The following is a 288,358-nucleotide window of genomic DNA, read 5'->3' as shown; positions in this document are numbered from 1 at the left end:
GACAAGCCTTTCACTACCAACTGTGTGAAGAGCTCCTTTATCGTCGGAATTACAAATCGGATCGTCGTAAGTGGCTTTTGGTTATCCCACGCCATCTGCGTGCCGACATCTGCTCCGCCCTTCATGCCCACCCGAGTTGCGTGCACGCTGTCGTCCTGAAAACGTACGAGCGACTACGCCTACGTTACTAATGGAGGGGCATGTATACCAACGTGCGGAAGTACGTGCGCTCATGTCCGGAGTGTCAGCGTCGCAAATCACAGCCTACTCGCTGTACAACCCCGTTGCAACCACTACCGTGACCCTCAAAACCCTTTGATGGAGCTGGAATCGATATGGACGGGCCCCTGCCTTTAACGGCTGCCGGTAACCGGTGGATAATTGTAGTGGTAGACCACCTCACAAGGTACGCCGAAACAGCTGCCTTGCTGGCATCCACGGCTCGTCACGTCGCCAGTTTTCTTTTGCGTCACTTTGTACTTCGTCACGGAGCGCCTCGGAAACTTCTGAGTGATCGTGGCCACGTTTTCCTATCAGACGTTGTGAAAGCTCTACTCGGCGAATGCCACGTTATTCACCGCAGGAGCTCCTCGTACCACCCGCAAACCAATGGGCTCACAGAGCGCTTCAACCGCACCCTGGGAGATATGCTATCAATGTACGCGTCGTCGGATCACTCCAATTGGGACCTTGTACTTCCGTTCATCTCGTATGCATACAACACGCTACGTAGACAACGACAGGATTTTCTCCGTTTTTCCTACTTTATGGACGCGAGCCAACCTGTACACTGGACACCATTCGGCCTTACAACCCTGACGCCACAGAATTTTAACCGGTTTCGCAACTAGCGCAGCAAGCCGAAGACTGTCGCACTACTCGCCCGTTCCTTTACAACTGCAGATCAACAGCGCCAGAAGCATCGCCGTGACGATTTCACCATTCGTCCGACATTTGAACCCGGCTCACTTGTCAGGCTTTGGGTGCCCTGCCCAACACCGGGTCTGTCCTCAAAACTTGCCGCCAAATATTATGACCCTTACAAAGCCATCGCCCGCACTTCGCCCGCAAACTACATTGTGAACCAGTCACCCCCTCCTTTGATCTTCGCCACGGGGACATGAAACAGTCCACGTTCAACGACTAAAGCCCTACTACGGCCCCCTGATGTCGTCCTCACCCTAAGTCGCCAGGTTGGCTCCTTTTCACCTGGGCGATTACAGCAAGAATAAGGAGCAGCTCTACGCCATCAGCTTATCCGGGTATGCGCCACATCAAGAAAGAGTGCCATGCGATCGTGGTCAATCTATGCACGATGGTATGCACGCACGCTGGTAGCAGTGGAAGAAGTATGGCAGAAGGTGCTTGGCGCGTGTGTTCGGCCATAGTCTGTACGCTTGTACCTGCACTTGCCTTGCTTCTGCTCCTGCCAATAAACAATGTTCGGTCTACTACCGGAAGGTCAACTATATCCTTTACAAGTGGTGGAGGTCAGGTGTTTCGGTCCCATCCTGGAGCTACGCAACCGGACGCTGTCCACGATGAACCACGAATCCGTCCAGCAGCCTTTGTCGGCGGCACCAACCGTCATCTGCTCGGGCGCACTGCGCGAGCGGGATCCACCCAAGTTTAATGGCACCGACAAAAATGATGCTGAGGACTGGCTTTTTATGAACGAACGTGTGAGAAACCACAACCGATGGGATGAGAAGAACAAATTGATCAATGTCCCCTTCATTCTCACCGGCCTCGCGGAAACGTGGTGGAATAATAACGAATCCCGCAACAAGACGTGGCCCTCCTTCCGCTCTAACTTCATGGAAGTCTTCGGGCGTAAGAGGGTTTTACGCCAGGTTTTACGAGAAGATAGCATATGATGGTTTTGCGCCAGTTACCCGCTTATGACAAGCTGTAGACGTTCGCGTCACGCCCTGGGGGTTGAAAAGAAGGTCCCCTTCTCCCCGTGTGGTCTCAGCGGCGCTGGCTACCACCCTCAAGCGTCAGAGACAGTTGTAGTGAATATAAATACCCAAGAAAGTGAACGAGAACACAGTCGCCAAGATAGCCGAATTGGTAAGGCATTCGAGATGTAATCGAAAAGCGTGAGTTCGGTCCCCACTATGGGCGCGTGTTTTTCTTTCTTTCTTTCTTACGTAATTAAAAATCAATAAATAAATAAATGATGTAACGTCACTAACCGTAAAAAATTATTTAACCATTCCCCTATGCCTTCTTTGCCGTTGTAGCCTGCCGGCATTTCTTTGTGAATTTCCTAACGAACCCCTCATTTCCTAACGCTATTATATATATATATATATTTATATCTATACCACTTTCTGACTCAAAAAAATTGTTTATCTATTTCTATGACCAACCACAACCTCTCCTTTGCTTTCCGTGGTTTTCTTGACTGCCAACCCTTATTTTCTGTATTACTTAACCGAGCCCCTCATTTCCGATTTCTGATTCGCTACCTGCATAGCGAGGGCCTCTGTTCTGTCAGTCTGAGTGCCAAAGGTAGAGTAAGATGATTCAAGGCTGGTCGAATACTCTTGACATGTTGTAGACATTCGAGTCATGGCCCGGTGGTTAAATAGAAGGTCCCCTTGACCCGAGTAGTCCGAGTGGTGCTGGCTACCACCCCAAAGTACAGGAAACAAAAAATACCTAACTAAATACCCAAGAAGGTGGGGGGGGGAACAGCTCCTCCTGAAGCGCCGTAGTTATCGCACCAGACCGGTATTCTGGAAGTCGTGGTTTCGGATCCAGCCGGGACAGCATTTTTTCACCACTTTCTTTCTTACTAAAATATTCTTCATCTGTTTCTATGACCCACCACAACCTCCTCTTTGCTTTCCTAGGTTTTCTTGACTGCCAACCCCTATTTTCTGTATATATATATATATATATATATATATATATATATATATAGTGAAAGAAGTCGACTGACACGTTTCCCGTTTTTTATTGCTAACAGTTTTGGAAAGAAACCCCTTCTTCACGGATGTATTTTATTTCTCACATTTCGCCTTTATACCAAAACTTCTGCGTGGGGGGGTCACTTCCCTCATCCCTCAAGGAGAGGTCGCGGGTGAGGGTTGTTTCAAACAGTTTGAGCAGGTGGGGCATTTCGATTGGCTAGAAAGGTGGAAGGTGAGGGAAGGGAAAAGAACACAGACGAAAAGGCAGCGCGAAAACACGATAACGAGAAGCACACAAGCAAACACAAAATCAAAAACAAGAGTGAGTCCTGTGCGCTCCGTAAATGGTGTAAAAGTAGTCAGCGGGAGGGGAAAAGGGCAAAAAAGGGGGACGAAGGTAGACGGAGATAAGATGGCGGCGCAGGCATAGATCTTCGATTCGGTCAAACTGCAAGGCCACATGCGTGCACGGCCCGCCCAGTCGACGCATATTCCCCGCGCCGTACTCAGAATTACCTGTCCCATTTTCAGTTTTGTTTTACTCCTGGTTAAGCCTACAGCAGCTCTCGTCTTGGCGCCACTTCGACGAAACCAAGTGGTGTTGCAAGGCTTTGCCGCGCAGCCAGCGAGCCGCGGGACAAGTAACACTAGGATTTGTTTCGTGCAAGGGGCATTCTTAGGCAGTTTGTCTGTCAGCAGTGCGGCGGTCATAATTCAGGCCACTGTGTGTCGGCGGGCCCGCGGGGCGCGCTCACAGCGGTTCAAGGTCACTGATGAAATGGGTGATGGTTGCCGAAAGGGCCGGGAAGGGGGGGGGGGGCTGTCACGTTTGTTTTGCTTGACTTATTCCCTCAAACGGGGTTTCCTTTTTTCCTTCTTGCTTTCTGTTCTTAAGTTGTAGGCAAGATCCCGCTTCCGCGCTCACCCTCTCGATCACCCGCAAGGCCCCGAAATTTCCACCTATGGCGCGGCTTTTTGCCGCAAAAATGAGAGGCGCCCCCAGTCCTCATTGATGCCATGGGTGATTGCCTGGAATTTATGAGTAAAGTAGGACTCCCTCTGCTCGCGTTCGAGCGACGAGCAGAAGCCGGACTGCAGGATAGTAATTCTGATATTCTCATGTACGTCGACGTCGCTCAGATGCCGGAAAGACCACAGCACTTCGTGGCAGTGGTAATTCGCGCTGCGGACGGAAACACAGTCAACGCGTGCATCCTCCCAGCCACCAATGCCGAGCAGGCAGGAGAGGCCGCTATCGCCCTAGCTCTGTGCGGCGGCGACGAGGCCCGAACGGTACTGAGCGACTCGCAAATGGCAATCACCAACAACTCCAGAGGAAAGGTGGGAATGGTGGCAGCCCGCATCCTCCCCAAGCACAAAGAGACCTCAACGCACATAAGGTGGTTCCCGGCTCATGTAGGACCCATCGCCGGGGGTGTGGCCAACCGCAACGAGAAGGAGGACCCCGTTGCATGAGAGCTCGCGCACCGCGCGGCGCCCCACCGCCTCGCCTCTCAGATTGCGGTGGAGAGCCCACCTGACATGGAGCCCATTCTCAACTACAGCGAGGTCCTGGCCAGGCATAGAGTAGAAAGGGCGCAACTACCCCCGCCCCACCCAAGATTGAACAGAAGAGAGGGGGTGCTGCTACGACAATTGTAGACGAGGAGAGTCCTCACACCGGCCCTGGCTCGACACATGTGTCCCGAACTCTACGTGGAAGTGCTGTGCAGTGTGTGCGCGGACGAACCTACAACCCTGGCCCACATTATGTGGGGGTGTGGTGCGAGTGACTACAGTGCAGTGTCGGACCCACTGCCACCGGACATGGTGGACTACGTTAGTTCCTCCAACCCGAAGGAACAGCTTATCGCCGTCCAGCGGCTCGAGGACGCCCTTGCCCAGCAGGCGCGAACGGGCGACCCTCCATCCCCTAGCGGGAAGAAGGGGGCTCGCCAAGTAGCCAAAGCTGGAGCACTGGCCTAGAGTTCCCCGAGGTCTAGCCTCCCGATAGGGGGCGGTGAAGCCCTGCGTGGCCTGACCCGCCCCTGCACGCCAGACATAAACAAATGTCATTTTCTCTCTCTCTCTCTCTCTGATATACTCAATGGAATGGTCCGGCAGGCGCATATGTTTGCAAAATGGTAGCCCCGGCTGTGAGGTGACGTGGGATTGGTGATTATTGAATCTGAGCCGGAATGCATTCTCTGTATGGCCAATATAGTCCTTGCCACTCATTTTGCAGTGCAGTCTGTATACGACGTTACTGGAATCACAGGCGAGGTTTCCTTTTATTCGGAAGGAAAATTTTGAAAAGTTAGATTTTGCGGAATGCATTCTCTGTATGGCCAATATAGTCCTTGCCACTCATTTTGCAGTGCAGTCTGTATACGACGTTACTGGAATCACAGGCGAGGTTTCCTTTTATTCGGAAGGAAAATTTTGAAAAGTTAGATTTTGCGTGTCGGCTGGGGTGATGAGGGGACAGATTTTGCAGCGCGTTTTCCCGCATGGGCGCCAGCCTGAGCGTTGTTTTGTGACCCCAATATAAGCCTTAACGAGCATATATATCTCTGAAGTTCTTGTCTTTACGATCCACTACACGGTGTGGTTCGGAGAAGATAGCTGACAGGTGCTCACTTTGTCTTATGATGTTGAAATGCTTACTCAGTATGTTATTTACTCGTGGCATGTTCGCACCGTATCTTAATACCAGGTTTGTCTGGGGTGTTTCCTTTTCTTGTGAATTGGCTTTTGAGAATGCTGACTGGCAGTCCGTTGGGCGTGCCAGGTTGATTGCGTCATGAATTATATTTTCTTGCTAATTTTTATTATGTATTCTGGGTAATTTTTTTTCTGGGTAAATATATTTTCTGGGTAATTCTGAGTAATTTTGATCTATAATGAGCTACCAAATGACCCCACAAAATTTCTAAAGTGAAATTCACAACACTCTCAAATCGCCTATCACGGAAGGTAATACAAGTGCCGCGATGATTAAAAGTATGTCACGGAACATCCTGTCCCTGGTCGATATTTCTTGCTACCTAAAATACATAGGAGCAACCACCCGGGCAGACCTATTGTACTCAGTAACGGGACGGTGACAGAAAAAATTTCAAACTTCATTATTCACATAAATAAGGACATCCTACCTACGTTCCCGTCCTACAACAAAGATGCCAGCCATTTTGTACAGAAAATTGCTGGTATCATTATCTCCCCGGGATGTGTTCTGGTGACGCTGGACGTGTGTTCATTGTACACAAATATCCCCCACTCGGAAGGCATCGCCGCGACCGTGGCAGCATTTACTGGCTTAAACAACCCATCAACAGATATGGAGAGCGAAACTCTCGCAACGCTTCTAACCATTGCACTAAATTATAATCACTTATAATTCACCGAAAAGCGCTTTCTTCAGATCAGTGGCACGGCGATGGGAACCAAGATGGCTCCAAATTGCACCAATATATATATGGCATCATTGGAAACTCCTTTCGTTGAGAAGCAACAAAAGAAAAGTTTTACAGGCCTTTTCTAGATGACATATTCATGATATGGATCCACGACAAAGCGATCCTTCTTGACTTCATTTCAATATTTACCTGCCTCCATCAATCAATGAAGTTGACCCACGACATATCTCAAGATACTATCAAATTTTTGGATGTAACTATTTAGGTATACGGCAACTTCTTCGCGACCACCATCTACAAAAAACCCACGGATCCCCAACAGTACCTGCCTTTTGACAGCAACCACCCACGACATTGCAAATTAGGAATACCATACTCGCAGACATACAGATGCCGCCGAATCTGTTCTGATGTCCAAGAATTTGACAGAAACTCGCAAAATCTAAAGAACATCCTTCTGAATCGAAATTACCCAGAAAATATAATTGATGACGCAATCAACCTGGCCCGCCGAACGGACCGTCAGTCAGCATTGCCAAAAGCCAATTCACAAGAAAACGAAACACACCAGACCATTCTCGTACTACATACGGAGCGAACATGCCGCCAGTAACCAACATACTGAGCAGGCATTTCAACATGATCAGACAAAGTGAGCACCTGCCAGCTATCTTCCCCGAACCACCCCGTGTAGTGTATCGTCAAGACAAGAACTTAAGAGATATGCTTCTTAAGGCTAAAATTGGGGTCACGAAACAACACTCAGGCTGCCGCCCACGCGGGAAAACGCGCTGAAAAATCTGTCCCCTCATCACCCCAACCGACACAGCAAAATCTAACTGTTCCAAATTTTCCTTCAGAACAAAAGAAAGCCTCGACTGTGATTCCACTAACGTCGTATACAGACTGCACTGCGAAATGTGTGGCAAGGACTATATTAGCCAGAGCGATAATACATTCCGGCTCAGATTCAATAACCACAAATCCCACGTCACCTCACAGCCGGGTCTACCTATTTTCAAACATATGCGCCTGCCGGATCATTCCATTGAGCATACAAGAATTACTCTCGTGCAGTCCGGCTTCCGCTGTTCTCTCGAAACCGAGCAGAGGGAGTCCTTCTTCATACATAAATTCCAGGCATTTAGCCATGGCATCATTAAGAACCCGTGCTGCCTCTCATTCTTGTGGCAAAAAGCTGCACCTTAGGCGGAAATATCGGAGTCTTGCGGGCGATGGAGGGTGTGAGCTCGGAAGTGGGATATTGCATACAGCTTTTAGGGAATAAGTCAAGCAAAACAAACGTGATAGAACTTTGCCCCCACCCCCTTCCCCGCCCGTTCGGCAATCATCAGCCGTCTCATCAGTGACATTGAACCGGTGTGAGCGCGCCCCGCGGGCCCGCCGACGCACAGTGGCCTGAATTATGACCTCCTCACCGCTGATAGACAAGCGGACGAAGAATGCGCCGCAAACGAAACCAAATCCTAGTGGTACTTGTGCTGCGGCTCGCTGGCCGAGCGGCAAAGCTTTGCAACACCGCTCGGTTTTGTCGAAGGGGCGCCAACGAGAGCTGCTGTAGGCTTAACCAGGAGTAGGCTTAAAGCGGCACCACCGTCGCCACTGTGCGCGGACGCTTGTTCGCGTCGCTCCACGATATTTCCTCGAATGTGCCGGATACGTGACATGTGCGTCAAGTAGTTCCTTCCCCACGCGCGGACATGGTAAGCGGCACCTGTTGTTTCCAACTTTATTGCCGCACCGTGAGTACCACAGACTTTTCAGGCCCTGAAAGTCTCGAAGCTCAGTAAGCCTAACGGATCCGATACGGGTGCAGCCGCCGCCGCTCTCATCTTCACCCGCTTCCTTGAGCATTTGTGCCGTAGTGCTGGTACCTAGAAGTGGCTGCGTTCACACCACCAGACACCGCGTGGCGAAGCAAAATCCCCGCCAGGCTTCAAGCCGACAACGCCCCGCCAGGGCCCGCCGCCTCGGTTCGTCCCCGCCGCGGCGCCCGTCGTCCACGCGCGCCGCGTACTACGGGCGAGGCCTCTACCACGACCCAACAACGCCATCAGCAGCCGCTTCTTCTCGAGCGGGTGCGATCTTCCAGCCTCCAAAGCTAGTCGATGCCCCCCGAGGGGAACCAACGGGACCGTTCTCTTCCGCCGGGAGGTAACGTGACACCTCACAGCTCGGTGCTCGCCGTCTCTCGCAAGCTGTGTCTGCTCTGTGTTTTCTAGTGCCTGTGGTGGACGCGTGGTTTCCAACGCCTGACCCTGTGAGTGCGATTGTGGCTCAAAGGGAGACGATTGACCGCCGAAGGCTTCGCGATGGGAAATGATCTTTGCACGTACCGTATTAGAGTGGGCTGCTTTGTTCGCGCCGGTTGCTCTACGCGCAATGATTGTCCGGTGTGGCTTCAACCCGAAAGTCTTACTCGACATCTGAGTACTGGGGCAAGGTTCTCGCTGGTCTTGTTTTGTCTTGCCCACTTGTCTGTGCTGGCGACGTGAAAACAAACCCCGGGCCGGAGAAATTAGATCAGGTGTTGACACTTGTGAAGGAATTGATAACATCAAACCACAAATTTCAGGAGGAGGTATCTGGCAGATTGAAAGACCTCCAGCTCAGTGTGACGGATATCAAAAGACGCCTGTCTGAGCTCGAGCAATCTGACTCTGTCAGGGACCCACGCGTAGACGTCAGTAGTGTCAGCTCCCTTCTAAAAGAATCATGCGATCAGCTTAGGAACATTGATTCAAGGCAAACTCAGCGATCGAGCCTTGTTGTGGACGACCTAGACAACCGCATACGGCGCAATAACCTCATATTTAAGGGCCTTCCTGAGACCAGAACGGAAACGGGGGCAGAGACTGAGGAAACAATTACCCAAGTTTGTTAGCAAAAACTTAGACATAGACGTCGGTGAGATCGAGCGGGCACACAGAATAGGTGAATGGAAAGAAGGAACTGTCCGCCCTGTAGTTGTAAAATTTCTCAACTTTAAAGACAAACATAACATCCTAAAGAATGCATCGAAGCTGAAAGACGTATTGGCGCCACGTGTATGGATCGAGGAATACTTTTCTCCAAGAATGCAATTGATCAGAAAACAGCTCAGAGACTTTGCCCCCGCAACGAAGCAACCAGGTAAAAATACAAGGTAATTTCTGATAAACTTCTCCTGAATGGTCGACTTTACCACCTCGACCCGGTAACTAATGGTGTCGTGCCCTTGCCGAGGCGCGGAACCCCTGCTACGGAACAGGGTGAGACACTTTTAGAGGAATCAAGCACCACGGCTGCTAAAGAAAAGTGACTAAAAAATCGTTCGTCCTCAAAGCTGTCAATCCTCCTGGCGAATTTTGGCAGCCTATTTAATAAACAGGACCTCCTATGCTCGTTCACTGAATCATGTTCGGCGGATATTGTGCTTGGAACTGAAACGTGGCTTTCCTCTGATGTGAGTGATTGCGAGTTGTCATTGGCTAAACACTTTTCTGTATTTAGGAAAGATAGAACAGTGTCTCGCGGTGGTGGTGTTATTGTGGCCGTTAAAAAGAATTTGCAAGCCCATTTAGTCGATACAATTCAATGTTTAGAGATCCTATGGGTGATAGTACGCGTATCTGCCTCTGTGCGTTGTGCTGTCGGGGTCTGCTACCGTCCGCCAGATTCTTCCCCAGAATTTATTGAGCACTTAAACGAATCGCTGTGCTTTATACAAAACAAGTACCCAAAATACCCAATAATTCTTGCTGGAGACTTCAATTACCCAGGAATTGATTGGCGGTCAGGCATACCACATGGCAGCACAAAAACGCATGAATGTCAACAATTTCTCGATGTGTTGTCTGCCTTTAGTTTGAGTCAAATGGTCAGATTGCCTACTCGTGTCGACAGAATTTTAGATCTTGTGCTGACCACAGAACCAAGCAATATGCTCGTACATGTTTTAGATAACATCAGCGATCACAACGTAGTGCATTGTGAGGTAACCTTTGAAAGCTCCAAAACCGAGAATAAAACGAAATACAGCCGCGCGAACCGCGCCATGATAGAAACCGAATTGTTATCATTTTCGGCGCAGTTCTTCACTTCCTTTGCTCTCAGAAATGTAAATAAAAACTGGCAAATTGTTCGCGATAAGCTTCTGGAACTGAAAGAAAATTACGTTCCAAGAATCAGTATCACGTCATTGACGCAAAGCGCGTGGTTTACGACCGGCGTTAAACGCTGCATCAATAAGAAAAAGAGACTTTATTCCAAGGCCAGACGGTCTGATTCAGACGATGACTGGAAGCGCTACAAAGAACACTCTAAACTGTGCAAAGCAGAAATCGAGGCAGGCAAGAAAGAATTTTTAAACAACAATATAACAAACCTACTGCAGACCAACACGAGAAAATTTTGGAAAGTGATAAATCCAAAGTACTCATCATCGTCGTCCATATCATTGTCTAAAAATGGTACAGACCTTTCCTCATCAGAGGCTGCAGAGGAATTCAATTGTTTTTTGTTCTGTGTTTACAAATGAAAGCCCATTACCAGTCACTCTTACTTTACAGTCATTAGATTCAGCAATGGATGACTTGCTTATCACTCAGGGGGGTATTGCTGCAGCCATTGATAGACTCCCGACCAACTCTGCACCAGGCCCCGATGAAATATGCTCCAAACTACTAAAAATGACTAAAGTGGTCATATCCCCGATCTTAGCTGCTTTATTTCAGCAATCGATAGACACAGGATGCGTACCGTTTGCTTGGAGAATTGCCCGTGTTATCCCCATCTTCAAGTCAGGCGACCCATCTGTGCCTCTTAACTACAGACCGATTTCCTTAACCAGCATAGTTTGCAAACTTCTAGAACACATAATATCATCTGCCGTAATGAGCTACCTAACAAAACAGAGCTTCGTTTTTTCTAATCAACATGGTTTTTTGAGAGGCCGTTCTTATGAAACTCAGTTATTCGAAATAATGACTGATCTCCATAATGCAGTACATTCGTCCTCTTAAATAGATGCTATATTCATAGATTTCGCCAAGGTCTTCGACAAAGTCCCTCACATCCGTCTAATGGAAAAACTTTCTCTTCTTAATATCAACCCTAAGATTAACAGGTGGATTAAGAGCTTCCTAACCCATCGGTTTCAGTCAGTAACCATAATGATCATTCTTCCTCTTTAGCTCAAGTAACTTCCGGTGTTCCACAGGGCTCAGTCTTGGGTCCTATCTTATTTTTAATATATATCAATGACATTAACACTAATATCTCTTGTACTATCCGATTATTTGCGGATGACTGCGTCATTTATAAGCAAATTAAAAACCCCCAAGATTTCTTATCCTTGCAAGCAGACCTTAATCAACTGAAGAAATAGTGTAGGGATTGGCAGATAGAAGTAAATGTGCCCAAAACTAACGCCATAACATTTACCAAAACTAGCGCGTCTGAGCCCCGTCACTATTTTCTCAATAGTATGCCTGTACAAACCGTAACCATGGTAAAATACTTGGGGGTCCACATAACGTCTGATCTAACCTGGAATCACCATATCGATACAATAACCAGCAAAGCGTCTAAATCACTCGGATTCATTAGGCGCAATCTGCATTCAGCTAACACATCCACAAAGCTTCTGGTCTACCAAACACTTGTTCGATCAAAGATTGAATATGCAGCGCTAATCTGGAACCCCCATCAGTCGTATCTCGTAAATAAACTTGAGGCACTCCAAAATAAAGCTGCCGGATTCATTCTCAGGAACTACTCACGAACATCAAGTATAACATAAATGAAACAATCCCTGAACTTATCACCTCTACAACAACGCCGGCTACATAGTCTTTTATCGGTTTTTCATAGGCTATACCACAGCCAGTCTTCTTTCGCTGCCTCGCACATAAGACCCGCTGGTCGCGTTTTTTCCCGTTTAGATCATGCATTCAAAGTTCAACCATTATTCGCGCGCACAAACCTATTTTTCTTTTCGCCACTCTTACTTGCTATTCGTCAATGGAATCAGCTCCTAGGTAACATCGTCACCCTCAGTAATCACGACTCATTTATCAAAGAGTTGCAGTTATTCCTCAATGTATAAATCATTTTTCAGTGTTTGTGTCATTTTTGAACCTCTTAGATTGGTTCAATGTTCGATGTTTTTGTTATTTTGAACCTGGGTCATTTTTTAACCCTCGCATTTTAGGGATTGGATAACTGTTGTGCGCCTTTTGTGTACCCTTTTTTTGAAACTATGCATTTCGACATGAATGTATTTGTATTCGCATTTTTTTGGGTGTTGCTGTTTTTAATGTTGCAATGTGTTCTTTTTTTCATTGCGACCCCTATGTAACGCCCGTAAGGGCCTTTAGGGTAAATGAATAAATAAATAAATAAAACAAAACCGAAAATGAGGTAGAAAATTCCGAGTATGGCGCGGGCACCATGTGTCGACTGGGCCGGCCGTGCATGCATGCGACCTTGCAGTTGACCGAATCGAAGATGTATGACTGTGCCACCATCGAATGTCCGTTACCTTTACCCCCTTTTTTGCCCCTTTTCCCTTCCCGCTGACTACATTTACACCGTTTGCGAAGTGCGCAGGACTCACTCTTGTTTTTGATTTTGTGTTTGCGTATGCTCTTCTTGTTATCGTGTTTTCGGGCTGCCTTTTCGTCCGTGTTCTTTCGCTTTTCCTCACCTTCCACCTTTCTAGCCAATCGGAATGCCTCCCTTGCTCAAACTGTTTGAAACACCCCTCACCCGCGACCTCTCCTGGAGGGATTAGGGAAGTGACCCTCCCTCACAGAAGTTTTGGTATAAAGGCGAAATGTGAGAAATTAAAATACAGCCCTGAAGAAGGAGTTGCTAACTCCGAAACTGTTCGCAACAAAAAACGGAAAACGTGTCAGTCGACGTCTTTCACTATTTTTATTCTGGGCCAACGAACAATGTGACCTATATATATATATATATATATATATATATATATATATATATATATATATATATATATATATATATATATATATATATATATATATAAGAGAAAATAAGGGTTGGCAGTCAAGAAAACCTCGGAAAGAAAAGGGGAGGTTGTGGTGGGTCATAGAAAGAGATGAAGAATTTTTTTAGTCGAATAGAAAGTGGTGAAAAAATGCCCGCCGGGTGGTATCCGAACCTGCGACCTCCAGAATGCCGGTCTGGTGCTATAACAACTACGCTACCGGAGGAGCTGTTTCCCCAGCACTTTCTCTGGTATTTATGTTAAGGTATGTTTTGTTTTCTGCACTTGGGGGTGGTATCCAGCGCCCCTCGGACTACTCGGGGTGAAGGGGACCTTCTTTTTAACCCCCGGGCTGTGACTCGATTGTCTACATGTCTATAGTGGTCGACCAGCGTTGAACCCTTTTAATCTCCCTTTGGCACCAAGACTGCCAAAACAGAGGCCCTCGCTAAGCGTGTAGCGAATCAGAAAATTGGAAATGAGGGGCTCCGTAAAAATAAGACAGAAAATAAGGGTTGGCAGTCAAGAAAAGCTCTGAAAGCAATGGGGAGGTTGTGGTGGGTCATAGAAAGAGATGAAGAATTTTTTCGTCGAAAAGAAAGTGGTGAAAACAATATTTAAATATATATATATATATATATATATATATATATATATATATATATATATATATATATATATATATATACAGGGAGGTAGCATATATTGGCTTATCATATGCGAACAAAACTCTTTGGCGAAAGCTTTGTATTTGTCACATTCCTCCCAAGGAATGCCCCACTCAACTCAAGGGAACTCGTGGAGTGGTACATAATTTAGCGGTTAGAAATTACTTTTCAAAATTGCCGAAAAAGTGAGAGAATGCAGCCATTCAAAGAATTTCTTCTGCCTGCTCCAAATGGTACAATAACCTGCGAAACGTTTTTTGCGTTCAAAATACCCCAAAATAAAAATGCTTTTGCAGAAAGTATCCACTTTTCCCGACTCTTCCAATGCAACGTTCCTTCACCATAGCGGTTTACTCAAGAACGCGCTGCCTCCGCAGAAGTTTTTTGAGTGGCAGACGACGCTTAGAGAGGATAGGAGATTGAAACTACGCGGTGAAATTGCATTTCATGAATGCCGTGAGCATGTTTTTTTTTTCAATGATATAATCATGCAACACTTTCTCAGGTTTTCTGACCTACTTTGGGGTCGCATTTAATGGCACGAATAATAAAACTACTTTTTTAATATTTCGCGTCATTTTTAACCCTGGAACAAACCCTCCCGTGCCAAACTGACGAAGCATTTTCGATCATGTCCTGCTAGTTAAGTTTAAAAAGACGCTTCGTCGGCAATCCAGGGTTCTGGAATATCTTCTAATAACTGACACCTATCCTCCTCTGCACCTACGTTTTATGAGCTCACCGTACAGAAGGTTGTTGGTGAAGATAACTTCTCTCGTTACCATACGCCCGTATGTACAAAAACTCGCGACTTTGTTAAAGATCACAATCTTTCTTCGGCTGCTTAAACGCAGAAAGTTTGGTATGTCTGTATGTCTGTTTGTCTGTCTGTCTGTCTCTCTGTATGACCGTAACTCGATTCTGCCACCCGGCCAAAGTAAAACAAAGCCTTTGCTATAGCCTTATATAATCACAGGTAAATCTACCTGTCTAAATCCGGTGAAATGTTCATAGTTGTCAACACTGTTGAATATGAACAAGGCATTACGCAAATAAAAGACAACAAATAATACAGAAGTTAAATTTGCAGTGTTCCTTTATCAAAAATTATGCATGTTTGATGTTTGCAAAATAAATAATTCATGAAATGCACAACAAAAATTCACTCCGCCGTCGCCTGTTGTCGCCCGTTCCACTATAGCTTTTGGCGGTGTTTTAAGTAATCAACCGGCAGATGTTATGAAAGGTTCCACTAGATAGGTTCCACGTTCTGCTTGGAACTCCCGAAGACTGGAGCAGCGCAGTTCCATAAATGTTGAATTAGGGTGCCTCGATCCACGCGCGTCTCCGCTGTACGGCAGCGTTGGCATCGAGACACCTGGGCTGGAGCAGTGGAACGCGGTAAATTTGAAATGATTTAAGTAAACTTTGGCGTCTTTATCTTTGGAGGAGCGCGACGCAAGAGGAACAGCACGAGAGATAAGCGGGAAAACGAAGGGAGGCATTTACTTGGCAAAAGTAAATAAAGACTATCATTTTTTGTCGGCATTTACAACGAAAGGAGCAGATACGCGGCCAATTTTTTGATATAGCGGTATTGCTGAAGCGTAGCACCCTAAATAAAGTTGAAGTTGGCGGTGCGTCAAATGAGTTTTGTTAACTGTAGATTTTATGTACATGCGTGTACTGTACTTCGTGTTTTTTTTGGTGATCTGGTTTGTAGCGTGAATATAATCTGAAGTTGAGAAACCTTTCCTAGTACGAGCCTGTTAACTTGAATCTTGAAAGTCTAGGTGTGCACTTCAGCGTCTGAGAGCCACTTTTGTACATAACCTGCAGAAAGCCGAAGGAGAGCGATGGGTCTCTAATTTGTGAGGTCTCTGGCATCACCTGACCTGTGAAGAACTAAGTAGGCGGTTTTCACACGAATCGGAAAAATAAAGTTTCTCTTCCTCGTTCTCTCCTCGCATTTGCTGCCTTACGCCTTTTTGAAGTTTAAGACTTTCAGGATTGGTCTGCCATTTTTTTCAGAACAATGCGCCAACAATCAGAAAACACCGACGGGGAATTTGGGGATCATCTACAGGTTTCGCCGTTTTCATTCGTTTGTTCACTGTTCTCACCTCATCCGTCGCGACATGCGAAACCTGCCTCTCATAAGTAATATAAATGCTTGTCTTTCAGTCTGCGATGGAAGAGTACAGTATTCCTAATACTTTCTCAATTTCAATATTGCATTTGCATTGTTTGTTATAATTCTTTTCTTATTCCGCAGTGCATGTATCCCATTTTGCCAAAAGCTTGTTCACTGGTTATGTTTGGCAAACTTCTTCTTTGCTTTATTGTTCTTTTGCGACTGATTTTGTCCTACCGCTACGGTAGAATGTTTGTTCCGACGCTGAACTCTTGAGGATTTCACGTTAACCTGGTTGATGTATAGGCGATGATATATGCTCGCCTTTCAAGTTTTACGTTCGCAAATACTACCTTGTGAACTTTTAATAAATAGGTATTCATATACGCCAAATAGACATATCTGGCTGGTAAAGGGCTCCGGCCGTGTGCCCACATCCGCTAACGCTTGTTCGGCTGCCCCTTGTCCCCAAAACCACCAAGCATCTTATGTGTACTACAATCACTAGGCCTTCTAAAGGGACATCGCCGCAGGTAATGAGGACGGCCTGCCGGTTATCGCATATTAGGCAGCAGATAGGCTACAATACCGGATCGTAGGTTTGGGTAAAAAACCGTGTGACGCAAGTATGTTCACTTAAGAGCGTGCCTAAACACATTTATTTTCAGTGTTGGATACAGGTTTACCAAAACGCTCCATAGAACTAACCGCAAGAAAACATAACCCAGCGTCGGAAGCCGCAACGTTTAGTAACCAAAGTTGTAGCGGTTTCTACCTTCCGTAAATACTGCAGCAGAATCACCTTACTTTGTTAGCGCATTTACGTATTTCGATTTTGGTATTATCATGAGAATATTTCTTTTCCTTTATAAAAAGAGTACTGACACACACTTTTAGGGCGAGGTTACTTCGGGGATGTATTGGTGTGAAGAAACATACATCTGCAAAATATCAGTTGCAAATACAGGCTGGAAAATATTTAAAATCGGCTTTGAAGTCTGCGAAAGAAACAAAGCAGCGAGTGAAGGACCTCGCGCAATCGACATTCCCTGCATGTGGAGTAAAAAAACAACATCCAAACCCGTCACGAGTTAGTGTCGGCCTCTCCCGCACTGCTGGCGTTTGTCGCCGGCTCGCCGCTCCGATTGGTGGTCAGTGCGTTTGCTCTCGAGCAAAGAATTATCCCTTCGTTCGCGACGGAAATGCCGGGATTTCGTTGGCTCATCGGGCAGACGGCCGGGACCTTATTTCTACAGCAATTACAGGACTCTATTTGTATTGCTTTTTATTATACTGAATGTGAAAACGCGCCGGAGACACGAAAACCGCACTGAGTTGGCCGCACAATCGCTGCGCAGGCGGTGGCCATGGCCTGGACGTGGTTCCTGTCGGCGTACGTAGCTCTAGCGATAGCTTGTTCCCGCTCCACGAAATGGGACTCAAGTCCAAACAAGGCGGAACACACGATAAAGGCGTTAATGAGGCGATGGCGAATTGCAATAAAAATATTCTTCTGCACCGCTTACGAGAGCGGCAGTCGAATATCCGTCGCAGTGTCTAGCCCAGCACATCTGTAGGCAGAACGGCCGGCTACACCCAGCGCGTGTATTCTCAGACACTGTGTCAAGAGCCGTCCGGCGTTGGCTAACCGCGGCAGCAATTCTCACTCGCTGTGCCCTCATCACGTCCACAGTCGCTTTTTAGTTAGGCGGCTGACGAGAACAGTATGTAGGGGCATTATCAAAAACTGCCGCCGACGCGGAATCGACAGGAATACGGCAGCTGTGCTCTGTGATATCCTTCCGACAGTGACGTGGGCACCACTGTTTACACAAAGTCGAGTCTTTCGCGGCAGCCGCTGAAACCGAAACTACAACTAGCCACATTAAAAACGCCTAACTAAACAACCCCCGCGAGCTGAAGCAAACCAGGTTTCTACCCGTGATAAATAGTTTATTAGCTACTTATTGTTTAAAAACAGAATGCAAAAATTTTGTCTCAGTGTTCCTTTCCTTTTGTTTGTCTAATAAAAACTCCTTTCTGGAAACTGCGCAAAATTAGGGGCGGTGTAGAGGGTTGTAACGTCAGCAGGGAAGTTCATAAAACGCCGTTTAAAAAAACATATCAGTAGAAAATAGGGCCACAAAAGGCACATTTTTTTACATTTTAAGCGGTACTTTGCGCACGAAGAGTGTTTGAACATTATTACTGTTGCAAGAAAAGGCTGAAAGCGGCGGTTAGAGGCGATCACAAAAAGAAGGAAAGAAAAACTGTTGATGCACGAAATGCGCGAAATAACAATTGCTTCGGGTAGGTGATTCCAATTGTCGATTGAGGAACTCTTGAGTGATTTTTAAAGTGTTCTTAAAACCATGTAAGAGCGTCAGGCTGCAGTAGCTAAAGAGGCGACGCGATGCATATAAAGCAAGGGTCAGGAGCCTCTGTGTAAACGGAAAGGAAGAAAAACATTTATTTAAAGAGCATTTAAAGTGTTGCAGGAGTGGTTCCCTCCTCACGGGAATCCATGAGCTGCCTTAGCACCGGATGCCCCTGCGTACGTATGGGAACAGTAAAGCGAATTAAAGACTAAGTGGAGCAGTCTGCCGGCGAAGTTTTAGTTTGGGGATTCCAAAGGATGCTTTAATGTAATCAATGCACTAGTGAGGACTACAGTTGGAAGTGTTATACCAAGCGCCGCTGTTTTGTAGTTTATTTATTCGATTTATTGTCCCTTTACGGGCAATAAAGAGTTTAAACAAGTCAGCCTGTACCGATAACTTGATTTGAGGAGAATCAAAATTCACATTTTACGGAACTTCACTTCCTTGATAACTCACAAAATGCCATCAAAGGGAAAACAGGTGCCGACACCCTGCATGTGTATGGGTACTACGACTTGTGAAGTCAAAATATTTGTGCACTGGGAGACATTACTGGAAAAGCGTATCTAAATGTTTTTCCTCAAATAAAGGGTTGCTAAGTGGTTGAGCATGCGAAAAAATGTAAATCAACGATTTGCGTAGGGTGACGTAATACAAAAGCGTAGACTACAGATTTTGTACACTGCCAGACAGGCTGCTTCTCTCACGCCAGTCAGCCATCACATTTTCACTCTCGTTTTTTAAGAGCATTGGTGTGCAATTAGCGAAATCAATTACCTACCACGGTAACGACCAATTTTCTGCAAGAAATACCTCCTGCAGGAAGCCGCGAAAGGAACAAGATGCACTGCAGGCGTTTACATTAACCGTGGAAGCTTCTAATGCGCTTTAGGTGTGCGGTTGTTACTATCGGAAGGTGTGGCCGTGCCGGATTCGAACCCTATGGCCCGTAAAAAAGTTAGGGTACTTGCTGCAGGTGGTTACCCGACCGATCCGAACATGTGCTCCTTAATTCGCAGGGAGCCGCTGTTGATGAATAACTCGTAAATTGCGTGAGAGTAGCTCTTTTCTTATCAAGTTTGGTCTGGGCGGTGCCCGGGCTATGCGAACTATTAGGGCGGCGGCTAGAAGCGAGTGTGTATTTCACGCCAGGTTGGCTCACCGCGTGAGAGAAGAGCATATTATCAGACGGACGTGAACGCCAGACGAGCTGAGACGAAGGCTCCCGCTTGAGACATGAATAGCCTGCCAGCCGGTCTTTGGCGATATTTGAAACTGCGCCTGTGGCTTCTTTGTTCACGGCAGGCGTGGTGAGGTCTGGATGTCCTGTGTAGGGGGGCACATCGAATGCTGGAGTGGTGAAAAGTCTTCCTCGTTCGGTCGGGGACAAATAATAAAGGTGAAAATCTGCCTCCGCGGCCAAAGAAACGTTCCGTTATCAGCCATGGTACGGAGAAAAAAAGCTACCGTTGACAGCATTTACGCTCTAGACCGTGCCTCGCTTCTAGTCAGTGACGCAAGACCTACTTCACGAAAAATCAAAGCAAAGCGGGGGAGAGCAGCGCGATCTTTGTTTCCCTATTTATCCCCTAATACCGCATCGTTGTTTGTCAAAAAAATCAGAGAGCTGCGAAACATAGGCCTTCCAGGTAAAAAAAACTGTTTCTCAGCCTTTTGTGTTCCTTGATGTATGTGTAATAAAGGCTCCTAAATGGATCGTGCGTAGTGGAGGAGTATGCTTTCTACAGTTTGTTCCTTGGCGACTTTCGTGATGACCATGCATTATGATTTGAATTCCCGCTCGGCAAACATAGCAGAGCACACCGAGAAGTCCAGGATCGAAGATAAGCAACAAGCGAGGAAGAGACCTTCAGGAGCGCGCGTTACGCAGGAGCACAAAAAGGTTACGAGCAAACACGCTGAACGAGCGAAGCAGGGATGCGCTCAGCTAGCGGCGACAAATATTCCGGAAGCGAGTGAGAGGACCGCTATCGGAGGGTCGTTTGTGAGCAGCCCAAGGACGTATTTGAACCAAGTTGGATGCAGTTTGTGTTGAGTGTTTGAAGTTCAGACCCAAATACGTAGCCGCTGTACTGCGGGTCGCTATTCCTTGTGCTGCTGTTCTGGGACCATGCCTTGCCAGGCGAGACAACGGCGCCCGAATCAGCTGTTCTTAGCTGCTGCTACTGCAGGTGGACTCCACAATGGACCGAGTCGTCGCTTGACCAGCATGTGGGCATGTAATGGCCGGAAAATGAAGCAACCGCTGCGCGAGGTCATTGGAGTGAGGTGAAGGCATTGACGCCACGTTATCCAGGAAGTGAGCACACGGTTACGTTAGTGCATTGTTTTGAACTTCGGTTTGAACCGACTACCAAGGCATGGTTATTTCATTTCTTTTATTTTCCTTTATTATTTTCCAAAGCGCCAATCTTGTCCAAAATATTGCAGTCTCCATTCTTAGCGTTTTGGTGCCCGGTTGGGGATGTTAATTTCTGGGAATAAATTTTGTACAATTTCTCTTGTTAGGTGTCCACCATTTGTACCAACAGAAGCCTTCAACACAGGAGTGATCAAACACGGAGAATAAATTTAAAATTGTCGCATATCCGGTTGGTGCCTTGTTTTACGTTGAGCTTCCTGCGAAAAAACACAGACGGCAAGCCGAAAAAATTACGACAGGGTATAAACAGGAGGGCACCAGTACTGTGAACCTTCGGTTCGCAGGAAATGTTTTTATGATGTGCATCATAAGATCTGATCTGCCATTGCAGACTTAGAAATTATGTTAGAATCTCTTGCAAAACCGCTGCGCTAAATTGAAATTACGAAGACGAAGTACGGCGGAACACACGATGCACACTTACGAAATCGTAACTATCAACTGGCCTTTATTTTCCGACCCTATAGGAAAACACTGGAACTATAAACATAGAAACAGAAACGTTCAAAACCCCGCAAAAAACCCTATCTGTGTTAAGTTCTTGATAGTTGTTATTGTTACTTCACTATGCTATCCTATATATTTTCCGGAGAAAAATGATTTCGAAGAAACATATTTTCCGAAGGAAGGGAACATTAATAAAATTTTCTTGAAAAGTTAGATTCAATCAGAGTCAGTGAATCTGAACGGAACGCTCTTTGGAAGTAAGTACTTACTGAAGATTACGGCTAAAAATAGCAGAACAGTCGCCTTATGCATATTTGCTTGGAAGGGGGGGTGCTGCTTGAATAACTTCCAAAATTGAGAAACTCGTGTCGAGCGCTCAACTGGAACACCAGTACTGGATGTTGGAAAATTTGTTTCGGTTTTTATATCTTACAGATCGTGAACCTCTAAAAGTGCAACAATCTTTAGGCTGACGTTTAGGAGTGTTGTGCCACAAACAACATACATCTATACAAAAAAGAAGAAAATGACAGCGGGTAAAGAAATACCATGAATAAACAGCGACGAGAAGTTCATCCTTAAAGCTGTGTTATTGATGAGGATCTTGAACCACTTTTATTCCAATTCATCCATTACCAGTACAGACACGTAGATTGACAGTAGTTTAAACATGCTCACCTGAAAGTTTAATAAAATGCAAAATGAAGACCACAGTAACTTTTAAATTTGGAAAGCTAATATTGGCTGACATGAATTTTGTATATTACGGGTAATTTAAGCACTGGGTTACATTTGTCAGAAACCACTCCTTCCACTGTGTTTATTTTTGCATTTTTCTGCCAGCTTCCGACAGAACGACGGGGCCTGGTCTATTATCAAAACAAAGCGCGGGTGCGTTGTTTTTCCTTTTGTATGGCACATAGGCTTTCTCTATTCCATTAGGAGAATATTTTACACTATCGTCACTAAAGCAGAATAAACTTAACGATCTTAATTCTTGTTTTATTGTTCTACAAATGAGGCGTATTTTAAAAGCCAGATACAGAAAATGAAGCTAAATTGCATGAAACTGCAGTGACAAGAAATACTCGACAACTTTCACAAAAAGTTGGGGTGCAAAGAAAAGATTTTATGATAACGCCCTGAAATTGCGTCTGCAGATCGTAGTTTGTATCGAAAGTTAACCAGATTCTGGTGTTTCACAGATCAAAATTAGCCAAAATTCATTTGTTTATTTGGGCGTTTCCTTTTGGTTTAGGTGGTAAGACTGTTTCGCGAGTGTTTTTGGAAGTTTTTGTTGCTTTTCGGAACGAACTTATTAGGAATTCGAACGGAAGTTGCGAGATTAGCGAAATATCTTTCTTCAGATGTAGATGACGAAGTGAACGAAATGAAACAGAGAGATCTGAAACAGTAATTTTAATTTCACCTCACTGTACCATACGTTATGAATCTGGTTGTATTTGTTTTTCAGTCCCATATTGACCATTTTACTTCTTAAATAAATACCCTCCGCATAAAAGCCCTGCAAATTCTCCGCGCCTTATCAGGGAACGAAAAAAAGATGAAGCAAAAGATACGGGCACCGATCTTATGAAGGGTTTTCAAAATAATTGCAAAGGAATGAAAAGTTTGGTTACTTCGTGTCTGTCTTCACGCGTGCGCAAGAACATCATCCTAGGGAAGAATTCGAAAAGGGCTGCTCATGGTGCCAAGAGGACTCACCTTCTCTCCATGAATAGTTCTACTGTTGGTCAAGCCGTGTTGTAAATTTTAATGCCTTTCCACCAAAACTCAATCGCACCATCCCTAAACTCTTTTTAAATAAACTTTTTAAATAAAATAAATAAACTCACTGCGAGCATGGTAACTGAAATAAACTGTGCAGAAAGAATCAAACAAATGATCAGAGTGAATTTTTCAAGAATTCAAACTCGGTGGCACGAAAAAGCACAGATTAGTCCCCGGCGCACTGTTCCCCTTGTTTTATTCATTTATAAGGTTTCTAGGGGCTCACTCACTGCTGTATTATCACTCCTGCCGAGAACTTCAGTTTGCTCAAATAAATTTCTACATTTTGCTTCCCAAGATCTGAAAGGCCTGCACTGCCCACAATGCATGGGTAAATGCACGGTCGTATTAGTCTTCACACATTTTCATAATGCGGTAATTTAGCCCCGCATTATGAACGCTGCAAGATCTTTGGAAATAAAATGCAGACCTTTGTTTTAGCATACCAAAATTTTCGGCATGCGTCATAATTAGAGTAGCGAGGTAGCACTTACAGCCTTTTTTTATTGAGAAAGAAGGGGACCAGTGCGTCAGCGACACATCTGTGCTTCTGCGTGCCACTGATTTGGAATTCTTGGAAACTTTACTCTGATTGTGGCTATATTCTGTGTCTTTTTCTGCATAGTTTATTTCAGTGCGCACACTTCCAGTGAATGTACCCGTATAAATACGAGATGATCTTTCAAATAACAAATAATTGTTAGTCAGCGCTCGTTCTTGCTTGTGCCACTGTCTAGGTCATGCTCTAAATTTTTGAAGATTGTGAGCTTGTGCCACTGTCTAGGTCATGCTCTAAATTTTTGAAGATTGTGATTTTTTTGTTGAAGGCAAGCATGCACAACCTATGCCAATAACGGCCACCATAACTAAGGAAATCATCGTACTAGCGAACACTAAACAGAGACGAAGGTAAAAGAGGCGACGAAACACACGCTAGAACTCAGTTTGTACAGCAGAAACACGAAAAAAAGCCCATTAGTACATGAAAAGTGGAAAGGGTAAAAAGGCATCGAACACAAACCAAATAAAATAGTATCGCACTCGTAACACTTGCTCATATAACAGAGCCACCTCACAGTGCCCGCCAATATTACTCGGCGTAAATTAAACTTACACGTGGGTTGGGCTATCACCCCTCACCCGTGCACAACTTGCTCCCCCTCTCCAAAAAACCGATTTCCTTTGCAGACAGTGCCAAGGATTGTGAATTGAAGACCTGTACAGGATGCGTGTCTGCAGAAAATCTGGAGTGCAATCCTTACATCTCCGGCAGTGATCAGCCAGGTGGCCAGCCCCCATCTGCGCCTTCCCAGCCGCTTGGTGCTCTTGCAGCTTTACATTAAGGCACCTGCCTGTTTGACCGACGTAGCATTTTTTGCCCGACAGAGGGACCCTGTAGACTACGCCCATCGCACAATCCACAAACCTACTTTTGTGCTTCGTGTCACAGTGGGCTTTGTGCAAGGGTTGTTCACCTTACTCAGCATCTTGGAGAGCTTCTCAGGTGCCGAGAATACAACCTGCACACCGCACTTCCCACCGACCTTTTTCAGGTGGTGGGACACTTGATGCACGTTGGGAACAGCCACCGCAGGTACTCTTTGCCTTTGGCTTTCAAAACCTGGGAAGCGGTCACTTTTCAAATCCTTGACAAGTTTCTCTGCCACAGAGGACACAACTTCTGATGAAAAACCTGCCGCTCTCAGTCGTTCAGCTTTCTCAAGCAAACTAGCCTGCATTTTATGCTGGCCCGACCTGGTGAGCGCCGCCCGCATAACTTTCTTCGCACTGCCCCGTTTCACCAGCTTGGAATGGGCTGACTGGTAGGGCAGGATGCCCTTTTTACTACGAGGCGCATAGTGCCAACATGGCTGATCACCGACCAGTTACAGGCGCACATCCAGAAACTGCAGAACGCCCATCTCAGGAAACTCTGTTGTGAGCCGAATATGCAACCTGTTAGTTTGGTGTCCATGGTCAGAAAAGTTGCTTCCTGTGTTGATCAGGATAACAAGGACAGGTCTATCGCAGAGGGTGTAGAGTGTCTTGTGGGTGGTAGTAGGAGACCGCAGCAGTCCGGTAATCGTGTGAAGAACACTATGGGGTTCTTGCGTGACAGTAACTTGGCCTTGACGTTGTCTGACAAGGCGGGTGGTTTTGTTCTCATGAAAAAAGACCTGTTCCAGGAAAAGGCCGAGAACGCGCTGAAAAAGAATGTTGTAACCGTTCAGGACAATCCCGTCCAAGTTAAACGAGATCGCCTTCGCTTTTGTGATGAACAGAACCTACCCAATTTAAGAAAAGAGATCGTGCATGCAAAAACAGATGCTCTGGAACCGTTTTACACTGCAAAAACCCACAAACTTTACATACCTTTTTGCGCGATTGTGACGGAAAAAAGCTCTTGGCAGGGTGCGTTTTCTAGATTTTTACAAAAGCAGTTAAATGGCTTAACTTTGGGAGACCCGTTTTTGGTGTGCAACTCGGAAGAAGTCATTAGTTTTTTTCTCGGAGCGTGAGCGGACAGGAAATGGCCTTTTCGCATTTTCTATTGATGCGGAAGAGCTTTTTTATTCCATTCCCAAAAATGCAATGCTCAGCGCTGTCCAAGGAAACATAGATGCGAGTGGTGTTGTTTCATTCCAAAATTCTGCGGGAATGTCGGCTAGTAGCTTCATGGCATTGTTGGAATTTTACCTATCATCCACATTGGTTAGATTTCAAGGTAGGCTGCTGGTGCAAAAAGAGGGTGTCTGCATAGGCTCGTGTATTGCCCCAGTCCTGAGTGACTTGATCTTAGCAAAGTGTGACAGGTAGATTTCTTCTCGCCTTGAGAACAGCTTGGTTGTGAAAACATGCAGATATGTGGATGATTTCCTTGTGGTTTAAGACCAGGTTGTGCCCTGTGATACAGATAATGTTGTAAGTCATGTGCTACGCACATTTTGTGAGTGCGCAGGCGGTCTGACGTTCACGCACGAGTTTCCTGAGGTGGGCGTTCGGCAGTTTCTGGATCTGCGCCTGCAACTGGATGGTGATCCGCGCCATGTTGGCAGTATGCGCCTCGTAGTAAAAAGGGCATCATGCCCTACCAGTCAGCCCATTCCAAGCTGGTGAAACGGGGCATTGCGAAGAAAGTTATGAGGGCGTCGCTCACCAGGTCGTGCCAGCATAAAACGCAGGCTAGTTTGCTTGAGCAAGCTAAACGACTGAGAGCGGCAGGTTTTCCATCAGAAGTTGTGTCCTCTGTGGCGGAGAATCTTGTCAAGGATTTGAAAAGTGACGGCTTGCCAGGTTCGGAAAGCCAAAGTCAAAAAGTGCCTGTGGTGGCTGTTTCCTACATACATCAAGTGTTCCACCGCCTGAAAAAGGTCGGTGGGAAGTGTGGTGTGCAGGTTGTATCCTCGGCACCTGAGAAGCTCTCCAAGATGCTGCGTAAGGTGAACAACCCTTCCACAAAGCCCCGCTGTGACACAAAGCACAAAAGTAGGTTTGTGAATTGTGTGATGGCGTAGTCTACAGGATCCCCCTGTCGTGCAAAAAATGCTAGCTCGGTCAAACAGGCAGGTGCCTTAATGTAAGGCTGCAAGAGCACCAAGCGTCTCTGAAGGCGCAGAGGGGGGCTGGCCACCTGGCTGATCACTCCCGGAGGTGTAAGGATTGCACTCCAGATTTTCTGCAGACGCGCATTCTGTACAGGTCTTCCTCGCAGACAGAACGACAACTTTTTGAGGCCTTCATGATAAACAGAGAAAGGAAAAGGTGCGTCAGTTCACCATCCTTGGCACTGTCTGCAAAGGAAATCGGTTTTTGGAGAGGGGGAGCAGGTTATGCCCGGGTGAGGGGTTATAGCCGAACACACGTGTAAGTTTATTTTACACCGAGTGATATTGGCGGGCACTGTGAGGTGGCTGTCTTATATGAGTAAGTGTGACGAGTTCGATACTATTTTATTTGGTTTGTGTTCATTGCTTTTTTACCCTTTCCACGTTTCATGTACATATAGGTTTTTTCGTGTTTCTGTTGCATATACTGAGTTGAAGTTCTAGCGTGTGTTTCGAGGCCTCTTTTACCTTTGTCTCTGTTTAGTGTTCGCTAGAACGATGATTTCCTTAGTTAGTAACCAACTCACCGAACTTACCGCTTTAGTTGGCCACCATAATACTGCCTTTTGAATGCACAACTCAAACTGTGAAATCGTGTCTAGATAAAAGAAGCAGTGTTTTTCAGCATGCGAAAAAGCATCTCCTATGATCATTAGGATATTGCGTATTTTGTCTAGATGATCAATGTATGCGAATGTGTTGTTTCGAAACAGGTTACATTTTGCTGTACATTTTTTCTGCTGCACTAATTATACAACTGCTTGTGGTAAACTTTTTCTAGAATATAAATATCCATTAGTGCGCATGCTTATAATTTGTTTGCAATAATTCACGTAGTTATAACAGATGACGTGCGTTGTCTCTTCAGCCTCTTGCACACGTATCCTGGATGGTATGGGTATTGTATGCGCACTGTTTAGGATATTCAATTTATCCAGCAGTGTTGCTTCAAAAGGATACCAGCCTTTGGTGTTTGTGATTTTTAGCTTTGCTGTGTCGCATAAATATAACTGTGGGTTTATTGAGATATTTATGAGAAATAAAGATACGCAACTGTCATTAGGTAACCGTGTCGACTGAAAAGTACTAGATAATACACGTGCGCCACAAATTAACATTTCAGTTGTGGCATTCATGGGCATAATCTGTGCATGCAAAAATTGTTTGTAGGACGCGCTCTCGGCAGGGAACTGAGAGCGCGTTCTCGTGCTCGGCAGCGCAACTTGTTACCCGCTGAGGCAGAGCGGCGGGTAGGACGCCATCTCTGACTCCGCAGTAGAATCCACCAAATCTTTTATTAACGTCCCAGAAACCACCGAATCATCGACAGATGTAATAAACTGACGCCATTCTCGAGGTACCAAACCATGCCCACCTTCCCGGAATTTGTCATACATGAACTTCAACATTGCATTTACAAACATACTTAACCTAATACCTAAGCGTGACCATCTTCTCAGTTTCATTGATAACATCAATGCTGACATAGTTCTTCTAACGGAAACGTGGCTACATGCTGACGTTCTCGACCGCAAAATCTTTATTTCAACTCACAACTTCACCTGGTTTCGCCATCAACGAATCGGCCACAGGAGAGTAGGCATTCTCATTGCTATCAAAAACACCATTGGTCATCGCTCATATGTCACGACAACTCACTTGAACTAACATGGGCACTAATTCATTCTCACGAAGTAAAAACCATTATCGGCGTATGTTACAGACCACCCTACAGCCACCAGTCTATTGGCGATGTCCTCAACCAATCTGTAACTGGAATTACAAAAAAGGTTTCCGACGCTCCTATCTTTTTATCTGTTGACTTTAATTTTTCACATAAATTGGCCTCAGCTCTCAGTTCTCAACAGATCTCCATCCAACGAAGCTAACCAATTTGTCAATTTATTACGCGATTTGAACTTTCATCAAGTCATAACCTGTCCGAATGGAGGTTACAACACGCTCCATATGACGTTTTAGGCGTACGTCAATGCCTGGCCTAAATTATGAAAGCCTTTTACTATTTGCGTATCTCTCGAACTGAAAAAACTACTATACTGATTTAAAAAGAGGGAATTTTACGAAGCCATCAATGATTCACTTTGCCGCTCTTACGAAAATTCAGACTTGCATTTAACCCGCACCGTAAATGCGAACTGGAAACTTTATAAAATTAGCTTCTTAGATTGCAAAACAAATACATTCCAACAGTAAACCATGACATCAGTCTCAAACAACCGGTGGTTTAACCAATACTTCTAATCAATTCCTAACCACAAAAAACCGTCTTTACAGTGCAGCAAATCAAAGTAACAAGCCATCGACATGAAAAAACGGCCATGCGTGCGCTAACAAATACGTCAAATCAATAACGGACGCAAAGAACAAATTTTTGCCTTGCGATTTACTGTCAATTCCTAAAACGAATCCTTCCAAATTTTGGCGAATACAACCTGCTAAGTCCGGCACAGCGCAATTTGAGCTCACAAGCCCTAATGGGGCGCCGATTGAAAGCATCCAATGCGCAACACTTCTTAACAACTATTTTGCCTCCGTTTTTAGATGCAATTACGACACCACCACAATACCGCGTCTATTTATTCGGCCACGTTTCGCGGTATCAAGATTAACCCGGAGGAATATCCAACGTCACCCGCAGCCTTAAGATTTCATCATCGGCAGGCTGCAATCACATTAGGTATAAGTTTCTTAAAAACAGTGAGTATTTATCAAGCCTGGTTCTACATCTAATATTCACCTTGAAATTGCACTCAGGTTGCGTTTCCGTCGATTGGACGGTTGCTCAGAGTGCCATTATTTAAATCCGGTAGTCGCTCACTAATAACACACCTACCGCCCAATCTCCCTAACTACCATACCTTCCAAACTACTCGAACGCGTAATCACCTCAAGCCTAACGACCTACCTAGAATCAATTTTTTTATCCGTACCAACATGGCTTTCGTAAACGGTACTCATGTGAGACCAAGCTCGCCGAAATCATACATGATGTACTACAGAAAAAGGGACAATCACGATCAAACTGACGCAATTTTCGTAGATTTTTCTAAGGCATAGGAGCGTGCAAGCCACATCCATTTACCACCTAAGCTATCATCACTAAACATCCCTTCTCACCTAATATCATGGAAGGAACACTTCCTAAAAGGACGCACGCAATTCACGGCGGCTAATGAACAGAAATCTTCTCTAACCAGCGCATCGTCCGGAATAGCGGGATTCACACGACAGAGAAACTCTCTCTTTTTGGCCACCGGGACCCGCTCACGTGACCGGTTTTAGGCTCCGCCCCTCGGTGGGGATAGCCCGCGGTGGCTCCGCGAAAGAAAATGCCTCAGCATGTTTTCGCTCGACGGCGGTGGCCCTCGGCGGGGAACGGAACCTGTTCCTCGGCGCTGTCGTCGGCTAGTCCCTCCGCGTAGCTCCGCACTTGTCGATGAACCACCAGGCCGGATAATCCGGTCACGTGCTGTTGACGTCATATATCCGTCCGCCTCCGTGAGAGGGTTTCTCCGTCGTGTGAATCCCGCTTATCCGTCCGGTGTCTGGTAGGGTTCAAGCATTTCGCCTCTATTCTTTTTAATATACATAAATAACCTGCAGATATATACAAAATATGTGCAGCCTGGCATACCTATTGTTTGCCGTGGTGGGTGCATTACAGCAGGTACAGAAAGAAATGCCGGCAGTCTACAACGCCAAAGAAGCCATAGGGGAAAGTTAGACTATTTTTTACAACTGTATCTGACGCTTGAGGCTACCACCCTCAAGCGTCAGATACAGTTGCAATAAATATAAATACCCCAGAAAGTGAAGCAGAGCACAGTCGCCCAGATAGCCGAATTGGTAAGGCATTCGAGATTTACTTGTGTTATATGGCTGCCTACTATGTGAAATGTGAGTGACTGTTCCATTTGTTTGCCTGGTGTTATATGCTAATATTTCCGTCTTTTGTACCCACCTGCGAAAATCCCTCCAGGGGATTGCAGTACCCATAAATAAATAAATAAATAAATAAATAATCGAAAGGCGTGGGTTCGGTCCCCACTCTGGGCGCGTGTTTTTGTTTCTTTCTTTCTCACGTAATTAGTAAAAATTAATAATATTGTAACGTCACTAACGGTAAAAAAATAGTCTAACCTTCCCCTATGCCTTCTTTGGCGTTGTAGACTGCCGGCATTTCTTTCTGTATATATATATATATATATATATATATATAAATATATATATATATATATATATATATATATATATATATATATATATATATTTCTGTTAAGGCTGAAAGTTGGGCTAGTTGGTGTTGACTTGGAAGCATATTACCAGCGAAAAAAACAGACAGGGACGAGGAAAGAAGCAGACGGGACAGAAGCAAAAAAAGCAGTGTCCCGTCTGCTTCTTTCCTCGTCCCTGTCTGTTTTTTTTGCTGGTAATATGCATCCAAATATATATTTCTGTCGAGCGAAATAAAATACCGGTTCGGTTACCGTTGTGGTTCAGTTGAAATCATTTCGTTCCGGCTCCGTTCCATTTCGACGAATTCATGTACCGAGGTGGTACAAAATAACATGTATATTAGTTTACAATCACAGTCAAATCAAAATACGAACACAAATTCAAAATGATGTTGTTCCCCTACGACAGCGGCGCAATTGCAAAGCAAACTTTAAACAATTACGCTATATTAGAAAAGCAGATGATGTGGGGCAATGATTTACCACCAACTTTCTCGCCCAGACTTTATGCTGTCCTAACGACTGTTCATCAAGCCACCGCCAAGAGATATGACGCTGGGATATATTTTCTGCCCTTTTCTTTTTTGCATAAATCGCAATCGTCGCTATGGAATCACCCATCACGCCAACCTTGAAGCCTTAAATGTAGCATGCCTGCTGGCGCTATCGAATACCAATGGCGCACATTTTTTATATTCGTAACTAAACAGAAAAATCCTACAACATGCACACGAATACTACCAATGAATTAGAATATTTGGTCACCCTGAATAATTTTAGCTGTCACCTTATCGAATGGGTTACCCACACTTATGTTTAAAAGTAAGCTTTATTAACGCTCAGTCACAGCACGATTGCTCTGACCACTGCTAGTTATTTTGAGATAGCTATACCGGATGTGTGCATTACAATCAGTATGTCATCGAACCGCCTGACCCCCGGTTATCGTTACGTGTGCTATATTTCGGAATCTTGTAAGAGAATCTGCTGTTCCACAATGAAAGAGAAATTTGATGCGCGGAACGTGAGAAGGAACATGGGTAGACACTTTATTTTTGGGTAGACACTTTATTTCGTCCACAGCAGTATTCCCCTCAAGAACGAGCAGTATAAGCAATGCAGCGAGTCGGCACTCACTACAAGTGCACCTCCGAAATATATCAAATCTAAAAAAACATGAAATGGCACTACGAGCAGAAAAGATGGTCGCTGGGTGAATGGGAGAGTGTGAAGTACCGGCCTGCCTTTCTACACGTGTCATCTGCTGTATTACGGTTTCAGCTTCCAAGACAAGGTCGAGGGCTGCAGTTTCTTGCCAAAGGATTAAGTGCGCACATCAACAGTTTTCGCTGATATATTGGTTATTATTGGTATCTGTAAAAAAATGGAACTTGTCCACTCTACGGTCCTCCAAAACTGTCCACGGAACTCACTTCCTTGGCACTGATGACATGTTTGGTTGTGAAAGGCAGACAAAGTAAAGTATAGAGCAATACCGACGTTTTGGTGTTCTTTTACTAATTCGGCTTTACTTACTTTTTGCGTAATATTTTAAAACAACGTGATTCGCCTTTCTTGTTGTTTTCCGTGTGAACACATTTTTTTAAAAAGCTGGCGCATTTGATGCCCAGTGCTATATCTCTGCTCCAAGGCGCAGCTTATGTGGCAGGCCGGCAGACATATGTTAACCAGCCGATGATATTAAACGTGGATCAAACTCTCGATACACGGACGTTCTCGATTTCCATCTACTTCATGAAAATTGTCGTGGGGAAGTGAGATCGAGGCCACTTGTGGTCAACAGCAATGGCTTAGCCACTGAGTAGAATTCTGCGGTCACACTTGTCAAGTATTAATAATTCGCGGTGTCAGACCCTTTAAACAAAAATATGAAATGCCAAAAAATCGCAAAAATCGGGTGTGAGCTTTTGCTTTTGTGCAGTGGAGCACTCCTCCGGCCTGATTGCCCCAATAAAGTCACAGCTCCGGAAGGGCAAAGTCGTCTTATATCCCCTGCAAGCTGCCGAGGATGACATTTCGTTTGGTCAGCTTGCACTACGCTCGTGCTTACAGCAGCAACACACCATTGCTACGTTGGTGCTCATTCATTTCTTCTGTTGCACATAGAGCGTGATAGTGTTCAATTGTCTGGAGGGGAAATTCCGCGAGCGGGTATGAAGTTTATGGTACGTGAAAAAAGGCCTGAATTGCAATGACTGTGCAATATCAACAACGGATGGTAGAACCGTTTCGGCATGAACAGGTAACTGTTATTTCTTTTTTCGCTGCAGTTCCGGTTTTCAGTTCAGTTTGGTTCGGTTTCGACACCCTAAGATATATATATATATATATATATATATATATTGACACGAGACCACTGGACAATGCCCCATGGCGGCATAGCTCGGCATCGAAGACGACGTGGAAGAGGGCTCGAGCAGGCTCAGCGGACTCGGTCATGGCCGCTTGTAAATACTGTAAATAGATCGTTCCACCCCATTACATTGTTCGTCTCATCTGTGTCCTGCCGTCGCGTAACATTTTGGTGGAGCGTGCGGGGTACAGTCCCATCCCGGCCCCGAGCTTCACCTCGCCTCGACTCATGAAGCGATCTCACCCTGGCTCTTGGAAAGCGTCGGCCCACCCCAGCCCCGGTGAGCCATGGATGCGACCATTCCCCAGCCCCGTGTTCCCTGCCCATGCCCCGCCGAGACCAGACGAACTGACCAGCCACGACCAGATGTAGAGCCGACGACGTTCCCCCGCCCAGATCCGCTTCTCCGAGGGCTTTGGATGCTGCCTCGTGGTGTCGGCGGTGGTTACAGCTGTTCCGGGGCCGGTGCTTATCACGACCATCACTATTATATGCGGTGGCCAGGACTTCACTGTATATACTCATCCCATCTCGTCCTCACCGCAGCTATGGACGTCAAAACTTTCCGGCTGTGCGTCGACATCATCAAACTCGCACTGGTTGCTACCGACGGATTCTCCGCGATGGTAAAAGCCTTGCCCCGATGAAAAATGGAGAAACTGTTGCGACAGCGTGTGGACCAAGAGCTGCCTGGAGCTGCCTGGGGCCTGGAGAGGCGGCCCCAATAACAAAGCTGAGCGACGTACAGGTCCGCGCAGAAGTAAACGGAGCACGGGAGTGGTGGCTGAACTGCATCGCTGCGCCGCGTATGGGCGCCGACGGGAACCATGGAGCGCCGGTCAAAGAGTGTGTTCGCACTGCCCCCGCCGCCCTATCTGATATGTTTAATCCCCGCTAAGCTGTCGTGTCATGCTGGGCGAGACGGTCTTAAAAAGGCAGCGCTGGGCTATGAGAGGGGCGCTGGTTGCATTGCCGCTCGCCGCAGCGGCGACCGAATCCGCTGCTCATGAGCTGGACGAAGCCCGGAAACGTGCTTTGTTGCGCGCTGTAAAGGGCGGCATAAAATTGTAGGCCGCTGTGGTTTGGCATAGCATGTCATTGCGATATAATTTATTGCAAACCGGCAACAAAATTGCCGTGTACAATATAGAAAGCACATTCACAAATATTTTCGCTGTTCAGAAAAAAAAAAAATTCTGGCTTCCCCATTTTTTTTAATTTTCAGTTTGTCTGAAGTTATTGCTGCCTCTCAGTTCAGGTCTATTCTGTAGAAAGGGGGAAAATATGTCCATGCGGTGGAAATTACGTATTAGAGAACAAAAGTTGCCTGCGATTACAGCGGCCCTCATAGGGAACATATTATGTTGACGCATTAACCCTTTCGCTCCCGTTAATTACCAATGATAGTCGTCATAAAATTGTGTACCCAATTACCCGATGACGAGTATGGATCGGTCATGGTGACTATACTCATCATCAGTCATTTTGGGGCTCTGACGGCGATTTTTTGCAAGGCATTTAGGTCATGCGGTGAAGCCACCTTTCAATTCAATGCGGAGATGGATTTAAATCTGCAACACTGCATTAAATAATATAGGGTAATAATATTAAAACGTCGGTTTTAATGCGATGACAAAATATGCACCCTGTAATAGCAGGAAACGGTTGTATCGATTCTTTAAAGCATTCTATAATACAGAATTTCCACCGCATGGATATCTTTTCCCCCTTTCTTCAGAACAGACCTCCACTGAGCGGCAGCAATAACTTGGGACAAACTCAAAATTAGAAAAACATATGTCGGAAGCGAGTTTCTTTTTTTCGAGGAACCAACGTGTTTGTGAATGTGCTTTCTATATAGTCCAGGGCAATTTTGTTGCCGGCATAGAATAAATTATATGCAATGACATGCTATGCCAAACCGCAACGGCCTACAATTTTATGCCGCCCTTTACAGCGCGCAACAAGGCACGTTTCCGGGCGCGCGCAGCTTCGTCCATCTCATGATCAGCCGATTCGGTCGCCGCTGATTCCTGAGAGCGGCAATGCAACCAGCGCCCCTCTATAGCCAAGCGCTGCCTTTTAAAGACCGTCTCGCCCAGCATGACACGACAGCTGAGCGGCGATTAAACATATCAGATGGGGCGGCGCGGGAAGTGCGAACACACTCTTTGACCGCCGCTCCATGGTTCCCGTCGGCGTCCATACGAGGCGCAGCGATGCAGTTCGGCCACCGCTCCCGTGCTCCGTTTACCTCTGCGCGGACCTGTACAAGCACATCAAACCACACAGCCACCGTCTTCTGCAATTGCGCTCAACCTATCAGCAACCGCGTGCACTACTGCGGCTGGCACTCGACCTCTGCTAAGATAAGGTCGAGCTGCCGACTCGGACCCTCACAGGTGGAAGGAATCAACGGCACCGCCTTCGAGTCGTATCCCTATGGTCTCGACCGGGATGGTCGTCTTTGCCCGGGGGGGGGGTAGTGTCACGGGACCACTGGACAATGCCCCATGGGGGCATAGCTCGGCATCGAAGACGATGTGGAAGACGGCTCGAGCAGGCGCAGCGGACTCGGTCATGGCCGCTTGTAAATACTGTAAATAGATCGTTCCACCCCATTACATTGTTCGCCTCATCTGTGTCCTGCCATCGCGTAACAATATATATATATTAGGTCCATATATATAGACCTTTATGCACCTTTGCCCAAAACAGTATCCGGCAACCGATCGGTTATCGTCGCCGTCGATCACCTGATGTGCCATGCCAAAACTGCGGCTCTGCCTGCCGCCACAGCACGAGACGTCGCCTCTTTCATCATACGGGGCTTCATTCTGCGGCATAGGGCGCATCGTGGTCTCCTCAGCTACAGGAGACGTGTGTTTCGGTCAGACGCTATTCGTGCCCTTCTTGCTGAGTGCCGTGTTGTCCATCGCACAAGTACAGCGGACCATCCGCAGACAAACGGCCTCACTGAGCGCTTCAGCCGCACCCTCGGCGACATGCTGTATATATTGCCGCGAACCATACATTGGGTTTGTTTATTTGTGTTTTGCTTTTACCGCCCGGCTGCGCCGGTCTGTGTTATCTCTGCGCCAAGGGAAGCGCGTGTTCCATTCGTTCTTTCTGTTCCGCATGCGTTATCTGTTGTGATAGGGAGAGCATTCCGATTTAACGTGAACATCCCAGAATAATCTTCTTGGATCTACTATGTTCTCGATGCGAATCGACGTTTCGAGAACCACGCGCGCCAAAAGATAAAAAGTCTGCAGTGCGGACGCCGGGGCATTCGATTCGACGACACTCGCCTGTGCGAGTCTCTTTGTTGACCGCTGCTTCGCCGCCCCTGTATTCTTTTGAGTTTTTAGGGGAGCACAAGTTCGCTCCAATAAACGTGTTTCGCATTCAACACAACTGCATTGTCCTTGTCTTCGTGACATCTGGTGGAGGTGCTGGGTACGCATCCTTCATGCCCACTACAACCTCGAAAAGCCGCCAAGCCAGTCCAACAAGAGCCAGCCCCCGCCTGCAAGATTTACCACCCGAGTTCGGTTTGATGCCAGAAGGGCCCAAGAAAAGGAACGCTGCAACCAACACCATGGTGCAAGAATCAACGTCGCCAATCGTCCTGCAGCAGCCCCGGGAACCGCCATCGTTCCGAGGAGCCCCCGCAGAAGAACCAGAAGAATGTTTGGAGAAACTGGAGCGCGTCCGGAAATTCAACAGGTAGGACGACGCAGAAACGTTCCGGCACGTTTTCTTTTACTTGGAAGATTCGGCTCGCACTTGGTTCGAGAGCCACGAGAGCTCCTTGACAAACTGGGCTCAGTTCAAAAGCGAGTTTACTAAGACCTTCACTACCGTCGTGCGGAAGGAAAGAGCCGCACTTTTGTTGGAAACGCGCACGCAACACCCCAACGAAGGTGTCGTGATCTTCGTTGAGGAGATGAAGCAGCTATTTCGCCGCGCGGACCCAGAAATGACGGAAGAAAAGAAGTTGCGCTTCCTAATGCGCGGAGTGAAGGAGGAACTGTTTGCTGGACTTGTCCGAAATCCGTCCAAAACCGTCGCCGAATTCGTGACCGAAGCCAGCACCATTGAGAAAGCCCTCGAAATGCGTGCTAAGCAGTATGACCGCAACTTTTTTGGCGCCGCCAATGCGAACCACTTTGGCAGCACGCGGATCTTGGCCGACAGCCTACGCGAGACTATCCGCGCAATAGTGAGAGAGGAGCTGCGGAAACTTCTCCCAACGCCGCCACAGCCCCAAGTCGCTTCCCTCACCGACGTGATTAGAGAAGTGCAACAAGCGTTGGGAACTTCTACGCCATCCGAGGTATCCCGAAAGCCACAAGTTATGACATACTCCGCGGCTGTTCGTCGACCCCGCCCTGCTCCAACACGCCGTCAAGAGGCCCCACCGTACCGCCGCCCACTGTCACCCGCCCCACCCCCGGTAGCCCGAAACCAGACGCCGAGGAAGACGGACGTATGGCGAACTCCCGATAAACGTCCTCTGTGCTACCACTGCGGAGAGGCCGACCACATTTACCGTCGCTGCCCATACAAGAGACTCGGACTGCGTGGTTTCTCCGTCGACGCACCTCGCCCTCTCCCTGGCCAACGACCACGTGAGATCGACGAGTATCTATCTGAAACCAGCCGTGGCCCAGCGCGTTTCAACCATTCGCCGTCGCCCTACCCCTACCAATCGCCGAACCGCCGTAGCAACGCTGACTTCGCCCGTGGAAGGTCCCCCAGCCCACGCGGAGGAAACTAAAGGCGGCAACTTTTGCAGGTGAAGTTGCTCTACGGCGAAAAACTAGAAACACTCCAACGACGCAAGGACGCGCTGAAGACAGTGATTCACGACATGCCCTAATCCCGACGACCCGACCTAACCCTGACGAGACTCCCGAACACGACGACAGCTAACCGGCGCGACGCGTACCCGACCTGACCGAGACGTCCGTTGAGAAGACGACGACAACGACGATGCACAGTGCCCGACCATCAACACGTACAAGCAGAGATACGACGCCCCGACAAACCCGGAACTCGAGGACGACTGCATCTGACGTCAAGGTGTCCATCGACGGCTTTGACGTAGTCGCCCTCGTAGACACGGGAGCTGACTATTCGGTTATGAGCGGACCATTTGCGTCTAAACTGAAGAAAGTTATGACCAGATGGGACGGTCCGCACATACGCAGAGCAGGAGGCCACCTCGTGACGCCAACTGGAACGTGCACATCGCGCGTCACCATAGACGGCACAACGTACCCTGCGGCGTTCGTCGTTCTGCCTAACTGCTCCCGCGACGTGATTCTCGGAATGGACTTTTTGACGGACAACGGTGCGGTGATTGATCTCAGGACCAAGTCGATAACACTTTCCTCCAATCACTCCACGACGCGGCAGCCGAACCCCGATCAACGTGCTGCTGTCAGGATCGCCGACGATCACATCACCCTGCCACCCCGCGCAAGCTTGATGATCGCCGTCTACTGTGAGGATGCTGCTTCTGACATCGACGCTATCGTAGAGAGTGATCGAAGGTTGCTTCTCGACCGCGGTGTCTCCGTCGCAAGAGGCATTGCGCACTTTAAGCAACGCCAATCTCACGTTTTGGTCACTAATTTCACCGAAGAGTACCAGCATTTAAACAAGGGAGCTGCAATTGCGTTCCTCGAAGAAACGCAAGAAGCAAGTGATGTGATCGCAGTCGCCGACTTTGAACGCACACCCTTAGAAACATTCAAGCTCCCGCAGCCATTCGACGTGAATCCGGCGCTACCGCAAGAACAACGGAAAAAATTATTGGCTTTGCTGCGTCACTATAGCGAATGTTTTTCGTCGAGCGCAAAACTACGTCAGACCCATCTAGCGAAGCACCGAATAATAACCGAAGATGGAGCCCGACCTACCCGACAGTCACCGTACCGCGTCTCTTCACACGAACGGGAAGCCATCCGGACTCAAGTCGACGACATGCTGAGCGATGACATTATACAGCCATCGAAAAGCCCCTGGGCTGCGCCCGTCGTACTCGTAAAGAAAAAAGACGGCACACTAAGGTTTTGCGTTGACTACCGACGACTGAACAAAATCACGAAAACGGACGTGTACCCCCTCCCCCGAATCGACGACGCCCTCGACCACCTCTGCCACGCGAAGTGCTTCTTAGCGATGGAACTGAAGACCGGCTACTGGCAAATTGATGTGGACGAGAGAGACTGAGAGAAGACTGCATTTATAACCCCAGACGGCCTATACGAGTTCAAGGTGATGCCGTTTGGGCTGTGCACAGCACCAGCGACGTTTCAAAGAGTCATGGACACTGTGCTAGCTGGCCTTAAGTGGCACACCTGCCTCGTATACCTCGACGACGTAGTGGTATTCGCCCGGACTTTCGACGAACACCTTGCAAGGTTGGAGTCTGTACTCGAGGCCATTCGTACGTCGGGGTTGACGCTGAAGCCTGAAAGGTGCCGTTTCGCATACGGGGAACTCAAGTTCTTGGGCCACGTCGTCAACGCCGCGGGAGTCCTACCTGACCCGGCAAAAACTTCAGCCATTGCGAACTTCCCAAGGCCGAAAGACAAGAAGGGCGTGCGGAGATTTTTTGGGCTGTGCGCATACTACCGGCGCTTCGTCGCAAACTTCGCACGCATGGCAGAGCCACTTACGCGCTTGACGAAAGATAGCACCCCTTTCAGCTGGTAAAACGACCAAGAAAAAGCATTCGGCGAGCTGCAAAAACGCCTGCAAAGCCCGCCCGTGCTCGCTCATTTCGACGGAAATGCGGAAACGGAAATGCATACGGACGCCAGTTATATAGGCTTGGGTGCCGTCCTTGTCCAAAAGCAAAGCGGCTGCGAAAGGGTAATCGCCTATGCTAGCCGTGGTCTGTCGAAGGAGGAGAAAAACTATTCTGCCTCTGAGAAAGAGTGCCTGGCTATTATATGGGCGATTTCAAAATTTCACCCATACGTGTATGGAAGGCCATTCAAGGTTGTAACAGACCACTATGCGCTGTGCAGGCTCGCCAATTTGAAGGACCCCTCTGGCCGTCTTGGGCGGTGGAGCTTGCGCCTGCAGGAGTTCGACGTTACAGTCGTTTATAAATCCCGCAGGAAACACTCCGACGCCGACTGCCTGTCCCGCACCCCCGTCGACCCACCACCACAAGACTCTGATGAAGACAGCGCGTTCTTCGGGATCGTGACGGAGAGCGACCTAGCCGCCAAGCAGCGTGCCGACCCCGACTTACGCGTCATAATAGAGTACCTCGAGGGATGCAACGTTGCCGTTCCTAGGACCTTCAAACGCAGCTTACCAGCATTCAGCCTGAGAAATTCCGTCCTTGTGAAGAATTTCAGCCCCGGAACAAGAGCGAATTACCTTCTCGTCATCCCCGTGGAACTTCTTGAAGAAATTTTGGAAGCGTGCCACGACGACCCGTCTTCCGGACATCTGGGCACAGCCCGCACTATTGAAAAAATCAAGGTGAGGTACTACTGGCCCCGCCTTACCTCTGACGTCACCCACTACGTCCGGAGCTGCCGTGACTGCCAGCGACGAAAAACGCCGCCGACAAGACCCGCCGGACTTCTGCAACCGATCGTCGTTCCATCGAGACCATTTCAACAGATTGGAATGGACCTTTTATGCCCGTTCCCTACGTCACGATCACAGAACAAGTGGATTGTCGTAGCGACAGACTACATGACGCGCTACGCAGAGACCGCCGCTCTTCCGAGGGGGACTGCACAAGAAGTGGCGAAGTTCTTTATAAGCCAAGTTGTGCTGCGACATGGAGCCCCGCAAGTCCTAATCACAGACCGCGGAACGGCATTTACTGCGGAGCTGATGCAAGGAGTATTACGCTACAGCAACACGGATCACTGAAGAACGACGGCGTACCACCCCCAAACGAACGGACTAACAGAATGTCTGAACAAGACAATCGAATATATGCTGTCAATGTACGTTGACGTTGAACATAAGACTTGGGACGAAGTGCTCCCGTACGTCACGTTTGCGTACAACACGGCTATCCAGGAGACGACACAGCTGACGCCGTTCGAGCTTGTCTACGGTAGAAGGCCCACTACGATGCTCGACGCCATGCTTCCGCACGTAGAAGACGACCACCTCAACGCCGACGTCCACGGATATCTTCAACGTGCGGAGGAGGCCCGCCAGCTCGCTCGAGTTCGCATAACGGACCAGCAGCTGGTGGATGCGGGCCGCTACAACCTCCGACGCCGAGACGCCGAGTACCAACCAGGGGATTGTGTGTGGGTTTGGACTCCCATCCGACGACGCGGACTCAGTGAGAAGCTCCTACGACGGTATTTCGGACCATACCAGATTGTACGACGTGTTGGCCAACTTACCTACGAAGTGATCCCCGATGGTGACTCCGGCACATCACGACGACGCACGCGGCCTGAAGTCGTCCACGTGGTTCACTTAAAACCTTTCTACGGAGGATGACGAACTTTTATTTTCATTTGTTCGGACTGTCGCTTATGTTAGCATCGGGTCGATGCACTCTTAAAGGGGGGGTAATGCCGCGAACCATACATTGGGTTTGTTTATTTGTGTTTTTCTTTTACCGCCCGTCTGCGCCGGTCTGTGTTATCTCGGCGCCAAGGGAAGCGCGTGTTCCATTCTTTATTTCTGTGCCGCATGTGTTATCTGTTGTGATAGGGAGAGCATTCCGATCTAACGTGAACAGCCCAGAATAATCTTATTGGATCTACTATGTTCTCGATGCGAATCGACGTTTCGAGAACCACGCGCGCCAAAAGATAAAAAGCCTGCAGTGCGGACGCCGGGGCATTCGATTCGACGACACTCGCCTGTGCAAGTCACTTTGTTGACCGCTGCTTCGCCGCCTCTGTATTCTTTTGAGTTGTTAGGGGAGCACAAGTTCGCTCCAATAAACGTGTTTCTCAGTCAACATAACTGCATCGTCCTTGTCTTCGTGACAATATCAGCTTATCACGACGTCTGGCACCTTGTGCTGCCCTACGTGACTTATGCCTACAATACAGCCATTCAGGCCACAACAGGTTTCTCGCCCTTTTTCCTGCTGTATGGTGGCGAGCCATCATGCACCCTTGATATCGTTCTCCCCTACCGACCGGACCGATCCGAGTGCTCCCCAGCTGCTGAAGCTGCCAAGTACGCGGAAGAATGCCACAAGCTTGCAAGGTCCTTTACGACTGAAGATCAGTGGCAGCAAAAATCTCGGCACGGCGACACAGCTACGCACCCGACGTATTCTCCAGGATCAATGGTGTGGCTGTGGATTCGCTCCACCACACCAGGATTGTGTAGCAAGCTTCTTTCTCGGTTTCACGGACCCCACCGTGTCCTCGAACGGACGTCGCCGGTGAACTACGTCATAGAGCCCATGACACCTTCCTCACACCTTCGTCGCCGCGGGAGGGAGACTGTTCATGTCCACTGTTTGAAGCCGTATTATGATCCCCTAGTGTCATGTGCCCCATGAGGCACCAGGATGGCGCTTCATACCACGGGGGGCAGTTGTGATGAGTTAACGCGGGCTGCAATAACTAGGAACTGCAGACAATCCCTTGTAATGGCTATGTGCTATCGGACATCGCCATGTTGCTAGCAGACAACCAGCCGCACGTGTGAACGAAGAAGAGGCTCGGTCTGCGCGGCTTAGGGTGTGATCATTTGTCTGCTCTCTCGCTCTTTGCTGTTCTGGACCTCTGTGACCATCTGCATCTACCGGAAAATAAACCCCATTTCAATATATATATAAATATATATATATATATATATATATATATATATATATATATATATATATATATATATACACATATATATTATATATGTTAAAGGAGATAGTCGGCATGTTGGTAGATGGCTGGACTTGTTAATCACCAATGACACGTCGAAGCCGATGGGGTGAGCCGTAACGACCAGCTTTTCGCGAGACTGACACTGAGCGCGCGCGTCCTCTTCCTCAAGCGGCATCTTGTGCAGCATATCCACGTAGGTGGATTTGCCCGTTATGACTGATGCTTATCACAGTTCTCATGGGCGCAACATGCTGACTACAATACCCCCGGCGGAAAGAGAAGCCATCCTGGCGACCTACGGGGAACACAAGACGAGCGGGTCATAGTATGGCTTCAGCATCTAGACGGTAACCGTCTCGCGACCGCGACGTCGGCGGTCCGAAGTGGACCTAACGGGTTCAACAACATAGTTCACAGTGACGTTTGTTCCAGTACTCGGTAAGGCCCTTGGTATTGAGAAAGAAATTTCGAAGAAAGACCGGGAGCCGGGCACGGTATTGAAAGCACGACCAGTGATCCTTTCGTAAATGTTGGAGCTCTAATGAAGTCATCGTGACGTGCCTTTTGGCGTTGCTGCTCTTCCGATGTAAATTGTTGGTCTAGCTGGCGACATTCCTCGGCGTGTGGAGCGATGTCAGACAGTGCTGCATACTCGGAGGCAAAAGGTCGGTATGGAAGTACTGTATCCAGGATGCAGGAGGGCTCCCGACCATAGAGTTAAAAGAACGGCGAGAATTCTGGTTTCGCCTCTGTGGATGTATTACAAGCATTCTTCACGAAAGGAAAAATGATGTCCAAGTTACAGTGGTCCGAGGAGACGTACATGGCGATCTTATCGCCAAGTGTGCGGTTAAATCTTTCTGTCAGGCCATCAGTCTGGGGATGGTAGGACGAGCTTTTTTGGTGGACCACGTAGCACAAGGTTAAAAGGGCCTCCACGACTCCGTATAGAAAGACGCGGCCTCTGTCTCTCAGAATTTCGCGAGGAGCACCGCGCCGAAGAACAAAACGGCGTAGAAGGATAGAGGCAACCTCCCCTGCCGAGGCGGCCGGTAACGCAGCTGTTTCAACATACCGCGTTAAGTGATCAACGGCGACGATGATACAGCGATTACCTGCGGCTGTGCTTGGGAGTGTGCCGTAGAAATGAATGCCTACCCGGTTGAAAGGCCCCGCTGGCTAGGGAAGCGGCTGGAATAGGCCACTGATGTGCTGCAGTGGAGACTTCCGACGTTGGCAGTCTTGGCAAGATTGTTCAATTTTGCCAAGACCTTCGCGACCAAGACAATCTTGCAAGACCAAGACAATCTTGCCAAATTTCGCGACAAAGGTATACATCCCGCTTTAGTAGTAGCGAAGTCGGAGGCACTCGTAGGTTTTAAGGATTCCAGCGCATCGGTGATAAACGTAGTACAAATGTCCTTGCGCAAGTGGCGAGGAATCACGAGTAGCCATTTTAGACCTTTTGGGAAGTTGTTCTGGCGATATAGGAGCTGGTCAAGAGTAGTGCAGTGGGCAGCTTGACGGAGCAGTAATCGAGGCACAGGAGCTGCCCGTGAGTGCGACCGATATTCAAGGATCGAAGAAACCCAAGGGTCTATGCGCTGCTCAGCAACCATGTCCGTCATGGCGAGAGAGGTCAGGCTGTGGTCGGCTGCGAACAAGCTATTTATATCAGGCGCAAGCGGGGATCTAGAATGAGCGTCGGCGTCGGTGTGCTTCCGTCCAGATCAGTACACAACACGGATATCGTACTCTTGCAGGCGGAGTACCCAATGGCCAAGATGGCTGGCGGGATCATTCAGCGACGACAACCAACACAGAGCATGATGACTTATTACGACGTCGAAAGGGCGACCGTAGAGGTGAGGACGAAATTTGATGATTGCCCATACAATAGCCAAAAATTCTTTCTCTGTTACAGAGTAGTTGACTTCGGCCTTCACCAGAGTACGGCTCGCGTAACTCGGAACGTATTCGTCCAATCCGTCCTTTCGTTGAGCGAGCACAGCACCTAAGCCAACACCACTGGGATCAGTGTGGATCTCAGTTGGCGCATTCGGGTCAAAGTGCCGCAGTATCGGTGGTGATGTAAGGGCCCGACGTAACGTTAGAAAGCGCTCTCACACTCGGGGGACCATTCGTCAATGTCTTTACTTCCGCCGAGAAGCTGTGTGAGGCGCAATGATGTAGGCAAATTTTCGTACAAAGCGGCGGATGTACGAACAGAGGCCGATGAAGCTTCGTAAGTCCTTCAGCGTGGTTGGCTTCGGAAATTCCGGCACGGCACGAAAATTTTCCGGGTCCTGGAGGACACCGTCTTTCGGGACGTGTCCTAAAATGGTGAGTTTTCGAGCAGCGAAGCGGCTCTTCTTAAGGATCAGCTGCAGACCAGCGGAAGCAAGGCATGTTAGCACTTGTTTAAGGCGTGTGAGATGGGTTGCGAAATCATGCGAAAACACGACAATGTCGTCTAAAGAGCAAAGACACGTTTTCCATTTCAAGCCTCGCAGTACGCTGTTCATCATTCGTTCGAATGTGGCCAGTGCATTCCAGTGTCCGAACGGCATGACGTTGAAATCGTAAAGGCCATCGGGCGTCGTAAAAGCCGTCTTTAAACGATCACCATCGGCCATGGGCACTTCCCAGTAGCCGGATTTCAAGTCTAATAACGAGAAAAACTCGGCTTCCTGCAGGCAGTCTAGTGCGTTGTCTATACGAGGCAGCGGGTAAACGTCCTTGCGCGTGACTTTGTTCTGGCGGCGATCATACGCCCATAATCGAATAGAGCCGTCCTTTTTTGAACGAGAACCACAGGAGAAGCCGAAGGACTCACGGATGGTCGAATGACGTTCGGGTTCAGCCTGTCCGCGGCTTGTCCATCAATGACACGCCGTTCGGTAGACGACACGCGTTAGGGTCGCTGTCGCAAATGTAAATATAAACCAACGCAGTAATGTCGAGAGGGTAGCCGCTGCGGGATAGCATAATTGGTCAGTTCACCGCACGCGTTATGCGGAGAAGTGAGTTCGACTCCTGCTCCCGGAAAAAACAGCGGATTTTTTCTTGACCTATATTTTCCCTATTTATCACTGTATCAAAGAAAAATGACAAACGCACGTCTTTCGGCACTATTAAATATTCCAGAAACAGCCAAATATGATTGGCAATGACCACTGTAACCTTGATATGTGTCCTTACCGAGTTCCTCGTCCCGTATCGCTCTGTTCTGCTGCATGCATTACTAGGGCTCGGGCTCCAGCAGTTCGAATATGACAATTGCTAACCCCGACCTCCGAACACGTCTTACGTGGCGGCCACTGGGAAAAAAAGAGGTTTTAAATCTCCCGCGATGGTCGAGGGGCGGCGCTAGTAGACCGTCCATAGAGCACTTGTAAATATAAACCCCCGTGGTAAAGTCTACAGAGGAGCCGCTGCGGGATATCATATTTGGCCAGTGCACCTCACGCGTTATGCGGAGATGTGGGTTCGACTCCCGCTCCAGGAAAAAATGGCGGATTTTTTCTCGACCTATATTTTCGCTTATTTATCATTGTATCAAAAAAACATGACAAACACACGTCATTCGGCACTATTAAAGATTTCGGAAACGAGCCGAATGGCACTGGCAATGAAGATGCAACCCTCATCTGTGTCCTTACCGAGTCCCTCGTCTCGTGTCTTTCTGTTCTGCTACATGCATTACGATGGCTCTGGTTCCAGCAGTTCGGATATGCCATTTGCTAACCCCGACATCCGACCACGTCATTCGTGGCTGCCGCTGGGAAAAAAATTCCCCGCATTTCCCCGAGGCGAAGAAGGTGAAAGTGCGAATGCACGAGTTGAATTTGCGCGGTTCGGTAATGTTCGCGAAAGAGAGATCACACACACACACACACACACGTAACTACAAAGAAAGAAAGATGCATTTATTCACAGACACCTATTTGTGTAGTCGTTGTACTTGATTGCTAGAGCGGATCTCAGCTTTGAAATTTCGTGTCAGTACTCCTTTAAGCAGGTGCATTAGCCCTTCTCACGCCCGATTCTCGGCCAATCCCCCACGTGGGTATGTGCCATGTCAGCGGCCAGGCAGCGCGCGCCCATCTCCCCCAATTGCCAAAGAGGACGAGGACATTCCTGGCCAATCCCCCACGTGGGTATGTGCCATGTCAGCAGCCACGCTGCGCGCGCCCATCTCCACGTGCGCGGACATCGCCGGTGAACGCAGGTTCAAGGTCGCTTAAGAAGTGCATTGCACCTAATAAAGAAGTTCTACGTCTCCCGCGGTGGTCGAGGGGAAGCGCTTGTTGACCGTGCTCAGAGCCCTTGTAAATATATACCCTCACGGTAGAGTCTACAGAGGAGCCGCTGCAGGATAGCAAAATTGGTCAGTGCACCGCACGCGTTTTGCGAAGATGCGGGTTCGACTCCCGCTCCCAGGAAAAACGGCAGATTTTGTCTCGACCTATACTTTCGCTTATTTAACACTGTATAAAAGAAACATGACAAACACACATCATTAGGCGCTATTAACTGCATATTACTGAAAAAAATACACGCGGACGAAGAAGAAGTACACAGGACAGTCGCTAGACTACAACTGGAACGCTGGGAACGCTGAGTTGTAGTCTAGCGAGTGTCCTGTGTACGTCTTCTTCGTCCGCGTCTATTTTTCGCTAGTAATATGCAGTCAGATAACCAACTAGCCCAACTTTATGCCTTAATGGCGCTATTAAATATTTCCGAAACAGCCGAATAGCACTGGCAATGATGACTGCAACCTTGATGTGTGTCTTCACCGAGTCCCTCGTCCCTTATGTATATATATATATATATATATATATATATATATATATATATACATATATATATATATATATATATATATTGTAAAGGATGCAGTGATGGCGGAGAGGTAGAACACCCGCCTCGCGTGCAGAAGGACTGTGGTTCGAATCCCGGTGCCGGACAATTCTCACCGGATTAAAAAAAAATCCGCGTATTGATGGAATTGCACAAAGGGGCATGGTTTGTCGCCTGACCCCAGCGACCATTGCCGGTAATGCACTCCCTCACCAGAACAGGATTGGCCACCCTAGTGTAGTAACGGCCACAACCTCCCATGAATACGCCAACTAACCCTCGGCCCTCAGTCCCCAGCGGCTGCGAAGCAACTGACCACGGCGGCGGTCAGACCTGTGACGCAGCAGAGGGTGCTAAGAATCCCTGGATCCGGACAGGCCGCCAATGGAATCTGAACCTGGCAATGTTTAACGCGCAAACTCTATCTAGCGAAGCAAGTCTCGAGGTGTTGTTCGAGGAACTAGAGGGCATCAAATGGGATGTAATAGGGCTTAGCGAGGTTAGGAGGGCAGGCGAAGCCTTTACGGTACTGAAAAAATGAACACGTCCTATGTTACCGTGGTCTAGAGGACAGAAGAGAAGTGGGAGTGGGATTTCTAGTCAATAAAAGCATAGCTGGCAACATAGACGAATACTATAGCATTACCGAACGGGCAGCAGGTCTTGTAATTAGGCTCAATAAGAGGTACAAGCTCAAGGTGGTACAGGGCTACGCGCCCACATCCAGCTACGACGACCAAGTAGTGGAACGCTTCTATGAAGATGTGGAATCGGCAATGGCTAAAGTAAAAACACAGTATACCGTAGTTATGGGGGACTTCAATGCTAAAGTAGGCAAGAATCAGGCTGGAGACAAGGGAGTTGGGAACTATGGTCTGGGCTGTAGAAACAGCAGGGGTGACCTACTAGTTGTGTTTGCAGAACGGAATAACATCCGCATAATGAATACCTTCTTCTGTAAACGGGAGAGTCGGAAGTGGACCTGGAGGAGCCCGAATGGGGAGCACAAAAATTAAATAGACTTCGTATTATGCGATAACCCTGGCGTGTTGCGGGATGTGGAAGTGCTCGGAAGGGTAAGGTGTAGTGACCACCGTATGGTAAGATCTCGAATTAGGCTAGATTTGAGGAGGGACCGCAACAAGCTAGTACGAAAGAAGCCGATAAACGAACTAAGAGTAAGACGTAAAGTAGAAGAATTCAGGATCGTGTTGCAGAACCGATATTCCGCCCTTAACGAGGAAGCCGAGCCTACGACACAGGAAGCCAGCGACAACCATACACGCATCATCACGGAGTGTGCAATAGAAGTCGGGGGCACTATGGCTAGACAGGATACTGATAAACTTTCACAGGAGACGAAAGATCTAATCAGGAAATGGCAAACCATGAGAATCTCTAACGCAGCTGACAGAATAGAACTAGCCGTGCTCTCGAAGTTAATCAATAAGCGTAAGACAGCTGACATACGGAAGTATAATATGGAGAGGATCGAATACGCTGTAAAGAACGGAGGTAGACTGAAAGCAGCGATGAGACGTCTTGGCGTGGGGAAAAATCAGATGTATGCACTTAAGGATAAGCAAGGCAATGTCATCACAAATAGGGATAAAATAGTCATAGTAGCCGAGGAGTTTTTAGGGATCTGTACAGTAGCCGGGACATACAGGATAATGCCGAACGAGACAGAAGTTCAGAGGAGATAGACATCCCATCAGTAACGACCGAAGAAGTAAGGAAGGTTTTGAAAGAAATGAAAGGGGGTAAAGCACCTGGTGAGGATCAGATAACAGCAGACCTCTTGAAGGATGGCGGAGAAATTGTACTTGAAAAACTGGCAAACCTGTATACGCAATGCCTAATGACCGCAATGGTACCAGAATCTTGGAAGAACGCGAACATCATCCTAATCCATAAGAAAGGCGACATGAAGGACTGGAAAAATTACAGGCCGATCAGCTTACGTTCAGTCGTCTACAAGGTATTTACCAAGGTAATCGCTAACCGAATCTCTGCAACCTTACATTTCAGTCAACCTAAAGAACAAGCAGGGTTTCGTAAAGGTTATTCAACAATGGACCATTTTGACGCGATCAATCAGGTGATAGAGAAGTGTGCTGAGTATACTGAACCACTATATATAGCCTTCATAGATTATGAGAAAGCATTTCACTCGGTCGAAACCCTAGCAGTCATTCAGGCATTACGGAACCAGGGGGTAGATGAGCATTATTTAAAAATACTAGAGGATATCTACAGTGGGTCTACAGCTACCATCATCCTCCATAGAGAGAGCAGCAAAATACCTATAAGGAAGGGTGTTTGACAAGGTGACACAATCTCTCCCATGTTATTCGCAGCATGCTTACAAGAAGTATTCAGAACGTTGGATTGGGAACAGGTGGGAGTAAGGGTTAATGGAGAATACCTCAGTAACCTGAGATTTGCTGATGACGTTGCCTTTCTAAGTAACTCGGGGGACGAATTGCAAAGCATGCTTTCCGCACTGGGCGAACAGAGTAGAACAGAGGGCCTGAAAATTATTATGCAGAAAACTAAAGTTATGATCACTAACCTCGGGACAGCACAGCAGTTTGAGATAGGTGGCGAGGCAGTGGAAGTGGTAGGCCAATATATCTACTTAAGCCAAGTAGTGACCCCAGATCCCAACCATGAGGCGGAGATAATTAGAAGGATCAGAACGGGGTGGGGTGCATATGGCAGACATTCTCAGATAATGAATAGCAGCCTACCGTTGTCGCTGAAGAAGAAAGTGTATGACAGCTGCATCTTACTGGTACTCACCTACGGGGCAGAAACTTGGAGGCTCGCTAAGAGGGTTCAACTTAAATTGAGAACGACTCAGCGGGCAATGGAGCGGAAAATGATAGGCGTAACAATAAGGGACAAGAAGAGAGCGGAGTGGGTCAGAGAGCAAACTGGTGTTAAAGACATATTAGTAGAAATTAAGAAGAAGAAATGGACGTGGGCAGGACATGTAATGCGAAGGCAAGATAACCGCTGGTCAGTAAAGGTAACAGAGTGCATCCCTAGAGAAGGCAAGCGTTGCAGGATGCGGCAGAACGTTAGATGGGCAGACGAGATCAAGAAGTTTGCGGGGATAAATTGGTCACAGTTGGCACAGGACCGAGGTAATTGGAGAATAATGGGAGAGGCGTTTGCCCTGCAATGGGCATAGATAGGCTGGTGATGATTGTAAACGAGATACTCGACTCACCGGTAGCCGCTTAGAGAGGGGTTTATTCACGGTCGAGACGTGCACACGCAAGAGCCGAGAGCAGGGTTCCGGGAGACCAGAAGCCGAGCGTTCTTCTGATTCTTCGTCTTCTTACACCGATGCACCGCATACCCACATAGGCGGATAGCGCTGCGTTAGTTCTACTTGCTCTGGGGCGTCCGCTCATACTTTTCGTTACAATCCCCCCACCCCCGTCAAAGAGGAGCCATCCTGGCGTCTCAAGGGGACGATACGATGAGAGGTTCGACGTAAGCTTTGAGGCGCTGAATGTGAACGAGCTCACGGCCGCGACAGCGCTGGTCGGCAGAAGGGGTGACCGGCTCGACAACGTAATTTACTGGAGACGTGCGTTCAACAACGCGGTAGGGGCCGTAGTATCTCGAAAGCAGTTTAGTGGATAGCCCAGGTGACTTATTCGGGACCCACAGCCGGATGAGACAGCCGGGCGAAAAGCTGCAGGCACGTGTGGACTCATCATGGCGCGTCTTCTGGCGAGCTTGTTCTTCGGTCGTGAAAGATTGCGCTTGATGACCGCACTTTTTGGCGTGTTTCACAACGTCAGAAATCGGCCTGGTGGTTTCGGAAGCATCGGCGTGGTATGGAAGAATCGTGTCGACAGGGCAGGAGGGCCCACGCCCATACAAAAGAAAAAATGCAGAAAAGCCGGTTGTGGACTGTGTGGTTGTTATATAAGCGTATGTGATGAATTGAAGCATGACGTCCCAGTCAGTGATCCGACGCCAGATACATAGCCAGCATGTCGCCTAGTGTACGATTGAAGCGCTTGGTTAGGCCTTTCCACTGCGGATGATAGGCCGTAGTGGTGCGGTGGACGGTACGACACGCTGTCAAAAGCGCATTGATGACTTCCGATAGAAAAACTTTACCGCGGTCACTGGGGAGTTCGCGGGGCCCTCCATGACGCAGAACAAAATGGCGAAGAAGGAAGGACGCAAGGTCGCGGGGCGTAGCAGTGGGTAACGCAGCAGTCTCGGCGTACCGGGTAATGTGGTCAACAGCTACGATGACCCAGCGGTTGGCAGCCGCGGTGCAAGGGAGAGGGCCATAGAGATCGATGCCGACGCCTTCGAATGGTCTCATTGGACAAGGTAACGGTTGCATGGGGCCGGACGAACGCTAAGGCGGAGATTTATGGCGCTGACAGTGTGTGCAAGAGCGAACGCAAAGGTGGACAATGCTGTACATGTCATGCGAGTAGTAGCAGAGCCGAAGACGTCGGTAGGTCTTCAGGACACTGGCGTAGGCGGAATGAGCCTCACTCTGAAGGCAACCACGTATTTCTGAGTGCAAGTGGCGGGGGATGACGAGAAGCCACTTCCGCCCATCGGAGTGATAGTTGCGTCGATACAACACGTTTTTATGAACGGCAAAGTGAGATGCGTGGCGCCCAAGGGCTCGACAAGCTGCAGTTGGGGTGGCACTTGTGAAATGGTCGTAAATGGCAGCGATCCACGGGTCTTTGCGTTGCTCGGTTGGCATGGAGTCAGCGTCAAGGGGAGCTACATAGCAGCTTGTGCTGGAAACGCTGTCAGCATCACATGTCAAAGGAGAACGCGAAAGGGCATCAGCGTCGTTGTGCTTGCGTCCTGAGCGGTATACAACACGAATATTATAGTCCTGCAGACAGAGAGCCCACCGCGCAAGACTACCTAGTGGATCTTTCAGCGAGGACAAGCAGCAAAGCGCATGGTGATTGGTTACAACGTCGAATGGGCGGCCAGTTAGGTAAGGTCTGAACTTTGTAAGGGCCCAAACGATTGCTAGACATTCTTTCTCAGTGACTGAATAGTTTGTCTCTGCTTTTGTTAGGGTGCGACTGTGAGAGGCCATTGTCGCCACCGTGAGAGGCCATTGTCGATATTGTCGACTGTGAGAGGCCATTGTTGCCACCGAGGAGCTGAGTTAGCGGAGCGCTGATAGATGCAAAGTTGCGGATGAAGCGGCGGAAATAAGCGCTCAAGCAGAGGAAACTGCTAAAGGGCCTTCTGCGTGGTAGGTTTCGGGAATTCCGCCACCACACGTTGCTTAGCTGGATCGGGAAGGATTCCATACTTGCTATAGATGTGACCGAGGATCATCAGCTGCCGAGCACCAAAGTGACATTTTTTTTAATTCAGTTGGAGTCCTGCTGCTGATGTGCAGGTTTGTATTTGGTCTAGGGGTACGAGATGCGTCAAAAAATCCCGAGAAAATACCACGACGTCTTCAAGGTAGCACAAGAAATCTTCCACCACAGGCCACAAAGAATGTTGTCCATCATTCTTTCGAATGTTGCGGGCTCGTTACATAGACCCAATGGCGTGACATTAAATTCGTAAACGCCGCCGGGAGTAACAAACACCGTTTAAGGTCAATCTGCGTCTGCCATGGGGACTTGCCAATAACCTGAGCGTAAGTCGAGGGAGAAGAAAAATTCACCTCCCTGCAAGCACTCGAGGGCATCATCTATGCGTGGCAGAGGATAGACATCCTTGCGAGTAATGTTGTTTAAACGTCGGTAGTCAACACACAAGCGGATGTAGCCGTCTTTCTTCTTGTCAAGAACAACAGAGGAGGCCCATGGACTGTTTGATGGGTGGATAACACCGCGCTGCAGCATGTCGTCTACCTGATTGTCCATAGTGTGACGTTCAGTGGTGGACGCGCGATAGGGTCGCTGTCCTACAGGTGCGTGGGATCCGGTGTCGATGTGGTGTGTTACAGTTGACGTGCGGCCGAGTGATGTCTTTGCAGAATCGAAGGACAACTGAAATCGATGTAGTTACTGCACAAGTTGGTCTCGTTTTTGTGGAGTCAGATTTGCATCGATAGCATGACGGAAAACTTCCGAGAAGGTGGCGACGTTGGACATGGAGAGGAGGACACGTCGATATCAACATGCGGCAAATCGTCGGACACATCTACGACAACGGAAGAGCCTGTGGGCTCGATGATGCTGAGACCTCCCCGCGGAGCATGGAACGGGGGCAGGAGTCGGGATTAGAGACGATTCTGGGGCGGCCATCCGTAAAAGTCAGCATTGCGAAGGGCAACAGAATATACCGTCGATAAACGAACAGGGAGGTCGGCGTAAAGGGAACGTTTCCCTGAGAGACAGCGCTCCAGGATAAACTCACGAGGACGGCAGCGGATGGTGGAATGATGGTATCCTCGGCAACGACAAGTTTTTGAAAAGAGCAACTGGTAGCAGAAAAGTCCAGGAAGGGGGAGAATTCAACTTCAGCACGGCCGCAAATGATAACAGCTATGTTCCGTGACAGGAAATCCCAACCCAAGATGACTTGATGTGAGCACGATGAGAGAACAATGAACTCGATGACGTACACAATGTCTTGAATGAAGACTCGTGTGGTGCATGTGCCTAAAGGATAAATGTGTTCTGCGGTAGCGGTGCGTAATGATAGTCCTGAATGTTGATTCGTCACTTTCCTTAATCGGCGGCATAATTTTGCGTCTATAACCTAAATGGCGGCTCCAGTGTCGAAGAGTGCGAGCGTAGCGACACCTTCGACAGCGACATCAATTACATTAGATGGGGAAAAGTTAGGTCTTCGGCTGTTTGATGATGACGCAGTCCTTGCCTCCGGAACTGCGGCATCTAGTTTTCCGCGTCGCTGGAGGCAGGCCGGAGGCGCATAGGAGGCAGAGAGCGTCGCCGTGGGGACATGGAACGACGATTGTTGAAGTCGCGGTGGTCAGACAGGTCAGACTCGAGCAGGGAACGAGTGGGCGGCAGATTCAAAGGCGGCGAGGAACAGTAACTCTTCGGGGGAATTCCTCGCGGGGGTACCACGTTGCGACGGCAGTACCGAGCCACGTCTCCCGGAATGCAACACGAAAAACAGATTGGATGGTTGTCGGCCGTGCGCCATGGATTTCCAGCTTGATATCCTAAACGCGGCGATGGCGTCACAGTGGTGATGGGGGAGGCGGCCATAAGAAAGCTGATCTTAGGCCTCACTATGGCCTCAGCATATGGTGTCGTCGCGGCGTCGTGGAAAATCCTGGGCGCAGCGACGTCGCAAATGATCTAGCGGTGTTGTCGCTGTAGGTCAAAGGAGCGGCCACAGGAGGATGTAGGCGTACACAAGGGAGTGCTCGGCAACCTGCTCTTGGATGACGTCTCGAACAGTAGCTGCAATTGGGTAGCGCAGCGGTTCCGTGTACGGCAGAAGAGACAGCTCGCGAGCAACCTTTTCTCGCACCAATTGCTGGATGTGCTGGAGCATGGCGGGATTCTCGTGGGCATCAGTGGCTAGGCTTGCCAAGGGCTCATGCTTTACTTTGTGCCTCGTGAGTGCCCGCTCTTTGCGCAGCTCTTCATAAGACTTGCAATGACTGGTGATGTCGCCAACCGTTTGCTCGTTTTCAGCCAGCAACATCTGAAAAGCGTCGTCGTCAATGCCCTTCAGAATGTGGTTGAATTTGTCGCGTTGAGTCATACTGCTGTTTATCCGTTTGCAGAGGTCGACAACCCCTTCAATATAGCATGTGAAAGGTTCACCATCGCGCTGTGCACGTTCGCGCAAGCGCTGCTCTACGTGAAGCTTTCGGGCTGCTGGACGGCCAAAAGAAAACAAAAAATCAGCCTTGAAATCAGCGCATGTCTTGAAGCGATGCGCATTGTTCCCGTACCAAAGTTCAGCGACGGCGTGCAGGGAGAAGCTCCCTTTGCTTAGTTTCATAGCATCGTTCCAATAATAATGTGTACTCACTCGCTCCAATGATGACAGCCAATCTTCCGCGTCATTTTCATCGGCGCCATTGAAGCCCAGTGGATCTCGCTCAGGTATACCACCGGAGCACATTACAGTACAGTCGGTGGCGAAGGCGTAGTGCTCTGGCTGCCTTCGGTGTTCATGACTGCGTGAGTTTGCGGCTCCGGAGTTCCAGGACTGGATCGATACCCCTTACCCTCACGACTTGTCTACGACGCCAAAGTCTACGACGCCAAAGGAGGCATAGGGGTGTGGTTAGGCTCTTTTCTTTTTTACTAGGGTTAATGAAGTGAACATTTTTTTAATATACAGAAGAAAGAAAGAAAAACACGCGCCCAGAGTGGGGACCGAACCCACGCCTTTCGATTACATGTCGAATGCCTTACCAATTCGGCTATCTGGGCAACTGTGTTCTCCTTCACTTTCTGGGCTATTTATATTTACTAGAAGTGTATCTGACACTTGAGGGTGGTAGCCAGCGCCACTCTGACTGCACGGGGAGAAGGGGGACCTTCTTTTCAACCCCCGGGGCGAGACACCAACGTCTACAGCCTGTCATGAGCGGGTAACTGGCGGGAAGCCCTCTTATGCTACCTAGGCACCAAGGCTTCCTATAAATATATATATATATATATATATATATATATATATATATATATATAAATATATATAAATATATATATATATATATATATATATATATATATATATATATAAATATATATATATATATATATATATATATATATATATATATATATATATATATATAAATATATATATATATATATATATATATATATATATATATATATATATATATATATATATATATATATGTAGCGGACTACAGTATAATTTATAGACACTTCTCCAAACAGAACATCACATTTCGGGGGTGGGTAATGGAGGGTTGAACGCCCCAACTCTTATTCTCTCTGTCTGCGCCACTGCCCACTAAAGACGTCATTTGTGGTTTGTGGCGAAGAATACCTTGATTTCTGATGTTTCTGAAGGCTGAGTGGGGTTTGAATTCTCAGGCGTGACTCTGAGTGTGGCTATCGCTTATTAGCTCTGATATTGCGCACGTTCGTGCATGCGCTCCGCCGTTGATAACCGTCAACAACAATATTGCCTGATTGACACTGAAGGCCATCTTTAAGCGGTTGGAAATCTGCAGTAACCGACGCCTACTTGAGCCATATCGGACCTTCAATGACCTCCGCTGACGCATTTTACGGTACATATTGTGTTTCGCGTGAAGTGGGTAAAAGCCACATACACTTTTTCACCGTCATTCTTGCTTGCACAGTTCACTCAAGCGATTCTCGCAGTTGTGTTGTAGCAAACCTAACCTTTGCGGAACATTCTCCTGCAAGCCATATTTTTGCTAATTTAAGTTTTTTAGTTTTGCAATTCAAACTCAGAACACGGATTTTTAATTAAAAGTTTAAATAATTTTTAAGGTTTTTATATACAGTGATGAGCGGATACATCGCCCTCATGGCCCTCGAAAGTAGTTCTTTATAATACTTTCATAAACTACCACACCACGTTGTTATGTATACATAAAATTACCAACTTTTTACGTGGTATGGGTGAAATATTCGGCTTCTTGGTACGGGGAGTATTATACTGTCATTATAGCGTGTACGGCGCCGTCATCTGTAAACAACCGACACCAATAAACTACTCAACCAACTATTTGTTCCAAAATCCTCGGTTTATGCGATGACCACCACAAAATATAGGCGAAGTGAAATACTGTCAGTGGAGACCTGATTTAGTATAACTTCAAAAAATATAACCTCACTGAGTCATAGTTTTCTGAGTAAAGGTTTGGCTAGGCAGTTGACAATTTGGTTGCGGATATGGTGACAGCAAGTCATTGTTAAAATGTTTTTTTTTTAGTTTTTTGCTCGGTCAACAGCCTCGAGTGTGCATGTCACACTTTATGTCAGTATTCACCTATACAGCAACAACACCGTCCTTCTATAATAGCGAGTCCCATGTAAATGTCCACCCGCGAAGAAACAGAAGTGTAGAAATCAAACCTGACCTCTTTATCCGCGGCGCGAACTCGTGTTTAAAATCGAGGATATTTCTTATGGGTGCATAATTTATACAAAAATTTATATACCAAGCTAATTCTGTATGCCGATGCTTTTTACTTTTTTATGTGTGAAAAATGTCTCTAACAAAGTACTCTCTTCACAACCAAACATGAGAAACTGTTCGTACAATGTTGTACTGGGTCACTGGTCAAAAAACTGTTATCATGGTTTACAATCAAGCAATGCAAGCTAGAAACAAGATATTTCTGTGAAATTAGGGGTAGAAACGTTTGTAAACCCTCCCCCTCTTTCAAAAGACATATTATTCATCATCACCAGCCTATATACGCCCACTGGAGGGCAAAGGTCTCTCTCAAGGATGTCCATTTATCCCGGTACTGTGCTAACAGCGATCAATTTATCCCCGCAAACTCTTGATCTCAGTTTCACATCCAACTTCCTGCCGCGGCCTTGCCACGCTTGCCTTCTCTATTGATCCACTCTGTTACCCTTGATCACAAACGGTTATCCTGCCTTCCTATTACATCCCCTGCCCACGGCCATTTCATCGTCTTAATTGTATTGTCTTAACACGCGTTTATTCCCTGACCAGCTTCTTTAGCTTCTTGTCGCTTAATGTTACACCTATTATATTGTGTTCCATTGATTGCTCAGTCGTCCTTTATTTAGGTTGAACCCTCTTAGTGATCCTCGAAGTTTCTACCCCGTAGGAGACTACCCGTAAGATGCAGCTGTCACTTTCACTTTCTTTTTCAGGGACAATGGTGGGCTGCCATTCATTATCTAATGCCTGCCGACTGCACTCCACCCCATTCATATCCTCATAATTGTCTCTGTGTAATGGTTGGGATCCGCGGTAACTACTTGGCCTAAGTAGATATTTTCGCTTAAGCCTTCGAATGCCCCGCCACCTATCTCTAACTGCTGTGCTTTCCTGAGAAAAATAAGCATTACGTTAGTTCTCTGCATATTAGTTTTCAGGTACACGGTTGTACTCTGCTTGTCTAGTGCTTGAAGCATGCTTTGGAATTTGTCCCTCGACTTACTTGCAAGGCAATGTGATCAGATATTCTCAGGTTACTCCAGTATTCTCCACTCACCCTTACACTCCCCTAATCCCCATCCAATGTTTTGGATATCTCTTAAAAGCGTGCAGTGAACAACATTGGAGAGATTCTGTCTTTTTGTCTGACGCTTTTTATTATAGGTATCTTGCTGCTCTCCTTGTGTAGGACGACGGTAGTAGTGGACACTTTGGAGGTATCATGTAGTGTTCTTACGTTATGCACGTCAATACCCTGATTCCTCAATGCCTGAAAGACTGCTGGGCTGTCGACGGGGTAAAAATCTTTCTCATAAACTATAAGGGTTGAGAGTGCTCCGCACATTTATCTGTCATCTGACTGATCGTGTGATATGGTGCGTTGTTGAATACCCATTACGAAATTCTGCTTGTTCAGTAGGTTGACTGAAATCTGTGGAGGAACAAATTCTGTTAGCGATTACCTTGGTGAGTACCTTGTAGACGAGTGACAGTTCTCTGATGGGCCTGTAATTTTCAAAACCTTCATGTTACCTTTCTTGCTAGTTAGGATGATGTTCGGGCTCTTCCAAGAATCCCATACTCTCCCGGTCATTAAGGACTGCGTACACAGGTTTGCCAGTCTTTCCAGTCTGATTTACCCACCATCCTTCACGAAGTCTGCTGTTATCTGATTTCACCAGGGGCTTTGCCCCCGTGCATTTCTTTCAAAGGCTTTTTTGCTTCATCAGCCGTAATGATAAGATGTCGAACACCTCTGACTGCTCCCTCGTAAGGTATTATCCGGAATTTCACGGAGACTTTACAGATCCCTATAGAACTCTTCGGCAACAATAACTATTTTTATCACTATTTGTGATGATATTTCCTCGTTTGTCTTTAAGTGTATACATCTGATTTTTTTTCTCAGTCTTAGACGGCTCTTCACTGCTTTCAGCCTGCCTCGATTCTTCACAGCTTATTCAATACTCTCCATAGTAGACTACCGTACGTCAGCTGTATTACAACCTTTAACTAACTTCGAAATCTCCGCTTTTTCTATTCTGTCGGCTGGGGTGGATATTGACATGCTTTGCCGTTTACGAATTATATCTTTTGTCTGCAGGAAAAATTTACCAGTGTCCTGTCATGCGATCAAACCTCTGACTCTTCTGGACACTCCGTGATAGTTCGTGTAAGATTGTCGTTGACTTCCTGGGTCGTCAACCATGCTTCCTCGGTTAGATTTCGAGATATGCTCTGCAGCGTGATCCTAAATTCTTCAAATTTTTGTCTTAGTGTTAGCTGATTGATCGGCTTCTTTCGTACTAGTCTGTCACGGTCCTTCCTCAAATCTAGCCTAAATCAAGATCTCATAATATGAGGGTCACCATACCTCACCTTTCCAAACAGTTACACTTTCTCCCCGACGGCAGGGTTATCGAATAGTGTGAAGCCTATTTCATTTTTATACTCCCCATTTGGTGTGCTGCACGCTTACTTTTGGTTCTCCCGCTTGCAGAAAAAGGCATGCATGATGCATATCTTGTTCCGTTATGCGAATTCTGCTAATAGTCCCCTGTGTTATTTCTGCAATCAAGACCATAGTTCCCAACGGCCTGGTCTCCACCCCGCTTCGTGCACACTTCAGCGTTGAAGGCTCACATAACTACGCTATAGTTTGCTTTACTTGAAAAATTGCCGAATCCACACCTTCGTAGACCTGTACCATCTTAACTTTCTACCTTTTAGTAAGCCTTATACAAGACCTTCTACCCTTTCCTAAAGCTATAGCATCCGGCTTTGTTGCCAGCTATTCTTCCATTTACTTGAAATCCCACTTCCAGTCCTCTTATGTGAACTAGACTGTAGTAACACTTCCGAAAGTAACAAAATCATCATCATCATCATTATGATCATCATAAGGGGGCAAGATCAAAAAGCGAGTTCATAAAACATGGTTATAAAACACACGTGATTAACGCATACAAGAACAAAAGGCACATTTTTACATTTTAGGCGGTTAGACATGCAAACAAAAAACGGGCATATTTCCACTTGTTAAGCGGTAATGGCTATACATATAAAGTTTGAAGACAAGCATTGCGATCAATTATGTGCATAGTGTTGGTTGTATGAGCGATTGCACAATGTAGAAAAGAGAATAAGTCTGATTAAGTAAAGAAAAATTGGTTAATTTTGGCCGGCATTGCTGCGAAGTGCGCTCATTTACAATTGCATCGGGTATGGCATCCCAAGACTAAATTGCAGCTGGTAAGATGATTTGTTAAAGGAATTAGTGGTGCCATGTAAGCGCTGAATGCAATGGGAGTTAAAAAGGCGCCGGCGCGAATGAGTTGGGGGAATCAGGAGTGTGGTGTGGAGGTCCCAGGAATTAAAGAAAAGTGAATGGAAGAGACAAAGTCGAGCGATCTTGCTGCGGAGTATCAGGGTGGTGTCTCCAAGTAGCGTCACTGAATAAGCTACGCTTAAGTGTACCACCCCTTCGTGCGCCCGGGAGCGTCTTGGGGCCATTTTGATTTTGGCTTGCAGTGTTGCCATCTCTCCCAAAGAAACCGCCTCTGGTTTTGACGGGCAGGGTGCGCCCGGCTGCTCTAGCATCCACGCAGCAGAGAGAGAGAGGGGAGAGGCCCTCAGAAACAAAATGGCTGCGCGAATATGTGAACAAATATCACGTGGTGCCGACCGACCAATGAAAATCCTGGCGGCACATAACAGTGAGAGAAAAGAGTGCCGATACTCTAAAATCCTTTTTTTAGTGACGCTAATTCCAAGGGATGCTTTGATGTTGCTGATGCAATGAATAGGGCTACATAGTGAAGCGATAAAGCGAGTGGCGCGGTTCTCCACAGTTCGAGGGAGTCGACAAAGTACGCTTCGTGAGATTTCGAGATGGATGATGCATATTCTAGTTTGCTCTTGACGGACACTTCGTAGGCGAGTTGCCTGGTAGATGAAGGACATGAAACACGAGATCATCTGTGAAGCCGATGTATTTGGATACATCAGCACCAAGTTTTTTTATATGTTCGGAGCATGATACGTATTTAGTGATAAGAACGCCCACATAACGATTTGGTTCTGTTGAAGGGAGAATGGAATGCCTTTACGAATATGCACCGGTTTTACTGCAATGTTTTCGTGTAATTTGCATGAGTGTGCACTTATCAATACTTAGCTTCAATAAAGGTTTTGAGCACCACCTTTCTATTTAGATAAGGACATGTTGAAGTAGCTCTGCATCGCTGTTGCATTCTATCTGGGGGTACAAAACGCTGACGTCCGAGAAGAGGCAAATGGACGATGAAATTCTCTTAGGCAGGTTGTTTATGAAAATTAAGAAGAGTAGGGGAGCTAGTACCGAGCCTTGAGGAACTCCGGAGATTAGTTTGGTTAAGGCTAATTGGGGTGATCCGATTACAGTGAACTGGGAGCGGTTAGTAATAAAGGAGTGAATCCATGATAGCACTAAGGAGTAAATGTTGAAGGCTTGAAGGTTTTTCGTGTAGGTGCTGATGGGGAACGCGATGGAAAGCTTTAGAAAAGTCCCGGTGTAGGACATCAGTTTGAACTGAGGAGTCAAGGTTAAGTGAAGGTCAGTAGTGAACTTAATGATGATGATGGTTAGAGTTTTTTGCGCAAGGCCAGCTGGGGCAACAGATACGAGTGCGTTGCATGAGTGTGCCCTATCCGCAGCCTACCCAAGGCGACTTCTGTGTCTGATGCGTGTGTCAGTGGTTTATGGTCCCAAGCGTGGTTTTATAATGTGTAACTTGTTATCTGTCTGTTCACTCCAGTGTGTTTGCCATGTTCTACGCAAGTGTTGTCTTAAGTGTGGCTTGAGGTCTGTATATGGTACGGTTGTTATGTCTACAGTATTCCTGAGTGCAGCAGCAGCGGCCCTCTCGTCTGCCAACTCGTTTCCAGCAATCCCAGTGTGTCCTGGGACCCAGCAGAGGAGCAGCTGATGCTTCTGCTCATACACAGACATGATAGTGTTAATTTACAAGAATAACTATGTTGTTTTTGGGGGGTGTATGCAATGACAGTGCGCGAACAACACTCAAGGAATCTGTGCAGATGATAGACTTCGGAATTTGATTTTCAAGTATGTGTCGTACAATCAGTGAAATTCCATATGCTTCTGCTGAAAAAATTGTTGTGTGGACGCTCATGGTTCTGGCTGCGCTTAAATTCGGACCATGAGCAGCGCAGGAGACCATAGTCGGGGTTTTAGACGCGTCACTGTAAAATTCTGCAAGTGGGTATTTAAACTGCAGAGAGAGAAGGTGCTGCAGTATTGCAGCTCGCGGTACCCGATTTTTGTCAAGTTTCATAAAAGAAAGGTCGGAGGACACAGGACGAACTTTCCAAGGAGGTAAAATGTCTAAAAAGGATGATCTGCACACATCTAAAAACGAAGCACTGAGATCCGAGGCTCGCTCTCTCACTCTAAGTGAAAAGGGCAGAGGAACGGATGGGGATTTACAATAAGCACAGAAGTGGATGTGTCGTTAAACACAGGATAGAAAGCATGGTTATTTATCGATGAAATTAAAATACATAAAGTAAGTCCATGTAAGTCTGTTGGTTCTCAATGCTCCACTTATTACAATCGGCATACGGACTCTCGACAGGGCTAGTGCGAAAAGCACCCTACGCAAGCCGTCGCCCCAAGTGTAACACTGGTGTAAGCATTCGCAACGCTCTTTTAGTCGCCGACCCATATACCACACTGCCATAGTCTAAACGAGACAAAACCAAAGCAGTATAGAGCCGTAGTAGGAGTTCTTTGTCGGAGCCATACGGTTGATGGGAGAGAACCTGAAGTATATTCATTGTTTTCAGACATTTATGTTTAAGTTTCTTGACGTGTGGAATGAATGTGAGTTTCTGCTCAAACACAACACCTAAGAACTTGTGCTCCTTGTTCACAGGAAGCGACACGCCATTCAAAGTAATGTCTGGGTCCGGATGGACCCCGCGCTTCCTAGTGAACACAACGCAGGAGCTTTTTGCAGGATTCAATTTAAACCCATTCTTGTCTGCCCAGCCGGCAAGCTTCTTGACACCAAGCTGGACTTGACGTTCGCATATTGACATAGTACATGATTTAAAAGATATTTGCACGTCACCTACATACATAGAATAAGAGATTGTGGGTGGCAGTGCCTTTCCAAGAGAGTTCATCTTTACGATAAAGAGAGTGCAACTCAACACGCCACCTTGCGGCACGCCATTTTCTTGGACGTGAACCTTTGAAAGTGCACAACCAACTTCTACTCTGAACGTTCTCTCCGACAAATAACTAACAAGGGTGTTCAACATATTACCCGAAACACCCAATGACCTGAGGTCACTAAGGATCCCATAACGCCAAGCGGTGTCGTAGGCCTTCTCGAGGTCGAAAAAGACAGTTAAACAGTACTGCTTATGCACGAAGGCATCCTTGATGTACGAGTCAAGAGCTACCAATTTATCATTTGTCGATCGCCCCACCCTAAAGCGTGCCTGGCGGCTCTCGAGAAGACCGTTGTACTCGAGGAAGTACACGAGCCTGCGATTGATCATCTTCTCGAAGAGCTTGCACAGGCAGCTCGTCAGGGCAATAGGACGGTAACTTGAGGGGGACGACGGGTCCTTTCCCTCCTTCAGTAAAGCTACAACTATAGCCTCCTTCCAAGAGTTTGGAATGTGCCCAGAAAGCGAAATCTAGTTATATAGGTGTAAGAGTGTTAGAAGAGTGTCTGCGTGCAGGTGTTGTATTATTGTTTATGTGATGTTGTCTGGTCCTGGAGCTGAGGGTTTACACGTGCTCAGAGCATCCCTCAGCTCATGTACTGAAAAGAGGGAGTTGTAACAAGTCTGTGCTTTGTTGTTGTCGTGTAGGAACTTCTTTTCACAAGAGGCTTTATGTTTCAAGAAAGTGTTCGTGTAGTGTGCTGAACTGGACACGTGTTGAAAGTGTTGTGCGAGTGTGGCAGCCTCGTCTTCCAGAGTGTCCCCTGTTGTACTGACCAGGGGCAGGCTGTGTGTCTGTTGTCCTTTGAGTTTGCGTATACGTGTCCATACTTTCCGTGTGTCGGTGTAGGGGTTTATTGATGTTATGAATGTACGCCAACTCTCTCATTTTGCCTCACGGCGCACACGTTTTCCTAATGCCTTGGCCCGTTTGAACAAGAGGAGGATTCCCGACGTGGGGTACCGACGCGGGATACCCCACGCCTTGTTCTGGGCCTCTCGCGCCCGCCTACAGTCCTCATTTCACCACGGCCTCCGCTGGTTGCGCGGAGCACCAGAGGCCTGGGGAATGGACCTTTCGGCGGCGTCGAGGATGTGCGCCGTGAGGAGTTGGATAGCTTCTTCAACGTGTAGGTGTCCAATAGATGTGTGGTGTAGTTTGGATGTCTCTGTAAATGTATTCCAGTTAGCTCGTGCTTCATTGAACCTATTATGGGAAGATGAACTGCTTGGGCCGTTACCTATATATGTAAGTGAGGTGAGGAAGTGGTCACTGCCATATGGGTCAGTTCCCACACCCCACACGAGAAGAGGAAAGAGAACTGCGAAGCCAATAGCCAAGTCCAGACATGAGTATGTGTTGTGACCTATGTTATGGTAAGTAGGCTGTTTATTGTTAAAAAGGCATGCTCCAGAGGATGTAAGAAACCTCTCTATCAGGCGACCCTGGGCATCCGTACGAAAAGAGCCCCAAAGAGAATTGTGAGCATTAAGGTCGCCTGTTAGAATGTACGGTTCGGGCAGCTGGTCAACCAGCGCCTCGAAGTCAGAGCTCAAAAGTGTAACATCAGGAGGAATGTATATAGAGCATACCGTTATCAACCTATAAATATTATTAGGCGTATTGCTACAGCCTCAAGGATAGTGTTTACAGTGACAGGGTGGCATGCTAAGGATTTCCAGAAGATTATGGCCAAAACGCCAGAAGAGTGTGTGCAGCCATCCCTGTCTTTCCTGTATACCAGGTAACTATTCAAGAAATTTGTGTGTTTAGAATTCAAATGTGTTTCCTGAACACACATTACACTTGGCTGATCGGTATGCAGAATCTCATACACGTCGTCAAGATTATTCATAAGGCCTCTGCAGTTCCATTGAACAATATTTTCTCTTCCCATTATTTAGTGTGAGAGCTACTGGAGTGTGTATGTTTATGTGTCGTCTTTCGGGGCTGTGACTCTTGGATTGGGCTTTTTGGGCGGCCTATCTGTAATATTGGACGACGGAGGCCGCTCCTTGGGCTGCGTTGCAGAAAAGAACGGCACGACGTCCATCTCGTCGTCCGATGTCCTGGGTGTGACCGTGGAACCAGGTCCCCCGGACTTGGCTCCCCTTCGGGGGCCCTTCGTTCGAGCCGCCACCGCCGCTGGAGTCGGGGGCACCAGAAGTGGCACGGGCGGTGCGGTGGCGGTGGGAGCCGGTCCGGGGCCCGTTGTGTTCATGGTACCCTCCAACGCACTGGACGATGGGGAAGCAGGGACGGTAGCGGCACCGGTCCCGATGAAAGAGGTTGCCACCACAACCGCTCCTGGCTCAGCGAGCGGTGCGGAGGCAGGCACGGCTGCCAGAGGCAACCCAGGGTGGGGCGGGGGCGGGACCAAGTCTGACTCGCGGTACTGGGTCCCCGCCAAAACCAGACGCCGCTCCGCCTCCCGGCGAGCTGCGTCGGCGTACCTCGCCATGGGAAAAGAGGCGAACCTCTTTCGCGCCTCGGGGAAGGTGATGTTTTCTGTTACCTTTATGTTATTGATTTTCTTCTCTAGTTGAAACTTTTCACAGGCGCGAGAGTATGCTGCATGTGGACCCTAGCAATTCGGGCAGGTAAGGTTAATTCCAGTGCAGTTGTCAGATAGATGATCATGCTGGCCACATTTGGCACATGTTGTTCTGCCACGACAGGAGTTGGTACCATGCCCGAACCTCTGGCACTTGAAACAGCGCCGCGGGTTCGGGATGTATGGCCGGACAGAACAGCGGATAAAACCTGCGTTGATATGCTCGGGCAGTGTGCAGCGGTCGAAAGTCACAATCAGATGTTTGGTGGCTATTTCTTTGTTATCTCTCCTAATGACGATGCGCCTTACTGCTGTCACGCCTTGATCTTTTAGGCCTTCGAGCAGTTAGGTCTCTGTCTCAGTTAGGAGGTCTGGCTCAGATATCACACCCTGGGAGCTGTTGAGGCTGCGGTGGGGTGTGACTCTGATATCCAGATCTTCCATGCGGGTTTGGCTCATGAGAGTTATGGTTTGCTTCTGGGAGTTAACCTCAACTAGGACCTCGCCAGTTCTTAGTTTTTAGCATTGTATGTGTTGCCTATGATAGATTCAAGAAACTTTGATACAAGGAATACAGATTGTGAGGAAAGAGGCTTGGATTTGTCAAAAGATTCAACTATCAAAAAACGTGGGTAGTTGTCAGGTTTCGGTGAGTTGATGGTAGGAAGAGGTGGAAAAGATTCTTCGGTGCGGACCAGTAGTGAACTCAAAAAGTTGGGTTTCAGATGAAAGCCCGGGCCGGAATCCGTGTTGTTTGAGACAGAAGAATTTGTTGCTTTCGAGGTGGCGCGCAATTTGGGAATATAATAAGTGTTCTAGTAATTTACACATGATGCATGTTAGCGAAATAGCACGGACGTTGCATGTGTCGGAGTGGTTGCCTTATTTGAAAACCGGAACTCTTCTGTTAAATGTCCAGTCGTTCGGAAGTGCACTGGTAGCTATAGATTGGGCAATGATTATGTGCAAAATCTTGCTTGAGGTTTTTTTGGTGGCTTTGATTATCTTGCTAGTTAGGTTATCCCATCCTGGAGCACTTGACACCTTTAAACTATCGATTCACTTCTTTATACCTTCGGTAGTAATGGTGATGGGAGGCATTTAGGAAAAATTATAACTGGAAGATAATGAACTACTCATGTCGTGTTCGGGGGTAAAACGGAAGAAAAATACTGGTTCATGACGTCGGGCGCTGTTCAAGTGGAACATGCGTGCCATTTGGGTAGGAGAGGGAAAGGGTATGAGTAGAGTTGCGTTTTGGTTGTAAAATTTGTCAAAATTTGGGGGTATGGTGTTGAGAATTTTGTGTAGGTCATGATGGTAAAACCTTATCTGTGCTTGGTTTAACTGGTCGACGTATTCGCGTTGGCACTCGAGATATATTTCGCTTTTTGAAGGTAGTTGCGATTGTTTGGCTGTGCAAAAGAGGCGTTTTTTTTCTGTAGCAGCTTGCTGAGGGAGTTGGTAAAACACGGGTTGTTAGCGTCACCATAAATTTTGACAAGGGGCACGTGTGCGTCGACCAACGATAGGAGCCTATTCTTGAAGAGCATCAGTTTTCATCTAATGTCCTTAGAGAGGCATCCAGCTGAAACAGTTGGAGGAAGGTTTTGAGTTCGGAGATGAATGCGGTATAGTCAGCTTTGTTGTAGTCACGTATGTATTTGAGGAACGGTTGGGCAGTTGGAATGGGACGCAGAGATTGAATGATGCTACACCGTGGTCACTCAGAACTTGTAGGCATTTTGGGGGCTTGATTAGTTCGGGATTGAAAACAAGAACAAGATCTAGAATATTGCAGCCTCGGGTTGGTGTTTTGACTGTTTGGCTTAAATGGAATATAAGTATCACGTCGAGAAAATCTTTATAAAGTCGGGAGTACGCAGTTCAGGTAGTCCCAGTTGATATCGCGAAATTTGAAACCGCCGTTTACTAGCAGATTGACCCGTGGGAAGCTAGATGTTAAGTCAAGAAGCAACGACTGTAGTTAGGAAGTAAACGAGTTGTCGCAATCTGGAGAGCGATAGCAGGTGATGATTATGTTCGTGCTGGCAGGGAGTGGAACAACGGCACAGAACATTTCCTGATTGTACTTGGAGCGCAACAGATATGACGGCATGTTCTTTTCGATGAGGATGGCCACGCCTCCTCACCTCCGCCCCACCTGGTCGAGCCTGTGAATTGTATACGCCGAACTACGTTGGAGAGCTCTTGGCCCCTGTATATCGGGAGTCAGGCATGACTCGATTAGTATGGCAATGTCGGTGTCGTGATCCTCTAGGAGAGACTCGACGGCCTATTTTTTCGGGAAATAGCTCAGTGCATTTTCAACAGAACCACCATACTGTCGTAAGTTTGTGAACTTCAGTATTGTTCATTGGGGTATAAAGGAGAGGATGGCGCATGTCAGATAGTGCATTGCAATTGTTATGACTTCACTTAGACTATGAAATGTGTTTTGACATGGTGGGTGAACGTCTTATCATAGAGCAGCTATTTATCAAAACGAATTTTGAACGAGGTGTTACATTGTTGGCCATACAAGTAATGGTTTTTCCGTGTCATCTGAACTCGAGTTGAGTAGTCCTCGCGAAACGAGATAGGTGAGCCTTTCAGCTTAGGTGAAGAGAAGAGAACATTTTATTTATCTTAGAAGAAGGTGAACGTCGCCATAATCGGACGCATTTTAAATGGTTCAAAGCGACCGAGGCCTTGCGCGCGTTCTATGCCCGAACATTCTATGTTCACGCCGAGCCTTCGGGAACATAACGACGTTATAAGTGATTCGGATTCGGCCCATGTTTGTCCTTTTTTGCCTGCAATTCAAAAGAAAACCAGGTTGGCACGGCGGAGACTGTTTTCCGCGTCATCACATTTTACAGCGAGCGTATTGATTTCTGAGGTTAGTTTGTAGAGGCAGAAACTGTAGCTTGGAACGAAGCCATCAACATGCGACTGATGCTCATCTTCGCTCTTTTCTAACGCGTTGATACGCGAGGACAGACGGCTCAATATTGCCTCAAGGTTGTTTTGGGCGGCTCGAATCACCTTGAGTTTGTCTAGTATTCCGGTTTGCGGGACTTCTATGTTTGAGAAGGCTCGTGCCAGAGATATAGTTGGAGGTGAGCCATTACCTTCGTGTCCGGGGTTTACTTCCACATCGCCTGACCGCAGAAGGAAGAGGCATACAACGAAAATGTTTACACAGAAAGAACACAAAGAATAGCACAGAACTACGCGCCAGCTATTCAGAAAAGCAGGGGAACAGGACACCGTAATCAGAATGTGGTCACATGAAAGAAAGCAAGCAGCCCTTGGCAGGTATCTGACCAGCACGAGAAAGCGCATTGTAACCACAGTGGTTGCGGCGGAGTGCCCCGACTGGCTCCGGGACGGGGCTCCTTAAGTAGTCCTCCGTCACTCCTTGTTGTTCGCAGCTGCCAGACGAGGCTAAGGAATGGCATTGGGAGCGGCGGTTTTGTTGGGGCTTTCGTTGTTGCGCCCGGTGGTGAAATGCGAAGAATGGTAGGATCGCGCCGGGAAAGGTTTTGGCCGGCGATGGCACCGGCGTTTGCGTAAAGATCCATACGAGTAGGGCCGGCGCAAGAAAGCGCATTGTAACCACAGTGGTGGCGGCGGAGTGCCCCGACTGGCTCCGGGACGGGGGCTCCTTGAGTAGTCCTCCGTCACTCCTTGTTGTTCGCTGCTGCCAGACGAGGCTCAGGAATGGCATTGGGTACGGCGGGTTGGTTGGGGCTTTGGCTGCTGCCTCCGATGGTGAAATGCGAAGAAGGGTACGTTCGCACAGGGAAAGGTTTTGGCCGGCGATGGTCACCGGCGTTGGCGTGAAGATCCATACGAGGAGGGCCTGCACGACAAAGCGCATTGAAACCGCAGTAGAAGCGGCGGAGTTCCCCGACTGGCTCCTGAACGGGGGCTTCTTGAGTAATCCTCCGTCACCCTTTGTTGTTAGCTGCTTCCAGACGAGGCTCAGGAATGGCGTTGGGTGCGGCGCGTTTTTTGGGGCTTTGGGTGTTGCGTCCGGTGGTGAAATGAATGAATGGTAGGCTCGCACAGGGAAAGGTTTCGGCTGGCGATGGTTACCCGTGTTGACGTGACGATCCATACGAGTAGGGCCTGCACGAGAAAGCGCATTGTCACCACATTGGTTGCATGCTACCATAATAAAATTCCGTCGCCGTCATTTGCACTGGAACATCGAGCCGGCATAATTCTTATGGGTGGTTTACGGGGCTGGGCAGCCTGTTCAAAACATATTATTGGAAATGAGGCAATACAAGACCATTTAAAATGGTAATAAAGAGAGAAAACAAAAAACAAGAGAGGAAATAGAGAGAAAAAAAATTAAAAGACGCAACCTGCAGTTCATATATTCAAACCCAATAAAATCCCCAAAGAATAAAGATATAAAGGAAAAAATGACACTGTGTTTAAAACGTTTATCTATGCAGTGTGGGTTTCACAGAGCGACGTCTCCAACTAGATTTTTGGCTTCCCTGGGGCAGTGAATACACCACGGGGGCAAGTTCGAGAAAGCAAAAATGAACCTAAAACACAGGGATTTGTTTTTATACCGGGTTAGTACCTGATGCTAAAAAAACAACAACAACGTATTCACGAGTACTTTGTTGTTGCCAACACTGAAGGGGCTGCAGAGACAAACGTGATGCCATGACATCAATAAATTTTTGGCTTTCACGTGCAGTGTACCGGACTCTTTCTTAGAATTTTATGTGTGGTCTCCGTAATGTTGGGCGCCATTTGCAGTGATATACGCTATTTTGTGCAGCTGGCTAATAAGAGTGCCTACCCTTGGACTTGTAAGGACTCGTGCTAATAAATAGTTATACAAAATTTAGGAATAAATTCTTTTATGTTTCTAAAAATGATTGTTTTTTGTTAAAATATTGCAAACAACAGAATTCCGCACAAGTGAAGTCATAGCGCTCTTAACTGTTTTGCAAGCTGCTCTGCGAATACATTCGAATATAAAGTTTTGTCGATGAGTAAGTCCACGAGATTTTTCAGATGATAACCACCGAAATGGCGCTGCAGAAAGAGTAGACAGAGCTACCACGTTATTCTGCAGAAGAAGCTTAACACCATCGTGACGAGAGAAAGTGTGAGTCTCATACATAAAAGAGGTAACTGGGGAGTAATATGCAGCCTGCTGTGAGTGTCAGACCAACACTACACAAATAAACAAAAAAGTTACTGAAGCCAGCGGGACCGGAATGACCAGTGCATGAGCAGCCAAAACATTCAATACATACACGGAGAATGCCGATTCGATCCCGTGCAGATACCAGCCAAGCATAATACTCCAATTCACGACATCTTTTAAGTAGAGTAGGAAAATCTTGTCGATTTGGTCCCGAAATAAGCCCCGGCCACATTTGAAAGTTTGATTTCGGCTGCAGTTGTTAGTTATGGTAGTGTGGCTTAAGATATAGACGTACAAAGGTCTTCAAAACTTTATTGCGGAGCTCTTGTGGGCGCAGTCCTGTTGTTTTACGGCATGCTCCTCCAGTGGCATCACTGTAACCGTGACATCAAGCAGGGCAAGGAAGATAGAGCTAAGAGGAAAACGGATTACTAGAGAATGGCGAACGTATGTAGGGAAGGTGGTACGCCGACTGTGTCCCGGTATACGTGCTTCACGGCGGGTACCCACCAATATATACGCCGGAGTAGATTTACCCGTCGTGCGCTCGCCAATGGTGCGATTGCGTACTGAGACGGAAGAAATGTTTCGTGTGCCACCGCAGCAAAACGAGCTGCCGGAGTAAAGCTTCAGTGCTTTGAGACCAGAATCCAAAGTTGAGCTTTGCTGATGAAGCAGCGATGTGCTGTCGCAGACAAGACTCCGTAGTGCCCGTTGCGCTTAAATATCGCTTTTCCAAGTATCAGAAACATCAAGAAGTTTTTGTAGAGTTTGCTTGTGTGCGCAAGGGCGGCAACAAAACGGCGCATGGCGGCAGTGCAAAGGCGGCAACGAACAGCGCAAGTGCGGCAACAGCGCAAGGGCGGCGCAAGGGCGGCAACGAAGGTAAAGAAGTCAGCCATTTGGGGCGCTGCTTTCTAACGAATTTGAATACATTCATGCTTCGTGTCAGGTGTCTGTGTGGTGTTGCGTGTAGCGTCGTGTACAATGTTTTCAATTTCCATGGTTTCGTTTTTTTCTGCTGTTTACTTTTCTGCTTTATTGTCGGTGTTTTGACGTCATTTGTGTCTTTCCATATATTACAGAATGCTGACAAGTACGCAAAGTTTTTAGTCGGTGCCTGTGTCATTTTTCTTCTTTCCCGTCGCGGCGCTCTTTTTACCCATATGTCAGGCACGGAGCTACAGGAAACGCAAGTTTTATATGACAAACAGCATCGCCCACTGGCTTTTCTAAAAATAATTTTTCGTACAAAAGGTTATCCGCCCTTAAGCTTGGAAAAAGCATGCAGAAAAAGGCGCTTCTTTTCCCAAAATATAACAACCCAAAAATATACCAACTGCTCCAACAAGCAGCACTTATTAAACCACTAGTTGCTCCAAGCCCACCAAATGAACGGATACTTAAAGTCGTTCGTGGCGGGCTCTGTACGAAGTTCCATTCTAACTTTAGTCTTGCGTGTGACTTGCGGGGTATCTCTCACGCTGTGTTGAAATTGATCCCAATTCTTTTTAATAACGCTTGGGCCACTGATTATGCCCTAATATACACACGGGGAAAGGAATGAGCCGCCAAGGATAACAAATCCTCAGCCAACCCGAGACAAGAACACGCCGATGTCTCCTCGTTTTCCCAGCAGGCAGACCAGATTGATTGGATTAGATTAAAAAAACCATATTGTGCCTGCAGTTGAAGTCCAAGTTAAGACTTCAGACTTGGCCAGTGTCGTCGTCGGTGTCGCAACTAGGGTTAGAGGCACCCCGCCCGTAACAGGGCTCCGCAGACTCCTGCCGGGCCCAGGCCAACATGACCCCCTGGACGCCCTGACCGGATTGAAGACCAGCCGAGACAAGCCGTGCCCAGCAAGCCAAAGATGTATTATACCACCCTTCCGTCCGATGCGGCTTCAAGACTTTCAGCGCTTCCTCGGAGCTGAAGCCATTGCTGTTGCTGGTCGAGGCATCATCAACAGCATTAGCGTTACCCTTGGCGGCCAGGGATTCGTCAGCGTTTTTATTCGCAGCACTCATCCACATTCCATCGTCAACTTGCCTCAGCGTCGACCGGGACGGCCGTAATCGACAGGAGGGGTGATGCCACGGGACAGGACAATCCCCGCGCGCGATGGCCCACAAACAAAAGACAATGCAGAAGCTCAGTGCGAAGCGCAGCCAGCCGAGGCTCAGTTATGGCCGCATGATTATAGTGGAAATACATTGCTCCTCATGTATGACGGTTTCTCTAATCTCTGTCCTACTGCCACTTAACCATATATAGAAGGTTATTTTGAGGTCTATTATAAGTGTTCGGTTTTGCAAAAGAAACACAACATATTCTTCATTCTCGTTGACCTTCTTAAGAAAAGTTCGATTATATTTTATTTTTTATTTTAGTTTCCAATTTTTTGTAACTGGTTGATTGATTCATGATTGAATATGGGGTTTACCGCGCCGTCGATTTACCCACGATGAGACGAACCCTATTGAAGGGGTCCGGAGTAGTTCTGTTCACCTTGGGATCTTTCACGTGCACTGAAATCTTGAAAACAGAGGCGTTTTTTTTCTTTTCGCCTCCTCCAGGAAAGCGCCTGCCCTGTCCTTGCGCTCCCCAGCACCATGCCTTAGCGACTGAACCACCGCGACGGGTTAATTTCTGTTCTTCTGACCACCCCCTTTTACTCTGTATAAGAGTTCAAAGCGTTATTTTTCGCATTTGTGGATTTTTGTCCGAAAGGACTGTGTTACACAATGTGCTCAGTTTTGCTATTTTTATTCGCATTTGGAAATTATTTGGCGACAATTTTAGCGGCGGAGCCCCTAAGGGACTCAGTGTGTCGGAGTCTGCTATCGTCGTCGTCGTCGTTCATCGTCGTCGCAGTCACTGTACTCGAAAGCCGGGACACTCGATTTTCCAACGCCTTGCCTTAGAACGTAACAGAACTAAAAGAACACACAGGGATACTCGTTTCCCAACACCTTACGCTAACCTATCGTGGTTCAAGCAATGCTGTACACTTTTTATTTGTTCATTCAAGATACCGTACAGGCCCATGGGGTGTGTATAGAGTGAGAGGGAGCACATAGTATAGACACCGATAGCAAAAACCAACAACGGATAAAACATCAACTGAATCACAACCGCACACGCACGCACGCACACACACAAACGCGCGTGAGTGCGCACGCATGCACGCACACGCACAAGCACCAACACCCACACATGCTCACCCACACGCGCACGCGCACGAACACCCACACGTACACCCACACGTACACGCACACGTACAACGCACGCGCGCACGCGCACAGACGCACACACACACAATCGGACGTTTGCACAGCCTCGTAATATCAATTCGCGTTAACATAAATTTAGTTTGATCACCGCAGATATGTCTACATATACTCAAAAATAGACAGCATCATTCACGACAAGAGAAGCCTATAAATACACATTGAAATTTCGGACACATGCCGAATGCGACAAACACATAACTAGTAAAGAATACAAACAGACTAAGAGTCTGTGAAAGGTTAAGATGAGTATCACTCACACAAAAGGCGCCTAAATGTTACATGAATGGCACAGATGCACTATGATCCGGCAGATCGCTCTAAAGTCGTATATAACGTGGAAGGGCAGATGAGTTAAACGCATGTGTGGTATCGTAAATGCGTGGAAAGTTGTAGTGGAGGAACAACCAACCAGACGTGTTAGATGGGCGTTGAAGAATAAACAGTGGTGTTCCCGAGGCGTAAATATACATATGGAAGAGGCATATGACTGCGACAGAGTGACGTGTGTGCAATGGCTGGAGACAGCATTGGTGTTTAATTTGTGTGAGGCTGGAATATCGGTTTTAATTTCGAGTTATGAATCGAGCAGCTCTATTTTGAATGGAATGAATCATATCAAATACATTTTTTTGAATTGGTGACCGAGTGGATGACGCAAATTGCCGTTGTGGGAGAACTAAAGTGTGAAATGCTAGTTGGCGAAAACTTTTGGGGCATGGCGTAAATGGTGACGTAAGTAGCCAAGTTATCGAGATGCTTTTGCACAAATGATAGACATTTTATCAGACAAAGATAAATCGGGAGTAGGAATGATAACGGTATATTTGTATGTCGACGTTCGAATAAGTAGCTTACCTTTTAACGTGTAGGAGTAGTCATATTGATTACGTTTACAACTGAACACCATAGGTTAAATTTTTTTGGGTTTAGTGTGATTACCCATGTTTCACACCAGCTGGAAAGAAGATTGAGATCGTTTTGTAGGACAAGATGGTAATCCCTGATAGTTATATGGCAATAAATAACTCAGTCATTTGCGAACAGCCGCCTAGTAGATGTAAATTTTTTCCCAATTTATTCATAAATATTAAAAAGTGTGGTTGCTTCCTCTGTCCAAAGCGACAGTAAAACACGAAAATAAAATGTGAAGCTTAATCTGCAGCTGAGCATGATTTGGGGATCAGCGGCTGTCTTGTGGTTTTGCTTGGCGAACGAAGTCCTGCTGGCCCGTCGCTTCGGAAAAGGTTTACTGGCGTCATTTGCGCGACGGATATGGCGTCAGTGCAATCTTGCGTTATCGCGACACAAAACAGTATTGTGTAAATATAAAAGCCGAAACCAAAACACCTAAAGTATAACTTACTCTTTACTACTAAAGGTTCTTTCCCCGATAGAAGGCCCTGTGTGCTGGGGGGCCACCCTTGCAGGCCGCTTGCCTCCTTGACTGACATCACTTCAACGACGGATATAACGTCAGCAAAATCTTCGTGCATCGGGGAAGGAAACCCTTTTGTGTTAAAAACCTAAAGGGCCTAGGAAGATGCTATGCGGCACACCAGAAGACAAGTAAGAAAAGGAAGACAACAAGTTGCTGACCAATGTAAATTGGTGACAAAGCGTGATGAAGTCTTGAAGCCAGCTGAAAGATTTGATATTAACGTGAATAGGCGACCCGACCAAATGCTTTCGAGACGTCGAGAAACACGCAGTCAGTTTGAAACCTTTTGTTCATGTTAGAATACACATCAGTGGTAAACTCAAACAACTGTGTGTCACACGACAACCCTTTTCTGAAGCCGTGTTGGTTAGTGAAGAACAACTTATCATATTCCAGATGTCTGAACACGTGGGATGCAAAAATATGTTCTAGCATTTCGCAACAAACACAAGTTAGGGAAATGGGGTGATAGTTGTTGTGGCAGATTTGTGAACGGGCAATATTTTGCCTATTTTTCAATCAGATGGTAACTGCCCTGATGATAAAGACTCACAGAAAATGTGGTATGAGATTTTGGTTGTGATTGCAATCGCTCATTTAGGTACCGCTGGTGTGGATAAAATAAGGACGACAGATATTTTCAGAAATTTTAAGGAATAGCGAAGTGTGACCCGGGCTACAATTAACTGGATACTCATTACGAGTATATTACCCATTGAAATGAAAATATTACTTGTAGACGGGTGCACAAGAAATGAAAGACAGCTTTGATAATTATAAACCGATTTCTATTTTGTCTGTTATAACCCACATATTAAAAAGTATCTGGTAAAAATAATGATCAGCTTTTGTAAAAATAAATTTTATGATGCCCAGCCAATATGATTTCAACAAAGGGCAAAGTACCCTGACGTTGCTAGAAGATTTCTGTGACCATATAAAAACAAAAATCGACGAGAATGAGGTTGCCATACTTTATTTTTTTATCTCACTCCAGTGTTTGATACGATTGAGCGCGACATTCTAATTTGTAAACTCGAAGGACTAAGATTTCGAGGACCATTTACAGCGTTGTTTAAAAATTACTTCTCACACCGAAAACAAACTGAAAATTGATGTTAATTACAGCGCATTCAACTTGACAGAATAAGAAGTACCCCACGGTTCTTCATTTGGACATTTGGTATTTATTTTTATATGTAAACGACCTCGGAAGGTTGAACCTTCAGTCCAAGATAATTCAATTGCTTTTGTCGCAACAGATCAGATTTTGGAGTGTGCCACAAAGTATCTTCAACCTTACATATATAAAATTATGTACTCGTATGAACATAACTACATTTACGTAAGTGCGTCGAAAATAACTCTGGTTTGTTTTTACAATCCCCATAAAAACTTGATGAGCTGAAACCTGTGTTGCTGAATTCTAAAAATTGCAAAGGCTGTTCGTGTGCTCAACTGGAACAAAGTGTTACTGTGACATATTTGGGGTTTGAATTGGATGAGACGTTGTCGTGGCGCGTTCATGTCGAAGACATGTGTAAAAAGTTACGTTATGTTGCCGCTCAGCTGCATCAAATAAAAGCAGTACGAGTGTTAAGCTAAGAAAGATTGTTTATCAAGCATTGTGAGAGTCGATTTTAGGAAACGAAATTTCGCTTTACGGTTTTTATTCTGACACACTCAAAAACAAATAAATAAAATAATCTTAAGTGCGCAAAGAGTATATGTCACGGAACTAATTCAAAGGATCTACACAAGATAAGGCTATTGAAAGTGTTAGATTGTCTTACATTAGAAAAGTTACGTGATTACGTTTTTTATGCAAACCATTATTGCAATATTCGGTTTAACCCTTTAATGCCGGAATTATAAAATAGGCCACAAAAAAATTTCTTTTTGCGTGTTTCGGCTTTAGACAGACACCGTGATTGCATTCTACAGTTGTATTTTCTGAAATGCAACTTAATCGCCGACTTTTAGGTTTGTCGCGAATTCGCGACAACAGGCACTTAGGCCAATATCTGGAATGCAACTTTATCACCTACTTGGTCCTTATCGCCTACTTGGGCCATCCCTTTGTTTGGGTTTTTTTGCGTTGCAAAAAGATTAGTCTGCTGTACGATGTGATGCAGTAAGCTGTCATCAAAAAACTCTTTGAAATATTCAGTAGGTGCTCGCACAGTGTCTCTTTCAGGAAGAGTGATATTCCAGGATGGTATTTCCCGCTGTTCTTGACAGTCTTTTTTTTTGTCTCTTTCAGGAAGAGTGATATTCCAGGATGGTATTTCCCGCTGTTCTTGACAGTCTTTTTTTTTTTTTTTTTTTCACTTCACTGTCTGTTTGGCAGAGGCAGTTGGCAAAGGCACCACGTCACCGTTTTCATCTTCACTGCTTTGACGGAGGCTCTCCCAAGGGCGCAGCTCGTGCTTGTGCATGAGAATCGTAGTCAACATCGTCGTAATCACTGTCACTGAGTCAGCTATCGTCACTGTTATCCTCAGGTAGCAGGCGTGTGCGAAGTCCTTTTCTTCCATACAGCGATCTGACATCCATATTCGGCCATAAAATAAAAAAACCAGCATACCTGCAGTCACCGCAAACTGCCTAAATGGCCGAATGTCGCGAATTCGCGACATACCACGAAAGCAAGAAGCATGCAACAAAAAAAGTATTTTTCGACAATGTAACAGCTCTTGGGCAGTCTCCTGAATGTGTGTAAATAGAAAAAAAATTGGGGGACCTTGTACTCTTTATGGTTAGACATAAAACGACGACGAAGTGAGAGCTGTCGCACGTGGCGCGCGCAGTCCGCCAACCGATGGACATACTGAGTTTAATTTTCAACACCTTATAAGAGATGGCACTACAAGTCTGGAGCGCAACCACCACCTCTTTGCCGCAAACACATCACAGCCGCCGCTGAAGCCAGCAAAGGTTTCACGAGTTGGTTGGCCAGCTTCATTCAGTATGTCGCGAATTTGCGACAACCGGCATTAAAGGGTTAAAGTGGTTGAACCAAATAGTACGTTTGTTTCGAGAAAAAGTGAATATTACAGCGTACCACGGATTTTCACCAAATATGGGAATCGATGCCGCGTGTAATATGTTCTTTCCTTTTTAATTAGCCTTCCAATTGACGCATTGCCTATTTTATCATTGAAGCGAGCAAAGCGCATGTTGAAAAATGTATGCCTGGAAATGATATAAAATGTACTTGCTGCGTGTATGCGTTTTTTTAAATAGTTTCGATGGATGAATGTGAACTGCGTACGGAAATCTTAACTGTGATTTTCGAGTTTTGTTATGTTTTGTTAATACTCTAACTATAACAAGATATCAATGGCAACTACTTTATTCGTCAACAAGTGTATTGATCTGCATTATGTACAGCTGTGATATATTTTGAGTATTGTTATTCACCGCTATAGGTAATTTTCACACAGTGCCTTGCCTATTCGATTTGCGTCGTTTTCATATGTGTTATTGAGGAATATGTTCAATTTTTTCGCGCTTTTAAATATTTTGACGTTCAAACGTTTTGAACTTTATTGTTTGCGTGAGTGATCGTGTTTGGTTTCACTGCGGTTAATTATGCCGGCTGCCTGTGCCGCACTCAAGCACGCTAGTGCTTAAGCGGCGCAGAATTCGGAATGTCTCTGATTTACAATGCACAAATGCGCTGACTTACTTTTGAGTATTTGGGGTCAATGCCTGCGAAAGTTGAATTTTTAAATTTCGGTATGGGATGTTCAATATCACCTACGGTTGTTTATATAGGTTGCATATAGGCCCAATCATATTCACAAACAGGGATATTAGAAAGTCATTCCGCGATAAATAGAGAACTAAAAAAAAACCTGGTAAATACGGAGGGTCACTATGCATATGGAACCAAAGTAAGGTTGTTATACTTTATTGAGGTTTCATTATATTGCTGGCAAGTGATATTTCTTTCCTGAATTTTTTTGATTTAGAATTGAGCAGAGATGAAAGGTCTTTTGAAAAGTATTTACTTTTGGCTGCAGCTATTGGTTCACAGAATGTTGATAGACAGGTTTTTATATTCCTGCCATGTCTCCTGTGTTCCTGCGCGCTTTGCCTGTTTGTACAGATGCTTAATATTACGCTGATGTGTGAAAGACTTTCTGAACCATAGGTTTGATTTTTTATAGTTGATAGTAGGTACCGGTATTTAACTGCTTAACCAGTTCTTTTATTTTAGTTTTGATAATTAGCCAGTGTTCTTCACTATTGTGGATAATAAAGGATGGTAGAAAGGCATGGGTGAAAATGTTTCTAGCCCAGTGTCTTAAGGTCAAAACGTTCTTGATTATAATCGCTTTTTTTTATTGCAGTGGCCTGTGGGAGGCAAATTTAAGGCACTTTAATGGGAACCTCGAGTAGGCTATGATCAGAAAATCATCTTAGTTAAATATCGAGTGAATGCTTTCAGGGTAAATACAGTGGGTTTAGTCCACGAGTAGGTTATTCCACTACTCGGCAAAAGTTGAAATCTAAAGAAAGGTTGATGAATTCAATGAAACATCGGGAACAGGATGAGAGTGTTGCCTAGTTAACGTGTGGTAAATTGAAATTGCCGAGACGGTAAATGAACTCTCAAGGACACAGCCCATTCGGTGATGCAGCGTCTAAGGTTACCTACGATGGGATATGTACAGTCGCGTGCGCGATAGCAAACTCCAATCAGTAACTTGCCAGAACGCGTGAAATATGCGGCCCAACTACCTCTAGCGGCGTGTCACAATGAACCGCAATAGATGCAAGACTGCTCCTTTTAGCCAGCAAAACACCGCCGCCTTTTCGGTTGCGGTCTTCACGATATATGCGGTACGTATATTTATCAATAAGAATTTCGGATTCAAGGACGTCCAGACAAAGCCATGTTTCGGTGAGGGACAAGAATTTGGGTGCAACTCTCTTGTAAGAAGGATCTGACATAGTGGCGTTTTGACAGAAAGCTGTGGTTGTTGGTTTATGCAAGTGATATCAGCGTCGCATTGAGAGAAGGCGTTTTTTTTCAGCGGCGTGTGGTGTTACGAGACTCGGTTTCGCTATGCCGGAGTTTAAGTGACAGATTGCGTGACAGGTGCAACGCGGGGGGGAAACACGGTACTGGCAGATGTTGTAACGGAAGGAACAGCTAAGGTGAGGACAGAATCTGTGGACCTATCGTAAATGTACCTTTCCTCATCAACACGCAGTCTGTCGACCGACTGTTTCGATGATTTTTATAGCGACTTGGTGAATTCAAGCAATTTTTTTCTTGCTTTTCTCGTTAAAAAGAAAAGTCTTTGCCGATAGTGAAGATTTTCTCCTACATTTACGAGCTGTGGAAAGAATGGATTGTTTATCTCTGAAAAAAGTCGTTTTAGCAATACGAGGCCTATTATTTTTCGCTTTGAACCGACCTATTATGTCTATGCGCACAAACTGTGTTGCAGTGACAGCAATCTAACGTTTGTTAGCACAAAAATCTGGTATTTTCTTTTCGGACGCAGTATAATCTTTTTCTTCGTGTTTATTTCCGTAAAACAGGAAGTTAGAGCACTAGCCAATTTTTTGAGTCCCCATAGCATGAAGTATTTTTTACAGTTTGTCCGTTCACTCCTTTAAGAAAGCCACTACTATGTCCTCCCTCCAAGAGTTTGGAATGTACCCCGAACCCATATTTTAATATATAGATGTGAAAGTGTTTCAAGTGTTGGTGCGTGTAGGTGTTCTATCATTGTATATATGATGTTGTCTGGGCCTCTAGCTGTGGGTTTCATACAGTTCATGCAGTGAAAACTCCGAGTTATAAAAAGATGTTCATATATTGGTATCTAGTAAAGGCTTCTTTTCGGCCAATTGTTGGCGTTTTATGAAAGTGTTTGTGTAGTGTGCTGAACTGGACACGCGTAGGAAGTTGTGGGAATGTGTGTCAGACAGGTCCTCGAGTGTGTCCTCTGTTGTGCTGACCAGAAGCAAGCTGTGTGTTTCCTGTCCTTGGAGTTGGCCAATTCTTGTGCATACTTTTTATTGCGTCAGTGTAGGAGATTATTTATGTTATAAATGGACGCCAACTACCTCGTTTTTTTCTTGAGCGTCTTAACGTCGGCCAAAACAGAAAGGAGTCCCCCCGCACGGGGCACCTTGAGCAATCTTGGTGACGGTACTGGCGATACCGCGGACCCCGAGCCCCCAAACATACGCTGGATCCAACCGTGGCAATGTGTTTATAGGTGGAGGGTTAGAAACCACGAACGGTGGCCGTGGGAGCCCAGGTCAAGCTCCGGCGGATGGGCTCCCTGTCTGTTCACCAGGCAGGGAGCTCCGGGACCTCTTTGGCTACCAGGGTAAGGTCAAAGAAGAAAGTACCCCCGTCTCCCTGCTTTCCAATGTATCATATGGCATTTTCCAAACCCCCCCCCCAGACGTGATCGGCCCCCGAAAAGGGGCCGCACCGAAGTACCTTTTTCTGCGTTGCAATCAATCTCGCTCCCAAAGCCCGATAATTTCTCGCGCTTTCTGATCATGGAATCTGTTGACAAAACAAAACCAATCACTTCCCAGTCCGTCTTTCTAATCTCCAAGTATCTTGAAAGCCTTGTTGGAAAGTCGCAAAAGGCTAAGAAACTGAAAACGGGAGAACTTTTGATTGAGGTAGACAACAAACAGCAGTCCGCAAACCTCCTTTCACAAACGCGCATGGTCAATGTTGACATCAAGATCACACCTCATCACAGCCTTAATAGCTGCCAAGGCGTGATCTCTGATCCAGATCTTATAAGTGAAACTGAAGCCATTCTGCTCGAGGGCCTCCATGATCAGGGCGTGACGGCAGTGAGGCGAATAACCATACGCCGAAACGATCAAATCATTCCTACCAAACACATCATCTTGACGTTTGACCGCTCAACGCTTCCTGAGTCGGTCAACGCAGGCTTCGTTAGATGTCCGGTCCGACCCTACGTGCCTAATCCACGCCGCTGCTATAAGTGTCAGCGGTTTGGCCACGGCACAAACTCCTGTCGTGGGAAACTGACGTGCGCCAAATGTGCACAAGATCATCCAACCGATAACTGTGAATCTGAGCACTTCACCTGTCCGAACTGCCAGGGACCGCATGCTGCCTATTCCAGAAGTTGTGAGAAGTTTAAACAAGAGAAACAGATTATTGCCTTGAAAGTAAACGAGAACATCACCTTCCCCGAGGCGCGAAAGAGGTTCGCCTCCTTCACTCTGGGCAGGTACGCCGACGCAGCTCGCCGGGGGGCGGAGCGGCGTCTGGTTTCGGCGGGGACCCAGTACCGCGAGTCGGACTGGGTCCCGCCCCTACCCCCCGCAGGGTTGCCCCAGGCAGCCCAACCAGCCTCTGCACCGCTCGCTCACCCAGCAGCGGCTGTGGTTGCAACGTCTGTTGGGGATGCCGCTGCATCCACTGCATCCTCCCCACCGGCCCAAAGCACACGCAAGGGCACGGAGATGGAGACGGAGGCAGTCGCAGCGACCCCCTCCTCTGCCTCACTGCCTGTGCCACCTGTCGTGCTTCCCACGCCTTCGGCACTGGCTGCGCAGGCAAAGAATGCCCGAAAGGGTACCACGTCAAGGGGGCCTAGTCCGCTGAGGACCCCCTTGCCTTCAGATGACGACATGGACGTCGAGCCCTTCCGGCTTTCATCGCAGCGGAAGGAACGGGCTGCGACGTCCAGGTCAGTAGAGAAGGCCAGAAAGCCCCTCCCAAGAGTCCAAGCCCCGAAAGACCCTACATAAATAATCACACTCCAGTAGCTCTGAACACATAATAATGGGAAGAGAAAACATAGTTCAATGGAACTGCAGAGGCCTTCTGAATAATCTTGACGACGTGCATGAGATTCTGCATGCCAACCAGCCAAGTTTAATGTGTGTCCAGGAAACACATCTGAATTCCAAAAACACAAATGTCTTGAATAGTTACCTGGTATACAGGAAAGACAGGGATGGCTGCACCCACTCTTCTGGCGGGGTGGCCATAATCGCCCGCAAATCCTTAGCATGCCACCCTGTCACCTTGAACACTATCCTTGAGGCTGTAGCCATCCGCACAATAATATTTAATAGGCTGATAACGGTATACTCCATTTACATCCCTCCTGATCTTGCACTTTCGAGCTCTGACTTTGAGGCGCTGGTCGACCAGCTGCCGGAGCCGTACATTCTAAGAGCCGACTTTAATGCTCACAATCCTCTTTGGGGCTCTTCTCATACGGATGCCCGGGGTCGCCTGATAGAGAGGTTTCTTACATCCTCTGGAGCATGCCTTTTCAATAATAAACAGCCTACATATCATAACATAGGACACAATACATACTCAAATCTTGACTTGGCTATTGGTTCGGGAATTCTCTTACCATGTCTTGAGTGGGGTGTGGGCACTGACCCATATGGCAGTGACCACTTCCCCACCTCACTTACATATATAGGTAAAGGCCCAAGCAGGTCATCTTCCCATAATAGGTTCAATGAAGCACGAGCTAACTGGAATACATTTACAGAGACATCCAAACTACACCACACATCCATAGGACACCTACACGTTGAAGAAGCTGCCCATCTCCTCACGGTGCACATCCTCGACGCCGCCGAAAGATCCATTCCCCACGCCTCTGGTGCCCCGCGCAACCAGCGCAGGCCGTGGTGGAATGAGGACTGTAGGCGGGCGCGAGAGGCCCAGAACAAGGCGTGGGGTATCCTTCGACGGTACCCCACGTCGGGCAACCTTATTTTGTTCAAACGGGCCAAGGCGTTAGGAAAACGTGTGCGCCGTGAGGCAAAACGAGAGAGTTGGCACACCTTCCTTACATCTATTAACTCATACACAGACACACACAAAGTCTGGACACGAATCCGAAAACTAAAAGGACAACAGACACACAGCCTGCCCCTGGTTAGTACAACAGGGGACACACTAGAAGACCAGGCAAACACTCTTGCACAACACTTCGAACACGTGTCTAGTTCAGTACACTACACAAACACTTTCATGAAACACAAAACATCTGCAGAAAAAAAGCCCTTACACGACAAAGACAAATCAAAAATTTCTTACAACTCTGAATTCACTCTCTATGAGTTGAGGGCTGCCCTGAGCACGTGCAAACCTTCAGCTCCAGGCGCAGATAAGATTACATACACCATAATACAGCACCTACACCCAGACACTCTTGAAACACTCTTACACCTATACAATAAAATATGGCTTTCGGGGCACATTCCACGCTCTTGGAGGGAGGCCATAGTAGTGGCTGTCCTAAAGGAAGGGAACGACCCTTCCTCTCCTGCCAGTTACCGCCCCATTGCCCTGACAAGCTGCCTGTGTAAGCTCTTCGAGAAGATGATAAACAGGAGGCTTGTGTACTTCTTAGAGTTCAATGGTCTTCTCGAGAGCTGCCAGGCGGGCTTCAGGGCGGGGCGATCTACCAACGATCAACTCGTTGCATTAGAGGCGTATATAAAAGATGCTTGTCTCCATAAGCAGTACTGTATGACAGTATTCTTTGATCTAGAAAAAGCGTACGATACCGCGTGGCGGTATGGCATCCTAAGCGACCTCAAGTCCTTTGGCATGTCGGGTGACATGATGAACACGCTTGCCAGTTACCTGTCTGAAAGAACGTTTCGCGTGCGAGTTGGAACTGCACTTTCTAGGGTTCATGTGCAGGAAAACGGTGTTCCGCAAGGTGGAGTTTTGAGTTGCACTTTGTTTATTGTAAAAATGAACTCTCTTCGGAAGGCTCTGCCACCAACCATTTCCTGCTCAATCTATGTAGACGACGTGCAATTATCCTTTAAGTCTTGTAACCTGTCTGTCTGTGAGCCCCAAATCCAGCTTGGTGTTAACAAGCTAGCTGGCTGGGCAGATAGCAACGGTTTTAAATTTAATCCGGGAAAGTGCACTTGCGTTTTGTTTTCCAAGAGGCGTGGTATCCGGCCGGATCCTGACATTCAACTCAATGGTGTCTTGATTCCTGTCAAAAAGGAACACAAGTTTTTAGGCATAACCTTTGACGAAAAGCTTACATTCATTTCACACGTAAAACAGCTAAAACATCAATGCCTAAAAACAATGAATATCCTCAAGGTTCTGTCGCACATCTCTTTTGGTGCTGACAAACAACTTCTTTTACGTGTTTTTACCAGCTTGATAGGTTCACGATTGGACTATGGTAGTGTTGTTTATGGGTCAGCAAGTAAAACATCTCTGAAAATGCTGGACCCTGTGCTTCATCTGGGGCTCCGCTTGGCGTGTGGCGCCTTCCGGACTAGTCCAGTTGAAAGCCTGTATGTCGAGTGCAACAAATGGAACCTACAACGTCAGCGAGCATACACAGACCTCCTTTATGCCTTTAAAATTTCATCCATGCCTCACCATCCTTTTAAATCAGTTTTTTATGATAGATCCATGAGTGAACTCCTTTTAAATCGACCATCGTTCTCTGCGCCCTTCTCTTACAGAGTTAGAGAGGAAGCGTCAGAGCTTTCTGTCTCCTTTTTAGACACCATACAAAGTTCTCAAACAGATTTTATAGCACCATGGCATCTCCGCCCTGTATCATGCGGCACATCTTTCGCACACGTAGATAAAAACCGAGCTCCCACATGTGCAGTTCTGCAGCACTTCTTGTATCTGCAGCAGAAGTACCAATGTCCTGAATTTTATACGGACGCCTCTAAAACTTCCACCTCGGTGTCCTGCGCGGCGCATGGGCCCGGCCTTAGTGTCACGAGAACTCTTAACAGTAATACAAGTATCTTTACGGCAGAGGCTTATGGTGTACTTCTGGTTCTTAATCATATCCTTCAAAGCCACATCCCACAATTCATTATATATACAGATTCTCTCAGTGTTGTGCGGGCGTTGTCGTCAACAAAGTCTTCAAAAAATCACGTTATAAATTTAATAGTCAAGGGTATTATGTATGTGTATGTACGCAAATTTGAACTGGTTCTTTGCTGGGTTTCTGGCCACTGTGGTATAGCCGGGAACGAAGCAGCGGACCGAATGGCTGCTGCTGCTACACTCTTGAATACACTAGACATAACCACATTACCCTACACCGACGTGAAACCACACATCAGACAACAACTTCGCAAAACATGGCAAATACACTGGAGTGAACAGACAGACAACAAGTTACACGTAATAAAACCTCACTTGGGACCGTACACCTCCGACACACGGAACAGATACATAGAAGTCGCCTTGGCTAGATTACGGATAGGCCACACGCACGCAACGCACTCGCACCTGCTCACTGGATCTCCAAGACCTCTGTGCAGGAGGTGCGGAGAGGCCCTATCCGTGATCCACATCCTCATACAATGTAAGGCACTGGACATTACACGACGAAAACACTTCCCACAACTACACGCACGACATATTCCACCACACCCGTCATACTTCTTAGGAGACGAAGCACTGTTTCCAATCAAACGCGTTTTCTAGTTTCTCACCGACGTAAAATTTTTACACCTCATTTCTTATCATGCATGTTGACAACCTGGCCCTTTACACCAGTCATCTTCATTACGTTGTGTTTTACTTTGTTTATTTTTACTAAAATGATCTTTTACTTCCATTTCACTTTCATGTAATCACTTTTGTTTGGCGCTCTTTGCCCTTAGTCGGCCTTGCGCCATTAAACTCTAAACATCATCATCATCAGAAAGGAGTCCAGTTTCAAGTTTACGAATAGCTGCCAAGGGCAATCAAACGTTTGGGTGCAGCTTTGCCCATTGGGACAGGGTTTGCTCCAACATCTCCGCACTGTAGCAGCAAAATATTTATCAAGCAACAGGCAAAGCTAGATGGCACTGAATTCAGTGTCTTCTGAGCAAGAATCACTTCGTATGGGCATGGCACGGCTAAAAAATATTAGTGGCTACTCCGAACGCAACAAGCACTAATATTGTAACTGACCTGTAAGTACAGTCTTTTTGAGCATTCCATTGCGGTATTAGTGGCGTACCCAACGTGAGCGCTAGCTGGCTGGTGTTTATATCCCACGCCGACCGTGCTAGGGGTGGCAGTACACGAGCCACGTTGCTAGACAAATCAGGCAGAAGCCTCCACCTTTGGCGAATCCTGTGGCAGTATATACCAGTGCTCGAAGAGATCCACGCTGACCGGCAGCGAGACGCGGAGCGCCTAGACACTTTCCGTCAGCAACAGAGTAGCCTGTAAGTAATGTTTCTGAGCATTCTATTCCGGTAGCGGTGGCGTGCCGCAGCGATGGCACCTAGGTATAGCCCTCACCTCGTATGCGGGAGGTACCGGGTTCGAATTCGCCGGAATGGCTCAGCGCTGGCGTACCGCAGCTTTGGCTGAGATGTACGGCCCTTGCCTAGTATGCAGGAGGCACCGGGTTTGAACCCGTACCACACGCCACCCACCGCGTATGGGTACAGGCGTCCCAGTTCGTGTGCAGGCCCTTGAAAATGGAATCCACACCTGGAAAGCTGTCTGTACCCTTGTGTGGGGCACATTACCCTTGTCCATCTGGCGGGGCCCCCGGCCATCATGACGCGTTGCCGCATCCCCTGGGGGGATGCGGCAACTCCATCCTCGGCTTGTTTACCAGGCACAATTCCAACACCTGAACCAGGAGGAGTGGGCTCGACTTGAGGCAATTTATCGAGCCGCAATGCGTGCAATTACCTGCCTCCCTAGGATAACACCGATCCCTGCTCTTCAGGCTGAAGCTCAAGTTAGCACCTTGGATGAGCTTGTCTATCAGCGTCGGTCCGCCCCAATGCTTAAACTCACATTTGTTGCTGAGGCAGCGGCGTATAGCCGCCTTGGCTATACCACCAGGTGACCAAAAACAGGCCACTAACGCGACTTCACAACCGATGCAACGGACATACTGATACGCTTTTCGTGGTCGCACAAGAACTGGCGGCTGAGTCTCAACCCCAGGTGGTGCAGGCATTTGTGGACGCTGGGGCCAAGGACTACGTGGTGACAACAACACTACAATGTCCTTCCCACACAGACGCCTGTCAAACGTGCTTCTACGAAACACGCCGCACCCTCCCATCTATGCTGGCTGAGCTTACGGCCATCCGGGACGGCTTGCAAGCCCTAAATCCTGCTCTTCATCAAGCCCCTGGAGGTACTACTTTACAAATTTATACAGACTCCACGGCGGCCATACCTGATTTACGTCGAGTGAATAACAACTCGGCTATCTCGAGGGATATTCATGACCTACTGGATACGTACCCCGCTCACATTGCGGCGGATGGTGCCTGCCACACTGCATTTCTTCCACGACCATTGCCTTTACTGACATTAGATACCCCAGTACAGTTTTTACAAAGGAAAGAAGATCTTCGTCGCGCCGCACGAGCTCTAATTCCACCATGTGGAATGGACCTCCCAGCAGACTCGCTCGTTGGGAGGAGGTCTTGCTCCAAAGACTTCGTGTTGGTGTAGCCCTCTCTCCCGCTGTCACCTGGGAGTGGCCACCACGCTACCATGCCCCGTTCGACCAGAACTGCCCCCTTTGCACGGCTCCTTCCGAAGATGCCGACAGAGAACATTTGCTGTGGACGTGCCCTTCATTGCAAGCGGCCAGAACACAACACTTTAGAGGCACAGGCCTCCACCCTGGCAGACCACCTTACCTCCATCGGTGGATATGGAGACACCACCACCGGTCCCTCCTTGCGTTTGTTCGCCAAACGGGAGTTAATGTATACTTGTAGCATAGTACTTATGCCAACGGGCATACAATCGCAAAAAAGAGACGCTAACATGCTCCTCTAAAGTTTTAAGTTCGTCGTTTCCGTAGACGTTCAGCTTCGCATGCCTCAGTTGTATCAGTAGCATCTTGACGTATTTTGAATGGGTCAAGGACATAAGGCACGTTCGTAGCACTTGCTCCTGTCTCGGTTTTGTAGCGCAGTGGGAAGAGCGCCGCGTATCTCTCGTTGCGGCCAGAGAGTCATGGGATCGAAACCCGGCGCTGCTAAATATCTCTTTTTTAGTGTACGGGGAGAGGCGCGGACAACGGACGGAAGCCGGACATAGCCCCGAGCAAGAGATGCTTTGCATCTAAAACTGTAAAGTAACAATTTCAAACTTGCACAAATGCGTGGTGATACGTCCTTCTGTTCTCACGTTTAAAGAAATGCTGCAGCATCGCTGTTTCAAGCTTTGCTTGCCTTCTGGCAGACTGCGCCGCTTGAGCTGGTGGAAGTCTGCAATGCTGTGGATGCTTTTTCCTCCAGCACTCGCTGCGAACAAGACGACGACCACTTCGATGCATATGACGAAGACAACTAGCACCGCATCAAAACGAAGACACAATGATACTGACACTTCACTACGTGACCGGCGATGGTCACCTACAACCGCTCCGCCATTCCATTGTTGCGCGTGAGTGTGAGCTTCCCTAGATTTGGTTCTTCCCATTTTTGGGTTTTTTTTTTGAAATTCGTTGGACCAATCAGCTGTAGTTAGATTTGTATACGACTACATTTTTTCTCCTGTCAGGAGTTTATTTGTGCGCAAATGGAGGGCCTTGCACGTTTTGCTCTCTTATTCTAATTTTTTTCGAACTTGGGAAGTTTGTCAGTGTTGATTTTTATTTATTAGGCTTCAGTTTCTCTGCCGGATGTATGCGATGCATTGTTTCCAATTCGGGTGATATTTCTTTAAATTCCAGTTTTGTATTAGATGCTACGCTGAGAGGAGCATCTCTTGCCGGCGGCCCTGTCCTTCCTGCGTCGTTGTCGTCCACGTCCGCACAGCAGCGTCTCTCCTTCGCTCACCCCTCTCCTCTCGCCGTGATAGCGCCATCTCTCCAACATTTGTGGCGCGCGCGATACGGCTCGCTCTGTCACTCCGCCGGTGGGCAGCGCTGTGCGCATGTGCAGCGCCCTCTCTCTCCGCGGTCTCCTCTCATCCGGGCGCGCTGTGCATACAAGCGGAGGACCGCGCTCCGGCCAGTCTCTCAGTCGACGATCGTTCGCGCTACAATTGCTCTCTCTCTCTCTCGCATTACCGGACGATTGCACACGCAATTCGAGTAATCGACCCAACGGAAACGCACAATGGAACCCCCTTCAGCGTCGCATCAAACCAGGGTTCCCGCGATTGGAGGTGGGCGTAATTTTTCAATAACATATTTGGTTTTAACAATTTCGTTCGATCAAATGTACCCATTTCTGAAATATAACTATACAATATATTCTATCTGGCATTTTTGAATTCGTGTCACATTAAGGACCTTACAGGTTTTGCTCATTTTCGGTGTTTGGATTTGCATTTTGGACGTTATTTTGCCGAATTTTTATTTAAACTTTGGGTTTTGGATACGATGTATGTGATGCAGGTTTTTGTTTTGTCAATGTGAATTTTCTTCAATTTCTGTTTTTTGTATTTTTTTAAATTTTGTTTCTGTAATTATCTTCATTGATGGTTTCTTAATACAGGTCTGTGGCCCACTTCCACCAGTCAAGCATTTTTTGTGACAGTACATTTACTGTCGCTCACCATTGGAATTGTTTATTCGATATTGGAATGTTCTATTCAGGGCTTGTTTGATACTCCTTCTGTTTTATGAGGGCATTTATTGTGCGAATATTTTATAGCAAAGCTTTTTACCTCTTTTGCCGAAGCGAAGGGCTCCGCGTTAATTTTTACCGCCTGGGAATCTTTCACGTGCGTCGAAAGTTAGTGCCCACGGGCGTTTTTGCCTTTCGCCTACATCAGAACAGCGGCTGCCGCAGCCGGGAATCGAACCCCCGTCCTCGTTCTCAGAAGCACAACGCCCCAAGTAACTGAGCAACAACAGCGGGTACCGCGACATGTCTGAAGTCAATGAAATCACATAGGTAATCATTGTGGGTGTCGTTTACTGATTTGCTTTCCAACCAGCTTCACGAGGTGGATTGAAGCACATTTATTTTATTCAGTATTGTCATGGTATAATTCTGTTTCTTTATTTTTTTTCAAACCTTTCTCGTCTGATACAGTTCATGAAGGTTATGCTAACGCTTAACGTTTCTCCTCCCACCAGTTATGAATTTTTATCGTATGCAGTGCGTGAAACGTTGCTGTCATTTGCGCTTGTTTTCATTTCCATTTTACAGTTCCTTGCCGCAGAATATCCGCCTCGTCGCCAATGTTAAGTATATTGTTGAGTCTCCGAATGACATTTTTTGCTCTACGATACATCGCTGCCGGTGCCCAAGATGCAGACTGTGCCGAGCGCCTGCGCGGGGAAAAGCCCGGTCACGTGATTGTCTCCCAAAAGTTGCCGGACGGGGGCATCACCCAACCCATCCTAGCACCGAGGGAACTGCTACGATTATGCTCCCTCAACTCCTAGTACGCGGCAACGGAAAATTGAATTTCGCAGAAAATAGAAAAGCACCACCATGTAATTATGAATTTTTAGAGAATAAAATAAATTTCAACGCGATTTTATTGTTTCTTGGCAGGCTAAAGACACTGCTGTCGCAGTTATTATGTAGCTTTTGCAGAGCATGCGCCTAGGCAACGAAATATGTGCGGAAGTTATCTCCCCCAAGTTGCGGCTTACTTATATTGAACTCAACACGCTTCGCACGGTGTTATAAACGGTTGGTTTACCGCAAGTGCGCGTCTGACTGCAAAGCTCTGATGTGAACATCTCAACCACAAACGATTTATGAAAGTTATGGTTTGCAGGTAATAGTGAATGTCCCGTGACTAAAAATAGCTGAACGCCAAGCAATTGGTACATTAATTTGGTGCACTCTTTACTAGAGACCTCTTAAATGGAGAACATTTCTTTTACTCACGATGTTATGCGTCCGTAACTCGGCGTCCGCAGCCAGCCAGCTCGTGTGCCCCTCCCCCACTCCTTTCCGCCCTCAACAACAGCTGCGGGCGCACATGCGCGTGCTTTGGCGCTGAAAGAGACGTTGCAGCAGCAGGTGCTGCCTCCTCTCCCTCTACTGCGCGCTACGAATACACTCGTTGCCCGAGCGAAGGATCTGCGGCCCGACGTTGACGTTTGGCCGCGGCTTCTCGTGCACGAAGTTCGGCGTCGGCAGTGCGCTTCAGACGCTTGTGTTCGGTGTCGGCAGCGCGCCGTCTCGCCACCGTAGATGAAGAGGATGGTACTATGTCTTGAACTGGTACTGCAACGCTGACGTTGGCTCACGTCGCGGTACTGGTTGAAGGTGTTCCTTCCATAGCTTATGAACTTCGACGATGGCGCACTGCCCTCCCGATAGGGATAATAAGAAAGAAAAGAAAAGAAAGAAAACAATAATAATAAAGATCGAATCGATTTCCCCGCAGAGAGGGTGGGGTGCAAACTATGCAATAAATAACACGTTACGTACTTACGTCTCTCGTCTCTCTCTCTCTCTCTCTCTCGTATCGCAATCCAACTACCCAACCCCTACGACAACAACAACTACAACTACCACCGCCAACTACCACAACCTACGCCACGTGACCACCCCCAATGCTCTGCATTTACTCGTGTCCGTCAACCGGAGGCAAGCGACGGAGGTTTTGTTTTTCACTTCTATAACACGCGTGTCTGAAACCATTTATCTTTGCTTCCATAGAATGCAACCCATATTTTTGAAAGCAATATCATGCCACATTCAGAAGGTCCCCTTTTAAACAGCTTTAACTATCATCTCGTCATAAAGCGGGTAAAGCGTTCTGGTATTGAAACCCGGAAATCCTCAGTTTAAGTCTTGTTACAACAAATTCAACTTGTTCGTATGCAACTCAATCATCTGCACTATATTTCGCACCCACGAAGATAACAAACTCACAGACAATAACTTCTTTCTAAAAGAACCGACAATTGGGCAAGTTGGTACTCATTCATCTTCCCAACACCCCGCACGGGGCACCTTGAGTAATCTTGGTGCAGTGAGAGGCGACACCGCGTACCCCGAGCCCCCCATACTTAGGCTGTCATCTACCGTGGCCAGAAGGTGAACGGTGAAGGGTTAGAAGCCGTGAACGGTGGCCGTCGGAGCCTTGGTCAAGCTCCGGCCGATTGGCTCCCTGCCTATCTACCAGGCAGGGAGCTCCGGGACCTCTTTGACTACCAGGGAAAGGTCAAAGGAGAAATTACCCCCATCTCCCTGCTTCCCAATGTATCATATGGCATTTTCGAAACCCCCCCCCTTCAAACGTGATCGGCCCTCGAAAAGGGACCGCACCGAAGGTTTTTTTCCTCCTTTGCAATCGATTTCTCTCCCAAAGCCTGAAAATTTCTCGCGGTTTTTGATCATGGAATCTGTTGACAAGACAAAGCCCATCACTTCCCAGTCTGTGTTTCTAATCTCAAAGTTTCTTGAAAGCCTTATCGGAAAGTCGTACAAGGCTAAGAAACTCACAACGGGAGAAGTTTTGATAGAAGTAGAAAACAAACAACAATCCTCTAACCTCCTCAAGTAAACACGCATGGTAGATGTTGACATCAAGATCACGCCCCATCGCAGCCTCAATAGATGCCAGGGCGTGATCTCTGATAGGGATCTAATGAGTGAGACTGACGCAGATCTGCTCGATGGCCTCCGAGATCAGGGCGTGACAGCAGTGAGGCGAATCACCATACGCCGAAATGATGAAATAATTCCTACCAAGCACATAATCTTGATACTTGACCGTCGAAACATTCCTGAGTCGGTCAACGCAGGTTTCTTGAGATGTCCAATCCGACCCCACGTGCCGAACCCACGCCGCTGTTTCACGTGTCAGCGGTTTGGGCACGGCACAACGTCTTGCCGTGGTAAATTGACGTGCGCAAAATGTGCAGAACATGATCATCTTACTGACAATTGTAAATCCGAGAACTTCACCTGTGCGAACTGCCAGGGACCACACGCTGCCTATTCTGGGAGCTGTGAAAAGTTCAAACAAGAAAAACAGATCAATGCTTTGAAAGTCAACGAGAACATCACCTTTCCAGAGGCGCGGAAGAGGTTCGCCTCCTTCCCTCTGGGCAGGTACGCCGACGCAGCTCGCCGGGGGGCGGAGCGGCATCTGCTTTCGCCGGGGACCAAGTACTGCCAGTCGGACTTGGTCCCGCTCTGCCCCCATCCGCCCCCCCTGGGTTGGCTATGGCAGCCCAACCCGCCTCCGCACCGCTCGCTCACCCAGCAGCGGCTGCGGTGGCAACAATGTCTGTTGGGGATGCCGCTGCATCCCCTGCTTCGTCTCCACCGTCCCAAAGCACACGCAAGAAAACGGAGATGGAGACGGAGGCAGTCACAGCGACCCTCTCCCCACCCTCACTGCCTGTGCCATCTGTAGTGCCCCCCCCCCCACCTTCGGCACTGGCAGCGCAGGCAAAGAACGCCCGAAAGGGTACCACGTCAAAGGGGCCCAGTCCGCTGGGCATCTCTTTGCCTTCAGGTGACGACATGGACGTCGAGCCATTCCGGCTTTCATCGCAGCAGAAGGAACGGGCTGCGACGTCCAGGTCAGTAGAGAAGGCCAGAAAACCCCTTCCAAGAGTCCAAGCCCCGAAAGACCCTACATAAATAATCACATTCCAGTAGCTCTGAACACATAATAATGGGAAGAGAAAATATTGTTCAATAGAACTGCAGAGGCCTTCTGAATAACCTTGACGATGTGTGTGAGATTCTGCATGCTAATCAGCCAAGTTTAATATGTGTCCAAGAAACACATTTAAATTCTAATAAATCAAATTTCTAAATAGCTATATGGTGTTCAGAAAGGATAGGGTTCGCTGCACACACTCTTCGGGCGGTGTAGCCATATTAGCCAGGAAATCCCTAGCATGCCACCCTATCACTCTGAACACCATCCTTGAGGCTGTAGCAATACGCACAATAATTTTTAATAGATTGATAACGGTATGCTCCATATACATTTGTCCTGATTTTGTGCTTTCTAGGTCTGACTTCAAGGCACTGGTTGACCGGCTGCCCGAACCATATATCCTAACAGGCGACCTTAATGCGGACAACTCTCTTTGGGGCCCTTCACGCATGGATACCCGAGGTCGCCTAATAGAGAAATTCCTTACATCTTCAGGACCATGCCTCTTCAACAAAAGTAAGCCCACTAACGTTAAATAGGACACAACACACACTCATATCTTGAATTGGCTGTTGGCTCCGCAGTTCTTTTTCCTCTTCTCGAGTGGGGTGTAGGCACTGACCCATATGGCAGTGACCACTTCCCCACTTCACTAACATACATAGGTAAAGGCCCATGCAGTCCATCTTCCCACAACAGGTTCAACGAAGCAATAGCTAACTGGAATACATTTACAGAGACATCCAAAGTGCACCACACATCCATAGGACACCTACACGTTGAAGAAGCTATCCAAATCCTCACGGCGTATATCCTCGACGCCGCCGAAAATTCCATTCCCCATGCCTCTGGTGCCCCGCGCAACCAGCGGAGACCGTGGTGGAATGAGGACTGTAGGCGGGCGCGAGAGGCCCAGATCAAGGCGTGCGGTATCCTCCGTCGGTACCCCACGTCGGGAAACCTCGTCTTGTTCAAACGGGCAAAGGCGTTAGGAAAATGTGTGCGCCGTAAGGCAAAACGAGAGAGTTGGCGTACATTCATAACATCAATAAACTCGTACACAGACACACGGAAAGTATTGACACGAATACGCAAACTCAAGGACCAACAAGCATACAGCCCACCTCTGGTCAGCACTACAGGGGACACACTCGAAGACCAGGCTGACACACTCGCACAACACTTCCAACACGTTTCTAGTTCAGCACACTACACAAACACTTTCATGAAACACAAACAAATGGCCGAAAATAAGCCTATACCAGAAAACAATAGGTCAACATCTTCTTATAACTCGGAGTTTTCACTTCATGAGCTGAGGGCCGCTCTGAGCACTTGTAATCTCTCAGCTCCAGGCCCAGACAACATCACATATGCAATGATACAACACCTGCACTCAGACACTCTTCTAACACTCCTCCACCTATATAACAAGATTCGGCTTTCGAGGCACATTCCTCGCTCTTGGAGGGAGGCCATAATAGTGGCTTTCTTGAAGGAGGGAAAGGACCCGTTGTCCCCCTCAAGCTACCGTCCAATAGCCCTGACGAGCTGCCTGTGCAAGCTTCTCGAGAAGATGATTAATCGCAGGCTCGTGTACTTCCTTGAATACAACGGTCTTCTCGAGTGCTGCCAGGCAGGCTTCAGGGTGTGGCGATCCACGAACGATCAACTCGTATGTCTTGAATCGTATGTAAAGGATGCCTTCGTTCAGAAACAGTATTGTGTAACTGTGTTTTTCGACCTCGAGAAGGCCTACGACACCGCTTGGCGGTACGGGATCCTCAGTGACCCAAGTCATTCGACAGTATTGTGTAACTATGTTTTTCGACCTCGAGAAGGCCTACGACACCGCTTGGCGGTACGGGATCCTCAGTGACCTCAAGTCATTCGGTGTCTCGGGTAACATGTTAAACACTCTTGTCAGTTACTTCTCAGAAAGAACGTTTCGAGTGAGAGTCGGTGGTGCACTCTCAAGGGTTCACGTGCAAGAAAATTGCGTGCCACAAGGTGGTGTGTTAAGCTACACTCTATTCATAGTTAAGATGATCTCCCTTGGGAAGGCATTGCTACCCACCATCTCCTATTCTATGTATGTAGATGACGTCCAGATATCCTATAAATCATGTAACATGTCAATCTGCGAACATCAAGTCCAGCTTGGTGTCAAGAAACTTGCCGACTGGGCAGACAAGAATGGTTTCAAATTGAATCCTGCAAAAAGTTCGTGCGTTGTGTTCTCCAGGAAGCGTGGAGTCCATCCGGACCCAGACATTCATCTTAATGGCGGGTCGCTTCCTGTGAACAAGGAGCACAAGTTCTTCGGTGTGGTGTTTGACCACAAACTCACATTCGATCCCCAAATCAAAGAACTTCAAAATAATTGTCTCAAAACAATAAATATATTTAGGGTCTCTCCCACCAATCCTATGGTTCCTACAAAGAACTCTTGCTTCGCTTGCGTACTGCTTTGGTTGGGTTTCGTTTGGACTATGGCAGTATGGTGTACGGTTCGGCGACTAAGACAGCCTTGCGAATTCTTGACCCAGTGCTACACTTGGGCTTTCGTCTTTCGTCGGGTGCTTTTCGCACTAGCCCTGCTGAGAGTCTTTATGTCGAGTGTAATAAGTGGAGCCTTGAGAACCAACGAACGTAGATGGACTTGCTTTATGGTTTTAAAATTTTATCGCTCAAGAATTATCCTTTTTATCCTGTCTTTAAAGATACATCAACATCTCTGCTCTTTGTAAATCACCCATCCGTTCCTCTGGCCTTTTCACTTAGAGTGAGAGAGCGAGCCTCGGATTTTAGTGCTTCGTTTTTAGATGTGTACAGGTTATCCTTTTCAAACAGTTTACCACCTTGGCAAGTTCGCCCTGTGTCGTGCGACCTTTCTTTTATAACACTTGACGAAAATCGGGTATCACGAGCTGCAATACTGCAGCACTTTCTGTCTTTGCAGTTTAAATACACATGTGCAGAATTTTATAGTGACGCTTCTAAAACCTCCGCTATGGTGTCGTGCGCTGCTCATGGTCCAAATTTCAATGCAGCCAGAACCATGAGCGTGCACACAACAATTTGTTGAGCAGAAGCGTTTGGGATATTTACTAATTGTACGACACATTCTTGAAACTAAATTCCCAATTCCATCATCTATACAGGTTCTTTGAGTGTTGTTCGCGCACAGTCATCGCACAAGCACCCAAAAAACACAATTTAATCTTGTATTCAATACTATCATGTCCGTGTATGCACAAAAGCATGAGCTCGTCCTCTGCTGGGTCCCAAGACACGCAGGGATCGCTGGGAACGAGTTGGTAGACAAGAGGGCCGCTGCTGCTGCACTCAGAAACCCTGTAGACATTACAACGATACCCTACACAGACCTCAAGCCTCACATAAGACAACACCTTGGAAAGTTCGCCCTGTGTCGTGCGACCTTTCTTTTATTGCACTTCACAAAAATTTGGTACCATGAGCTGCAATACTGCAACACTTTCTGTCTTTGCAGTTTAAATACACATGTGCAGAATTTTATAGTGACGCTTCTAAAACCTCCACTATGGTGTCGAGCGCTGCTCATGGTTCAAATTTCAATGCAGCCAGAACCATGAGCGTGCACACAACAATTTTTCTCAGCAGTAGCGTATGGAATTTTACTGATTGTACAACACATACTTGCAAATCAAATTCCAAAGTCTATCATGTACACAGATTCCTTGAGTTTTGTTCGCGCACTGTCATCGCATACACCCCCCAAAAACCACATAGTTAATCTTGTATTTAACACTATCATGTCTGTGTATGCAAAGAAGCATCAGCTGCTCCTCTGCTGGGTTCCAGGACACGCTGGGATCGCTGGGAATGAGTTGGCAGACGAGAGGGCTGCTGCTGCTGCACTCAGGAACACTGTAGACATAACAATCGTACCCTACACAGACCTCAAGCCACACATAAGACAACACCTGCGCAGAACATGGCGAACACACTGGGCCGAACCGACAGACAACAAACTACACGTAATAAAGCCACACTTAGGACGGTACAGAGCTGACGCACACAACAGACACTTGGCAGTTGCCTTGGGTATGCTGCCGATAGGGCACACCCATGCGACGCACTCGTATCTGCTGACGAGATCTTCTATACCCCAGTGCAACAGGTGCGGAGAGGCCCTATCCGTAGTGCACATACTAATCGCATGCAAGGCACTTCACACAACTCGACACAAACACTTCAGAGAACTCTACAAACAACATATTCCCCTACATCCATCGTTTTTTCTAGGTGACGATGCCATTGTTTCTGTGAAACGTGTGTTTGAGTTTTTGTCAGACGTCAAGTTCTTAAACCTCATTTCCTATAACCCATAATGAAATCTGGCCCTATTAACCAGCCATGCTCATTGTCGTTTTTTGATTTTACTTTTGTTTTTGCTGACTTTACGTAGTGTTGAAGGTTTCACCCCTCATATTTGACTATTGTTTTGGCGCTCTATGCCCCAGGTGGCTTTGCGCCATAAACATCAACCATCATCATCATCTTCATCATCTTCCCAACAGCGCCCACGCACGGAGACTAAGGCAAAGAAGGGGACAAGAAGAGCGCTGACTAATAACTACTTTTAGATGCAAAGCATCTCTTGCTCGCGGCTATGTCCGGCGTCTGTCCTTTGTCCGCACGTCTCCCCCTACACTATAAAAAAAAGAAATAGCGGCGCCCGGTTTCGATCCCACGACTCTGGCCGCAAAAGGAGGCAGCCGGCGCTCTTCCCCTGCGCTACAAAACCAAGATAGGAGCAAGTGCTGCGAAGGCGCATTATGTCCTCGACTCATTTAGGCTACGTCAAGAAGCTACTGATACAACGAAGGCACGCAAAGCTGAATGTCAACGCAAGCGACGAACTGAAACGTTTAGAGGAGGATGTTAGCGTATCTTACTCGGGGGGGATGCCCCGCGTCCGTGCCCCGTCCGCAGCGCCTCTGATGATGATTGTGGCAGGAGGTCCCTAGAGACTGGTCAACCAAAGAAACCATCACGAGATAGCATCGCGTTCAGCCACCGTCGTCCTCTTCCCGTAGGAGAACCGCCGAAGAAGAAGGAGAAGAAGACAAAGCTCCGAAGACGAGGGCGTGTACGTTGCTTTCAGCCCGTGCACCAACGTCAACAACTTTTACCACACCAACGCTGACGGAGACTACCCATCTACCACAGAGACGACAACATCGACAAGAACATGATAAGCGAGTTTGGGCGCCTCGAGCACCACCGCCTACTCACCATTACACAACAGTACTTGCCTGCCTTTGCCAGCGGTGTAGACCCGGACGTGGAATTTCAGGTGGCGCTATAAAACACCAGATCACTACACAAAACGGCAACACAATGAAACGACACGAAACCCCCATGATGCTTTGCATTATCATCAGCGTTCCCCGGGGATGATGGTGTAATTTATAATTAAGAAAGACGTGAAGTATATACTGACAAAACACCCGCTGCGCATGACAATACAAAGGAAAAACATCAGATTAACATAAAGCTTAATATAGATAACCAAATCCAAATCATAAAAAGGTTACGTCACTGCAAGACCCTTCACCGGTTATCTAAAAACTCGAATTCCTCGTGGCTAAGCGATATCAACGGATGTCTGACGCAGGATATGTCCAGTTTATTCATATGGAAGGCATAAACCACCTCTCGAGTCATCCTATCTTTATGCTTGACTATAAATTTTGTTTCTCTGAAATGAGGGTAGCACTGTGAAGAACAGGTTCGGAATGCATAGACAGGTGCGCCTGCGCGTCATTTTTTATGCTATTCCTGTGCTCCATTAAGCGTACATTAGGGCATCGCCCGGTTTGGCCTATAAATTGGCTCCCACATACCAACAGAATGCTGTAAACCACCCCCGTGCAACATGGAACAAACGAGTCTTTGTTGTTCAGCCCGCAGCCTCGGCTCCTGCTTGATCAATGAAAATCCCTCCTTTCCACCACCTGACACACACCGCTAAGGTTTACAGGCGCTGAAACGACAACATCCACCCCATTACTTTTTCCAACATTCTACCAACCGTGTGATAGTTTATGCATATAGGGGACGACGGCAAACTTTTATGTTTTTTTATTGAGGAATGCTTTCGGGCACGTAAGCCGACGGCGTACCCTTCAGCCACGTAATGAGGATCCGACTGCTTCCCGCAAAAAGCTGATCAGGGTACCCAGCCCACTTCACCCGGGTTACTTGTACCGAAAATGCCTCTTCAAGCCTGTGTGAACAAGACTTCTGGAGTAAGGATCCAAGGCAAGACTTTGGAACACCGCATTTTGCATTGTTAGACTGCCCAGAATCAAACTTCAACAGTGGCTTGACAGATGTTGGCCTGTAAAGCCAGCACACACGACTGCTCACAAAACTAAGAACTCCAATTCAATAAACTACAGCACTTCAAACGTAAAGCGCAACCCCAACCCCGGTTACCTGAACATGTTCAGAATATGCGCCATCCTATCCTTAAACCCTTGTTTTTAGTGAACACTAGATAATCTTCAACAAACCGGAATGTCCTGATGCGCATGTTCCCCTAAACTCGGCACCAGTGCCCTGTCCATTCTACCAAGAAAAATGTTGCTGAAAGCAGGCGCGACGCAGAAGCCAATGCAAACTCCAGACTTCTGTACATAAAACCGATCATGCAAACTAACAACTGTGGACTGAAGGTAAAAAGACAGTAACTCTAAAAGTGCCTCAACAGACTTTTTACAGCTCTGCCTAAACAGGGCCTCGTCATTATCCTCCGTGATACAGATTTATAGATTTCAACAAGGCATCATGTGGTATAGAATAAAACAAAATCCTCTACATCGACGCTGAAAGCATGACACACAGCAGGATTGTCATCCATAAAACTTCACCACAGCACCAGAATCCAGCACAAGGAGTGGATCACCCACCACCGATGACTGAGGTTGCTTCTTCAAGTAGCTCGACACTGCAAATTGCCTGGTGCCCCTTTGAGGGACAATAGCGGGGAACGGTATCTCAGGCTTGTGCGTTTTAAGTGCGAATGCACTTCTTAAGCGAGCCTGAAGCGTCCGCCGCCGTTTGCATAGCAACAGCAGCGGGTGCGCGCGCTCCTCTTCTTCCTGGGCAACGGGGGGAGATGGGCGCGCGCTGCCTGGCCGCTGACATGGCACATACCCACGTGGGAGATTGGACAGGAATCTCATCGTCTTCCCTGGCAACGGGGGGAGATGGGCGCGTGCGGCCTGGCCGCTGACATGGCACATACCCACGTGGGGGATTGGCCAGGAATCGGGCGTGAGAAGGGCTAATGCGCCCGCTTAAAGGAGTATTGACACGAAATTTCAAAGCTGAGATCCGCTCTAGCAATCAAGTACAACGACAACACAAATAGGCGTCTGTGCATGGAACATACCCACGTGGGGGATTGGCAAGGAATCGGGCGTGAGAAGGTCTAATACACCCGCTTAAAGGAGTACTGACACGAAATTTCAAAGCTGAGATCCGTTCTAGCAATCAAGTACAACGACAACACAAATAGGTGTCTGTGAATAAATGCATCTTTATTTCTATGGAGTTGTGTGTGTATGTGGTCTCTCTTTCGCGAACATTACCGAACCGCGGAAATTCAACTCCTGCATTCGCACTTTCACATTCTTCCCCTCGGGGAAATGCGGGGAATTTTTTTTTGATGCAAAGCATCTCTAGCTCGGGGCTATGTCCGGCGTCCGTCCGTTATCCGCACCTCTCCCCGTACACTGTAAAAAAAGAAATAGTTAGCGGAGCCCGGTTTCGATCACACGACTCTCTGGCCGCAACGGGAGGTACCCGGCGCTCTTCCCACTGCGCTACAAAACCAAGACAGGATCAAGTGCTACGAACGCACCTTAAGTCCTTGACTCATTCAAACTACGTCAAGAAGCTACGGATACAACGAAGGCACGTGAAGCTGAACGTCAATGGAAACGACGAACTGAAAACTTTAGAGGAGGTTGTTAGCGTCTCTTGCTCAGGGGAATGTCCCGCGTCCATGCCCCTACCATAGCGCCTCTGATAAAGAATGTGGCAGGATGTCCCTAGGGACTGGCCAACTGAAAAATCCATCGCGAGATAGCTTCCCGTTCAATCACCTTCGACATCTTCCCGTAGGGAAACCGCTGAAGAAGACGAAGGAAAAGAAGACAAAGCTGCGAACACGAGGGCGTGTACGTTGCTCTCAGGCGGTGCGGCAACGTCAACAACCTTTACCTTACCAACGCTGACGGAAACTCCCGATTCTACAACAGAGACGACAACATCGACAAGAACATGATGGACGAGTTTCGGCGCCTCGAGCACCACCGCTTACTCACCGTAATACAAGAATACGTGCGTGCCTTTGCCACCGGTGTAGACCCAGACATGGAATTCCCTCTCGCACTAGTAAACACCAGATTACTCAGCATAACGGCAACACAATGAGTCTTTGCTTTTCACCCCGCAGCCTCGACCCCTGCTTGCTCCATGGACATCCCTCCTTTCAGCCGCCTGACACACACCGGTTATGTCTACAGGTGCTGAAACGACCACATCTACCCCATACCTATTTCCAACATTTGACACACGTGTGATAGTTTATGCATATAGGAGACGACGGGAAATTATTTTCTTTCACTTTAGGCATGCTTTCGGGCACGTCAGCCGACTGAGTACCATTCTGCCACGTAATAGGGTTCTGACCGGTTCCCGCCAAAACCTAATCAAGGTACCCGGATAACTTCACCCAGATAACTTGTTCCAAAAACGCCTCTTCAACCCTGTGCGAACAAGACTTTTGGAGTGAGGAACCAAGGCAAGACTTTTCAACACCGCATTTTACATTCTTAGAGTGCCCAGAATACAACTTAAACCGTGGCTTGACAGATCTTGGCCTGTAAAGCCAGCACAAATAACTGCTCACGAAAGGGTGAGTTAAGTCCAAGTACGGCAATTCATTAGACTACGGCACTTCAAACGCAAAGCGCAACCCCACCCCCGTTCCCGGAACATGTCCAGAATGTGCGCCATCCTATCCTCAATCCCTTGTTTTTTATGCAACACTACATATTCTTCAACAAACAGGAATGTCCTTATGCGCATGTCCCCTTAAACTCTTCTCCAGTGCCCCGTCTATTCTACCAAGAAAAATGTTGCTGAGAGTAGGCGCGACGCAGAAGACAAAGCAATCTCCAAACTTCTTCACATAAAACCGATCTTGCCAACCGACAACTATAGACTGGACATAAAAAGACCATAATTCTAAAAATGCCTCAGCAGAAATTCCACACCCCTGCATAAACAAGGCCTCGTCATTATCCTCTGTGATACTGATTTATAGACTTCAAAAAGGCACCATGCGGTATAGAATAAAACAAAATCTACATCGACGCAGGATGCATGACACACACCAGAATTCTCATCCTTTGAAACTTAACCCCAGCACCACAATCCACCCCAAGAAATGGGTCACCCACAACCGACGACTGAAGTTGTTTCTTCAAGTAGCTCGACACTGCAAATTGCCATGTGCCCCTTTCAGTGAAAATAGCGCGAACGGTAGCTCAGGCTTGTACGTGTTAGATTAAAAGCATCTCTTGCTCGGGGCTATGTCCGGTGTCCGTCTGTTGGCAGCACCTTTCACCATACACTATAAAAAAATAAACAGATAACGGCGCCCGGTTTCGATACCACAACTATATGGCCTCAACGGGAGGTACGCCGTGCTCATCCCACTGCGCTATATAACCTTTTTTTTCATTATTACATAGGTGAATACGCTCAGATGTTGCAGTACGAGGAATACAAGCAAACAAAAGACGCTGAAGGTTTGAGAAGCACATATACATTAAAATTCAGGCAAACACACACAAGCGTTCAAAAGAGGGAACCAGTCATGTGGTTGGTCAAGCGAACTATACACCCTATATACAAAGGCCACAGTTTCTCAGAAATATGACTTAGCTGATCTTGGTGGCTCAGCATGCCTATTACATAGGCGGCATCGCCACGAACTGTACAAAGCAAGTGCTACAAACGCGGCTTATGTCCGTGACTCATTCAAACTACGTCAAGAAGCTACTAATACAACGAAGGCACGCGAAGCTGAACGTCAAGGGAAACGACGAACTGAAAAAATTAGGGCACTTAGAGGAGGATGTTAGCGTCTCTTGCTCCGGGGGATGTCCCGCGTCCGTGACCCGTCCGCAGCGCCTCTGGTGATTGTTGTGTTGTGTGATGTAGTTCTTTTTATGCCACCAGGTGGCGAACAATGCTAAGGTGGCCAATTTCCACCATCATCATTAGCAACCGCAAGCCCGGTTATAAATATCGTGTCACAGGAATAAAGGCTCTCTTTCCCGTGGGTACGTGGTAGCGTCTGCGTCTCTCTGCCACGTGTGGTGACTCGGTGGGCGGCGGATACAACATAATGGCGACGAGGTAACCCTTTTGGGCTGAGGGCGGAACGCCATGTCACTACTCAAGTATGGCATACTGCAATCTTCTTCAATGGCACTGACGCCGCCGCCGCCGTTTCTACCGACACCGGGAAAACCCGTCATACCGTCGACGCAATGGCGTCGAATATTCGAGAACTACCTCGTAGCGTCGGCAAGCGACGCGTACCTGCCAGCACGCCGCAAGGCACTCCTTCTACATTGCCTGGGGGTCGAGGGTCAACGAATTTACTACACGCTACCAGAGAAGCAACCAACGGAGGACGAAGACGAATTCAAGACTGCTCTACAGACGCTCGAGGCCTACTACGCAGCCAGTACTAACGTTGTCATTGAACGCCAGCGGTTTGGTCAACGCATTCAGTTGCCGGGTGAGACCGCGGACATGTTCGTTTCTTCGCTGCGAGAACTTTCACTTTCCTGCGCCTTTAATGACAGGGCCGACGAGTTCATACGCGACCAACTCGTCGCCAACACGAGCAACACCGTACTTCGGGAGCGGCTACTTTTGGAAGGCCCCTCATTTACGTTGGACAGGGCCCTCACAATTGCTCGAAGTATCGAAGAAGCTGCAAAATATTCCAAGGAGTTGTCATCAGCTAGCCCTGCGGGGTGCGTGCAAAAAAGTGGATAAGCGTTCGGCGCTAGGGCCAGCCGAACATGCCTCGTCGGGACAAAATAGTAGGACTTGCTTTCGCTGCGGCTCTGCGAAACACTTAGCCAATTCGAGTATTTGCAAAGCAAGGAAAAAGACATGCAACAACTGTGGCAAGGTTGGCCATTTCGAGATAGTCTGTCGTAGCGAGAAGCGTAGCAAGGAGTCCCTCGCTGTTCAAGAAGTCCAGCACCGCGATCCAACAGCTCTCAGCATACTGCAACTTAACGGGGAACAGAGCACCGGAGTGCGCATACAAGTACAGCTTCAAGAAACTCTCGTCGATTTCCTCGTGGACACTTGTTCTGCAGTTTCAATTCTTGCTGCTGACACGTACAGCAAACTGAGGCCTCCACCACCACTCCAGCCAACATCGGCGACGTTTCTGGATTTTTCACGCAGAAAAATCAACATTCAAGGATGCTTCGCCACTCCAGTCCAGTATCGGAACCGGCATGCTCAACTCATTTTCTACGTGGTACCACAACGCACAAATCTCCTGGGCATCGACGCCATCAACACACTGCAACTACAGATAAATGGTACGTCACTGAGCTGCTTCCACACTTCTTGTAAACCGGAAGGGCTCTGTCCTGATCTGCTATCCCAGTTCTCTGACCTGTTTGACGGGAATTTGGGTCTTGCAAAAGGGCTTCGTGCATAAAGTCAAGATACGCAAGGATGTTGCTCCTGTAAGCGCTAAACTACGACGCTTGCCGTTTGCGGTGAAGGAATCTGTGGAAGCCGAACTGAATCGGCTAGAACAGGCAGATGTGATTGAGAAAATTGACAGTTCCCCTTGGGTCTCCCCAATAGTTGTAACGAAGAAAAAGAACGGGAAAATTAGGATATATGTAGACCTGCGGGAACCTAACAAAGCAATCATTGTGGACTCCTTTCCCCTGCCCCACACTGAAGAGTTGCCACACAAGCTGCATGGTGCAAAGTTCTTTTCGAGACTGGATTTGGCCTCGGTCTATCACCAATTGACTCTTAGCCCAGACAGCAGGGACCTGACTGCTTTCATCACAGAGCATGGGCGGTACAGGTACAAGCGTGTCTGTTTTGGACTCGCTTCGGCACCAGCTGCTTTCCAGAGAATGATGACTACAATCTTGCAAGGCTGCAGAAATACTCTCTGCTACATTGACGACATTGTTGTTTTTGGGTGCACAAAGAAAGAGCACGACGCCTGCCTTCGGCAGGTTTTGAAGTGCATTGCCCATGCTGGGCTAAAACTGAATGAAAAGTGCGTTTTTGGAGTGAAGGAGCTTGACATCTTGGGTCACAGAGTGACCGAAGAAGGGGTTCGCCCACTTGTGAGCAATGTAGAGGCCATCCAGACAGTTCCAGTCCCCACAAATGTAGCAGCATTGCGCTCTTTCCTTGGCATGGTTGGGTATTATGCAAAATTCATACCGCACTATGCTGAACTCGTTGAGCCTCAACGCCAGCTCCTACGGAAGGGAGGAGGTTTCACTTGGACGCCGGAAAGGCAAGCCTGTTTTGACCAGCTGAAGCTCCTCTTGGCAAGTAACTGCTTACAGCTTTTTGACCCTGCTCTGGAAATAGTGGTTACAACAGATGCTTCTGGCGTTGGCATAGGAGCTCTACTCCAGCAACAGAAAGGTGATGACTTGCATACCATCGCTTTTGCATCAAGACGCCAAACACCGGCTGAAGCCAAGTACTCTGTAGGCGAACTGGAAGCACTAGCCTGCATGTGGGCATGTGAACACTAGAAAAGGTACCTTTGGGGCAGGCACTTCTCGTTACGTACAGACCATCAGGCACTGGTGACGCTGCTCGGTGCAAATGGAGCGGGTCATCAACGTTTCAGGATTGCCAGATGGCATCCCAGATTGCTTGCATTCAATTATACAATAGAATACAAGAAGGGCACTGAAAACACAGTCGCAGATGCCCTTTTCCGGTTACCGCAGGAGAAGTATGGAGGTCATCCGGAGCCGGAAGATGCTGTTTGCTTTGTTTCTTCATGCTTAACTCACGAGGAATTCGTGACTGCAACTGCGCAGGATTCTGTACTTTGCCAAGTGATGCAGTGGACAACGTCCAGGTGGCCATCAGCCAAGACGCTGCCTCCAGAAGCAATGCCTTTCTACAGGGTTCGGGACGAACTGTCAGTGATGAATGACCTGCTGCTCCGAGAGGAACAGTTCGTGGTACCTTCTTCGTTGGTGAGCAGACTTCTGGATACCGCCCATGAGTCTCACCCAGGCATCACGCGTACAGGGCAACGACTCCGAGAAAAATACTGGTGGCCTGGCATGAACAAGCACGTCGAACAGCTGATCAAGTCTTGTGCCGTTTGTCAGTCTGTTGACAAATCAGCAAAGCCAGTTGTGCCGCTAATGCAGCCGGTACCATTTCCTTCAGCACCGTGGGAGGATAGGCATCGACATCGTTGGGAGGATAGGCATCGACAGAAGATAGGCATCGACATCGTTGGTCCTTTCGCAAGGGCTCCTCAGGACTGTCGTTTTGCCATCACTTTAGTAGACTACTTCAGCAAGTGGCCAGAAGTAGGGTTCACTTCCAACGTCACTTCAGCGACGACCATGTCCTTTTTGCGGAGTATATTTAGCCGTGAAGGCTATCCGATGGAGATAGTGAGTGACCATGGGCCACAATTTACATCCGTCGAGTTTGAAGAATTCTTGCGCAATAGAGGTATCCACCACACATTCTCGGCAGTCTATAATTCACAGTCAAATGGACAAGTGGAACGGTTTAATCGTGTGTTAAAGGACTATGTTCAGGTGTGTCTGGAGGAACACCGCCCACTGAAGGAGGCTGTCACAGAGTACCTTGGGATCTACCGCTGTGCCCCGCATGCAGCTACGGGTGAGAAACCTGCTGTTCTCCTACACGGCCGTCACCCAAGGACCAGACTCGATCTCGCTGCAGGACCGACTGGAAGTGTCCCTGAGGTTGGAGACGTGGAGCTTCAAGCCGTCAAGCAAAGGGTAACTCGGAAACAGCTTGCAAGCAAGCACTATACGGATCGTCGTCGTGAAGCCAAACATTCGTCATTGAGCGCAGGACAAGCAGTTCGGATTAAGCTACCGGGACATGTGCCAAAGGGTTCCCCATCGTATTCACGTCCTTTCACCGTGGTTCGGAGCCAAAATGAGGACACGTACGAGCTGAGCGATGGTCGAGTTTGGAATCGTGAGCGGCTGATTCCATACACTGCAGCCTGGAATCCTGCGACAGAGGCAACCTGCGTTTCCCCTGGAACTCCCGGCTCCACCGCAGCACAGCCCCCTAGTGCCCAGATGTTCCAGCTACTTACTACCCCGGCCAGCACCGACAAAACGGCAGTTCCAACTTCAACTGTAAGTACTGGTGTGCCGAGTGTTGTAGTCACGGACATGAGTGTACCAAGGAACGTGTCGGAAGGGACTGAGACAAGTGCTGAAAGTGCGGTTCCACGGCGATCCACCAGAGATCGACGCAAGCCTGCGTGGCTGGCTGAATATGACTTATGAGATAATGCAGTGACTGTGCAAGCCCCTTTTCGGGAGGAGGGGATGTTGTGTTTGTTGTGTTGTGCGACGGTGTGCTGCTGGACCTTTTTGGGAGGAGGGGATGTTGTGTTGTGTGATGTAGTTCTTTTCATGCCACTAGGTGTCGAACAATGCTAACATGGCCAATTTCCACCATCATCATCAGCAACCGCAAGCCCGGTTATAAATATCGTGTCACCAGAATAAAGGCTCCCTTTCCCGTGGGTACGTGGTAGCGTCTGCGTCTCTCTGCCACGTGTGGTGACTCGGTGGGCGGCGGATACAATAGTGATGATTGTGGCAGGAGGCCCCTAGGGACTGACCAACCAAAGAATCGATCACGAGACAGCTTCGCGTTCAACCACCATCGTCATCTTTCCGTAGGGGAACCGCTGAAGACGAAGAAGGAGAAGAAGACAAAGCTGCAAAGAGGAGGGAGTGTACGTTGCTCTCGCCCGTCCGCAGCGCTTCTGATGATGATTTTGGAAAGATGCCCCTATGGATTGGCCAACCAAAGAATCTATCACGAGATAGTTTCGCCCTCAACCACCGTCACCATCTTCCCGTAGGGTAACCGCTGAAGAGGAAGAAGGAAGAGAAGAAAAAGCTGCGAAGATGAGGGCATGTACGTTGCTCTCAGCCGGTGCACCAACGTCAACAACCTTTACCTCACCAACGCTGACGGAGAGTACCGATTCTACCATAGAGACGACAACATCGACAAGAACATAATAATCGAGTTTCAGCGCCACGAGCACCACCGCCTACTCACGGTAACACAACAGTACTTGCGTGCCTTTGCCACCGGTGTGGACCCGGACCTGGAATTCCCTCGCGGGCTATTAAACACCAGATCACTCAACATAACGGCAACACAATGAAACCACTCGAAACCAGAATGGTGCTTTGTATCCTCATCAGGGTTCCCCTCGGGAAGATGCTGTGATTTTTTTACATGCAAAACACCTCTTGCTCGGCGCTATGTCTATCGTCTGTCCAGTGTCCGCACCTCTCCCCCTATACTATAAATAAAAAATTACCATCTTTCCGCGCGGAACCCTGATGAGGATGTGAAGCATCATGGGGGCTTCGTGTGGTTCTGTTGTGTTGCCGTTATGTTGAGTGATCTGGTGTTTAGTAGCGAAAGAGGGAATTCCACGTCCGGTTCCACACCGGTGGCAAAGACATGCAAGTACTGTTGTGTTACGGTGTGTAGGCGGTGGTGCTCGAGACGCCGAAACTCGTCCATCATGTTCTTGTCGCTGTTGTCGTCTCAGTTGTAGAATCGGTAGTCTCCGTCAGGGTTGGTTAGGTAAAGGTTGTTGACGTTGGTGTACCAGCTGAGAGTAACTTACAATGCCTCGTCTTCGCGGCTTTGTCTTCTTCTTCTTCTTCAGCGGTTCCCCTACGGGAAGATGACGACAGTGGTTGAACGCGAAGCTATCTGGTGATGGATTCTTTGGTTGGAAAATCACAAGGGGCATCCTGCCAAAATCATGATCAGAAGCGCTGCAGACAGGGCGAGAGCAACGTACACGCCCTCGCCTTCGCAGCTTTGTCTTCTTCTCCTTCTTCGTCTACAGCGGTTCCCCTACGGGATCATGGCAAGGGTGGTTGAACGCGAAGCTCTCCCGTGATGGATTCTTTGGTTGGCCAGATTCCTAGGGGCATCCTGCCACAATCATCATCAGAGGCGCTGCGGATGGGCCACGGACGCGGGACATTCCCCCGAGCAAGAGGCGCTAACATCCTCCTCTAAAGTTTTCATTTCGTCCTTTCCCTTGACGTTCCGCTTCGCGTGCCTTCGTTGTATCAGTAGCTTCTGGACGTATTTTGAAAGAGTAAAGGACATAAGGGGCGTTCGTAGCACTTGCTCCTGTCTCCGTTTTGTAGAGAAGTGGGAATAGCGCCGCGTACCTCCCGTTGCTGCCATTGAGACTTGGGGTCGAAACCAGGCGCCGCTATTTATTTTTTTATAGTGTAGGGGGAGAGGAGCGGAGAACGGACGGACCCCGGACATAGCCCCTAGCAAGAGATGCTTTGCATCTAAAAAATTACAGCACCTTTCCGCGGGGAACCCAGTTGATGATGCTAAGCATCATGGCGTTTTCGTGTGGTTCCATTGTGTTGCCGTTATGTTGAGTGATCTGGTGTTTGGTAGCGCCAGAGGGAATTCCACGTCCGGGTCCGCACCGGTGTCAAAGAGACGCAAGTACTGTTGCGTTGCGGGTAGTTGGTGGTGGTGCTGGAGGCGCTGAAACTCGTCCATCATGTTCTTGTCGGTGATTTTGTGTCTAGGGTAGAATCGGTTGTCTCCGTCAGCGTTGGTGCACCGGCTGGGAGCAACGTACACGCCCTTGTCTTCGCAGCTTTGTCTTCTTCTCCTTCTTCTTCAGCGGTTCCCCTACGGGAAGATGATGACGGTGGTTGAACGCGAAGCTATCTCGTGATAGATTCTTTGGTTGGCCAGTCTCTAGCGGCATCCTGCCACAATCATCATTAGAGGCGCTGTGGACGGGGCACGAACGTAGGACATCCCCCGAGCAAGAGACGCTAACATTCTCCTCTAAAGTTTGTCGTCGTCGTTTGCGTCGAAGTTCAGCTTCGCGTACCTTTTTTGTATCAGTAGCTTCTTGACGTAGTTTGAATGAGTCAAGGACATTAGGCGCGTTCGTAGCACGTGCTCCTGTCTAGGTTTTGTAGCGCAGTGGGAAGACCGCCACGTACCTCCCATTGAGGCCAGAGATTTGTAAGATCGAAACGAGGCGCCGCTATTTCTTTTTTTGTGTGTAGGGGGACAATTGCGGACAACGGACAGCCGCCGCACACAGCCCCGAGCAAGAGATGTTTTGCATCTAAAAAAAATAGTTAGCGGCTCCCGTTTTCAATCTCGCATTTGTTGCGAGAAGAAACTCATAATCAATAATGAATTATCAAATCTGAGCTAATGCATAACAGCAGGACAGAAAAAAAAGAGATACATTTATACAATGTAAGCTATTGTGTCCATAAATCATTCATAATCAATAATGAATTATACAACATCAGCAAGCTCAAAATGACAGGAAAGGCGAGAAAAGACTATATTTATACAATGTGAGCAATTCTGTTCTTAAATGACTCATAATCAGTTATGAGATATACAATATTATTTATGGCATACCAACAATACAGGAAAAAAAGAGTATAGTGATACAATGTTAGCCATTGTGCTCCTAAATGACTCATGATCATAAATGACCGCGGTTTATACAGGAAGTGGTCTCTTTGCCTGTAGTCTTGCACGTAAATTTCTTTGAAAATGAGTCTTTCTTTGACAATGGTATATAAACTTTGTTAGCATGATCTAAGCATGGCGATATAAGGCGTGGAGACAAAATACGCTGATGACGTAGTGTTGATTGACAAAATATTTTATGGAACAGACAGAGGCGGAAAGGTTACCGACGACAAGATAAGGAAGGTAGTTGTAGGCTTGATTTCACGGAATATATTCCAGAAGTGACAATATATTTAGAAATAATGAATCGAACAGTGTTATTTTGTACAATTTTCCGTGGTTAGTTACACTACCGCAGCAGAGGTCCCGAGCTGATGCCGCAGACTCGAGCTTGGGCCGAAATAATGTTTTGTACATTTGTAATTTAAAAGATTGCTGTGGTTTTGAAAAGTTGCGTCTGAGGTATCCTAACGTACGGTTAGCATCCGCAATATTATAGTCCTTGAGAATGGTCTATGTGATATCCGCTCATATGTGAACACCAAGGTAATTGTTAGATGACACACGTGATCTAAACTGGAGTTATGAATAAAGTAAGTAGGTAACTAGTGAGCTGTTCTGGTTACACATAAATGTGTACATTTGTTAGCGATCATTTCTATGAGCCACGTTTTCCAACTAGGAAAAAAAGCGTTGAGACCGCATTGCAAGGCGGTAATGTAATCTTTACAAGTGATTTTCCGGTAAACAACGCGGTCATTGCAAAAAAATAAATCTTTGAAGAAGCACATGAACGGAAATAGTAATGTAAATAAGGAAAAGAATAGGCCCCAGCCCTGAGCATTGAGGAACACCGGAGTAGGCGGGTGTTCGCTTTAAAATTACTAGCGTTGACAAACTGAGAACGGTAGGTAAGAAAAAACACATGCCAAGATAAAAGTTCGGAATCATGGTTAAGCTAATGCAGTTTAAACCACAATAATTTGTGACACACCTTATCAACTGCTTTGAAAAAGTCAAGGATTACGCAATCGACCGCAGGCGACTGGTCGAGAAATGTATGCAGTTTATGAGCGAACAATGCAAGCTGAGTTTCGCATGAGTACGATCGTATATGTAGATATATGTTCCACAGGGAGAGTTAGCGACGAGGGAACTAAATAAAACCGATCGAGGAGCAACCCAAGCCAAATGAGGGCTTGGGTTTCCTTATGAGGGCTCGCTGTTAAGAACATGTATGAATTCAACTAGGACAAGGAAACAATCCCATGGAATCTACAGGTTACTGGTGACAAGGGTGTGGCCGCCTGGTGTGAGGCTTTCGCAGACAAGAGCGGAAAGAATGAAGATAGGCTTATATCTCAACAGGCAATTTACTGTACAGGCATAAGGGTATAAAACATTTACGAAATGTAATTAAGGAACTACATCCGCTTACGAATAAAAGGCTGCGGACGTATTCTACGAAGACGTTGAATTGGCAATCTGGCAAGTAAAAGCTACGCACAGAGTCATTAGGCTAACTTAAATGCCAAAGTAGGGGCACAACAGATAGGGGAGCATGTAGTTGGGAAACTTGGTCTTGGTTCTAGACACCACCGTGGAGACATGCATAGAGGAATAATCTGCGAATTGTGAATATGGCCTTCCAAAAAAAAAGAACGGAAACTAAACTTTGAAAGGAGCCAATGGTGAAAAAAAATAAAATCGACTTCGTTGTAACTGTCACCGCCTTCATGGTTCCCGATGTCGAGGTTATTAACCGGATTGAAACAAGGGACCCTAAACAATCAGGAGTCTTATCAGCCTGGATTGATGAAAGGGAATATTTAAGATGCTGAACCGGAAGACGCCTAGCATGCCCTCCGTGGGACGGAAAGTGGACGAATTCCGATTGTTAATTGAAAACTAATTCACTTTGTTGCGTAATAAAGACAATCACATGGACTCTATGCATTGTCATTTCACACATGCACTAATCCAGTCAGGACTAGTGGCAGATAAAGAGCCCCTATTCCAATTCAAGTTGTCACAAAATCTCAGGACCATACTCATACGCGCCGGAAAATGTTTCTCCGAACGCCTCGAGACCAAATATAAATTACCGACGGCTCGTAATTGATCAACACAAGAAAGACAGCGGAAATTTGTTCTTTAAATGTCGCAAAAATTGAAGCAAAATTTAAACACTCAGGGAGTTTTAAAGTGACTAGGACTAGGCTCACTCTTACAAAAATTGGAATTTCCGCACTCCGGGACGCCAGTGTTCAGGTAACAAACAATATTGATGAAATACTAAAACTAGACGAGCAATTCTACAGAAACGTGTTCGCTTCTACCCCTTACTCACAGACACGTCTTCCTGTAAATGTTGTCGATCAGGTTTCGCTGGTTACGACAAATGTGGTAGCCATGGCGCTCCAGTCAATTAGGAAAGGAAAAGCTGCAGGAGCTGATGGCATTACGTCTGAGCTAATGTTTCTGGGAGGCAACGTTGTGCTAACAAAGCTGGCAGCCATATTCGCGCAGTTCTTGAGCTCTTTAATGTTTCAGAAGAAGTGGAAGAAAGCGAATTTAGTTCTTCTCGAAAAGAAAACTGATGCAAAAGAGGTTAAAAATTACACGCCTATCAGCCTCCTTTTCGGTTACCTACAAATTGTCCACAATGGTGTTTATCAACTGCGTTAGTGCCACTTTGGACATTCAACAGCCACGAGAATAGGCCGGTTTGAGGAAGGGCTTCTCAACTTTAGACCATATTCACGCTATCAACCGAGGTCTCTCGGCATTAGAAGTAAGTTTTAGCCCCCCACGTTCGAAATGTGTTCGAAGTAAAAAGAGCCATTTTATATTAGTCACCGATTATGAAAATGAATTTGAGCCAGCGTCCACTTCAGCAGTAATAATGACGTGACGTGATCACAGTGTCAACAATCACGCAACGCTATTAACGATCACGTTAACAAGCACGTAATGTGATTAACGAGCATGTAACGATCACGTTACATTCCGCTATTCGAAGATGTACGGGAACCATACGGAACGAAGTTATACGACGGATGTACGGGAACCATACGGCTCCATCACCAAACTTGCAAATTTTTTAATTCAAAAGTGTGTCCTGCCAGGGGACACAATATCGGCCCAAATATTTACAGCCTAAGCCTAAAGCTTAAGTGGGAGAAAACCAGAGTGCGCATCAATGGGGAATTTCTCAGCCACCTAAGGTTTGCAGACAACATAATTTTGTTCAGCAAAGCAGCCAGGATTTGCAGGGCATGCTTTGCGCATTGTGCTGGGTAAGTACGACTGAAGGGTAAAAAATAAACACTAAAAATTTCAAGGTAATGTCGAATCAGCACGTCAACATACTTCACTTTAAGGTAGGCATGAAGTGTTGGAAAATGTCATAGGATACGTATATCTTGAGCACGTTGTGGCTGGAGATCCGAACCATGAACAGAAATTGCACGAAGAATAAGCATGAAGACCGCGGTTTTTGGTAAGAGCTAAGATATCCTTCCTGGTAAGCTTCCCCTGTCACTCAAAAAAAAAATTCCCCGCATTTCCCCGAGGGGAAGAATGTGAAAGTGCGAATGCAGGAGTTGAATTGGCGCGGTTCGGTAATGTTCGCGAAAGAGAGATCACACACACACACACACACACACAACTACAAAGAAAGAAAGATGCATTTATTCACAGACACCTATTTGTGTTGTCGTTGCACTTGTTTGCTAAAGCGGATCTCAGCTTTGAAGTTTCGTGTCAGTACTCCTTTAAGCGGGTGCATTAGCCCTTCTCACGCCCGATTCCTGGCCAATCCCCCACGTGGGTATGTGCCATGCACAGACACCTATTTGTGTTGTCGTTATGCTTGATTGCTAGAGCGGATCTCAGCTTTGAAATTTCGTGTCAGTACTCCTTTAAGCGGGTGCATTAGCCCTTCTCACGCCCGATTCCTGGCCAATCCCCCACGTGGGTATGTGCCATGTCAGCGGCCAGGCAGCGCGCGCTCATCTCCCCCCGTTGCCAAGGAAGACGAGGAGATTCCTGGCCAATCCCCCACGTGGGTATGTGCCATGTCAGCGGCCAGGCAGCGCGCGCCCATCTCCCTCCGTTGCCAAGGAAGACGAGGAGTGCGCGCACCCGCTGCTGTTGCTATGCGGACGGCGGCGGAATGCGGACGGCGGCGGACGCTTCAGGCTCGCTTAAGAAGTGCATTCGCACTTAAAAACTTTTGTTAGATAAATGTGTTCTTGCAGTAATGACTCACTGGGCAGAAACTTGGGGTCTCACTCAACGACTTCAGAACAAACGTAGATCGGCACAGCGGGCCATGGAACTTCGAATGGTTGGGGTCACGCTGATGGACAAGAAAACAGTCTCATGTATTCGGGAACCAATTAAGGAGGACATTCTAGTTCGAATTACGCGACTCAAATTAGAATTGGCTGTTCACATAATGCGAATTGGGGACAGCAGATAGACATTCCGTTTGACTGAGTGGCTGCCGATAGAACGCAAACGTAACAAGGGTCGACCGCCAACTCGATGGAGAAATGTGCCCCAAAAATTTGAGAGAAAAACATGAACTAAGGTAGCACTCGATAGGCGTTACTGGAGATCTTTCGGGGCTGGTGTCGTCCTGCATTGGACACAACAGGCTTGTGATGATGATTAGGATCATGAATTAAGCAACACTACAAACACGACGGTTACATGACACACAAGACAAGAACAAGAAGTCTAACCAGCGATTGTTATAAAGGGGAGATAAATAAGCATCTCAAATGGAGGCTGTTTAGTTACCCTCACCCCGTACATGCAAATCAAAAGCTTGGCTTAGCATCACTGTGCCTTGGTTTCACTTCTTGAACCTTTGATTTAGCTAGAATTGTTATACTATTCGTCCAAATTCCTCGTTTGTTTGCGATTGTGATCCAGCTTCTGGCGTTTCCCTACCCGAACGGCTCGCTCTACCTTATTCTCCGATGCCTAGTTGCGCGCCTGGCATTCCTCAGGTGAAGCAGGTCTCCCTGTAATAGACGATAAAAAGGAGGGGGGTGATGGGGTGGGTCAGGGAGACGTTGTGTTGTGCCGACACATCAATTCCTCCAGCTTCCACGCACTACCCAAAAAAGAAAGGCAGCCCGCCACAGCTCTCTTCCACGGTCACGCTCGTACGCACGACGCTAATCATGTGGCCAGGTGGAGGACCATCTACAGCATTGCGTTTCATACTAACATACGCTATAGTATGCTAGAACTGGCGCTATTGTTTAGGCGAGCCACCGAATGGCGGCTTCCACCCCCCAGTAGGCGGCCATTCCTGGATTAAGCGTAATTTCCGAACTTGGCTTGACCCAGCCGTTGTTTTGATTTTACTGAAAGTACCTTTTTTATATACAAAAACTATAAGTAATATTTATTAGTGTGTCAATTATTATTCGTGACAACAAATTGTTCTTCATGTTAATTTTATATTGAGGTTTACAAGAATTCCTCAATCAGGAGGGAAGATATTTGTAAAATGTATACACGGCTGAGCTTAGCGGAACCGCAATTAGACTGATTAGACGGTGAAGAGCTTGTTTTTTTTTGCGTGCGATGTGGCTACTGCGGGCGGCTGAAGCAGGCTGGCTGTACTGCATTCCAACACTTTGCATGGTCACTGGCGGTGACAGCGATTGTGCGTGCACCTTGTTCCCGCCAATAATTACGGGCACCTGATTACTGGCGGACGAGGGCAGCCTAGCAGATGACGGTTGCATTGGCGGAATATTTCAGTGCGTACGCCCTACCCTCGCTTGTTTCGCCGCTTTCTACAGTGATAAGATGCTGATCACGATAAACCTGGTGATGACCCACCCGCCGGACGATGCTCTCGCGATGTTGTATTTTGAAGAGAAACGAGACGGCTGTGCCAATATACTTACTGCTTGTAAAGGTTTTTTTTTATTTGGCTTAGCCGCTACGGCACTAATGTTGTTCTTGCAAGGCTGGTCGTAAACAAGACAAGGATGAGACAGCGTGGTTGTGCCGTCTACGTTATGTGGACTCTCGAGTTCGCGTCCATTTTCAGAAATCTCGAAGAGCAGGGCTAGTTCTGGTGTAGGGGATACACGGCGATGCTGCTGCTTTCCGCAACCACTTCATTCCAGCCGAGCAGTATTTCGTAATTGCAGCCACTCGAATGAGGCCCTAACAGGAATTCTGCCTCAGAACGAGCACTAAACGCTTTTGATGCAAAAACCGAAACTGACGGCGAAGAAAAATCCGCAGCCAAGTCGTTTTATATTTCATTTGCACTGCCGAGCCACGTCGCCAATAACTCGTGTGAGCGTGCAAAGCTCGAAAATGTCACGCTTGCACCACGAACGGCCTCGAGGGGAAAGGATAAAACTTCAAGGAAAGAAAAAAAGCGCGCTCACCTTCTCGAAAAGCACGACGGGTGTCTGGCGGCGACGTGTCAGTCTCCCGCTCGTGAAAACAAGGCTCTGAATGAGGGGATAACAAAGCCAGGTTCAACCAAGGCGTTGGTTCAATGCGCCCCGCGACGCAGTACTTCAAAGCAAGCAATGAAATGACGCTTACCTGCTGTCACGGTATCTGTCGGTCACGTGATAACTCCAAACGTGCAAAAGATAACAAGAAAATACCGCAAACGCGTCGCGAACAAAGACTTCGCCCGCGCACATCCCAGGCCAGAGCAAACACAACAAATCCCACGCGCGATGGACGAATGCGGTGCCGTGTACTCAACGAGTCCTAGAGAGCAACCAGTGATCAGGTGTGGTAACGAGCGCAACCGCGATTGCAGGTCCAATTTGAATTTTGTTTGTGCGACGCGTTGTAGACAAGCGATACAGCCGCGAACGATGCATTGGATATGTTTATTTATGTTTTGTTTTTAACGCCCGGTTGTACCGGGTTGTGTTATCTGCCAAGATAAGCGCGTGTTCCACTCTTTCTTTCTTATGCCACCCGGGTTACCTCATTTGATCAGAGAATATTATTGCCGCACCTTCCTTTTTTAAACGTCTTTCTTTCCTGAATAAGCTTCCAGAAAACGCCGTTTCCCCATCTGGTGTTCGAATCGACACTGCTTTAAGGTGTTATCTGCGTGGCGACATTGAAAGCGGTGTTTCTTGAATTGCCGTGATGTTGTTCCTGCAAATTATTTGTTTTTGTTTTTTTATTCATTATTGCTGCTGCGTGTGGCTGCTCACTGCAATGTGTGATGAGCGCTGTGACTCGTTATATAGAATGTTCATTTTTTCCCATTTCGCCTTTCGTCTTGTTTCTTTTTTTCTCTTTTATTTATTTGTTCATTGCCTCCGGCTCTGTTGTCATTTGATGTTGTACAATGTTCTTTTGTGCAAGCTTTTAAAAGACCCCTCTTGATATTTGATTGGTTGTAGGGTTTTATGCGCCGACGCAACACGGGTGATGAGGCGTGCCGTTGTGGAGGGCTCCGGATTAATTTTGACCACCAGGGGATCTTTGACGTGCGCCGAAGTCTCGTACACACGGGCGTTTTTGCTTGTCGCCTCCATCAGAAAAGCGTCCGCCACGGCCGGGAATCGAAATCGCCACCTCGTGCTCAGCAGCGCAACACCTTAGCAACTGAGCCACCGCGGCGGGTCTCAAGTGATTTTTATTTTGTATATTAGGAAATTCGTGGTTCCGTTTCTGCACTCGACACTTTTTATGTATCTGCAACAATAATGCCCACTGAGCGAATGGAGTAAGCTGAATAAATAAATAATGATAGGGAGAATGGTTCGCCCTAACGTCGCTACCCTAGAATAGTCTTCTTGGGGCTACAGCGTTCTCATGTATACAATTTGACGGTTCGAGCAACACTCGCGCCAAAAGATGCATGCCGCGGAGCAGACGCCGCGCCATTCGATTCGACGACACTCTCCTGCGCACGTCACGACGTCGCTTTGCTTACTGCAGCTTCGCCGCCTGTGTATTGATGAGTTGTTAGGGGAGCACAAGTTCGCTCCAATAAACCGTTTTGCCTTCAAGACAACCGAGTCGTTTTTGGCTACGTGACAATACATTTAGGAGGTCTCCATCACGACTACACGTGACGCAATTTCGTTCTGCTAACAGGTATCTGAGTTAAGCCAGATTCAATTTTGTTTTTCTCACTCTTTTTGTCGAATTACGGAAATCCCTTCGTTTTCTAAATACGGAAGCTGTTTACGTTTTCCTATGGACACTCCTTACGTTTTTTCAAATACAATGCAGCTTACGTTTTTTTCACGTAGACGTTGTCCGTAACAATAGGGAATTTTTTCACAGTGTAAACCAAATTCTAAAATCACGAGTCTACATCACACAATCAACCCATAGTTGTTCAATGATTGCAGCGCAAGTGTTGCCTCAAGCGTATATTTGTATGAAACTCTGATCTACTGGGAGGACATGCACCATACCTGATCTGGCGGCGGCTCTGAAACGCCGCTCTCGGTGGGCCTCTGGCGGGCGAGTCCCGTGCGGCGGAGCTGTGGTGAAATGTATGTCAAATCCTTCGCGATGGTGTGACTGCGGGACAAGATTAGTAAAACTTTGCTTTAAAATAAACTCTTGGAAGCACATAAAAGAAAATATCCCAAGGTATTCAACAACCGTTCAAGATGATGCTCCGCTGTCTGAAGGCGAGTTGCCTACCTATGAAGCATTGCTTCGGTGTGCCGGAGCATCCTATGACGAACACGGTGACTCATAACCCCAAAGCACACTGGATCTTCCCGAGACGCAGGTTGCTAATGACGATGCACGCCCTGGCAGATATTGTCGTATGATAACGACATTCCAACGAAACTGCTTTTTCTGTGCCCCGGCCCTGCCTTATAACCGCGCTAACGCAGAGAAATAAAATACATGCAAATCCTCCAGCACATTCGGATGGAATATTCCCCTTCTCGATGGTTCGGCGCGGATGTAAGCTTGTAATACGAAGCGGCTTCCGTGTAAACAGGGATCCTGCGCTGGAGTTTCGCGGCATGCAGCGCACTCTCGTGTCTGACGCACCTGGGTAGTACAAAACAGACGACCCTCGCCCGCAACCATGTGTTTTCAATTACAAGCCGGAGCGAAAGTTGGTTAAACTTAGTTTAATCTCATTGTGGCGTGTCTAAATGAGTGGATTCTTATTCAAGCACCCCTAAAATAGTTGCGGAGGCTAAACAAAAGAATATACGCTATAACAAGCCGATTTATCGACTTTCTTTTCAGCGAGCTGTCGTGATCGTTGAGGCGTGGGACAGTATCGCCAAGTCGTGTGGTCTAACATGCTGACGATAATTATCATTATTTCTTCTACCTGGCTCCGCCTTGAAAACCAGTGGAACTTTTTTTGTATTTTGGGAAACTAAACGATTCTTGCTGAATATTTTACCCTGCGCGATTTACGAACGGGAGGGTACAAGTATACTTAGCGAATAGAAGAGGAAATAGCATCAAATGAACAAGTTAAGCGCAATTAAATGACTTAAAGAAACGCCAAACCGCATGTCCGCTGCTGCCGATATGTGAACTTCTATATTAACATAACATAACACAGCCGAAACTATGGTGCGCGGCCAAATATTTCCATACGATCGTCACTGACTTTTTCGGTTATTTTCTATTGGGGGGGTTGTCGCTAACAATCTTAACGCCGACACGCCACTTTTGTCCTCATATGGGGTTAGACGGCGATACAAGTACAGAGAAATTATCGCTTGATGTTGAATTGTTACCCATCTTCACACTTCGCCAGAAAATTGTAAAATAATATTGGCAATTCACTGATTTTTTCTCTTTGCATCCAAAGCCTTCCTTCCCCTCCCACCCGATTTGCTGTGCAGCCCTCCCACATGTCCGCTTCATGCAACTCGGCCCTCCACCTCAGTACGTTGCAGACCCCGTTATAGTATATTAAATGAGAACTTGGAATATATGATGCACGAGCGTAATTAAATAAAGTTAGAGCAAACAAAAAAACAGAACGGCGACTCAGTTCGTCCGACAACTTTCTTTTACGGCCACTACATTAGGAATCAAGGACCGAGGATCGAGGTAATTGGAAAATAATGGGGGAGGCCTTTGCCCTGCAGTGGGCGTAGATAGGCTGGTGATGATGATGATGACATTAAGAATCACCAAACCGATTTCACTCTGTCACGCTCGCTTCATTTTGTCACTAAGCAACGCCGTCTGTACAAATCTTACGTACCCCGTGGGCAAAAAATCGCCAAACAGCCACTCTTTTGTTGCTCTCTCCCACCCTCTCTCACACCGTAGCCTTCCAGCATGCTCTCATTTCCGCCAGTCAGTGCCGCTTCTAGTAAACAATGTAAAATAGTTGTCAGTTTGTTTAGCGTTCCCCAGGCAGTTCTCCTAGTGCCTTGGTGTTTATAATTATCCTGTCTGGGCCTGTCGCTGGTTAAACCGCCTGCGCCATGGCGGATGCAATACCACTGGTGCTGTCGCACGCTGAAGCCAGTTTTGAGTGCTTACCTGCTTGATTCATGGTCCCCGAGATTTATTGAGTGCTGCATTCCCCCCTCTGTCCCCTTTGCATTCCCGCCTTGTTTGATTCCCGCTGCTCGTACTCCGCATAGGTATTTTAATATGTCAAAACAAAAGAAGAAAACTATATAAGAAATCGAAATGACATAATCTTTCACTGCCGGCTGTCTTTCTTTTTTGTTTTTTTTTCGCCGGTGTAGAACACTCCCCGAAAACTATTCCTAACTACGCCATGGTTCCTGTTCCTTAATTAAAGTGCTATTGCTACAACTACCCGCACCGCAGAAGGGGTGTCAACCTGCAAGAATAGGAAGCAGTTTAAAAAATCAAAGCTCTGTCAGCCATCTTTCCAGAAATGCAGCGAATATGAAGCGAGAGCCAATTGAAAGACATCCCCAGTGGCCCCAGAACTGACGCCCTGTCGCGACGAAAATTGGAGCGAAACGGCTTTTGAAACTCAACAGGCAAGCTGACAGACGCGTTGCAGAAGTGGGCGCAGCGTTCGCGACTCGGGAGCAGTTGCGTAAGGCGGGACGTCTAGGTGGCGCCGATGCCAGCGCCGCTGTGCAGGATGGAGACATCCTTTTAACGGTCGCGTGCCGCCGCCATTGGGTCAAAGTGCCCTGCGCGTTGTTCTTTTAAATCACAGCTTTGCTACTTTCGTCCAGCGATTTCGTGGAGAATGCGCAAATGACCTTTTCAGCGGAAACACACCACCGGCGCCACACCCCTCGAAGCGCATCACCTGATTCACAGGGTCTGCTGTACAGACGGGTAAAGCTGGCTCAAAAATGTGTCCAAACACGGATGCCGCAATGATGCCAAGCTGTAGTTGCCAAATCAGTAGTTGAAGATATGGCTAACAATTTTTTTTGAAAATGAGGCACAAATGTAGGGCCCTAAGCTAAAATTAGGCAGCTTTTATGTCCATAACTGAGTTCTTTTATGAGTTTGTATGCGTTTTATCAGTTTTTTCGAAGCATTCATGCTAGACAAACAAAAATAAATGAAATATTAAGCAAATAGACAACGTCGGGATGAGGCGCCAAATTCAGTTTCGGTATATTGTGAGGAGCGTCACTCACGTGTGGGTAATTTACAAAGGTTCACTCTAACACGCCTTAGTGTCTGCTGTGTCACTTCGTTGCTTGCGAAGACAAGCTTGCGAAGACTGCCGACGGTACAGAATAAAGCACCGCCGCCTATCTTCAAGAACACCTTCTCTACATGCCCGTAGTGGCTGCTGCCGATTTGAATTCGCCGTCACCCGGTCATATCACGTTACGTGTGACATTGCTGGGCAGATCGGCTTCTTTTGACCGTATATGATTAATAAAAAAAAACAACCAAATGTACGAAACATTTTACCATGCCTAGCGTACAACTAGGCTCTTGTCTACGAGTGCTGTTACACTTTCACTAAAGGCTGTTTTGCTTGAGTGAGAGAAAAAACAACCACGAACTATAATAATAATGGTAGGTTTATTTGCACAATAAGGTGGATTTCTAGAGGAGAACAAGGCGAAGCCGAAAGGTAACAGCCACTTCAGATCACGACCAATTATGAGGACCACCCCACCTGCAGGCGGTTTTGTCTGAAATACATGCTGGTTCCGCCGGAAATCTGTATGTCAACAGAAACCGCCTGGGTAGAACGTAAAGGTAACACACAAATGCGCTTTATTGGGTCGCGATGGGACCGTCATATATTTTGTGCTAAACGAAGTTGACGAGGGATATACGTCTCCCTTGATATACGTCTCCTGCTCCTGCGTTGTGTTCTCCAGATAGCGCGGGGTCCATCCGAACCCAGACATTACTCTTAATGGCGTGTCGCTTCCTGTGAACAAGGAGCACAAGTTCTTAGGTGTTGTGTTTGACCAGAAACTCACATTCATTCCACACATCAAGGAACTTAAACATAATTGTCTGAAAACAATGAATATACTTAAGGTTCTCTCCCATCAATCGTATGGCTCCGACAAAGAACTCCTACTACGGCTGTATACTGCTTTGGTTGGGTCTCGTTTAGACTATGGCAGTGTGGTATATGGGTCGGCGACTAAAAGAGCGTTGCGAATGCTTACACCAGTGTTACACTTGGGGCTACGGCTTGCGTTGGGTGCTTTTCGCACTAGCCCTGTCGAGAGTCCGTATGCCGATTGTAATAAGTGGAGCATTGAGAACCAACGGACGTACATGGACCTACTTTATGCATTTTAATTTCATCGCTAAATAACCATGCTTTCTATCCTGTCTTTAACGACACATCCACTTCTGTGCTTATTGTAAATCCCCATCCGTTCCTCTGCCCTTTTCACTTAGAGTGAGAGAGCGAGCCTCGGATCTCAGCGCTTCGTTTTTAGATGTGTACAGATAACCCTTTTAAGACATTTTACCTCCTTGGAAAGTTTGTCCTGTGTCCTCCGACCTTTCTTTTAATAAAATTGACAAAAATCGGATACCGCGAGCTGCAATACTGCAGCACGTTCTGTCTCTGCAGTTTAAATACCTACTTGCAGAATTTTGCAGTTACGCGTCTAAAACCTCCACTATGGTCTCCTGCGCTTCTCATGGTCCTAAGTTCAGTGCAGCCAGAACCATGAGCGTCCACACAACTATTGTTTCAGCAGAAGCATATGAAATTTTACTGATTTTACGACACATACTTGAAAATTAAATTCCGTAGTCTATCATCTACACAGATTCCTTGAGTGTTGTTCGCGCACTGTCATCGCATACACCCCCAAAAACCACATAGTTAATCTTGTATTTACACTATCATGTCTCTGTATGCACAGAAGCATCAGCTGCTCCTCTGCTGGGTCCTAGGACACGCTGGGATCGCTGGGAACGAGCTGGCAGACGAGAGGGCCGCTGCTGCTGCACTCAGGAACACTGTAGACATAACAACCGTACCATATACAGACCTCAAGCCACTCATAAGACAATACTTGCGTAGAACATGGCAAACACACTGGAGTGGACAGACAGATAACACGTTACACGTTATAAAACCACGCTTGGGACCATACACCACTGACACACTCAACAGACACACAGAAGTCGCCTTGGGTAGGCTGCGGATAGGGCACACCCATGCAACGCACTCGTATCTGCTGACGGGATCTTCTACACCCCAGTGCAGCAGGTGCGGAGAGGCCCTATTCGTAGTGCACATACTAATCACATGCAAGGAACTTCACACAACACGACACGAACACTTCAGAGAGCTCTACAGACAACATATTTTTCTACATCCATCATTTTTTCTAGGTGACGATGCCATTGTTTCCGTGAAACGTGTGTTTGAGTATTTGTCAAACGTCAAGTTTTTAAACCTCATTTCCTATATCGCATAATGAAAGCTGGCCCTATACACCAGCCATGCTCATTGTCGTTTTTTGACAATGAGTGTACCTATAAATTTGAGTTTACATATAAATTTGAGTGTACCTATAAATTGTTATTGCCCCTCATTAGTTCAATCATAGTGGTTAATTTTGAGACAGCTGCCAAACCTAACTATTGCAGGTGAATCAGACTGCCTAGCATGAGACTATAATTTCTAATATAGAGTATTCAGACACTTAATGTGTATTGCATATGACAGACATTTGGAAGCGGACAATAAATTGAACTCTCAATTTATTTTTTGCGACAGTAACATCTGCACGTATCGGTTTATCCAGTGCCACCTGGGGACGTTCTTCAGATGTATACAACAGATAAAAGGAAGGAATGCGATATGCTATTGCGATACGCCATAGAAGGAAGGAATTTGATATGTCTAGCATAGCCTTCTCATTTATGCCAACATTAAATCGGTGGCCGCAAAGGTGTCACACGAGACCTTGTGGAATTTCCACGCTTCCATTCCAGCCTTCTCACAGCAACAAGGATGAGGACGAAGTTGCATTACCGAAGCTGGGTTCCAGTAAGGCTGTAGCTGATTATGAACGTTCTGCATAATGCTCATTCAGATTGTGGTCACCAGCATTGTTATTTTCATAAAAATAATTGGCCATCAGAATGCCATCAGCCCGTGTGTCCTGTGCTTTGCACCATAGAACATATTCCGTGTCGCAAATCCGGCAACGAAAAAAAGAAATTTGACATTGCCAGCCTTACCTTCTCCCCCTTCCACCGGTTTTGTTTGAGCTTTGAGAAGTTATTTGTGCAAGCTGAGCCCAATAAAATCTTGCATACAAGTTACTTTTCATACGTACATTACTCTTTAAATGCCATAAAAAGCAAAAATAAACACAGAAAGAGCAAGACGGTCATATGGGCAAGCAATTCTAATCCAACAAATTTTATTTCACCATCTGTAATACTACCAGACCTCTAGGGAAGTTTGTGATCGTAAGGGAAAGGGTAAAATGACCTAATCTGCGACTTTAAAGAAAGGAAGAGACTGTAGAAGAAAGCTAGGGAGGTTAACCAAAGAAAGAAGAAGAACTGCCCAGGTGGCTGTGCTACATGTGCAAATGGGAACAGGAAACTTAAAAGGAAAGGAAAGGACTGGCACAAAATGAAGTATAAAAAGTTCGGGAGAAAAAAACATGGCATGGAAATGGCCACCATAAAGACAGCACCATGGACGAAAAAGAGAGACATAAAACATGCAGGCAAAACGACAAAGTGGGCAAACGAAGGATGCTGCATGCAGGTAACACCCCTTCACCACTTGTGACTGTTTTTCTGTCTTATTCACTTCAATCTGCTTCTTGAAGGAAAAAACTGATTAGGCTACTTCAGCTCCATCTCGGCTAAAACCACTAAAATATGCCTGATTTTCTGTGTACATGATCAAAATAGGGTACATAATTTATAATTTTTAAAAATTATCCTGAAGTGTTTGTTCCTTGGTGGCAAGCTATTGTGACTAACTGCCTTGTAGAATTGCATTTGCTTGGTTCATTTTTTGCTCTATTATGCTGCCTCTGCTTGTATTTTTTTCTTTCCTTCTCCTATTCTCCACTGCTTAAGGTATATAATAATGATATTTTTTTCTTCAAAATGGTTTTTTGGCTTTTATCTTTGCCTGTTTATTGGCTTTAAACCTGCCATAGCTTTGCTGGAAATAGTTCCTCACACAATTTTTCTCTTTCTTTATTCTGGGAGAAGGGGCTAGGAAGTTTAAATGGTTACGAGCCCTGCATCGACTAATGAACACTTGCACTAATTTCTCTGTAGTTGGAAGTACTGAAAGCTATATGTTCCACAATCCCTTGAGTGAGTTTAATGATGCAAATAACACAGTACTAATAGGCTTGGGTTTTCACGGTTATTCGTGTGTGCCGTAAGGCAAAAAGAGATAGTTGGCGCTCATTCATAACATCTATAAACATATACACAGACACACTCAAGGTATGGACACGTATACGCAAACTCAAAGGACAACAGAAACACAGCCTGTCCCTGGTCAGTACAACAGGGGACACACTGGAAGACCACGCTGACACACTCGCACAACACTCCCAACATGCGTCCAGTTCACCACACTACATGAACACTTTCCTCAAGTGTTAAGATTCTAGTGAAAAGAAGTCCGTACACGACAACAACAAATCACAGACTTTTTACAACTCCCTGTTTTCACTACCTGAGCTGAGGGCTGCTCTGAGCACGTGTAAACGATCAGCTCCAGGCCCAGACAACATTACATATACAATGATACAACACCTACACTCAGACACCCTTGAAACACTTCTACATCTCTACAATACAATATGGCTTTCGGGGCACATCACTCGCTCTTGGAAGGAGGCCATAGTAGTGGCTTTCTTGAAGGAGGGAAAGGACCCGTCGTCCCCCTCAAGCTACCGTCCTATAGCCTTGACGACCTCCCTGTGCAAGCTCTTCGAGAAGATGATCAATCGCAGGCTTGTGTACTTCCTCGTGTACAATGGTCTTCTCGAGAGCTCCCAGGCAGGCTTTCAGTTGGGGCGATCGACGAACGATCAACTAGTTGCACTTGACTCATACATCAAGGATTCCTTCGTGCATAAGCAGTACTGTTTAACTGTCTTTTTTGACCTCGAAAAGGCCTACGACACCGCTTGGCGTTATGGGATCCTTAGTGACCTCGGGCCATTCGGTGTTTCGGGTAATATGTTGAACACCCTTGTTAGTTATTTGTCAAAGAGAACGTTCAGAGTAAGAGTTGGTTGTGCACTTTCAAAGGTTCACGTCCAAGAAAATGGCGTGCCGCAAGGTGGTGTTGAGTTGCACTCTCTAGATAGTAAAGATGAACTCTCTTGGAAAGGCAATGCCACGAACAATCTCTTATTCCATGTATGTAGACGACGTGCAAATATCTTTTAAATCATGTATTATGTCAATATGCGAACATCAAGTCCAGCTTGGTGTCAAGAAGCTTGCCGGCTGGGCAGACAAGAATGGGTTTAAATTGAATCCTGCAAAAAGCTCCTGCGTTGTGTTCTCCAGGAAGCGCGGGGTCCATCCGGACCCAGACATTACTCTTAATGGCGTGTCGCTTCCTATGAACAAGGAGCACAAGTTCGTAGGTGTTGTGTTTGACCAGAAACTCACATTCATTCCACACATCAAGGAACCTAAACATAATTGTCTGAAAACAATAAATATACTTCAGGTTCTCTCCCATCAATCGTATGGTTCCGACAAAGAACTCCTACTACGGCTCTATACTGCTTTGGTTGGGTCTCGTTTAGACTATGGCAGTGTGGTATATGGGTCGGCAACTAAAACAGCGTTGCGAATTCTTACACCAGTGCTACAGTTGGGGCTACGGCTTGCGTCGGGTGCTTTTCGCACTAGCCCTGTCGAGAGTCCGTATGCCGAGCGTAATAAGTGGAGCCTTGAGAACCAACGGACGTACATGGACCTAGTTACGCTTTTTAATTTCATCGCTGAATAACCATCCTTTTTATCCTTTCTTTAACGACACATCCACTTCTGTGCTTTTTTGCAAATCGCCCATCCGTTCCTCTGCCCTTTTCACTTAGAGTGAGAGAGCAAGCCTCGGATCTCAGCGCTTCGTTTTTAGATGTGTACAGATCACCATTTTAAGGTATTTTACCTCCTTGGAAAGTTCGTCCTGTGTCCTGCGACCTTTCTTTTATAAAAGTTGACAAAAATCGGGTACCGCGAGCTGCAATACTGCAGCACTTTCTGTCTCTGCAGTTTAAATACCTACTTGCAGAATTTTACCGTGACGCATCTAAAACCTCCACTATGGTCTCCTGCGCTGCTCATGGTCCTAATTTCAGTCCAACCAGAACCATGAGCGTCCACACAACAATTTTTTCAGCAGAAGCATATGAAATTTTACTGATTGTACGACACATACTTGAAAATCAAATTCCAAAGTCTATCATCTACACAGATTTCTTGAGTGTTGTTCGCGCACTGTCATCGCACACACCCCCAAAAAATTACATAGTTAATCCTATATTTAACACTATCATGTCTGTGCATGCACAGAAGCATCAGCTGCTCCTCTTCTGGGTCCCAGGACACGCTGGAATCGCTGAGAACGAGTTGGCAGATGAGAGGGCTGCTGCTGCTGCACTCAGGAACACTGTAGACATAACAACCGTACCGTATACAGACCTCAAGCCACACATAAGACAATACTTGCGTAGAACATGGCAAACACACTTGAGTGAACAGACAGATAACACGTTACAAGTTATAAAACGACGCTTTGGATCATACACCACTGACACACGCAACAGACACACAGAAGTCGCCTTGAGTAGGCTGCGGATAGGGCAAACCCATGCAACGTACTCGTATCTGCTGACGGGATCTCTACACCCCAGTGCAGCACGTATGGAGAGGCCCTATTTGTAGTGCACAAAGTAATCACATGCAAGGCACTTCACACAACACGACACAAACACTTCAGAGAGCTCTAAAGACAACATATTTCCCCACATCCATCATTTTTTCTGGGTGACGATGCCATTGTTTCCGTGAAACATGTGTTTGAGCATTTGTCAAACGTCAAGTTTTTAAACCTCATTTCGTATCACGCATAATGAAATCTGGCCCTACACACCAGCCATACTCATTGTCATTTTGTGATTTTACTTTAGGTTTTGCTGACTTTACTTAGTGTTTAATGTTCCACCCCTCATATATGACTATTTTTTGGCGCTCTTTGCCCCAGTTGGCCGTGCGCCATAAACAACCTACTATCATCATCATTATTTCACGGTTATTTATTCGAAGGTAATGCAAGGGCCATTACTTAAAAGCATTTCAACTGGAGAAAAAAGTTGACACACGTGCTGCAGAGGCCTCGTAGACGGGCACAGGCACAGGCACAGAAAGCGTGTCTGTTTAGCATAAAGTGCAGTCACAAATGCGATTTCCGTTTACAAGCATTTTTTGGAAGCTTTGTCCCGTTTGAACTTCCATTCGCTAGAAAAGCAAGTAGTTGTAAAGAGCACCTCAAAAGATTGTGAAAACAGTCAGTTAACGCACACAGGTGGGAGGGCGGAGGCGTGTGAAACATGTTAAAGTAGCGCTGTACATACAGCAAAACCAAAAAAAAACTACATAGGCCCAGCGGTGCATATCAACTTAACGCTTTTACCACACACAAATAGATATATACACAAACAGCGCATGCGCGAATACGGGGGAAGGCACCAGGAAAAAAAATCAGGGGAAAAAAGCAATCAGGGGGAAGTGATTTCTTTTTAAAGGATGAAGAAAAATAAATGAACTGGGGTAATTTTAAGCTCTGATGGGAGCTCACCTGCATTTCAGAAGCTGGAATAGTAGGGGAAATAGGATAGAAGAAAGAAAAGTAAAGATTAGAAAGGCGAGGAAAGAGTAGAGAAGAGTAGTTCCACTGTGGTCGATTCTGTCGCACAGAACACACCACGAACACTGTTTGTTAGCGCAATGCTGCCTCGGGGAGACGAGAAGCCTCGAAGGAAAGGTGAAGCGCGGAGGAGAGCTTGGTGCGACGAAGAGCGAAGTCTGCGGTGGTCCCGACCGCTTTGGAGTTCGCTGGGTAGGAGTGCGGCCGATAGACGGGTACTGGGGGGGAAGAGAAGGAAGTGGGCACTCGACCGCCCACACCGGCAGAGCGAAAGCCGGGCGACATCGAAGGGCCCGCGGTTGAAACGGGCCGCCAAAATGAAGCCCCTCCAAAGCACAGGAGCACGAAAAAACACGCCCGCTCAACTCGAAAGCGACGACCGAGCTCCCCTGACGCACCCGCAAAAGCTATCTCTCTGTGCGTACGAAGTATCCGCTAATCTACGCGCTACCCTTCTCAGTTGCGGGGAACACAAAACTGCATCTAAAGATCGCTACCTACCACCGGAAAAACTTTACACAACATTTCTGCAAAGCAAAGTTGTCACGGCGCACACACAGCAACGGTGGCGGCCATGATAGAATGCGTGTGTTGCTAGGTGAAAACCCACTGCTGCCGCCAATTCTAGTAGGCAAAAAGACAGCGGGAAACGCTGTGAAGGTGGCATCATGTCTGTGCCTGCTTGTGGCCTGAATGTCCAACGAGACGAAAGATCCAACGAGTCTAAAAGAATAATTAGTCATGTGATCAGCGAGCCTGAATGTCCAACGAGACGAAAGGTCCAATCGAGCCTGAATGTCCAACTAGACGAAAGATCCAACGAGACGAAAGGTCCAATCGAGCCTGAACGTCCAACAAGACGAAACATCCAAAGAGACGAAAGCTCAAACAACGAGATACGTTTAGTGCGCTCATTTGGATAAAGCGGACAGCGATGAGTTTGAATCAGTTGTGTGAAAATTTACCCCATCAAATTTACCTGACCATTTTGAATTTTGTTATTCTTATTCGGCTTTTACGGGGCCACGACAGGCGTCTCGAACGCCTATTTCCTCGTTCACTTCGACAGAAGATGAAAATTGAAATGTACCGTGTGATATACGTGTATCAAGCCCAAATTATACAAATACACAAACAAATAAACAAAAATGTAGGACTCAGTTTTGCGTCCATGTAAGCTAATGCACCTGAGCGTATTGATTGATTGATAGATTGATTGATTGATTGATTGATTGATTTATTGATAGATTGATTGATTGATTGATTGACTCTGGGGTTAATCGCCGACGCTACACAAGCGATGAGGCGCGCCGTAGTGTAGGGTTCCGGATTAATTTTGACAAGCTGGGGACCTCTAACCTGCACCGAAATCTCGAACACACGGGCGTTTGCGCTTTTCACCGCCATCTGAAAAACGGCTGCTGCGGCTGTAAATCGAACCCGCGACCTCGGGCTCACCAGCACCAACGTGAGCGTATTGTCCCGCGATATTCAGTTGTCAATTTCAGCAATGTTGTCTGTCCATAAAACAAAAAATAAAGTTTCGTTTTTAGTACTGCAATTCGTCAGGGTCTAATCCATTGGGTTCCTCCCACACAGAGTGGTAGCATCACTAAATACACGTGAAGGTTGTCGTCATATAATCATATTTGGATAATTACCCACAGGTAAGAAAAACAAAACTCCTTGCGCTTGCCATTTTCCTTCAAATTATCCTGTTGATATGGCCGGTGCACTAAAAAATGGGATTCAAGTTAAGCAAGACGGGATTTAACGTGCAGACAAAAGTAGCTCCAGAGACAGGGGAATGCATAATTTAATAGATTCAGCATCGGCAACAAGCCATGTAACTTTTTCGCTCCGTAGCTTTATACAGAACTGTGCATTATTTAACAGTTGTAGTATGTTACATGGGCGAAGAAGAAGAAAAGTGATCCGAGGAGGGCAAACATGTTCAAATTGTGATTATTCAGTTGAAACTGGAAATTTCAGAGTAAAAGATACTGTGAGGCTTTGCGGACAGCCGTGGGAGGTGGTTGGGTGGAAGGGGCTACGGACCAATTTATGACGCCCAATTTATTTGAACGTGCTCAATACTTGAGCTACATATATGTTTTTGCTTATAATACTTTATCATTCTGTTGACTTGTTTTTACTTGATCGGAAAAGCGACTGTCATTGCCAGGAAAAAAGCCGAAACTTCGTGTTCACTAGTGCAGTACTTTACTAAGGCAATGAGCTGGCATATTTTAGACAAAAAATGGTTTAAAATGAGATTGTTATATAAAGTCATTTCTAATATCAATGTTTGCAAAGCCAGCAATACCGTTACACAATTCTGAGCTCCGCGCCGAATCGTCACATCAATGTGTGACTTTCTCCTTTTTCGCCAATCATTGAGCTGCTTGGTGATTGTTGAGCCCACGAAGAGTACTGTGAATATTGCACACGACAAGGAAAAAAAAATCTAGTTGGAATTTTAAGAATATTACACACCCGATTTCATTGGTTACTAAGTAGCAAGAAACCGCTTTTTTATTTTTTGTTAAACTTGTGATTGTGCTTGCATTGCATATACCGGCGCAAATAAACATGGTTTTCTTCGTTTATGCATTCGCTAATACCGTTTTTAATTCTAAAGTCCGAAAAAAGAAAAAAATACCTGCGAGGTCTGCTGCGGCCACGAGATCTGCAGCAGTAACGCGAAATGAAGCAAACCCATCTTGCGATGTAATGGACGACGGCCAAGATTTCACAGTTCATGCATGCGCACCTGCGTTTGTGTAAAGAATGTTTTTTTTAGAAAATACTTTAGTGAAATTAACAACAACCTGGTGTCAGAATGAAGTTAATGTGGTACTTTTTCTGAAAGTTCGAACTAGGGTCGGTTTTTGTTTCACCGTGAAACACGCCCATATTTTCCAACGATATCTGTGATCGTGCATTAGCCATACTTCAGGAGTCACCATGACCCCCTAGTCACATGTTTTTGACTTCAGAGACGGACCGGATAAACCGGATGAAATAAAGAAATTCCGGAGTAAACTTTGGACTCGAGCAGCGCAGCACAGGACAGGTTGGAGGTCAATGGGAGAGGCCTTTGTCCTGCAGTGGACCTGAGTAGGTTTATGAGGATGATGATGATGACCGTTTCTAGCGAGCAAGTATTGTTTTATATAATTGACATACAACGCTTCGCCGCGAGCTTCATATGCCTGTGCGACAGGTAAACCTGTAGAAAATATAAAGCAAATAAAAAGTGAAGTAGTATACGTAATACGGAAATAAAACCAACTGAATTTTTTTATCGTAAACTGCTATACCATTTCGCAGGGTTAAACACCAGACTGGTCTTCAGCACGACAACACATTTCCGTTCGATAATCCGGACAGAAAAAGTGTAGTAGCTGCTCATCAGATATTTTCGGCGGCTAGGCTAAAGCCTACTGAGCCACCCGCCGCGGTGGCTCAGTGGCTGAGTCGTTGTGCGGCTGAGCACGAGGTCGCGGGTTCGATTCCCGGCCGCGGCGGCCGCTTTTTTGATGGAGGCGAAAAGCAAAAACGCCCGTGTGTACGAGATTTCGGCGCACGTTAAAGATCCCCGGGTGGTCAAAATTAATCCGGAGCCCTCCACTACGGCGCGCCTCATCGCCTGCGTTGCGTCGGCGCGTTAAACACTACAATCAATCAATCAAAGCCTACTGCACAAACGTTATTCAATCAATGCTCAGCTTAGCAGCTCAAAGTAGTGCAATCCAACAAGTAAACACCAATGTCCGATGCAATGTTGGAAGCGGCTGTCCTGTCCTCTTTTTTGTGTTCGCCTATTTTGACCGCTAAAAACATGTCGCAGATGTCCGATATGACGGAGATGGGCCTGGAAATATGTACTTGCTATTTGTAAGCCTCGTTGCATGTTACGGAAGTGAAATTTGATGAAACACTATGCGTTGGCATCCACTGTGCGGGTTCAAATCTATGGGTAGACGTCTTTTTTTATTGGCCGAATGTGTTTAATTGGCCAATTCGCCGAAAACGTGGCGGAAAGTACGGAGAAAAGGCGTGCAGGTGAGATCCGTAGCTGCGGGAAAGACGCTCCGCGGATCACCATCTCCGATGAAGTGGAGCACTGAGGTTCAGCCACTGCGCCCACTTCGGTGCGGCATTACTGCATGAAACGTTACTCGTTAGCTTGAAGCGGCGCAAGAAGGTTTATGCGGCCCATGTCTGCAGTCAATAACATGTGAATAGCGAATCATGTCGATTTCTGAAGTATGACCAATGCACGATTACAGATAACGTCAGAAACCATAGGCGTATTGCACGGCGGAACCAAGACCCAAACTGTCCCGAACTCACATGAAATGTACCACAAAACTACATTTTTAAAATTTCACTTCATGCCAATAGCAATAATGTTTTTCCTAAGGAAAAAAATAGCAGTCACAAAAGCGCAATTGCCTATGCATGAAATTTGGTACGCTCAACAGCGTGCAATCCCATTTCAAGACAAGTTCGCCTCACAGGAAACGTCGCGTGACGTGCTGGGACGATACCCAGGATTTTAAAATTTATGTATACGCAGACGATTGTTTGTCAATGTTATTGTTTTAGAAGTGGCTCTACTACTACTGGCAACAAGCACATGTATCGAAATGTAGTTGTTGTCGTTTATTTTTGGAGAGTTGTTCAAACCAGTTTCGGTTTTGGTTCCCCGCAGCAACATGCTTGGCGTCCAACGTTATCGCTGGTTGGATGTTGTCGGCAGCATTATAGGTCAGATAAGGATGCCAGACGCACTTAAAGTCGTGAGGTGTACTAGATGACGCATTCGCCGTGGCTCCACGCCGTCCGCAGCATCGGAGACGCTCAGCTTCTCCCTCAACTTCGCAGCTTGCCTTGCTCGTCAATGTGTCTTAAGAGGCGCGTTCGGACGAAGCAAGCAGTCGGCGGATTCGGCACTGTGAATCCAAGCTTCCGGTGATATGTCAACACAACGCCAACCAGGGTGTCGAACCGGAACCGGAACCGAACCGAAAACCGGAACCGAACCCGAATTTTTTCCCAGAACCGGAACCGAACCGAACCCGAATTTTTTCCGCCATTTTGGAACTGAACCCGAACCGGAACGAATCGAAGGAACCGTTCCGAACCGGTTCCGGGGACAATGCCGACGTGGGATTTTGAACCGGTCCCCGTGGTAGAGAGAACTTTATATTCCCGAAGTATTGTTGAGAAAACCGGAAACGCTGCCGACAGATGATGCGGCAGCATCGTTTTTCTGCGCTCTGCACATCCATATAAACCACCACAAGTCGTAATAAACAAGTTGCTCTTTATCCAGTTATTAGCCTTTCACTGTCAGCTTCTGTCATGAGAGATCGGCGCACACGCGAAAAATCCTACGCGGCTAAAATAAACTCGCTGGCGGGTGCTGTAGAAGCCTTCAGAACAATGGAGAGAAATCTGCTCGCGGCCAGCGGAGAGCATGTAGCCATCACAGTGTCTAGCGGACACTTTCACCAGGGATTGAGTGACTGTGACCCAACACGTGTATTTTCCTCGCTGGCGCCAGCGCGGCGACGGAGAAAACGGACTCTACGCGCCCCCCAGCGGAATATTGATAACGCTTTTGTACAGTGGATGCTATGTGTTTGTGCGCCGCTCGCTATGTGTTTGTGCGTCACTTCTTTGTGGTGAAGTCGTGAAGTGACGAACAGAAGCGGCGCGCCGTCGGTAGCCACAGCAGATCTGCGTCTCTGGGACCGCGGTGCCCGCCAGTTTTAAGCTCGGCCACATCGTTACCCTCCGCACATCGGACTGACGCAATTCACGGTAAGTAAATCGTGTTGTTTAAGTTTGCCACTCTAGTGCAGCAGCGCACGATTGTTGCAACATATTTATCTGCACTTGCATCTGTGGAGAGTTATATTGCCTGTGTTGTGTTGTTTCGGAGAACGTGGTGTATATGTTGTTATGAGTTAAGTGAAATTCCTCTATATCGTCTCTTTGCCGTAAGAAACTTGTTTGGGTTTGTAAACATTCGAGTTCGGTCGATTCTGTGGCTAGCGACCCACGAATGTTCGGCACCAAACAAGCACCCCTCTTTGTCTGTGCTTTGTGTGCCCGGGTAGAAGCAATCACACCCCCCAAAATGCAGCCCTGATGTCTACGCGCGCGTGTTTGGTTAGGAGATTAGTTTGTTTTCCGTCGCTGCAGTCCTTTACACGTAGGTTAAACCCGAAAAATTACGGAAGCTACTCATGCCGCACTCAGAATATTCGCAGTAAGAAGCACCCTTTGCACCGCGTGATGGATTAGCCGGATGCGGTGATAAGGCGCAGGAGCATGTCGTTCTTAAATTGTAACCGAGTGTAGCTTGATTTCGTCTGAGTTCGTCATGCTAAGTCGAGGGCATCTCCAGAGCGACCGGAATCGTCACCCCCACACGCTCTAAAGGTCTCTGGGTGGGCTCCACAAGAGCACGAACAGTGACAGCGTTGAACACGTCAGCCCTCGCCATTTACAAGTGAAGCTGTACTTGCCGTTTAAACGTTTTTTGTTCCCGGGCCCCAAGTCGCCCATAGCTAGGCCTGAAATCTCGAAATTGTTTTGTATATTCGTAAACTTTTCTCTCTTAATGTCACCTCCTGTAGTATAATAGTGCCTCGGGTATGCATGCCGCTTTTTTTCTCTGTGTCTGACTTCTCTGCTGCGAAGTCAGCCTAATCAAAGCAGATGCTCAATATAGTGGAACCCCGGTAATACCCTTTCAGGGGACCAGGAGAAAGCGTCGTATGACCGGGGTGCGGGTAAATGCCGGCCTAGTAGATGGTCTCAGGCGACAGGTTTGGTAAGAAGTTATTTAAACTACTATATTCAGTGCGTTCTTGCGTGATTCGCGAACCTTTAGCTGAAATGCCAAGTTAAAAAAAAAGGCAACGCCTACGTTATGCCCCGCTCTCCTCCATGCCGTCCAGCTAGCCCGCCCGCGCGCTACGCGGCACCTGTGCTGTTCTGCGCTATTTATAGCCCGCCAGCCCTGCGCCCTGCGCGCGCGAGATAAGGCCCACGTGTTCGAGCAGAGAGGGGAAAGGCAAGTGTGAAACTGCCAAGGCCAAGCGAAACGAACGATAGTAGAAGGCGGAGATGAAAAAAAAAAACATCTCCGTACATGGTAGAGACAACCGTTGAACGGTCCGTGCCGCCGCTGTTGAGTCAAAGTGGTCAACACACAGCTGTTTTCGTTTCCCACAAGACCCAGCAACGTGAAACAGATAAGGTAACTTCGCACGTAAATCGTGTTGCGGCGAAAATATAGCGTGGTCTTGCTGCAGTAACTTGCTGCAGCGGCCAGCGAGAGACTCAGAATGGCGGTGCCAATGAGTACCCTTGCGGCGGACGCGCGTGAATTGAGTGACAATGCGGCTTTGAAAGACACTGATAAGCAGAGAGCAGAGATAAATGGAGAGAGCGTCGTGAAAGGAAGAAACTTGGATCTAGCGGGCTGGGAAAGCGGCTGTTCGGTCATCGACGTGGGGTTGCGTCGTATGCGTTTCGCGTTCGTCTGCCACCCGACGGGAGCTTCAAATTCACGGTCAACCTTCTACCTGAACTTCGACTTCCCGCGGTAGGCGCCGTTGGCGTAGTGCTGCAGCGTGGGGCCGTCGCAGGTTAACTCCCGCCCACGAGTACCCACCTGCTTGCTTGCGCCTGTTCAGCAAGTGGTCTGGCCCGCCAGCGGACCTTAGCCCATCAAGCAGCATCAAACGGTGGTTAAGAATAAACAATGTCGGGACGAGGCGGCGAAGCGGTGTAATTATGGAAACAAAAATTCGGTTTATTCACGCCAGGGTCCGTCGTATGAAGCGTACCGCGTGAACCCGAGCGTCATGTCATCGGAGTTTTTAATGCATTGTTTCTATGGGAAGTTTGCGGGAACCCAGTGATCCGTCGTAAGAAGCGGGTCGTCGTAAGTCCGGGGACGTATTAGCGGGGTTCCACAGTAGTACTTTTAGGGTAATTTGTCTCCGCTGCGCCGCGGTGCTCGTGCAGCCCAGAAGTGTAAGGTTTACGTGCCACCCATTTTGTTTGCGAATTGAACCATTTCTTTCTCCAGTGTGCACGAGTGTCCTCCCCGCGGCACATCATAGTGTTAAAGGAAGGCTGACTCGCCACCCGAGCCATTCTGCTCCTCAGGCTGCTGCCGAACGCTCAGCTCAACCCGAGCCGTCACCGACGGCATATCTGCTCTTCGTATACCCCATCCCGGTGAGTGAAGTATGAATGCGATCGTGACAGCGGATATTCCATTCTCACCTTTCGCATTCCTCTGGACTTTTATTGGTTCATTCTGGGACGATTGAACCCATTCCTGTCATTGTTATAGCTTGTTTAACGTTGCATTTTTCTGGGCGCCTCGCGGAGTTTAATGACTAGGCATCAAAGAGGAACTCTCTATGCCTCACCGATGGCGTCGATGTCCGAGCAAAACGAACAGAAGGAAAGCCCACTGAAAAAAATGGTTTTCCAGAAAGGCACGTTGTTGGGAATGACCTTCCCAGCGCTGCTCCTAGGTTGTGACTCGCATCTGAGCTTGCTACCACTTTTGGGAATTAGCCATCCCGACGCTGTCTCCGCTCTGGGACTACGCCCGCTCACCGCAGCCACCACTGTTGCGACTGGCCATCCGAGCGCAGCCACTGGTGTAGCGACGTTGCCTTGCTCCGTCCGCTATCGACGCGGCGTAGAGCAGAGCGATGAAGTCCTCGAGCCGACCAAAAATTGAAGCAACATTTATATACACTATGTACAAGGGTAAGCAAACGTTACATAAAGGCGACAGCACCTCTCCACTCGGTGCCGCCGGAGAATGCCGCCGAGGAATGCCGACGATACGTGATCCGGGCGAGTTTTTATACCCCCAGAATTCCGTTGTGGCCCCGAGAAGTTTTAATCACTCCAATAAGGTCTCTCGCTGGCGGAAGTTTGAAATCCGACGAATGTTAGCGAAGCGGTGAGTCAGTCGAGTCGCCTCGATGGGAGAAGAGGAGGGCGGCGCCCACGCCGTCTCCGTGACCTCGCGTCCAGGCGCGTAGCGACGTACCCGTTGCTGGTCGTTCACACGATGCAGGATTCGGCCGAGCCGGCGCGACGCAAAAGGAAAGGCGCCTCTGCGGCGGTGTGCGTTTCAGCTTGTCCACCGCGGGCGGTTTGGTCTGGTTTGGACGAGGCGTGAATCGGCCCCGCTGTCGGCGCGTCGCCCCGTGCAACGCATTTGGGCTGGGCGCTCTGGCACAACTACTTCAAGCGCCCCCCGAAAAAAGATCAAGGCCCATTTTGTCAGAGGAAAATGGTCTTAACGCGGAGCTTTCTCCAATGCAACCCGAATCGAAAACAAATTCCAAAATCCGAACTGTTTCGACCGTGTCGGAATGACGCAGTTAGATAGGCGTTTTCGAGGGACCCAGGTTCTATTCGGACCACGGCAAGCGTTTTTTCTTGAGAAGGTTCGCGTTTCACCATGATCATAATCATTGCCCTTTCTGGAAACCAATTTGTAAAGGCTTGCTGCAGGGCATTTTAGTATTACGATATACGGCGCGAGTGAATGCATAGAAAGCGTGAATTTAAAACCGCTTGCCGTGGTTGGAACCGAATCTGGATCCCCCGCGACCGTCTAGGCGATTGCGCCAATCCGACACCGTCAACGCAGTTTGTATTTTGTTGTGGATTTTGAACTGGATTTTGATTTTGATTTTTGTATGCTATATAAAACGCCTTCATTGGTAATTATTATCCTTCTACACGTTAGTTTTGATGTTCACGTTGTTAATCCAGCGTTCCACGTGGCCCCATTACTCTCATGAAAATCTAGCATTGTAATTTACAGACCAGACCCCCCCTTCCGCACTCCCCATCTAGATGATATTTTCTGAGAGAAGCTGCTTGATCCATGTTTGCAGCAAAAAATTATTATTCAAATATGCTTTCTTGTAAAACAGCACGAACTGGTTTCATTATAACCTCAATAGAAGCAGCGATCGCTTTATGTCAAAGCAAGTTTTCGAGGGAGGAGCGAGACAGGGTTGTGGGGCAAGATAACTAGTTCTGCATTTTAATCGTACATTTTTGAGCCCTGTTCGCTTAAAATATTCGTCGCTTCAAAAGCCCATTTTCACTTATTTCATCAGGATCCTAATCCTTGCATGCATTTGCACTCTCCTTCTCGTAGTACACTGTTGCTCTATGGCACGCTTTTTCAGTGAGGTAGTAGACCTTGTTGCAGCCAACCATAACAACTAGAAAAGAGACGAAGGTGTGGAGAGAGAGAGAGAGAACAATCTTTAATGAGTCTGGCGATGTGAGCCGAGCTAAACCACCTGGCTTGCTACGCCAGATGAATGCTGTGACAATGATGAATATAATGATGAAGAGGAACACATGATTTGAACTATTTACAAAGTCTGATCAAGGCTTGTGGCTTTTAGATAGGCCAGTAAAGCTTTTGTGGCACGAAAGGCACATTCGGAAGAATTCCAGGGACCTAATACGTCTCTCAGGTATTATTATTATTATTATTTTATTTGTCAGATCATACAATACAAAGGATCATCAGACTGCTTGGACCCATAGCCAATGGCTAGTCCTGGGTCCAAAAAGAAAATCTATGCAGTGATGCAGGCTTTCTACTACAGAAAAAAAAAGAAACTAGCACTCCAGAACACAGGCTGTTGTACAGTACTAGTGGAAGCATTTTTTTAACACGCGAACTTCGTGCCCAACAACAATAAAATTTATAATCGCGATAGTGTCAAAAGGTGCACCAATGCAGGCAAATCTCTAAAGTGTACGTAATAACATAAAAAAACAACTAAGAAACATTTAAGTAGACAACAATACCAGTACCGGTATTGGCCGGCCCGGTACGGGGAGCGGCCGGCCCAGAGTCACTGCAAGGCACACTCTTTGCGTACTAAAAATCGCGCACAGTCACAAATGAGGTGTTACAGATCTTCACGGACACCACACTGTGGGCACAGAGGCGAGGTGGACTGATTGATTTTGTAGCAGTAGTATCGCGTGTAGGCTGCGTCCAACCGCATGCGGTGGAGTACTGCTTCATCATGCTTCGATATTCTAGGTGGCATGCTAAAGTTACAGTGCGGGTCGATAGAGTGGAGGGGCGCGTAATGATGGGATGCGTCTGTCGAAATCGAACGCTGCATGCTCCATGCCACACTGGATGCAAGTGCTGAAGCATCTTTCCGAGAAAATGGTACCGGTACTTGTGGTCCACGTTTGTTATGCGCTATGAATGCAGCAGCGTCCGCCTTCACATTTCCAGTTATTACGCAATGTGCAGGAACCACTGGAGTGTTATTTGATGACGCGCCTGCCAGAGATTGAAGATGCAAAGCATGTACATCAATCGCAAGCTGATCTTTGGGGAAAGACGCCAAACATTGCAGTGCAGCCCGAGAGTCCGTGAAGATGGCCCACACGCGTGTAGGCTGCTCGATGATATAAGCCAAGGCTAGCTGCAGAGCTGCGAGTTCGGTAGCCCTAGATAAGGTTTTGTGGCTTAGAATGGCACTGAGGGTGGTGCGAGATGAAGGTATCCACACCGCGACAGTGGATGATGTGAATGACACCGATCTATCAGTGTACAGATGTCTGTGTACTCCGTATGTGTAGTGGATATATGCAAGGGCAAAAAACCGCAGAGCGGCAGGCGGAATAGGCTCCTTGCTTGAAATTCCGCGCACTGTGGTCACTATTTTTATCGTTGGGAACATCCAGGGCGGATGCAGCGGAACAGCTGGCGGCTGGTAATGATGAGGCAGGAAGTCACGCACTTCAGGGACCGAACTTGGCGCTAAATGGTGATCACATTGCCTTGCCACAATCCGCAGTCGCACGCGAAAAAGCTCCTGCGCGCCGAGAGCCAAGGGTGACAGGCGTCGGCACTCCGTCAGTGTTCCCACAGTCGAGGTAGTTCTCGGGACACCAATGCAGGTCCTCAATATCTGTGCTTGCATGGACTCTAGAGCCTTTATCATTCCTTTAGAGAGAGGGGCCAATGCAGGGATGCTGTAACGTATCAAACCGACGCAGAGCGTTTCGTATAGCCGAAGGAGAGAGTTAACAGAGCAACCGCCGGAGTTACTGGAAAGCATACGGAATATGCGGGCGATTGATGAGAGCTTCTCATTGAGATGGCGGACGTGAGGTGACCAGGTGAGCGACCTGTCGAATGTCACCCCCAGAAACTTATGGCTGGAAACGTATGGGATGCAGACGCTACGAAAGTACCCGCTGGAATATTTTTTTGTGAGGCAGAGAAAGAACAGCCAGAACACTTGTTTATACTTCCTGAGGCCCTGTAGTGGGAACCCATTGTTCATGTCTTGTACCTATTTTAGAGCCCGGAAAACAATTTTTTTTTGTGCTCGCGGTCATAATATTTTAGGCTTAGGCACATGAGTTTTGCAAAGGTAGTCGTACAGTGACTAACAATTTCTCTATTTCTCTTGTGTGCAGCCGGCGCTGCTGTTTCTGAAGATGGGTCGCTTCAGCCAACATCCAGTACGCAAGCATTTCAAGTTTGATGTCGAGAAAGGACAGTCTGTATGTCAGATTGAAGGCTGTCTGACTAGGTTGTCGGGACAGCATGCTGCTAACCTTGAACGTCACGTACAGAGGAATCACCACGTCGAATACCAAGCACTAGTCCTGGAGAAGCCGTCGTGCAGCAAATCTTCGCAAGGGTCAGGAAGTGAGCAGGTTCTCCGACTACGGACAGGGAAACAAATGAAGCAGACAAAACTCCCACACAAACTGCAGGGGAGCGCTGGTGTGAGCGTCAACATAACCGGAGAAGCCGTCATGAGCGCGTGCGTCGAATTGGTCACTACAAATGGTCGACCGTTTCGCATAATTGATGACTCTGGGTTCCGAAAAATTATCGATCCTATATTACAAGGCCTTGAGAAAAGAATGAGTGTGAGCGCCGAGAGTGTCCGATTACGAGTGGCTGAAGAAGCAAAGAAAGCCAGAAAACTGATTTCACAGTCACTCCAAAATCGTCTTGTTTCACTAAAAATGGACATTGCTACACGTCTTGATCGAGCAATCCTTGGCATTAATGTACAGTTTATAGAAGATGGCAGGATTCGCTTGCAGACACTGGCCATGAAGGAGCTTTTTGAGCGGCACACCGCAGAAAACCTGAAGCGTGAAGTTCTTGATGTGCTCTGTGAATATGGAGTAGCCCTGGAACAAGTGTACAGTGTAACGACGGACAATGGAGCGAATATGATTAGAGCGGTTGCTCTCCTAGCAGAGTCAGCATCTGAAGAGGAAGATGTGCTGTGCATGCCACAGTCCGAGGATGAAGAAAGCGAAACGTCAGATGTGAATTTAAGCGACTTGCCTTGCCTACATGAGTTGGAAGGAGACTTCACGTTTTCGGATGATGGACCGCTCCTTCAAGGAATGCGATGCCCCGTTCACACGCTGCAACTTGCAGTGCACGATGCGCTGAAATGTTCAGCAGCAAAGAACCTTGTTAGCCGAGCACGCGACATAGTGAAAAAAATGCGAGCACCGGCGGTGATGTGTGTCCTTCGAAAGCTAAAATTGAAGAAACCAATTTTGGACTGTGTGACACGCTGGATGTCGACTAGCACCATGCTCAAACGACTGATGGAACTCCGAGAATTCTGTGACGACTTCTTTAGCCATGAAGGGGAGGTCTCTCTCACAGAAGAAGACTGGCGGGACATCGAAAACACGGTGGCTGCACTAGCTCCTGCTGAGAGAGCCACTGTTGAACTGCAAAGGGAACAGCTCACTATAGGTGATTTTTACGGAACCTGGCTGAAATGTCGCCTAGAGATCTCCAAAATGGACAGCTCGATAGCCAGCAACATGGCCATTGCCATGAAAAGGCGTGAGAAGTTGTTGCTAGGCTGCGCCCTTTTCTGTGCGGCTATTTATATGGATCCTCGCTACCACATCACCTTGAGTAGCGAGGAAAGAGGCCGCGGAAAACAGCAGCTGTTGACCACGTGGAGGCGCCTTTGTGGGATCGTCGGAGGTGACCAAGTACAATTACTAGCTGTAGCAGAATCTCCCTCAAGGAATCTGCGAGTTGAAGATGAACTTGAGGAATTCCTTTTGGAAAAAGAAGAGGGCCGCCTTCAATCTGCTAGTGACAGTTCATTTAAAGTTGAAGAAGTACGCGGCCTACTTGATGCCTTCGAGAAAGTGCCTAGAATAAGCAAGGATTCGAATGTGCTGGAATATTGGGAGAAAGAAAAGCCACGACGCCCAGAATTGTATTCTCTTGCCATGGTAGCACTTGCAGTGCCGGCCACACAGGTTAGCGTCGAGAGGGCATTTTCAGGGCTTAAGTACATCCTGTCGAGTCACCGAACAAGATTGAATCCAGCAACCCTTGACGATGTCCTCTTCCTTCGTTCCTTTTATTCTGCCAAATAAGAATTTTCAGCACTGGCTGAGCACATAATAAAATGTTTTCAAGCGGCAGAGGTGTCACATTATGCTTATTAACAATCCTAAAAGCCAACACTGCACTCTAACGTAAGACTGGTTGCGAAATAAGATGCAGTGGAACTTGGAAGATTGTTAAAGCTTGAAAAGATCAGCCCAGAATAAAATTTAGAAAGGTAATATCCGCGAAATAATTGGGCCATACATACGATAAAATCGTTCAGAAACTTTTTACTGCAAGAAACGTCACTAAAATACGCGAAGGATGTGCAATGCTCGCGCTCGAAGTAGGAAAAATGCACACAACTGGTAAACGTAAAGCGCCCATGAGCATGCAAATAAATTTTGCGAAGCCTTTTTTTGACCAAACGAGGTAGTTTATTCTTCTTGAAAAAGTTTCAAAATAAGTGATTATGGATGCAATGCCGTATGAGCGTCAATACCCAATTGCGCAATTTGCTTCTATATCCTGCAAGTTTCTAGCTGCTTTATTTTTCAGCAAAAGTAAAATGTTACCAGCTCTTCACAAATAATTCCAAGTTTTCTCTTATGATGCTCTACCTTGGGTGTGAAGATAATTTTCCCACTTTCCCAATATCACCGCCAAGTGTTATTCGTAGTCAAGTTCCACGACCCATCAGTTTGCGTTAAATTCTTCGTGTATACCCTTATTTGTCGTTGCATTTCGAATAAGTTGAGTTAGAAAGCATATTATGAGGCAAAATATCAGGGCTTATTTTTCATAGTTTCTATTACGCGGTGTCTAGTCCTGTGTGCGGTCTTGAATGGTTTCCAGACAGTTTATCGAACGCTGTTTTATCGAATTCCATTTTATCGAACCACCTTCGCCCGTTTTATCGAAACTATGGTCTTCTTTCTGCTTTCACAGCAATTTTCAGTGTCTGTTTCTTTTAAATGGCCCTTGCACTAACCTAACCTGCAGCTGGTTTCATTCGCCAGTGTCTCCACCGTGCATTATGTGCAGTAACCTGCATATATATGTTGATGCGCCCTTCCCTCCATTTCGTTGTTTTCGGGTACGTTTATTTAATGACTGTTTTATTTTTGCGTGTTCATTGATAGCTCTCAAGCAAGTATATTCAAATTTTTGTATCGCAGTATTTGCCACTGTATTACGGACCCTAACCCCGTGCAGAATATTCCTTAGTTAGGTTCAGGGTATAAGGTTGGTATTGCAAAACATAAACCTTGCACCGACACTCATCATCACGTGATCTGGCTGTTAGAGTCTCTGGTTTCACTCTTTGCAGCGCCACGTCTGTGATTTTAAGTGACGTCGCATGCGTAATTGTTCTAAGTGTAGCTTGCAGCTTCGTGGTCCAACTACCTCCACGGCGTGCATTGGAGCCAATTTCTTTTTTATCTGCAGTTTTAGTTAAGTCGGTCACAAGAGTAGGACACGGCTTGGTAAATTATTAGGAATAAACGCCGTGACGATAAAGAGCTAGAAAGGCGGAAATCGGAGGCTTTTACTAGCTGTCCGGTTTGAAGTTTTGACATTGGACGCGCAAGCGCCGATTTTATTTATTTATTTATTTATTTATTTATTTATTTATTTATTTATTTATTTATTTATTTATTTATTTATTTATTTATTTATTTATTTATTGAAGCAAGACCTTAGCTGTGAGGCGCGCCATTCTTGAGGGCTCCGGATTAATTTTGACCACCTGGGGATCCTTGACGTGCGCCAAAATCTCGACTCACGGGGTCTTCGCTGTTCGCCTTCATCTGAAAAGCGACCACCGCGGCCGGGACCGAACCCGACTTCGGGCTCAGCAGCACAGCCTGGAGCCACTAACAGCGCCTTAGCCCTTGCGCCACCGCGGTGGTGTTGCATAGGCACCAAGTGCGTTCCATACATAACGAGACGCAGCAAAATAATTGTGTGCCGATACAAAAGCGCAATATGCAAAACTAAGAAGCATATCAGGGCATTATAGCCTATATGCTACAATGACGTGGTATGCTGCGGATCAGATGGGGAACGGAGAGGGAGATTCGTTATAGCTGTTCCACCTGCACACTGAACCAAGCAATAATTGACGGAGAGAAATTTTGCGCATTCCAAAAATATTAAAAGCCTGCAGGAAATAAAACGCGTCTACGATAAATACAACGAATTTTGGTGAATAATAAGGACCCGCTGTGGAGACATTGAAAAACTAAATAAATATACTGCGAACTTTCTAAAATAAAAAGGGTGAGAGATTTTTTTTTCCATAAAACGTCCGTCGATAAAACTTCGCTCGATAAAACGGCATTCGATACAACAGCGTTTGATAAACAGCGTTCGATAAAACGGCTTCGATGAAACGGCGTTCGATAAAACGACGTTCGAACTAGCCGGAACCCTCACGCTTTTATGATAAACTTCCCTGACCCCGTCTTCAATATATCGCAAATTTGAATGCATCCCTGCCCGCGGCGAATGCCTTCAGCGACATCATCAACAATAAAATCCATGTCCTCCACTTATTCTGGTTGTATAAGCCGTTATATACGAACAGCAGTGGGACACAAGCACACGCTGTCCTCTACGTCACTGGCCGTTCCTGTGCAGTGCCACTGGGACCTTTGTTCGTTGCATTAAGGGCGCATGGAAATTGAATAAAACTTTGGGCCCTTCTGAATTTCCCGTTTGACTTATATGCGACAGCATTTCCGTGTCAGCTTGAATCTGTTCAATTTTAAAATTCAAGGGTGTATGAATGAAGTCGATTAATGTGGAGTAGCGGGTAGACTGGGGTGGGTTAGTGAGATGAGCGGGTGATTTAATATGATTTAACGAGATTGGCGTGCTCATTCATTTTTATTGGGATAATTAGAGGGCCGATTCAGGTGGCTTAGGCTCCTGTACCAAAGTCGATATTTTCGGTGTCCATGGCATTTGCAAATATTATGGTGCTCTCCCACTTGACCAATAGAAAAATTTGGTTTCGGCCGAGGAAGCCGGAAACTTTTCAGGAGACTACAACCTAAATGCTATTAATTGTCTTACCTTGTGTACATATTGCGCGTTTATGTTGTTTCTAGCGTAAGATTGACAATGTCGCACTTAATTTACAAATAATTGCCCAACGCACATTTTGCCTTCATCCAAGGGTTTTCCGTACATAAAAGGTAAGACTGAAGAAAGCAACTAAACAGAAAGAGAAATAAGTGAGGGGCGATCTGCTGGTTTGATGGGACCGAAATCAGATAGCATTGTTGTGCTTCTGATCGGCAGCCTGGAGTACGAGCGACCACATTCGCTGCTTGTGATTTCACTAAGCTACTATATATACATGAACCCCAATCGCTGTTTCCTGTCACTGAAGTGTCATTGCAAGTTGCTATCGCCGGTGTTTCCCTATATGCAATGAGTCATAGCCGATCCTGCATGCTAGCCCGTCTGTTAACAGATGAAAGGTGTGGAGAATGAAATCCCTCTAAACGCGACCTGCCATTCTTGGCAAGTGGAAGTACACGCCTACACCAGAAAGTTTTAACTTGTCGCACCGCTAACGCTCTAGGGTCGAAGCTGTCACGCCTTTAAACACAGATACCTTAAAGACGTAGCAGACCAATTTTTTTCAACGCGAAAGCATTCCTGTCCTCATTAAACAAAACAGGGTGCGCTTGCGCGCGCGCGTGTGTGTGTGTGTGTGTGTGTGTGCGTGTGTGTGTGTGTGTGTGTTTGTGTGTGTGTGTGTTTGTGTGTGTGTGTTTGTGTGTGTATGTGTGTGTGTGTGCGTGTGTGTGTGTGTGTGTGTGTCCGCGCGTGTGTGCGTGAGTGTGTGCGTGTACGCGCGCGCGCGTTTGCTGTTTAAGCCAGGGAGGATGCCGGCTTTCCAGAATATTAAGGTGAGGATGCATGAATTGGAGAAAGCCGGCCAGAAGCGAGGGTGGGGAAGGGGCTACGGCGGTACAGGGACGGCGAGAATGCATGATTTGGAGACGTGGTGCGGCCCGTCGCATGTCGGCGAGGGGAGTGGGGCACCGTGGCGGCTACGCAGAGGAAGAGAAATGTACTTTCATTGTAAGAGGCCCATTGTTGTTTTCGTGAAGAAAACAACTGCGGGCTATTAAGCTGTGGATTTATGAGCCAAGAACAAAACCAAACTTAGTTATATTAGTAACAAAAATAAATTATTGAAAATACACTTGCGTTCATTAGAGCAAATGCTTCCAAATTCACTCAAGTAAGCAGCCGTGAGTGTCCCTGCGACTTTCCTGCATTGTCTTGCTGGCAAACAAAAGCGCTCAAAAAACAGGGACGAAGGAAGACGTATGCTGCGCGGCGCTTAGTTTTAGAGCACGTAAGCATACTTGAGCGCTACGAGGATATTTTTTCTATTAGACTGGGATTCTTATTTAAACTTTGGCGATGTTGCCTGTGTCTCCCCGGGTCTATGCGTACTCCTAGCTAGGTATGGGCATGGTGGTTGCGACGTAGCACTGTAACCGCCGTGCTGTCTACGACTTCCTTCGTCCCTGTTTTTTGAGCGCTTTTGTTTTCCACCAAGATGAACACATACCAACTAGCCCAACTTTCCGTTTTCCTGCATTGTACTGTTAAGTTGGGCAAGTCACAGCATTTGCAAAAAGTAGGATGCACTGTGAATTTGCTTTTATACTGACGGAGAAGAGCAACGAAAATGCAGCACAAACATAAAAATATTCATGTTATTTTTTGCTCCGAACCCGTTTGAACCCGTTTGAACCGGTTCGAACCGGTTCGAACCGGAACGAAATAGTGGTCAGGAACCGAACCCGAACCGCACCTGAAAGAGTTGAACCCGAACCCGAACCGAACCCGAAAAAATTCCGGTTCGACACCCTGACGCCAACTAAAACTCGCCAGCGAATTAGTGTCTTTCTGCACGTAATCCTGAAACTCGCTCATAACGCAATGATGATTGGAGCGCAAAATGGTGAATGCAGTCGATAAAACGTTACCTATACAAAAAGAAATAAACTGCCCCACCCGCCCCCCTAAAAAAAAATTCAACCAGAGATTCAAATTTCCTGCTACGATGCACTGCATCTAGTGCTTCAGAGCACTCGTCCATGCCACATTTCCTTCTTTTCTGCATGAAAAACTTGCGGGTATTATGCAATACAAAAGTTAGCAGTTATGCAAGAAGGATAACAACACAGCAGCTACAACACGGCAGCCGCTAAAACTTCACCAAGCAGACACGCGCGTCCACCAGGTGCAGCCAATCTGGTGCGTAACGTTTTCCTCTGCATAGAGGCCCTCCACCAACGCAGCCAGCTCCCAAAAAACGGACTTAGTTAGGTGGGGGAGTTCCGTACGCCGGTCAGTCATGCGGCACTTCCACAAGCTATACAATCCCATCACAAAAATATATCATAGGGAACTCCAGTAGTATCTAGAGAAGGCAAGAACTGCATTGTGTAAAGGGACAAGGACACGTAAACGTGTCCATGTCCTTTTTACAGTTTGCAGCAAGGCCTCCCAAAAACCACCAAATCCCGGCAGAAAACAAAGCGGTTGATATAAGCGGCAATTATTTGAGCAAGAGATAGACATTCCTTTGTCGCGCAAGTATGTTTTCACTATACTCGGTTACAATTAAGAACGGCATGACTGTAGTGTATCACTCCGCCAAGCGCTGGACCCGTGACGTCAGTGCGCGCGCATTTTGAAAGGGGTTTGCTATGAATGCATGATATCATCTGCCTTGTCTCACGCAGTTTGTTTGTCGTCAGTTGAGTCGTTTATAAGCATATTCAGCCCAAAAATCACTGGAAACGCTAACGCCATGTTCAAAATATTCCCTGCAACGCCCTACTTGCGCCGCGCGGAGAAACATCCAGTTACGGTGATAAGGCACAGCGGCAACTTCCGGTGCCGTTCTTAAGTTGTCACCGGTACGAGTTTTGATGTAAGCAGCTTAAAGTAATTTTTTTTGTGTCCGTCAAATCTCCACAAGTATGTTTCACTAGAGACTGCGTTCTTCAGGCGGATAAAAAGATTGATTGAACGTGTGCGATCGTGCTTCTGACCTCTGTGCTAGCTCACCCTGCGGAAAAAGTGCTTCCCGTACCTTGTATTTACGCTTTACAAAGATAATATTGGTCGTTTATTGGCTTATTACTTACAATATTTTCACTGAATCGTTTCCCACTTTTTATTGGCCTTAGATGTTCTACTAGTGCACCAGTTGTTCGGGCAAATGCAGCTTAAAGCTCCCGTGAAGCGAACTCAGGGAAGCGTCGTAAGCCAATATACGTATTGCATGTGCGCTAGCGTAGAGGTATATTTACTTGGACTTTTTTTGCAAACTAGCAAAATAAAGCCACATTCTTGCAGACACAATTTTTGTCATGGCTTAAATTGAACTTAGGGAATAAATTGCGATGACCAGCTGGTGGCCGGCCTAGGGCGGCGAACTGCAGTTGGTGCAGTCAAGCGGAGCCTACAAGAGTAAACGTCATACGAAACGTCATAGAAAATCGGCAAGAAGAATGCAGAGATTAGGACAACACTTTATAATTAATTTTTCTACTAAGAAATTTGCGTAAACGCAACCAGAGTGGTCGAAACCTCTTTAAGGACTCCTGACTATAATTTCCACAAGTAATCCCGTCATGTTTACAAATCACTTCACCGTCACCTTCAGGTATATAATTCCACTTCCATACACAAGGTTATCTGTATAAAACAACGTCACAGTTGGTCCGCATGTGTTTGTGGTCATTCATTTTGTTAAGGGTGCATATTCCTGCTTTATGAACAAACAATCCGTTCTCCGTCATATTTGAACTTCTTTAGAACGGTGGCTTTGGCTATTTGGTGCATACTAACTGAATTCGTAACTGTGCAAACAGACATGCAAGAAACACCGCCGTGTGTAGTCGTTTCTTGTCCCGTTTTTTTTTGCGCTTTTTGAATTCAGTTAGTCACACTTAAATGCTTGAATAATTTGGCGGGTATTCTCAACCCTCTGCCGACACTATGGCCAAAACAAATCGCGCAGGTATTGCCGTCCGCTAAAGCGTCGAATGCGTGTTGAGACGTCCCACAGACCGCTAAAAACGTGCCGCCGCATTTCTAAACACAAATATGTACCTTCCGCTCTTACAGGTGGACAAAAATGAATAGCCAAGCCTCGTTTTGAAGCTGCAACAAAGAACTTGATAGGCTTTCACCGAACCGCGTCCCAACAGCGTAATGTCGGTCGCTGGGAAATTCAGGCCCGAGAACAACACTTTTGTAGAAGGGTGGTGTGAATACACTGAACTGTCACCCTTGAGGGTCAATAAACCGCCGTTATTTAACTTACTCAGTTCATTAAAACAGTTGAATCATCACAGACGAACCAAAAATAGCCATTTGGGCTTTATCCATTCACTCTGGTGAGGACGGTATTGCGCAGTCTTGTGCAGGATTGAAAGGCATCGCAGTAAAATGCGGCAATTTCTGATATTTATGAATAGTTAGGCTTCCAGGTAGAAAGAGTGAAGTTATGTGAATGATATAAAGGGAACTTGCGCACTCCCACGAACCCATCTAAATTATAAAAGAAAATAGCAATAGCAAATTGCACAATTGAGGAATTGAATGTTCGCAGATTTCAGGTAGGCTTGCTTAAATGCGGCGCGTGTCAATACGGCGGGAAGGAACTTGAGTTCGTTCGTAGGGAGGTATTAGTTTTACATAGGCGATTGGCGCTTTCTTCCTACGTGGAATATATTAAATCTCGCACGCCCTAACACAAGCACACACGGGCATAAAGGAGAATCCAGCGCATTCGCAAAAATGATTGTTGTGGGCGTTCTTCAGTCGATATGAGAGTGATAGCATATATCCCGTGAACTAGTCATTTCATCTTCGTCAAGCTGTTGTTCGGAAAAGGCGTTCCTGACCACGTGGAAAGGCCAACGCCGGGAGTATATTAAAATTTAAATTATCGTGTACTTAACCGAAGCTATATACTCGCACCTGAAACGCAGACGTTCTCGCCATTAATTTGGTGAATTGGGTACTGAAGTTGATTGTAAACGGCTTCAGACGTTCTTATAACACCGGAAAGCCTAAATGTCCAACGATACGAAAGATCCATCGAGACGGAAGGTCCAATCGAGCCTAATTGTCCAACGAGACGAAAGATCCAACGAGACGAAAGGTCCAATCGTGCCTGAATGTCCAACGAGACGAAAGTTCTAACGAGACGTAATATCCACTGTTGGACCTTTCGTCTCCTTGGATCTTTCGTCTCGTTGGACCTTTACACGCTGAATCGAGGAAAAGCTGCCCGGCCAGCCCGTGCGTTGAAACCGTGCTACACCGGGAGTCTGTAGGCGCCAGCGGACGTCGACCGCGGTCACTGCCGCCGCTGCGGCCGAGGCGGCGAACAATCCCGCATCCTCCCATGCATGCGGCGCTGGGTTGCTTCAGGAAACGTAACTTGTCTTGCGCACGGCGAAGAGGAACGGTGCGGTGCGTCCGCCATGAATGAACGCTGCTTTCGCCTGGCTTCTTTCTATGGGCGTTGAACGGAACCGAACGGCTTTGAGGCGTGGTCGGCAATACAGCTAAATCAAAGGTTTAACCAAGCGAATTCAACCCCTAACCAGACTAAGCCAAGTTTTTGCTTTTAATATCCAAGGTTAACTGAGCTAAGCGGCCGTCCTTTAGGTTTCGCACAAGACCCAGAAAAGCGAAACAAACTAAGATGATTCCAACTGTGCTAGTAAACCGCGTTTAGGCGACAATTTTAGCGCGCTTTAGGGCTCCTGCGCTGCCCAAAGGCGCTGCGCAAGCGCCTTCCGAGCAGTACTTCCGGGTAGGACAAAGCGGCACGGGTTCCGTAGGATCGCGTGTTGACAGAAGCGAAATGAGCTCGATGCTCCTGATTGTTTTGCGACATGGTCACCAGCTCATCCCCGACGATTCTAGTCTCTCCGGAGATAAATTGGCATTAGGGGAAAAAGCTTTGCAGCACTAAATACGTTTACAGCGCCTAAGAAAGTGCCCGAACGGTGACGGCGCTCTGCCACTCGCAGGTTGACTGACCATTTGAAGCGAAAGTTCTAGTTTAAAGTATTACTCTAGGTGACAAGGATTTTCAACAAAAGGCGATTAAAAAAAAAGAGGCAGGCAATCAGCTATGATCGCGCTTTAAAAAGCCAGCGAGTCCGGTGGACCGCTGGATCGCCTGCTGCGGTGTGCCGCTCTTTTGTGTACCGGTGCACTATGCGTCCACTTTATTAAACAATGCTCGTTTGCGCCGCCGTTACGAGTACATGGTGCAGCGTTAGCTTTCCAATTTGTTGCGTGTCTCAGTGACAAACTGCAGCTAGCGTCAGAAGCGTGAAATCAGTTTTGCGATTCCGAAATTAGTGGCAGTAAAGAAGGTGGTCGGGCGAACTGAGATGTCGCTCGCTTTACTTTTTTGCTCTCACTTTTCATTATATATTTCCAGTTCGCAGTTATAGGCTAGAGTGAGAGTAAGCAAAGTTTTGAATTGTAGGGCCGAGTTGCATGCAGCCGACACGGCATAGGGCTGGCTGGCAAATCGGGTATGAGGGAGAGAGGGGGGCTCTGAACGCAACAAAAAAAAATAGCGAATTTCCAATAATATTTTACAATATTCTCGCGAAGTGTGAAGATGGGGGACAATTCAACTCGAAGCGACCAATTCCCTGTTCTTGTCTCGCGGTATAACTCCATTTAAGGACAAAACTGGAGTGTCGCAGTTCAGATTGTTAGGGACGTCCCCTGCACTCAAAGATAATTAGCAGTAAAAGATGATCGTATCTAAATTTTGGGGGCCGCGCAGCGTGTATGTGGCTGTTATGTTATGCAAATACAGAAGTACAAATCTCTGCAGGCATGCGGGCGTGCGATTTGGTGCCTGTTTTGCGTCTTTTAATAGCGCCTAATTTGTTTATTTGACGTGATTGCCTGATATTCTCGCTAGTAAGCATGTACCCCGCCATTCGTAAATCGTGCGGCATAAAACGTTACACAAGAATTATTTAGTTTGCGAAATTACAAAACAAAATTTCCACTCGTTTTCAAGGCGGTGCGGGGCCAGCAGCCTCAGCTGAGTCGGCTGCGCAATTCTTGCATTCGCTTGCATGCTTCCGCTCCAGAAACATTCGGCAGTTACCAGCAGCGTTCCATGTTTATGCTACCCGTGACCTTTTCTTTGTCGACTGCACGCATGAAGAAAGAACGGTAATGGTCATCAGGAAGTTAAACCACCCCACCCGACGATACTGTCCCACGCTGCGACGACCGCGACGGCTCGCTCAAAAGAAAGCTGATAAATTGGCTTGCTTAGGGCGGATATTATCTTGCTGAGCCTCTGCAATTATTTTAAGGGCTGCTTCATTCACAATGCACTCATTTATATACGCCACAATTGGGTTAAGCTAAGTTCAACCAACTTTCTTTGTGGCTTGTAATTGAAAATACATGGAGGGCGGCGCGGGTAGTCTGCTTTTGTACTACCCAGAGGCGTCGGCCACTAGGGGCTCCGCATGTCGCCAAAACTCCAATGGCTTGCTGCGGTGGCGAGCGAGTGACACAAATTGGCGGTGCCAGCGTATAGGAACCGGGCGGCCGTTGTGTGGCACCACCGTCGTTTCAGCGAACAGCGCCGCCCGTGGTGAACCGCTCGTCAGTGGAATGCCGGTGGCGGTCAGCGCAGCGTAGTTCTGCATGGTTTTCTGTCATTTTTCTGCGGTGCGGCTTGCAAAGCGTACGTAACCCCACGTGCATTTTTCAGATCGGTAAATCTTGAGCGTGGATGTGACGTTTACGGAACAGGCCATGTGTGTTATTTACGCCAATACTCAGTATTTACAAATAGCAGACGACGCTCAATGCGCCAAGCTGGAAGTCAAGCGGGAAGTGAAAGTTCATTGCTTCATGCAATTTTTTTCAGGCCTGCATGCATTTTCGCGAATCGAGGAGTATATTGCCGCTATATGCTCCCACAAAGCCGGTGTGTGCAACCGATCTAGAAATGCTGCGGCGCTGGCCTTTGGCAGTTGATGGCGAAACGGCGTCGACGTCGTGCACAAGCGAAAGACAGAGTTGGGGGGTGTCTTCGAAGATTTACCTCAAAACAGAAATTGTGACGGACGACGCTTCCATAACTTTATTACCTACGGCTGAAACGTGTTTAATTTCACAGAAATGCTATTACTACAGTAATCGGGAATCGTTGATAGAATTAATACCGCATGATAGTAGAACGTTATTGCTTGTCGTGGAGAAGCATTGCATTACAAGAATTGCAATGGTTGCTGGCTAGTTGGTAAATGGTTTTTCAAAAACCAATTCCTGCGTGGCTGAAGGACGCAAGACAGGAGGGTGCCGGAAACCGGTACTCAGCTTCACAACTGAATGCTGCGGTCGGTTTACAAGCTTCCACCTACGCTTGAAAAATTATGCACACCTCCGTCTAATGACGATGATGGTTTATCGCAAAGCTCTATCGTATGGGTTTCCTTGGTTGCCTTGTGGATTTAAACTTTGACTAGTTAAGCGTCGAATTTGACCAGGACGCAGTTTGGTGTTTTGATCGCAGCGTCTTTGACTTTGACCATTTCCCATTCTATTTCGCACGAAGAAAGCTTTGTGTTCGACGATCATAATCATTAGACGGGGGGCTAGATGATTTTGCTGTTTAATTTCGAACTTCCATGCCGCCTCTCCAAATCTAAACATTTTCCAGCCTGTCGGAAATGTGTCTGTGGTGGAGGACTCGGGCTCATGCACCCATATTTGAGGCAACTAATTGGGCGTTTTTGTGTCTTCACCAGGCATTACACGATTTTTTAGGTACTCTGTAAAGAATACTTAAGCATTAAAAACCCCCGGCTGATGTTAACACTGCCACATTTTTTAACTATCGGTGACAGCCTTTATTCTATGCAGGTTGCAAAACGGGAAGAGCAGGAGGGGTGGTTTCTAGCTTGGGCTGTTGAGTTGGTGAATAACTTTGGCTCTTGATAAAATGACCACCAAAAACGTGGGATTTCCACTTCGGCTTTCAGGCTCCCAAGCTGTCACAGTGTCGCTCTCCAAAACTGAAGGTACAAAGCTCACGGTTACAGAAAGTGTAAACTACCGCAACATTTCTACGGCTACACGGTAATCCATCTCGTATGCAGGTGCCTTTCTTTTTAGAGCACACGTATCGAGGTATCCCAGCGCTAAGGCTGGCGTGGAAACCGTAGTCATTGAAACCAGTGAAGATAATTTAAAGTCGTGGAAATGAATTTTAATATTGCTAATAGTTTTATTCCTACTCAGATAGCGCGGAGCCAGGCGCGGAGCGCTGCAAAAAGCGCTCGTGTCAATGTAGCCCTTCCCCAACCTTACAAGAATTCAATAAGTTTGCGTAGCCGTTAGTGCATTTAAGAAGAAAATAATACTAATAATAGTAGTTTTATTCGTACTCAGAACGGGTGGAGCCAAGCGCAGATCGCTGCACAAAGCGCTCATGCCATTGCAGCCGATACCCAACTTTCGACGCGTCCGGCAAGTTTACGTAGTCATTACTGCATCTAAGAACCCAACACATCTGTCTAGACTTCGTTTCATCTCACATGTCTGCTCACAACGCCTCCAAAACATACAAAGCACCGAAGCAAACACGACAAAATCAACGGGAGGCTGTGTAGTCCAATGCACCGGCTCATTCCACTGAAGAGGGGAGCGCCGAGTGGTGGCGCCACCCGTCCAGCTGCCCGGTCTCTATTGGCGGCGAGCGCGACCACGGGCGGTGCTGCGGAGCGCGCCTCCGTAACGTCAGCTTAGGTATTCTCGGATTTTTCTTCTTCACTCGGGCTCGCTCTCGCTGCTGTTTCTTTGCGTGCGGTTGAGATTTTCTGCTTGTCCGCAGTTGATCTCGCGTATGCGCAACTTATTTTCGCAACAAAAGACCTAGAATAGCGTAAAATAGCCCAAGGCGTGATTTTAAGCACAGTTATTGATACCGCTCCAGAAAAAAACATTGCCGGCGTCGCCCATGCATTTATCTATTTATTTATTTATTTATTTATTTATTTATTTACTCTCAAGGCAATGCATTACTGAGACGAGTGGCGAAAAACGTTTTACAAACAATAGAACAAAATGAAGCAATATCAAAACGGGTACGCATGTAAGGTCACCTTGAAGTTAGTCGTTTCGATGATTGATGCGATGGAAAGAGGTAAGTGGTTCCAATCCGAGCTTCTAGTGGGCACGAATGAGTTAAAATGAAGAGTTCTCCGGCTGCTTGGAATTCCAACTTTGAAGTGGTGATCGCTGCGGGATAAAATGTAGGATGGCTGTGGAATTAGCGAGTTACTTACGAAGGCATAGAATGATAAATCTTGTGGAAGAGGCACAGGCACGAAATTTTGCGGGGATGTGATAAGGTGGGTAGGATTAAAGTTGATTTAATGTGAGTTACGCTTGCCATACGGGAGTGATTTGACAAAATGAAGCCTGCGGCGAGATTTTAGATGGATTCTAAGCTTATGATATGAATGTTAACCTGTGGATCCAATACAGATTACGAATGTTCGAGCTTAGGCCTCATTACCGTTTTATAAAGAAAAAATTTCAACTGCATCGGTGCAAGAGAGAAGTCACGTCGTAAATAGCCTACCGTATGGTTAGATATATTTTTAATATTGTCAATGTGAGTCTGCCAGAAACGGTCATCAGAAATTGTAACGACAAGATATTTGTAAGAGGTAACTTAGCTGAAAGAAGAATTATTCAGTACATAGCCATAAGAAATATCACAGGGTCGACGTGAAACTCTCATAATCTTACATTTAGCAATGTTCAGATTCATTAGCCAAGTATTACACCAAGAAGAAACGTTACCAAAATCAAACTGCAGAGTAGGTTGGTCAGCAGGGTTTTTATTTCACTGTAGATCACACAGTCATCCGCAAACAACTTTGTGTTAGAGGAAATGTCAATAATGTAGATTAGTAACAGTAACGGCCCAAGAACGAATTTTTGCGGGACGCCAGAAGATACGGGGGAGGGAGGGGAGTTGCATTCTTTAGCCGTTACAAATTGGGAGCGATCTGTGAGAAAATATTCGATCCATTTTTTTATGTTAGTATCAAGATTACGTTAACTTAATTTCAACAGTAGTGGTTTAGGGCATACGGTGTCAAACGCTTTGGCAAAGTCAAGAAAAACACAGTCAACAAAAGAAGAAGCTTCTAGAGCAAGGAATAGGTCGTTAGTAAAGCAGGAAAGCTGGGTTTCACATGTATAATTTTTGCGGAATTCATGCTGAAGATTGCTGAAAAAACAGTTACGTCTTGAAAAGTGACAACGTGGGAATAAATGACGTGTTTCATGAGCTTACATGGTAGACTGGTAAATTATATGGGCCTGTAGTCGGTGGGGTCATGAGCGTTACCTGAGCGTTACCTGAAGCTGGTACTGTGCGGAGCGCGAAGAGTCAGAGCTACGCGTCAGCCTCTGTATTCAGCAGTCTTTCGAACAAAGGTAACAGCTGGAGGCTGACAACCGACAACAGCGAAAATGGAAGACTAAAACAAAATCCAGGACTTCGGGGCGGTCGGCTTTGTCAGAGGGCATTACGGTTCAGCTAATCGTAGGTAAGGTAAAACCAATTTGGCAACCTTGCCTAACTCTCGAAACTATTGTATCAAGTCACTTTACGTTGTAACGGCATGAAAGTGTGCCGACATGCACTATGCGGTACAAATAATGTAGGTGGATTTCCAAATAACCTGCTGTGTGTATAAGCGCGTGCTGGTTTTCTAGGCTTCTAACCAGTATGCAGGCTTATTGAGCAAAACGAGTAACCTGTATTGCAAATATACAGTAAGACTATGTTTGTTAAGATTTGGAAGGATATTTCGGTATATTTTCCACAGCCATATCATCCCAATGTTCAGATAGGCGTTATAGTAAAACTGCATTCAAGAGGAGGAGGACCGAAAGGAGGGGAAAACTTTAACAGTAAAATCGGGCTGGTTAGTGCGCAGGCTCCTCCGTCCAATACGAGTGAGTAAGATTCATTCTTCAACTAACCGAACGTCATCCGTAGAAGGTGAGGATTTGTTCTTTGCGACTGAAGGGGTTGGAAAACAATAAAGAGCTGTTTTGCCATATTTATTGGTTTCGAATTGTGTTAAAGTGAAAATTTTCATGTATATTATTTATTGCGTTCGTTAGCAAGTATATAAAGTTTTCAACACCGTAATCATGTCATAATTGTTCGGGTTGAGTTTGAGTTCGTTACGATAACGATGCTTCGATAGAAATTAGGTGCACAAAACCCGCCTTCAAGTACTGTGGACAACGTTATCTGCGCCGTAGCACAAATCTCATTGCATTGCATATCCGCACAAACTTTGTGAGCCTCGCAAACCTTCCAAATCCTCCTAGGACTATTGGGACCACGCAGAAAAATGAATTCGTTGGGCACAGAAGAAAACATTGATCTAACACAAGTAAACAACCACAACAAAAAATAAAACACCCGTTTTATTTTCTGCTGTGCGACCCGCTGCTCGATAAGTAGCACTAGACTGTTGAGTCTTCGTAAGAGCATCTGAGAAATAGTTAAGTGAAGCCTACGCATTTTGAATACTTATGGAGGAGCTCTGAGCACGCACTGAAACTCGCAAATACGCTACATAGGACGAGTTACACACGATCGTCTGAGCGATGCTCTATAAAAGTCGTTCTCTCTCTCTGCTCGTGTGTTGTAAACTTGTGCGGGATAAAGCTTGAACTTATTCCGAGCTGTCAGAATCTGATTGAAAACACGCTTTTTAAAGCACGAAAGGATCAAAGCGGGCGATTTCTAGCAAAGGCACTGCTGCCAGTCACAACCCGACGATCGCGGCGCGGGTGTAGCAGCGACGCGAATGTAGCAGACGACAGCGGAGAGGGTCCCTAAGCCGACGTCAGATCCAGGGGGCGCCACTCAAACATCTCACCGCCAATACGCGTTTCCCCCCTGTACGGCGAACGCGCGCGAATCGAGGCACACTAGGGACGTCTAGACTTCCTTTATATTAAGGTCCCTAAAATTACTAAGGTAGCGCCATCTTTAGATCTCGCCGCCTTTCGCCCTCGCCAGCGCTCCTTTCCTGCTTCGTTTTCTGCCATTCTGTTTTCGCCGGCGAACGCCGCGCGCCATTGGCCAACAGAAGAGTCACGTGTTTTTTTTTTTTGCTCCGCCGCCGGGTCGCCTCGCCGATGCCTCGCCGGCTGGGACATTGCGCAACGCCGCCGCTGCGACGCCATTGCTGGCTTCCCAGCCACGGAGCTTCAGTACCGGCTTTATCGTAGGCGCCAGCTAATAGCAAAGTAAGAACTAGCTGCTCGTTCCGAAAAAAAAACAATTCTGTCCACGCTCCTCCAATAATAACGGCTGTAAACGACCGCGCCCGGTGAAAAAACGTATTGCATGATTAATTAACTGCAGTAACTTGTTACATAATTTGTACCTAGAGGGTCTCCATCTCTGGTTCGTATGAGAAATAAGAGGCCACTAATCAGTAATTTCAGTATACCGGATCGACTGATCGCAGTCTTCTGTGGCGCTTATTCCCAGAATTACAAGCCTGCGTTTTTCACTCTGTTCGCACATGAACGTACGGCCGCGAGTGCAGTGCAGTGTATCCGGCTGCGAAGTCTGGGAAGCAGGGACTTTTCACGTCGCTGTACGTGCACGCACGCACAACAGCATGTGTATGTTTTTAATCTATTCACAGCAGCCTATAACGACATGAAGGTGAAGGAAACATTTCTACAAAAACGGCAAAGCACTCTAAACTGCGCGGAATTAATGTAGGATGTAGGTCGTTAGTAAAGGCGGGCGCAGAGTGAACGCCGCTGGGTATTCACAACCATCGCAAAAAAGGCGAGTGCAAGGACGCCAGCGCAGCGCTCGAACGGCGGCTCTTGCGAATTAAGCGCTCTGTATACTGCCGCGAACTGTGCGCAAGACCTCTGTGCAGTGATTGCACGACCACAGTCACGCGAATGCACGAACGGAACTACCGTAACAGAGCAGTTTGAAATGTCCACGCTGAATCCTTTCGCATTCACGAGCTATCCTGAGATGTTACAGAATGCCGCAAACGTAAACAAAAACCGCGCTGTGCGTATGCGGCAGTGGCATCCACCCCGCAATTATCCCCTTGTAGACAAAAATATAAAACAAAACGCTATCACTCAGTGCGTGTTGGTAAAACGGGGCTCTAGAAATTTTATAAATGCTACCAAAGAGCGATTTCGCCGCGAAAACTAGAGCAAACTGCACGAAAAAGGTCAGCGAGCGCCCCGAAGCGTTTCGAGGGCGTCTGCTCTCAAGCGGCCAACAAATATGGCGGCACCGCCGCGGAGTTAAAGGAACCGCGGCGCCGCGGGTGACGGGTAAGAAAAAAGAGGAGGGCAGCGGAGAAGGAGGGAGCAGTTGGCGCTACCTTAGTAATTTTAGGGACCTTACTTTATATGCGCCTCCAGCGCTGACTGTAGGGGAGCCACTGAAATCTCCTCAGCGGCCCGCTTCAAAAGCAGCCGCCGGAATCTCCGTCCCGCTCCTCACTGTCGCCGCTGCTTTGCGGCCCGTTCAACACTGATATTTGCCTTTTGTGAGCGTAGGAAATCTATGTTTATGTGGAGCAGTCACTCTTTTCGCAAAAAGTGTGTTTACGAGAGAGTAAACATTTCTGACGCAATCTTAGTGTCGTACATTCGGTCTGGATGAGCGCCAGGTGTGTTTCACAGAAGAGCGAAGCGGAACCGGCTTATGCATGGAGCTGATTGTAGTTATCACTGCCCTGAAATTTACTAACACTGTCTCCGTAACCAGCGTTTCCTGAGACTTTCATGCTACGTCTGTAAACTACGATGTAAATGGGTTTTGTGCGCTTATATATTCTAGCGGAGCAGAGCTATTACCTGCCAGCACACCAGGTACATTTGCCAATATCCTACCTCATATATTGATCACCACCATTTGCAAGCCCCTGTGTCCTAATTTTGCGTACATTCAATTAACCTACGATAGATAATGCATAATTATACTCGGGGATCGGCACACGACATGGTTGTCTTGTCGTGAGATGAGCGCCTGTAAACATTATTCTGCCCCACATATCCTCCGCGAGCAGCGCGGAGACGGGCTTAAACTATAATCCGCGTCCACAAATAAACGCTTCTCCGAAAAATTGTCACATGGCACAGGGAGACTGAAGAATAAAGCACAAACTGAAATCAGGGGGCCTTAATACCACACTCTTCCAACGACACCATTCATCACTTGTGAATTGCCTACACTGTATACTTCCAAAAGTGCATCCGCTGAACGATCAGTAGTTTCTTGAAGTGGAAGAAGAAATGCAAAGTGACCACGAGATTTTTGTGTGTGTGATTGATTTGATTGATTGGGCGGTTTAACGCGCTGACGCAACGCAGGCGATAAGGCGCGCCGTAGTGGAGGGTTCCGGATTAGTTTTAACCGCCTGGGGATCTTTATCGTGCGCCGAAATCTCGTACACACTGGCGTTTTTGCCTTTCGCCTCCATCAGAAAAGCGGCCGCCGCGGCCGGGAATCGAACCCGCGACCTCGTGCTCAGCAGCGCAACGCCTTAGCCACTGAGCCACCGCGGCGGGTTTGTGTGTGTGATTACTAAAATCGTTCATTGCTTGATTTCGCTCCGCATTTGCACACAGCGTCCCTTGCCCTCCTGCTCCCGTGTCTCGTGAAACAGCAGTGCATTTCGCGCCTGGTTGGTCTGGTGAGTCATACGTGGCTTAAGTTTCTACGAACGTCTTTAGCACATCAGAAGCTGCACTGGGTTTTTCATTCCGTTAGAGCTATTCTGTTTTTGCGGACTAGCACAGCGTTTATTTTCCCGTAGTTTCATTACTTTTCTTGAATATTGCTACAAGACATGAGTGGGCATACATTTAACGGACCACAGCCTTGTAATAATTTTCGAATGGCTTATATTCTTATAAAAGGCAAATTGTTGTCCGGCGTTGGGTAATCACATCCCCGAGAAATATTGGCGTATGTATTCGCAACACAGCCGCATTCCTTGCCCGCGCTGCAAAACAAAACCAACCTCTCAGTGTGCCAGTATCAGGTCTAAATGAGGCCAAAGTAGAATTCGGAGGTAATTCGGAGGTGGCATTGGGGATATGCTGCTGCTGCGCCCGACGCCCGAAAGAGCAGTGACGAAGCACGCAGAACCGCGTCCTCGGGTAGCTCTTGTTGGCGTTCGAGAAGTCCACTAAGACGCAGCTGATTTTTAGTGACCTCAACGTAATCTTTGCTTATAGTCTTCACCATAACAAGTTTGATAGGGGCGCGGAAATGCGAAGCGAAGTGAAATAGAACCAAAACACTGCACGAGCGCCTATTAGCCACGCCGCGGAAATCCCATAAACGCCGCGAAGAAGCGGTAGCAGGCGGCGCAGCGATGGCGAAGATCGAGGCGTATACCTCCACCAGGGGAGCCGAGTTGCGCGACATCCGTATAGGGGAAGAAATGGCTGGAAACGCTTATTCGTCAACGTGTGTGACGTCAATAAATTATCTATGACGTCATTATTTTTTGGCGTTGCATTTGTTTGTTTAGTTGTTGTTTATCCCCAGAAATTTTTCCCTAGTCTTTCCAGAAGCGCTAGACTGCCCCCCAAGCCAGCGCTTGACCAAGTAATGGTGATGATGATGATACATTCTTTTATTAGGAAGGGGAGGACCGAAGGTCGCTGGAGGGGGAAGAGGGGGAATAGGGAGGGAGGTAGACGCCCACTAAATCATGCTCGCCAGGCCACTGGCAACGCCAAACTGGGCTAAGGTCACCAGGTGTTGAGGATTTTCGAGAATGTCCCCTTGTAATGCTTCTATATCTGAATTTTGAAAAACATTATGGTCCAGTCTATGAATATCAAAAGCGGAGCAGTGCAGCACAAGATGGTCCATGTTTGCTTCACACACAGTATGACAAAATGTACATGTGCAGGGGGCAGCGGTGCCAATGCCCTTCTTCCTGTCAGCAAGTGTCTGCCACTTATGGATGATATGAGGTGTAGTGGCCGTGTTGGCAAGTACTTTGTTAATAAATATTTCTTGCGATCGGCTGAGGGGTAAATTCTTAAACATTTGTGGAGGGGGAATGCTTTTTAATCTCTCGCGGTGAAGAAACCGGAGGTAAAATCGTACTCGCGTCATTTCGAAGTGGCTGCCTGGCAGCGAGTCCGCGTAGGGGTGGTCGCGGAGGTCGGGAGATCCGAGCAGGAGAGGCTGGAGATGTACAGGTAGAACTCCAGATTGTGAGGTGGCAAGAGCATGTGCCACCTCGTTACCACCCCCGCGATCCCCGACGTGTCCCGGCGTCCAGGTGACCCTAGCGTCAATGTCGTTCCTCTGCTTGTGCTGGAGTATCTGGCGGATGCGTTGAGCAGTGGCGTCGTCTGTTTTTGGGTCCTCAATGCTACGTAGTGCCTCAAATGAGTCCGTATATATGAGGGAAGGCCCGGTGTTGTCCCTTAGAGCTGTCCAGATAGCCAAAAGGTCTGCTTGTGCAGGTGTTGCGTGGTCCAGTGTGCAGACGTAACGTCTGGCTTCTCTGGTTGAGGGTTTGTGCGGCATAAGTAAATACTGCATTGGCGTTGTGCTGATTGTGCCTATGCGAGAGGTGCTCTCTGGCTGAAGTGGCGTCATTTGCGGGGGGTGTGCAAGTCTTGGAGGGGTGCAGGGTAGGAAAACTCAAGGTCGTTGTTTCGCCTGGAGTGATCCGGGATTCTGTACAGACTCGTCGGGTGTCCCAAAGCAAGGTGTCTTGGCCCTGTATTGTGAGGTGCAGCCGGTTGTCCAATGACGACTGAGCGCCTCTGAGGATGTCCTCGATTGGCGGTAGGGGTGCAAGGTCCTGTAGCTTCCGTAGATCGGTGAACTTGGGAAGGCCCGTGATGGTCCGAAGAATGTGTCGGTGGAGAATTTGCACTGTCTTTTCAGCTGTTTTTGACAGGGTTACGACTCTACCCCCGTAGGTGATCTTACCAATTGCAATAGATCTCAAAAGGATCGTGCAGGCTGTCTGTCGTGTTCCGCCGAACTTATTGGAAACGCGTTTGATTGCGTGTAGGACCGCAGGCCATTGCTTTTTGAGTTCCATGATCCAATGACGGCTCGTGTTGCAGCTGTGTATAGGAATGCCGAGAATTCTGACATGTCCATGCTTAGTCTGAATTTCATGTTGTCCCAGTGTTAACGTGATTGCCTCTCCTGCCAGGAGGGCACTCCGCCTTCCATTGACACAGAGGAGTTCTGTTTTCTCCGGTGCTAAGGTAAGTCCTAGTTTTGGAAGAGTTTCCTCAAGTGCAATTCGCGCAGCCTGGAGCTCGGTGGCCATATCTTCAATATTCCCACTGTAGTCCCGTCCCTCTGTCCAAATGGTGATGTCGTCCGCATAAATGCTGTAGCGGGCACCAGTATTAGTTTCAAGCTCTTGGGCCACAGTAAGCATGGCTACATTGAAGAGCAGGGGACCCAAAATCGAACCCTGAGGGACACCGCGATCGAGATAATATGTCACAGGCTGGAGACTGCTGGTGCTCCGAAGTCGAATTGGTCGGGCCTCGAGGAATCTGGCAATCCAATCGAGAGCACGCTGACTGGGGTAAATCTTGGCCAGATTAGATAGAATGTGTTCCTGCTTGACATTGTCAAATGCTTTCTTTATGTCGACTGCCAGGATGTAGTCTGGTGGTCCCTTTCTTGCGTTTCGGTTCAGGACCCTCCGAAGCAGCCAGAGGTTATTATGAGTTCCCATGTTGGGTCTGAACCCGGCCTGAGACGGATGTAAGCCTGGCTTGCAATATTCGATGTAGTGGGTTATCCTGGTGTGTATCATTCTTTCCACGAGTTTGCATATGGTTGGTGTCAGCGATATGGGGCGGAGATTGGGGACTTTTGTCGGGTGTTTTCCCGGTTTAGGTATTGAATTAATAATTGAAAGGCGCATGTGTTCCGGGACAGTTCCCATGGTCCACTGCTCGTTTATGATTTTCAGCAGAGCTGTCTCAGTGTCTTCGGTTAAGTTTCGCAACATCTTCCAAGTAATACCGTCATGTCCCGGTGCTGAGTCACTTCTGCCATGCTTAAGGGCGGCATGAAGTTCTCCCAGCGTAAAGGGGTCGTCTAATTCTGCGTTTGTAAACTCGAGCTTGGATGTTTCGATGGGAGCAGGTGGCGTAAGGCTGGCGTGAGGGAAAAAAGATTTAATGATTTCCTCTTCGAGCGTATCGGTGTCTTGGCGGAGAGTAAGAGTTTCTAGCGGAGAAGGGCCTCTGCCTTTGTTGAGCATTTTCCGGACGATTGCCCACAGCCTAATGAGGTCACTAGCAAAGGAGTCGTGAAGATTAGGCCAGAGCACACCGAGGCATACATTGCTAATCACATTCGGTGTGAATCAGCTAACATTCTGGGTTTTTGAATCATGGGAAAGTCACGGATGCTTCTAATCACCTTTGACACGCCACGTCCCCCCAAGAGACTTTCCTTGGACTACGAAATTGTCCCTGTGTATGAGCATCGGCCTAGGGCTCTGGCATGCTTACGATGTCACGCACTCGGGCACATGGCCAAATTCTGCCCTTCAAGGGCTGTTTGTGGTCACTGCGGTCGCATGCATGAGGAAGATAAGCAATGTGAAGAGACCCCATTCTGCGTAGCCTACCAAGCGGCAGGCCACATTTCGCTGGATCCCACCTGCCCAACCAGAGCCTGGAAAGCCGAAACTTCCTCAGCACCCAAACAAAACCCTCCCGCTAAAGCTGAATCCAGAGAGCTTGCGTCAGCGTTAGCAAAGAATGCAGGAACCCCCCTCAAGTCATATTCCCAGGTAACGGCCTTGAACATGAGTGTAAACAACAGTAAGACTGAGCCTATGGCCACGTGTGTCGAGCAAGCCCAGGTTGTCCCGGCAGGTGCCCTTAGCAAGCTCCAACAACAGATGGAAAGCTTCATTCAGCAAAAATTTGAAGCAATGCAAAAACAGATCATGTCTTGGATGCAGGCCTCTCAAGGGCACCGCGAACAGCCAGCAATCATCCCAGAGCCAATCGCAAAGGCTAGAACTTCAGCTGGATTACCTCTCCCCAAGAAACATCTTTTAACCTCCCTGGAAGCCCCTCGAAATCTAACGCTACGTCGCAACCAAGTGTGCTATCCAAGGTAGCGCAGGAACCCAAAACCGAGGCTCCCAAAACACAGTTACCCGCGATGCAAGAAGAGCCACAAAACTCACCCCTCCCTCTTGGACAACGGAACCCTGTTTCAACGGACTTGCCACAGGATACAATCACGAAATTGCTCGAGAAAATGAACTCCCGCATGGAGGCAATAGAACGGGCCTTAGAAAAAGAGGACGAATTACTTAAGGAACACAAAGACGCCAACGAGCGGGAGCTAGCCCAATTGAAAGCTAACCTAGACGAATGCAAGAGAAACTACCGACGCGCCCGTCATCGCAGCAGAGACTAATCATGAAAACTCCAACAAATATATGCATACAGTGGAACTGTAGGAGCATCTCTCAAAATTTCCAGGCATTATGATATCATGTAGACCAATACAAACCCCTCATTATTCTTCTACAGGAAACAAGAGGCAAAGTTTCGGTGCAAAATTATCACACATTCATGCACCCAACTATTACCCACGGCTCCAGAAGGCGCATAGACCCAGTTTCCTCACAGAAAGGCCAGGCAGCAGTATTAGTCCACAAGTCATGCACTGCAATTATCATGCAGACTTCACAGGAAAGCAATCAATACAGAGAGATTGTGGCAGTCAAGCTTGGGCTCCCCGGCAAAAGCAGGCAGCACTCGCTGGTGGTTGCCTCTGTATACTACCGACCGAATAGCGGCACCACATTGTCGGACGAGTACAGCTGGATACCAAAATTAGTGCACGAAGCCAGTGGCACCCAGATCATCATAGGGGGAGACTTTAACGCCAAGCACAGTATCTGGGGATATGCCACCACTGATTCGAGAGGACGCCTCCTGGCTGATCAACTGGAGCTATTACCGCTTCATATCTGCAATCCAAGCGGAGTACACACCCGAGCAGGGCTCCATGCGAAACAAGCCGACACTACGCCTGACTTGACCATTTCCTCCCTGAAAGCAGTCAAGCATTGGGAGACGCATTCTTCAACATGGGGCAGTGATCACTATCCCATTATTGTTACCATCAATAAAAAAATTCGAAAACAGCGTACAACCATCCGAGCCGTAAACTGGTCTCACTTTCGAGATGGCATAGGGGCCGAATTCGACACCATTGAAGAGTTCGCTCAGCTTATGCGAAGCAATCTGAGCTCTGCAACCGAAGAAACAGTTGGCGAAGAAGACAAGGGACTAGCCGATTCTCGGATGGTAGCACTGTGGAAGAAAGCTAATAAGCTGACACATCAGTACAAGACCAACGGTAAAAGATATCAAACCCTCCGTCAGATCAGAGACACCTACAAGCTCATAGAGCAACACGGGGAAGAACTCAGTAGAGCTCAATGGGTCTCTACCTGTGAGCGGCTTGGCAAAGTTAAAGTAATGGTGAAGAGCTCTTCAAGCGGGCTTCTTTGGGTTGAGGTTGCAGAAGTTAGCTACTAAAGGAAAAATGTGTTAACGGCATGCATATACCTTAAAATTCGACCGATGCAATCGTCACTTTCACGCAAGCAGAATCTGGTTATTCATCATGGTGTGGTGTGTTGAGTTTGAGCAGTAAGAAAGGTGAGGCATTCATGTGCTTTCTGGTATTAGTGCTGACCTATTTTTATTTTGGCCTTCTTGTTTATTTTAAACAGTGCTTTTACGTGAACTTTTTGGGCTCGGTTGCTTTGCTTTTGAAAAGGGGCACTCTTCACGTGCGTCATTCCACGAACTCAGTGTTCAGGGAAAAAAGGGAGATGAAACAAGTTTTGACGACAGATTTGTTCGTGGAGCGATCGCGTTGTATTTCATATTTTTCCTGCGTGGCGTGTGCAGGTATTGTTGCGCCTGTGCGCTGAAATGACGACCGTCCCTGAGGAAATGCGATCGCCCTTTGTCCACCCTGTTCAGACACTCAACCTTGGCAGCAAGGCGTACTTACTAATAACATTTAAAGACCGCTTCCAACATTTCACAAAAAATATCGTAAGCGCGTGCCTATCGTGAAATTCCTGATAGCAGATTAAAATGTTGTGTTGACAAGGGCGTGAATCACGAAAAATGGGCTTAGATTGCGATGTGGCGTGGCTACGCAGCGCAAGTGTGAAGGCCCGTTCGCAGTTGCGACTGGAGCGGTAGAAGCGACGCGATTGCTGTCCGCGGCGACAAAACTAGGTCGAGACCAAACGAACAAAGAAAGCGGCAGAAATCTTGTCGCTTCTACCGCTCCAGTCGCAAGTGTGAACGGGCCTAACATCGTCCCATCAGAGACACATGTATGTCATGTAATTGTCCTGTATTTGCCATGGAATGCACTGTGTGTCATGCCTAACAAAATAAGCTGCATTCAAAAACTGAACCTAATATGCGGTGGGTTACATGGAGCAAATGTAGGACACGTTTCTATTTTCGTGCGCCTTTAAAAAACCATATTGCAGTAAACAATTACGTGTGGCTTTGCCGGAATGTTTTTTTGTTTTCCTCACAGAGCCTGCCTGATAGTGCACCCGCGAGGTGGTTATAAGTGCGAGGCTCCTACTAAATAAAGCCAGAGTAACTCGCAAGCCTTCCCTATTTATCTGGCATAGCAAAAAACTTTAGGGCTCTGGCTATTCTCATTGCATCCGTGATAATCAGTCGAATAAATTTTTTAGCGGCATTGTCTCGTTGGCTGACTGGGACCGCATGACATCCTGTCAGAATATTTCTTTTGAACCCACTCTTCGGGCATCCGTGAAAATTACTTTTAAAAATTTAGTCGGCTCCCATTGGCTGTCTAGAGTCGTTTTTTTCTCACAAACGATAAAAGTATGTTTCAATAGAGCCAGGCATACATCGCATTCTGTGATAATGTGCTCAGGCAAGCCGAACAACAATGTGCATAGTGTAACTAGTAAGGCTAAGGCCTGGAGGTTGGGTGTGTTACGGCTAGCAAGAAATGAGCAGCCTAGGGTAAATGTGCCAAAAACGTTTTCAAGGAGGGGATTGCGATAATTTATGTGCACACCGCCTTTGTTGCTCCTCACGAACTTCTTTTCCCCATGGATGCAGCACTAACGTATCTGGTAGTACTTCCAGGGTCTCGAACATCTTGCTCGCAATCTTTACATCATGCTTTTCACTTTTGTAATAGCTCTAGTCTCTCTTTCAAAGCTGCACGTGTATTACAGCGCTGTATGAAGGTATTTTTGCCATGATCTCATCAAATGTGGTAACCAATGGAAAGTTCCTCCTGGCCAGTTTCGTTGTTCATTCCTTGCAGTGGAGCACGTTGGTTGTGGCATCAGTCCTCATTTGAGGCGGTGTGGTGGAGCAATGAACGAGTGCCAGTGGATGCACAGCCACTGCAGAGGGGCCTCCCCCTTCAGCGCGCTGCAGCCAGTTGATGTGACCCAGGGCCTGCTGCTCTGCCGCTATCCCGAGCGTCCACAACCCCGCCTTGGCCAGCGACTTGTGGCACTGTGAGCTCCAAAGCAATTCCAGGCAGGCACAGGCGTCTTTACAGTGGTCACCCTCCAACTGCCGCCAATTCGGTTTCCACAAGTTGACCAGCGGCAGCGCATGCATCAGCAGCCCCACATTGTTGGGAGCAGCCGTGGTCTTCGGCGGCCACCTTCCTCACAGCTGAGGTGGACATCATGGCCCTGGCATGGTGCTGCATGGCGGAAGTCATCTCAGTGTACAAACATACTGAGTTGCGCAAATACACAACACACAAGAAAGAAGACACGGACAGGCGCTACACTTCCTACAGTTTATTAGCAACGACCGCAACGTACATTTATAGACAGATCGCGACATGCGCAGTAGAGATGCCCACAGCGTCAGTGCAAGAATTTATCTAAGAACCGCCCCTCAGCTTCGAACAATACCACCGAAGTGTCACTAACAGAGTCACTTGCCTTCAATTTGATGCAATGCACCACGAGCAATTCTCTGGGGTTCTGATATCTGCTCTTTCCAAGTATATTTGTCTCGGAAAATCGTGGCTCACACTTTGAGTAGGAATCGCAATGCGCTGTAAAATGGGCGCCATTATTAGACTTTATATTTTGCGCATGCTCCCTTAAGGGGTCGTTCAAACATCTCCCAGTTTGGCCGATGTAGGACCTTCCACAGGTGAGGGGGATTTCGTAAACCACCCATACAGCGCAGTCAACAAACGGCTTCTCAGGTCGTTTTTCGCCGGCCCTATTTTTGCTAGTAGCAGCAATGCTTGCGCAAAGTTGGGCGAGCTTACTCGGAGCAGAAAAAACGACAGGGACACCGAGCATGCGCAAAATTTAAAGTCTAATAATGGCGCACATTTAACAGGGCATTGCGATTCCTGCACAAAGTGTGAGCCACGATTGTCCGAGACAAAGATACTGGAAAAAAGCAGATATCAGAAGGCCAGATAATTGCTCGAGGCGCATCGTATCAGATTGAAGGGAAGTGACTCTGTTAGTGACACTTCGGTGGTATTGTTCAACGCTGAGGGGCGGTTTTTAGACACATTCTTGCGCTGACTCTGTGGGCATCTCTATTGCGCATGTCGGGATGTGTGTATAAATGTACGTTGCGTTCATTGCTATTAAACTATTGTAAGTGTAGTGCCTGTCCGTGTCTCCTTTATTGTGTGTTGTGTATTTGCGCCGCTCAGTAAGTTTGTAGACCTCAAACAACACGCCCAGCAACACGTTCATCTCAGTGGCCCAGCATGAGCTCCAGGTAGTGCACCATAAGCTTCCACCCGAGTTGCTCGCTGTGTATTTTCAGGCATGTGATCCTGCAGCAGACCTGTGTGTTCCAGTGAACAAGCATCGCCTCCATCTCGGTGCCCGAGAGTTGCAGCCTGGCATTACCGAGATTGTCCCGCACTGCACCTGGGGCTGCCTGCAGCTGCAGCAAAACGCCTCGGCAGCCTGCCTTGGGGCTTGTGCCTACAGGGACGCATCGTCGGAATACAGACATGTACACCCTGTGCACCCATCGACTGGGCAGGCAGTCTGATAGTGCTGCTGTGTCCAGGTTGAAGAGGAAGGGGCTGACGACTGTGCCCTACAGGATGCCTCATCCACTGATTGAGGCACCGACAGGGCGTTGCCCACTTTCATTTGTGCCATGAGGCCCGTCAGGAATGCCTCGACAAAGCCCCGCAGCTTGCCCGCAATGCTGGCCTCCATGGCCAGGGAGATGTCATTGGGCTGGAGGTTGCTTAATGCACCCTTGCCATCAAGTAGCACCAGGACTGCCACTTGTGTGGTAGTCTGGGTGTGCTCTAGTTACGTCATTACGTCGGGAATAGAGTCCGTCTCAGCCTGGTGCCGCCGGAAGCCCGTGAGCTGCTCTGAGATGTGCAAGTATATGCATGCATACTTGGTTCTGCAATTCCAAGCGCATGCTGCCAAAACATTTTTGCCCGTTCTACAGCGCTCTAATTGGACTCGGCTTACCAACATAAAGTTGGCTTTTGTCATTCTGAGTACTAACCGCAGGAACGTCTTGCACAAGAAGTTATTGCAGAAAGTCCCACCTTGAAAGCTTTTTATATCGTACGGCTTTACATGTGGTTGCGGATATTTTACTAGCCGTAACATTGCCAACCGTCACGGGTGAGACAGCTGCGTATATTGCGCCTTTTTAATACAATTTCACTCTCTTGTGCCAAGCTGCTCCAAAAGCATGAAACTTGCGCCAAACTGCTCGAGAAGAGCCAGAAAGGCACGGATTTTATTGCTCATGTCAGTTCTGGCGGGGACGAAAGCCTCCCGCATACCTGTCACCGCTTTTATTGTCGGTCAATCGCAAAGACAGAAATGACACAAATAGAAAGACTGAAATGAAGCAAACAGTAGCTTCTAAAACGCGATTGCCTTTCCGTCCGGGTTCGCTGAAATGGCCTTCCTGATTGGGCATCGCTATGGCTACAAACATGGCCGCCGCCTTATCCGGCTGCTACTGCCTACTTCACGCGCCTACTTCATCGCCGATATTTTGCGTGGTTTATTTTACCGCTATCAGCTGGGTTCCAGCCTATTCATTCTATCTGTTGTGGCTCTGAACGGCATTGGTGCGAGATTACGAGAAGTTTCGTGACTCAAAAAAATGTTTATTGAAATGTGCGGCCGACGACTTTGGCGTGGTTTGTCCTTGAGTGCGAAACGTGAAACGCGATGCGTGCGTCTATAATCGGGTTTGTGAAGTGAACTTTTGGGCTCGTTCTGGTATTATAAAATGCTGATGTGTTGCTGTGCTTCGAAGCACGATAGCGAGCCTCGGGGATGGATCGGTCGACATGAAAGTTGCGGGCTTTGCTCCGGCGCTGCGACCTATTGGCGGTGAGCGCGACCACGGGCGGCGCTGCGAAGCGCGCCTCCGTAAGGTCCCTGAAATTACTAAGTTAGCGCCATCTTTAGATCTCGCCGCCTTTCGCCCTCACCCACGCTCCCATCCTCTTTCGTTTTTTGCCATTTTCTTTTTCGCCGGCGAACGCCACGCGCCATTGGCCAACGGCGAGTGACGTAGTACCTCGTCCCCGCGTTGCTTGTTTTTTCTTCTCTTCGCCGCCACTGTCCATTTAAATTCGCCATTTTAGGCTCAGCTGCCTCGGAGCAGGCCTTAACTCCATTCGATTCAGAAGGGGTGCACGGCAATGTTGCAGAGGAAGTTCTGTGGTGCCGGTGCAGTGCAGCAGCGTGGTTCCGTGGTGCCGTGCATCACGGTTGCACCGTCAGTAGCGCCCCGGCGTGTTTACAATCAAGCGAGGTGCAGGCATAGTCGTCTGCTAATCATCCTCGCCTCTCGTCCTCTACAACTGGATGTTTACTGCCATCTGGGTTGCATCGTGCGCATCAGCCGCGACGCAAAGTTTGTCCCACGTATCTTCGAGCTCGACGGACATTTTCACGCGGTCGCCTCAACTGCCGGTAGCAGCCTGCCAACCCACAATGCCCGAGCGCTCACGGCACCGAATCGCTGCACGTCCTCCGTAGCAGGTGCAGCGGTTCTCTGCACCTCGGTGGTACTGCTGCAGCACCATAAGCAATCGAGCGAGGCGGCACCATTCCTGCAGCGGCGAATCGAGCGCTTTGGTGCAGTGCACCGTGCAACGTTGCAGGCGTTGCAGGGAATCGTGTCTGAATCGAATGGAGCTCTTATCGAAGCCGCCAGCGTATAACAACCGATAACAACCGAAGAGCCAGCTGCTCGTTTCAAACAAGTGTTGCGTCGGCGTCACTTTATGTAGCTTCGCGATGCCGAGTGGTTGTGCCTTCGGCTGCTCGAATAAGGTCAGTGCAGTCACGGCCAGCTCGGCTGTAGCAAGCTGTAATTTATCAAACCCACACATGAATCAATGTTAGCTGTACAGCATGAAAATGATTCACAATTGCGCTTGTTAGCGCGCTTGACCCGCCGCGGTGGCTCAGTGGCTAAGGCGTTGCGCTGCTGAGCACGAGGTCGCGGGTTCGATTCCCGGCCGCGGCGGCCGCTTTTCTGATGGAGGCGAAAAGCAAAAACGCCCGTGTGTACGAGATTTCTGCGCACGATAAAGATCCGCAGGTGGTCAGAATTAATCCGGAGCCCTCCACTACGGCGCACCTCCTCGCCTGCGTTGCGTCGGCGCGTTAAACCCCACAATCAATCAATCAATTGTTAGCGCGCTTCTGGCCTTGGAATACGGTAGGAGGAGTAGGAGGAATAAACGTTATTTATGCGAGCCTTAGCTGCTGCTGCCTGGGCACCCGCCTGGTGGGGGGTTTCCTCTAGTCCGGGATACCCTGCCCTGAACTGGCCACCCGGGCCCTCTCTACCAGGCTACGCTGGGAGGAGAGGTCGGAGCTGGTCAGTTGTGCCGTTATTATAGAATTGGGAACTACAGCTAATTGTAAGCTGAGCGCATTCTTTCACTGCGCGTTCTTTGTGCCAGCCTTTTCCAGATATGCCCGACAGGGCCTTACTCGAATAGTTGTGAACGCCAATCGCACGAACATTGCTATGTTACGGACGCACTGCCAAAAGTACAGCCGTCATGGGCGAGGCCAACGAGGAGACGCGAGAACTTTGACCCTGACAGCAGCCTATAACGACGTAAAGGTGACATATATATTGCAACAGCGTCAAAGCACCGTAAAGTGCACGGAATTAAGGTGACATGAATGTCAGTAGCTAATGCGGGGCGCATACTGAGCGCTGCCTAATGATCTACAACTAACGCAAAAAACGCGAACGCAAAAAAGCCAGCGCAGCGATAGAACTGCCGCGAACCAAGGTCACTGCGAACCATGTGCAAGCCCTCTGGGCAGCGCTTGCGTGACCACAACTTAATCACGCCAATGCAAGAACGGAAGTACTGTAACAGAGCAATTTGAAACGTCAACGTTCGATCCTTTCGCGTTCACGAACTATCCTGAGCATGCCGCACACGTAAACAAACACCGCGCTGTCCGTATGCGCCCGCGGCATCCACCCCGCAAATATCCCCTTCTAGACAAAAATATACAACAAAATAGTCTCACTTAATGCGTGTTGGTAAAACGGGGCTCTAGAAATACTATTATTGCTACCCAAGAGCGATTGCGGCGCCAAAACAAGAGCAAACTGCACGAAAATCTGCAGCGAGCGGCCCGAAGCGTTGCGAGGGCGTCTGCTCTGAGGAAGCCAATAAATATGGCGGCCCCGCCGCGGAGTTAAAGGGACCGCGGCGCCGCGGGTGAGGGGAGAGAAAAAAGAGGAGGGCAGCGGAGAAGGAGGGAGCAATTGGCGCTACCTTAGTTATTTTAGGGATCTTACGCCTCCGTGACGTCGGCTTAGGGATCCACGCATTTGTCGTCCGCTTCAGTCGAGCTCGCTCTACCTGCTGTTTCTTTGCGCTCGGTTGACGTCTGATGCTTGTCCGCACAAGATTTGGCATATGCGTATTTTTATGATATTAACAGACATAAAATCGCATACACTAGCTCAAAGGGTGAGTGGAAGTGCAGTTTTGCATACCGCTACGGAAGAAACATAGCCGGCGTCGCCGCATTCTCGCGAAGCCGGTCCTGTGCGGAGAGCGTAGAGTCGGAGCTAGGGGTCAGCTTCTGTATTAAGCAATCTTCCGAACAAAGGGAACAGCCAGCTGCTAATAACCGGCAATAGCGAAATCACAAGACCAAAACAAAGGCCAGGCCTTCAGGGCTGTCGGCTTTAGCAGAAGGCATTACGATTCCCGGTAATCGTATGTAAGAGAAGAATTTTTGCAACCTTTCCGAACGCTTGAAAGTATTGTATCACATCTCTTTACGTTGTCACGGCATGAAAGTATGCCGACATGCATTATGGGGCTGCAAGAACTGTAGGTTGAGTTCCGAATAACCCACTGTGTGCATAGGCGCGTGCTGGTTTTATACGACACTTCTAATCAGCATGGACGTTTTTCAGCAAAACGAGTCACGTCTACGGTAAGATACAGTAACAGTTTGTTCAGACATGTAGGGATATTTCAGTGCATTCCCCACAGCCAAGACTTCCCAGTATTCAGGTTTGCGCTATAAGAAAACTGCACTCAAAAAGAGGAGGAGGAGGGGTTGCAGGAGGAGAAAACTATTTAACAGTAAAATCTAGCTGATGAGTGGTCCGGGTTCTCAGTCCAGGACAAATGAGTAAGAGTAATTTTTTTCAGTGCGTTTATCGCCATCCCTGGTTTCTTCTTTACGCCTGGAAGAGTTAATTGAAGAGAGCTCCTTGGAAATATTCATCGGTTTCGATTCTTGTAATATATGGACGTATACTATTTATTGCGTCGTTAGCGAGTATATCAAGACTTAAACACCGTAATCATGTCATAATTGTTCGGGTTGAGAGTCAGTTCGTTATGATAACAATGGTTACGATAGAAATTCGGAGAATAAAAGCCGCCTTCGAGTACTCTGGAGAATGTTGCCTGGGGCGCGATCGCGGTGGCGTTGCAAAAACCTTCTCATTGTATTTGCATGTGAATAAACAACGCACGCTGCGGATTTGCACTTTCTTGCAAGTAGCCATAACGGAAGCCAATTTGTGAAGAAGGGAATGTATGCGATGCATACAGCCTGAAGAAAGTATCCTCACGATCTTTGTGAGCCTCCCAAACATCCCCAAACCTACTAATAAGACATTTGGGACGGTTATTAATTAATTAATATCAAAATAATACGTTAGGAACAGAAAAAAAAAACATTTATCCGATACAAGTCAACAATAACGAAAAAATAGAAGACAGCCGGTCTATTTCCTGCTGTGTGATGCGCGTGTACGTAGCACTAGACTGTTGAGTCGTAATAAGAGCCGCTCAAAAATACTGTAGGGAACCCAACGCATTTTGAATGCTTATCTGCGCGCTGAACCTCGCGAAAGGACGGGTTGAACACGAGCTTCTGACTGATGCTGGGAAGAAAGTTGTTCCTTCTCTCCCCGTGTGTGGCAAACTTGTGGGGGATACAGCTTGAAATTATTCAGATGTGTCAGAAGCTTGCAAAAATGACTGAATTACTAAAAATACGCTTTTTAATCCACTTACGCGTCAAGGCGGGCGATTTCGAGGACAGGAACTGCTGCCATATACAGGCAGAGTGTAGCAGACGACAGCGGCGCGAGTCCCTAAGCCGACGTCAGAGCCAGGGAACGCCACTTAAACATCTCACCGCCTATTCAGGCAACGCCCAATTGCTACAGGACTGCATGGTTACCATAGCATGCGACTAATAACACTTGATGTATGCGAAGTAAAATTTAATGCCAAATTCTCGGTGGCTAAACAGTAACGCTACTCAAATGACCATGGGGTGAACGTGCGCCCCACGGACTGCAACGGGCAGGCTGGTTGGGCTATGCTTCCGTTAGCTCGAAGTTGCTCAACCGTTTTTGTGACTACACTCGTTCGTACAACGCAGCCTTGAATTATGAAAATATTAATCTTAGCATTGAAACGGTAAAAAAACCCTAATTTTGATGATGTTAACAGCAGTTTTGTTGTCAGTGTTGCGTACAGACGCAACACAATACCACTAGTGAGGAAAAAGGTACTCTTTAAAAAATTCTCTTTAAATATTCTTTCACGTAAGGCTGTTTCAGTGTTCGGTGTATTCAAAACTGATTGGAATGTGTACTTCACCCTTGAAATTGCTGAAGTTATGATTTTTTAAGCTCACAAGACGATGTAATCAATGTCCCTAAGTGCTCCAAATCAAGATTCTTCTGCTCCGAAATCGACATTTTGCTGCTCTGAAAACTGCTCCCAAATTTCTTTGGGCTGTCTCACCCAACAACCGTAGATATCCAGAGTGGGCAGCTGAGCAAGTTGGTATCTGTCATCTTAACAACAGCGCGAGAAAGACGGGGATGAAGGAACCAGACAAGACGAGTACGGACTCGCAACTAGTTTATTTGTTGATCGCGCAATGAACATAAACAATGCATCAACAGAAGAAAAGAGAGAACGCATTCCACTGAAACGTACTTTCTCTGCCCCTCCCCCCCTCACACAGTGAACACTGGTGAAGCCTTTTACTTGACACACATGATGCTTCAACTATGGACCACTGCCGAGCTGATAACAAAGTTGCCTAAAGGGGGAACTTCAAGTTCGATGCCGCACTCGTGTTTGGCGGCATGTACTGGTTAAGAAGGCAAACGCTGTCACAAAGTGCTAGCGACGTTTAGCTAATACAATCACCTCCCAGTTTTCAAATGTTAAGCGCTTCAATTATCTCGCTGCCCGTCTGCCTGTCATGTCTCGAAAGAGTACATAGATAGGTCCCACCATTGGTGTGCATAATATACACGACTACCCAGCTCTTCCTCCAGAAGGTTCTCTATGGGTCCACAATTATACTGCATTAAACCTGCCCTGTTTCAATGCCTTTTGTAGCAAAATGCCTTAGCAAACCGTGCTGTTTCCTTGTCAATCAATTATAAGTTTGTCGTTAGAAAACACTTGTGGGTACCGTGTATTTTGTTTTCTTTCAACATTACAGGTTTGCAGCATGACGGGAATGAGTGCAAAGATGCCTGTGCTGCGATGGCTGGCGTTGTGCAAGCAAGGGTGCAATAAGCAATTGCCTGCAAGAGGACGACACCGCGTAAAATCAAATTTTTTTAGAGTATAAATACATTTCAAAGGCTGAACCCAGTATCCATGTACCCTCAATAATAAAGTGCGTCCGCATCTTTGACAGCTAGGTCTGTATATTTTTCATGCAAACCTGCGACTACTCAATATGTAGCTATGAACGCAAGCAAAAAAGAAAACTACACTGAAAATCACGGTGACGAAAAGACAGGTATCTCGTTCCCATCACTTAGTGCAATTTTCAGTGCACTGTTCCTTCTAAACAACGTGCTGTCTTGCAGTAATTTTTTCAGTTTGTGCCATGCTAAAAATGGCTGGTTATACACGTGTTTCAGCAAAGTCCTTGGAACAAATAAAATTTTTATTCAATTTCCTGTTGGCTAAGTGGAAAAAATACAAACTGCAACTGATTGGCTAGCAAGAGACCTCTGGTGTCCTTGGACGTATCCAACTGAAAATGGTTTGCCACAAGTGGGAAACTTCATACAGAGTTCATACAAACTTCATACTTCATACTTTCAACACACTGAATGAAATTATTGACACCTAAATGGGTGAAGTGAAAGGAACTCGGGACCTCAGCAGAAAAAGTGCAAACCTATTTTAGCAAAGTTATCGTCAACACGTAGGCAGAAGTAGAGTTCATTAAAGAGTCCATTTTCCCATCATCCACTAAGGCATTTTTTGTAACCATGTCTAGTAGTTTCATATAAAACTACCTTGGCTTTTTTATCCCAAGACGACAATCACATTTTGCACAGAATGGATGTCAGTGCATTTTATACTTCAGTATGAAATGAGTACGAGTATATATATTGTTCTCTTCATGCCTGAACAGAAGAAAAGTGCAATTTGCTTCAGTTCGTTGATTGATCAGTTAATGAACTTACTGAAAGTAACTCAGCAAAAGAGTGTGAACCTAATTTAGCAATGACGTCAAGGCATCATGGTCAACAGTACAGTTGTCTTTCAATATTGCGATAACTCTAGCACTTTAATGTGGCATGCCTCGTAGCCTGTACCTGGCTTCAGCGCATAATAATCCCTTAGTTTGATGCCAAGACTGCGATCACATTTTCATACGCATTACATGATGGTGCATGTCATCATACGTGAACATGTATTCATGTATTACCTCAAGTAAATGGTGTCTAATGAAGTGAACCTCTAAATAAAAGCAAAATATTGCTATAACTGTAGTATTGTTTAAGTGCAATGTGGTAGCTATCAAGGTACAGAGTGCCTGTATCAGTTCCCTGTGAAGAGGAAAGCAATTTATGTTAATACCGTCGAACACGGATATATCGAACACGGGTATATCGAATTATTGTCTATATAAAACTCATAAATTATTCCCTTGAAAATTCTGTGTAAAAGTATAGGAATTTGTACGTTTATATCCAACCGTATTTTTCCCGACATTGGGTATATCGAACGCCGTGCGAGCTGGAAGGTCCTCTTCGGCGGCCGCTGCACCCCTGATTGAGGTTCACGAGGATGTGGAGGAATGCGCGGGCATGGCGAAGACTGGCTCGCGGAACTAATCCCCCCTACCGGAACGAATTTGCGCTTTCCCAGTCGGGCCCCGCTACCGGCCGCCGTAGCGTTAGCGGACGGAGCCCGGTATGCTAAATCTCTCTAGGCATACAAGCCCGAACGCTCGGAAAATGTGACAGTGCGAGGTAGGGATACCCCGACTGCGCACGTCCTTTTTTTTTGCGGCTGCGTACGTTCCCCGGCTTGCCGAAAAAGAGTTTTTTTCTCTCTCTCTGGGTCTGTCTTCCCCCGATGTCGTCTCGGGAATGGGAAGAGGGAACGAAGGCGCTGGTGGCCTCCTCCTTCTTTTGCATTATGCTGCTGTTGCTGCTGTTTAGCGAGTTGTCCCGCACCTTTCGGAGGTCACTGTTTCTCTCGGAGGGGACCATCGCGTGCGCTTTGTTGGAGTCCGTTCAGAGAGCCTTGGAATTGTTACCTTCAAAGTTCTTGTGGTACGTGCGCGCTGTTCTTCTTTTGCGTGCGTGTTGTGCATAGTGTGCGAAGGCGCGGCGTACTGCTGGAATTTTCTAGTTGTGCAGCCTCGGGAAGATCGAGACCAGCGTCTTTAATATCATTTCCAGGACGAAGAAGCAGGCCAAGATCAGCGTTTTTTTTCACGGAAATTAAGCGTCCTGTTGCGTCGTGAGTGCGGAATTAGTTGTCATTCTTCAATGCGACGATCGGTAAGTGATCGTCCGCCATAGGTGAGGTCTCAGAGCCCTTATTTTTTATATCAAATTTTTCATATATCGAACTATTTCGCGATCCCCTTGGAGTTCGATATATCCGTGTTCGACTGTACATGTCTTATTTTTGGTAGCACGGTGGTTTGGGGTCTCTCGGTTTGCCTCCCTCCTACACACTTTTTTCACTCACATCCAACGTATCACATCGAAGTTCCTGCGTTTTCGCAGCTGCCCTTTTCCATAGGGGCGATTTCCCGTGCAAGCCGGGTGAACTTCCCAAGCGTTGTAGTCCCACACTAAGGCCGAGCGCCAGGCCGGGGAGTCGCTTGTGCCTATTTTACCGGTAGGTGCTTGGTACCACCAATGAACAAGAATTCACATCGTGCCTTCCACAGCCACGATGGACGCTCAACTCGAAACCGCCTGTGGCAGGACATGCCGCCAGACTCTTTCACTCCCGGCATTGACACAACGCGGCATGAGGGCCGGGAGACCCGCCAGACGGACAAGGGACAGGGGCCCCTCGATAAGGTAAAGACAGCTTTTCAGACGTGAAATCCCCTTTCAAGGGTCCGCACACAACCAGGGACGCCTGTACCCGTTAAAGAAACCGGTGGGTGCCCGGCGGCACTAGGATTCGAACCCAGTACCTTCTGCATACGAGTCGAGTGCTATACCTCTGAGCCACCGCTGCGGTAAAAGCTCGTGCGTTTTTGCAGCCGCCCCCATTTTCCGTGCAAGCCGGATGAACTTCCCAAGCGTTGTAGTCCCACAATAGGGCCGAAAGCAAGGCCGGGGAGTCGCTTGTACCTATTTTACTGGTAGGTGACCGGCGCCACCAAGGAACACGAATTCACATGGTGCCTTCCACAGCCACGATGGACGCTCAACTCGAAACCGCCTGTGGCAGGACATGCCGCCAGACTCTTTCACCCCCGGCAATGACACAACGCGGCATGAGGGCCGGGAGACCCGCCAGATGGACAAGGGACAGGGGCCCCTCGATAGGGTAAAGGCAGCTTTTCAGACGTGAAATCCCCTTTCAAGGGTCCGCACTCGACCAGGGACGCCTGTGCCCATTAAAGAAATCGGTGGTGTCCGGCGGTACCAGGATTCGAGCCTAGTACCTCCCGCATACGAGGCGAGTGCTGTACCTCTGAGCCATCACGGCGGTTCTAAAGTTACGAACCCTTCCACCGGGGCTTTTCCCGACAAATTCGGGAAACTTTCCAAGCAGTAGATCCCCTGGCCAGAGGGTGCTCGCACCAATTTTTAACTGGTTGGTGCCCAGCGGTACCGAAGTACCTCCCACATTTTCGTACCCCATGGTACAAACCGACGTGGTGGGACGGTTTCCAGTACACTGGATCCCCCATACGGGGGGCGCCTGTCCTCATTTTTATTATGGAGGGTGACCAGCGGCTCCAGAGGCGCCTACCACGTCTGCCGCAGTGGTAGTGCGTGTCCAAGCCCTTCATCCCCCGACAATACAGGTGGCGCTTGTACCCTTTCAAGTAACAAAAGCTTGATGTGGGCGAGTCGGTACATACTGCTAAAAATTAATCGGCGCTAAAACAGGGACGAGAGGAACACGTAGTGAGTTATGTTGCTCTGAGTTACGTGTTTCTCTCGTCCCTGTTTTAGCGCCGATTAATTTTTAGCAGCACCCTTTGAACTGGTGGGTGCCGAAAGGTTCCCGACCCCGCCCGAAGGGGTACGAGGGACCTACCACATGGCCTCCCACGGCTGCTAGTGGTCAAGCTCCAACCGTTTCTTCCACCGTGGATGCAAGCTACGGTACGGGGATGCTTGTACCAATTAAAGAAACCGTTGGGTATCCAGCGGCCCAGGATTCGAACCTGGTACCTCCCGAATATGATACAAGTGTTTTACCAGTCGACCATCGCCGTCGGTCAAAAGTTCCGACCCTTTCCACCGGGGCATTTCCCGACAAAGTCGGGTAACTTCCCAAGAATAGATCCCCTGGGTAGGGGGCGCTTGTACCAATTTTTTCTGGTGTGTGCCCAGCGGTACCGCAGTACCTCCCACATTCTCGTACCCCATTGTACAAACCGACGTGGTGGAACGGGTTACAGTACACTGGATCCCCCGTACGGGGTGCGCCTGTCCCCATTTTTATTCTGGTGGGTGACCAGCGGCTCCAGAGGAACCTACCACGTCTAACGCAGTGATAGTGCGGGTCCAAGCCCTTCATCCTCCGCCGAGACAGGGGGTGCTTGTACCCTTTGAACTGGTGGGTGCCCAGAGATTCCAGACCTCGTCCGAAGGGGTTCGAGGGACATACCCCAATGCCTCGAATGGCGGCCTGTGCTCAAGCTCCAAGCGTTTGTTCCACCGTCGAGGCAAGCTACGGTACCGGGACGCTTGTACCCTTTAAAAAACCGGTGGGTATCGGGCGGCCCACTTGACCATCGCGGTCGTTCGACCATCGACCGACAGCGATGGTGGAGTGGTAAAACACTCGTATCGTATTTGAAAGGTACCAAGTTCGAATTTTTTTTCACTGTTCAACCACTACAGCTTTTCACGCGTTTACGGTGCCACACATGCTTTTAACTCATCTGCCCTCCCAAGTGCTAGATGCCTTTGGAACGATCTTCCCGATCATATCGCATCTGTGTCATGCCGTGTAACCTTTAGGCGCCATGTGTCTGACTAATATGCTTCGGAACTTCTCGCAGACAGTTAGATTGTTTGTATTTTTACTAGTTATTTTTTGTCGCCTTCGGCAAGTCTCCGATGATTCAAAGGGCCTTGATGGGTTTATCGTGTCCTGTATGATCCTGTTCATTTTTTGAATAAATGCTGTTTGACCAAATACTGTGTATTTTGACTAACTTTTCACTAAATGTGCGGAAATCAACAAAATCTCTGTTAACGCGACTTCAAGTTTTGAGGCTCGTGCGCAGATTCGATTTTGTGAGTGTGTGTTTGGGTGCGTGTGTATTTGCTTGATACAGTTGACTTAATATTAGTTGTTAGTCTTGCCTTCCAGTGTTATAATATTTGTTAACTAACTCTGTTGATTTTATGGGCTCGCCCTTACTCTATGCCCCGCCCCATGGGCCTGTAAGGTATCTTGAATAAATAAATAAATATGTAAGGGTCCTTGAACAGAGCCCTGAGGTACACTTGAGCGCACAGGTACCTCAGGGGAGTTAGTTTGGTTGGCAGACACAAACTGAGTTTGGTTACAAAGAAATACTTCTATCCATTGTAAGACTTGGGGATCAATGTTCAAACTACGCAATGTCAGTAGGAGAAGTTGATGATTAACCTTATCGAACTCTTTGAAAAAATCTGGAAATACACAGTAGGTTACAAAAGAGGAGTCAAGAAATGCATGCTAGTCATTGGTAAACGAAATTAGTAGAGTTTCACAAGAAAAGTTTTTCTGATACCATGTTAGGAATTATAGAAAACTGATTAGACTCGCGAAAGTTATCCAAATGAGTGAATAATATGTGTTTGAGGATTTTACAAGGAATTGAAGAAATGTATATGGGATGGTAGTTTGAAGGGTTAAATGACAGACAATTCAGTAATGAGCTACCAAATCACCCCAAGAAGTTCTATCAAAGTTAAATTCACAACACCCACAAAGCTCTTGTCACGGAAGGCAATACAACTGCCTGGATGGTTAAAATTATGTCACCGGTACATCCTGTTTCTGGTCAATTTTACTTGCTAACCAAAATACATCCGAGCAACCACCCGGGCTGACCTATTGTATCCAGTAACGGGAGAGTGACAGAACAAAATTCAAGCTTCATTTTTCACATAATTAGAGACATCCCCCTACGTTCCCGTCGTACATCAAATATACTAGCCATTTTCTACATCAAATCGCTGATATGGTCATCTCCCCAGGGTGTTTTCTGGTGACGCTGAACGTGTGTTCATTGTACACAAATATACCCCACTCAGAAGGCATCGCCGCGACCGTGGCAGCCTTTACTGGCTTAAACAACCCATAAATAGACATAGAGAGCGAATCTCTCACAACGCTTCTAACCATTGTACTAATTATAATCACTTCGAATTCAACGAGAAGCAATTTCTTCAGATCAGGGGCACGGCGATGGGAACCAAGATGGCTCCAAATCACGCCAATATATTTATGGCATCATTGGAAACTCCTTTTATTGAAAAGCAACAAAAGAAACCACTGTTTTACAGGCGTTTCCTAGATGACCTATTCATAATATGGAACCACGATAAAGCGAGCTTTCTCGACTTCATTTCAAAATTTAACTGCCTTCATCAATCAATCAAGTTCACCCATGATATATCTCAAGATACTATCAAGTTTTTATGTCACCCTCCAGGTACATGAAACTCCTGGCGACAACCGTCTACAAAAAACCCATGGATCGCCAACAGTACCTGCATTTTGACAGCAACCATCCATGACATTGCAAAGTTGGAATACCATACTCGCAGGCATACAGATACCGCCGAATCTGTTGTGATGTCCGAGAATTGGACAGAAACTCGCAAAATGTAAGAACATCCTTCTAAAGCAAAATTACTCAGAAAATATAATTGATGACGCAATCAAGTGGGGCCGCCGAACCAACCGCCAGTCAGCATTGTCAAAAGCCAATTCCCAAAAAAAGAAAACACCCCATTCTAACCTGGTAGTAATATACGGTGCGAATATGCCACGATTAAACAACATACTGAACAGGCATTTCAACATGATCAGACAAAGTGAGCGCCTGTGAGCCTTTGGAATTGTGAGAAAAATAAAATACAGCCCTGAAGAAGGAGTTTTTAACTCCGAAACTGTTGGCAACAAAAAACAGGAAACGTGTCAGTTGACTTCTTTCACTGTTTATATGTATAGATATATATATATATATATATATATATATATATATTGTCGAACAAAAGAAGTTTCCACTGGTCCAGAAAAAATATCAAAAAGTGGAGTCCGACGCAAGTCTCAAAAAACAAAAACAAACATGTTTACTATCGTTTCGACTGGTTGTCCAGTCTTCATCGGAGTAACATTTACAGTACACTGCAGAACGCTTTTATAGGTGCGTGTGGAGAGAGGAGGAAGTTGCGCTACAGTGCGCCCTCTTTGAAAGAAATCATACGTAATCATTCAGCAAAACAAGAAAAAACGCAAGACATACACATGAGAGGGAATGCACTGCCCTCCCTCTTTTTTGGGAGAAAAGGTGCGCTACAATGCGCCCTGTTTAGAAGTAGTTATTGGCAAGTGGTACAACAAAGAGAAAAGAAAAATGCAAAGGGGCGTCTAGGAAGGAAGTAAATTGGCGCCTCTCCTCATAGGAATTAACAGAAGAAGCGGGGGCGGGGAAGAGAAAGGAGTAAAGGCGGCAGAACGAGATAAGGAAGTGGGGAACGCGCGTCAGCACGTCATCGCTTTTCGTCTTAGGAATGTGTCAACTGAAGAGGGGGGGAGGAAGCGGCAGAACGAGATAAGGAACTGGGGAGCATGCGTCAGCGCGCCTTCGCTTTTCGTCTTAGGAATGTGTCACGTGAAGCCGGCGCTATGTGGCTAAGCCGGCGCTAAGAGGCTAATTGAGTGAACCTGGAGGGATAAAGCCGGCGCTGGTATGCCTAAAAAGAGGATTGGTCACGCAAGAAGCGAACGGAAGAAAGGCGAGTAAGTATTGTGGCAAACATGTCAACGCGCCCACGCCTTCGTTCAGCCCAGAGGATGCGGTTTTAACCTAAATATGAGATATTATTCGCGAACTTCGCGTGCGTGGTTGCTGTCGAAATTGGATTCAAATATTGTTACCTTCAAATTATTAAATGAATGACCCGGGATTCCGACGTGACGGGACAAAGGAAGGTTAGGAAGAGACTTGGCGTGTGCCCTATGATTGTTGAACATTAATCTAAAAGGGTTTCGACCGAGTCAAATGCTTTCTCATAATCTATGAAGGCGATATATAGGGGTAACCTCAGATTTGCTGATGACGTTGCCTTGATAAGTAACTCGGGGGACGAATTGCAAAGCATGCTTTCCGCACTGGGCGAACAGAGTAGAACCGTGGGCCTGAAAATTAATATGCAGAAAACTAAAGTAATGATCAATAACCTCGGGACAGCACAGCAGTTTGAGATAGGTGGCGAGGCAGTGGAAGTGGTAAGCGAATATATCTACTTAGGCCAAGTTGTGACCCCACATCCCAACCATGAGGCAGAGATAATTAGAAGGATCAGAATGGGGTGGGGTGCATATGGCAGACATTCTCAGATAATGAATAGCAGCCTACCATTGTCACTGAAGAAGAAAGTGTATGACAGCTGCATCTTACCGGTACTCACCTACGGGGCAGAAACTTGGAGGCTCACTAAGAGGGTTCAACTTAAATTGAGAACGACTCAGCGGGCAATGGAGCGGAAAATGATAGGTGTAACATTAAGGGACAAGAAGAGAGCGGAGTGGGTCAGGGAGCAAACTGGTGTTAAAGACATATTAGTAGAAATTAAGAAGAAGAAATGGACTTGGGCAGGGCATGTAATGCGAAGGCAAGATAACCGCTGGTCATTAAGGGTAACAGAGTGGATCCCTAGAGAAGGCAAGCGCAGCAGGGGGCGGCAGAAAGTTAGATGGGCAGATGAGATCAAGAAGTTTGCGGGGATAAATTGGTCACAGTTGGCACAGGACCGAGGTAATTGGAGAATAATGGGAGAGGCCTTTGCCCTGCAGTGGGCGTAGACAGGCTGGTGATGAATCTAAAAGCGTTCGCCGTCTGGCCAATATATTGCAGGTGGCAGGTATTGCACTCGAGCAGGTAAACTACGTTGGCGCTGTCACAGTTAAAATTTCCCTTCAGTTTTACAGAGAAGTGCGAGGCGGTGCTAGAGGCGGTTTTTGTTTTCGTCATGTGGGGGCATACCTGACAACGAGGCTTGTTGCAGGGCCCACAACCGGTCACTGGTGAATGGCTGAGCATAGAAGATGTCAGAATGTCGCGCAGGTTTTTGTTTCGCCTATAGGCAACACGTGGTGGTTCGGAAAATATAGATGCTAGTCGAGGACTTTGATTTAATATGTTGTGATGCTTTCGAAGTATGCCAGAAACATTCGGCACAGATGCGGAGTGAGTGAGAACTAGGTTACTTGAAGGGCGTCGGTCGGCTGGCTTCCTGGAGTTAAGGAGTTCATTGCGGCTCAGCCCTCCTGTTTGGCGAATGGAATCGTCAATTAATTGGAGCGGGTACTTTTGTTTGAGCGGATCGTTTTTTAGTCCCTCACAGTTGGAAAGAAAATCTGTTTCCTTGGAGCATATCCGGCGGAAGCGGTGCGCTTGACTGTAGGGTATGCCCGGTTTCCAGTGCTTAATGTGACTACTTTGAAAATGCAAATATTGATGGGAGTCCGTCGGTTTTCGGTAAAGGGTGGTCTCTAATTTGTTCTGCGAGACAGATACCGTCACGTCGAGGAAGTTGATGCTGGTAGCGGAAAACTGGTGTGAGAAAGAAATGTTAGGGTGGACCGCGTTAAACTCGGCTATAAATCTTAGGAGATTGGATTCTCCGTGTGGCCAAATCAAAAAGACATCATCGATGAAGCGCGTGTAAAAAAATTCCTTCAAGTCGACGCTTGCAAGAAACTGCTCCTCGAGGACTGCCATAAAAATATTTGCATAATTTGGCCCTATCCTTGTGCCCATGGATGTACCACTGACTTGAACATAGTGTTTGTCATTGAACTCGAAATTGTTTAGCTCAAGAATCAATCTCAGTATAAAGGCCAATGTGGAATTCTCGACGGGCTTAGGCTCCCGTGATTCACTGTAAGCGTGGATCACCGCTTGTATTCCATCAGAGTGGGGAATATTGGTATATAGTGACGTCACGTCCATGGTGACAAGCAGACAGCCACTGGGAATCTCAAGGCCTAATATTTCAGAGAGAAAGTGGTTGGTATCTCGTATGTATGAAGGAAAGTTAGGGGGAATTTTGTTGATTAAGTTGTCGACATAGAGGGAAATATTTTCGGTAACCGTGCCTATGCCCGATACGATTGGGCGACCAGGGACATGTGCCTTGTGAATATATATATATATATATATATATATATATATATATATATATATATATATATATATATATATATATATATATATATATATATATATATATATATATTTATATATATATATATATATATATATATACAGAAAATGAGGGGCTCGTTGAATCAAGACAGAAATAAGGGTTGGCATTCGTGAAAACCTCGTAAACCAAAGGGAGGATGTGGTAGGTCATTTAAACAAATGAAGAATTTAGAAAGACAGAAAGAAAGTGGAGAAAAAATGCCCGCCGAGAAAAAATGCCGTTGTGATCCGAACTCACGACCTTCAGAATACCGGTCTGCTACGATGACCACTACACTATCGGCGGGGCTATTTTTTTTCTCCACTCAGAGAAGTATTGTGTCCTACCTCGCTGGTCTGACGTTAAGTCACACATTAGGCAACACCTTCTAAGTACATGGCAAGCACACTGGAATGAACAGGCAGACAACAAACTACACCTTATAAAGACACTCTTGGGAGCATACACCCCTGACACACACAACAGGCACAATGAAGTTACCCTGGCTCGATTACGGATAGGCCACACGCATGCAACGCACTCCTACCTGCTCACGGGATCTCCAAGACCCCTGTGTAGCAGGTATGGAGACAGCCTATCCGTGATCCATGTGCTACTTCAATGCAAAGCAATCCCCACAACACGATAGAAACACTTCGCTGACCTCTACAGACAACACATTCTACTCCACCCAGCATTGTTTTTAGCGGATGATCCCATGATTCCTGTACAACGCACCTTTACGTTTCATAGTGACATTAAGTTTTTACACCTCAGTTCGTATCACGCGTAGTTGTTTTTAAACCCGATTTCATGCCACGCACCATCACAACCTGGCCCTTTACACCAGCCATCCTCATTGTCTTTTACTGTATTCACTTTTGTTTTTGTTGAATGATTTTAGCGTTCACGGTTACGTCCTTCATACCTAACCACCGTTTTGGCGCTGTTTGCCTTTGTCGGCCTTGCGCCATTAGGCACAAACCATCATCATCACTATCTTCTTCACTGGTCAATCAATTTCAGGGAATGGATAGGATGATACCTCTTTTCTATCCAGATTATGAAGTGCGCTCAGTAAAAACATGTTGGTATCTATACCCTGCGTAAGCACCGCCGGCAGCTTCAGGTGATGGCTGTGTTGGAAGATGACGTTTATAATGACTTTAAAAATGTCAACTGCCATTCATACAATTTCAAAAATTTGTTAGCGAGTACAAAAAAGAGAAAGGGGGAGTTTTTGAAATAGAAAACAAATAGGTTTTGTTTAGGACTTTAGTTTTTGTTAGTGAACTCAATTCTGGTACATCAAAACCCACATCTACTTCTCAATCGGAAATCTAAGGTTGCTCCCGTTCATATGTGGTTCTGAAACTCAAGCATTATAGTTTCTGTACACTATTTATTTTGCATGGCGAAATGGTTAAGCAGTACATTTCCAAAACTTCCATGTTTTTCAACGTTCCCAATTACGTTCAAAGACCTAGTCATGGTCTTTGATGGTCTTCCGGAAGACGTCAAACAAGATTTCACAATTCGCTAGTGAGAAACGTAAACCTGCGTTCTTTCCAGCACAACCGATCTTTTTCAGCCGCACTGACATGTATCAGGAGAAGAGGATGCTGGAAATGGAAGTTACGGAAGCAAAAAAGGCGGCTTAACCTCTGCTGTGCAAAACACTGATGCAAAAATCCCTCATAAACACTTACACTGCCAAAATACAAATGTGGAGTAGGCATCATTTCATTCACTTTATTACTATAACTTTGGAACCTAAACGTTTTTGTAAAGACTGCACAGATCACATATTGGACGTCAACTTCCAGGTTTGCTTTTTGACAAACACACCATTCTGAAGGTAGTTACAGCCTCCCTAATGTTGTATATGGAGAAAAATAGAATATTGTACTCTGGTAAATAACATTTTGATGGGTGAAAGTGTTGTTTCAAAGTATCAGGTGGTAATAACACTTTGTTATAATAACAGTCATGCATTATATTATACATACACAATATACCAAAAACAGTAGTGTTTATTGATCGTTACTTGCCTTGAAGCAATGAAAAACTCGCAATGATTCAAATGCCACCGAAATTTCACTAAAAGGTAAACCCGAACCCACAAAGCCAAATAACTAGAGAATGCTGAGATAAGGTGTGGCAATATGAATGAAAAAACAAGAACTCTTGGGTTAAAATGCTTGATGCAGCCATGGCATGTTCATAAGGATTTACCGAAATTTGTTGCATGCCGACATTTGCTCGCCAAGGTACCATCTTCGTGTGTCGAGCAAATAATTGCGAGAACCTTTCTATACGAAACAACAAAATGGCTGTTTGCATAAAAAATACGGCCCGTACATTTAAAACGCTACCTTGAGGAGCTAAAAGTTGTCTTTAAGTTACGGCGAACCAAACCAAAGATTGGGAACAAACTGTCTGTGATCGCCCACAGATACAAGCATTTTACTGCGATATTGTGGCTGTAGAGTACAATGCTACTGAAGTGCGAGCACCGGACTACAACTGGTACGTCAAAAGCTAAGACAGCAGTATACCGCAGGCGAAGCCAAATGCGGTGTTTAGTGCGATTTCAGGTTCTTGTATCAAAAAATCTAAAGAGGCCTTTCTGTAGCACTACCGCAACACAAGCCTAACAGGTCACTGTGACTGACTGAAAAAATACAAAAATCTTTGTCACGTGACGGCAACGCGTTGTATGAGAAAGGAGATTATACTGTAGGCACGGACATTCCCGGTTGGCCGGTCTCCAAATGCAAGAAGATATATACCATCTGGCCTCATGAAGTCTGTCGAAACCCGCTCTTCCTGGCAAACCGTTGTGTGCGGCGAGATATCTTCATACCCAAAATTACTGAAGAATAATTGCTAAGAGTAATCTTGTGGTCATCAGAAATCAATTTTCAATGTAGGCAGATTCAACCATACAACAGATACAAGCAAGAATTTGGTCGATACGTGCTCGGTTTTAGACGCCGTGGCGCACAAGAGCGCTACGTTGTATCATCCACAAGAAAACATAAGGAAATGGGTCAACAGACATTCGAATGTGCCGTCAGTGGCCTGTAGAGAACGCCACAAGGAGTCAGATGCTCGCCTCTACGGAATGGCAGTTGCAATGCGGTCTACAATCAATCGTTCGACCGGCTTCCCACCAACACCACTCCTTTTCATCTGCGACCAGGATTTTCCCATAAACACTAATTCAAAGATCACATCGAGCTGCACCATCGGACTGATCTTCAGGACGCGAAGAGCCTTTGCAGCTGTTGAAAGAGTCCATAAAGGGGTTCTGGCAGCACTCATCTAGCACGCCTCGAAGAGCGCCGGTAGTACTGAGAAGACCTGTGCAAATTACGTTTTCCGTCGGTGATCTGGTATTACGTTGGACACATCCGTTGAGTGATTCAGACAAATGGTTTACTGATTCCGGTGGGACAGATGAGAATTCGACAATAACTTGAAACGGCTTTTGCAGTAATTGATGACCTCTAGGTATTCTTAAACAACTTCTAGCCTAGGTAGAAGGAATATATCTGTACAGGTTCTTGCAGAATGTGGTACCGACTCAACGCTAGAGCAACAGCGCTAGAGCGTGAAGCAGACAACACCACGATTTGTAATAAAACCCGGAGGGGGAGGTATCTTCGGTTGCAGTTTCTTGGCACTTAACAGACGACTTCTAGAAATGCTGCTCCTAAGTTGGGTGTTGCCTGGGTGTTTTCATGATCTGGCCCTTAAGCGTACACATCCACCCCATGACGCAAACCAAGGATTCACGACATCACCGGCAAGCAGCTGGGATGCAATATACAGACTGAGCCCTCGGTAACGGCTGTCGTAAAGTTCACTAACTGCGCTATAGGGGAACCGTGTTACCCCATTCATGTTTGCGATATTAAGCAGTTTCTACAGCTAGAAGAACAGGACGAAGGCCACGACCACCAAGATGGCGAAGACGGCGTCTCATCAGTGGTGCCCAGTTGTAAAGAACGCTGGTCCTCCGGTGGGTTGAATCCAACTATGCGGCGTTACATTCGGCGCCGCCACCGGCGATGGCTAGAACTAAATTCTTAGCATTGGGACTGTTCTATTCCTAGAATTTAGTTTTCAGAGGGGTAAGTGCAACGATCCACTATACCAATTTCCGCTTGGACACGTGCTTGTGTTTACGTCCGCGCGGTCGCAGTGCTACCGGCATATTTCCATTACCGCACAGGCCAGAGAGGAGTTTTCATAGTTACCGCTGTGGGGAAGTGCGCGTGGTTGCCGGCACTATTGAGGCATTTTTTAAGTGAGCCAAACGCACCTAATGTGAATTTGAGAAAACACGCGTTTTTTTGGACCTAACTGCAACGCTGTCAAAGGTATTAAAATATTTTCTACATGCCAGCTAGGGGAAGTTTATGGCCACAAGTAATTAAAATTATTGTGTAAATTTCAGCAATATTGGGATGATAAGTTGGGATTTGCCTTTTATATTGAATTTAACCAATTAACCTGATGCGGCATTCTTAGAAAACTTCATATAAACGGACTTCCAAGAATCGCGCGAGTGCATTCTGGAGGAAAAGTCATCAAACATAAGCAACTGGACTTCAAGTACAGCACATCACAGGGAGTATGTGAGTCCTCTTAGTACCATTAGCCGATAGTTTTCAATTCTTCAGTGGGAAAATTTTGGTAGCACTCTTGAAGGCACTCACGAAGGAAGCAAGTGCTTTATGGCCTTGCCAGGAATTTTCTAAACGCCTATTGGGAAGGCTGGTCATATTTCCTTTTTCACGGCTATTCAGATAAGTACTCTAATGGTAAAAAAACAGATAACCAGAGTTACTGCTTAGTGACAGGGGATACGAGAAGACATCATTCATTCCAAATCCCTAAGTGTGATTCCCTTCACTTCTTCTATTCACTACGTCATCGACATGTGGGGACCGATCTTTCACTGGTCTCCTAGCAGTCATCTGAACTTAGGCTAAAGAAGCTACCAAAAGCAACAAAGCTTCTGGAAACACTAAAGAAAGAGTCTGTGAACAGTAAGCCAAAAGCCAACTCCAATTAAGTAAATGATTTTGGCTCAATTTTATCTGTTCTTTAGGATAATTTGACTTACATTTTTTATACGAACTACGATTTGCGTACGTGGTTGCAGGTAGTTACCACACAAATGTTCTTCCCAACCCATGTTTAAGAAAAAGTTACCATGTTTTTTATGTCAATGCAGTTTTATCTGATCTATTTTCGGATGTGGATCTTAGCCATTTAAAAAATGACTCGATTTCTCGTATCAGGTGGATGCGCCTTCCGGGTGCTCTCCTCTTCCAAACACAGCTGCTGATGACTGCACCATGCACCACCCCAGCGTACTACTAGCTACGGACGGAAGTATGCCACGCTTGGACCTCCGACCTCCGGATCTCATGGGGTCGTCTTTGGCTCCGGTCGACCCCCACACGGGCGCAGCCATTACAGCTGCTGTGGACGGCGCCACTCTTCGTGAACAATTACTGACGAGTGAAACGGGTACCCTAGCTGATGGCAGGAAGCGCGAGCCGTGAACGAGCTGTCGCCTGTACTTTGGGAAATACCACCTGGTTTTGCAAGATCGTTCACGCGCAGATATTCAACCATCAGGCATCTACCATTGTGAGCTTCGAATTAACCGCCGTGTTGAAGCATTGCTTTGGGGTAGGCACATTGCTGGGAGCAGCAAGGCCGAACTCCTTCAACCGTGAGTTTCTGATGGTGAGATAGTGGCTATGCGCCCCGCGTTTTGCATCAAAAGTGGACGCAGCTTTCAATAGTAGGGCGAGGATGGCGTAAAAGCTGAGCTGGGGGCCCTATCCCTTCATCAGAGACCCGGCTCTTGCACCTATCTTGGATGTGCAAGGTTGAACGTTCTCGGCGCTGGAAGTTTTTTTAGGACGAGTAGGCGCGGATTGTTTTGTCCGCATTATTTCACATCTGTCCTAAAGTGTAGCACGTAAGCCCGCGTTAGAACTTGCGACAACCGCCTTCAATAACTGGGGTTTGTACTCCCCACTTCAGGCACGACCGCACGTGAACTGGCGAGAGGAACAGCACGTGAGAGATTACGCCAGAAATGGTGGGCAGAGGGTTCGCGAAGGTTGGGCTGTCCGACGCCAGGCAATCCGCAGGAAGTGCCCCTTTACGCGTGCTCGGTATTTTATCTTTGTATTTTTACCTGGTGACGCTGTGAGTAGGAACTAAAGGTTCAATAGCTCTACTGTTAAAAAACAATTCTGCGTTTTTTTATACACAGGTTCCCGAAATTATCTATTTTATAGAGCACCAGGGGGAGCTTTGCCTGTATATATCGATGTACACCAAATCTTGGTAACAATTGATCCACAGACTTCTTCTCCATAAAATGTTTGAGAACCAAGCCTACCCCTTTTTCCTGTAATCCCGATAGTTTATCGTGGTATTCTGTATTCTGGGCCTGTGTGATGTTGGCTATACCTTGCAAAGCAGTGCGGTTTCATTTGATATCGTGCGATGTACTCACCACTGCGGAAAAAATTATTATTGATGTAAAAAACACTTGTGTTTTGCCCATATATTACTGTAACAAGACCACGTTATTTTCGAACCGAACTCTTTTTGACAGACTACTGTTTTAGAAGAAACGTTCAGCGAAATGGCCCCTGAATTGGCCACACCAAGACATACTCATTTTCTCTATGATAAGACATTACTGCAGCTATATCAACACCAAGAACGGCCTCTTGGTTAAGTATCAAAATAAAGACATTTAGATCCATCACCTAGATATGAGAATTTCCAATCCACCGTATATGAACTTCGGAAATCACCTGTCACGAGTGTTCTATGCAGTTCAATTTAAACGCATAACTAGAGGAGCGCGTTGAAGTATATTCAAACACTACAGCTGTGAATAAATGAAGATCGTGTGCAGGTCGTATGAAGGGTGTTGTGAGCTCAATTCGTCTACAAGTGTTCAGCGAGTTGACAGCGCGCGACAGTTTTCACTGTAATCATCGCCTTTTCTTCGTTAGTATTGTGCATCTCCACAACATTACGAATTATATATGACGCTTAATTAGATTTGCCAGTATATCTTTGAACAGGCATTTACATTGTACAGTAAAGCCCGCTTATATCGAACACCAATATATTGAAATATTGCCTATGTCGAATCCTTGTATAATTATGGTAAAAATGACATGCATATAAAACTTTTATATTGAATGCGTTTTTGCTCCCAATGGATATATCGAACTCTACCGCGCGGGATTTTGCGCTCTCCTTAAGGATGTGGCAGGCTTTTCTGCATTACATCGGCGCGCAGTGGCGGCGCGGGTGTAGCTTCCGACTCCCGCGCGAGCTAGGCCGCGTCTAAACCGGCCGTGGCAGACTGGCCTAGCTCCACGCATGCATGCCGTTGGAGCCAAAAGCGCCACATTGGCCGCTGCGGGCTGCGTTGTTACCGAACCTCAAGTCTGCGACCCTCGCTGCCCGCACTTGTTCGGTTCGCTGGGTTCGCCGTTATTCGCTTGTATCCGATCTTGTCTCCGCTCTGTCGAAGATTCCGAGGACTCCGTACCGCTTCTGAGCACAAGCGAAGCCGTCGCTGCCGTGGCCCAGCTACGGCGATACTGCAGTGCCATTGAGGGAGCGGTCTTGAGCTTGTGGACTCTTTAGATACCCTGGAGTAAGCAGTCACCAGCAACGTGTTGTGCTCCAAGAATCGGGCTACACCTACCCACTTCTTCCGCCCCAAAAAATAATGTTTTTTTTCCGAGAAAGTGTTCTATCAATAGTGAACTGCAGGTTAGCAAGAGCACGGTGTTAGCTCGTGGCTCCATCAGCAAGTTTGCTCTCATATAATTTCTTTTTGCTTTACTTTCTATATCGATTGTGTGCTATATCAAACTATTTTACCATCCCCGCTCTGTTCTATATAAGCTGGTATTACTGTACTTTGTTGCTTGCGTACTGTGAAACGTGACTTAGCATAAAAGTGGCGGCATATAAATAGGGTGAACCGATTACTAGAAGAACATTTGGGCTTTGTTTCTTTAGTTTCCGTCCCGTTCGCATCTTTGGAACCCCACTTATCTCGAAGTTATGTACTAACCTGCCCAAATTTAAACTTTTGTGAAGCGTGCCTCATCAAAACCGATTGTTGGCGACGCGATCTTGAAGGTATTAACAGCGCACGTAAGCAACGACATACGAGGAAGAGAACATAGGAAAAAGCGATGAACGATAACTGAGTTGTAATCAGGCAAGAAGACATAATCCGGCAAACATTTATAGCAACTGCCCCCACACCTAACGTAAGCACTTATTTCGCGCAGGGCAAGGTACACTCATTGCTCCCACTGGCCACGGGATGATGATTTGCCGCAGTGGTCTAGCTGTGTGGACGTTTTGTCCAGTCTTAAGCACAGCCTCGTCTCCCACTCGTGCATAAAGGCACTACGCATTAGAAGGGTCTCGCGGGATTTTGTTCGCCGCGTAGGAGGCGCGTTTTGTACAGTAAGAGAAAAAACTCAACCATCGAGTGTTCACCAGAATGGTGAAAACCTGATGCTCGGTGGTGAAATTAATGAACACGTGTGGGAAGGCTTTTGATTTTTAGATCCTGTGTATATATTTCCGTGATTTACTTGGCGTCTCTCTTATATTTAGCACAGAAGTACTATTGTGATAAATTCTAACACGGACAATAGAGGGTGTGGCTTTTCGTGCAGGCCCCGCATCTTTTGGCTGCGGGCTGCGTATGCACAGTGCGAACAAGTTACGGTAGTTCATGACCAACCTTTGCCATGACCAACCTTCAGGACCAACCTTGATCGTATGCCCTTCGTCGGTTAGGCGCTCAGCACAAAAAAAAACCTAAAAGAACGTAGCTGCGTTCGCCGTTGTCCCTCCTCGCAGCAACAATGTTAGATAACGCTTGCCTGAGCGGCCGCCGAACGCAGTGCGAAGACAAACCAAAACGCTCACACGCCCAACGACGGTTTTAAATGCGAATGCACTTCTTAAGCGAGCCTGAAGCGTCCGCCGCCGTCCGCATAGCAACAGCTGCGGGTGCGCGCGCTCCTCGTCTTCCTTGGCAACGGGGGGAGATGGGCGCGCGCTGCCTGGCCGCTGACATGGCACATACCCACGTGGCGGATTGGCCAGGAATCTCCTCGTCTTCCTTGGCAACGGGGGGAGATGGGCGCGCGCTGCCTGGCCGCTGACATGGCACATACCCACGTGGGATTGGCCAGGAATCGGGCGTCAGAAGGGCTAATGCACCCGCTTAAAGGAGTACTGACACGAAATTTCAAAGCTCAGATCCGCTCTAGCAATCAACTACAACGACAACACAAATAGGTGTCTGTGAATAAATGCATCTTTCTTTCTTTGTAGTTGTGTGTGTGTGTGTGTGTGATCTCTCTTTCGCGAACATTACCGAACCGCGCAAATTCAACTCGTTCATTCGCACTTTCGCATTCTTCCCCTCGTGGAAATGCGGGGAATTTTTTTCATACCAACGTTAGATACAAACTCTAGTAACACGTTTGCACTGCGCATATATGGCCCTTCTTCTCCAGGATGCGCGGCATGGACTGAAAGCCACGGGCTCTTTTGTACGCATTTCTATGTACCACGATAGCTTAAACGTAACACCGAATTCGTAACAAGACTGACCGCCAATTTTTATTTGGGGAAGAACTATCCCGAACAACATGCAATACGAAGTTGTAACTCCACCTGCGCAATAAACAAAGCCTGCTGCATGCTGTAATATTGAGCCTGTATAAAACTCCGGGTGTTATGTTTGACTTTGCGACCATCTTGTTTGTGTCCTGAGTTTTTTGTCTGGGCGTCATGTTTGTTGCTTAAGTGCCACCCAACCAGTGCAAAAGACGGGCTTCGTTTCCCGTTGTCTTTGTATTTTGCATATTGTGTGTTACTGAGATGTGGATTTGTTATCATGTTTGCCCCATCCAGCTCCCAGTGCAAGCCATGGGAAGTTCATGGCCAGCCCTGTAGTGTAATGCAGAAATTGTGCGGTAAGTGTCCTTATGTGACCTCATTATCTGTGCACTTGATACACAGGTACTGAGGCTGTGGTATTTTGGTTTTATTCTCGTCAACTATTTGTGCAATTCCTACGCCTCCACTTTTTACTTCTAAACATAAAGGCAAGTAAAAAATGAGCAAGACACGAATAGTTTATTGAAAGCCAGCTTAAATGACCAAGTACAGTCGAAGTCAAATCTCACTTATTTTATTGCTATGTCCTCCAGAAATCTGATTTAAATAGAGTTTAAATTATGAGAAGGTTATCTTTGAATATTATTCATCGGTACAAAGTTATTGAACTACTTTGATGCGCGCTGCTTTACAATATATATTTATGATAAAACCTTCAAAAAGCACAACATCGAAAGATGCAGGACAACAGGGTGAGTTTACAGTGTTGTGTTTTGGAAGTCACATTCATGTATATTCCAACTTGCCTAGCTCACCATTCTGAAAATTTATACATCCCAGGTGATGACCCTGTCCTAGTACGTAAGTTTTGTTTCTTTTGCGAGATTTTGTGGACATGGTTTCGTATGTGTATATATTGAAACTTGTGTCAACCAAGGGATTAGGATTCACACAAAAATATTTCGCAAGTTCACATGGGGCAGTTACAGGTGTGCTGCGCTCAAATGTGGTAATATGTCCGGTTTTACGTAATGTAGTTCTTTTTAAATAGGGGTACTCCCGTTTGCAGTCATAGTTAGTTGTAAGGTTTTCTTAGTAGTGCCAATTCAGACAATACTGTTGCGGTTAAATCTTTGTGGTCGCAAGCTCAGCCGTCGCCGTGAAAAGCCAGGGCTCCATACAGCCTCTGGTGCATTCAAGAACTGCCATCGGTTGAAAGTCCAAGCGTCCTCGTTCAGTAGGCCCGCTTGTTCTTGTTCGAAAATCTGAAGCTGCCGGAGCAATATGAGGAGGTCTCGCTGCAGGATCGCAGTGCAAGGTGTCACGCCGAGGGTCCGAGGAAGCTGGGGTGTGTTCTAGGAGAAAAGCCTACTATTTTTTTTCTTTTATTTTGCGTTCCTTTTCTCATGAGCTGTCGCATTCTCTACTTTGGGATTGGCCCTTAGTGCTTCTGGTACTTGTTTTGTGGCCTTCAGTTGCTTTGCTGACGCTCCTACGTTTTTTATGGGTTCCTCATGACATATATGTCCAAACTTAAAATTGAAATTCACAATTGAACGTTACCATCAAACCATAATGGGCAGTGCTGCATCAGGCTTCACATGTCGATTGGCTAGAGTTGGTTATGCCTATTCGGATTTGAAGTGATCAGTCATACGCCCCTGTGTTCAATTGCTGTGTTGTCTCTCAGAAAAAGTTGCTTAGGGATGGCAAGCTAGTTCTAACGCACACTGGCTGCACTGGGGGAGAGGAGATAGAGTCTGTTTCTTTGTCCCAGTCAAAAATGACAACAGAAAAATTTCTGTAGTGTGTCGTTTGTCGTATTTTTTGCGTGCCGTACCCTAGTCTTGTTGTGTCGTCATTCTGACATTTGTCGTGTGTTGTATTCCTGTAGCAATTTTGTTTTATCGTGTGTCGCGGTCCTGCAGTGATCCTGTAGTATGTCATATTCCTGTAGTAATCCTGTAGTGATCCTGTAGTATGTCATAGTCTTGTAGTACTCTTGTACAGTATGTCATAGTCCTGTAGTAATGCTATAGTATGTCGTAGTCCTGTAGTAATTCTGTAGTATGCATTTGTCCTGTAGTAATCCTGTAGTATATCACAGTTCTGATGCTCTACTGCGAGAATCATTCCTGTCTTGTCACAGTCCTGATGCTGTGTTATGAATTCCTTGCGTCCTGCAGTTTTAACCTGTTACACAATGCATTTATAACAATTCTGTTGCAGCAAATATCAGTATTTTTGAATAGGGCCCTGCACTGTATTCGGGCTGTCCACTGTGCGTAAACAGTTAGGACAGCCCACCTATGCCATGAGCCCATGCACAGACAAACTGAAGAGGATACAAAAAATCTATTTTAGTTTACTTCATGCACACGAAGCTCCAGCCTGCAAAAAACAAGTAGAAGTACTGTTAAAATTGGCTTGCCGAAGGCCAGAAATGCACCGTCCCTAACTACAAGCTGCGAAGGTGTCTGAGCTGCAAAACCTTATAGTAAATATACTAAATTCCAAGCGAAAAACCACAATTAGCTAGAAGGTGCCAATAATTAATCATAACTGCACAAAGCCACAGATAGACAAAAAAACTATCAATGCACACAACGTGAATCACAAAAAAGACATTGCAAATACATCCACCATAAAAATTCCACCACTTCTCTGAATAACAGTTTAAAATTAAAATGGTAGAGTCACTGTCTCTGGCGTTCACACCAATCAAATTGGCAATAAAGCCCATGTACGTTCTTATTGGTGCAGATTAGTGCACTTCTGCCCGAGATATCTAGCTGGAAGCTTGGGGCGCTTGTGCAATTCGGCTCGCTCACAGACCGTAACCTGGAGGTAATTCCAGAACTAATCTGTATCGATAGAAAAAAAACAAAGATTGAAGCACGACAGTTACAAACGGCACAAAAAGACTGAAAATCATTCTGCTAATACTGTTTCATTAAACTGCGCCATTTTATAAAACCAAACATGGCTCCGCAGCTGAGCAATAAGAAGTGCTCTCTATATGCTGATAAAGTGCTTTTCACATTACTGTGTCTATTCAAAATCGTTCAAATTAAACCATACCTTGCCAGCACCTTTTAATCGCGTTCTTCCATTTCTGGAACAAGTAACGCCATTTGGACGTAGCTCAGAAAATGCCTTTTAAATATTTTTTTTCTGTTTTCAAGAAAAACATTATTTTCGACATGCGTTTGCATCACGTGGGTCAGACAGAGGGAATGGTCATTGCGCGTAACTTCTACTAAAGAACAATGCATGCCAACTGTAATTACGATGCATCAGCGTTTGGTTTTTGTTATCAGGGCATGAAGGGGGAATCAGAAGATCATTTTTAAACGTCAGGTTTGCAGTCAGAGGGTAATATTCCCTAAAATCGGCTGAAAATATCAAGCAATGCTCGTTTGCAAAGTTACTTCACGATTTTAGGCAGTCCTATTGCCTTTGCGCACGTTGTTTCAAGCTGTGTTGTAGTTCTATTTTCCACAGCACCATTCAAACATGTACAACGTACAGTTTTGGTTTCGTTTCTGCACCGCAAAATTTATATTTGGCACTACTACGCAGTTACTCAACTTCAATCCTACCTGCCATGGCACCTTGAGCGTCTGCTACAGATCCCAAAAAAAAGCATGCCACTCCTAATTTCACTCAACCATAACCTGTTTTCTGCAGTAAGAACTTCTGATGCAAGTCAACAGATCCCAACCACTCGCCAAGTATCTGTTCCGACAAAGAATGCACTTCAAACCGGCTTTATACACCACCAGCTGTCCGCCTGCCAGTTTTGTTTCAATACGAGGGTATTTTCAAAGGTTTAGTGTTGCTCCTTAGTTGAAATGTCTATTTGGACGGCGTCTCCAATACATTTTGTACTGTTTCATTTCAAAAATATTAGGTGCGCTGCAATGTAGGCGTATCGTAGTGCTGATCTTTTTTATCGCGCAAGAGCTAATTGGGAAAAGTTTGCAGGGCACAATTTTAGAGCATTGCACCGCATTCTTGCACGCAAGGCTACAATAGCGAGTCAGTAGATTATAATAAACCACACGTTTATGTTTTTAGATACAATTGACAGTGAACGTTAACAGGAACATTAACCACGGAGTTTTCGTTTTATACGCCTTGCATGTTTTTCCGAATCGCATGCTTGTCCCGAATACTGCGCTAGTTGTAAATGTAAAGTCAGTCATTGAAAAGGTGTTTTACCTAATGGGGATACACATTGGTCCCTCTGATAAAGTCAATTCGCAATATTTATTCAAGGGAACCACACAAAATTTATATTTGGAAATGCAGGCTGGGCTTCACCGCATGGTATGGGCAAAAGGCGTGCTAAAGTTTTTTTTAATCTCTGCAAACTTTTCTATGCAATCCAAGATATTTTCTAGGACGTGTTTTTTAAATGTTCCTACAAAATGTATATTCAAAAGTTTTTTTACTGTCAGCAGTTAGTTGTACTCAACTTCCTTTTTATCCTTTTCTTTTACAACTTGACAAAAATTAAATTTTGATATTTTTTTGCAACGAAGATTTCTAAAAACATTTAAAAACTGGCTTTATTGGAAAAGGCCTTAAATATTCTGCATTTGGTGTTCCTGATTTTTTTTTCAGGAAAAAAAATTTTCTTGGGCCCCTAAAAATTGCTCTATTTTACAGCGGTAACGAGAGTTAAATTACTACAGAGCGTGACATAATACTCATGAAACTTCACCCAGAAAGTATAAGCCAGCTCATAAAAATAGGTGAAGTTAGCCAACAATAAATGTTCAGCAAATAAAAACCAGTTAAAAAGAAAAAAATGCCGATACTCCCTAATGCAAAATCTGCGCGCAGCGCGAACTGCGGTCTTCTCGGTCGAGGGGCATAGTTGCCGTGTCAGTGCACACAATCAAACTATCAATGCACACAATCAAAAATGCATCCATTGCAGTAAATGACAACTTTGGATTAAAAGGACTCTGCAACACTCTTTATACAGTGCTCATAAACCTGCTCGATGCTTAGATTACACTGCCAGGAATACCTGAGGCCAATATTACACGTCCACGTGAAGCGGTGAGCACGCAAATTGCTGTGAAACACGCGAAAAACCAAAAGCGCTCTCTTTGAATTTTGCAGATTATGCACTCCTGGCATAGCCTAAACGGCGTCATTGAGGCCATGGCTGTCGAATTGGCTGTCGTTGGTCCACTTTTCGACTTATTTCTCAACTTTCATGTGAGCATTCGCCGTCATCGGTGCTGTGTACCAACCTCTTCTATGCCTGAACCTGCCGGTGCAGTTTGGTGTTTCTTTTGTTTTTTGAGTGTGCACAGAGTTTGAGTGAAAAACTCATCCTCCCCTTTCAACGAAACCACTGGACAACGAATGTTTATTGCTTCAAAAATGCCCCACCAGCCTGAGCGCGCGCTTGGAAGCAGGCAGCCATGCCTGCTTTTTTGTGGCACCAAAACAGAAATTGACGCCATCCTCCCCCCCTCCGCGTGGAGGAGAATACTCCCGAGCCTATGATATGTCGAAGATTGCCGAAAAGAATGCCGCAAGCCCATCCGCCCCCCCCCCCTCTCCTGGAGAGAAGACATAGCATTCGTCGCGTTGTCTGCAGTTGAGTTGAGAGGCAACAACTATGTGCGATTTCTGATTATGCCTAGTTTCGGTAGCAGTGAAGGGTTTTTGTTATTACTTGGGGAAGGAGATTTCTCGGACAGTAGACTTCACCCCAAACTACATTGTGAGTAGTTCATCGTAAGTGCCGCAAGGTCCCTTTAAAACAGTAGAGACACTGGCCTAAGTTTGAAGCAACCAAATTGTTAAGCAATTCCATGTACCTTCTTATTGGTGCAAATTGCCGCACCCTAGAGCTAGATGTCTCGCTAAGAGCATGTGTCGCTTATGCATATCCCCTGGTTCGCAGCCCTTCATCTGCAGGTAGTGCCAGAACGGATCTGCATCGATAGAAAAAACAATAAATTTGATTCAAGACAATGGCAAACAACAATTAAAGGCTGAAAATTAGACTGTCAATACTGTGTCCTTAACCTCTGCCGTTTCATAGAACTAAACACAATGGCTCCACATAGATAAGCTGCGATGCCGGGCGCAGTCGACAAAGTGCACGAAACAAACCACTTTTGTTCACAATTTACAAGGGAGCTTACTTCCTAGTCGTTTCACTCCTCCGCACCAGCACTAGGGCTAAAGATTACCTTGCGCGCTTTCCCCACCTAAGGGACACTCGCTATGATTATTCCTCGCCAGAAATAAAATTTTTTTTCTCTCTCTCTCTGACTGAATTAAACTTGAACTGACTCGAGCTTAATTGTAGCGAACAAACATATGAGTGTCTGTTTCCCTTACTGGCTGTGTAGCACACAGCCCACTTTTGTCGACCAGTTGAGACACCATACAGGTCGCATTTGGCTGTTTGACGTCCATGTGTAAGACTCCACATGTAAGAGGGCGTGAACCTATAGTTTCGCATGCACGACCCCCCTCCTTCCTCCGCTCCCCGCATGTGCAGGCGTAAACCGGCAACCGCTTATGTGTGTGATTGATTGATTGATTGGGGGGGTTTACGCGCTGTTGCAACGCAGGCGATGAGGCGGGCCGTAGTGAAGGGCTCCGGATTAATTTCGACCACCTGGAGATCTTTAAAGTGCGCCGAAATGTCGTACACACGGGGGTTTTTGCTTTTGGCCTCCATCAGAAAAGCGGCCGCAGCGGCCGGGAATCGATCCGGCGACCTCGTGCTCCGCAGCACAACGCATTAACCACTCAGCCACCGCGGCGGGTGCTTGTGTGTGTGCTTAGCAGAAAAAAATTAAACAAGCGGCACCCAGAAAATGGCTTCACTGTAATGAAACCGTGTGAAGGGTGGGGGGTGGGGTCGTTTAAGGCACAGACTGCTTCACAGTAAAAAAAATGCACCCCATGCTGAAGAAGTGGATGCTTTTCCCATATACATTACTGCAGAGCATAACATTACACTCATAAAACTTCCCATCAACAGTAAGCGTAGCTTGTAAAGCTTTAAGCTGATGGGGCCATGCAGACACAACACAAGTTTGGTTCATTCGCAAGATTGCCACGTAGGAATCATAGCGACACCACTTTTAATGTTCACGTCGTCCAAATGCGCTATATAATTAGGAAACAAAGGGAATGGCCATGGAACCGACTAGCTCTTAATCTGCAACAGAAACTAGATATTTCATGTGCCCAGCTGTGCTATTGGCTCAGGCCGGCAACAGCAAACACAAATTATGTACGGCTTGTAAGATTTCCAAATGAGCTATTCGCGCATAAATGTGATGCATATTCACTTTACAGCAGTACGAATGGTGCGGTGTACAATGACAGTTACAAAATACACATAAGCGTAGAAGTACCGATGGGCGCTTCTGTTGGTATGGGCACACTGTGCTTGTTGTAGCTGCGCAGCAGTCCGACCCTTTCGAGTTGTCTTACGTGACCCTGTTTGTCGAGCATGCCCCATGTTTCACTAAAAGATTACTTTCTACATTAGCAAAAACAAGCCAAGTGCAACTATTGTCAAAAACAAGGCAAAGGCGGACAACGGTACGTGGATGAGTAGGGTAGCACCACAAGTGAGGACTGACGGCAAGCAAAGCTGCTGAGCAGAATGAAGCAGTTGAAGTTCATTTGAAACCACGCACTTGACTTCATTGCTGACATCCCGAAAACACAGTATTTCGTGGGAGAATCTCAATTGTAACCCAAATTGATTATTTCTCAGTGAATACGGCATCACTGCTGCGGGAGAAGCGCTGGGTGCACTACAAAAACACGAACTCTTTTAAATAAAACAAACATTTTTTTGTCTGCATGGCCCCCTTAACCAACGAAAGCAGTTCAACAAGCTAAAAATATTTCACACTGCCCAGCCAAAGCTTAGGTTTTATAATTCCCAAACGGACAAATGCAATGGCCCGTAATAATGCACTGAAAGTTGAAATCTAGTCACTGCAAGATTTTCTATTCATAAATTTGTTACATACTACCCGTATTGTCAGAGCAAGATTGTGTCAGAGTGGTTACCTTTGAGAGAAGCCCCTAGTAGAATTGATGTGGTTATTTGTGAGAATACGCGATGCGTGGGCTTTTTTTTCGGTGAAAACAACACGCACCCACGCGCGTGAAAGCCACTGGCGTACGGGAGGCCAGAAAAGCTTTCGAACCGAAAGTGGACGGCGCAGACAATGTACCCATACGCCTTTGCAGGTTTTACAGGTCGCCGATTAGCTTAAAAAAGATTCCTTTTTCTTAATTTTGTCCCAAATCTTGACTGTTTTTGCATACAACACGGGCTGCCATGATTGTTGAGTCGTATCCTTAAAATAAGAATGTGAATCATCACCACAGAGACTCTCACCTCGCACTGTGTGTAACGAAGAAGGCTGCGCACCTCAAAGGATAAAGATGTGTATGTTGGATTCTCTGCGCGTCTCTTGGCGTGCGTCTGCGCGCAGCGTCTCTTCGCGTGCAGAGATCAATGCTGTGGTATATCCCTCGGGCAACTTTTTTTTCCTTGCAAGGGAACTGACCCCCCCGTTTTGAAATGCCAACTTCGAAGCATCCAGACACGTGATAATCCCCCGCCGAGCAGTTAAAAGCCAACTGAGAGAGCAGAAATAACCATTCGCGTTCTCATACCTTCATGGGCCTTTCTTCGTCTCCGTCGCGGTGAAGAAATACGCTGCGCGTGCAGAGATCAACGCTGTGGTATGTTCCTCGGGAAACGTTTTTATTTTTTCGTTTTGCTCGCAAGGAAACTGACCCCGCCGCTTAGAAATGACAACGTCGAAGCACCCAGACACGCGCTAATCCCCCGCCCAGCAGTTAAAAGCCAGCTGAGAGAGCAGAACTAACCATTCTCAATCTCATACCTTCATGGGTCCATCTTCGCCTCCCTTCGCGAGAAAGAAATACGCTACGCGTGCAGAGATCAATGTATGGTATGTCCCTCGGATTCGCATTCACGCAGAGGCCAAGGACACAGCTCATGCAATCACCGCCACGTACAGATAGAATAAATTTGAGGTGCTAAACAACGGGGACCAAAGAAACACGCAGACACAGACAAGGCGCCACTTCCAACTAAACTTTAATCATGAAAACCCTGGATTAAATACACTGTTTGACGTCATGCAAAAACGTCACACCAACAACGTTTGCCAACTTACACGTTTGCCAAACAGGCAGATGTTTCAACGACAGAGCGCGCGAGCATTGTTGGGCTGTAAAAAACAACGCAGGGGGCCGCATGGCTGAGCACTGTAAAAGGTGCACTCAGCAGGGAACTAAATGCACTCCGCTCTTCAAACAGGCCACATTTTTAAAATGGGTGCGTGATAGGCAAGAAAGAGAAATTGTGGAGGCTTACTTCATGCACAAGGCGGGAGATAAGTGCATCAGTACACCATCGGTTACATTATCATTCAAAGAACTCCAGTTTTTAGATGGACACGTGTAGGTTGGCAAACGTTGTTGGTGTGACGTTTTTGCATGACGTCAAACAGTGTATTTAATCCAGGGTTTTTCATGATTAAAGTTTAGTTGGAAGTGGCGCCTTGTCTGTGTCTACGTGTTTCTTTGGTCCCCGTTGTTTAGCGCCTCAAATTTATTCAGTATGTTCAACCAACTAGCCCTGATCAAGCTTTTGTCACGTACAGATAATACGCTGCGTGTTCAGAGAACAAGGTTACGGTATGTGCCCCGGGAGCATTCGCGTTCGCACAGGCTCCCGGGGCCCAGCTCAGTCTCTGATCGGGGAAGAAAATAAGCTGCGTGTTTTGTTACGACATGACGCCCGGGCAACTTTTGATTTTCTGCCTCGTGTGTAGAAAGACCGTGGTTCGAATCCCGGTGCCGGACAATCCCCCCCCCCCCCCCGAAAAAAAATCATTTGCACTTCTGAAATTGCAGTTGGGGCTTGGGGTGCGGCCTGTCCCCGGCGACTATTGCCGGTAACGCACTCCCTCACCAGAGCAGGATTGGCCATCCTGCTGTAGTAACGGCCACAACCTACCATGAATACGCCAATTAACCCATGGCCCCCAGTCTCCAGTGGCTGCGAAGCAACTGACCACGGCGGCGGTCAGACCTGTGACGCAGCAGGGGGTGCTAAGAGTCCCGTGACCCGGACAGGGTGCCATTGGAATCTGAAACTGGCAACGTTTAACACGATAACCTTATCTAGTGAAACGAGTCTAGAGGTGTTGTTCGATGAAATAAAGGGCATCAAATGGGATGTCAAAGGGCTTAGTGAGGATAGGAGAACAGGTGAAGCCTTTAGGGTGCTAAAATAGGACACGTTCTATGTTACCGCGGTCTAGAGGACAGAAGAGAACTTGGCGTAGGATTTCTAGTCAATAAAAGCTTAGCTGGCAACATAGAAGAATAATGTAGCATTTACGAAAGGGCAGCAGGTCTTGTAATTAGGCTCAATAAGAGGTACAAGCTCAAGGTGGAACAGGGCTATGACCCCACATCCAGCCATGACGACCAGGTAGTGGAACGCTTCTATGAAGATGTGGAACGGGCAATAGCTAAAGTAAAAACACAGTATAACGTACCTATGGGAGATTTCAATGCTAAAGTAGGCAAGCATCAGGTTGGAGACAAGGCAGTTTGGAACTATGATCTGGGATGTAGAAATAGCAGGGGGGATCTACTAGTTGAGTTTGCAGAACGGAATAACCTACGCATAATGAATACCTTCTTCTGTAAACGGGAGAGCCGAAAGTGGACGTGGAGGAGCCCGAATGGGGACCATAAAAATGGATTAGACTTCATATTATGCGATTACCCCGGCGTTGTGAAGGATGTGGAAGTGCTCGGAAGGGTGAGGTCTAGTGACCATCGTATGGTAAGATCTCGAATTAAGCTAGATTTGAGGAGAGAGCGTAACAAGCTAGTACGAAAGAAGCCGGTAATGAGCTAAGAGTAGGGCATAGAGTAGAAGAATGCAGGATCGGGCTGCAGAACCGATACTCAGCTCTTACCGAGGTAGCCAAGCTTACGACACAGGAAGCCAGCGACAACCTTACACGCATTATCATGGAGTGTGCAGTAGAGGTCGGGGGCACGATGGCTAGACAGGATAGTGGTAAGCTTTCCCAGGAGACGAAAGATCTAAGTAGGAAACGGCAAACCATGACAATCTCCACCCCAGATGACAGAATGAAACTAACGGAGCTTTCTAAGTTAATAAGCGTAAGAGAGCTGAAGTACGGAAGTATAATATTAAGAGGATCGAATACGCTGTAAAGAACGGAGGTAGCCTGAAAGCATTGAAGAGACGTCTTGCGTGGGGAAAAATCAGATGTATGCAATTAAGGATAAGCAAGGCAATGTCATCCCAAATAGGGATAAAATAGTCACAGTGGTCGAGGAGTTTTATAGGGATCTGTACAGTAGCTGGGACATCCAGGATAATGCCGAACGAGGCAGTAGTTCAGAGGAGATAGACATGCCACCAGTAACCACCGAAGAAGTAAGGAAGGCTTTCAAAAAATTGAAAGGGGGCAAAGCACCTGCGAAGGATCAGATAACAGCAGACCTCTGAACGGATTGAGGAGAAATTGTACTTGAAAAACTGGCCAACCTGTACACGCAATGCCTTATTACCGCAAGCGTACCGGAATCTTGGAAGAACGTGACATCATCCTAATCCATAAGAAAAAGGGACATGAAGGACCTGAAAAACTACAGGCCGATTCGCTTACTCTAAGTCGTCTACAAGGTACTTAACAAGGTAATCACTAACAGAATTTCTGCCACCTTAGATTTCAGTCAACCTAAAGACCAAGCACGGTTCCGTAAAGGTTATTCAACAATAGACCATATTCACAACATCAATCCCGTGATGTAGAAGTGCGCTGAGTATTCTGAACCGCTATATGTAGCCTTCATAGAATATGTGAAAGCATTCGACTCGGTCGAAACACTAGCAGTTATTCAGGCATTACGGAACCAGAGAGTAGATGAGCGTTATGTAAAAATACGAGAGAATATCTACAATGGGTCCACAGCTACCTTCATCCTCCATAAGGAGAGCCGTAAAATACCTATAAGGAAGGGCGTCAGACAAGGAGACACAATCTCCAATGTTATTTAGAGCATGTTTACAAGAAGTATTCAGAACGTTGGATTGGGAACAGGTGGGAGTAACGATTAAAGGAGAATACCTCAGTAACCTCAGATTTGCTGATGACGTTGCCTTGGTAAGTAACTCGGGGGACGAATTGCAAATCACGTTTTCCGCACTAGACGAACGGAGTAGTACCGTGCGCCTGAAAATTAATATTCAGAAAACTAAAGTAATGATCAATAACCTCGGGACAGCACAACAGTTTGGGATAGGGGGCGAGATAGTAGAAGTGGTAAAAGAATATATCTACTTAGGCCAACTTATGACGCCGGATCCCAACCACAAGGTAGAGATAATTAGAAGGATCAGAATTGGGTGGAGTGCATACAGCAGACATTCTCAAATAATGAATAGCAGTCTACCATTGTCGCTGAATAAGAAAGTGTATGACAGCTGCATCTTACCGGTACTCACCTACGGGGCAGAAACTTGGAGGCTTACTAAGAGGGTTCAACTTAAATTGAGAATGACTCAGCGGGCTACGGAGCGGAAAATGATAGGTGTAACATTAAGGGACAGGAAGAGAGCGGAGTGGGTCAGGGAGCAAACTCGTGTTAAAGACATATTGGTAGAAATTAAGAAGAAGAAATGGACGTGGGCAGGGCATGTAATGTGATGGCAAGATAACCGCTGGTCATTAAGGGTAACAGATTGGATCCCTAGTGAAGGCAAGCGTTTCAGGGGGCGGCAGAAAGTTAGATGGGCAGATGAGATCAAGAAGTTTGCGGGGACAAATTGGTCACAGTTGGCGCAGGACCGGGGTAATTGGAGAATAATGGGTGAGGCTTTGCCCTGCAGTGGGCGTAGATAGGCTGGTGATGATGTGATGATGATGATGTTGGAGTGAGCCTTAAATGTTCAGGAGCTTTATCCTTCTTGAGAACTAAGCATTACTTGGCTAAAATTGGCTAACCAGGCAAAAAGCACCGTTAAGAGAAATGCATGCCGTGCATACGTAACCTGCACCAATAGTTGACAAAGGTAAAAATTGAAGGCGGCCGGGACCGCTTGTTGCGGAGGCAAAGATGGCTCGTCCAGTGTGCCCGAGCTGCACCCTCACATCCATTTGTTGTGATCTGCAGTTTTTTCTCATTGCCTTAGTTCATACTGTGACGGTCCTGCCACGTTCGGTCGTTATAACCGAGCATTCATTATAACTGCAGCAACTGTAAGTGGCCTCATTTGTATTATGCTCATGTATTCTAACGTCCGACAATAAAATAACTAGCAAAAGAAGCTGTATCGTTATAGGATCTAGGCTTAAACTAACTCTACAGCCCCGCCTGTTAACATTCCAGCAATAACTGTAGGAAAGCTTTAAACACCTATTTCTTCACAGCGAGTGCGATAGAGGGCTCGGGCTGGTTGTGGGGCCAGACTCGTGCTGGCGCAGATGGTGTTGGGTGGTAGTGGTCTTGCAGGAACCGTGCTGGCATGGAGCTGCAGGCCATGTCCACTCTTTTCACTCCCTGGAGGGGTGCCTCAGTAACATAAAATGTTGCACTCTTAAAACAATAAGCAGCCCAGGCAATCAGTTTTAATAAATTGTTCCGCTTTTAAAGGTTGGTCGATACCATTTTCAGCACGCACAAAATCGTAAATAAGTAAGTCATTCTACATAGGTGCAGCTTGTCCTTTTATGTGACTAACAAGTCGCTTTTACGGTTTGGCCTGTATGAAAAATATAGAGCCCCTCATAGTGGCCCACTAGAGTGTGGCCCACTCATAGTCCCATTGTTAACAATCGTGCTACAAAACATAAAGCAGCATTGCCACGTTCCTGCACTTTCATTAGAATTGCAGTTGTATGATTTTTTTACTGGGCCTTCTCTTCGAAACAATCTTTGTCAAAATCCTTTACAGCGAGGAAAACACTTTCCATCAGCCGTAATTTATGCTGTGCCTGCAAAAAGCCAATGGCTAGAAACTAGATAAACCAACAGCTTAAAATCCTCATACATAAGCCACGTGACAAGTTAGTGCTGCAGTGCGAAGTTATATTTTCACCCAGGCAAAGTAAGGTCGATATTCACTCAGGGGGTAGGCTCTTAAATGGTAATGCAGCATGTTTGAGGAAGTGCAACCTTCCTTGCAACAGTTGACATTACAGCCAACTAAGCATGATAGAAACTGCAGCATCTTGTAGGTTGCTTACCTCATAATAGTGATAAGAAAGCCATGCACACAGATGGAGCATTGTTTACGCACTGGTGAGTAGAACTTGCCAACCACTCCATGTTGAGTGATCGCCGCTCCTACAGCTCGTTGCTGCAAATGCTGTCCTGGAGCTTTCTGTCCGATCCTTTCAGCTCCCGCAGCTCGGCCTGAAATTGCACGACCCTCTTCTTTAAAACTGCTACAGGGTCTTGCTCACTTGCGGCAGCTCGAAGAATGATATCGACCACCGCTGATCTTTTCTCTGCCTTCGCAGTTTTTTTTTGTCTGCCTTTGCCTGCGGTTAGAGGTGAAGAGGTAACATGCCATACTTGTTCCGAGCCTCTTCCACCAAAAGGACTTGCATATTTATAGCAACAAGTACACTTCAGTGTCATTTTACACGTGTTTTATGATGGCTATGAGGTTAACTTGCACACATATAATAACTTCCCGTAATAAACATACCTGCAAGCGGTGGCTATTCTAGCGCCTTGGTGTTTATGTGCATCATGTTCGATAAGAGATTTTACAAATATAACTGATTGATTGATTGATTGTGGGGTTTAACGCGCCAACGCAACGCAGGCGATGAGGCGCACCGTAGTGGAGGGCTCCGGATTAATTTTGACCACCTGGGGATAATTATCGTGTGCCGAAATCTCGTACACACAGGCATTTTTTGCTTGTCGCGTCCATCAGAAAAGCGGCCGCCGCGCCAGGAATCGAACCCGCGACCTCGTGCTCAGCAGAGCAGCGCCTTAGCCACTGAGCCACCACGGCGGGTTTTACGAATATAAATACTTTAGTAGCTACCAGCAAGACGGCCTGCACAGAAAACCCTGATTTCGAAGCTCATACGTTCGGGAAAAGGCTTGTCTATAACGCGCGAGCGGCGTGCTCTGGCCTGCTCGCGAGACACCTAGTGATAACACCTGGTTTGAGACCGGTAGATTGTGAGCATGCGGGACGCGCATCAGCACGATGGCTCTTTCCCTTGTCGCTGTGCCCGTCGCATTGCATTACCCGCCTTCTGTCGCCATGAGAAGCGCTTCCTGCACTGCCGGGCCGGGAAACAATACAGGCAATAAGTGATTGGTAGTATGGCGTTACCTGCGTTTACTACGTGCAACGCCTATTTTGAGCCCTCCCCGCAGAACTTAGAGAGGAGTTTTATCCTGTATGCGAGACAACAAACGACAATCGCCGAAAACGCCTCGCTGCTGGTGTTTTATAGTGACTGGACATCGGTCCGGGATCGCTTGCACAGTGCATTAGGTGTTGTGGCGTGAGCCCGTCAGCAATGACATGCAATGCCGAGCACAGGAACCGGACAGTGGTGCTCACGGGACTCGTGCAGCTATTGGCGGAACGATAATGCAATGAACAGCTGTGTGCCAAGGCTAATACAGATGAAAAACTCACACAACTCGCCCTAAGGCGGGTAATCTCTGCCTTTGTTTCCCGGCCCGGCAGCGCAGGCATGCGGCGCTTGTTAAGGTCAAAAGCGTTGAAGCCAAGGCTATATTCACAGCGAGGAGAGGCACAGCCATCGCGCTGATACGGGCCCCGCATGCTAACATTACACCTATCTCAAACCAGGCGCTATCACTAGGGGTCTCCTGCGCACTCCGCTCGCGCGGTAAAGCCTTTTGCCGACTGTACGTGACAATGTGGCTTGGCGACTACTCCACGCTGACACGAACAATGCAAATGAATTCCTAAACCGACTAACTGGTAGCCAGCACAGTCCTGAATAGAGCGAGTTAGGGGGAATGGTAATACGAGCCACTCTAGTCGGCGACAGCGCCTTATATGCCTCCTGCGCTGGAGGTTTGGCGACATGCAGCGCACCTTGTGGCCGACGCCTCTAGGTGGTACAAAAGCAGACAACCCTCGCCACCCTCCATGCGTTTTCAATTACTTGGCAGATTAAAACTTGGTTGCACTCGGTTTATTCGCTTTGTGGCGCAATTAAATTACTGCATCCTGCATGAACTAGCCCTTAAAGTAGTCGTAACGGCTAAAGAAATAATATCCGCTCAAACAAGCCGATTTATCGGCTTTCGTTTCAGCGAGCTGTCGCCATCGTCGCGGCATGTGACAGCATCCCCAGGTCGGGTGGTCTAGCTTTCTGACGACGATTACCGTTTTTTCTTCTTGCATGCGGTCAACAAAGGAAAGTTCACGAGTAGCAAAAATACGGAACGCTGCTCATCCTCTTGCCTGAGGTAACTGCAAAAGGTTGCTTCAGCGGGAGCATGCAAGCGAATCCCAGAATTGCGCAGCCCACTCAGCTGACACTGCTAGCCTGGCACCGCCATGAAAATGAGTAGAAATTTTGTTTTGTATTTTCGCAAACTAAATGATCCTTGCGTAACGCTTCACGCCACACGATTTACGAATGGCAGGGTACATGTATACTAGCGAGTAGATGAGGCATTTCGCAAATTAACAAATTAGGCGCTATTAAAGGGCGCAAAAGAATCACCGAATCGCACGGCCGCTGCCTGCCGAATGGTGTACTTCTATATGTGCATAGCATAACATAACACAGCCGCATATATGGCGTGCGGCCCGGAATATTCCTACGCGATCATCAATGACTATGTTGGTTATCGTTGTCCCTAACAACCTGAACGCAGAAACCCCAGTTTTGTCCTCAAATGGAGTTCGACAGTTAGACAAAAAGAGAAAATTGGTCGCTTCTAGTTGAATTGTCCACCATCTTCACACTTCACCAAATTATTGCCAAATATTATTGGCGAGTCGCTGAATTTTTTTCGCTTTGCATTCAAAGCCCCGCTTCCCCTCTCACCCGATTGGCCTTCTGGCACTCGGCTGTGTCGGCTGCATGCAACTCGGTCCTACACTTCAAAACATTGCTGACCCTTATTCAAGCCAACTAAGTGCAAACTGGGAATATATGATGCAAGAGCGTAAACAAGTAAAGTGAACGCAAGCAAGGAAAGCTGGCGCCCGCTCGGTTCGCCCGACCACTTTGTCTTACGGCCACTAATTTCGGAATAACCAAACTGATTTCACGCTTCTTACGCTCGCTGAATTTTGTCACTGAGATAAGCAACGAAACGGAAAGCTGAAGCTGCACCATGTATTCCTGACGGCGACGCAAAAGAGCACTATTTAATGAAAGCGCACGCATAGTGCGCAGGTACGCATAAGAGCGGCGTCCCGCCGCAGGCGAGCCAGCCGTCAGCCGGACTCGCTGGTTTTTCAAGTGCCATCATCGCCGATTGGGTCACTCTTTTTTTTTTTGATCGGCTGGTATTGAAAAGTCCTTGTCACCTAGAGTAGTAAGTACTCTGAACTAAAATATTCACTTTGAAGTTCACTTCATACGACCATCGATCGGTGAACCAGCGAGTGGCAGAGCGCCGTCACCGCCCCGGCACTTTCGTCGGCGCTGTAAACGTATTTAGTGCTGCAAAGCTTTTAAAGCCAAGCTTTTTACCTCTACCCCCCAAGGGTTCTTTCGCGACCGTAGGTGTCACCAGAAAACTCAAGCGAAGAAATAAAAGAATTTACTGGCACCACCGGGAATCGAACCTGGAACTAACAGACTAACAAAGTGAGAGCCCATTCTCTTACCGATTTAGCTACGAGCCCAGGCGAAGACGGGGAAGACAGGTGGTGTACTCACCAAGCACATCAACGGGTTTACCCCCTGCGTTCTCGCTGAATGCCACGTGAAAGCGTCAAGCGACCACTCACACCCGTCTAGCGGCCATGTCCACATCTTGCTCATGTGCTAAGAGTTACATAAATTAAAGGAAGCGCACACCAAGGCAAGGCATCTCAGTTCTAGTACGCTAATATGCTAAAGCCTCTGACATCCAGTGTTCACGTAAAAAATCACAGCTCCTTTTCGTCCGCCCTCACGCCAAATCAAGGAATACATTCAAATACTCCTTGATGGCCAGGCCATTAGTCCAAGCCCCAGCATCGAGATCCTGGGTCAACATCCCGAGGCTGACACCAAGAGTGACGTCTCTTTGCAGTGCCTCAAAAAAAGCTATAATCAAATCATATACATGATCAGGCGAGTTGCCACCAAGAAGCGAGTCCTAAAGGAATCCGGTACCTTTCGATTAATTCAAGCTTTTGTCCTCTCGAGAGTCACTTACGTCAACCCCCTCTCTTCTTCTCGACAAGGACGACATAGAGATGCTTTATATAATGATTAGAAAGGCGGTCGAGCATGCCATTGCTCGTCTCATGCGTGCGTCCACACAGAGGCTGCTTATCACGGGGCTCCACAACACGGTGGAAGAGCTGATAGAAGGGGATCTTTCTAACCAGAAGGTCCGACTCAGAACTGCGGTGGGTAACCGCATGCTTCACCGGATTGGCTGGGCAGCCCGGAATGTCACTCCGCTTGACGTACTCCCAGACTCTTGGCGACTAAAACTGAAGATGCTCCCTTTGGTTAGAAATATAAACCCCTCACATGACGAGGGTCACCGAAAAGCACGGGCTCAAGCGGTAAACACCACCCTCGGTAGGGATCATGCAGTTATCTTCACAGACGCCTCCAAACATCGAGGGCAGCAATACGCCATCATTGCGGCTACCTCCAGAACCAAGCTCCTTGCGTGTGCCTCGCTTAGGACCCAAGAAATGACGGCAGCAGAAGAGGCAGCCATCACCTTGGCCCTCACTCAACCAGGGGTTCGGAGGGTAGTCACCGATTCCCAGCAAGCCTACTGGTATTACCAGTCGGGTTGGATGTCCTGACCTATACTGCGCGTGACAACAAACCGTTCCTCAAACGGTTCCATTCAGCTCATCTGGACACCCCCTCACGCTTCAATGGAGGGCAACAAATACGCCCATCCAACAAGCCTGCGCTTTCACCTCCCGTGCTATGGAGCTGCACGAGGACAGTCACCCGCTTGTCACGTTCAGCGAGATAACCCAGCATTATCGCCTTCTGAGAGAGACGGTACCTTCGCTTCAAACTGACCTTTCCAGAGAACGAAAAACTACCCTACAGCTCATACAATCCTGGCTCCTTCCCACAGCCTACGCGTCTTCACTTAGTGCATCCGAATCGCTACGACGCTAAATGTAAATTTTGCTCAGAAGTAGGAACACTCCGCCCCGTAATTGGGGTGTGCGACTTTAGCCCTGAGCGCCCTCCTCTCTTTCCGTCAACTACCCAACAAGAGCAATGGGAGATGCTGCTGTCCAGCCCCTCTCTGCCTACCCAGCTTCAGCGGGTGGACAGAACACAGGCCGCGCGGACTGCATATGGGCCCCACAGAAGAAGGAATCACTCCCCAGGGCTGCACTCTGGGCCGTTCAGAAATTTGAACAGAAGTATTTCTTCTACCTCCTTCTCCTTCTCTGCCGCAAATCTCGTCGCTTCCGTCCGCGGCGCAGAGATGGAGAAGTCAGATCGTCTAACACCGGGTTGGAGCTTAATTTAATTTTATAAAAAAAGTTTTCACTCTTGTGCTACACCAGTACAACTCAACCAAACACCGTTCATGCATTATGCATTGATTTAACCTTAACAAGAATATCCCTTTGAAGCAATAAATGGTGTGGTTAAGTGCATTTTACTTCTCTCTGGTTTTACTACTTGTTGTGCGGTGTGAATGAATTTAAGTGACATCGCATGGGTAATCGTTATGGGTGACGTTTACAGCTTTGCTTTCCAACCACATTCACGGGGTGGATTGGCGCGATTTTTTTTCGACTAATGCCAACTTTATCGCCAGAAGAGATATGACTCGTTGGGGGATGGGCTGGTGACAATGTCGCAAAACAATCGGGAGCATCCAGCTCATCTTGCTTCTGTCAACACGGGATCCTATGGGACTCGCGCAGCGTTGTAATACCCGGAAGTACTGCCCGGAAGCGGCTTGCGCAGTACCCCTGGGCAGCGCAGGAGGCCTATACGGTGCAGTGGACCTTCGCTTCTTCCGACGGCTAAGCCGGCACGCTGGCATTCATTCCTTACTTTCTGCGGTCAGTGGCAGATGTAAAACTGCTAGAGTGCTCAGACACTATTATGCACAATTTAAGGGTGAGAAGACTTACCGGTCATGTGAACGATGGTGGCCTCGAATAATCTCCGCGCATCTGGCTGTCTCCGCGTCAAAACACTTCCCACGCCACGCTTATGGTCGTCGACGCCCACCAGCAGGGCTGGATTAAGGTGGGGGCTACGGGGGCTGCAGCCCCGGGCCCCCAGCTGTCAGGGGCCCCACTCGATCATATGAAAAAAATATATTTTGAGTTCTCGCGTTGAAAGTTGAAGGTAGGAGCTTCAACCTCACCTTTACACCAAAGCTGACTCGTGACAGGTGGAGAGGAGTAAGGGGGTGGGGGTCACGTTATGGTTGACAGCCTTCGAGTCCATTTCAATTTAAATTAGTTTTTCCTACTCCTCTTCCCTGCTTTCCCGAGGTATATGAGAAGACGTCTTGAACAAAAAGTCGTGGGTACACAGCTTGATCGGGCCTAATAAGCCACATAAAAAAAAGGTCCCGAGCTCAGCTCCGGTCTTTTTCGGCACAGGTCGTTTCGGTAGTCTTTTCTGTACAGGGACATCGAGGTAAGCGGACGTTTCGGCGCGGGCACACTTCGGTATAAGAAAGAGTCAGGCATGCGAATAATGAAATAATGTCTGAAGAGCATTGTAAATTGTTTAAGCCTTAATGGCGTTATATGTAATTATTTACAACTTAAGCACTGCCCTCGGGCTCATACACAGTTTCTGCCAAAAATTTCAATGTATAGCGCTTGAAAAGGAAGTTCATTGCGATGACGACCCGTTCAATAACGGTAGCGGATTAGTTGAATCGCATAGCGTGATTGGTATTGACTCGATATTCTCGCTGAATATTTAAATGTTCAAAGGTTGTGTAGGCCACTTGCGGTGTCGTTCGGCTTCAGCACGTGCCTCTGTGCTGCAGCCTCTGCAGGCTGTCTGAGCAACAAGCATTGCCGAAGCATTGCATTACATATCCGCGCGATTCCATTCGTACGGTAAATCTCTAGGTGCCACTCCGTGTGGACGCAGAGGCGACCGGGCCAGCCCGACCCTAGCGGCTCCGTTCGAGCTGGGGAATCACCAGGCCTAGGCGGAGAGAAGAACTCAGATGTGGGCGCCAAACAAAGCAACAACAACATCTGTTTCCTTTCGGTATGACGAAAGCTGTGTCCACTTAAAACCCCTTCGATGGCGTCTTCAAAATGGACCTCCGCCGCGACTTGGAGACGGTAAGCTGTTTGTCCCCGCGGGAGCTTTTCGCTTTGGAATGAGCCGCCGGATGGCGCGGCCAAAGGACGGCCCGAAGATCTGGCCCCGTGTTGGAGTGGCGGCACGAGAGAAGAATCCCCGAAGGAGCGCGGGAAAACAGTGGACGTGGCAGACGTGTTGAGGACTTGAAAACGAGAGGTCCACCCATACTCGCCTCCGTCGTAGACCCCGAATCTAGTCGAGAAGCTTTAGCGTGTTTACAATGCCAGTTACGACCGAACAACCACCCGACCGTTCGACAACGAACTACTGACTGCTGGAACTGTTGCGCGGCACCGACGGGAGCAGCAGCGCGGGGGTGAGCAGAGACATTCTATCGCTGTTAAACTGTTGCCTCATGCCATCTCTCGTGCTCCCCTGTCGCTCTCCAACCCAAAGGGGACCCGTTGATACGGTGGAGATATTTTGCCCAATGCGCCAAGACGTGTGAAGTTTGAGCCCAAGTGACAGCCCGGTGTCCATATCGACGCTACACGGCGGAGTGCCACCCGGAAGTTCGCAAGAGCGCTGGATTTTTTATGGTGTTTTTTACGGTCGAAGTGATCAGAATGTTGTGTGACAATACAAACAAGTACGCCTGGATGAACATTCTTGACAAGCCGACCTATGCTCGTCATGACGGCTCATGGGAAGAAGTAACTCCGCTAGAGATGATGCGTTTCATTGCGATCATTATATACATGGGAATTGTTGAAGTACCACGACTGCACTTATACTGGAGCACGGGGATGTATATACAGTGGCCTTCTTCCATCAAAGAGTATGCCCCGAAACCGGTTTGTAGCTCTACTAGCCTTTTTACTCGTATCGGACCCGGACGACTTGGCAAGTGAAGCCACTGTTGGCAAGATCTGGAAGGTGTCCTGGCTTCTGGAGCACATCAGTCAGACGTCAGCGAATTTTTTTCAACCAAAGCGGGACCTCTCGGTAGATGAACGTATGGTGAAGTCAAAAGGCAGATCAGGAATGAGGCAGTATATCCGGGACAAAGTGACTAAGTGGGGGTATAAACTTTGGGTACTAGCCGACTCCGAAACAGGGTATACCCTCCAGTTCTCTGTATACACAGGCAAGCGTGAAAGACCAGGACCACATGGCCTAGCTTTTGATGTGGTCAGCAGCCTGTGCTCAGAGTATCTAGACCAGGGGTACAGGATTTATATGGACAACTTCTACACCTCTGGGAAACTTTTTGATCATTTGCTGGAGCGCAAAACCCTTGCCTATGGTACCACCCGGAAAGATCGCCGATGTTTTCCAACTGAGGTGAACAATGTTGGGTGGGAACGAAGAGCTAAGCGCGGAGACGTTCGATGGCTTCGCGATGGCAACATTTTATATATGCAATGGAAAGACCGGCGCGCCGTGAACCTGATGAGTACCATTCATACAGCCAACCAGTTTGTCCCAGCCACGCGAAGGCAGAAGACAGGTGACAGATGGACTTTGATTACCATCAAGAGGCCTCTGCTTGTCCAAGATTACAATGCTGGCATGCTGGGTGTGGATAAATCGGACCAAATAATTGGAACCTACAATGTATTGAGGAAATGCGTGCGCTGGTGGAAAACCCTGTTTTTTCATTGCGTAGACAGAGCGTGTGCCAACAGTTTCATCCTCTACCAAGGCCATCGAAAAGAAAGCCCAGGAGTCCCAGAGCTAGCCCAAAATGCCCGATTCGATCAGCTTGCTTTTAGAGAGCAGCTCATTCAGCAGATCTTGGATTTTAATGACATCGAGCAAGACCGTGCGCCATATCCAAGTGTAGAGCCAATTCGCCACCAACCCCAGAAAATGGAGAAGTCGAAGAACTGCAAGCTGTGCTATCGAAAGAAGAAATTAGAACAGAAAACATATAACAAGTGCAGCACATGCGATGTGCCCCTATGCTTCACGTCCTCCCGCAACTGTTTTTCTGAGTGGCACAGCAGTCACCAGCCCTAGCTTGAAGGGCCATGAAAAATAGAGTTTATAACGTACAGAAATGAAACTTTCCAGAATGTGAGCTGACATCATGTGTAACGTTTTTTATATTCCAGAACTTTGAATTTAATTTTGCAGCTTTGTTCAGCTGCATGTGTATATTTTGTTTACTTCGGTTTCGTGTTTTTTTCCTTCGTTAACAGCTGAAATAACAAACAGTTTCCTACCTATCACACTGGAGTTATTTTTGCTCGAAAGCTTGATTAGAAGTGTACAATTTGGTATATCACAATGCCAAATGCAATAAAAATTACTAAAAAAAAATGTGATCGAGGATGTCAAAAATCGGCCCTTTTTTCGCGGTTGCGAAAGAGTTAATGCGTAACGGCTTGCCGACTAGCAAGACCATCACAGCTGCGCAACAGGAGTTCATCGCCGCTGAAAGTTCGACGGCCATGCGCAAACCCATGCACGAAGCAGACCCTTGCCCAGCCTAAAAAGCGTCATTTTCCTGCTTATCGTCTTTGTAATAATCGTGCTGTGATAGGAAGGTTGCGTTGCGCGACATGTGTGAAGTGAGCCCCACCCCCCACCCCCGCCTGCTCGGGTAACCTACAGGATTTTGGCCCGTAAGCCGTGGCGGCGAACTGTTTGGCAGATGTCTGGGAGTGACAGCTGCCTGCGCGGACTTTGAGCCCTCCCATATATGCAGGTGGAGTACTTTACAATAAAACTAATACCTTACAGGCTTAATAAAATATGCTTCTGGTAAGAAAATACTCTCCTATGCCATGTCGTGTGCAGGCCAACACGGCGCTTCGAATAATTGCGAATCTGTGATGGACCAGCAATCAAATCATACTAACTTATGCGCCTGAGAAAATCCGTTATATAATACTAGACATCAAGCCAACAAATTAGTTTCCGGAAAGGGTAAAATTATGTATAATTTATCACTGATCAGAGAGCATAACAAGGGCTTCAAAAATGTTCGCCTATATAAGCGGAATCATCATCATCATAGGGCCCCAAGAACGCAGTAGCCCCGGGCCCCGAAGTTTCCTAATCCAGCACTGCCCACCAGAAAAAAATTACGCGCGTCCGTATGCCCAACGACTTCTCTTCCACCTTCCAAAACATACTGAACGAAAAGGTTGCATGGTTACACTTCGTTACACGGTCACGGTGTATACGACAGCGATCGACCAGCGCAATAAAATAAACGATGTGTAATGTTTGTTACAACTGTGAGGGCTGCGGCTACGGCTGGCTACGCCTTCAGTCGCCCTATATAGGCAGCGTTGGTTGATGCAAGAGGATGATGCTGCTGAAGCACAGTAAGATGCATGCAAACTCAATCATTTTGGTTGTAATAATGACCAAAATTTATTACAGGTTACAAACCTGTTCATAAAAATTAGCACTGTATTAACCAGTGATAGCAGCTTCCAACTTCAGCTCGGTTCTTTCATGTCGCGTTATCTCACATCATTTTCTATACACAAAACTGCTTTCTTAAAAATGCGTTGTAAATTTTTGCGCATTTTTGAATGAATATTTGCAGGCTTTTTACTGAAGCAAGTGTATCAGCAATGATGCTAGAAGTACGTTTGTTGGCTTTGTGTGGCCCGCCACATTAGCAGCGGCAGAAAGCAGAACTATTAGGTACCACATTTTAATGCCGAGTCTGTCATGTATCGTTATGGAATCACGTCCGCTCGTTTGCACGCCTTGTTTTAGTGGTGTCGACTGTGTTCTTAGGCCGTGTTTCTCACGCTAACGACAAGCTCAGTTTAATAAAGTTTTTCCCTCTCTCTCTCTCTGTCGGCACTGTGCGTGGCTACATAGTACGACCGAGTACGATCGCTGGTTCTCTTTTTTTTGCAGTGGTTGGGGCTGCTTTATTGTGTCTGCTTAATTTGTACTGATTCTCTTTTAGTTTGGCGATCGGTGCTTCCCCTGGTTGCCAGCTACCACGATGTGGGTTGGTCTGGTGTTTGGTTTCAGCTTTTTTTCTCACCTATAAATTGGTTTTATTTGAAGGGTACTTTGTGGGCTTTCGCACCTTTTTATTTTTTTATTGGCTGTTAACTTGCCATAGCGTCGCTAGAGCGGGTTTTGTTCGCCACCTTTTTTGTTGTCTTTTGAGGGGGAACACAGAATAAACAAAAAAAAATAAAGGGTAGCAGTATGGCTACATGCCCTATTCTAGTTCACGAATTGCGGTGTCTGGTTTAGGGCGCTATTGTGTTGTTTTATTTTGTTAGTCGTCGTGCTACAACGAGCAAAATTGTAAACTCAATTCTTCTCCCGCGTCCCCACTGTTAAAATTGTGAGTATTATTTCCTGGTTGATTGTGTACAGAGGAAAGTGGTAAAAAATATTATCTTTCTTCGCAAGAAAGAAACAAGCAACGAGATAATTATCTTGTTCGACTGTTGGCTATTGTGTAGACAGCTTCATGTATTGCGACATATTTTGCCATGGCAGCCGCATCTGTAGGAACGACAAGAATCTGTTGTCACGACAGCCGGCTTTGCTACTACAGTATTTTTGTCGTGGTTCTGGTGCAACGACAGACGTCACGACCGCATTTATACCTCTGTAGTGACTACAAGATTCTGTCGTCACGACAGCCAGCTTTGCTTCTACAGCATGTTTGTCATAGTTTTGTTGTAACGACAAACGTCACGACAGCTGGCGATGTCACGACAGTATGATAGCTGTCGTGGCGACAGGTAGTTCTGTTGTGGCTATAGGAATGTAAGTCGTTGAGAAAATTGACTCTGTCGTGACGACAGAAATGTGTTTCGCAATAACTGATCGCTTTGTCGTAACGACAGGACTTCTGTCGTAACTGCAAAAACTTGTGCCGAACGATAGGAATTCTTGTTTGGCATCTGTCGTATTTTTATTGACATTTTCGACTGGTCCGGCATCAAACGTTTTACGGTTGAGAGCCGAAGGGTCCAAAAATGTGGCCTCTACTCGGTGGCACCTAACAATGAAGCTGGTGCGTGGCATATAGTGGCTCCATTTCATAAGGGAAGGCGGAACCCTGCTTGTTCGTCTGCAGCTAATAGGATTAGCTCGTCTGCTGCTAATAGGATGTTTTGCGATGTGGTAATACGGAACTACTGGCGTATTTGGCTCCATTAAATATCTCTGCATTCTTGCACATTAAAATCCACGTACTGTTACTAAGATAAAACCACCAGTTTGAACAAGTGGGAAGTTCAAATCAAACCACATTTCCTTCTACATCTCAACAGACATCATACATTCACAGTAAGGACTTCTCATGATTAAGGCGCACAGCAAATTGTCTAGTACAGAGAATGTTCCACATTTGGCTTACTAATCTGTTTAGGAGACGAAGGCTCCAACTGTCCTATAGCAGCAGCTAAACAGGAAAAAGGGCTGCTCTTCAAATATTCAAAAATATGGAAGGATCGATCATATATATTAACTGTTAGCCTATTGGCTGCAGTAGTCCATCATATTTGACAGACATGCTTGCCCTGAAAACATTGGAAACACGACTTGATTTGGGGTAACTTCAGTGAGAGAAACAATCCCGCATGGTTGTTTTCAGACTTCTGCACTGAGAGTGTGGCACAAAGTATTGCTACGTTTGCCCTACGTGTACACGATCTTGAAATAAAAAAATCTAAACAGCTGTTATGAAGATTGAAAAATAATTTGAACGGTGCTACCACGATCACCTTCAAATTGATTGGGACTGCACAAGAACGCATTACCAACAGGCTAAAATTTACTCGTGCACCAGGCTCCTGTGCATGTACACAGGAAGAGGAGAAATCTCTAACCTCTAAAGACCACAACAGGTGATCTGAATAGCTGAGTACCTTGCAGTTTTTTACAGTAACGCTATTAGTCAGATGGTCTCTGCGAGAGTGTATGCTGGAAAATTTTGCAGAGTGGTATCCCCTCAGCTTGGGACAACTTAGAAATGCATAAAAGCAGGCAGACCCCTCGCTTATATTTTGTAGCTAACTCGGATTTAACGTCAGCTAGTAAACGAACAACAGTGGTTCATTGTGTAAAATATAAAATACTGGACAAAATATATATTATGGCAATTCTTTGTCTACGTATAGTGATTCCATTTTTGGTGCGCTTTTTAATGCTTATCTTTTTCATTGCATGATTTCCGGACGCAGAGTCTCCGATGAGAAGATGCAAGAAATCTAAACCCGCCGTGCATAGATGCCGACCAACAACTGAAAGGCAGGTTTGTTATCAAACCTTGATGCTTGCTTTTGAGTTGAATCAGTTGCAAATGCTTGTGGTCCTCCCCGTGATACTGTACAGACCAGTTATAATGTTATGCGGCTGGAGACAGCGGCTCCTGTTATTTTAAGTATCTTTGAGTACGGATTACAACTTCAAGAATAAATCTAGCGCTTATTGAAAAGCAACGCCTTCAATTGTACTCCCTCTGGTCACTTTCTGTCTTGGTTAACGTTCATGAATAGTGATCAGCCAAACCAGTCGTCAGCAAATGGCTGAACATTTTAGATAGCGTGTCACGAGAACAAGTGGGAGTCATTGGAATGTTGCTGCTGTCCATCAATATAGATCAGAGTGCACCCAAGTCCTTGAATACTGTTGAAACAAAAGTTGGATTTTCAAGGTCTTGATTATCGTAAAATTTTTTTTCGTACTTGAAAAAAAACTTTAAATCTTGCGGTTTCCGCGTGGCCACATTCTTAGTGTGGTTTATTGAGGAAGTCATTGAGAGTGGTCCAAACAAACCTGATTCCTTATATATTAGTGAAGCACCTGCAACGCTAAGCCAAACTTCCTGTGTAAGGAATAGGTGAGCATGCATCCGCCATGGGTTTTTATTCGTTTTCCTGGCCTCAACTTTCAGTTTCGCGAAAAGCCTTAAGTTGCTGGGAACAGTGAGTCCTGAGTATTGCCACCCTCTCCACTGACATATTGCAATAGAAGCCTATTTTAACAAAAATTAAGTTACATGAAATATTCATGAACCTTAACTGCCAAATTTGGTAGTATTTTACTTTCCTTTACTTCCTTATTTTGAGTGCGATTAATTAGCAACACATTAGAAATGAGATCCAGCCTCGTAGCCTGAGCATTGTCAATTTGCAACATTGAACTTTGTTGATGCTTGGTAGCGAGGAGCACTGTGTCGCTACCGCTTTGACTGAACTACTTCTTTCTTCTTTTCTTCTCGCTTGATGAAGGCCAGCTTGAGGAGGTGCTGCATTATTCTTTCGAAAGATAGATCTAGTCTTTTACCTACACCTCACTGCATGTTCATGTTGTAAATTCTTGAGAACTCTGATGTGGTTGTGGAAGAGGGACAAGCAGGTGTAGGAGCTGTGTGCAGTATGTGGTGAATAACAGAAGTAGGCCAATATAGGTATCGCTATACGGAAAGCTGAACCCCTAATAGCCCATTGGTACTATCACGTAGGAGGCGCTAGGCATTGTTGCACTTTTTTTTTGACGGTAGAATATTTATTTTCTCATCCTTCATGCACATCACACAGGAACAGGGCAAACAAAGAGAGTTTGACAAAGTGCTGTGTCAGTGGTGTGTCTTGTTAGTGGGTTCTGTGCATGAAACATTCTCCAAAAAGGGTCTGCACAGATAGTAGTCGAGCGGCGACAGGAAGAGTAAGCAGTACAAACACACAGTATCAAGTTTACGTAGTGTCAACTGGTGGAGTAACGTTAATGAGCTAGCTAGAGTAAAAACAGGGGAAAGCGAAAAAGCCGTCCCACTTGTTAAACTGGGGCAGCCACCAAAAATTATTATCCTTTCTACCTTGCGAGAGCCCCCCCACCTCCTAGTGGTGTTGATGCTTTGTTTGCTTTTTTCGCTACGTGTCGTTGGTTGTGCATGCCATGATCAGAAGATTTGCATTTCCAACAGAAGCTTGAAAACCATTGCTGCCTATTTAATGGTTTCTGTACGGAGATTTACCAAAATTCAGAAATGTAAGGCGGTATTACACCTGCAGTGAAGACATGATTAGAGAAAGACTGCAAAATATGACGTAGACGAACTCCATAGCAGTAGGGAACAAGTAGAAACCTTAAGACTTGCCGTGAGCTCCAGAATTTCGTTTAATGAAACGAAACAGTAGCTTACACCTTCAGAATGTCACCTAGTTGAACAAAACTCAGTGCAGTGAAAGAAAGCACTTTTCGTTGTTGTCTGCTATAAAATTTATTGTGTGCGACCTGTATTCATCCTGTTAAGCTTTTATGAAATGTCCTTTAAAAGTGCTAGGGTTTTTTTTAACTGGTTACAAATCTTCATTGATGTCTGCAGTAACGTGGAAAATAGAAGGGTGTCCCTGCTTTTATGGTAGATTTCAGTAAAAAAAAATTATTCTTTGCATTTATTTAAACAGGCCCTAAAGGCCAAGAGTTGCTGTCGGCTTGTTACTGGTCTCTAGATATTTTATTTGTTGGATCATTTCTCTCTGTTCCTAGCTGCTTGCCACATCTTGCCTACACATTTGGCTGTATCAGGTTTGGTTTTTTACTGCCACTTCCAAAGCTCCATGAAAGGCCATGCAACCGCAGTGCCACCGCTGTTCACAGTTGTGTATTACACATCCTTCTCAGTTTGCTAAGAGTTCCCTTAGGGTATTGGATGATACCAGGGAAGATCTTTTTGGAGGCAAAAGCTGAATTGTTCGGCTTTCTGTAGCCTTTGAATGCTAAAGGATTTATCAACTAACTTGCTCCACCATTTCGGTTCAGATATTTGTCGTTTTGACTTTTCCTCTGTGACTTTTTAAAGTAAACAACCATGTGCTTGATGCACTCCCTAGTGCCGTGATATAGACATCTTTCTATTTTATCTTCCCCTTCTTCCAACAAAAACTTTATTTACATGAATAAATACGGTTACAAGCGATAAGACAGGCCATAATATCGTATGCAAAGGCAAAAGGGAACGGCCAAGGGTGGCTACATTATACCTTCAGAAATGAAAATTCTCCTACATAAATGCACAGTAACTAAGATCTCGAATACAGACAAAAAAAAGCTTGTGGCATGAGGACATGTCTCGCAGTGCATCCTGAAAAGAATTCAGAGGAACACGTGATGTAGCATGAGATATCAAAGCCTGGAAAACGGTGTGACAAAATGAACCAGTATTTACGCAAAACAAAACAAGATGTAGGGACGGAATACATTACCACAAGCTCCTTTATGCCTACAGTAAAATACCAAGCAAGCACAACCGCCTGCAATTTCATGGAAATTTTATAGACGTGGCCAATTATTCGTAGCTCCCCGTAATACAGAATGGCGCTATGTAAACGTTAACCAACCACCACCCTCCCTGTGAAAGAAAAAATGCAGTTCATTGGAGTCAAACACGCTTTAAATAATGATCACAAAGTCTTGTAAGGCCCTCTTTGTGCAACCACGGTGAGCGATCATACGGTGTAACCGAAAACCACGATGATGGTACTGGTAGAGTAGCATGAACTGATCTAGTTTTGAGATGTTGGTAAAGTTGTACTGGTGACGTGTTCGGAGGGCGTTCACGATGGAGCAAAATGGCTTTGGTGCCCATCAGAAATCGTCCAATGTCTTCTGGCTTTTGTTACGAATGCATATCATGAACCACCCTTGCCACCAGCTCCCAAGCGCATTTGGCAACGTCAGATTGCACTAACAATATGCTAGCATGAGCGAAATTACCGGCTACCCAGTGTTCTTGGATTGGATTCTGGAATAAACAAGAGCGTAGTCGGAATTGTTTTTGCGAGTTTTCTCTGCCAGTGCTTTGGGCAATCAATGGGTGGCTCTCCGAGGGGGCGCCTATTCGGTAGGGCGAAAAAGTTTGAAAGGCTCCGATTATGATAGGGGGATGATTGTATAGGGGGGCGCTTTGTCGGTATTTTACGGTACTCCTTTCGCATAGGACCGCTTTGCCGGTGGAATGCCTGCCTTGTCTTGAAGGATATCGCCGACTGGCAACCCTGTCGCAATGCCTCACTCAGTTCATAAGATTCGGCTCTCGTTAGCGCACTTCTGGTTTAATTGCATTTGTTAACAAAGTGGTGGCAGGAAGGTTTTGGCGCCACAGGACACTCAATTGCGACGAACTGTCACCACCAGAGAGAGTGAAGGCCCAAAACGAAAACACAGTCACAAAGAACAGGGCATTCTGATTTCCTCTTAGCCATCTCAGGCTCGGCCAGGTCCTTTTCCATATTACGCTAAAGAACGTCTGTAATTCGTCCGAAAATAATGGGCAGTGTGGCAAGCCAGGGAGACACACTCAGGATGCATCGCACGCGGCAGGGCATAAACACGTTCTAACACTATTGCCGCGCTATAACTGGCAGCACTCCGACATAAAAACTAAAAAAGAAATCTTTAGTACCAGTTTGCAGAGGCAGGGAGGGCACACTTCTGAATACATTCGTTCGTGGCATGCTAGCGGCATGTTGGCGATAAACAGGTAGCGGAAGGACTATTGCCAAGAGGTCCCAATAAAGCCTGGTTTCTTAGCGGTGAGGAAGTACTTGTCCTTCCAAGGTTACGAATGCAGCGGAAACCTCTTTTGGGTAAGCCCCTCAGACGTGGAGAGGCACCTGATTAGGTGTGCGGAGTGAAGTCACTGTAAAGCTGTTGGCAGAACTCCAAGAAGTGCTGCATGCTGAGCTTGATCTCTACATTCACCAGGCCCTCGCCTCTCTTCTCTACACTCCAAAACGGCTTAGAGTGACGCAAGGGTTAGTATGTTGAATGTGAAAGGAAGATGGCCCATAGCCTCGGACGTTTCTGTATTGAGGTGGCAACGAACCTCGTGATGCGTGCTCCGTTCAACAGGGCAGGGTACTAAAGGGTACTGGAGACGGGAGCCCTTGAGAAAATAACGATGTGCCTCATCGTCCATGGCTCGAGTTTCTTCTCTGTAGTCAGAAGTTTGCCCTGTCATTTTGGCAGGCACGCATTCTCCACGTGGAGATTTGTGATGTAGTAGTTTCCAACACCCTTCTTTCAATTGATGTCGGAGACGTGTCAATGTATGTAAACCCACTCACCAGGCCAAGCTTCTTCTGGCTTTCACATGCTAATTTCTTCCCCCAAGATGCCGCAGAAGTGACCAGCCAGCTTTCCCGCCTCACCCACCTTTGCTGCAGAGGTACAAAAGACGGTGACATTATCCGCATAGCCCAGGACGCGCAATTCCTCCTCCCGAGAAATAACAGGGACGCCAGGTCGACCATGTAAGACAATGCTGGAGGTAATTTGGTCATAACAAGTATCCATCCATTTGAGCATAACGTCCACAATTCCTAAATGATGCAGATGCCTAAATACATCACGGACGTTCTCTTGGTCGAAAGATTTCCTCAAGTCCAGTTGGAGCATTGTCAATGAAGTCATGCCCAGCGCTGCGGCCTCGCACGCTCTCCTCATCCAGTGTAACGTTGTGATGATAGAGGGTCCTTGGAACCACAGGTCTGATTGTTTCTTACAACACCTCGCAGTACTGCCTCAAGTCGCTAGGCTAAGATGTTTGTATTTTGCAGTCAGCTGATAGTAGTGTGATGGGGCAGAAGTCATTCACATCTTGGGTGTGTGTTGGTAACGATTTGTTTTGTTCAAGGACAAGATTAGTTCCCCGCATGGATGGCTGCGGCAATTTCTATTTCTGGATGCCTTGAAAGACACTCGTGAGGTTGGAGCTAAGTTCATTGTGCAAAGTTGAGTACAACTCTATTACGATTCCATCCAGCCGGTGATTTTTTTATTTGCAGATTTTCATCGTCTGCTCAAGCGAAGGAGGTGTGATTGGCGTATTTATTGTTTCTCTAATATGCTCTGACGCTTTCTGGATGTGTCGCAGTATTTTCTATGGGATCTATTCGGGCTCTTTGTCGGTGCTGAATAGTCGGGAAAAGAGGGGGGGGTGGTGGTGATTTATTACAAAAGAAGAAGACAGAAAAGAGCTGGGGATATTGTTGAACTCCGTCGGGGAGTTCACCCTCATACAACCCTGTCCAGAGAAGCGAAGGGGGATTGCAAAGGATAGGAAAAGACAAAGAGGAAGGAAGGGAGTGGGGCAGAGTCAATGTAGCGTTCATTTCGTCTAAGGCGCGACGGCTACAAACGCTGCACTAGTCCTGTCACAACTAGGAAGTTGAGGAGGTGTTGGAAGACCTCCCATCGTAAAGAGTTCGATCTTGTGGGGAACAGGAAGCCTTCGAGCTTGTGGCTTGGTACACCGAGTCGCTGTAATGCGGTCCAGAGTTCCTCTCTCGCGGTGCCGTGCTGGCGGCAAGAGCACCGTAGCTGTTCGAGCGTCTCGGGATCCGGAAAGTCGGCGCAGGTGGGAGACGTTCGGCGGCCCTGGTGGTGCAGGGGGGCTCCCACGTTGCAGCAATTAAGCCGCAGGCAAAGCAGGAGCGACCGGGCGTCTCTACTGATGCGGTCGGGGAGGAGCTGTGGGGTCTGAACACTGACCACTGGAGCATCTGGATGTTGACCCTCAACCACTCGGGCCAGCACAGTCCTTGTAGCATCGAAGGACACCACATCCCGAGAGTCTGGTACCCCTGCCTGGCGAGCAGCGCCCTTGGCCAGGGCGTTTGGAACCTCATTTCCCGTGATGCCCACGTGCGATGGTAGCCAGTGAAGAAGCAGTGGACACTCCTGGGACTCCGCTGCATGGTGCTTGGCCGCCAGCGACCACTCCGACATAGCCGCTTGAGCTGGCAGGCTGTTCTGGAGCTCTTAGACGGAGGAGGGCAGAACGAGAGTCAGTCAAGATGATGGCCCCCCGGTCATGGGCCCCCTGCTCAAGAGGAATACCCGCAGCAAGGTGGAGTCCAGCCAGCTCTACGTAGGTGGATGAGGCCGGGAAGGGGAGGCTGCACACCCGGCTGGTGCCAAGTTCCAGGGCCGTGCAGGCAGGTCCAGCTCTGCCCGTCGACTGTTGCACGGAGCCATCCGTGTACACCTGCAAAAGTCCGGCAGCGTCGTCCTTCAGCAGGTCGGAGAAGGCGAAAACTACTTCCTCACTTCTGGAGGCTAGTGCGCCATTGTGTGCAACTTCGGGCAAGTTTTTTGGCCATCGCGTTCCCTCTTGAAGGCTTGAAAATTTTGGCAATTGTACTTCTTGCTCAGCCTAGCTTTCCCGACTGCAGACGAGGACTTCCTAATAGCGTCGCTTCCAATCATTTCTTAATTCTTATTTTACGAATGGGATGCGCTTTTGGAATTCCCCTGGCTGGCCTTCCCATCCTTGATGTGCCAGTGAAGGGTTCGTAGAATTCTGCACTCCTTGGCTTTACCTTAAGCAGCCTCATTCTGCCTATGGGCATTTCTTTGCATTCAACGTTTTCCAAAACTGTTCCCATCCGGCTAATAATAGAGTTTCGTGTTATTTGGTAATTTTTATTAAACAAAGTATTTTTGCACGCTGGCATTCATTACCCAACGCTCACAATGTTTTGGAGCAGCAAATTAGTGGCCGAGGTGGATGTCCGAAGTAGGAGTGCGTGGTTTGAAAAGAGGACTCTTGTCACTCCGTCGCCGACCACCTGTGACAAGAAATCCCCAGGAATTTAAAAGCGGTGCAAGCAGGCCTGCAACTGGTCGCCCGAACGCGTCTAGCGCGCTGTGTTCCATTCCTGCATTGACGCAGCGTCCTCCAAAAAACAGCTTCGTAGTACGGATTATAAAGGTTTTGCCGACACGTCTGTTTTGCCCCTCCACCCACACTGGTCTCCTGCATTGAGGAAGCAATTGAAGCCGCCCCCCAAAAACCTCCTTTCCGGGGGAGGACTTGCAAAGCAGAGTACGTCAAACTGACAAAATGTTTGTAAGCGTACGGGTACAGGATACGGGGGAGAAAGCATGACTGGGGACCCACGATCGCATCGACAATGCAAAAGTATACCTCTCTCGCTAGTTCATAATCAACAAATTTGAGACGTTATTGCATTCTTTATAACAATCGCTGAACCCCCCGCGGTACAAGAACACCAATACTTCTTTCCAAAAAACTGGACGAAGTTCTTTGCGTTGGCGGGATTTGGGATTTTGGTGTCCTGTGGGAAGGCGACGTCAATATTATGATTTTCTACTAAATTGAGTGCCCAACATTTTCGCTTGGCAGAGATGGCATAGATGAGACTCACGATATTAAGTGTGGGAAACCTAAGTAGGTTCTGCAGAGTGGCCATCGTGGTTTCTGGTGGTGGAGGAGGGGCTTACCTCATCGGTTTGCTACTCTCGCCTGGGAACACTGGCATAGCCTCCTTTCACTTTGAAGTCTTGTGGGCAGCGGCGATTTGTTTTCTGGTGTTTGGGCGGCGTCGTTATGGTTCCATTTGCCGGCCGGTGGAGTCCGAGGGAAAGGGTGGTGATGTCGTCGTCGACGTTGGTCGTTTCCTCCATTCCTTTTGTACTCTCCGTCTTGTCAGCAGTAATGCGCACAGCGGGGAGTTGGGAGTGTTGTCTCCGCCGATCCTCTAACAATGCACAATTGACTTGGAGGCGTTTGAAAATTGGAGGCCGAGCTCCTTGTTGCCTTCCTTCTTCTCTTCTGCCTTCCCCTCCCGCTTGCCTAGCTGTCTAGCTCGCCTACCTTCCCCTAGGTCGAGTAACCAACCACACCCGAGGCACCTTGCTGGACGACGAAGAACGTCGTTTCAGATGAGGTAGCCATTTATAGTGGCCTGGTGGAGGACCACTTCTACGGATGTTTGAGTAGATGGGATAAGGTAAAAATCGATGTGGTTCTGGTCATGCTCGCGTATTAACGTTTTTCCCATCTTCTGTGAACCACCCTCTGTACCTAGCCGAAACTTTGATACTGGTGGATCAGGGACTCATCAAGGACTTTAGGGGGCACCTCGTTAACCTTCACCGCTCTTTCTGTTCGGTAGGGGTCAGTGTTACGGAATGGCCATCTCCATTCTATTCCAATTCCATAACGAGTAAGGAAAACCTGCCGGGATTGATTTCCTTTCCATTCCTTGGAAAAACAGAAAATAGCCCATTCCCACTCCTGGAATGAACGGGCAGTTCAACTCCATTCCTTTTATTCCTCAATTTAAAATCTGCCTAAGGTGCCCTATCAAGTTATCGAGGAACACAACATGAATCTGACGTTATCGCACAGGTTTAAAACTGCAAAGAAATGCAACATGTGGCACTTTTCTTTGATTTAAGAGGTGGAAGCAGGTTGGGGACATATCTTGGGCAGAACTAGACTTCTAATCACGATTAGTTCTAACAAAAGTACAGAAGTGCTCAAGCTAAAAGTACGTCCAACGTTCTCTGCAATTGCGTCTAACCGATCGTCAAACGTACAAACAGCCAAATCGCAATTGAAGAACGAACGCATGCGAAGTTTTTTCGCGCACTAAGTAAACGCATCTACGAGCGATTTAAATGCAAACGGCTATGTTGTTTGCGATATAAATTTATACTATTGTACTCCTAATGAACGATGCGGGTTATGTCTCCTTTAGGACGGTTCTTTCGTCATGGTTTTTAGGTAATCGTATTGACACAATAGAAGCCCTCTTTCAGAGGCAGAGAGAGGGAGAAAAACTTTATTTTCCGGTCCATGGTATTACGCACGTGCCATTTGTCCAGAGATGGTGTCAGCGCTTTTCTGTCAAGGAACCGGTCTATGGGGAAATGCATTAGTTTTTAACTGAACGCCATCGGTCCCACTAGAAAGCTTTCGTTTTAGAAAGGGGCAATGTCGCACTGCTCATTTTTGCATAATATGTAGTGGGATCCCTCTACCTATCATGATATTTGCATGTTACGTGATTTAACAATTTGTTTTTGCGCGACGATAGACGAAAAAGCTACTACGTTGATGTCGGTGTTTTCTGTTTAGTGGCACGGTCTGTCACGTACAGTTTTGCTACGTGCTTTGCGCACCGTCATACCACCGTAACTTGTTTGCCGTGGGTAACTGACAGCCATGTCCCACGAAGCTTGCTCACATGTACTCGCATTCTGAATGCTTACTTGAATTATTTCTATTATATTTACAGCATTGAGCACTAATACTGCTCTTGCAACCCGACAAACGGTAGGGCAGTGTTACGGGAACACCGTTACGCTTTTGCATTGACCATAGGAAAGTCGCCACCGCTTCCACGTTGACCTCTATTTCGGTTTTTATTGCCCTGTCACTCCTTCCGACTAATTCGTTCATTACAGGACATACTTTATAGTCCCCTCATTTAAAGTGACAGAGCCATATCGTGACGGGAGCCCTTGAAAAATAAAGAAGTAGGACAAGGCTTTTGTTTGCTTGAACGCGCAACCAATATGCACGGACCTGATCTATCTTTTGAGAGGATATTCCGTACCGGACTTGTGGCGATGTTCCAACTTTCAAGCCGACGACTAAGGCTTCAATAATCAGGTATGTTTGTACGCAAGCCCAAAGTCCATCTGCACAGAAGCACGGCAACCAAACCACGAAACACTTTCGTGCAACTGTAGGAGGGGGCCCCAGTTTCGGATCGAAGCGAAGCACGGTGTCGCACAGCTGAAAGCTGTCAGACACTCGCAACGAGGAGCACTGCTAAAGCCGGAACCAGTACCCATAAACACGGTTTAGCAGCTGTGTCTTCGTATTTATTATCTAATGCATTCGTAATCCCACCTTCCCACTACCGTAGCAGAGCGGGGAGGTAGGAGGCTCAGCAACACATCCGAAACTCGCTTCTTACGCTTACAGCTCGGGTGAGGCACGCAGGTCCTCACGAACAATTTTCGTTTTGCTGCCTTGATGTTGATCTTCTGGAACCCGGGCCCCCGCTGCCACAGATGGACAGAGAGGGTCTGCAGGTTAACGCCGTATTTCCGGAAGCTGCCTGCCAGGCCGCCATACACGCTACATCGCAACAGTTATTGCGCACCCGGCATGAAGGGGGCGAGAACGCCAAGTAGGCTCGCTGTTTCATGTTTCATGTACGAACGCTTTATATTGAGAGCTCCAAGATTTTACAGCATTAGCTTGCGGTAAGAAACAACGCGGCTTCGGATTCCCGCGATCGGCATCCTCGCTGCTTCTCGAAGGTGGTGGTTGTGGTGGTGGTAAAACATTTATTCAGGAGGTTCGCGCTTGAAAGCGGGAGAACCCCCAGTCCAGGGCCCCTGCGGCCGCTGCGGTCCTGCGTGCCCTGTCCACCAACTGTAGCTGGTACCTCAGGGTCCGAACTGAACAGCGCCGCCTCCCACTGGTAGAGAGTGGGGGTGCGAATAACGGGGGCTGCTAATGTGTTCTGGAAAGCCGATGTGGTGTAGTACAGTGTTACATGTTCGCTGCATTGTGGCATGTTGATGGATATACTCTGGGGTGTATGATGTGCAGGATGCTACGGTTGGGGTATGTGTTGGTCTAGAGTTGCCGCCAGGCTACCGCCTCCGCTCGTGTGAGATTCTGGTGCGGTGGTGGCAAGGCGGTGGTGGCAAGGCGCTGGTTTTGCAGACGTGCACAGTACTGCTGCTGAATGTCCTCTGGTCTACGGAGCGACGGGTTCCACATGTGCAGTGAGCGGGCGGACGATGAGACGATAACAACAACACCGATGCAGGGACATGCCCGAGAGCAAGAGATGCATTGCATCTAAAATCTCGTTTTAAAGCTATTGTTGTCGTGATGTCCGCGAACCCTCTGTTATCTATAGGTTTAGATCGGCGTCATGTGGAATAAAAAAATAATAGGAAACTCACACGTGTTTCCTCTGTATAACGTTTCAGCACCCCCTTTTTCCGTTCCCTCTGCTCCTCTTATTCATATATTCTAATTCTGGATCGGTCAGGATAGTGTTATGCGCGCTTATTTCATTCCCTGAATAATATTCTGCCAATATTAGTAGCTATTTTTGCTAGCTAGAAGCGAGTTGCACAAAAAAGTGGCTTCACTATCCAAATGTGACCAGTCAGACTAAATATTATAATCTGATAAGAAAGCTGTTGCACCATTGTTAGATTTGAAATTCTCATCTTGTAATCTATATGAGCAAGCGGGCTGGTGCGATTGTTTCATTCCCCCTTCCTTTATTATCTTCCTTTTTTGCGTATTTATTGCTAACCACTTCAGGCTTGCTTGAGGCCGCAATGGCCCGACCAGATTTGTAGTTCCAGTTGCGTGTCAAGTGGGTGAGTCCACTTGCCTTCGGTTGTGATTTATTGATTATGAGGGATAATGCGCCAAGGCTACTCAGGCGATGAGGAGGGCCGTAGTGAAGGGCTTCGATTTTTAACGTGCGCCGAAATCTCGGAACCTCTGCCATGTTCGCTTCTGGCGTCCATCAGAAGAGTGGTCGCCGCTACCCTGAATCAAACCCGCGTCCTCTCTTCTGTTGTAGTCTTTCTCTTCTTGGCCTGTATGGCCCCGAATGCTTTACAGTAGCACGAAAGAATTTTTGGGCTTGATTGATAATTTTTTTTCTGCAGGGCTTTGTATATAAATGTATGGTCATTTTAATTCAGAACTCCCCCTATTACTGCTTCAAATGCGACCTTCGTTCCTCCCACCACCACAACCGAAGTATAGTGGTCACTCAAGTGTGATTTACCAGATTCTCAATTTATTAGGACTGATGCGGAGAGCCAGACGTGCTCTATTAATGTGTTTTAACTGTACTCATTTAAAATAATTTTTTGAGCCTTATTGTGATTTGGTGCATAAACTATGACTTTCTGAGATCATTGTGTTTTTCCTTCGTCTGTCTACATGCCCCTCATCACCACGGATATGTATCATTTAGAGATATGTAACGCCCTCACATGTTTTCACAACGTTATTTTATGGAAGAATTTTCTTCCAATGTAATCATTTTTGCTGCCCTTCAATCATGACTGGATCGCATAAACGCTCTCCCTTCCTTTGCCCCGAGCTAACCCTTCTACACCGCGTATATATAACGCAGTAAACTGAGCTTGCACATTATTCTCAAGAAAGAAAGGCCTGCTTTCCTAGTATTAGTAGGCAATTTCTGTTGCTAAATGTTTGTCTGTGCCCTTACATTGTGTATATATAAATTTATGTCGGCTGTGTGTGTGTGTGTGTGTGTGTGTGTTGACAATCACCACCATTACACAAAATGGCACAAACCCAGCAACATAGGTTTATTTCAGGCTTCTCGAACATTTGCTGTCACTTTCAGCTAAGATCATGTCAAATGCAATGTTCCGTCCCAGTATTCGATGTGGGTTTGCAACCTCCGTTGCAACAGATTCCTTTGTCCTTACCAGGCGTAAGCTGAAAAAAATGCAGGTGTTTGATATTAACGGGTGGTTTAATTGACATGGCTTTCCGAAATCGTGCTACATACAATACAAATTATTTATAAAATCTGGAACTATGTTCAATCTAGATCTCAAAGAATTGGTAGGAAATCACAAAGAGCTACAATTTTCGTCCACATAGAACAGTTCGTAAAGCACCGTTTGTAGGGGATCACAGACGCTGGGATCACAGACAATCGATTCGAAAGAAAACACGCTAGTGCCATAATGACTGTACTTGTATATGCATGTATTCTTTCGAATTCGTTTTAACGGAATACCGAGGGGAATCCAACAGAGGATGCCGTACCGATTAGCCCGTCACCAAGAGTTACTACAATCGTTGAATAGAAAACGCCGTTGGAGCTCAGGTAATGGTAATATTTACATAGCCTTCCTTTAAGTTAGTGGAAGCGTTGGGTTAATATTTCAGAAAAGAGGGGAGGTACATGGAAATGCAATCCAAAAAAAACGTCTGCAGATGTTGTTGCAAAAACATCAGCAGATTCAGCCAAGCAATATACTATCGCAGCTATACTGGAAATAAAATTACAAAAACCCGTGGCTGATTCCACTGTCATCGGAATCGGTAAAGCACAAAAGTAAAATGCGCAGCAAAATATGCTGCTAAAGGAGCATGATGTGCGGGAAGGAGGCTGTTCTTCGGTGTGCTTATTGAGCGAGGTCCCGCATGTTGGTCACTTCATCGGCGTCGCTACGCCGATGAAGTGACCAAGTGATCGGCGTCGCTACGCCGTAGCTTACACCGAGTGCCGGTGCTGGTTAGCGTCATGGTGTACTACTTCACTTCACCTCTCCTTGACGGCAGCACCATTTGCGTTTATCCGCGGTTTGTTGTCCTGGCGTGCTTTTTTTATTGCCTGTTATGACGTCATCAAAATGTTGGTGTATCCGGGCATAGAACACTTTCGTTATCAAAATCGCGAACTAACCTTTGACACTTTGGTACCATGCATTAGGATATATCCCCCACCAAGATAAAATCCACATTTAGAAATTTTATCACTCAGCCCTTAAGCACTTTGTTCTGTCTATGAAAACAACCACAACCTCATCAAAGACTTTCTTTAAAGTTCACGTTCTTTGCTTTAATAAAAATAACTCTGGTCATTTTTGTGGATAATATAGAAGCGGTTCGCACGGGCATGGGAGCGCAAGCATAGCTCGCTCTCCGAGCCGACAACGACGAGTTGTCATCACATAGAACCAACAAGAAACACTTCCCTGCGGTGGCTACACCCGTACCATTCACAGGCCAAAGGGGAGTAATCTTTTCAAAGTGAGACGGGAGCGCTAGTAGGATGAATTTCCCTATGACCCCGGCGGTTACGGGTGACAAAGTACAACCAGGGAGGTGATCAAGGAGTCCGGAAGCACCCATATTGCGGCGATGGCCTGGATGCACCGCGTAGGCAAAACCGCAACTACGCCATCAGCCACCCTCGGATGCGCAGTGAGGATGGCGAAGAGGAGTCCTCAGCTGTCAACAAAACTTGCTGCAGCATGTTCGAGCAAGTGGATGAAATTACACTAAAGCAGGTAATGCTGGCGGGAGTACATCGGTGTGCGCCAGATGTGAGTACACAAGCGCCTACGTTGTTGTAACCCATAGGCCTTCGCTGCGCTCCAACTTATCCAACTTCGAAAACAAAACCTGCTTACTACAGTCGAGGTAGGGCACAAAGGACTTGAGCAGTAATCATTTTTCAAGGAATCAGCATTATCTCGCACACATCGCGGAATTGGGGCGTGGGCATGCCCGATAAACTGGTAAGAGTAACGGCCTCCTGTCATTTCCGTGGCTTTGACAACTTCTAAGATCACAACGCTGAAAATTGGACCCCTGGAGCTCTACATTGTCTCAAATGTCGTGCATTGAACGAATATCTACCCTTGAGACTTATGACATGGACGAAGGCACCCTTTCAGTTCAACAACGTCTCTTCTTCGAGAGCGTGAAATGCCACCTTTTTGAGATCTTGTGCAACTTTCGCTCGAGACGATTGTACTTGGCACTCAGGAGAAGGTTGTGTTCTTGTTCCTGTACCTAATCCTGTCGGCGGACTCGTGGAGCGTGACGAGATAGATATTCACACATTTGGTACATCGACGTGCACTTCCCCTTACCTTGGAATTCTGTTACTTTTTGCCGTGTATCTACTGCAAGTCGTAGTGCTGCCCCCGACCACCTCTTTCGTCCTGACGACATAAGCGCATTTTCTGTGCGCGGCTCTTTTTCGACTATTTATTTCCTTGTGCTGTTCTTTTGCATCTTGGCAGCGGGGGGAGCTTGTTGAATATTTATTATAATAACCATGCGGCGCACACGTGCACGGGGACTCAGCAATGACTCGCCCAATGCACTCAAAACAGTTGCTCGTGTACGACCACCTGTGTGGCTCCCTTACTGTGTCGCTATCTGCGACTCACCATTTATATTCCAGTGATTGGGCTATGTGATACAATACAATGATGTCTTCAATTAAAATACCATAAAAACATGCGACACATATTATGTATTTTTGTGGATGAAGTTATGGCACAACAATACGGTGGCAATGATGCGTTTTCTTTCGGTGTTGCCGGGGACATGCTAAGAGGGGAATCTTCGAGGGAAAATTCTTTGGTCGTTGAAGATGGCAATGATGCGTTTTCTTTCGGTGTTGCCGGGGACATGCTAAGAGGGGAATCTTCGAGGGAAAATTCTTTGGTCGTTGAAGATGAATTTCGGAATTAAGAATTTTACTGGTACTTCTGCAAGTTCTGGTTGATTGTGTTCTTTCAGTGGGAAGAAGTGTATTTCTACCACCCTACCATGTTCCTTCTGTTAAATAGGATGTAATTTGTCGAATGCGTCGAATTGCTTTACCTCATACATTCCCGACTTTTACTTATGCAGGATGTGTGTCATTTCGATGGCCCAGCTCTGCCAAATGGCAATTGAAATTATTTCACTTATTGTGCTTTTGGTTTCAGGCGCTCATTAAGTGGCTATGCCTTCGAGATCACTCTAAACAATGCAGCGCAAAGGGTCCACCCTGTAAATTAAAATTCCTCTATTTTCCTCGAGCTTCGTGATCGCTACGCCGACTGCCGCCGTTTCTCTGCGGCGTTTACGGGATGAGAGCTGAGGGGCTGCTAAAGTATTTGCAGTGTTTTGGTTTTCTTTCACTGTTTTCTTACTTGCGTGCGCTAAACAACGTGTTGTGCTGTCATGTGTCAGCCAATACTAAGGTTAGAGCACTTCAAAAACAGCTGCGTCTTGGTAGAGTGCTGGAACGCAAACAACAGCTAAATTGCTGTTCAAACTTCTCTTATAGGCGCCCACCGTCCGTGCCGAACCGGTCAGGAACTATTGTCGCCTCGTTTAGACCGATACTCCCACACTAAAAGTTCTTTTTGTCTTGCAGCGCGGACACCAAATGCTGCTTGGTTCCGAATATGTATGTCGTAGAACATTATATTTGGGGTTTGTGATTACCCAAATCGTCGTCAGCGATAGGAAGAGGACGTTTTTATATTGAAACATATTGACTCTAAATTCAGGGTGCGTGAACTTGCAGGAGTTGCTCGCTGCAGGGGAGCGTCTCGGGTTGCGGGATACAGAGTTGCGGGCGTGAGTTAAGGATGCTCTCGTGCAGGCGCTCGAAGAGAGATCTGCAGTGCGCGAAGCGGCACGGGTGCAACTTAAGTTAGAAAAAACGATAAAAAGGAATTTGCAGTTAAAGTTGAAACTCAGGTTGACGGAGCTTGGTAAGCGCTGAGGGTTAAGCGGCGGAGAGCTGTCGGAGTGTGTGCTCCCTCTGGAAGAAAGCGCGCGCGAGAAAAAAGCCCGAGAGCTGGAAGCACTTAAAGAAATTGCAGAAATTTAAAAGCGAAATACGGAGCTTCGAAAACGGCTTGAGGAAATTTAGGCCAACCAGAAACGGGTGCTTCAATCGGTCCTTGATATCGACACCTCTAAGTAAGGAGAGGTGTCGTTCAACTTTACCAACTTCCTCGGCTGTTGAACTTGAGGTTGGACATGACTGCGAAACTGGTCTGCACGGCATTCCTCGTACGAAACTCCTTGGGGAACCAGAAAAGAGTGCTGCCCAACAGGATGCTGTACGACGCCAGATTTAGAAGCAAACAGTTTCTAGGAGCAAAAAGACGCTGTGCGACCTAACAAGGCGGGTCAAGGGTACGAAAGGGCGGTAAACCAAAAAGGAGAAAAAATATTGTGGCCACCGAGAAGACTGGACGGTAAAGCCCTCTGTCTACTTAGAGAAAGATCGCCACCAGCACCCACGACGCCCGGTGGACTACACCACATCGCCCGGAATGTTTGGTGCGGGCTTTTCTGTGTGCTTTTGATTGACTAGGTATTTCTTTGAGATATTTACAGGTTGCTTAGCTTTGAGTTGTTATCGCCTGCCCTGTGCGTGTGTTTGGCTTAAGAATGTATGTTTTTGGGCCGTTGTCAAGCGCCCTCGTCTAATTATTTGCACTGTGCAGGTTGCCGTCGGATCTGAATACCTGAGAAGTACCTGCGAGGAAGTTACCCCTCCCCTCTCAACAATTTAATGGTACGTATGCATACCATGTGTACGTTTTCTGTCTTTATTGTAATTGACCTTATATCTGTTTCCTCGCTAGGCAGAATGCTTGGAGTCAGGAACCCAGTCAGGTGTGGTTTCGCCCCTTTTGTTCCTGTTTCTTCAGCTTGCTGCACTAAGAAAATTGGAATGCTAATATTTACAAAAAACCACCTGACCTCTAAACAGGGGATCATAAATGGGATTTGCCTCTCTCTACTTGTAACAGTTCTATATTACGCGTTGAGTTCTGCATTTTAAGTAGGCTATGACTTTCTTAGTGCTCTACTGAGCTCGCAGCAGTGCTGGAGCCTGTCAAAAGCAGTTTGCGTATGGGTATAATATCTTATATCAAAAGACACCGCCGAGCTAAATTTTCCTTTACAGAAATGCGTTCTCCGACTTCTCATAGGCCAGCTTACTACACTGGAAGAAAATAACTCTTCGGGGCCCCTTCATAGCTGCTCCCTGGCACCGGTCATGCGGGGTTTGCTAGTTCCTCTTGGCCGGTTACGTGTTGAGGTACTCTATGGACATTGCAGATTTGAATGCATTACTGCACCGGCAGTGAGGAGTTTAACCAGTTACACCCAACGAAGCAAGTCTGCGTATATTCCAATTATTCCCACTTTCTTATTCTGGTGAACATTCAGCATGAATCTTCGCAATATGAAATTTCCCCCGTGCCAGCACCTCTATTAAAACTCATCTTGAAATTCTCGAATAAAATAATGCTGTCGGTTTATAGCCGAACGGCTAACGTTCCAAGAAGAGTGTAAGGAGCACCACGTTCAAGAGTTTAAGCCGTTATCACTATGGCCACTTGGATTTACCACTAGGGTGCAGAACTATCCATAAGCCATGAAGTGTTCCCACATTTATCAAGGAATTCAATATTTGTGCTTTAGTCCCTTCAGCCTGAATAGCATGGACCAGTCCCCCCTTTTGCCCCAGTCCTGTGTTCAATTATAGCGGAATATGCAATCTTACTCAATTACTGGTGAAGCCCGCTCTAAAATCGCAAAAAAATACTTTGCCTCTTGAGATAAAGTGAACCCAAGAAATTGATGTATACACTCACTCAGGCATCCACCTAGTCAATAATAGATATGGCATAAACCTCGCCGTACCTCGAAAATATGCAGTGTTTACACTTTCCATCTACCAGTTGCTACTTCTCTCGATGATGAACTGTAAGACGTTTTTACATATTCGACTTCCTCAGATGCGCAGATTCGAGTTTGATACTCTATCCAAACTCACACTCGTATCTTTGCTGACTCGTACTAAGCTTGTCAAAGCACCAAAAATCAAAAGTCTACGGACACAATCCGTCAGAAAATACGTAATTAGGTTACTACTTCAGCCTGAACACCGGGTATAATTTCCATCAATTGGTTGCTCTTGACAGAGCGAACCATGTACTCCCATCACGAGAACACCAGAAACTGTTTTATGCATTAATGCTTCTTGCAATTGCGTGAACACATCGCAGCCTGATATTTTAGAAATGTGTCAATCTTTCGATTGAAAAATACATTGTCTTCAAAACTTCACTCAGGCGGCTTACTCGCATCCCCTATCAAACTTTCACCTATGTACCAATGAGATCAACCAACAAATTCAAAACGCCGGCTATGCCCTACAGTCGTACATATTTTGGTGGCACCCCGCGCCAACATCTAAAATCTATTCCTAGCCCCCATCCGCTGAAGCTGATACCGAATACTTTATCTGGTTATGCCGATTTTCTTAAGTGACCGAAACATAAGGCTCTTACAACTGCTCATCCAAACGCTGTAGTTCATCTTTGCTCATGCATTGCTGCCCTTCCTGGTTTTCTTCTTGTGAAGAAATAATAAGTCGAGCCTCTCGATCGGGCGTGTTACACACGCCGTCAAATACAATTCGTCTGTGCCACCTAGAAATATAGAGACCCATTTCTACCTATTTTGCCCCGATACCCCAAAGAGCCGTACGGCTGTTTGACCCCGTTTGCTTTTAAATGGCCCGAGAAGAATTTTTTGTAATAGAAGTCCCTATCATGCTTTCAAATTTAAAAGTTTGTAAAGTTAAAACCCCGTTGTTAAATAATTATGGCCCGTGAAGCCGTGTTGCTTATCTGTATCACGTGTTTTTGGAATTACAAGGCGAGCTGATGTATCGATATGCTGTTGTCAGGAGTCCGTGGGCGCGGACATTTAAAGTGATTAAAAGAACCACTAAAAGAGTAATGATAAAAACAAGTCAAAATAAGGGGAATGACCGTGTCACTAATGGGTGTTTTAAGACAGTACATCCTGATAGATCTACGTTGTTGGCATCTGTTATCTTAGTGAAAAAGTGAAGTACATATACGTGTGTCTAAAATTTAGACTTAATAAAACTAGCGTCTGAGAAGAGGCTTTGAGAAACTGCATTTGTATTAGGGCTTTGCTACAAGCTACGTGGTATACTTGTTCAAAGTGTAATTCCAAAAGTACGCTGCGTTGTATGCTTAAGTAACGGTTAGTTTTTGTTGGTCTACTTCATTATCTGATTGTTCGACAGTGTGTGAAAATTGTGGAAACCCACGATCCCGACTGAGTGAGAGGATAGAAAACAAAGCGGATAAAGCGCTACGAGACGGCGGTGCGGCGACTGTCCGCACGCGTCTTCGAAGAGTGCCTGCGCCCCGCGAGTTCGTGCCACCGCTTCAGCGCGGAGGACCAGGGAGCTCGAGAATTGCGCAGGCATAGAGGAGACTTGCACTGTGGCAATCGAAGCTGCCGGAAACGTGAGCCGAGCGGAGCAATCGGGCTCGTCTTTTCCAGCCCGACCAGGCCGACATCTTCCGGTAGCGCCCGCGTTGAACGACTCCGGCCGCTGCGGCAATTTATTCAGGACCCATCGAACACGTATTATGTGGAAGCGCTAGTATGGCATTAGTGTGGTGACGTTTATTTACGAGTCCGCCTGAAAACGGTTACGTTGCTTAGCTAGGTCCGAGTCTGAGCGAGCGTAGCAACCCGGGGCTCGGGTCCGAGCGGGGCGAGCTCACACTTCGTCTTCTTGCAAAAGCACTGTATGGCACATAACCTTCTAAAAAGACTCTCCAGCAACTCCCATTTTATGTTAGGACATAGCCATTGGGGAACAGTGTTTCTTTTGTGGTTCATGTTCTTCGCTGCAACCACCCCCGGCGAGGAGAGGGAGCCATCCTGGTGATTCATGGTGACGTCGGAACCAGTGGGTCCTGATAACACTTGAGTGTCAGCACATGCACAGTCTCACAGGCGCGGCGTTGAAGACACGAGGAAGTCGTAACTGGCTCAACGATATATTTACCTGGCGAAGTGCTTTTGATAGCACAGTAAGGACCGTGGCCGTGGTATTTTGATTTAGGCTTCGGGGAGAGAGCTAAAATGGGACATGGCCCCCAAAGCCAAACAAAAGAGCCCGGCGAAAAATCGGGCAATGCACAGGACGCGTCATAGCGAGATTTTGGTCACTGATGGTCTTCACAAATAAATGAACGAGCGACAAAACGGCATTATTAAGCAAACTGCTGGATATAGGAAATCGGTGTGCTCTTTTTGGGGTCAGGGTGGTAGGGAACTACCATATCCAGCGTGCAAGTTCGATCCCGTGCGTAGACGAGAAAAACAGTCAAAACCCGGTAGTCGGCTGAGTCGCGGTATTGTACTCGTGCTTGATGAATAGAAGAACCTGATCTCAGTTTGGGTGACGCAAGAAAATATACACAAACAGCATGTCTCCAAAATTGCAGTTGAAGCGTTCGAATAGGCTGTTGGTTTGCCGGTGGTACGCTGTGGTAGTGCGACGAACTATGTTTCACTCGTCCAAGAGCGCTTTGATACCTTCGCATAATAAATTGGCGCGACTTTTGTCGCTGAGCAGCTCTTGTGGTGCGCTCCGTGTGGACGGATGAAATGACGAGGAAGGAATAATGCCATGTCCCGCCGTGTGGCTGCTCACAGGGCTCCTTTCTCAGCGTACCGCATGAGGTGTTGAACCACAACAATAATCCAGCGCTTTTCTCAGGATTTCCACAGTAGCAGACCATAGATGTCGATGCCTACTCTATCGAAGGGGTGATCAGGGCATGCCAGAGGCTGGAGTTCACTCGTTCGTCGCGGAGACGCCTTACCGCACCGGCAGTCGGTATTGGAACGAACGTATTTTGTGACAAAGGTGTTCAGCCCTGCCAAGTAAAAGTGAAGGCGAAGCCTACGGTATGTCTTCAGGACACCTCCTCGGGCATACTGCGCGTCACCGTGGAACGAAGGGCAGATGTGCAAGCGTAAATGACGAGTGATAAAAGGAAGTCCTTTGCGACCTTCCGATGAATAGTTTCGTCGGTAGGCGAGTTGGTCTCGGACAGCGAAATGGACAGATTGACTTCGAAGATGGCGGGGCGCGGATACTGGTGACGGTCGGGACAAAACATTCGTAATAGAAGAGATCACAACAATAATCCAGCGCTTTTCTCAGGGTTTCCACAGTAGCAGACCATAGATGTCGATGCCCACTGTATCGAAGGGGTGCTCAGGTCATGTCAGATGCTGGGGTTCACTCGTTGGTCGCGGAGAAGCCTAACCGCACCGGCAGTCGGTATTGGAACGAACATATTTTGTGACAAAGGTGTTCAGCCCTCCCACGAAAAAGCGAAGGCGAAGCCTTCGGTATGTTTTCAGGACACCTCATCGGGCACACTGCGCGTCACCGTGGAACGAAGGGCAGATGTGCAAGCGTAAATGACGAGTGGTGAAACGGAGTCATTTGCGACCTTTCGATGAATAGTTTGGTCGGTAGGGCAGTTGGTCCCGGACAGGGAGATGGACAGCTTGACTTTCAAGATGGCAGGGCGGGGATACTGGTGACGGTTGGGACGAAACATTCTTAATGAAAGAGATCTGCGATTACTTTTACTGTTCATTAGCCTGAAAGCGATCCACGGATCATTTTGCTGTTGTGTAGGCATGTAGGGAATATGAAGCTGGGCCCGAGTACACCCCACAGAAGATAAATTATCGGCGTCGGACGGTAGAGGAGACCAACAAAATGCGCCTGCGTCTGTGCACTGGCCGCCGGAACAGTATACAAAATATATGCACGTTTTTGCAGCTGTAGATCCCATCGGCCGAGGCGGCCAGAGAGATCTTTTAAGAAAGAGAGCCAGCAAAGGGCGGGGTGGTCTGTGTCTATGTGGAATGGGCGTCCGTAGAGCTATGGGCAAAATTTTGTAATAGCCCATTTGATTGCTAAACATTCCGTCGAGGTCACGGAGTAGTTGACTTTCGCTTTTGTAAGGGTACTGCTGGCATAAGGCACGACGTACCTATCGAATCTGGTCTTGCCTTGTGCTAGACCTGCGGCCAGGCCCAGGCCGCTCCCATCGGTAGGACTATTCGTGGGCGCGTTAGGATAGAAATGTAGTACCGGTGGCTACATAAGAAGGTGGTGCAACATATTGAAGGCTTTGTCGCAGGCGGGTGACCAATCGCCGATCTTGTTACCACCAACGAGATTCGTCAAAGCGCAATGATGCTGGCAAAATTGAAAACGAAGCGCTCGAGGTAAGGGTAAAGCTCGACAAAACTGCAAAATTGTTTCATTGTCGTCGGTTTGGGAAATTCCGGTATTGCGCGAAGTTTTGCTCGGTCCGGAAGGACACCGTATTTTGACACCACGTGGCCTGAAATAGTAATTTTTCGAGCTGCAAACCAGCCTATCTTTAGGTTTAACTGCAAGCGCGCTGTGGCAAGGTAATTAAGCACTTGCTGGAGGGGGGTGTGATGCGCCACAAATCAGGAAAGAACGCGAGTATGTATCCAACTAACACCAATATGTGTTCCACTTCAGGCCGCGCAATATGTTGGCATCACCCTTTCCGAGGTTTTTGGTGCATTGCACAGCCGGAAGGGCTTGACGTTGAATTCGTACAGCCCGTCAGATGTGACAAAGGATGTTTTGAGACGATGCGCTTATGCATTGGCACTTGCGAATAGCTGGACCCTAAATCTAATAAAGAGAAGAACATTGGCTTTTGCAAGCAGTCGATGGCGTCATGTATTTGAGGAAGTGGCTAAATGTCTATTCGTATGATCTCGTTCAGGCGCCGGTAGTGCACGAAGAAACGAGTTGAGCCATCTTTTTTTCTGACACCTACAACGCGAGGGGCCCAGGTGCTTGTCGAAGGGCGTACAACGTCGCACTACAGCAAATCCGCGGCACACTCATCAATGACTTGCTGATCACTGCGGGACAATATGGTGTCAATATGGAGCAATATGGTGTCCAACGGTGTCAATATGAAGCAAAACACTGGATGCCCGGCACAAAGCGACGTACGTGTCGGGCTTCGAAAGAGTCTCGGAAACGGTGTAGAAGGGCAACAAGCTCATCGCGTTGTGGAGGAGCTAATGCATCGCCGATGGAACGCAAAAAACACATCAGAGTCACAATTCAGAGTAGGACGTAGCGGGGCAAGGTGCAGAGATTCGGAGTTTTCGGATAGGTCGACGATAAGGTGATCTTCAACTAGCTCGACGTGGTCAAGACATTTACTGCAAACAAATGTGGCTGGGCACGCCGAAGTGTTTGAAACGGGTATCCTACCGAGACCGGAGCGAACTGGCACTGCGGCACCAGTATCAACACCAACAATGGCGGGAACACCTTCTAGGGTAACGTCAATCACGTTGTTAGGCGAAGGTGGAGGACTCTAGCAGTTCAACGCTGGCGGAGTTCTCGCCTCCGGAACTGCGTCCTCCAGCTTCCCTCAACAGTCACGGTCGACTGTTTAGCAGAGTATAACGAAGCGGGGGAGACATAAACACGCCGCATGTCCCGGTAGTCGGCAACGGAAACATTGGGCGGTTGTGAGGGGTGCACCATGTATTTGGGGTCCGAGCTGTCATCCGAGGACTAGGGCGCCATGGCTGCTTTGCGAGACATACAAAGGATAAGAATGGTGCTAGCGGTGGCCTTGTGACGACGGAAGCGTAGGTGAGCGGGACGGCGATGTGTGGTTCAAGAGGCGAAACGACAGGGGTTGAGACCGGCACGGCAACTGGCAAAAAAATGGAACTAGACGCAACTGGCGGCTGGCGTACTGAAAGGTTCGCCTGAGTAAACTGCTCTCGGACCCCCCAATGGAAGTCTTGAGATAGCGTGTAAGAGGGCTGTGGAGCAAACGGCAGCTAGGACAGTTGGCTCGAAGCCTCTTCGCCACCAAATGCTCAATCAGAGTCAGAATAGACGAGAGGTCAGGAGAACCAGCCAATGCCGACGGCGACCCAAGTTGCGGTTCTTCAAGCAAAGGGTATTGGCGGGTACAAATGGGGTGCTTGCGGAGCTCGCAATTATTCTGACCCCAGTTGATGACGTCGGTAACACTGTGGGTTTTTTTCTCTGCAGCATTTGAATCGCATCGTCCTCAATTGGCTTAAAAATGTGTTTGATCTTGCGGTTTTTGCTCACGGCTGGATTTGCACGCCTGCAGAAGTCGACGACGTCCTCTATGTAGCTGGTAAATCTTTCACCTGCCTGCTGCGTTCGAGCCCTCAGCCGCTGCTCGGCACGGAGCATGCAAACTGCCAGACGCCCGAAAAGTTCTGTGAAGACAGATTTGAAGTCTGACCATGTTGTGGAGGTATATCCGTTGTGGTTAAACCACGTCACGGACACTTGCGTAAAATAAAAGCTCATGTTATTGAGTTTCAGTGAGTCGTCGCATTTGTGGTAGGTGCTCACTCGTTTAAACGGTCGAAAACGAGTCTTCCACATCGCACTCATCTGTGCTGCTAAAGAAGATCGGGTCTCTTTGCCGGAACGTACCGGAGGAGATGATAGGCTGCGGGGGTGTAGGCGCCAGTTCGTCGCTGATCGGGTGTCTTATTCGCACTTCCAGGCTGTCAGGCCTTGCGGGAATCGTGATCCTGTAACCTCACCAGAAATGTTGTGACGTGTACCGACAGGTCCGCCTGCAAATGGCCACGGTGCATAGATAGGCCAGGGTCCGAGCAAGCGTAGCCAACCGTGGCCGTGGCTCATTTGCGAGCCATGCGTGCACACACTACGTCTTCTTTCGAAAGCACTGCATGGTCCCTAACCTTCTGAGCAGACTGTTCACCAACTGGTCTCCTATGTTATGAGTTAAACACTGGGAAAGTGTCCATTTTGTGGTGTTCATGTTCTGCGCTACATTAGGAATAAACCCTCCCCTCGTGGAGGTTGGCGTCAGCTGCTTCTTTGTCTTGCCTGTTTCGCACGGCGGCGCCGTAGACACGGTGTTCGGGTGTGGAGGATCATCTCAGTCAGTCCCTCACCACCAATTTTTGAAAAGTGCTACGAACTGGGGTGTAAAAGTGGAGGTAAAAATTGGTGAATGGGGTGTGGTGCGTCTGTGCACATCTAGTGGGACGATCAAACACCGTTTCCACCAAATGAACTTTTCACTTCAAAAGTGCTTTTCAAAAACATCTTAATGTGGGGCCAATTTTGATAAGGCTTGTGTTTCGGCTCTTAAAAGTTATGAATAAGCTGCTGTGCAGATGTCGGCGATGAAAACATTGAAGGTAAGGAAGACGAAAATAAGCAAGATCACCCCCGTACACAAATCCCGAAACCTTATCTATCGCCCAATATCTTTTATATGCTTTTCCTGCACAGCTTTTAGGAATAGTACTCTACTCCCACATCGCAACGCACTGGGAACTAAATTCTTTTTTTTTTGTAGCCAGCACTGGTTCTGCAGAGGACTTTTGTGCAAGACAGATGTATGGCTTACTGCTGATCTTCATAATAATCTAGGCTCACCTTTTCAAACCGCCTTATTAAACCTTCACCTGTCTAAAGAATTGGCCGGGTACCACGAAAGCACCTGATAACTGAACTTTCCTCTCTCAGCATTGACCCATTCATTATATCCTAGAGCGAAACTTTTTTACTCATAGGGCGCAATTTACGGTTTTGGCGAATCAACCATCAACTCATGTGAAGGTAATATCCCGTAATCCGCAAATGTCACTTCTTGGGCACTTTTTGTTTAGGGTCTTCATTCTAGACATTCCAGACGAAATTTCATTGCCCATCGCCCTGTTCACCGACGTATTTACCACCGCATTTCAAGTAGTACTGGCCAAAATATTATTCAAAATATCTTATTTGGCATACAAAAATGGTGATTACAATGGCTGATGGAATATAATATAAACCAGACTGATTTGATGCAAGGTTCGCGCAACGGAAGTCAAATTTTTTCTAGTGTTCGGTAAACTCAAATTCCCTAACCCAGGCGGATTGGTACCGTTTCCTAGGGGCAGTCATGTGAAGTAATCTAACATGGTCCGATCACACACAGTATCTAAACGCCGCCTCGGGTAAATCACTTGGCTATATCAAGATTCCTAAAGTCCTATCTCTACTCCTCCCAATCTAAAAACTGGCTTATGAAACTTTTACGGCTACTAAACTTGGCTATTCATCGCATAATAAAGCAAAGCCTTCTACCTCTCCCAACCAACGGTTCTTCCGTGGCGTGTGGCGAAGGGCGCTTTTCACTCCCGGAGTACCGCGTAAATGGCGAGGCTCCAGCATGCTATTTATTACCTAGCGTTCCCTGTGTTCAACCCGGCAGTCGCGTCACTGGGCTCCTTTCGTCGATTTTGTAGTCCGCTTTAGCGACGGTGTTTGGCGTGTTTTGACGCAGCCGCGTGTTTATTCCGCTCTCATTTCCCACAGCCTGAATAACGTGTTCCAAAGAACTTCCTGGGTAACCCGGAACAAACAGAATAATAGCTGGAATGGCACAGATATGTTAAGAATGGGTTCCTACGCGAGAAGACAAAATGTAAGCTCCACTTACTGACATCTGGCCGCTGGAGAAACGCCACTTTTGCGCAATGCATCTCAAGATTTGGACTGCGTTTTCTAAATTGCTGAATACTAGTTCGATTTTGTTAGAACAGGCATTACAAAAAACTAATAGAGCGACTGCTTCTGATCAAAAGCGATTATAAAAATTTCGTCAGCTTTCTCGCAATCCTCAATCTTTCGAAAGTATTTATTTTAAATCTGTATGAATGCGAACCATTAAGTTCACATGTCGTATTCTTTCGGTGTCTCCGCTTGGGTCGCGTAAGGGTGCTACCCCGAGCTCGCACATCAGGATGGCTAGGTTTCGCGGTCTCGCACTTCGAAAGACACCCATCTGCCTTTACTTTCAGCCACACTCACGGCCGGGCTGCATGGCCGGCGTCCGCCGCTCTAGACTAGCCGTGGCCGACGCTGCTGCTGAGTACGGGACAGCGTCCCCGAAAATCTCAAGTAACGGCTGGCAGAATCTCTAGTTTCTCTCTTTGTAGAGCCAGGTGTGTAAGCAAATTGAAGTGACGTAGCATGGGCAATTGTTGTGTGTATCATTGAAAGCTTTGCTTTTGCTTTCCAACTGCCTTCACGGCGTAGATTGGAATTATTTTTTTTTAATTCTTCCCCAAAATCACATCGTCCTTCTCTGCCAGCTCGAATCACGCAAAGAACAACCTGCTGTAACATTCGGTTTGTTTACAAACATAAAAGCCAGATCAAAGTGTGCCCTAAATAGTAATATAAAATCAATTTTCTCTTCGAAAAACAGCCCGAAGTGTAACTTTGTTTACCACAAAATATTTCTAAGCATTTCTGTGAGCCTAAGAAATAAAACATATTAGTTTACGTTGTTTCAATTTACTCCTGGAAACGTGTTCTATCAATCTTGCCATGGTCGCACAAACCGGCCGTGGCTATCAATGGAAGCGATTACCGCCACATGTGACTTGGTGTTCGGCGTAGCTATAAAAGCACCAAGCTTCAACCAATAAATGCTTTTTCCCCCGCTCTGTCTTGACTTATACATGGTGTAAGAAGTGGGATTTAGTCAGCTCGGGCATTAGCTTGAACGGGCGCACTGAAGGATGGAACTAATATTCTACCGGATCCTCTGCTGCTTTCCGGTTGCATCGCAAAGAACTGGGATCTTTTCAAGCAGAAGTTAGCTCTTTCCCTGCAGGCGACAGCGGCCCCGAAACAGCAAAGGTGAGAGGCTTCGAAGACTGCTCTGCTACTGATTGTCGCTGGAAACGACGCCCTTGGGGTATTTAGCAAATTTGCTTTTGGGAGGGTGAAAGTAAGAAGGACTATGCAACGTTAGTGCAGAAGATTCAAAACCGATTTCAAGGAACAACTAAATGAAGTCAGCGAACAGTACATGTTCCGTTCAAGAACGCAAGCTGAGGCGCAGCTGTTCCATCATTTTTTGCGGCACCTGTGGAAGCTGGCATGGAGCTGCAACATCGCAGACTTGACCGACTCCATGATCCGTGGGCAGAAAAGATGCTGAAGGGGAGAGACCTGACACTGGTCAAGGCGGAACCACTCGGCAATGCTTCGGAAGCATCAGTGCAGAAAAATGAAACCTGGGGACCACAGGAGAGGGTTGTATTACAGTATAGGGACGGCAATGATGGGGCTCAAAGTGCAACGGGTCAGACGAGCACGGCAGATGCCCTGCGTTCGGGAAAGCATATTTTCTGTGTGGCGGCCAGAATGACTTTGCGGCGTGTTGCAAGTCGTGGCCTTGAGTCGATGAAGTAATGTAGAAGCGAGACACCTTCAGCATTCTGGGCGTAAGCATCGGTACCGTAGGAAGTAACGCCGACTGGATTGTGAACGCCAAAGTCGCTGACCAAAACAGTGTTTAAGGCGGACACTGCCTCTCCGGCCAACCTACTGCCTTATTCTGTGCACCGACGGGGCTGCAATGTGACCGGCCATCATCCAAGCGGCTACATTCTACGCTCGTCAGTAGGGACGTGATTAAGCACATCAGTGTTGCCGATCTACAAGTAGTGGTAAATAACAAGTCTGCAAGCTTCACTTTATGTATTTCAAAGAAAGGACATCCGGCCATACTCGGACTACAGGCGAGCGAAGCACTGGAACTAGTCTGCCATCCAGTAGATGCAGTGACCAGCAGCAGCAGTGAAGGAATATTGCGAAAGTTTTTGCACGTCTTTGAAGAAACCGGCCGCGTGGCCCGCGAGTACAGTATGGTGATGCGAGAGGATGCGGTTCCACTGCTCTTACCGGCCTTACGTGTGCCTGAGCCATGGTTTTAAATTCATCCCAGATCCGGCCTGAATTGCATCAGCCATGGGACTCATAATGGCTGATGCAATTTAACATAAACAAGAGTGAATTGATGCAAGTTTCGCGCAAGCGCAGTCACATTTTTTCCAGTATTCGGTAAACTCCAATTCCCTAAACCAAGCGGATTGGTACCGATACCTAGGGGCAATCATGTGAAGTAATCTAACATGGTCCGATCACACACAGTATCTAAACTAGGCCTCGGGAAAATTACTTGGCAATATCAAGATTCCTAACGTCCTGTCTCTCCTCTCCCCGATCCGAAAACTGGCTTGTGAAACTTTTACGGCTACTAAACTTGGCCATTCATGGCTGGTGAATAACAAGTCTGCAAGCTTCACTTTATTTATTTTAAATAAAGGTCGTCCGGCCATACTCGGACTACAGGCGAGCGAAGTACTGGGACCAGTTTGCCGTCCTTTCGATGCGGTAAGCGGCAGCAGCAGTGAAGGAATATTGCAAAAATGTTTGCACGTTTTTCAAAGAACCGCCTGCGTGGCCCGCGAGAACGGTATGGTGATGCGAGATGATGCGGTTCCGCTGGTCTTACCAGCCTGACGTGTGCCTGTGGCACTGCAAGAAAGAGGCGACATCATCGAAAAAGTGTACCAGCCAACCGACCAGGTGAGTCAATTTATCTGCACGGAAAAAGGACGACACGCTGCGATCTGCATTGATCCTAGGCGCATAAACGAATGTCTGACGCGCGAACACTACCAGATACAAAAAGGGAAGAAATGGAAGCAGAGCTCGCGGGGGCAAAGTATTTTTCGCGGCTAGATGCGAACTCCCGATTTCACCAAATACCTCTCGACGACGCCACGTCAAAAATCTGCACATTGGGTACACCCTTCTGGCTTTACGGCTTCTTGAGGCGTCCATCTGGAATATTGTCAGAACCCGAGGTATTTCAAAAGACTGATCGAAATTGTTGACCCACCCCCGGGTGCGGGCGTATATGTTGAAGATGTCCCAATCTATGGAACACTAAAGAAAAACACGACGCACGCCTTCGTAGTGGCCTGCAGCTAGGAAGCCAAACGGCCTGACAAATAATCCGCACTGGTACAAGTTTGGGCTCCAGGAAGTGACTTTGTATTTGACGTTATCAACCACGGTATACGACGAAATACCGCACTTACGTCATCACTGGTCGAGAGGCCGATCCCGGAGGTAAAAGCAGCCGTGCATCGGATGCTGCGTGTGGCGAATTATTTGGGAAACTGCATTCCCAATCTGGCAGACAAGACCAGGCTGCTGCGCAGCCTTGTCAAGAAGGACACAGTTTTCGAATGGAGCGATAATCACAGCACGGAGGAAACGGGTTCTATCGTCATCATCATCATCATCACCATCATCAGCCTACCTACGCCCACTGCAGGGCAAAAGCCTCTCCCAGTATTCTCCTATTACCTCGGTCCTGTGCCAACCGTGACCAAATTATCCCCGCAAACTTCTTGATCTCATCTGCCCATCTAACTTTCTGCCGCCCCCTGCAGCCCTTGCCTTCTCTAGGGATCCACTCTGTTACCCTTAATAACCAGCGATTATCTTGCCTTCGCATTACATGCCCTGCCCACGTCCATTTCTTCTTCCTAATTTCTACTAATATGTTTTTAACACCAGTTTGCTCCCTGACCCACTCCGCTCTCTTCTTGTCTCTTAATGTTACACCTCATAAGTTTACGCTCCATTGCCCGTTGAGTCGTTCTCAATTTAAGTTGAACTCTCTTAGTGAGCCTCCAAGTTTCTGCCCCGTAGGTGAGTACCGGTAATATGCAGCTGTCATACACTTTCTTCATCAGCGACAATGGTAGGCTGCTATTCATTATCTGGGAATGTCTGCCATATGCACCCCACCCCATTCTGATTCTTCTAATTATCTCTGCCTCATGGTTGGTATCTGGGGTCACAACTTGGCCTAAGTAGATATATTCGCTTACCACTTCCACTGCCTCGCCGCCTATCTCAAACTGCTGTGCTGTCCCGAGGTTATTGATCATTACTTTAGTTTTCTGCATATTAATTTTCAGGCCCACGGTTCTACTCTGTTCGCCCAGTGCGGAAAGCATGCTTTGCAATTCGTCCCCCGAGTTACTTAGAAACGCAACGTCATCAGCAAATCTGAGGTTACTGAGGTATTCTCCATTAACCCTTACTCCCACCTGTTCCCAATCCAACGTTCTGAATACTTCTTGTAAGCATGCTGTGAGTAACATTGGAGAGATTGTGTCTCCTTGTCTGACCCCCTTCCTTATAGGTATTTTACTGCTCTCCCTATGGAGGATGATGGTAGCTGTAGACACATTGTAGATATCCTCTAGTATTCTTACATAATGCTCATCTAACCCCTGGTTCCTTAATGCCTGAATGACTGCTAGGGTTTCGACCGAGTCAAATGCTTTCTCATAATCTATGAAGGCTATATATAGGGGTTCAGTATAATCAGCGCACTTCTCTATCACCTGATTGATCGTGTGAATATGGTCCATTGTTGAGTAGCCTTTACAAAACCATGCTTGTTCTTTAGGTTGACTGAAATCTAAGGTTGCAGATATTCGGTTATCGATTACCTCGGTAAATACCTTGTAGACGACTGACAGTAAGCTGATCGGCCTGTAATTTTTCAAGTCCATCATGTCGCCTTTCTTATGAATAGGAAGATGTTCGCGTTCTTCCAAGACTCCGGTACCATTGCGGTCATTAGGCATTGCGTATACAGGTTTGCCAGCTTTTCGAATACAATTTCTTCGCCATCCTTCAAGAGGTCTGCTGTTATCTGATCCTCACCAGGTGCTTTGCCCCCTTTCATTTCTTTCAAAGCCTTCCTTACTTCTTCTGTCGTTACTGGTGGGATGTCCATCTCCTCTGAACTACTCTCTCGTTCGGCATTATCTTGTATGTCCCGGCGACTGTACAGATCTCTATAGAACTCCTCGGCCACTGTGACAATTTTATCCCTATTTGTGATGACATTGCCTTGCTTATCCTTAAGTGCATACAGCTGATTTTTCCCCACGCCAAGACGTATCTTCACTGCTTTCAGGCTACCTCCGTTTTTTACAACGTATTCAATCCTCTCCATAATATAGTTCCGTATGTCAGCTGTTTTCCGCCTATTGATTAACTTCGAGAGCTCGGCTAGTCTATTCTGTTAGCTGCGGTAGAGATTCTCATGGTTTGCCGTTTCCTGATTAGATCTTTCGTGTCCTGTGAAAGTTTACCAGTATCTTGTCTAGTCATAGTGCCCCCGAATTCTACTGCACACTCCGTGATAATGCATGTAAGGTTGTCGCTGGCTTCCTGTGTCGTAAGCTCGGCTTCCATGTTACGGGCGGAATATCGGTTCTGCAGCGCAATCCTGAATTTTTGTACTTTATGTCTTACTGTTAGCTCATTTATTGGCTTCTTTCGTACTAGGTTGTTGCGGTCCCTCCTCAAATCTAGCCTAACTCGAGATCTTACCATACGGTGGTCACTACACCTTACCCTTCATAGCACTTCCACATCCTGCACTACGCCAGGGTAATCGCATATTATGAAGTCTATTTCATTTTTGTGCTCCCTATTCGGGCTCCTGCAGGTCCACTTCCGATTCTTCCATTTACAGAAGAAGGTATTCATTATGCGTAGGTCATTCCGTTCTGCAAACTCAACTAGTGGGTCCCGCGTGCTATTTCTACAGCCCAGACAATAGTTCCCAACTGCCTTGTCTCCAGCCTGATTCTTGCCTACTTTAGCATTGAAGTCCCCAATAACTATGGTATACTGTGTTTTTACTTTAGCCATTGCCGATATCCACATCTTCATAGAAGCGTTCAACTACTTGGTCGTCGTGGATGGATGTGGGTGCGTAGCCCTGCACCACCTTGAGCTTGTACCTCTTATTGAATCTAATTACAAGACCTGCGGCCCTTTCGTTAATGCTATAGTATTCGTCTATGTTGTCAGCTATGCTTTTATTGACTAGAAATCCCACTCCCAGTTCTCTTCTGTCCTCTAGACCACGGTAAGAAAGGACGTGTCTATTTTTCAGCACCATAACGGCTTCACCCGTCCTCCTAACCTCGCTTAGCCCTATTACACCCCATTTAATGCCCTCTAATTCCTCGAACAACACCTCGAGACCTGCTTCGCTAGATAAGGTTCGCGCGTTAAACTTGCCAGGTTCAGATTCCATTGGCGGCCTGTCCGGGTCCAGGGATTCTTAGCACCCTCTGCTACGTCACAGGTCTGACCGCTGCCGTGGTCAGTTGCTTCGCAGCCACTGGGGACTGAGGGCCGAGGGTAAATTGGCGTATTCATGAGATGTTGTGGCCGTTACTACACCAGGGTGGCCAATACTGCTCTCGTGAGGGAGTGCGTTGCCGGCAATGGTCGCCGGGATCAGGCCGCACACCAAGCCCCAATGTAAAATTCCAAAATTGCGTTTTTTTGTTTTTTTACGCGTATGACTTATTCTATTTTCGGAGCTGGCTTTTAACTACTGGGCGCGGGCCACCGCGGTTCTGCATGCTTCGCAGTTAACATTTCGACACGGCAGGGTCATCCCTCTCGCTAAAGAAAATGAACAAATAGAAAGCAGCCCGAACAACAAACCAGAGCTCTTTGCTTCAAACACGTAGCAGCGGCAGGGGAAACTTGGAGAACGCGACTGGCTTATTCCGTTTTCGGAGCTGGCTTTTAACTACTGGGCGCGGGCCACCGCGGTTCTGCATGCTTCGCAGTTAACATTTCGACACGGCGGGGTCATACCTCTCGGTAAAGAAAATGAAAAAAAAAAGCAGCCCGAACAACATACCAGAGCTCTTTGCTTCCAACACGTAGCATCGGCAGGGGAAACTTCGAGAACGCGACTGGCTCATTCCGTTTTCGGAGCTGGCTTTTAACTACTGGGCGCGGGCCATTGCGGTTCTGCATGCTTCGCAGTTAACATTTCGACACGGCGGGGTCAGCCCTTTCGCTAAAGAAAATGAAAAAATAGAAAGCAGCCCGAACAACATACCAGAGCTCTTGGCTTCCAACACGTAGCATCGGCAGGGGAAACTTCGAAAACGCGACTGGCTTATTCCATTTTCGGAGCTGGCTTTTAACTACTGGGTGCGGGCCACCGCGGTTCTGCATGCTTCGCAGTTAACATTTCGACACGGCGGGGTCATCCCTCTCGCTAAAGAAAATGAAAAAATAGAAAGCAGCCCGAACAACATACCAGAGTTCTTTGCTTCCAACACGTAGCATCGGCAGGGGAAACTTCGAGAACGCGACTGGCTTATTCCATTTTCGGAGCTGGCTTTTAACTACTGGGCGCGGGCCACCACGGTTCTGCATGCTTCGCAGTTAACATTTCGACACAGCGGGGTCATCCCTCTCGCTAAAGAAAATGAAAAAATAGAAAGCAGCCCGAAAAACATACCAGAGCTCTTGGCTTCCAACACGTAGCATCGGCAGGGGAAACTTCGAAAACGCGACTGGCTTATTCCATTTTCGGAGCTGGCTTTTAACTACTGGGAGCGGGCCACTGCGGTTCTGCATGCTTCGCAGTTAACATTTCGACACAGCGGGGTCATCCCTCTCGCTAAAGAAAATGAAAAAAAAAGAAAGCAGCCCGAACAACATACCAGAGCACTTTGCTTCCAACACGTAGCATCGGCAGGGGAAACTTCGAAAACGCGACTGGCTTATTCCATTTTCGGAGCTGGCTTTTAACTACTGGGCGCGGGCCACCACGGTTCTGCATGCTTCGCAGTTAACATTTCGACACAGCGGGGTCATCCCTCTCGCTAAAGAAAATGAAAAAAAAAGAAAGCAGCCCGAGCAACATACCAGAGCTCTTTGCTTCCTACACGTAGCATCGGCAGGGGAAACTTCGAGAACGCGACTGGCTTATTTCGTTTTGGGAGCTGGCTTTTAACTACTGTGCGCGGGCCACCGCAGTTCTGCATGCTTCGCAGTTAACATTTCAACACGGCGGGGTCATCCCTCTCGCTAAAGAAAATGAAAAAATAGAAAGCAGCCCGAACAACATACCAGAGCTCTTTGCTTCCAACACGTAGCATCGGCAGGGGAAACTTCGAGAACGCGACTGGCTTATTCCATTTTCGGAGCTGGCTTTTAACTACTGGGCGCGGGCCACCGCGGTTCTGCATGATTCGCAGTTAACATTTCGACACGGTGGGGTCATCCCTCTTGCTAAAGAAAATGAAAAAATAGAAAGCAGCCCGAACAACATACCAGAGCTCTTTGCTTCCAACACGTAGCATAGGCAGGGGAAACTTCGAGAACGCGACTGGCTTATTCCGTTTTCGGAGCTGCCTTTTAACTACTGGGCGCGGGCCACCGCGGTTCTGCATGCTTCGCAGTTAACATTTCGACACGGCGGGGTCATACCTCTCGCTAAAGAAAATGAAAAAATAGAAAGCAGCCCGAACAACATACCAGAGCTCTTTGCTTCCAACACGTAGCATCGGCAGGGAAACTTCGAGAAGCGACTGGCTCATTCCGTTTTCAGAGCTGGCTTTTAACTACTGGGCGCGGGCCATTGCGGTTCTGCATGCTTCGCAGTTAACATTTCGACACGGCGGGGTCATACCTCTCGCTAAAGAAAATGAAAAAATAGAAAGCAGCCCGAACAACATACCAGAGCTCTTTGCTTCCAACACGTAGCATCGGCAGGGGAAACTTCGAGAACGCGACTGGCTTATTCCGTTTTCGGAGCTGCCTTTTAACTACTGGGCGCGGGCCACCGCGGTTCTGCATGCTTCGCAGTTAACATTTCGACACGGCGGGGTCATCCCTCCTGCTAAAGAAAATGAAAAAAAAAAGCAGCCCGAACAACATACCAGAGCTCTTTGCTTCCAGAACGTAGCATAGGCAGATGAAACTTCGAGAACGCGACTGGCTTATTCCATTTTCGGAGCTGGCTTTTAACTACTGGGCGCGGGCCACCGCGGTTCTGCATGCTTCGCAGTTAACATTTCGACACGGCGGGGTCATACCTCTCGCTAAAGAAAATGAAAAAATAGAAAGCAGCCCGAACAACATACCAGAGCTCTTTGCTTCCAACACGTAGCATAGGCAGGGGAAACTTCGAGAACACGACTGGCTCATTCCGTTTTCGGAGCTGGCTTTTAACTACTGGGCGCGGGCCATTGCGGTTCTGCATGCTTCGCAGTTAACATTTGGACACGGCGGGGTCAGCCCTTTCGCTAAAGAAAATGAAGAAATAGAAAGCAGCCCGAGCAACATACCAGATCTCTTTGCTTCCAACACGTAGCATCGGCAGGGGAAACTTCGAGAACGCGACTGGGTTTTTCGTTTTCGGAGCTGGCTTTTAACTACTGGGCGCGGGCCACTGCGGTTCTGCATGCTTCGCAGTTAACATTTCGACACGGCGGCGTCATCCCTCTCGTTAAAGAAAATGAAAAAATAGAAAGCAGCCCGAACAACATACCAGAGCTCTTTGCTTCCAACACGTAGCATCGGCAGGGGAAACTTCGAGAACGCGACTGGCTTATTCCGTTTTCGGAGCTGGCTTTTAACTACTGGGCGCGGGCCACTGCGGTTCTGCATGCTTCGCAGTTAACATTTCGACACGGCGGGGTCATCCCTCTCGTTAAAGAAAATGAAAAAAAAGAAAGCAGCCCGAGCAACATACCAGAGCTCTTTGCTTCCAACACGTAGCATCGGCAGGGGAAACTTCGAGAACGCGACTGGCTTATTCCGTTTTTGGAGCTGGCTTTTAACTACTGGGCGCGGGCCACCACGGTTCTGCATGCTTCGCAGTTAACATTTCGACACAGCGGGGTCATCCCTCTCGCTAAAGAAAAAGAATAAAAAGAAAGCAGCCCGAGCAACATACCAGAGCTCTTTGCTTCCAACACGTAGCATCGGCAGGGGAAACTTCGAGAACGCGACTGGCTTATTCCGTTTTGGGAGCTGGCTTTTAACTACTGTGCGCGGGCCACCGCAGTTCTGCATGCTTCGCAGTTAACATTTCAACCCGGCGGGGTCATCCCTCTCGCTAAAGAAAATGAAAAAATAGAAAGCAGCCCGAACAACATACCAGAGCTCTTTGCTTCCAACACGTAGCATCGGCAGGGGAAACTTCGAGAACGCGACTGGCTTATTCCATTTTCGGAGCTGGCTTTTAACTACTGGGCGCGGGCCACCGCGGTTCTGCATGCTTCGCAGTTAACATTTCGACACGGCGGGGTCATCCCTCTCGCTAAAGAAAATGAAAAAATAGAAAGCAGCCCGAACAACATACCAGAGCTCTTTGCTTCCACCACGTAGCATAGGCAGGGGAAACTTCGAGAACGCGACTGGCTTATTCCGTTTTCGGAGCTGCCTTTTAACTACTGGGCGCGGGCCACCGCGGTTCTGCATGCTTCGCAGTTAACATTTCGACACGGCGGGGTCAACCCTCCTGCTAAAGAAAATGAAAAAAAATAGAAAGCAGCCCGAACAACATACCAGAGCTCTTTGCTTCCAACACGTAGCATCGGCAGGGGAAACTTCGAGAACGCGACTGGCTTATTCCGTTTTCGGAGCTGCCTTTTAACTACTGGGCGCGGGCCACCGCGGTTCTGCATGCTTCGCAGTTAACATTTCGACACGGCGGGGTCATCCCTCTCGTTAAAGAAAATGAAAAAATAGAAAGCAGTCCGAACAACATACCAGAGCTCTTTGCTTCCAACACGTAGCATCGGGAGGGGAAACTTCGAGAACGCGACTGGCTTATTCCATTTTCGCAGCTGGCTTTTAACTACTGGGCGCGGGCCACATCGGTTCTGCATGCTTCGCAGTTAACATTTCGACACGGCGGGGTCATCCCTCTCGTTAAAGAAAATGAAAAAATAGAAAGCAGCCCGAACAACATACCAGAGCTCTTTGCTTCCAACACGTAGCATCGGCAGGGGAAACTTCGAGAACGCGACTGGCTTATTCCATTTTCGCAGCTGGCTTTTAACTACTGGGCGCGGGCCACCACGGTTCTGCATGCTTCGCAGTTAACATTTCGACACGGCGGGGTCATACCTCTCGCTAAAGAAAATGAAAAAATAGAAAGCAGCCCGAACAACATACCAGAGCTCTTTGCTTCCAACACGTAGCATCGGCAGGGGAAACTTCGAGAACGCGACTGGCTTATTCCGTTTTCGGAGCTGCCTTTTAACTACTGGGCGCGGGCCACCGCGGTTCTGCATGCTTCGCAGTTAACATTTCGACACGGCGGGGTCATCCCTCCTGCTAAAGAAAATGAAAAAAAAAAGCAGCCCGAACAACATACCAGAGCTCTTTGCTTCCAGAACGTAGCATAGGCAGATGAAACTTCGAGAACGCGACTGGCTTATTCCATTTTCGGAGCTGGCTTTTAACTACTGGGCGCGGGCCACCGCGGTTCTGCATGCTTCGCAGTTAACATTTCGACACGGCGGGGTCATACCTCTCGCTAAAGAAAATGAAAAAATAGAAAGCAGCCCGAACAACATACCAGAGCTCTTTGCTTCCAACACGTAGCATAGGCAGGGGAAACTTCGAGAACGCGACTGGCTCATTCCGTTTTCGGAGCTGGCTTTTAACTACTGGGCGCGGGCCATTGCGGTTCTGCATGCTTCGCAGTTAACATTTGGACACGGCGGGGTCAGCCCTTTCGCTAAAGAAAATGAAGAAATAGAAAGCAGCCCGAGCAACATACCAGATCTCTTTGCTTCCAACACGTAGCATCGGCGGGGGAAACTTCGAGAACGCGACTGGGTTTTTCGTTTTCGGAGCTGGCTTTTAACTACTGGGCGCGGGCCACTGCGGTTCTGCATGCTTCGCAGTTAACATTTCGACACGGCGGCGTCATCCCTCTCGTTAAAGAAAATGAAAAAATAGAAAGCAGCCCGAACAACATACCAGAGCTCTTTGCTTCCAACACGTAGCATCGGCAGGGGAAACTTCGAGAACGCGACTGGCTTATTCCGTTTTCGGAGGTGGCTTTTAACTACTGGGCGCGGGCCACTGCGGTTCTGCATGCTTCGCAGTTAACATTTCGACACGGCGGGGTCATCCCTCTCGTTAAAGAAAATGAAAAAAAAGAAAGCAGCCCGAGCAACATACCAGAGCTCTTTGCTTCCAACACGTAGCATCGGCAGGGGAAACTTCGAGAACGCGACTGGCTTATTCCGTTTTTGGAGCTGGCTTTTAACTACTGGGCGCGGGCCACCACGGTTCTGCATGCTTCGCAGTTAACATTTCGACACAGCGGGGTCATCCCTCTCGCTAAAGAAAAAGAATAAAAAGAAAGCAGCCCGAGCAACATACCAGAGCTCTTTGCTTCCAACACGTAGCATCGGCAGGGGAAACTTCGAGAACGCGACTGGCTTATTCCGTTTTGGGAGCTGGCTTTTAACTACTGTGCGCGGGCCACCGCAGTTCTGCATGCTTCGCAGTTAACATTTCAACCCGGCGGGGTCATCCCTCTCGCTAAAGAAAATGAAAAAATAGAAAGCAGCCCGAACAACATACCAGAGCTCTTTGCTTCCAACACGTAGCATCGGCAGGGGAAACTTCGAGAACGCGACTGGCTTATTCCGTTTTCGGAGCTGCCTTTTAACTACTGGGCGCGGGCCACCGCGGTTCTGCATGCTTCGCAGTTAACATTTCGACACGGCGGGGTCATCCCTCTCGTTAAAGAAAATGAAAAAATAGAAAGCAGTCCGAACAACATACCAGAGCTCTTTGCTTCCAACACGTAGCATCGGGAGGGGAAACTTCGAGAACGCGACTGGCTTATTCCATTTTCGCAGCTGGCTTTTAACTACTGGGCGCGGGCCACATCGGTTCTGCATGCTTCGCAGTTAACATTTCGACACGGCGGGGTCATCCCTCTCGTTAAAGAAAATGAAAAAATAGAAAGCAGCCCGAACAACATACCAGAGCTCTTTGCTTCCAACACGTAGCATCGGCAGGGGAAACTTCGAGAACGCGACTGGCTTATTCCATTTTCGCAGCTGGCTTTTAACTACTGGGCGCGGGCCACCACGGTTCTGCATGCTTCGCAGTTAACATTTCGACACGGCGGGGTCATCCCTGTCGCTAAAGAAAATGAAAAAAAAGAAAGCAGCCCGAGCAACATACCAGAGCTCTTTGCTTCCAACTCGTAGCATCGGCAGGGGAAACTTGGAGAACGCGACTGGCTTATTCCGTTTTGGGAGCTGGCTTTTAACTACTGGGCGCGGGCCACCACGGTTCTGCATGCTTCGCAGTTAACATTTCGACACAGCGGAGTCATCCCTCTCGCTAAAGAAAATGAAAAAAAAGAAAGCAGCCCGAGCAACATACCAGAGCTCTTTGCTTCCAACACGTAGCATAGGCAGGGGAAACTTCGAGAACGCGACTGGCTTATTCCGTTTTCGGAGCTGCCTTTTAACTACTGGGCGCGGGCCACCGCGGTTCTGCATGCTTCGCAGTTAACATTTCGACACGGTGGGGTCATCCCTCCTGCTAAAGAAAATGAAAAAAATAGAAAGCAGCCCGAACAACATACCAGAGCTCTTCGCTTCCAACACGTAGCATCGGCAGGGGAAACTTCGAGAACGCGACTGGCTCATTCCGTTTTCGGAGCTGGCTTTTAACTACTGGGCGCGGGCCACCGCGGTTCTGCATGCTTCGCAGTTAACATTTCGACACGGCGGAGTCATACCTCTCGCTAAAAAAAAGAAAAAATAGAAAGCAGCCCGAACAACATACCAGAGCTCTTTGCTTCCAACACGTAGCATCGGCAGGGGAAACTTCGAGAACGCGACTGGCTCATTCCGTTTTCGGAGCTGGCTTTGAACTACTGGGCGCGGGCCATTGCGGTTCTGCATGCTTCGCAGTTAACATTTCGACACGGCGGGGTCATACCTCTCGCTAAAGAAAATAGAAAAATAGAAAGCAGCCCGAACAACATACCAGAGCTCTTTGCTTCCAACACGTAGCATCGGCAGGGGAAACTTCGAGAACGCGACTGGCTTATTCCGTTTTCGGAGCTGCCTTTTAACTACTGGGCGCGGGCCACCGCGGTTCTGCATGCTTCGCAGTTAACATTTCGACACGGCGGGGTCATCCCTCCTGCTAAAGAAAATGAAAAAAAATAGAAAGCAGCCCGAACAACATACCAGAGCTCTTTGCTTCCAACACGTAGCATAGGCAGGGGAAACTTCGAGAACGCGACTGGCTTATTCCATTTTCGGAGCTGGCTTTTAACTACTGGGCGCGGGCCACCGCGGTTCTGCATGCTTCGCAGTTAACATTTCGACACGGCGGGGTCATACCTTTCGTAAAGAAAATGAAAAAATAGAAAGCAGCCCGAACAACATACCGGAGCTCTTTGCTTCCAACACGTAGCATCGGCAGGGGAAACTTCGAGAACGCGACTGGCTCATTCCGTTTTCGGAGCTGGTTTTTAACTACTGGGCGCGGGCCACCACGGTTCTGCATGCTTCGCAGTTAACATTTCGACACGGCGGGGTCATCCCTCTCGCTAAAGAAAATGCAAAAAAAAAGCAGCCCGAACAACATACCACAGCTCTTTGCTTCCAACACATAGCATAGGCAGAGGAAACTTCGAGAACGCGACTGGCTTATTCCATTTTCGGAGCTGGCTTATAACTACTGGGCGCGGGCCAGCGCGGTTCTGCATGCTTCGCAGTTAACATTTCGGCACGGCGGGGTCATCCCTCTCGCTAAAGAAAATGAAAAAATAGAAAGCAGCCCGAACAACATACCAGAGCTCTTTGCTTCCAACACGTAGCATAGGCAGGGGAAACTTCGAGAACGCGACTGGCTTATTCCGTTTTCGGAGCTGCCTTTTAACTTCTGGGCGCGGGCCACCGCAGTTCTGCATGCTTCGCAGTTAACATTTCAACCCGGCGGGGTCATCCCTCTCGCTAAAGAAAATGAAAAAATAGAAAGCAGCCCGAACAACATACCAGAGCTCTTTGCTTCCAACACGTAGCATCGGCAGGGGAAACTTCGAGAACGCGACTGGCTTATTCCATTTTCGGAGCTGGCTTTTAACTACTGGGCGCGGGCCACCGCGGTTCTGCATGCTTCGCAGTTAACATTTCGACACGGCGGGGTCATCCCTCTCGCTAAAGAAAATGAAAAAATAGAAAGCAGCCCGAACAACATACCAGAGCTCTTTGCTTCCACCACGTAGTATAGGCAGGGGAAACTTCGAGAACGCGACTGGCTTATTCCGTTTTCGGAGCTGCCTTTTAACTACTGGGCGCGGGCCACCGCGGTTCTGCATGCTTCGCAGTTAACATTTCGACACGGCGGGGTCAACCCTCCTGCTAAAGAAAATGAAAAAAAATAGAAAGCAGCCCGAACAACATACCAGAGCTCTTTGCTTCCAACACGTAGCATCGGCAGGGGAAACTTCGAGAACGCGACTGGCTTATTCCGTTTTCGGAGCTGCCTTTTAACTACTGGGCGCGGGCCACCGCGGTTCTGCATGCTTCGCAGTTAACATTTCGACACGGCGGGGTCATCCCTCTCGTTAAAGAAAATGAAAAAATAGAAAGCAGTCCGAACAACATACCAGAGCTCTTTGCTTCCAACACGTAGCATCGGCAGGGGAAACTTCGAGAACGCGACTGGCTCATTCCGTTTTCGGAGCTGGCTTTTAACTACTGGGCGCGGGCCATTGCGGTTCTGCATGCTTCGCAGTTAACATTTCGACACGGCGGGGTCAGCCCTTTCGCTAAAGAAAATGAAAAAATAGAAAGCAGCCCGAACAACATACCAGAGCTCTTGGCTTCCAACACGTAGCATCGGCAGGGGAAACTTCGAAAACGCGACTGGCTTATTCCATTTTCGGAGCTGGCTTTTAACTACTGGGTGCGGGCCACCGCGGTTCTGCATGCTTCGCAGTTAACATTTCGACACGGCGGGGTCATCCCTCTCGCTAAAGAAAATGAAAAAATAGAAAGCAGCCCGAACAACATACCAGAGTTCTTTGCTTCCAACACGTAGCATCGGCAGGGGAAACTTCGAGAACGCGACTGGCTTATTCCATTTTCGGAGCTGGCTTTTAACTACTGGGCGCGGGCCACCACGGTTCTGCATGCTTCGCAGTTAACATTTCGACACAGCGGGGTCATCCCTCTCGCTAAAGAAAATGAAAAAATAGAAAGCAGCCCGAAAAACATACCAGAGCTCTTGGCTTCCAACACGTAGCATCGGCAGGGGAAACTTCGAAAACGCGACTGGCTTATTCCATTTTCGGAGCTGGCTTTTAACTACTGGGAGCGGGCCACTGCGGTTCTGCATGCTTCGCAGTTAACATTTCGACACAGCGGGGTCATCCCTCTCGCTAAAGAAAATGAAAAAAAAGAAAGCAGCCCGAACAACATACCAGAGCACTTTGCTTCCAACACGTAGCATCGGCAGGGGAAACTTCGAAAACGCGACTGGCTTATTCCATTTTCGGAGCTGGCTTTTAACTACTGGGCGCGGGCCACCACGGTTCTGCATGCTTCGCAGTTAACATTTCGACACAGCGGGGTCATCCCTCTCGCTAAAGAAAATGAAAAAAAAAGAAAGCAGCCCGAGCAACATACCAGAGCTCTTTGCTTCCTACACGTAGCATCGGCAGGGGAAACTTCGAGAACGCGACTGGCTTATTTCGTTTTGGGAGCTGGCTTTTAACTACTGTGCGCGGGCCACCGCAGTTCTGCATGCTTCGCAGTTAACATTTCAACACGGCGGGGTCATCCCTCTCGCTAAAGAAAATGAAAAAATAGAAAGCAGCCCGAACAACATACCAGAGCTCTTTGCTTCCAACACGTAGCATCGGCAGGGGAAACTTCGAGAACGCGACTGGCTTATTCCATTTTCGGAGCTGGCTTTTAACTACTGGGCGCGGGCCACCGCGGTTCTGCATGATTCGCAGTTAACATTTCGACACGGTGGGGTCATCCCTCTTGCTAAAGAAAATGAAAAAATAGAAAGCAGCCCGAACAACATACCAGAGCTCTTTGCTTCCAACACGTAGCATAGGCAGGGGAAACTTCGAGAACGCGACTGGCTTATTCCGTTTTCGGAGCTGCCTTTTAACTACTGGGCGCGGGCCACCGCGGTTCTGCATGCTTCGCAGTTAACATTTCGACACGGCGGGGTCATACCTCTCGCTAAAGAAAATGAAAAAATAGAAAGCAGCCCGAACAACATACCAGAGCTCTTTGCTTCCAACACGTAGCATCGGCAGGGAAACTTCGAGAAGCGACTGGCTCATTCCGTTTTCAGAGCTGGCTTTTAACTACTGGGCGCGGGCCATTGCGGTTCTGCATGCTTCGCAGTTAACATTTCGACACGGCGGGGTCATACCTCTCGCTAAAGAAAATGAAAAAATAGAAAGCAGCCCGAACAACATACCAGAGCTCTTTGCTTCCAACACGTAGCATCGGCAGGGGAAACTTCGAGAACGCGACTGGCTTATTCCGTTTTCGGAGCTGCCTTTTAACTACTGGGCGCGGGCCACCGCGGTTCTGCATGCTTCGCAGTTAACATTTCGACACGGCGGGGTCATCCCTCCTGCTAAAGAAAATGAAAAAAAAAAGCAGCCCGAACAACATACCAGAGCTCTTTGCTTCCAGAACGTAGCATAGGCAGATGAAACTTCGAGAACGCGACTGGCTTATTCCATTTTCGGAGCTGGCTTTTAACTACTGGGCGCGGGCCACCGCGGTTCTGCATGCTTCGCAGTTAACATTTCGACACGGCGGGGTCATACCTCTCGCTAAAGAAAATGAAAAAATAGAAAGCAGCCCGAACAACATACCAGAGCTCTTTGCTTCCAACACGTAGCATAGGCAGGGGAAACTTCGAGAACGCGACTGGCTCATTCCGTTTTCGGAGCTGGCTTTTAACTACTGGGCGCGGGCCATTGCGGTTCTGCATGCTTCGCAGTTAACATTTGGACACGGCGGGGTCAGCCCTTTCGCTAAAGAAAATGAAGAAATAGAAAGCAGCCCGAGCAACATACCAGATCTCTTTGCTTCCAACACGTAGCATCGGCAGGGGAAACTTCGAGAACGCGACTGGGTTTTTCGTTTTCGGAGCTGGCTTTTAACTACTGGGCGCGGGCCACTGCGGTTCTGCATGCTTCGCAGTTAACATTTCGACACGGCGGCGTCATCCCTCTCGTTAAAGAAAATGAAAAAATAGAAAGCAGCCCGAACAACATACCAGAGCTCTTTGCTTCCAACACGTAGCATCGGCAGGGGAAACTTCGAGAACGCGACTGGCTTATTCCGTTTTCGGAGCTGGCTTTTAACTACTGGGCGCGGGCCACTGCGGTTCTGCATGCTTCGCAGTTAACATTTCGACACGGCGGGGTCATCCCTCTCGTTAAAGAAAATGAAAAAAAAGAAAGCAGCCCGAGCAACATACCAGAGCTCTTTGCTTCCAACACGTTGCATCGGCAGGGGAAACTTCGAGAACGCGACTGGCTTATTCCGTTTTTGGAGCTGGCTTTTAACTACTGGGCGCGGGCCACCACGGTTCTGCATGCTTCGCAGTTAACATTTCGACACAGCGGGGTCATCCCTCTCGCTAAAGAAAAAGAATAAAAAGAAAGCAGCCCGAGCAACATACCAGAGCTCTTTGCTTCCAACACGTAGCATCGGCAGGGGAAACTTCGAGAACGCGACTGGCTTATTCCGTTTTGGGAGCTGGCTTTTAACTACTGTGCGCGGGCCACCGCAGTTCTGCATGCTTCGCAGTTAACATTTCAACCCGGCGGGGTCATCCCTCTCGCTAAAGAAAATGAAAAAATAGAAAGCAGCCCGAACAACATACCAGAGCTCTTTGCTTCCAACACGTAGCATCGGCAGGGGAAACTTCGAGAACGCGACTGGCTTATTCCATTTTCGCAGCTGGCTTTTAACTACTGGGCGCGGGCCACCACGGTTCTGCATGCTTCGCAGTTAACATTTCGACACGGCGGGGTCATCCCTGTCGCTAAAGAAAATGAAAAAAAAGAAAGCAGCCCGAGCAACATACCAGAGCTCTTTGCTTCCAACTCGTAGCATCGGCAGGGGAAACTTGGAGAACGCGACTGGCTTATTCCGTTTTGGGAGCTGGCTTTTAACTACTGGGCGCGGGCCACCACGGTTCTGCATGCTTCGCAGTTAACATTTCGACACAGCGGAGTCATCCCTCTCGCTAAAGAAAATGAAAAAAAAGAAAGCAGCCCGAGCAACATACCAGAGCTCTTTGCTTCCAACACGTAGCATAGGCAGGGGAAACTTCGAGAACGCGACTGGCTTATTCCGTTTTCGGAGCTGCCTTTTAACTACTGGGCGCGGGCCACCGCGGTTCTGCATGCTTCGCAGTTAACATTTCGACACGGTGGGGTCATCCCTCCTGCTAAAGAAAATGAAAAAAATAGAAAGCAGCCCGAACAACATACCAGAGCTCTTCGCTTCCAACACGTAGCATCGGCAGGGGAAACTTCGAGAACGCGACTGGCTCATTCCGTTTTCGGAGCTGGCTTTTAACTACTGGGCGCGGGCCACCGCGGTTCTGCATGCTTCGCAGTTAACATTTCGACACGGCGGAGTCATACCTCTCGCTAAAAAAAAGAAAAAATAGAAAGCAGCCCGAACAACATACCAGAGCTCTTTGCTTCCAACACGTAGCATCGGCAGGGGAAACTTCGAGAACGCGACTGGCTCATTCCGTTTTCGGAGCTGGCTTTGAACTACTGGGCGCGGGCCATTGCGGTTCTGCATGCTTCGCAGTTAACATTTCGACACGGCGGGGTCATACCTCTCGCTAAAGAAAATAGAAAAATAGAAAGCAGCCCGAACAACATACCAGAGCTCTTTGCTTCCAACACGTAGCATCGGCAGGGGAAACTTCGAGAACGCGACTGGCTTATTCCGTTTTCGGAGCTGCCTTTTAACTACTGGGCGCGGGCCACCGCGGTTCTGCATGCTTCGCAGTTAACATTTCGACACGGCGGGGTCATCCCTCCTGCTAAAGAAAATGAAAAAAAATAGAAAGCAGCCCGAACAACATACCAGAGCTCTTTGCTTCCAACACGTAGCATAGGCAGGGGAAACTTCGAGAACGCGACTGGCTTATTCCATTTTCGGAGCTGGCTTTTAACTACTGGGCGCGGGCCACCGCGGTTCTGCATGCTTCGCAGTTAACATTTCGACACGGCGGGGTCATACCTTTCGTAAAGAAAATGAAAAAATAGAAAGCAGCCCGAACAACATACCGGAGCTCTTTGCTTCCAACACGTAGCATCGGCAGGGGAAACTTCGAGAACGCGACTGGCTCATTCCGTTTTCGGAGCTGGTTTTTAACTACTGGGCGCGGGCCACCACGGTTCTGCATGCTTCGCAGTTAACATTTCGACACGGCGGGGTCATCCCTCTCGCTAAAGAAAATGCAAAAAAAAAGCAGCCCGAACAACATACCACAGCTCTTTGCTTCCAACACATAGCATAGGCAGAGGAAACTTCGAGAACGCGACTGGCTTATTCCATTTTCGGAGCTGGCTTATAACTACTGGGCGCGGGCCAGCGCGGTTCTGCATGCTTCGCAGTTAACATTTCGGCACGGCGGGGTCATCCCTCTCGCTAAAGAAAATGAAAAAATAGAAAGCAGCCCGAACAACATACCAGAGCTCTTTGCTTCCAACACGTAGCATAGGCAGGGGAAACTTCGAGAACGCGACTGGCTTATTCCGTTTTCGGAGCTGCCTTTTAACTTCTGGGCGCGGGCCACCGCAGTTCTGCATGCTTCGCAGTTAACATTTCAACCCGGCGGGGTCATCCCTCTCGCTAAAGAAAATGAAAAAATAGAAAGCAGCCCGAACAACATACCAGAGCTCTTTGCTTCCAACACGTAGCATCGGCAGGGGAAACTTCGAGAACGCGACTGGCTTATTCCATTTTCGGAGCTGGCTTTTAACTACTGGGCGCGGGCCACCGCGGTTCTGCATGCTTCGCAGTTAACATTTCGACACGGCGGGGTCATCCCTCTCGCTAAAGAAAATGAAAAAATAGAAAGCAGCCCGAACAACATACCAGAGCTCTTTGCTTCCACCACGTAGTATAGGCAGGGGAAACTTCGAGAACGCGACTGGCTTATTCCGTTTTCGGAGCTGCCTTTTAACTACTGGGCGCGGGCCACCGCGGTTCTGCATGCTTCGCAGTTAACATTTCGACACGGCGGGGTCAACCCTCCTGCTAAAGAAAATGAAAAAAAATAGAAAGCAGCCCGAACAACATACCAGAGCTCTTTGCTTCCAACACGTAGCATCGGCAGGGGAAACTTCGAGAACGCGACTGGCTTATTCCGTTTTCGGAGCTGCCTTTTAACTACTGGGCGCGGGCCACCGCGGTTCTGCATGCTTCGCAGTTAACATTTCGACACGGCGGGGTCATCCCTCTCGTTAAAGAAAATGAAAAAATAGAAAGCAGTCCGAACAACATACCAGAGCTCTTTGCTTCCAACACGTAGCATCGGCAGGGGAAACTTCGAGAACGCGACTGGCTCATTCCGTTTTCGGAGCTGGCTTTTAACTACTGGGCGCGGGCCATTGCGGTTCTGCATGCTTCGCAGTTAACATTTCGACACGGCGGGGTCAGCCCTTTCGCTAAAGAAAATGAAAAAATAGAAAGCAGCCCGAACAACATACCAGAGCTCTTGGCTTCCAACACGTAGCATCGGCAGGGGAAACTTCGAAAACGCGACTGGCTTATTCCATTTTCGGAGCTGGCTTTTAACTACTGGGTGCGGGCCACCGCGGTTCTGCATGCTTCGCAGTTAACATTTCGACACGGCGGGGTCATCCCTCTCGCTAAAGAAAATGAAAAAATAGAAAGCAGCCCGAACAACATACCAGAGTTCTTTGCTTCCAACACGTAGCATCGGCAGGGGAAACTTCGAGAACGCGACTGGCTTATTCCATTTTCGGAGCTGGCTTTTAACTACTGGGCGCGGGCCACCACGGTTCTGCATGCTTCGCAGTTAACATTTCGACACAGCGGGGTCATCCCTCTCGCTAAAGAAAATGAAAAAATAGAAAGCAGCCCGAAAAACATACCAGAGCTCTTGGCTTCCAACACGTAGCATCGGCAGGGGAAACTTCGAAAACGCGACTGGCTTATTCCATTTTCGGAGCTGGCTTTTAACTACTGGGAGCGGGCCACTGCGGTTCTGCATGCTTCGCAGTTAACATTTCGACACAGCGGGGTCATCCCTCTCGCTAAAGAAAATGAAAAAAAAGAAAGCAGCCCGAACAACATACCAGAGCACTTTGCTTCCAACACGTAGCATCGGCAGGGGAAACTTCGAAAACGCGACTGGCTTATTCCATTTTCGGAGCTGGCTTTTAACTACTGGGCGCGGGCCACCACGGTTCTGCATGCTTCGCAGTTAACATTTCGACACAGCGGGGTCATCCCTCTCGCTAAAGAAAATGAAAAAAAAAGAAAGCAGCCCGAGCAACATACCAGAGCTCTTTGCTTCCTACACGTAGCATCGGCAGGGGAAACTTCGAGAACGCGACTGGCTTATTTCGTTTTGGGAGCTGGCTTTTAACTACTGTGCGCGGGCCACCGCAGTTCTGCATGCTTCGCAGTTAACATTTCAACACGGCGGGGTCATCCCTCTCGCTAAAGAAAATGAAAAAATAGAAAGCAGCCCGAACAACATACCAGAGCTCTTTGCTTCCAACACGTAGCATCGGCAGGGGAAACTTCGAGAACGCGACTGGCTTATTCCATTTTCGGAGCTGGCTTTTAACTACTGGGCGCGGGCCACCGCGGTTCTGCATGATTCGCAGTTAACATTTCGACACGGTGGGGTCATCCCTCTTGCTAAAGAAAATGAAAAAATAGAAAGCAGCCCGAACAACATACCAGAGCTCTTTGCTTCCAACACGTAGCATAGGCAGGGGAAACTTCGAGAACGCGACTGGCTTATTCCGTTTTCGGAGCTGCCTTTTAACTACTGGGCGCGGGCCACCGCGGTTCTGCATGCTTCGCAGTTAACATTTCGACACGGCGGGGTCATACCTCTCGCTAAAGAAAATGAAAAAATAGAAAGCAGCCCGAACAACATACCAGAGCTCTTTGCTTCCAACACGTAGCATCGGCAGGGAAACTTCGAGAAGCGACTGGCTCATTCCGTTTTCAGAGCTGGCTTTTAACTACTGGGCGCGGGCCATTGCGGTTCTGCATGCTTCGCAGTTAACATTTCGACACGGCGGGGTCATACCTCTCGCTAAAGAAAATGAAAAAATAGAAAGCAGCCCGAACAACATACCAGAGCTCTTTGCTTCCAACACGTAGCATCGGCAGGGGAAACTTCGAGAACGCGACTGGCTTATTCCGTTTTCGGAGCTGCCTTTTAACTACTGGGCGCGGGCCACCGCGGTTCTGCATGCTTCGCAGTTAACATTTCGACACGGCGGGGTCATCCCTCCTGCTAAAGAAAATGAAAAAAAAAAGCAGCCCGAACAACATACCAGAGCTCTTTGCTTCCAGAACGTAGCATAGGCAGATGAAACTTCGAGAACGCGACTGGCTTATTCCATTTTCGGAGCTGGCTTTTAACTACTGGGCGCGGGCCACCGCGGTTCTGCATGCTTCGCAGTTAACATTTCGACACGGCGGGGTCATACCTCTCGCTAAAGAAAATGAAAAAATAGAAAGCAGCCCGAACAACATACCAGAGCTCTTTGCTTCCAACACGTAGCATAGGCAGGGGAAACTTCGAGAACGCGACTGGCTCATTCCGTTTTCGGAGCTGGCTTTTAACTACTGGGCGCGGGCCATTGCGGTTCTGCATGCTTCGCAGTTAACATTTGGACACGGCGGGGTCAGCCCTTTCGCTAAAGAAAATGAAGAAATAGAAAGCAGCCCGAGCAACATACCAGATCTCTTTGCTTCCAACACGTAGCATCGGCAGGGGAAACTTCGAGAACGCGACTGGGTTTTTCGTTTTCGGAGCTGGCTTTTAACTACTGGGCGCGGGCCACTGCGGTTCTGCATGCTTCGCAGTTAACATTTCGACACGGCGGCGTCATCCCTCTCGTTAAAGAAAATGAAAAAATAGAAAGCAGCCCGAACAACATACCAGAGCTCTTTGCTTCCAACACGTAGCATCGGCAGGGGAAACTTCGAGAACGCGACTGGCTTATTCCGTTTTCGGAGCTGGCTTTTAACTACTGGGCGCGGGCCACTGCGGTTCTGCATGCTTCGCAGTTAACATTTCGACACGGCGGGGTCATCCCTCTCGTTAAAGAAAATGAAAAAAAAGAAAGCAGCCCGAGCAACATACCAGAGCTCTTTGCTTCCAACACGTTGCATCGGCAGGGGAAACTTCGAGAACGCGACTGGCTTATTCCGTTTTTGGAGCTGGCTTTTAACTACTGGGCGCGGGCCACCACGGTTCTGCATGCTTCGCAGTTAACATTTCGACACAGCGGGGTCATCCCTCTCGCTAAAGAAAAAGAATAAAAAGAAAGCAGCCCGAGCAACATACCAGAGCTCTTTGCTTCCAACACGTAGCATCGGCAGGGGAAACTTCGAGAACGCGACTGGCTTATTCCGTTTTGGGAGCTGGCTTTTAACTACTGTGCGCGGGCCACCGCAGTTCTGCATGCTTCGCAGTTAACATTTCAACCCGGCGGGGTCATCCCTCTCGCTAAAGAAAATGAAAAAATAGAAAGCAGCCCGAACAACATACCAGAGCTCTTTGCTTCCAACACGTAGCATCGGCAGGGGAAACTTCGAGAACGCGACTGGCTTATTCCATTTTCGGAGCTGGCTTTTAACTACTGGGCGCGGGCCACCGCGGTTCTGCATGCTTCGCAGTTAACATTTCGACACGGCGGGGTCATCCCTCTCGCTAAAGAAAATGAAAAAATAGAAAGCAGCCCGAACAACATACCAGAGCTCTTTGCTTCCACCACGTAGCATAGGCAGGGGAAACTTCGAGAACGCGACTGGCTTATTCCGTTTTCGGAGCTGCCTTTTAACTACTGGGCGCGGGCCACCGCGGTTCTGCATGCTTCGCAGTTAACATTTCGACACGGCGGGGTCAACCCTCCTGCTAAAGAAAATGAAAAAAAATAGAAAGCAGCCCGAACAACATACCAGAGCTCTTTGCTTCCAACACGTAGCATCGGCAGGGGAAACTTCGAGAACGCGACTGGCTTATTCCGTTTTCGGAGCTGCCTTTTAACTACTGGGCGCGGGCCACCGCGGTTCTGCATGCTTCGCAGTTAACATTTCGACACGGCGGGGTCATCCCTCTCGTTAAAGAAAATGAAAAAATAGAAAGCAGTCCGAACAACATACCAGAGCTCTTTGCTTCCAACACGTAGCATCGGGAGGGGAAACTTCGAGAACGCGACTGGCTTATTCCATTTTCGCAGCTGGCTTTTAACTACTGGGCGCGGGCCACATCGGTTCTGCATGCTTCGCAGTTAACATTTCGACACGGCGGGGTCATCCCTCTCGTTAAAGAAAATGAAAAAATAGAAAGCAGCCCGAACAACATACCAGAGCTCTTTGCTTCCAACACGTAGCATCGGCAGGGGAAACTTCGAGAACGCGACTGGCTTATTCCATTTTCGCAGCTGGCTTTTAACTACTGGGCGCGGGCCACCACGGTTCTGCATGCTTCGCAGTTAACATTTCGACACGGCGGGGTCATACCTCTCGCTAAAGAAAATGAAAAAAAAGAAAGCAGCCCGAGCAACATACCAGAGCTCTTTGCTTCCAACTCGTAGCATCGGCAGGGGAAACTTGGAGAACGCGACTGGCTTATTCCGTTTTGGGAGCTGGCTTTTAACTACTGGGCGCGGGCCACCACGGTTCTGCATGCTTCGCAGTTAACATTTCGACACAGCGGAGTCATCCCTCTCGCTAAAGAAAATGAAAAAAAAGAAAGCAGCCCGAGCAACATACCAGAGCTCTTTGCTTCCAACACGTAGCATAGGCAGGGGAAACTTCGAGAACGCGACTGGCTTATTCCGTTTTCGGAGCTGCCTTTTAACTACTGGGCGCGGGCCACCGCGGTTCTGCATGCTTCGCAGTTAACATTTCGACACGGCGGGGTCATCCCTCCTGCTAAAGAAAATGAAAAAAATAGAAAGCAGCCCGAACAACATACCAGAGCTCTTCGCTTCCAACACGAAGCATCGGCAGGGGAAACTTCGAGAACGCGACTGGCTCATTCCGTTTTCGGAGCTGGCTTTTAACTACTGGGCGCGGGCCACCGCGGTTCTGCATGCTTCGCAGTTAACATTTCGACACGGCGGAGTCATACCTCTCGCTAAAAAAAAGAAAAAATAGAAAGCAGCCCGAACAACATACCAGAGCTCTTTGCTTCCAACACGTAGCATCGGCAGGGGAAACTTCGAGAACGCGACTGGCTTATTCCGTTTTCGGAGCTGCCTTTTAACTACTGGGCGCGGGCCACCGCGGTTCTGCATGCTTCGCAGTTAACATTTCGACACGGCGGGGTCATCCCTCCTGCTAAAGAAAATGAAAAAAAATAGAAAGCAGCCCGAACAACATACCAGAGCTCTTTGCTTCCAACACGTAGCATAGGCAGGGGAAACTTCGAGAACGCGACTGGCTTATTCCATTTTCGGAGCTGGCTTTTAACTACTGGGCGCGGGCCACCGCGGTTCTGCATGCTTCGCAGTTAACATTTCGACACGGCGGGGTCATACCTTTCGTAAAGAAAATGAAAAAATAGAAAGCAGCCCGAACAACATACCGGAGCTCTTTGCTTCCAACACGTAGCATCGGCAGGGGAAACTTCGAGAACGCGACTGGCTCATTCCGTTTTCGGAGCTGGTTTTTAACTACTGGGCGCGGGCCACCACGGTTCTGCATGCTTCGCCGTTAACATTTCGACACGGCGGGGTCATCCCTCTCGCTAAAGAAAATGCAAAAAAAAGCAGCCCGAACAACATACCACAGCTCTTTGCTTCCAACACATAGCATAGGCAGAGGAAACTTCGAGAACGCGACTGGCTTATTCCATTTTCGGAGCTGGCTTATAACTACTGGGCGCGGGCCAGCGCGGTTCTGCATGCTTCGCAGTTAACATTTCGGCACGGCGGGGTCATCCCTCTCGCTAAAGAAAATGAAAAAATAGAAAGCAGCCCGAACAACATACCAGAGCTCTTTGCTTCCAACACGTAGCATAGGCAGGGGAAACTTCGAGAACGCGACTGGCTTATTCCGTTTTCGGAGCTGCCTTTTAACTACTGGGCGCGGGCCACCGCAGTTCTGCATGCTTCGCAGTTAACATTTCAACCCGGCGGGGTCATCCCTCTCGCTAAAGAAAATGAAAAAATAGAAAGCAGCCCGAACAACATACCAGAGCTCTTTGCTTCCAACACGTAGCATCGGCAGGGGAAACTTCGAGAACGCGACTGGCTTATTCCATTTTCGGAGCTGGCTTTTAACTACTGGGCGCGGGCCACCGCGGTTCTGCATGCTTCGCAGTTAACATTTCGACACGGCGGGGTCATCCCTCTCGCTAAAGAAAATGAAAAAATAGAAAGCAGCCCGAACAACATACCAGAGCTCTTTGCTTCCACCACGTAGCATAGGCAGGGGAAACTTCGAGAACGCGACTGGCTTATTCCGTTTTCGGAGCTGCCTTTTAACTACTGGGCGCGGGCCACCGCGGTTCTGCATGCTTCGCAGTTAACATTTCGACACGGCGGGGTCAACCCTCCTGCTAAAGAAAATGAAAAAAAATAGAAAGCAGCCCGAACAACATACCAGAGCTCTTTGCTTCCAACACGTAGCATCGGCAGGGGAAACTTCGAGAACGCGACTGGCTTATTCCGTTTTCGGAGCTGCCTTTTAACTACTGGGCGCGGGCCACCGCGGTTCTGCATGCTTCGCAGTTAACATTTCGACACGGCGGGGTCATCCCTCTCGTTAAAGAAAATGAAAAAATAGAAAGCAGTCCGAACAACATACCAGAGCTCTTTGCTTCCAACACGTAGCATCGGCAGGGGAAACTTCGAGAACGCGACTGGCTTATTCCATTTTCGCAGCTGGCTTTTAACTACTGGGCGCGGGCCACATCGGTTCTGCATGCTTCGCAGTTAACATTTCGACACGGCGGGGTCATCCCTCTCGTTAAAGAAAATGAAAAAATAGAAAGCAGCCCGAACAACATACCAGAGCTCTTTGCTTCCAACACGTAGCATCGGCAGGGGAAACTTCGAGAACGCGACTGGCTTATTCCATTTTCGCAGCTGGCTTTTAACTACTGGGCGCGGGCCACCACGGTTCTGCATGCTTCGCAGTTAACATTTCGACACGGCGGAGTCATCCCTGTCGCTAAAGAAAATGAAAAAAAAGAAAGCAGCCCGAGCAACATACCAGAGCTCTTTGCTTCCAACTCGTAGCATCGGCAGGGGAAACTTGGAGAACGCGACTGGCTTATTCCGTTTTGGGAGCTGGCTTTTAACTACTGGGCGCGGGCCACCACGGTTCTGCATGCTTCGCAGTTAACATTTCGACACAGCGGAGTCATCCCTCTCGCTAAAGAAAATGAAAAAAAAGAAAGCAGCCCGAGCAACATACCAGAGCTCTTTGCTTCCAACACGTAGCATAGGCAGGGGAAACTTCGAGAACGCGACTGGCTTATTCCGTTTTCGGAGCTGCCTTTTAACTACTGGGCGCGGGCCACCGCGGTTCTGCATGCTTCGCAGTTAACATTTCGACACGGCGGGGTCATCCCTCCTGCTAAAGAAAATGAAAAAAATAGAAAGCAGCCCGAACAACATACCAGAGCTCTTCGCTTCCAACACGTAGCATCGGCAGGGGAAACTTCGAGAACGCGACTGGCTCATTCCGTTTTCGGAGCTGGCTTTTAACTACTGGGCGCGGGCCACCGCGGTTCTGCATGCTTCGCAGTTAACATTTCGACACGGCGGAGTCATACCTCTCG

Source organism: Haemaphysalis longicornis, unplaced genomic scaffold, assembly GCF_048455015.1.
Source record: "Haemaphysalis longicornis isolate Haplotype H1 unplaced genomic scaffold, Haemaphysalis longicornis Haplotype H1 scaffold_5, whole genome shotgun sequence".
Taxonomy (NCBI): Eukaryota; Metazoa; Arthropoda; class Arachnida; order Ixodida; family Ixodidae; genus Haemaphysalis; species Haemaphysalis longicornis.
This window is presented reverse-complemented; position numbering follows the sequence as displayed.